A 288358-nucleotide genomic window follows, 5' to 3' on the forward strand; every position below is an offset into this window, starting at 1 on the left:
AATCAGAGAACAAAGATAAAGATGTTAGAAACTTTACCAGTACTGTTCATGCTTAAAAGTCAAGACTGTAACTAGAATAAGTACAAAAATTCCACCCCAACAAAACTAATATTTTTTGGTCCTAAAGTCATCAAATTCAATTTAAACTAATCTGTATTTCACTTTGATTACAATAATGGAGCTTTCAGGGACTAATATCCATTAAAATGAATTTAAGCTTTTAAGCAATTTAGACATGTATGTATTTATATATTATATACACATATATACACACAATGTATATATGAAATTATATAGACATAAAAATTCTCTTAATAGAAATAAATTAAAAGGAATAAAATAAAAAGCTTAATTTAGTATCTTGTTTGCTTTTTTTAAAATAACAAAAACAGATTCATTATCAAAATCTTGTCATCCTTACACAAATCATTCTGACTGGTACATATGTTTCTTTATGCTATTTCCACAAACCCTGAGTTTGCTTCTCCATCTATGTTTAAATACATATTCATCACTCTAAATCAAAATGTTTGAAATGATTTCTGTATCTTGGTGTCAGGTTGTCTGAACTCAGTTTGCATTTTGAGTAACTGCAGTAAAGTTCATGGCAAGTAGATGACCCTTTGTCTGCTTTAACCTGGTCTGTGTTAAATTGATAAAATATTCCCAGCTGTATCAACATCCAACAATATAATCAAATCGTAGTACTTGAAATACTTTATAAATGAATAATTTATCTCTTTATACTGTGGAAGCTTTGCATTTCCATAGGTTCTATAGCTTCTGTATCATCACTTGAAATTTACCTAAAAAAGAAAAATAATAATTCTTTGATTATTTCTCTGGCAGTTTTTTTTTCTTTTGGTACTGGGGGTGGAACCCAGGGGCTTTTCTACCTCTGGGCTATACTCCCAGACCTATTTTTATACTTCTTTGGAAACAGGGTCTCACTAAGTAGCTGAGGCTGGCTTCAAACCTGTGTGATCCTCCTGTCTCAGCCTCCCAAGTGCTGGGATTGCAAAGGTGTGCCACCATGCCCGGCTTCTTTGATTATATTTAAAACAAATCTATACATCAATTTTTTTCTTCTGTTTGGGAACTAGTTTCAATCAAAAAAACTTGATATGTTAAGCATCTTTTCAAACACTTCACAATATTAAAAGAGTCAACTCCAGCTGGGCATTGTGGCACATACCTAATCCTAGTACAGGGGGGATTGAGAGAGGATGTGAGCCTCAATTCTATTGTTATTGGATGATTATCTGGTTTGTGTATATTTCTGTTATCTACTTCCAAATATTTGATTGCAAATTATCACTGTGAATAGAAAGGTGATACAGTGAAGCTCAAATAAATTTTAGTCTTGGTTAGTAGCTCTGGTAAAAAGATCTTTAAGAAGACAGGTGTGGTGGTGCACCCTTCTAGTCTCAATACTTGGGAGGCTGAGATAGGAGGATCACAGATTCACCAGCCTCAGCTACTTAGTGACACCCTCTGCAATTCAGTGAGACCTTGTTTCAAAATAAAGAATAGCCAGGCGTAGTGGCGCACACTTGTAATACCAACATTCGTGAGGCTGAGATCAGAGGATCGCAGTTCACGGCAGCCTCAGCTACTTACTTAGTGAGGCACTCTGCAATTTAGTGAGACTCTGTTTCAAGATAAAGAATAAAAAATAGGGCATGGGGTGTAGCTCAGTGGTCGAGTGCCCCTGGGTACCATCCCCAGATCCGCAAAAAAAAAAAAATTAGGGCTGGGGTGTAACTCAAGAGGCAGAATGCCACTGGATTCCACCCCCAGTACAGCAAATTAGTGACAAAAGATAAAAGACTAGTTGACTTTATATAACTTGGCCTGGATTTGAGATCATCCTGCTTCAGCCTCTCAAGTTACTGGGATTACAGGCACGTGCCAACATGTTGGGCCTCTTTAGCAGGTTTTCATAAATCACTACAATCAGTGAAGATGAATATCACATGCTGTACATAAGCATGCTGCATATTACTAATGATTATAGTAAATGTTAAGTTGATAACACTAAAGTTTCAGCCTTTTAGGAGTTAAGAAAAACAATAACTGAAAACATTTTTAGGAAATGTAAATTAACTTACAAGCAGGCATTGAAGATACTTCAGCAGTTACAATACTTTTTATCCCCAAGTTTGATAAGCCACCTCTGATTAAGCCACAGGTAAATGCTAGATACTAAAAAGAAAAAATATATATATAAGAACTAGTAAAATTTAATAAAATATTAAACCTGTAAATATATTATTTTTTTTGTAGTACTAGGGATTAAATTCTGGGGCAATCTACTTCCAAGTGACACCCTCAGCCCTATTTTTATTTTGAAACAGGGGTCTCCCTAGGTTCATTAGAGTCTCATTACTTGCTGAGGATGTCCTCAAACCTGCAATCCTGTCTAATCTTCCCGAGTACCAGAAAAACAGGCATGCACCACCAAGACTGGCAGATAAATATATTTAGCTAAACCATTCTATCAGTGCTATTTAAAGATAAGGAAGTTGTGAAGCCCAGACATGGTAGTGCGAACCTCTAGTCCCAGCTACTCAGGAGGCTGAGGCAAGAGAATCACTCGAGCCAAGGAATTTGAGACTAGCCTGATCCTTTCTACATACATACACACACACACACACACACACACACACACACACACACACACCCCACCCCCCACCCCACCCCCCCCAGGTTTGAGGACAGCTTCAGCAAGTAGAATGCCTTTGGGTTCAATCTCCAGTACCCTCCTCCAAAAAAAAAAAAGCCTGTGGGATAACTGTTCAAGTCACTAAAAACCTGATTATTAAAGTATTTCCCAGCAACCTGGCAACTAAATTACATGGACACATGCTCTGTGCCTGGCTAGTTAGGACTCTTAAGTCTAAAGTGAGAAACAACAATGATAAAATCTGGAAACAGGTTAGACTTAGTTCTGGGAGAAGCAAAGGCGGCTTATGTCTTCTGCTCACGCTGCCCACAGGATTCTAACTAGACCCTCCCTGTAATATTAATTTTGGTCCTTTTTGGGCTGCCTTAACGTCCTGTGTATCTTGCCTGTTTTCTGAGCCTTCCTATCAATTCTGTAAGCAAACTAACAATATTCCATTCAGAGTTAGTTTCTACTGTCTACAACCAAGAATCTCAACTTGTTCAAGATTTTTTTTTCTTCTTCAAAACAGTCTCACAAGCCAGGCATGGTGGCGCACGCTTGTAATCCCAGCATTCGGGAGGCTGAAACAGGAGGATCACAGTTCGCGGACAGCCTCAGCTACTTAGTGAGGCCCTCTGCAACTCAGTGAGACCCCGTTTCAAAATTAAGAGTAAAAAATAGGGCAGGGGGTGCAGCTTGGAAGTAAAATTTCCCCGGGTTACATCACCAGTACCACAAAAACAAAAAACAAAACAAAAAACAAAAAAAACCCACAGGGTCTCAATAAGTATCTGAGGCTGGCTGCGAACCTAAGATCCTTCTGTCTCAGCCTCCCAAGTCCTGGGATTATAAGCATGTGCCACAACACCAGCTCTTGTTCAAGATTTATAGCCTGCTATGACAAAGAATTATCAGCTTCAAAATAAAGAAAGGGGCTGGGCATGGTGGGGCACATTTGTAATCCCAGTATTTAAAAGGCTAAAACAGGAAGATCACAGATTGGAGGCCAGTCTCAACAACTTGTGAGGCCCTCTGGAACTCAGTGAGACACTGTTTCAAAATAAAGAATAAAAAAATAGGGCAGGGGGTATAGCTCAGAGGTTGAATGCCTCTGGATTCCATCCCCAGACCCACAAAAAAGGGAAAGAAAGAAAGAATAAAAGCTGGGTATGGTGGCACACCCTTGTAATCCCAAAATTTGGGAGGCTGAGACACAGGATTGCAGTTTGAGGACAGCCTCACCTACTTAGTGAGGCCCTTTGCAACTAAGTGAGACCCTGTTTCAAAATAAAGAATAAAAAATAGGGCTAGGGGTGTAGTTCAGATGTAGAATGCCCATCCCCAGTACAAATAAATAAATAAAAACAGGGCTGGGGGATGTAGCTTGGAGGTAGAATATCCTTGGGTTCAATCCCTAGCACAAAAACAAAAAAAAGAACAAGAAAATGTAAAATGTCATTTTATAATGTACACAAATAAGCACTAATAAGTAATTAGATATGAGTCAGAAAATTTTGTTTTTTGTTTGTTCTTCTTGGCACTGGGGACTGAACCTAGGGGCATTCTACCTCTGAGCTATACCCCCACCCCTCCTTTTTTAATCTTTATTTTGAAAAAGGGTCTCTAAATTCCGGATGACCTCACGAAGTAGCTGAAGCTAGCTGCAAATCTGAGATCCTCCTGTCTCAGCTTCCAAGTATGGAATTACAAGCATGTGTCACCATGCCCAGCTAGAAAATTTTGGACTGTAATGAGACCTTAGAGATCATTTATCTCAAGAGCTTTTTTTTTTTTAAAAAAAAAAAAAACAGGGTCTCAAGCTGGGCATGGTGGTGCACGCTTATAATCCCTGCGATTGGGAGGCGGAGACAGGAGGATCAAGTAAATTCGAAGCCAGCCGCACTGGCTTAAGAGACCCTGTTTTCAAATTAAAATAAACTTAAAAAACCCTGTTTCCAAAAATAAAATAGGTCTGGGAGTGTAGCCCGGAGGTAGAAGGGCTTCCAGGAACCCTAGTACTACCAAAAAAACCCCAAACACACACACACACACACACACACACACACACACACACAAAAACAAACAAACAAAAAAAAACAATAAAATAGGGTCTCATTAAGTTGCTGAGGCTGGCCTCGGATCTGCAATCTTCTTGCCTCCTCCCAAGTACTGGAATTAGAGGCAGGAACCCTAGATACAATCCCCAGTACCACAAAAAAAAAAAAAACAAAACAAAAAAAAAAAAAAAAAACCTCACTCACTCAACTACTCAACTGGTCCAACTTACTCTTTTTAAAGAAATATATGCCATTTTCAATATGATCCACATAAAAATTTTAAAATTTTAAAATTTAAAACTTAGTGAGGCCTGGGGATATAGCTCAGAGGTAGAATGCCCCTGGGCTTCATCTTTTTTTGCGGTAGTAGGAATGGAATCAGGGGCATTCTACCTCAGAGCTATACCCCCAGCCCTATTTTTTATTTTTTATTTTGAAACAGGGTCTCAACTGAGTTGCAAAGGGCCTCACTAAGTAGCTGGGTCTGTTCCCGAACCATGATCCTGCTGTCTCAGCCTCCTAAGTACTGGGATTACAAGTGTGCACCACCACACCTGGCTGAAAAATTACTATTTTTAATTCAAGAGTCTGTTGTGACTAGCACTGCAATTTTCCCAGTAATTACACTATTTTCCTAGTAGAATGCCCAAATCTTGTATTCCATTAAATACCTTAGAAGCGTGTTCTAAATACTGTTTTCCTGCAGACATCTGAGTAAGCAAACGAAATTTGTTGTCCTGAAGTACATAGATGCCCTGTTTCAAAAATACAAAAAAATCCAAAGTCAGTGCAATCTGTAGTCCTCATGGATTACCTTATCTTATCCTGAATTAAAAAAACAATTTAATGAGCTGGGTGTGGTGGCGCAGGCTTGTAATCCCCACGCTTGGGAGGCTGAGACAGGAGGATCACACAGGTTCAAAGCCAGCCTCAGCTACTGAGTGAAGCTCTCAACAATTTAGTGAGACCCTGTTGTCAAATAAAATACAAAAATAGGTCTGGGAATATAGCCCGGAGAAAGAAAGCCCCTGGGTTCTACCCCCAGTACCACCAAAAGCAAAACAAAACAAACAAACAAAAAACAAGAGTTTTGTTTTGTTTTTTACTTTTCTTTGCGATAGTGAAAATTAAACCCAGGGGCATTCTAGCATTCTACCTCTGAGCTACACCCACAGCCCTATTTTTTATTCTTTATTTTGAAACAGGGTCTCACTAAGTTGCAGAGGACCACAATAAGTAACTGAGGCTAGCCGCAAACCTGCAATCTTCCTGCCTCAGCCTCCCAGTACTGGGATTACAAGTGTGCACAACCATACCTGGCCTAAGAGTTGTTTTAAGTTATTAAAATTCTCCTTTGCATTGGTCAAAAAATTTTTAAGCCAGGCATAGTGGTACACACTTGTAATCCCAGCATTCATGAGACCAGAGGGATCACGGTTCGCAGTCTCAGCTACTTAGTGAGACCCTTCTCAACTCAGTGAGACCTTGTTTCAAAAATTAAAAAATAGGACCGAGGTTGTAGCTCGGAGGTAGAATGCCCCTGGGTTCCATCCCCAGTCCCCAATACTGAAAAAGAAAGGAAGGAAGGAAGGAAGGAAGGAAGGAAGGAAGGAGAGAAAAGAAGAGCGAAGCCAGGCTTGGTGGCACATGCTTGTAATCCCAGCATTTGGGAGGCTGAGACAGAAGGATCATGGCTCCCAGACAGCCTCAGCTACTTAGTGAGGCACTTTGCAACTCAGTGAGACCCTGTTTCAAAATAAAGAAAATAAAGTAGGGCTAGAGGTATGGCTGGGAGGTAGAATGCCCCTGAGTTCCATCCTCAGTACTGCAAAATAAAATAAAATAAAATAATAAAATAAATAAAATAAATAAAATAAAACAGAGCCAGGTGTGGTGGTCCACACTTGTATTCCCAGTACTTGGGAGGCTGAGAGGATGATCGTAGGTTGGAGGCTAGCCTCAGCTACTTAGTCAAGCCTTCCACAACCTAGTGTGACTGTTTCAAAATAAATAGGGCTGGGGGATGTAGCCTGGAGGTACAGAAATAAATAAATAAATAAATAAATAAATAAATAAATAAATATAAATAAATAAGTAGGGCTCAGAGGTAGAACACCCCTGAATTCATCCCCAATCCCAAGAGAGTGGGGGGGGAGGGCATCAGTAATAAACAATGCAAGAATTATTTAAGAGTTAAATATGAGCAGAGCATGGTGGCACATGCTTGTAGTCCCATCATTTAGGAGGCTGAGACAGGAGGATCAAGGTTTGCCAACAGCCTCAGCTACTACTTAGTGAGGCCCTTTGCAACTCAGTGAGACCCTGTTTCAAAATATAAAGAATTGGGCTGGGGGTGTAGCTTAGAGGTAGAATGCCCCTGGGTTCCATCCCCAGTACCGCAAAAAAAAAAAAAAAAAAAGTTCTTTACTATTAAATCATTATTAAATATATTCTTTACTTTGGGGTTTTATTCAATTTTTTATATTGGGAATTGAACCTAGGGGCATTCTACTTCTGACCTAGACCCCCCAAACCTATTTTACACTTTGAGACAGGTTCTTGTTAACTTGCTGAGACTGGCCTAGAATCCAGGGCTTTGTGCATGCTAGAAAAGGACTCTACCACTATGCTATATCCCCAGCCTATAAATTAGACTTTAGAAATTACTCCTAAGCCGGGCGTGGTGGCACACGCTTGTAATCCCCGCGCTTGGGAGGCAGAGACAGGAGGATCGCGCAGGTTCGAAGCCAGCCGCGCCCGCTGGCTTAGGAGACCCTGTTTCCAAATAAAAATATAAAATAGGTCTGGGAGTGTAGCCCGGAAGTAGAAGGGCTTCCAGGAACCCCAGTACCACTTAAAAAAAAAAAAAAAAGAAAGAAATTACTCTTAAGACATAAATGTTATATACTTTTGGTTCTGCATACTATTACAACACTTAGTAATAATAACTAAGGAACCAAATCCTCAAACAAATACTCTGACATTTGCTGCTTTTTTTTTTTTTTTTTTTGTGGTACTGGGGATGGAATCCAGGGGCATTCCACCTTCAAGCTACATCGCCAACCCTATTTTTTATTCTTTATTTTGAAACAAGGTCTAAGTTTGCAGAAGGCCTCACTAAGTAGCTGAGGCTGTCCTCGAACTATGGTCCTTCTGTCTCAGCCTCTCAAGTACTAGGATTACAAACATGCAACACCACACTTGGCTGCTGGATTTTAAAATTTAACCTTGCAGGGCATATTGGCTCATGCTTGTAATCCCAGTGCTTTGGAGGCTGAGACAAGAAAATCACACAGGTTCAAAACCAGTCTCAGCTACTTAGTGAGGCTTTCAGCAATTTAGTGAGACCCTATTTCCAAATAAAATATTAAAAAATAAAAAAGAGCCAGGCGTGGTGGCGCATGCTTGTAATCCCAGCATTCGGGAGGCTAAGACCGTAGGATCACGGTTCGCGGACAGCCTCAGCTACCTAGTGAGGCCCTCTGCAACTCAGTGAGACCTGGTTTCAAAATAAAGAATAAAAAATAGGGCAGGGGTTGTAGCTCAGAGGTTGAATGCCTCTGGGTTCCATCCCCAGACCCGCAAAAAAAAAATTAAAATTAAAAAATTAAAACAGAGGTCTGGGAGTATAGCCCAGAGGTAGAAAATCCCCTGGGTTTCACCTCCAGTACCAATAAATAAATAAATAAATAAATAAATAAATAAATAAATAAATAAATAAAATTTAACATAACTTAACATACTTGTAATTCCCGTTCTTGGAAGGCTGAGGCAGGAAGATTGCAGGTTTGCGGCTAGCCTCAGTTACTTAGTGTGGTCCTCTGCAACTTAGTGAGACCCTGTTTCAAAATAAAGAATAAAAAATAGAGCTGGAGCTGGGCGTGGTGGCGCACATTTGTAATCCCAGCATTCGGGAGGCTGAGACCTGGAGGATCACGGTTCGCGGACAGCCTCAGCTACTTAGTGAGGCCCTCTACAACTCAGTAAGACCTGGTTTCAAAATAAAGAATAAAAAATAGGGCAGGGGGTGTAGCTCGGAGGTCAAATGCCCCTGGGCTCCATCCCCAGACCTGCAAAAAAAAAAAAAAAAAATAGAGCTGGAGGTATAGCTCAGAGAAAGAATATCCCTGGGTTCAATCCCCAGTACCAAAAAAAAAAAAAAAAAAAAATTAACATATATAACTGAGGGAAAGAAAAAACAGCTGTCATTGATAATTGCTTCTGTCTATTTTCACTTTATACTACTAGAGAAAAAAAATGAAAAAATTATTAACAATATAAGAGGAACATTCCAAAGTTGATAAAAATTTACTTTAAATTTCAAATGATGACATTTCAAAACTAAGACATTTGTTAAGTTAAAGGACTTAAAAACTAGGTCTAAATTTATCTAAATTACCTGATGATTTGTCCTCAGATTGTCAATTTGTTTCTTGAATACTGTAGTCCAAAAATCTTTACAAATGAACTTCATGATGTCTAACTCATCCTTGAACCTTGCAGTATCTTTTGTAAACCTAAAAAGATCAACTAGAAGTAATACAATATTTTTCTTCCAAAGAAAACAAAAGGAGGCAAATATTTTTTTCTCACTCTCTCAACAAGGATAAATTAACCAACTTCCAAATGCTACAACAGTACTGAAATTTATTGATAGTCATAGTTATAAATACCAAAAAAGTAGATTCCATCTTTATAGATTCACACTCTATATTTAATTATGGAGCGAGCATAAAAGCATATTAATTATTAGCCTAATGGTATAGCCAACATTTTAGGTACAATTCAGTATATAACATTTTTTAAAAAGAACTAAGCAAAATTATATTTTATATTAAATATGATAAAAATTCATAGCTAGGCACCATGGTACAAATCTGTCATCCCAACTATTTAAAAAGCTATTTAAAAAAAAAAAAAAAAGCGGAGGCAGGAGGACTGTAACTTCTAGACCACCTGGGATAACTCAATGAAACCCATTCCCTTCCCTCCCACACATACACACACATACACACGCGCACATACATATACTTGCATAAACATATATACATATATACATACATATATATACATATATATATATATATATATATATATCAGAATTGGATTCTAGCTGCTGTGCAGTGGCACATGCCTATAATCCAAGCAATTTGAGAGGCTGAAACAGAACGATCACAAGATTGAGGCCAGCCCTGCCAACTCAGTGAGACCCTGTCTCAAAATAAAATAGAGATGAGCTGGGTGTGAGCTGGGCACACGCTTGTAATCCCAGCATTTGGGAGGCTGATACTGGAAGATCACGGTTCCAAGACAGCCTCAGCTACTTAGTGAGGCCCTCCACAACTTAGTGAGACCCTGTTTCAAAATAAAGAATAAAAAATAGTGCAGGGGTGTAACTCGGAGATCGAATGCCCCTGGGTTCCATCCTCATCAAGTTGCTGAGAGCCTCACTCAGTAGCTGAGGCTGGCTTTTAACCTGTGTGATCCTCCTGTCTCAGCCTCCCAAGCATTTGGATTACAAACACCCCCTACCCTATTTTTTATTCTTTATTTTGAAAATGGGTCTCACTGAGTTACAGAGGGCCTCACTAAGTAGCTGAGGCTGTCCACGAACCGCGATCCTCCAGGTCTCAGCCTCCCAAATGCTGGGATTATAAGCATACGCCACCATGCCCAGCGTCTCACTAAGTTTCTGAGGCTGGCTTCCAACCTGCAATCTACCCTATCTCAGCCTCCAGAAAACTGGGGGATTACATGCATGTGCCACCAAACCCAGTTCATTCATATAATATATATATATATATATATATTTTTTTTTAGTACTCGGGATGGAACCCAGGGGCATTCCACCTCCAAGCTACACCCCCACCCCCAGCCCTATTTTCTATTCTTTTTTTTTTTTTTTGAAACAGGGTCTCACTGAGTTGCAAAGGGCCTCGCTAAGTAGCTGAGGCTGTCCATGAACTGTGATCCTCCTGTCTCAGCCTCTGAAATGTTGGGATTACAAGCATGCAACACCACACCTGGCTCATTCCTATTTATTTAAACAAAATTCCATTCAGGTTAAAAATCTTTCTAAGCCAGGCGTAGCAGCACATGCTTGTAATCCCAGCATGTGGGAGGCTGAGACCAGAGGATCACGGTTTGCGGACAGCCTCAACTACTTAGCGAGGCGCTCTGCAACTTAGTGAGACCCTGTTTCAAAAAAAAAAAAAAAAACAGGGCAGGGGGTTTAGCTTGTAGGTCAAATGCCCCTGGGATCCATCCCCAAACCCACAAAAAAAAAAAAAATCTTTCTAGACACCAGGCATGGTGGTGCACTCTTGTAATCCCAGTTCATGGCCAGCCTCAATTACTTAGTGTGGCCCTCCAGTTAGTGAGATCCTGTTTCAAAATAAAGAATAAGCCGGGTGTGGTGGCACTCCTGCTCCTTGTAATCCCAGCATTCGGCAGGCTGAGACCAGAGGACTGCAGTTTGCAGATAGCCCCAGCTACTTAGTGACGCCCTCCACAACTCATTGAGACCCTGTTTCAAAATAAAGAATAAAAAATAGGGCAGAGGGTACAGCTTGGAGGTCAAATGCCCCTGGGTTCCATCCCTATACCCACAAAAAAAATAAAAAAAATTTAAAAATAAAGAATAAAAAAATAAGGTTGGGTGTAGCTCAGAGGTAAAATGCCCCTGGGTTCAATGCCGAGTACCGCAAAAATAAAGAAAGAAAAAAAAAAAAAACTTCTAGACCATAAGTAAAAAAATGTAATAAAAGTTTAAACAGCTGTTGCAATATATATATATATATATATATATATATATTTTTTTTTTTTTTTTTTTTTTTTTTTTTTTGGGGTGGTACTGGGGGTAGAACTCAGAGGCTTTCTACCTCCGGGCTATACTCCCAGACCTATTTTCTATTTTATTTGGAAACAGGGTCTCACTAAGTTGCTGAGAGCCTCACTAAGTAGCTGAGACTGGCTTCGAACCTGTGCGATCCTCCTGTCTCAGCTTCCCAAGCGCAGGGATTACAAACGTGCGCCACCACGCCCGGCTAATATTTTTATTTTAAAACTTCAAATATTAATTAAGTATTTTTAGTGGTACTAGGATGGAACTCAGGAACCTTCTACCTCTTAAATCTCACCCTCAGCCTTATTTTATTTTTTATGTAGAAGGAGGGTCTCACTAAGTTGCCTAGAGCCTAGCTAAATTGCTGAGGCTGACTTTCAACCTGTCATCTTCCTGTCTCAGCCTCCCAAGTACTGGGTTTATAGGTGTGTGCCACCACGCCCAGGTCAAATATTAAAATTTGAAGATTATTGCATTAATCTAGCATGGTGGCACACACTTGTAATCCCTGCGCTCGGAAGGCTGAGATAGGAGGATCGCACAGGTTCGAAGCCAGCCTCAGCTACTTAGTGAGGCTCTCAGCAACTTATTGACATCCTGTTTCCAAATAAAAGTATAAAAACATAGGTCTGGGAGTATAGCCTGAGGTAGAAAGCCCCAGGGTTCCACCCTCAGTACCACCAAAAAAAAAGAATTGGACTCAAGGTGTTTTACATGCTTAAACACACACTCTACTACTATGCTATATTTATACTTCCTTAAAAAGAAATCTCAGCTGGGCGTTGGTGGTGCATGCTTGTAATCCCAGCAATTGGGAGGCTGAGACAGGAGGATCACAGTTCCTGGACAGCCTCAGCTACTACTTAGTGATGCCCTTTGCAACCCAGTGAAACCCTGTTTCAAAATAAAAAATAGGGCTGGAGGTATAGCTCGGGGGTAGAATGCCACTGGGTTCCATTCCCATTACAAAAATAAAAAAATAAAAAAATCTCAGTCTGTGATTAAAAATAAATTAAAATATAAAATATCTCAAGATCAGGTCTTTTGAAATGGATCAATCATCTCTGTTTATAACCTACCTGGAAGAAAATTTTCAAATCCATACTGCTCACCTTTCTATCAATCCTTGTCCCACTCGAAACCCCATGTTTTCCAGTTTAGTAATGCAGCGTCCATTTTCCTGTTTTAAAAGATAATTTTCAAATACTTTTAGAATGCCAGGGTGTTAATATTCAAAAATTATAAAAATTTTGGCTAAAAAACATGACAAAGCACATTAGATAGAATCTATTAATATGAAAAAAATAGGAGAATTTCTACCTTTAACAAATACTTTTTTTTGGTGGTACTAGGGGTGAAACTCAGGGGCTTTCTAACTTCGGGCTATACTCCCAGACCTATTTTATGTTTTATTTGGAAATGGTCTCACTGAGTTGTTGAGAGCCTCACTAAGTAGCTGAGGCTGGCTTTGAACCTGTGCAATACTCCTGTCTCACCCTCTCAAGCGCAGGGATTACAGTCTTAACAAATACATTTTAATTCTTTGAAACTCTCATCAAATAGGATACTATTAAAATGTTAAGTAATAGGTCGGGTGTGGTGGCGCTTGCTTGTAATCCCAGCATTGGGGAGGCAGGGACTATAGTATCAAGGTTCTCGGACAGCCTCAGCTACTTAGCAAGGCCCTTTGCAACTCAGTAAGACCCTGTTTCAAAAATAAAAGGAATAAAAAATAGGGCTATGGGTGTAGATCAGAGGTACAATTCCCCTGGGTTCCATCCCCAGTACTGGAAAAAAAAAAATGTTAAGTATAAAGCTTCAGAAAATTCACCTGAAAGGAATGTTATAAAAATGATAAATTGGCCATGGTGGTGTGTACCTGTAAACCCAGCAATTTAGGATATTAGGACCAGCAATTCAGGATAGAAAGACTAGCCCAGGCAATTTATCAAGACCATATCTCAAATTTTTAAAAACAGTAAGTCAGCAGTACTTGGGAGGCTGAGACAGTAGGATCTCAGGTTCAAGGACAGCCTCAGCAACTTGTGAGGCCCTCTGCAACTTAGTCAGACCCTGTTTCAAAATAAAGAATAAAAAATAGGACTGGGCCTGTAGCTCAGAGGTAGAATGCCCCTGGGTTAAAACCCCAGTGCCAAAAAAAAAAAAAAAAAAAAAAAGAATAAAAAAATAGGGCTGGGGGAGTAGCTCAGAGGTATAATGACCCTGGGGTCCACCCTCAGTACCACAATAAATAAATACGTAAATAAATAAATATATAAATAAATGTCAGGTGTGGTGGTGCATGTTTGTAATCCCAGTACTTGGGAGTCTGAGACAGGAGGATCACAGGTTCAAAGCCAGCCTCAACAACTTAGCGAGGCCCTCGGCAACTTAGTAAGACCCTGTTTCCAAATAAGAAATAAAATCAGGATGGGGGTTTATCTCAGAGGTAAAATGCCTCTGGGTTCAACCCCTAGTGCCTAAATAAATAAATAAAGCGGGGCGTGGCAGCGCACATTTATAATCCCAGCATTTGGGAGGCTGAGACAGGAGAATCATGGTTTGCGGACAGCCTCAGCTACTTAGTGAGGCCCTTTGCAATTCAGTGAGACTTGTTTCAAAATAAAGAATAAAACACAGAGCTGGGGGTATAGCTCAGAGGTAGAAAGCCCCTGGACTCCATGCCAAGGAAAGAAAGAAAGAAAGAAAGAAAGAAAGAAAGAAAGAAAGAAAGAAAGAAAGAAAGAAAGAAAAGACTGACTCTTATTTGGCTGGACATGGTGGCACATGCCACCAAAATTTGGGAAACTGAGACAGGAGGGATCATGGTTCGAGGACAGCCTCAGCTACTTAGTGAGGCCCTTTGCAACCTATTTCAGTGAGACCCTATTTCAAAATAAAGAATAAACAATAGGACTGGGGTTATAGCTCAGAGTAGAATTTCCCTGGGCTCCATCTCTAGTACCACACCAAAAAATAAAAAAAAAAAATAGGGCTGGGTGTTTAGCTCTAAGGTAGAATATCCCTGGGTTCAATACCCAGTAAAACACACACACACACACACACACACACGCACGCACGCACGCACGCGCGCGCATTTGAAAGCCAGGCAAGATGGTGGTAAAATTAAATTATATTGAAATTATATATCTCAAATTAGAGTTTAAAATACTTTCATGAGCTAGAATGTTAAAAATAAAATTTTCTGAGCCAGAAATGGTGGTGCATGCCTATAATTCAATCCTTGGGAAGCTGAGACATGAGGATTGCAGGTTGAGGCCAGCCTCAGCAATTTAGTAAGACTATTTCAAAATAAAAAACAAAACAGAACTGGGAATGTAGCTGGGAGTGGGGGTGGACAGAATGTCCCTGGATTCCATTCCTGGTCTGCATGTTTTTCTGAAACAGTATTTTCTTAGAAATAACATGTTTTTAAACAATGTGTGTGTGTATTTTGTGTGTGTGTGTGTGTAGTACCGAGGGTGGAACCCAGGGGGCTTTTCTACCTCCGAGCTATACTCCCAGACCTATTTTATACTTATTTAGAAACAGGGTCTCACTAAGTTGCTGAGGGCCTCACTAAGTAGCTAAGGCTGGTTTCGAACCTGTGCAATCCTCCTGTCTAGCCTCCCAAGTGCTGGGATTACAAGGTGCGCCACCACACCCGGCTTAAACAATTTGTATATTATTAAACATTCTTGTATTTTTAACTTATTGACAAGATATAGTAAAAATATCCTTTCATGCAGGATATGGTGGTGCATACTTGTAGTCCCAGCTACTTGGAAAGCTGGGTAGGAGGATTACTTAAATCCAGGAGGCCAGCGTAGGAGGCAACATAAGAAGACCTCATCTCAAGAAAATAGAGCCGAGTGTGATGTCATGTGCCAGTAATCCCAGCATTTGGGAGGCTGAGACAGGAAGATCATGGTTCGTGGACAGCCCCAGTTACTATTTAGTGAGGCCCTCCACAACTCAGTGAGACCCAGTTTCAAAATAAAAGAATAAAAAATAGGCCTGGGGGGTGTAGCTTGGAGGTAGAATGCCCCTGGGTTCCATCCCCAGTAATGAAAAGAGAGAGAGAGAGACAGACAGACAGACAGACAGACAGGAAGGACGGATGGACAGACAGACAAGACTGACAGACACCTTTGTGGTGGCATACACCTGTAATCCCAGTACCTTGGAAGGCTGGGGCAGAAGGATTACTAGCTCAAGGCCAGCCTGGGTAATTTAGCGAGACCCTGTCACAAAATTGAAAATTTAAAAATGGCTGGGATGTAGCTCAGTGGCAGAATGCCCCAGGTTCAATTCTCAGCACTGCAACAATAATAATAACAACAAAAAAGAAACTAAAAAAATAAAATGTTGACTAAAATGATAATACTTTATTTTGTGTGTGTGGTGCTAGGGAAGGAACCCAGGGGCATTCTACTTCTGAGCTACACCCCCAGCCCTATTTTTTATTCTTTATTTTGAAACAAGGTCTCACTGAGTTGCAGAGGGCCTCACTAAGTAGTTTGGGCTGTCTCCTGTTGCAGCTTCCCAAATGCTGGGATTATAAGCTTGTACCACCACATTCAGCTACTAAAATACTAATACTTTTTCCACTGAAACATTTAACAAAAAGTAAATTTTAAGACATCCTTAAACTGTCATAGTACTAATTTTCATTAGGTAACAAGAGAGAACAATGATTAATTATCAATTTTCAGAAATGCCAAAGCCTCTTCCTAGAAGCTTCTCTATTTTTCTTCTCTCCTTTGTTATATAACCTGGTATCTCTGACTTTTTCCCATTGGTCATTTCCTTTATGTTGCATTAAGTTCTATTGTTCCTTGCTTTAAAATGTCTCTTATAGTCATCCATCCTTCCTATTCTTAGTGTATCTTAGCTGATAACCATCTCACACCATGAAATGTATAATTACTTTGCTCTTCCTGTGACAATCTCATCCACTCTTAAGGCTTTAAGTGGTCCATCTATGCTGAACACTTTCAAAGTTGTAAGGACTAATTACTATCTTTGGTTTTTCTGTTATTTCTTCACTGTTGTCTAATATGCACAGCTGGAATGAGTATATTTAAGTTATAAAATGCTCCTCATAGAACAACCTACTTTTTGTAGAATCATCCAGGAACATATTAGCAGAAGATCTATTTACATGATCATATGAAATGTTGGTACTAGCAGTTGAACCCAGGAGTGTTGTGCCTCTGAGCTACATCTCAAGCCTTTTTTTTTTTTTTTTTTTTTAATTTTGAGCATACACCACTAAGCCTGGGCCACATCAACTTTTTATTTAAGCCCTAAAATACCTTCTGATTTTGCTACTTATTCATTTAACTTGGTATCTGTGAGTGTTCATTAGTAGGCACTTTTGCTTTTTAAGGGAAATTAAATTCATTTTATCCATTAGCCTTTTTTAATCCATTCTCTGTAAACAATATCTCATTAAATTGATAAGTCTCACTTGCCTTGCAGATGCTAGCCCTGAATCTGCAATCTTCCTGTCTCAGCCTCCCAAGTACTAAGATTACAGGTATGTGCAGCCATGCCCATCTCACATATCTTTTTTTTAATCATTTTTGTTATATGTACTATCATTTCCCCCCACCATAAACATTTATGATAGGAAATGAAAATTTTTAGTTAACAATTCAAAATATATGAATTTCTGTTCTCATATTATTAGTACAGCCGTGCATGGTTGCATGGGTAATATCTGTAATCCCAGTACTTAGGAGGCTGAGACAGGAGGATCGCTGGCTCATGGCCAGCCTTATCAAGTTATATGATTAGCACATCTCTTACAATGATCAGACAACAATAAAACAACTTTTAGGTTTATTCTAGTATAACTGCGTAGGAAGAAGACAAAAGACTGGGGGGAAAGGATTTTTTTTTAGGCGAAACAGAAGAGGGAAAGAAAGTAGAGGGAGAAAAAAAGGGAGGGGAAGCCTATGAAAAAAGAATAAAAGAAGCATATTGCTAATTTTTCTTTGAGCAAAAAGTAAGCCCAGTTCTACACAAAGAGCAAATGATAATAATGTGAAAAATCTGCAACTTGGAAAAAAAATCTGTGCTATATGGGTCTCAATAAGAATAGAATTTGCTTCATTTCCAGTACTCTTCCTTGAGGTATCTTCCTAATGAAGTTTTTATTTTTTATTTATTTGTGTGTGTGTGTGTGTGTGTGTGTGTGTGTGTGTGTGTGTGTGGTACTGGGGGTGGAACCCAGAGGCCTTCTACCTCTGGGCTATACTCCCAGACCTATTTTCTACTTTTACTTGGAAACAGGGTCTCACTAAGTTGCTGAGAGCCTCACAAAGTAGCTGAGGCTGGCTTTGAACCTGTGCGATCCTCCTGTCTCAGCCTCCCAAGCGTGGGGATTACAAGCGTGTGCCACCGCGCCCATCTTATTTATTCTATTTTAAATTTTTTTCTGTGAGTTTGGGGGTAGAACCCAGGAGCATTTGACCTCCGAGGTACACCCCCCTTCCCTACTTTTCAATCTTTATTTTGAAACAGGATCTCACTGAGTTGCAGAGGGCCTCACTAAGTAGCTGAGGCTGTCCGCAAACCATGATCCTCCTGTCTCAGCCTCCCTAATGCTGGGATTACAAGCGTGCGTCACCACGCCCAGCTCCTAATGAAGTTTTTAAATGCATCATTTCCATCTTCTTGTAGTCTACAAGACTTAATTTCCTACAGGTAGCTCTAAAATTAAGCCTAGCCTGTCTAGATGACAGGCCTATAATCCCAGCTATTTGGGAGTCTAAGGCAAGAAAACTACACATTCAAGTCCAGCCTCTGCTACTCTGCTAGACCCTATCTTAAAATTTAAAAAGGACTGGGGAAGCCAGCCCTGTAATCCCAGTACTTGGAAGGGTTAGACAGGAGGATCACAGGTTTGTGGCCAGCCTCAGCAAATAAGTAAGGCACTCCACAATTTAGTGAGACCCTGTTTCAAAAATAATAAATAAAATAGGGCTGGGAGAGGGGGATAGCTCAGAGGCAGAACACCCCTGGGTTCAATCCCTAGTACCAAAATAAATGAATATAAGCTGGGCATGGTGGAGCACACTTGTAATCCCAGCATTCGGGAAGCTGAGACCAGAGGATTGCGGTTTGCGGACAGCCTCAGCTACTCAGTGAGGCCCTTTGCAACTTAGTGAGACCCTGTTTCAAAATACAGAATAAAAAATAGGGCAGGGCATGTAACTCGGAGTCAAATGCCTCTGGGTTCCATCTCCAGACCCGTAATTAATAAATAAATAAATAAATAAATAAATAAATAAATAGGACTGGGAAGCTGGATACTGTGGCATGTACCTAATATTTTAGAGGCTCAGAAAAAAGGATTGCAGATTCAAGGACAGCCTCAGCAAGTTAGCAACTCTCTTTCAAAATAAAAAATAAAGGTATAGCTCAGTGGTAGAATGCCCCTGGGTTCAAACCCTGGTACCAAAAAAAGGGAAGGAGGGGTTAAGGAGACAGCTCAGCAGTAGAGCCCTTGCCTAGCATGCATAATAGGTCCTGGAATCAATTCACAGTAACACTGCAAAAAAAAAAAAAAATTAAACCAAATAATTCATTATCTCTCCCTGCTTACCTCTTCCTTCTCCTTTATTCCATTTCCTAAATAAGAACAACTAACCCAGCTGCTCAAGCTAAAAACCTAGGAATAATTTTCAATTCCATTTCCATATTTAACCAAAGCCTATAGATTCTACCTCCTACTTTATAAACCTCTTCCAGCCTATCTCAGTCTTGATTCCTCTTCATTATCTCCTGTATAACCCCTGATATACATCTCACTACAAGAATCTTTTTTCTCTAGTCCATACACAAGATTATGTTCCTAAAATGCAATGGACCACATCATACCCTCCTTAAAAGTCCTCCACTGAAACAGCCACGGTGGCACAAGACTATAATCTCAGTACTTGGGAGGCTGAGACTGGAGGATAGCAGGTTGGAGGGCAGCCTTAGCAAGTACTGAGACTTTCAGCAACCTAGTTTTAAAACAAAAAAAAAAATTTGAGCCAGGGTTGGTGGCGCATGCTTATAATCCCAGCATTTGGGAGGCTGAGACAGGAGGATCACAGTTCGCAGCCAGCCTCAGCTACTTAATGAGGCTTTTTTTGCAACTCAGTGAGACCCTGTTTCAAAATAAAGAATAAAAAATAGGGTTGGGGTGTAGCTTGGAGGTATAATGCCCCTGGGTTCCATGCCCAATACCACACACACACAATAAAAACAATGATAAAAGAATGAAAAGGGCTGCAGGGTGTAGCTCAGAGATAGAATGCCCCTGTTGATTCAATCCCCAATAACACACACACACACACACAATCTTCTCCATTGAAAAGATAAAAATTTTTACACAAAGCTCTTTCTAACTTCAGCTCTCAATTCTTCTCACTTCCCAAGCCAAACGTGAAATGCTTACACATTGTTATATCCACTTCTCCTTCCTACCTGTGCCTTGAACTTCACCTAGAATGTTTTTTCTATATATCAATAGCTTTAAAGAAGGGGCTCCTTGAGCTATGAAATAGCTCATTTCAAAAATCCATTAGGACTCCATGATTCTTTTTTATTTATTTATTTTTATTTTATTGTGGGACTGGGGGGGGGGCTAGGGGCTTTTCTACCTCTGGGCTATACTACCAGATTTATTTTTTTTACACTTTATTTGGAAACAGGGTCTCACTAAGTTGCTGAGAGCCTCACTAAGTAGCTGAGGCTGGCTTCGAACCTGTGCGATCCTCCTGTTTCAGCCTCCCAAGCACGGGGATTACAAGCGTGCGCCACCACGCCCGGTTTACGACTCCATGATTCTATAATTAATGACCTCCCAATGCTTAATTAATTATTCATTAAATCCCTATTTCCCAAAAAGACTATGAGGCAAAGGTTTACGTTATTTATCCAGGGCAGTGTCTGGCCCACAATTAATGAGAGAATGCGAACTTCTACATATTAGAAATAACTTCCACGAGGATGCGGCCATTATTTTACTCACTATTAACTGCCCAATTTCTAAAACCAGCGCTGACATAATGGGGAATAAATATTTTGATAATTTATTGTTTCCTAACATCATTAACATCTGCAAATTCTCCTTGCTTTGACTTAGAATCTCGCTAGGCTTCTGTTGTGCGGAGGGATGGGTAAGGTGAGGATTTACCAGCTGGGGCAGGTCTGTCCAGAGGACCACTCAGAAGCTCTTAACACACTAAAAAAATTAAGTAGGGGATGCCAAAATCAGCTCTATAGTTAACCTTGCTGTAAATCTTGGTAAGAACAAAACAAGGAAAATGAGAAGCCTTCATGACAGAGGTATAGGTACCGACAAAAAAGAATCAAATAGTAGATGTCCAAGTGAGAGAGATGAGAGATAAGCATCAAAGGAGACAGCCTACAGCTGCAAGGGTTTGGGACACCTGGAGGCGGACCAGCTTTGTCCACACCTCGAGAGGCGTCGGAGGCGATGGGACCCGGTTGCAAGAAAGCACCAAAAACAAGGAGTGTCGCCGCCGCCAAAGGACCGCAAAGGCGTGAGGCAGCACTCACCACCTCCCCCTGCTCCGCGGACTTGTACACTCCGGACACCATCTCGTTATGGAGAAGCAAAAACAACGCCTCGTCCGCCATTTCCTGTCGATTCTCCCGAGCTCCGGGTCTGGGCTCCGGTTCGGGCCGGGCCCAGGGATTCCGGCTGGAGCCTGAGCTTCCCCGCCGGCGCCGCGCCACGTTCGGCCGCCGCCCGCTCCCTGGTTGCTAGGAGACCGAGGAGGGCGCGGGGCGGGCACTGGAGACGGCCGAGGGACAGGGAGAGCCCACCCCGCGGGCGCCGAGCCCTGCGGCTGAGCCGGAGACTCTGACAGCCGCAGGAACCCAGCCGCGACCCAGGAGACTCGCTCGCCCCGGGGCGGGGGGCGAGGAAGCAACTTCCGGTTCCCTCTATCCCGACTTCCGCCCGCTCTATGGTCGCGGAGTCCTCCACGCCCGGCCCCGGAGGTTCCGCCGGCGCGGGTACCCGAGGAAGGGGTTGCAGGTGGTACAGCTGCGTTGAAGGGTCTGGGAGGAGGGGAAAGTAAGATTCAAGGAGTCCCAGCTGACAGCCCCGGGTTGGTCAGCTACAAAAGTTAGGAAAATCGACCCGAATTTCTCCTGGCTTCACCAAATCTTCCATTTTCTGCCATATGTTCTTTAATATGCAAAGTTATAATGAGTGAATATGTCATCCAGTTTCCGGCTGTAGATTTAGATATATTGAGACGTTACCCCAATCCATATTGGGTTAAGGCCAGGTATGCAAAAAAAAGTGCCATATTGGCCACCAGGAAGGATGAGGGTGGTGATATACTTAAGCAAAAACCAAGGTACACACTTTTTTTTTTTTTTTTTTGCTTCTATCTCAGCCTCCCAAGTATGCATTGCTACACCACTGCATTACCATTGAGCTACACCCCCAGCACCAACATTTAATTTTATTTATTTATGCCGGGCGTGGTGGTCCCCGTTTGTAATCCCTGCGCTTGGGAGGCGGAGACAGGAAGATCGCAAAGGTTCGAAGCCAGCGCGCTGGCTTAAGAGACCCTGTTTCCAAATAAAAAGTAAAAAATAGGTCTGGGAGTGTAGCCCGGAGGTAAAAGGGCTTCCAGGAATCCCAGTACCAGAAAAAAAAAAAAATTATTTACTTAGGTGCTGGGGATTAAACCCAAGGGCATTTTACCTCTGAGCTACAGCCCCAGTCCTTTTTATTTTTATTTATTTTGAACCAGAGTCTCACTAAGTTGATGAGAGTCTCTCCATATTGCGGAAGCTGGCTTGGAACCTGCAATCCTCCTGTCTCAGCCTCCCAAACGCTGAAATTAAAGGCAAGTGCCACTGCACCCAACAATTTGGTCAGTTTTTATTAGATCTCTTCCTAGTAAATCACAAAATCGATTTTTTCTTCCAAGGATATCTATTGTTTCTCCTAAATTAACATGTCAGATTTTCTCAAATTTTTTTGTACTAAAAATTGAACACAGAGACACTCTACCTCTGAGATACACCCCCAGCCCTATTTTATTTTTTAATTTTCAAACAGAGTCTCACTACATTGTTGCATCTGGCCTTGAACCTGTGATCTTCCTGTCTCACCCTCCCAAGCACTGAAACTACAAGCATGTACCACCAAATTCCACACCACACAAACTATGGAGAATACGAAGTAGTATAATTTTAGCTAGATGTGGAGACCACACACCTTGAGAAGCTAAGACTGAAGAACCACAGGTTGGAGAAAAGACTTGACAATTTAAAGACCTTGTTTCAAAAATAATAATAATAATAATAATAATAATAATAATAATAATAATAAATAGGGTGAGCCAGGTGTGGCAGCACACGCTTGTAATCCCAGCGCTTGGGAGGCTGAAACAGGAGGATTATGCAAGTTCAAAGCCAGCCTCAGCTACTTAGTGAGGCTCTCAGCAATTTAGTGAGATCCTGTTTCCAAATAAATTATAAAATAGGGCTGGGAGTATAGCCCAGAGGTAGAATGCCTCTGGGTTCCATCCCCAGTACTGCAATAAATAAATAAATAAATAAATAAATAAATAAATAAGGTGAACCAGGCATGGTGTCGCATACTTTTAATCCCAGCATTTGGGAGGCTGAGACAGGAGGATTGGTTTGAGAACAGCCTCAGCTACCTAGTAAGGACCTTTACAACTCAGTGAGACCCTGTTTCAAAATAAAGGATAAAAAATAGGGCTGGGAGTGTAACTCGGAGGTAGAATGCTCCTGGATTCCATCCACAGTACAGAAAAAAAAAAGAAAGAAAGAAAGAAACAAAGAAAGAAAAGAAAGAAATAGGGAGTCAGGTGTGGTGGCACACGCTTGTAATCCCAGCATTTGGGAAGCTGAGACCAGAGGATCGCGGTTTGTGGACAGCCTCAGCTACTTAGTGAGGCACCTCCGCAACTCAGTGAGACCCTGTTTCAAACTAAACAATTAAAAAAAAAATAGGGCAGGGGGTGTAGCTCAGAGGTCAAATGCCTCTGGGTTCCATCCCCAGACACGCAAAAAAAGAAAAGAAAGAAAGAAAGAAAGAAAGAAAGAAAGAAAGAAAGAAAGAAAGAAAGAAAGAAAGAAAGAAATAGGGTGGTTGGGCATGGTGGCACACGCTTGTAATCTCAGCATTTGGGAGGCTGATACAGGAGGATTGCAGTTTGCAGACAGCCTCAGCTACTTAGTGAAGCCTTTGTAACTTAGACCTTGTTTCAAAAAAAAGATAAAAAAAAAAATAGGACTTGGGGTATAGCTCAGAGGTAGAATGTCCCCTGGGTTCCATCCCCAGTACTACAAAAAGATAAATAAGTAAATAAGGCTTGGGGTGTAGCTCAGTAGTAGAGTGCCCCTAAGTTTAATTCCCCAGTACCACACATGCCAAAAAAAAAAAAAGTGTAATCACCACCACTACCAAGGAAATAAGCCCACCACAGAGGTCAAAAAGAAAGAACTGACCAATTTACAATTTCACATACCACAATAACATGAGGTTTTTAGAATGTATTAGAGAAAGAAAGGAAATCAATGTTTTGAGGACCTACTAAATACTGAACACTGCACCCCACCGATCTTCCTCTATAATTAAACAGATTAAATTGCCCAGGATTCACCCGGTGTGGCACAAGCTGGGCATGATGGCACCTGCCTGTATTCCCAGTACTGAGTGGCTGAGACAGGAGGATCCAAGGTTCAGTGCCACCATAAGTGTACAGTGTGACTCAGTAAGACTGATTCAAAATTTAAAATAAAATAGAGCTGGGGGTATAGCTCAGAGGTAAAGCATTCCTGGGTTCAACCCCCAGTGCCACAAATAAATTGCCAAGGATTCTAGAAATGAATACTATGAAGGCAAGAATAAACCCTATGTTTCTGGTTTCATCATTCATTTTCTCATGGACAAATAGTTGGTTTTGGTTCTTAGAATATATTACTATACTCTCAAGCTCCAGGTACTAACTGAGGTTGTGAACAAGCTTGCTTGCTGTAAGATTAGTGAGACAAAGAATGCTCATAATTAGAGTTAAAGAGTTGTCAATGCTCATAGTTCTTACCCAGACTGTTCTTTACCCAGTTCTATGGTTTGTTTTTTTTTTTTCTCTATAGCAGTTCTTGCTAACATGCTATGTAATTTATTTTGTCTATTTCCACACTCTTCTTCCCCTCAAGCTTCTTCAGAGATTTTTCTTTTTTTGGGGGGGGGAGGGGTGGGTCCTGGGGATGGAAACCTGCATTGCACATCTAAGCAAGTACTCTCTCTGCTACACCCGAGCCCCAGTATACATTTTCTGAGCTATAGTGTGTACGTGTTTCTGGAACAAAACCAGGTCCCACGTTGGCAGTACAAGTCGAATAAGCTGGAGGACACTCACACCCACAAATAGGTCTGCTCCCCCAGACTGGGTATTAAACCAACCAGCTATAAGCCTGATGAAAAGGTTAAGTCACCATGGCTGTCTCATCTGTCTCCTCGCTTTTTATTTACCAATACAGTCTTGCTCAGGATCAGATTGGACCATGATTCTCCTGGCATGCCTTAGGGCAGATATCTCAGTCTCAACTGTCTTGTTAGTAATAACAACCATTTTATCCATGTTCTCAATTTTTGAGGAACATATCAAGTCTTTCACACAACATCCACAAGACTAGTCCATAACAATTGTAAGCTGTTATATTAATTTATTGGACTCAAAGCATGGCCTCAAGAGGCCAATGCAAAATTTCTTAAGGTTGAATCACGGTCTAAAACAGCCTGCCTACGCGATATGGTTTAACACTCCAAGCTATATTGACTTTTAACTCGTTTCCCCTACTTTACGCACCTGCAGAAAGTATGTTTGGTCTCCTATGCTAAAACTTCACACCATAAAAATGTAAACTTTTCACCCTGAGCGCTGTGTGTGTGTGTGTGTGTGTGTGTGTGTGTGTGTTACTAGGAGTGGAACCCAGGGGCTTTCTATCTCCGGGTTATACTCCCAGACTATTTTATATTTTATTTGGAAACAGGGTCTCACTAAGTTGCTGAGAGCCTCGCTAAGTAGCTGAGGCTGGCCTCGAACTTGTGCGATCCTCCTGTCTCAGCCTCCCAAGCGCGGGGATTACAAGCGCCACCACGCCCGGAAACACCCTGATCTCTTAGTTTTGACTCGGGACTGCACTCGGATTCCGTGCCCAGTGTAGTCCCAGCGGGTAATAAAGACTTTCTATTGCAGGTCTGGTTCACCTCTGATGCGCTACCTCGTAACAAACTGATGACTTTTCCTGTTCATTTGCTTCCCTCTGCTCGCTTTATCAGGAGAGACTGAGCCCACCTCCTCTCGGGGCATGCGCACCAACATAATGGCCGCGCCCTTTCCTAATTAAATCATTGAGGTGAAGGGAAGGAGGGAAGGTAGGCTTCGTTCTGCCCCGTCCAGTGTGATTCTGTAGTTGAAACAACACAAAACACGTCACACCTCATATCTCTAAGGCTGGGAAGCTCCGCTCTCCCGTCCAGCCGCAGCGCGGAGACCGGGTCTCGGAGGATCCGGGGCTCAGCCCCGCCCCGCTCTGCGCCTTAAGCCGCGCGCCGCCGCCCGCAGCTCAGGGGGAGGAGCTTCCCCAGTCCGGCTTTTCATTGGTCCAGAGCCTCAGAGGCTGGAGGCTCCTCCCCCGTCCCGGTGGCTGAGTGGTGGAGGCCGAGAGGCACGGCCTAGCGTCATTGGCTGAGCCCGGCTGTCAGTCCTCGGCGTCTCGCGGCGCGGCCGAGCGCGGCGCGGCCTGTAGAGCAGTCTCGAAGCCTGCTGCGGGGAGAAGATGGCGGTCGCAGTGAGAACTTTGCAGGAGCAGCTAGAAAAGGCCAAAGAGAGCTTAAAGAACGTGGATGAGAATATTCGCAAGCTCACCGGGCGCGATCCGAATGACGTGAGGTAGGGCCGGACGGGAGCCGGGGGCGCGGACACGCAGCTCTCGAGTCGAGGTGACTTGGGGACGGGGCGGGCGGCCAGCCGAGAAGGCTGGAACCGCGCGGCCCGCGCCCGGGCGGCCGCGACCCCGGCCCCTGGCGAGGCGGGGAGGCGCCGGCTCCGGTCCTGGAGGAGGGAGCGAGGCCAGGCCGCGCCCGCATGGCTTCCCGCCCTCGGCGCTGCAGGCCCGGAACTGCAGCACAAAGCCCCTTCTCGCTCCCCCGGCCCCGGCCCCGGCCCCGCCGCCCGCGGCCCCGGGTGCGAGCTCGCCCGGGCTCCACGCCGTGCAGCGCGGTCGAGGAAAATACGAGTTTTTAAAAAGATGTTTTGGCGGTACTGGGATTGGAACCCAGAGACATTCAACCTCTGAGTTATACCCCCCAGCCTTAGTTTTATTCCTTAATTTTGAAACAAGGTCTCACTAAATTGCGGAATGCTGCACTAAATTGTTGAGGCTGGCCGCAAACCCGATCCTCCTGTCTTAAGCCTCTCGATTATTAGGATTACCACGCCGCGCTAGGGAAATGTAATTTCTGAGAAAAAGAAAATTTAGCATCTCATCTGTGTCAAACAGGTGGATTTGAAACCGTCGTTTTAGTACTGCTGATTTTCCCATAGGATCTACCACATCTATGATAGTTGGTGCCCTTAGATGTGTCTTAATATGATTTTTGTTTGGATTGTAAATCTTTTATAGGCCCATCCAAGCTAGATTGCTGGCCCTTTCTGGTCCTGGTGGAGGTAGAGGACGTGGTAGTTTATTGCTGAGGTAAGATTTTAAGAATTTACTCGGGCAAAAACTGTTCATATTTTCTTTGTGATAAAAGTAATGACAAATGGGCAAATTAATGTATGAACAAATTTATGACAACTAATATTAGAACGTGTTACCTTTTTGAATGCTGGGATCTTCTAATTTCTGGTATTAAATAGTTATCTTGAAAATTCATTTATGTGCACAGCTAAAGATTGAAAAGTATATTAACTACATGTTTTTGTGTAAACTTAATTTTTTTCCACTAAAATCATAAAAGCTTTTGTTCATTTACTTTTTTGTGGTGCTGGGGATTGACATTCTACCTCCAAACTATACCCCTTTATTTTGAAAGAGTGTCTTTAAATTGCTGAGACTGCCCTCGAACTTGTGATCCTCCTGTCTCAGTCTCTCAGGTACTGGGAATACAGGCATGTGCCGCTGTGCCTGGCCTATGAAAGATGGCAATATAGCTTAGTGGTAGACTGCTTGCCTAGCATGCATTAAACCTTTCATTCAATCCCCAGCCGTGGGGACCAGGGGAAAGTTTTGTGGAGTGAGTGCCCATTTGAAGGTTATTTCAATTGGATGATTTTTTTTTAATTCAACTAAATTATCTTGCCAAGTGGAAATGCCATTTTTCAAGTGTTTTATGTTGGGCATTTTTAATTACAGGCGTGGATTCTCAGATAGTGGAGGAGGACCCCCAGCCAAACAGAGAGATCTTGAAGGGGCAGTCAGTAGGTATGTTGAAGAATTCTTGAAAGCATCCTTTTATGCTGTATTCTCTGAAGTAGTACAGATGTAGATATTTAATAAATGTTGTTGAAATAAGTTGTATTAGAATTTAGTAGTGGGCCATTTCTCCCTGAGATTTATTAGTATTTGACTGAATACTCTTCAAAACTCAGACTTTTACTCATAATAACCTGACTTGAATCAGAATAACAATCAAGAAAGAATAAGCCTAAGCAAATTGTCAACCTGTACCACATTTTCCATTTTGTCCTTTGAAAACTTAACCAGTCTGAGAAATATGTTGATAATATGGTAGAGCAAAGTTTAAGTTTGGTCATTATTTGCTATATTTTTTCTTTTTCCTGCCAGAGGAAAGAGTAAAATGGGATGCAGACTGTTAGGATGTGGCTTCTTGAGATAAGTCCTAGAAAAATAGTCATTTGGTATATATACTTATGTGAAATTCTATAGTAGTCGTTTAAATTACGTTTCCTATGGCAGGCTGGGCGGGGAGCGACGGACAAGAAGAGAATCACGCCAAGAAAGTGACCCAGAGGATGATGATGTTAAGAAGGTACTGAGATTAAGAGAACATGTTAGAGAATTAATACAGTACTTTCACCAGGCTGTATATAAAGGAATGCTACCCACATACAAGTTAACAACTGAGATTTTTTTCTCTTGTAGCCAGCACTGCAGTCTTCAGTTGTAGCTACCTCCAAAGAACGCACACGTCGAGACCTTATCCAGGATCAAAATATGGATGAAAAGGGAAAGCAAAGGTATGTATAGAATGCTTTGAGTGGAAAAATCTGTCAAATTATGCAGTTTTAAAGGCCAAGCATAGTGGTATGTGCCATTAATTCCAGTACTTGGAAGTCTGAGACAGGAGGATTGTAAGTTTGAGGCCAGCCTCATCAACTTATCAAGACCCTGTTTCAGAAATAAAATAAAGTAGGGCTCAGTGGTAGAGCACCCCAGGGTTCAATCCCTAGAACTACTCCACACATTCCCACACCCACTAAGAAAAGCAAAGCAGTTTTAAGAAAAATTGTAGGATCAATCAAATGCCTGTAGTATCTCTTTGAAATTAATAGATTTACTGAAATGAATCGTATTGAAATTGATTTTTAGCCAGCACTGTGGTGCAAACCTTAATCCCAGTATATGGGAGGCTGAGATAAGAGGATCACAGGTTTAAGCCCAGTGTCCATAACTTAGACTATTCAAAATAAGAAACAGGGCTAGGAGTGTAGTTCAGAGCTAGAATGCCCTCAGGTTCAATTCTCATTGCCAAAGAAATGAAATAAATTTATTTTTCTTTTTTGTTTTTAGGAACCGACGAATATTTGGCTTGTTGATGGGCACCCTTCAGAAATTTAAACAAGAATCTACTGTTGCTACTGAAAGGGTATTTATACTGTTTTTGTTTGTTTTGTTTTGCTTTGATTATTTAAATTTTCTGTGTGGGAGATTATTTATTGATTTTTTGAGGTACTGGTGATGGAACCCAGGGACAGTGTACCTCCACGCTACACCCCAGCCCTATTTTTTAGTCTTTTTAGTTTTTGAAACAGGGTCTCACTGAGTTGCGAAGGACCTCTCTAAGTAGCTGAGGCTGTTCGCAAACCACGATCCTCCAGGCTTGGCCTCCCAAATGCTGGGATTACAAGCATGCACCACCATGCCCGGCCTAGGAGATTAATATTTTTTTAATGGGCTTAAAAGCTCTGTTGATACTTAATTGTAAGGCTAAAGTAAAGTAAAAATTTAAACAACTTTCTGGGGTTGTTGTATTTTTTCAGCTGGTCTTTTTTGAGTTGCTATATATCAAATGAACTTCTATTTGTGGTCTTTAAATCTAGAGAACCTGGCTATAGCTGGGATGGATATATAGTGTACCTGGGTTCTGATTTTAGTTCTTTAACAATTTCATTGTATAGTCTTAGACAAATTTCTTCAGTTCTTTAGATCTCAGTACTTTCTCTCAAACAAGGGTGTTTGATCTTGCAACTAGTTCAGTCATGCTGTTGTTTTTTTTTTTTTAAGATTTATTTACATACTCAAAGGCAATATTTAGCCCTGTGGAACAATAGCATAAGGATTCCTTGCTTTTCACAGTTTATTTAACTGGACTTGAAGTATTGATGTTTTTATAGAAAATCCTCAGTGACTATTTTCTAAAAGATAAATTGCAGTCAGTCCCAAATTCCACAGGCTAAATTTGAGTCAGTGAGTATCCTGAATTGGAACTATAAAGCACATCAGATAAGCATACATAATTAGAACTTGCAGTGCTCGTGCAATCAGAATGCATAGAAACTGTCCTTTAACTGTACATGGGTGTTACATCAGATTCCTTATGTTTAGCAAAAGAGGCGCCAGGAAATTGAACAAAAACTTGAAGTTCAGGCAGAAGAAGAGAGAAAGCAGGTTGAAAATGAGAGGCGAGAACTGTTTGAAGAGCGACGTGCTAAACAGACAGAACTGCGACTCTTGGAACAAAAGGTTGAGCTTGCACAGCTGGTGAGTGGTGTTTTACGATTCTGAGATTTGTGATCCTTTGTGTTTACAAAAACACTGACCTCTTGCCTTTTCTTTAGCAAGAAGAATGGAATGAGCATAATGCCAAGATAATTAAATACATAAGAACTAAGACTAAGCCCCATTTGTTCTATATTCCTGGAAGAATGTGTCCAGCTACCCAAAAACTAATAGAAGAATCACAGAGAAAAATGAATGGTAAGTATATGAAGAAGCCCATTGAAATTTTCTAAATGGGTAAATAATACAATTCACACAAAACTAATTGTAATTTAACAGTTGAGTTTGGGTTGATCTTAATTTTTTGTTGTTTAGTCCTTGTTGTTTGTGTGTGTGTTGGGGAGTACTGGGGTTCCTGGAAGCCCTTCTACTTCCAGGCTACACTCCCAGACCTATTTTATACTTTTTATTTGGAAACAGGCTGGCTTCGAACCTGTGCAATCCACCTGTCTCCGCCTCCCAAGCATGGGGATTACAAGCATGCACCACCACGCCTGGCTTAGTCCTTGTTTTTTCTCAAGAATATTCTGAGACAGTGAGGTTGGAATGCAGGCGTATTTCTTTCATGATGGAGTTTAACCTTAAACTCATTTCACTAGGTAGTAGTTGGACAAATGTTTTTTCTAAGTGTGTAAGATTTCTTTTTGCTTACGAGTGTTAGTAGCCACATAAAAGTGCTAATGAAGCAAGACAAAAATGAACATTGGTATAGTTTATAGGGAACACAAACATGGAGGAATAGACTGCTAAGATGGTGATTTGTTGTGATCCCACAAAGCTGGTTCTGCTTTAAAGAAGTTTTAGTTTTCATCAAGCCTAGAGGTAAGTAGCAAAAGATTGACCTCTTTTTTATTCAATATGGTCCAGTTTTTTTCCTGCTGCTAATTTCTTGGTATATTAGTTTCTAGTGGATCTTTGCTTTTATAATTACTTCTTTGCTATAATCAATATTTTTTTCCTTATTTTCTTACAAAAAGACATTTAAATAAAGCTAGTGACAGTTTGTAACCAGGCTTAAAATTATGAGTTCAAATTTTAAGTTACAGTAAGTTTTACACATGTAAATTTTTATTCTTTAGCTTTATTTGAAGGTAGACGCATCGAATTTGCAGAGCAAATAAATAAAATGGAGGCTAGGCCTAGAAGACAATCAATGAAGGAAAAAGAGCATCAGGTGGTGCGTAATGAAGACCAGAAGGTGGAACAAGAAGAGGGTAAGGTGGCTCAGCGAGAGGAAGAATTGGAGGAGACAGGTAATCAGCACAATGATGTAGAAGTAGAGGAAGCAGGAGAGGAAGAGGAAAAGGAAGCAGGTGTAGTTCATAGTGATGCAGAGAAGGAGCAGGAGGAGGAGGAGCAGAAACAGGAAATGGAGATTAAGCTGGAAGAGGAAACTGAGGGAAGGGAAAGTGAGAAGCAGCAGGATAGTCAGCCTGAAGAAGTGATGGATGTCCTGGAGATGGTTGAGAATGTCAAAAATGTAATTGCTGAGCAGGAGGTTATGGAAACTAACCAAGTTGAAAGTATAGAGCCTTCAGAAAATGAAACTAGCAAAGAATTGGAGCCAGAGATGGAATTCGAAGTTGAGCCAGATAAAGAATGTAAATCTCTTTCTCCTGGAAAAGAGAATCTTAGTACTGTAGAAATGGAAAAGGAAGCTGAGGAAAAAGAAGAAAAAGAATCTGAGCCCCAACCTGAGTCTGTGGCGCAGCCTCAGCCCCTGCCTCAGCCTCAGGCCCAGCCCCAACCTCAGCCTCAGCCTCAGGCCCAGTCTCAGGCCCAGCCAGTACTCCAATCCCAGCCTCTCTCTCAGCCTGAGACTTTGCCATTAGCTGTCTTGCAGCCACCACCTCAGGTTATTCAGGAGCAAGGGAATGTACTACCTGAGCGGAAGGAGTTTCCTGTAGAGTCTGTAAAACTCCCTGAGGGGTCAGTGGAGCCAGTCTTAACAGTACATTCAGAAAGCAAAACCAAAACCAAAACTAGAAGCCGAAGTAGAGGTCGAGCTAGAAATAAAACAAGCAAGAGTAGAAGTCGAAGCAGTAGCAGTAGTAGTTCTAGTAGCAGTTCAACCAGTAGCAGCAGTGGGAGCAGTTCTAGTAGTGGCAGTAGTAGTAGTAGAAGCAGTTCCAGTAGTAGCTCCAGTACTAGTGGTAGCAGCAGCAGAGATAGTAGCAGCAGCACTAGTAGCAGTAGTGAGAGTAGAAGTCGTAGTAGGGGCCGGGGACATAATAGAGATAGAAAGCACAGAAGGAGCGTGGAACGGAAACGAAGGGAAACTTCAGGACTAGAAAGAAGTCACAAATCTTCAAAAGGTGGTAGTAGTAGAGATGCAAAAGGATCAAAGGATAAGACTTCCCGGTCCGACAGAAAGAGGTCTATATCAGAGAGTAGTCGATCAGGCAAAAGATCTTCAAGAAGTGAAAGAGACCGGAAATCAGACAGGAAAGACAAAAGGCGTTAATGGAAGAAGCCAGGCTTTCTTAGCCTATTCTTTGCAGCAGAAGATTTCTTGATGAGTAAAAGGATTATCTTTCCTTATAAGGAGGATGCTGCCTTAAAAATTGCATGTTGTAAAAAATCTTTTGGAAAATACAAACTGTTTGTTTACCAGACATTCTTGTACTTTTTGCATAATTTTGTAAGAGTTATTTATCAAAATTATGTGAGGTTCCAAAATATGTAAAAATAATAATAATAAAGAAGATTAACATCCCTTGTCATCTTTTTTAAATATACTATACTCTTCAGTAAGAATATGTATATTTTAATAGGTAAATCTTTAAGTCTGGTCTGGTCTGTTCCCTTCTAATTCTGTATCATACATTGCTTTTGTAGAAATAAATGTGCATTTCTTTCATTATTTCTGAGATGTCCTCGTTGACACTTGTATAATAAATACCTTCTTGATATCATTTTCAGCTTGTATCACTAGATATTGAACATGATTAGAATATTTTAGGTTTTCTCACTTTTACTTGCCTTAGAAATATTTTGAGTTGTCAGAGTTGGATCTTCACCACCACTTTGAGGGGGAGTAGTTCTCTTTAAAAGTCATTTGCTATTCTCTAATCTCAGTATTTTAATCTAAGCATTTCCTTATTTCTCACTTAAACCAGATAGTTGGTAGATGACTTAAAACACTTTGATTCGGTTGTCATTTTTTTCCTGATTATGGGAGCATCATTCTTTTGTCTTCATGATTACTTATGTAATAACATCTCCAGTCAGTTAATCACTTCTTTTTAGAAGGAAGTAGATAGAAGTATCTTCTAAACTTGGGTTTCGAGATTGTGCTCTTGTCTTAACTTTTGTGTTGGCCCTAACTGAAACATGCCAGTATGTGTTTTCAAGAATTTTTGTTTAAGGAAGAACTATATGAAAGTTTACAAAATGAAGGACGTTCATCTAGACTTGAATATGTAAGCAAGATAACACACAAGTGTACCAAGTGATTATTAACTGTTGTTTTATAAATTTGTATGAACTTGAGTATCTGTTGCTCATTACCATATATATGTGCAAATAAATGTGGCTTAGACTTGTGTGACTGCTTAAGACTAGTACTTGTATTAACTTTTCGATGCTTTATATGAGAGCACTTAAATTGCAAATGGCTTTGAGTTCCTAATTTAACATTGTAGCTTTAGGCTTGACTTCTATATTTAGTGTGTCCTCTCTAAGTAAATGGTTACAGTGAAAATGTGAATAAGCATTTCCTGTTTTTGTGTCTGTACAACTTGTACAAATATAAGAAAATGTGTTAAAAGAACTTTTAAAAAATTCTTTTCTTGGAGTACTTATTAAAACAGTAAATGAACAGAACTCAAACTGCAGAGCTACCTACATTTCTGAGCCTAATTTCCACAGAGTAATTTTATCCACAACTTGTAGTACTCCCCAGTAAATGTTATTTCCTGGTGTGAACAGAACATATTGATGGACAGTGAATTAAAGGATGACCATATGTTTAACCTTATTGGGGAAAAAAGTTTATTTGATGATTTTTGTTTTGTGGTACTGGGGATGGAACCCAGGGGCCTTTTGCCTTTAGGCTATACTTCAAGACCTATTTTATTTGGAAACAGGGTGTCACTAAGTGCTGAGGCTGGCTTTGAATCTTAGATCCGTCTGTCTCAGCCTCCCAAGTACTGGAATTACAATCACTCACCACCACACCTGGCTTGATAATTCTTGTATGCATTAAGATCTTTTGTGTAGAAGTGGGGGTGTGGCTTAATGGTAGGATGCTTACCTAGCAAGAATTAAATATTCAGCACACCACCGCACACAAACACGCTTTTGTACAAGTTTTTTCACTCACTATTTGTATGTTTATGTGTAGTGCTGGAAATAGAACCCAACACCTTGCTCATGCCAAGCACACTACCACTGAGCTACTTCCCAGCTCCCCCGCCCCCCCCCCTTTTTTTTTTTTTTGGTGGTACTGGGAATTGAATCCAGAGGCATTCTACCTCCAACTAACACCCCCAGCACTTTTTTTATTCTTTATTTTGAAACAAGGTCTCCCTGAGTTTCAAAGGGCCTCACTAAGTAGTGGCTGAGGCTGTCTTCAAATAGCAGTCCTCCTTTTTTCAACCTCCCAAATGCTGAGATTACAAGTGTATGCTCTCGTTCTTCATTTTGAAACAGTCTCACTAAAGTTGCAGAGGGCCTACCTGAAGTTGACCACAAACCCAGATCTTTCTCAATTTTCCAAATACTGGGATAACAAGTGTGTGCCACCAGGCCTGGCTTCCAGCTCTATTTTTACCTGAGAAATGTGCAATTTTCCTGTTGTGCATAGGAAAGATACTAGTTTTGCCCTTAAGCCCAAATGATGGTGACAGTGATTGTTTAATGCATAAGAAGGAGTAATTTCCAATTTTTCAGTCATGCTCTATTGTCCATAATTTTAGCTTTTTAACTAACATTTAAATAGGATGTATCTTTAAATTGGAAGGTTTTAACTTTACATTTTTAGGTATATTGATGTTAGCAGTTAATGCCTCATTCTTAGAATTAAAGTCTTGTGAAACAACCTTTAGACATACTCTTAAAGATAGAAATCTTACTCTTAAAGATAGAAATCGGGTTCAAATATAAAAGTAATGAGTCTTACAGGGGAAAGACTCTAGAGGTTTCTAACCTGCAACAGTATAACAGGTTAGTATTGATGGAAAATTTAGGGGCCAAAGAAAGGATAGGAGAAAAGAGTACTGACTAAGGACTCAAAATGAGTTTGGAGTTCTGTCAATAATTAGGCATATAATGGGCAGTTTTAGGGAGATACCTCTTGTTCTTAGATTTTAACATTTGGGAAGTTGCTGAAATTATTTTAATCTTCATTGAGGTGCATGCGTGTGTGTGTGTGTGTGTGTGTGTGTGTGTGTGATTGGAGACTGAACCCAGGATCATTCTGAGCTTTACTCCTAGCCTTATTTTATTTTGAAACGGTCTTGCTGAATTGCTGAGGATCTTGCTAAATTGCTAAGACTAGACTTCAACTTGTAAGAATCTTTCTCTCTTCAGCTCCCCCCACCCAGTACTGGGATTATGGAGTGTAACACCATGCCCAGCCAATGAAGTGCATTTCTAACCTAGGGTTCTATATACTCTAGAACTCTTTTTTTTTTTTTCTTTTCGCAATACTAGGGATTGAACCCAGGGACATTCTACCTCCACACTACACTCCTAGTCCTATTTTTATTCTTTATTTTGAAACAGTCTCACTAATTGGCTGAGGCTGGCCACAAACCTGCTATCCACTTGTCTCAGCCTCCCAAGTACTAGAATTATAAGCGTGTGCCACCATGCCTGACTAACTCAAAACATGATCACATAATATAAGTAAAATCCACTGAGGCAAGGTCAACATAAACTTAATTGGAAAGTACTAGTGACATGGGTCTCTGCTATTACAATAAGCCATTAAAAAGTTTTGAGGCAAAAGTATTTTTTGTTTTGTTTTCTAGTACTTGAGATTGAACCAAGGAGCATTCTACCTTCGAGCTACACCGCTAGCCCTATTTTTTATTCTTTACTTTGAAATGGTTTCACTAAGTTGCAGAGGTCCTCACTAAGTAGCTGAGGCTGGCCATGAACCTGCGATCCTCCTGTCTCAGCCTCCCAAGTACTGGGATTACAAGCATGTGCCAAATACCCAGCTGAGGCAGAAGTACCTAAAAGATGGTTTTTTTAATCTTGTGGCTGGACATGGTGGTGCAATACTGTAATTCTAGTACTTGGGAAGCTTAATTAAGACAGGAGAATCTCAGGCTCAAGGCCAACAATTTAACAAGACCAGTTCAAAATATAAAATAGAGCTGGGAGCGGAAGTGGTGGCCCACATTTGTAATCCCAGCATTTGGGAGGCTGAGACAGGAGGATCAGGGTTTGAAGACAGCCTCAGCTACTACTTAGGCCCTCTGCAACTCAGTGAGACCCAGTTTCAAAATAAGGAATAAAAAATAGGGCTAGGGGTGTAGCTCAGAAGTAGAATGCCCCCAGGATTCCACCCCCTCCAAAAAAAATAGGACTAGGGATGTAGCTCAGAGGCAGAATTCCTCTGGGTTTAATCTCCTGCAAAACACACACACACACACACACACACACACACACACATCTCATGAATTCAGACTAAATTAAATCTGAGCTGTTTTCTCTTTCTGAGATAATGCCATTGAAGCACTTACCTCAGAAAACATAGTAGCTGTCTATATGATTGGATCCCACCCACTCTCTAAAATGTCAGTGGGGGAGTAACTTGGTAAAAATAAACATGAGCTATCTGAGAATGTTTTTCTTTTAAAAAATAATAGAAGCTGGGCATGGTGACGTATGGTTATAATGCCTGTAGTTGGGAGGTGGAGACAAGAGGACCACACAGGTTTGAAGCCAGCCTTACTGGCTTAAGAGACCCTGTTTCCAAATAAAATATAAAATAGGTCTGGGAGTATAGCCCGAAGGTAGAAGGGTTCCATCCTCAGTACCACCAAAAGGAAAAAAAAAAAAAATTAGAAGCTGGGTGTGGTGGTGCACACTTGTAATCCCCGCGCTTGCGAGGCAGAGACAGGAGGATCACACAGGTTCAAAGCCAGCCGCTCATGCTGGCTTGGGAGACCCTGTTTCCAAATTTAAAAAAAAAGTAAAAATAGGTCTGGGAGTGTAGCCTGGAGGTAGAAGGGCTTCCAGGAACCCCAGTACCACCAAAAAACAACAACAAAGCCAGCCTCAGCTACTTAGTGAGGCTCTCAACAAGTTAGACCCTGTTTCCAAAGAAAAATTATAAAATAGGTATTGGAGTGTAGCCCAAAGGTAAAGAGCCTCTGGGTTCCATTCCAGCACCACACATGCACAAAAAAAAGATAATAGAGAAATGGCTACAACTCTTCCAATCTATAATTGCCCTATTTATAATGGATGTCACTCCTGGCCCTTATTGTCCTATGTCCCTGGTTCATTAGTTGCATTTAGCACTAAAGTGTGCAGTTTATTGTCTGCTTCCCAGTGGAATGCAAGTCTCAATGGCAGTGGGGATTCTTCCTCCCGTCTGCCACCATTGCACTTTTTTAGATACCTGAAATAGGACCTTGTGCATGATAGGTGTTCGGTGTTACTGTAAATGATGGGTCCTTAATATGCATTATGTTATTATTTACTCTCTACTTGGCTTCCTAACTTGAGTTTTTGTCTGGCTCCCAATACATCCAATGTATTTGAAAAAGTTAGCCAAGTCCTTATGTTTATTCTCATTTCAAACCATGGAGAAGACAGCATCTTTTGTTTTTGTTTATTTTGTAAATTGTATACTGTGTAAGTGGAGGGTGGTCTGAGTGTTGGCTTCGAACCTGTGTGATCCTCGTGTCTCAGCCTCCCAAGAGCTGGGATTACGAGTGTGGACCACAATGCCCAGCTAAGTGTCTGTGTTTTAACAAGTGTTCAATTTTTAGTTGGCCAAGGTCAATTCTTGGCTGCAACTCTTGGCTGACAGCTAAGAGACAAGAGAAAAGGATTTTATTGTTCTGCCAAAGTATGAAAACTTGTTCTTATTAGCAATTAAAACAGCTCCTATTAACAATACAGGCTCAATGCCCATCAATCCTTACCATGAAGTATAAGAAGAAATGTGGTGGGATAAAAATCAGGAGCTCTGGGCTGGGTGGGGTGGTGCACACTTGTAATCCCTGCGCTTGGGAGACTGAGACAGGATCACACAGGTTCGAAGCCAGCCTCAGCTACTTAGTGAGGCTCTCAGCAACTTAGTGAGACCCTGTTTCCAAATAAAATATAAATGGGTCTGGGAGTATAGCCCGGAGGTAGAAAACCTCTGGGTTCCACCCCCAGTACCACCAAAAAAACAAACAAACAAACAAAAAAATAGGTCTGGGAGTATAGCCCGGAGGTAGAAAAGCCCCTGGGTTCCACCCCCAGTACCACCAAAAAAACAAACAAACAAACAAAAAAATAGGTCTGGGAGTATAGCCCGGAGGTAGAAAAGCCCCTGGGTTCCACCCACAGTACCACCAAAAATAAATAAATCAGGAGTTTCATTAAATTATGAGAACTTTTTGTAGATCACAGGTAGAGCTTACCTCCCTTTAAGAACTCATGTGGTCTTCAGGTACCAACACTACTATTTCAGCTGTGCTGTGATGGGTTGAGGAAGAAAAGTTACCTAAGTAGCCAAGATTGTAAAATGAAAGCCAAAAAGTGCTTTTGTTTCTCTACTAATTTATTTAGGTTATGTGAGCTTGACAGCCTTTTCTATCATCAGACCCCTTTTGTGTCTAGGCACTCACTCCCTCAAAGACATATTCATTTGGTTTTCTTTTTATATTATTCATTATTATCATTATTATTATTATTATTATAGTGTGTGTGTGTGTGTGTGTGTGTGTGTGTGTGTGTGTGTGTGTGTGTGAGACTAGGGATGGAACCCAGGGGCTTTCTACTTCCAGGCTACTCCACTCCTAGACCTATTTTATATTTTATTTGGAAACAGGGTCTCACTAAGTTGCTGAGAGCCTCACTAGGTAGCTGAGGCTGGCTTCGAACCTGTTGAATCCTCCTGTCTCAGCCTCCCAAGTACTGGGATTACAAGCATGCGCCACCATGCCCAGCCTCTCCAAGCTGGGAGTTGTGAAGGAAGTAAACACCAGCCAAGTTATTAAATGACTCTCTAATCAACCGCCTCCTTCTGGCGATATCTACCTACCATAGGGAAAGGAACCAATGAGCCACCGGTCAGCAGAGCTGTGCGGGGGAGCAGAAGTCCCCATATTTTATAGCGGGGGCGGGGGTTGGGGTTGGGGCTACCAGTGTGGGAATGCCAATTCTCTCACAACATCTGCAGTCTCGTGGCATCTGGAGTCAGTCTCGCGATGTCTGGAGTCTCGCGACATCACTCTGGCTTCTGAAATTCCGCCTTCTGTCCCCCTGCGGGGTCCTGTGGGGGAAGCGAGGGACCCAACCTATCAATTTCAGTATCCTGTGGTCCTCCAGAGTGAAATAGAGGGTGGGCTATGAAATAAAAGCACTCTTAAATTTCAAGTTTTCTTTTAGCCGGACCTAATGGTAATCCTAGTACTTGGGAGGCTAGGACAGGAGGATTGCAGGTTTGATGCTAGCATCAGCAAAGAACACTCAACCTAGTGAGACCTTGTTTCTGAACAATAAAGGGCTAGAGGTGTAACTGAGAGGTAGAATGCCCCTGGGTTTAATCCCCAGCACCACAAATAAAGTTTGTTTTGTTTAGTGTCTGCTGAGCCTCTATGTTCTCACTGACCTTTGTGTGGATTTCTGTTATGGGTACATATCCATGGAACAGTGTGTTCTAGGACATCTACCTTTTGTGTTAGAATAAAAAGTGCTGTTCTCATGCAAATGATAATTGGGTCATCAGTAGAAACTTTGTAGATGAAGTGACCTGGAAGAGGAGAGAAAAGGTTGTTCGGTAGCTTTTGAGCACATGCTCTATGCCAGGCACTATTTTGGTGACTGACTTATGGCAGAGAACCAAAGTTTTGCCCTGGAGGCCTTAAAGTAGTAGTTGCTAGAGAGAAAGCAGGAAGGAAGTTTGTGGTTTTAAACAGAATGGTCAGAAAAAAAACCTCCTTGAGGTGACATTTGAGGTCTAATGCAGGGAAAGGAGTTGTCTATTTGTATATCTGGGAGAAGATCCCAAATGAAGGAATAAGGGGAACCCCTGAGGCGGGACTGGTCCTACTTTTTGTTGTTTTTGGCATGGGGCAGGAAAGGTGTGTGTGAGTGTGTGTGTGTGTGTGTGTGTGTGTGTGTGTGTGTGTGTGTGTGTACTGGGGATTATACCCATGGGCATTCTACCTCTGAGCCACACCCCCAGCCTATTTTTTTTAACCCTTTGAAAGACAGATTCTCACTAAGTTGTGGAAGACCTCACCTAGTAACTGAGGCTGACCACAAACCTGAGATCCTCCTGTCTAAGTCTCCCAAGTATAGGATCACAAGTGTGCACCACCATGCCTGGTTTAGGAAAGTTTATTTTAGGGACTGAAAAACTTCCCCACAACGGAAGAGAGAAGTGCCCTTGAAAGGGAGTAGTCTCTGAGTCTCCTTTTAAGAAACTGCAGAAGCCAGGCATGGCGGTACACACTTGTAATCTCAGTACTTAGGAGGTTGAGACATGAGGATTACAAGTTCAAGGACAGCCTCGACAATTTGGTGAGGCTCTCAGCAACTTATTGAGACCCTGTTTCAAGAGAAAATGGGACTCAGAATATAGCTTGGAGGTAATATGTTCCTGGGCTCAAGTTCTAGGACCACAAAAAGGTAGGAAAGAAAAGAAGAAGGGAGAGACATCTATTGTGGCTGGAACAATACAAACAAGAGAGGCCTGGTATGGCAGTGCACACCAATAATCTCAGTAGTTGGAAGACTGCTAAAGAAGGATTGCAGGGTTAAGGCCAGGACGCAATAATTTAGTGGGACTCTGTTTCAAAATAAAATAGGTCTGGGGCAGAGGTGTAGCTCAGAGGTTAAAATGCCCCTGAATTCAATACCCAGTATCATCAAAAACAAAACAAGGGAGAAAGATGGTACGGTAGTTCAGAGAGATAGTCAAGAAATGGTGGTGCACACCTGTAATTCCAGTACCCTAGAAGCTGACACAGGAAGGTTAAATGTTCAAGGTAAGCCTCAGCAACTTATCAAAACCTGAAGTGTTTTTGTTTTTTTTTTTTCAATACTAGGGATGGAACCCAGGGACATTCTACCTCCAAGCGACACCCCAGCCCTATTTATTATTATTATTATTATTATTATTATTATTATTAATTTTTTGTGGGTCTGGGGATGGAATCCAGGGGCATTTGACCTCCAAGCTATACCCCCTGCCCTATTTTTTATTCTTTATTTTGAAACCGGGTTTCACTGAGTTGCAGAGGGCCTCACTAAGTAGCTGAGGCTGTCCGCGAACTGCGATCCTCCAGGTCTCAGCCTCCCAAATGCCGGGATTACAAGCCTGCACCACCACGTCCAACATTATTATTTATTTTAAAATAGTGTCTCACTGAGTTGCAAAGAACCTCACTAAGTAGCTGAGGCTGTCTGAACTGTGATCCTCCTGTCTCAGCCTCCCAAATGCTAGGATTACAAGCCTGCGCCACCATGCCTGGCTTCTGTTTTTTTTTTTTTTTTGGTGTGTGTGTGTGTGTGTGTGTGTGTATGTGTGTGTGTGTGTGTGTGTGTGTGTGTGTGTGTGTGTGTGTGTTTTGTTTTGGTACTGGGAATTGAACCCAGTGGCATTCTACCTCCAAGCCATATCCCCAGCCCTATTTTATTTTTTATTTTGATACAAGGTCTTACTAAATTGTTGAGGCTATCCCAAAACCTGTGATTCTCTTGTCTCAACCTCCTAAAGACTGGGGTTACAAGCATGTGCCATCATACCTGGCTTATAAGAGTTCAAGTATTTTGGAAGTTAGTGCCTTGTTGAATATTTGCATAGCAGATATCTTCCACTCTGTAATTTGGCTTTTTACTTTTTAAACAGTATTTTATATTACACATGCCTGTAATCCCAGTGTTTTAGTGCTTTAAAGGCTGAGACAGGAGGATTGAAGGAAGGTTCAAAGCCAGCTTCAGCAACTTAGCAAGACTCTGTTACCAAATAAAAAATAAAATAGGGCTGGGCGTGGTGGCACACGCTTGTAATCCCTGCGCTTGGGAGGCGGAGACAGGAGGATCGCGCAGGTTCGAAGCCAGCAGCACTGGCTTAAGAGACCCTGTTTCAAAAATATAAAGTAGGTATGGGAGTGTAGCCCGGAGGTAGAAGGGCTTCCAGGAACCCCAGTACCACCAAAAAAAAAAAAAAAGAAAAAAAAATAGGGCTTGGGGTAAAGCTTGGAGATAGAACACTTTGTATTTGATCCCAGCACCACCGCCCCCCAATACACACACACACGAAAAGCAATGGAGCTAATTCTCTATGACTAACAACACTACTTTAGAGATTGAGTACTAAATTGTTTTTCATTATGGTAAGTAATGTTTGTGTGTATATCTCTTCTTGTATATAAGATTATCTCAATTTATATACATACATTTGAATTAATGAAACATTTGAAATCTATTAGAAAATTATACAAATTTATACTTCTTCCTACAATAGAGGAGATAGCTTTTTTTCCCTTTTACATCTTTACCAAACTGGGTTTTGTCTACTTTTTTTCGGTAGAAAGAACAATCTTATTAAAAAAAACATTTTCCATGGTGGCACACGCTTGTAATCCCAGCATTTGGGAGGCTGAGACCAGAGGATTGTGGTTTGCAGACAGCCTCAGCTACTTAGTGAGGCCCTTTGCAACTTAGACTCTGTTTCAAAATAAAGAATAAAAACAGGGCAGGGCTGCCAGGCGTGATGGCACACACTTGTAATCCCCATGCTTGGGAGGTGGAGACAGGAGGATTGCGCAGGTTCGAAGCCAGCTATGCTGGCTTAAGAGACCCTGTTTCCAAAAATAAATTAGGTCTGGGAGTGTAGCCCAGAAGGGCTTCCAGGAACCCCAGTACCACATTAAAAAAAAAAAAATAGGGCAGCAGGTATAGCTTGGAGGTCAAATGCTCCTGGGTTTTATGATTTGAACTGTTGTGGTTTTGGGGGAAACGGTTCCTGGGGACCTCCCTGAAACTATTCCCATAACCTTGGGTCCTTGTCCTGGATTTAGGATTGATATGCTGTTGTCAGGACTCTTGCTGAAGACTTAAATAAGTTTATTATTACAAAGACAGAAATACAGGTTGTAACTGTTAAGGCACCATTAGAAAGAGGGAAGGCTAGAGCATAGAGTAAAGCATTACACCACAGAGTGACAGTGGGTTAACCCAAAACAAGTCACCAAAGATTCCTGGACACAGAGTATTCTTATAACCAGTCTTCTGACCTGACTAGATCCACCTCCTCTGGGGCAAGAGGGGCCAGGTCTGTCTCCCACATAGACGCCCACGACTTTTGTTACACTCCAAAATGTGTTAAGTTGCTTATCTGGAGTCTGGGATTCCCCCACATCCTTTGAGGAAGTTTGCTTCTCTTAGAAATGTAAAAAGGCATCCCCGCGCTTGGGAGGCAGAGACAGGAGGATCGTACAGGTTCGAAGCCAGGCACGCGCTGGCTTCTAGGAGACCCTGTTTTCAAATAATAGGTCTGGGAGTGTAGCCCGGAGGTAGAAGGGCTTCCAGGAACCCCAGTACCACCAAAAAAAAAAAAAAAAGAAAAAAAAATAGGGCTTGGGGTAAAGCTTGGAGATAGAACACTTTGTATTTGATCCCAGCACCACCGCCCCCCAATACACACACACACGAAAAGCAATGGAGCTAATTCTCTATGACTAACAACACTACTTTAGAGATTGAGTACTAAATTGTTTTTCATTATGGTAAGTAATGTTTGTGTGTATATCTCTTCTTGTATATAAGATTATCTCAATTTATATACATACATTTGAATTAATGAAACATTTGAAATCTATTAGAAAATTATACAAATTTATACTTCTTCCTACAATAGAGGAGATAGCTTTTTTTCCCTTTTACATCTTTACCAAACTGGGTTTTGTCTACTTTTTTTCGGTAGAAAGAACAATCTTATTAAAAAAAACATTTTCCATGGTGGCACACGCTTGTAATCCCAGCATTTGGGAGGCTGAGACCAGAGGATTGTGGTTTGCAGACAGCCTCAGCTACTTAGTGAGGCCCTTTGCAACTTAGACTCTGTTTCAAAATAAAGAATAAAAACAGGGCAGGGCTGCCAGGCGTGATGGCACACACTTGTAATCCCCATGCTTGGGAGGTGGAGACAGGAGGATTGCGCAGGTTCGAAGCCAGCTATGCTGGCTTAAGAGACCCTGTTTCCAAAAATAAATTAGGTCTGGGAGTGTAGCCCAGAAGGGCTTCCAGGAACCCCAGTACCACATTAAAAAAAAAAAAAATAGGGCAGCAGGTATAGCTTGGAGGTCAAATGCTCCTGGGTTTTATGATTTGAACTGTTGTGGTTTTGGGGGAAACGGTTCCTGGGGACCTCCCTGAAACTATTCCCATAACCTTGGGTCCTTGTCCTGGATTTAGGATTGATATGCTGTTGTCAGGACTCTTGCTGAAGACTTAAATAAGTTTATTATTACAAAGACAGAAATACAGGTTGTAACTGTTAAGGCACCATTAGAAAGAGGGAAGGCTAGAGCATAGAGTAAAGCATTACACCACAGAGTGACAGTGGGTTAACCCAAAACAAGTCACCAAAGATTCCTGGACACAGAGTATTCTTATAACCAGTCTTCTGACCTGACTAGATCCACCTCCTCTGGGGCAAGAGGGGCCAGGTCTGTCTCCCACATAGACGCCCACGACTTTTGTTACACTCCAAAATGTGTTAAGTTGCTTATCTGGAGTCTGGGATTCCCCCACATCCTTTGAGGAAGTTTGCTTCTCTTAGAAATGTAAAAAGGCATCCCCGCGCTTGGGAGGCAGAGACAGGAGGATCGTACAGGTTCGAAGCCAGGCACGCGCTGGCTTCTAGGAGACCCTGTTTTCAAATAATAGGTCTGGGAGTGTAGCCCGGAGGTAGAAGGGCTTCCAGGAACCCCAGTACCACCAAAAAAAAAAAAAAAAAAGTAAAGAATTAAAAATAGGGCAGGGCACGTAACTCGGAGTTCAAATGCCCCTGGGTTCTATCCCTAGACCCGCAAAACAAAAACAAAAACAAAAAAAGTTAAAAAAAAATGTAAAAAGGCGCTGGGTGTGGTGGTGCACACTTGTATCCCCGCACTTGGGAGCTGGAGACAGGAGGATCCCGCAGGTGAAGGTTCGAAGCCAGCCGCACTGGCTTAAGAGACCCTGTTTCCAAAAATAAAATAGGTCTGCGAGTGTAGCCTGGAGGTAGAAGGGCTTCCAGGAACCCCAGTACCACAAAAAAAGAAAGAAAGAAAGAAAGAAAGAAAGAAAGAAAGAAAGAAAGAAAGAAAGAAAGAAAGAGAAAGAAAGAAATGGAGGGAGAGAAAAAGAAATGTAAAAAAGCCCTAGGCTTCTATTCTTTTGCTAATTACCCTTGGTGCTTGGAGATCTGTAGCCCTTTCAGAAGCTCCTGGCTTCTTTTACTACCAAAGATATATTTTGAAAATTGAGAATCTTTCCCAGTACTGTTACATTAATACATTTTGAAGCCTCTTCCCAAACTGGTACACTGGGTTCCATCCCCAGACCCGCAAAAAAAAAAAAAAAAAAAAAAAATTGTACTATTCCATATTTGTGTGTGTGTGTGTGTGTGTGTGTGTGTGTGTGTGTGTGTGTCTCGCTGGGGATTGAACCCAAGGGCATTCTACCTCTGACCTATATACCCAGCCCTAAGCCCTATTTTATACTTATTTTTTATTTGGAAACAAAGTCTCCATAAATTGCTAAGAGCCTATATAAAATTCTGAGAGCCTTGTTATGTTGCTGAGGCTGACTTCAAACCTGTGATCCTCTTCCTGTCTCAACCACCAGGGATTAGAGCATCAACATTCCTGGATCCATATTTCCTTCTTTCTTTCTTTTCTTTCTTTTTTTTTTTTCAGTACTGGGGATGGAACCCAGGGGCATCTAACTAAGCTACAATCCCCAGCCCTATTTTTTTTTTTTATTCTTTATTTTTAAATAGGGTTTCACCAAGTTGTGAAGGGCCTCACTAAGTAGCTGAGGCTGACCATGAACCTGTGTTCCTCCTGTCTCAGCCTCCCAAGTACTGGGATTATAAGTATGAGCCACCACACCAGCCTTTATTTTGACTTTTAAAATCAGTTTTTTTGTGTGTGGTACTGGGGATAGAACCCAGAGGCATTCTACCTTCAAGTGACACCCCCAGGCCTATGTTTTATTCTTTATTTTGAAACAGGGTCTCACTTAGTTGCAGAGGGTCTCACTAAGTAGTTGGGGCTGTTTGAGAATCGTGATCCTCCTATCTCAGCTTCCCAAATGCTGGGATTACAAGTGTGCTCTACTATGCTTGGCTAGAAATACACTTTTATTGTGTTAAATCATCAAAATTTATGAGTTTCTTGCAACTTTAGCTAATAAATCACCCTGATATGTAAACACTGAGGGAATCATGTTATATTTTATGTAAACTTTCTAAGTATTGTATATAAAGAAAGAAGTTATATTTTATACCTGTTGGTGGATTTCCGTAGATCACATCACTATCCTTCACTGTCAGCCACTTTGTAAACAAAATGTACAACTCAGCATGATCACTATTGGTAGTTTATCAGAATTATAGAAAACAATGTTTTCTCTTATACTCAAAAGTAAAAAAGCCATTCTGGGCATGAGAGTGGTGCATGCATGTGATCTCAGTGCTTGGGAAGATATGAACCCGGTGTGGTGGTGCAAGCCTGCAACCCCAGGACTTGGGAGGTGGAGGCAGGAGGATCATAGGTTCAACACCACAGTTATAATCTCAGTAGTTGAAGAGCTAAGACAGAATGATCTCAGATTCATCAACAATTTAGTGAAACCCTCAGTAATATAGCAAGACCCTGTTTAAAAATTTTTAAAAAGGAGCTGGGCACAGCGACACATGCTTGTAATCCCAGCATTTGGGAGGCTGAGACAGAAGGATCTGGGTTTGCGGACAGCCTAAGCTACTTAGTGAGGCCCTTTACAACTCAGTGAGATCCTGTTTCAAAAACAGAGAATATAGCCGGGTGTGGTGGCTCACGCTTGTAATCCCTGTGCTTGGGAGGCTGAGACAGGAGGATCGCACAGGTTCGAAGCCAGCCTCAGCTACTTAGTGAGGCTCTCAGCAACTTAGTGAGACCCTATTTCCAAAAAAAATATTTAAAAAAAAGGTCTGGGAGTATATCCCGGAGGTAGAAAACCTCTGGGTTCCACCCCCAGTACCACCAAAAAAAAAAAAAAAAAAAAAGAAAAGAAAAAAATAAAGAAAAAAATAAAGAATATAGCCAGGCAAGGTGGCGCATGCCTGTAATCCCAGCATTTGGAAGGCTGAGACAGGAGGATTGCATTTTGTGAACAGCCTCAGCTACTACTTAGTGAAGCCTTTTGCAACTCAGTGAGACCCTGTTTCAAAGTAAAGAATTAAAAAATAGGACCGGGGGTGTAGCTCAGAGGGAGAATGCCCCTGGGTTCCACAATAAATAAATAAATAAATAAATAAATATTGGGCTGGGGTATAGATGAGAGGCAAAATGCCCCTTGATCCCATCTCCAGAATCGCAATAAATAAATAAATAAATAAATAGGTATAAAATGCAATAAATAAATAGGGCATGGTGGCACATGCTTGTAATCCCAGTTCTTGGGAGGCTGAGACAGGAGGATCATGCAGGTTTGAACCCAGCCTCAGCTACTTAGTGAGGCTCTCAGAAACTTAGTGAGACCTTGTTTCCAAATGAAGTATAAAATAAGTCTGGGAGTATAGTCTGGGGGTAGAAAAGGCCCTGGGTTCTACCCTCAGTAGAAATTTAAAAATTAATTAACTAATTATTATTATTATTATTATTATTATTATTTTTGGTGGTACTGGGGTTCCTGGAAGCCCTTCTACCTCCGAGCTACACTCCCAGACCTATTTTTTACATTTTTATTTGGAAACAGGGTCTCCTAAGCCAGCGCGCATGGCTGGCTTCGAACCTGCGCGATCCTCCTGTCTCTGCCTCCCAAGCGCGGGGATTACAAGCGTGCACCACCACGCCCGGCTAACTAATTAATTTTTAAAAAGTCAGTCATGATGGTGTACACTTGCAATTCCAGTAGTTGGTGTAACATTGAAATTGAGCTGAGGAGTCGTGAAGGAGGTAAACACCAGCTGAGTTATCAGAAAAAGCTGCTTTAATCAAACCTGGCATCTTCAGGCAAGGTCTGCCACCTGTGGGGGAATAGAGCAATGACCGAGCAACAGGGCCACATGGTCAAGCAGGGTCACGGTCAGTCGGCAGAGTCGCATGGTGGAGAGGAAGTCAGGGCATTATATAGCTGGTCTTGGGGTGGGGCTAGAATGCTGGTCCTCCCATGACATCTGTAGTCTCGCGACCACTGGAGTCTGCCCCATGATGTCTGGAATATGTCTCACGATGTTTGGAGTCTTGTGACATCTCCGCTCTGGCTTCTAGGGTTCTGTCTACTGTCCCCACTGCAAGGTCCCATTGGGGAAGAGAGGGACCTGACCTATCATCCCGGCCTTTTGGTGGTATTGGGCGACGATTGAGCCCATAACTACTTTCTGCTGTCAGGGGACTTCATAGGGGGCCCCTTGGCCTGGAGAGGTCAGGTCATTCAGAAGTGGGCAGGTGGGTATATGGCTGCAGTGGGAGTTGATTGGAGGTTACCCTGGACAGCTTGGTAATGCTCATTCAAATAAACTTTAACGGACGAGAAGCTATTAAATGAAAAGGCAAATCATGAGACTGGCTCCCGGGAAAGGAAGGCGCCCATCATCTACTGGCCCTTGCCAGGAGGGGAAGGAGCCCAGCATCTACTGGCCCTTGGAACTCTTCCAGATAGGAGATAGACTGTCAATATTGTGTTTTTAGATTCTTGCTTAACCTGGTCAGAGTTTGAATTTAAGAGCTACTTGAAGAGGCAACATGGCTCAGTCTAGTTAAATGGAAAACATGCTATTGGGTCAGGAGAATCAATAACAGACTTTAGAGAGTTTAATGCTTACGGCTGCCTGGCATCTGGAGAGGGAGAGCACCATACTATATAAACTAGTGGACCTGCTGAAATAAAAGCATTAGAGAGAATTATGCTGAGAAAAACAGAGCTTAGTGGGACCCAATATCATACAAGATTATTTGTCATGAGGCTATTGTAATGGAGTCCTTTTTAGCCAAGTAAAGTGATACCATTTGGGGTCCCCCAGCAATTTGGCTGCAATAGGTGTGGTAAGAATCACTGTAAAAGGCCCAGTCCACCGTGGTTGGCATTGTTTTTGTGGGAGCAACTTGAGGAGGACTTGATCCCCTGGCTTAAGGGCCTTGACTGCTGGGTGTGGAGCTGCTTCTTCAGTCCCAGGTTGGGGAAGATATCGGTCAGCATGTTTCCTAAGAAGGTGCCTTTCCTGATGACTGTGGTCAATATGAGATGTGGAGCTTCCAAGAAATGTCAAGGGCTTGTGCCACCTGTTGAGTAACCTTAGAAATAAAAGTTGGTACATTATCAGATTGTAAGAAATTGGGAAGTCCAAACCGAGGGATAATGTCTGAGCATAGAATATTGGCCACTGTGCTGGCTGTCTCGTCCTTTGAGGGAAAAACCTCTACTCAACCTGTTAGGGTGTCGACCATGGTAAGAAGATATTTTAGTTTTTTGTAAGATGGCATATGGGTGAAGTAAATTTGCCAGTCCTGTACTGGCAAGTGTACTCTCATTTGGTGGGTAGGAAAGGAGGGGCAAAGGCCTCCTTGGGGGGGAACAGCAGTGCAAGTAGAACAGGAGGCACTGACTTTACTAATCAGCTGGTGCAGGAGAAGAGAATAAAACAAGGGGTCTAGGAAATGTTTAAGTGCCATAGATCCCACATGTAAGGAATTATGTATTAGGTTAATGACCTCTTTGGCCTGAGCCTCAGGCAGAACAATTTTGTCCTATAAAAGAGGGCCTGTAGTGCATGGTGATTGGCTTATCCACTACCTTGAGAAGTTACCCTGGCCTGGCAAAAATTATCGAGATTGAGAGATTCAGGATCCATCAGTCTTTAGCCAGGGCAAGTAGAGCCAACCGCAGGGCCTGGTCTGGAAGGATAGTCCCCCTGTGTTGAGGCACCTGGGGCTCACCACTTTTCCAAGGGCACTATTCCAGTGGCCCTCCTGGCCACACGCCTGGCATGGTCTGATTGGTGGGCGTGGCCTTGATGACAAACTTGAACAGGCTCTTGGAGGTAGTTGTCATTGCTGTTCTCCACCTCTAGGTGGTGCTCCAGAGGGCTGAGCCTCCACCCCCAGCCACAGGGCAGCTACCAGGGCTCAGGCCTGCACATCTGTCTTCTGATGAAGTTGGAGTGTACGATCTATCTCCACCTGTTCCTTTCTGGAATTAAAGACTTTGTGTGTGTGTGTGTGTGTGTGTGTGTGTGTGTGTGTGTGGTACTGGGGTGGAACCCAGAGGCTTTCTACCTTTGGGCTATACTCCCAGCCCTATTTTTATATTTTGAAACAGGGTCTCACTAAGTTGCTGAAAGCCTCACTAAATAGCTGAGGCTGGCTTCGAATCTGCGTGATCCTCCTGTCTCAGCCTCCCAAGTGCAGGGATTACAAGCGTGCGCCACCATGCCCGGCTTGGAATTAAATACTTTAAATGCCATGTTCACCAAATCTGGAATAGGAGTTTGAGGACCGTCCTCAGCCTTTTTTAAATTTTTCCAAATATCAGGGTCTGATTGCCCAATGAAATGGATTGCCAACACCACAGATCCTGCCTCAGTAGATGGATCTAAGTGGGTATAGAGGGTAAAAGCCTCCTGAAGCCAATTAAGAAAAACAGCTGGGTATAGGAAGCAGCCTGAATCACATCAAGAAGGCATAGTATCTTATGGTCTCTCATTGTTAATCCCGCACCCCTACCATTAGAGGTTGGCTGATAATCCCAGTGGGGATCCTCGGAACCACAGCTGCTCTTGTAGGGATCACTGGGTTGGTTTGATGAGCCTGGTGGGCCCATTCTCGGGCAGCCTTTCCAATATGATCACATTCATCCAGAGTTAAGGCAGAAGCTAAAATAACATGAAGTAGCTGGGCGTGGTGGCACATGCTTCTAATCTCAGCATTTGGGAGGCTGAGACCAGACAACTGCGGTTCGTGAACAGCCTCAGCTACTTAGTGAGGCCCTCTGCAACTTAGTGAGACCCTGTTTCAAAATAAAGAATAAAAAATAGGGCAGGGGTGTAGCTCGGAGGGCGAATGCTCCTGGGTTCCATCCCCAGATCCGCAAAAACAAACAAACAAACAAAAAACATGAGCATCCTGCCATGTGAGATTGTACACTTGCACAATGTAAGGGAGGAGGATGGTGGGTGGGAAGGAAGGAGCAGGTTAGAAAAGGTGTCTATAACCCAAAAAGGTCACAAGATGGCGATCATGTGTCGTCACAATATGGTGACTGCAACGTCACAAGATTGCGACCAAGATGGCAATTGTGTAATGTCACAAGGTCGCGACCAAGATGGCAACCATGACATCACAAGGTAGTGACTACAAGGTAGTGATGGCACCGCTTTGTGCCATCACACAACGGTGGCTGACAAGAAAATAGCAGCTGAAGGGGGAGAGCGGTTGGGGGGACAGGAGTGCAGGAAAAAGAAAGCCTGGCCATAAAGGACTTCCGACCATTTACCAGACTGCTTACAAAAGTTGCTGACCATTCTTGGGCCACTGTGACCCATTATCCAACTTGTATCAAGGCCAGACAGGTGCTCAGGGCATAAGTCTTCCACTAGTTTGGAGGTTTGACTTCCAATAATTGGTTTGCCAGTGAGAATGAAGAACAGAAAACAGGCGTCCCCATTTTCCTGATTAATTATTTGGAAACAGGGATTAAGAGATCGGGAAAGATGTCTCAATCCCTTCTCAAAACCAGAGGAAGACCTGGTCATCCAGGGGGAGGTCTCAGTGGACCAGAGAACAATGGGTCACCAAGCACTTGAATTTTAGATCCCAGTGACCAAAGGAAGGGGAGGGAGCCTACCCTGTTTGAAAGATCTCTGTGGGGTGTAGGAGTCCTGAGCCGAAATAGCAGTGGTGGCTGGAGCGCAAATCTGGCGCGCAGTGACAGCAGGCAGAGGTACCAGCAGCAGGCATAGCTAGAACCAGCAGTGGTCAGAGGTGCCAGTGGCGGGCAGTGTTGGTGGCTGTGGCAGGTGGGAGAGGTGCCAGTGGTGGATGCAGGGCACGCGCGACCCAGCGAACTAGGCGTGGGACCTCGAGGGTGAGCGGCTGGTGGGTGCCTTCCGCCCAATGAGCCCGGAGTGGATTGGAGAATCTAGAGCTCAAAAAGAGAAAAAAAAAAGGGAAAAAAGATATAAAAATCCTACCAGCTTTTGGCACCAAATGTAACGTTGAAATTGAGCTGGGGAGTTGCGAAGGAGGTAAACACCAGCCGAATTATCCGAAAAAGCTGCATTAATCAAACCTGGCATCTTCAGGTGAGGTTTATCAACCTTTGGGGGAAGGGACCAATAACCTAGCAGAAGAGCCATGTGGTCAAGAAGGGTCATGGTCAGTCAGTAGAGTCACCTGGCAGAGAGAAAGTCAGGGTATTATATAGCCGGGTCTTGGGGTGGGGCTAGAATGCTGGTCCTCTCGTGACATCTGTAGTCTTGTGACCTCTGGCGTCTGCCTCGTGATGCCTGGAGTCTGTCTCACAATGTTTCTCTGCTCGGGCTTCCGGGGTTCTGCCTCCTATCCTCACTTTAGGGTCTCTTTGGGGAAGGGAAGGACCCGACCTATCAGTTGGGAGGCTGATATGAGAAGATCACAGGTTCAAGAACAGCCTCATCAAGTAGTGAAAGTAGTGAGACTCTAAGCAACCTAGCAAGATTATTTAAAAATAAAAATTAAAAGGGCTGGGAGTATTATTCAGAACTTGCAATGAATGCTTACATAAAAGCATACTGTAACGTGGGCGTGGTGGCATACACTTGTAATCCCAGCATTTTGGGAGGCTGAGACAGGAATATCACAGTTCCAAGACCAGCACATGATTATATAGAGAGAACTTGTCTCAAAATAAAAATAAAGCCAGGACTGGTGATACATACCTGTAATCCCAAGACTTGGGAGGCTGAGATAAGAGGATGGAAGGTTCAAGGCCAGTCTCAGCAATTTAGAGAGATACTGTTTCAAAATAAAAAATAAAATAGGGCCGGGTTTATGGCTTAGAGATAGAATGCCTCTGGGTTCAATTCCCAGTAACACAAAAAATAAAATAAAATAAACTGGGAATGGTGGCACATGCCTATAATCCCAGTACTTGGGAAACCGAGGCAGAAGAATCATAGGTTCAAGGCCAGCCTCTGAATTTAGTAAGGCTTTTCACAACTTAGTGAGACCCTATTTCAAAATACAAGGATAAAATAGAGCTGCAGGTATAATTCAGAGATAAAATGCCCCTGGGTTCAATCACCAACCAGTAACACACACACACACACACACACACACACACACACACACATACACACACACTAATAAGAAAATAAAATAAAGTAAAATAAAATAAAAACAGGGTTGAGGGGTTAGCTCAGAGGTAGAACTCCCCTGTATTAAATTCATAGTTTAACATAGTAATACATAGACACACACACAGACACAGACATACACACACACATACACGCACACACACACAAATCCATGCATGATTACACATTCTCTTTCTCTTTTGTGATGACTCAAAGGCCACATGTTTAAGATGGCAAAGTCACAACATGGAGGGACTCTAGATCTCTGAGTCACCACCTAGAAAAGCTGCATAAAAACTGGGCATGGTGGCACCTGCCTGTAAGTCCAGTACTCAGGAAGCTGAAACAGGAGGATCCTAGATTGGAGACCAGCTTTAGTGACTTAGACTCTCAGAAGTGTACCAAGACTTTTTTTCTTTTTCTTTTCTTTCCTTCTCTTCTCTTTTCTTTTCTTTTTCTTTTTTGTCAATACTGGGGATGGAACCCAGGGGCATTCATCCTCCAAGCTACACCCCCAGTCCTTCTTTGTTTTATTCTTTATTTTGAAAGAGGGTCTCACTGAGTTGCAGAGGGCCTCACTAAGTGGCTGAGGCTGTCTGCAAACCGCGATCCTCTGGCCTCAGCCTCCCAAATGCTGGGATTACAAGTTTGTGTCACCATGCCCAGCAAGACTCTATTTCAAAACAAAAAATAAAAAGGGTTGGGGAGTAGCTTGGAGGTAGAATGATCCCTGAGTCAATCTCTAGTGCCACAAATAAGAAAAATTGCATGACTGAGTTCTTGAGTGAGAAACCATTGTTTCAAGTCACAGAGGAGAGGTTCTGAATATTTATTACCATCCTGTATCTTAGCTTACTCTAAGTAATATAATTTTATTTAACAATGAATTTGTTTTGTGGTACTGGGGATGGAAACCGGGGACATTCTACATCTGGGATACCCTCCCAGTCCTATTTTTTATTCTTTATTTTGAAACAGGGTCTCACTGAGTTGCAAAGGGTCTCACTAAGTAGCTAAGGCTACCTGTGAATCACGATCCTCCTGTCTCAGCCTCCCGAATGCTGGGATTACAAGCATATGCCATCATGCTTTGTTATAATAAATTTTTAAATTATAATACTGGGGATTAAACCCAGGTACATTCTACATCTGAGCTATACCCTCAACCATATTTATTTATTTATTTATTTATTTATTTATTTATTTATTTATTTATTGCGGGTCTGGAACCCAGTGGCATGTGACCTCCAAGCTATACCTCCTGCCCTAATTTTTATTCTTTATTTTGCAGCAGGGTCTCACTAAGTTGTGGAGGGCCTCACTAAGTAGCTGAGGCTGTTCAAAAATTGCGATCTTCTGGTTTCCCGAATGCTGGAATTACAAGCGTGTGTCACCACTCCTGGCTATTTTTTGTTTTGAAGCAGTGTCTCACTAGGTTTCCAAGAGTCTCACTAAATAGCTGAGACTAGTCTTGAACCTGTGACCATCTTGTCTCAGCTTCCCAAGTACTGAAATTACAAGCATGTGGCACCATTCCCAGCTTAATAATGACATTTTAGCAGTTTATGGGAGACACGTGGTTACATTTTTCTCCAGTTCCACACAGTTGTAATGTGCAAAGCACATATGCCCATCACCTTGTAGGTAAATACTTCTTGAGGTATATCCAATGCACAAACATGAAAATAGTCCAAGTGCTCTTTGGGGTCTATGTGACGATTCACCAGCTCATATCAGAAGAGCATGATCATTCTTGTTAGAATTTAAAAAATTGTAATCTAGTGATCTGCCAGAAACTGCATACTTATAAATACTAAGCAAATGAACAAAAATAGAACGGGTGGGCCAGAGTTGTGGCACATGCCCATAATCCCAGTACTTGGGAAACTGAAACAGGAAGATCTCAGGTTTGCAACCAGTCTCAGCAACTTAGTGAGACTGTTTCCAAATAAAAAATAAAACAAGTCTGAGAGTGTACGTGGAGCTGGAGGTAGAATGCTCCCCAGCAAAACACACACACACACACACACACACACACACGCACGCACACACGTGACTTTTCTTTTGTTTGTTTCTTTTTTTTTTTTTTTTTTTTTTGCTGGTTTGGGGTTGGAACCCAGAGGCATTTGACCTCCGAGCTACTCCCCCTGCCCAATTTTTTATTTTGAAACTGGGTCTCACTGAGTTGCAGAGGGCCTCACTAAGTAGCTGAGGCTGTCCATGAACCGCGATCCTCCGGTCTCAGCCTCCCAAGTGCTGGGATTACAAGCGTGCGCTACCACGCCCGGCCTCTTTTGTTTCTATTCATAATTTCAGGGCCTTAATATTTTCCCAAATAGAAAGAGCTTCTTCAGATACATTTTTTTTTGCTTATTTGTTTGTTTTGTACTAGAGATGAAAGCCAGTGTAGAATACCTCTGAACTACACCCCCAGCCCTTCTTATTTTCTTACTTTGAAAGAGCATCTTACTAAGTTGCTGAGACTGGCCTCCAACCTGTGATCTTGTCTCAGTCTCCCAAGTATTTGGACTACAGATGTGCACCACCACGCCCAGTTCTAAATTTTTTACTATCGTGTGTGTGTGTGTGTGTGTGTGTGTGTGTGTGTGTGTGTGTTACTGGGGAGTGAACTCAGAGGCATTCTATCTCCAAGCTACTCCCCCAGCCCTATTTTATTTTTGCTTTGAAACAGGATCTTGCTAGGTTGCTGAGAGTCTCACTAATATGCTGAGGTCGGCCTTCAACCTACGATCCTCCTGTCTAAGCCTCTCAAGTCCTGGAATCACAGGCATGTGCCACCACTCCTGGCAATTTTGACTATCTTAATCTGTGCTCCCAGATCCTTGTAGGTGGTCAAATGGTTAAAGCAGTGTTTCTGGATATTTTAGAAATTTGAAGAATAAAGGTCATGCTCCTCTACCTTATTAGGTTTTTCTATTATTTTTATTGTTTAAACATTTATTCTGTAATTAAAATAATTTTAATTTTAGAACAAAGCTTTTTCTATTACTGTAGCTTTTTGTTTTGTTTTGTTGTAGTACTGGGGATGGAACCCAGGGGCATTCTATCTCCAAGCTATACCCCTAGGCCTATTTTTTATTCTTTATTTTGAAACAGGATGTCACTGAGTTGCAAAGGCCCTAAGTAGCTGAGGCTGCCTGTGAAGTCATGATCCTCCTGTCTCAGCCTCCCAGTACTGGAATTACAAGTATGTGACATCATGCATGGCTACTATAGCTTTTAAAGTATACCTATGAGCTGCACATGGTGATGCTTTTAATCCCAATGCTTGGGAGGCTGAGACAGGAGGATTGTAGGTTTGCAGACAGCCTCAACAACTTAGTGAGACCTGTTTCAAAATAAATTGGGCTGAGGATGTAGCTCAGAGGTAGAACACCCCTGGGTTAAATCCCCAGTGCCAAAAAAAGTATTTAAGTTAAGGATAGTTTCTAAAAATTCTTTTATAATCACATGAGTAAATTCTATGTCTATATTTTCATCACCCAAATATAGCAAGAACATTTGATTCAGAATTCTAGATTCACATAGGAGCCACCAGTGCTTTCTTTACAAAGCCAAAGTCATACTTTTTGAAAGCAGAAGATAGAGATGGGTAGGTGGGGGAATAAAGATCATGAAGGATGATGATAAAATAGAATACATTAGTAGTGTAATCTATTTCTCTTCCAAGACTTCAGCGGGTATTTCTGTACTTTGTCTTCCTGAGCTGAGTCACAGACTCCACCTCATAAGTTTACAATACAGTCAATATCATGACCTTCAGTTGTGCTGTTTTCAATAATGCACATGCTTAAAGGTGTAAGAGGAGAGCTGTAGATGTAGCTCAGTGGAAGAATGCTTGTCTAGCATGTGTGAAGCCCTGGGTTCAGTCCTCAATACTTAAAAAAATAATAATAAAAGGAAAAAATCCAGGTGTGGTAAGGAGAATTGGATGTTTGAGAATGGCAAGTTTGAGACCAGCCTCAGCAATATATCAAGGGTCTCGACCTAGTAAGACTTTGTTTCAAAACCAAAGTTAAAAAAAGGGCTGAGGGTGCAGCTTGGATATAGAGTACATGAGTAGAAAGTATAGCACTCTGGATTTGATTACCAGTACTAAAATTTTTAGAGAAAATCACCTCTTTTTAAGAAAACTGCTTAGTCCAGAAAGAAAACTATTGTAGAATGAAAAAGTTGTTAGGAATAGTACAGATGATATAATAGTGGCGACTCTTTGGAGTCTCCTTTAGAAATACAGAAGTGACTACCAATGTTGAAATGAACAAGAACAGAGCCAGGTGTGGTGATGTACATGCTTGTAATCCCAGTACTTGGGAGACTAAGACAGGAGGATCTCAGGTTTAAGGCCAGCCATAGCAACTTAGTGAGACTCTGTTTCAAAATAAAATAGAGCCAGGAGTCCATCTCCGAGGTAGACAGCCTCTGAGTTCAATCCCCATTACAAAAAATCCATAATTGACATGCTTTAATAATGTATAAGTATGAAAGGAATTAATCATTTCTAAACCAACGATAATCACAATATTCAGATGGTATGGCTTTTACAAATATCTCATCTTGTCACATTGTAGGAAATAAAGACATAATCCCACAGGGCCCAGAAAGAAATAATAAATTGTGCTATACAGTCAACTTCTCAAGTGACTGACCAGGAGGACGTCATTCTACAGGTAGCTCAGATCTCTCCTTGCCCTACTGAACTTTTATAAGTCAGTAAAAATTGTCCTGGAACCTGATTATTTGCAATAAAGTAAAATATTAGTTAGCAGGGAAAACACATACTTCAGAAAGTTGATTACAGGCATATTCCCGTAATCTCAATACTTGTAAAGCTGAGACAGGTTCAAGGTCAGCCCCAGCAACTTAGTGGGACCCTGGTTCAAACTAAAAAAATAAAATAATAACATAAAATGGACTGGCTGGGGGTGTAGCTCAGAGGTAGAATGCCCTTGAGTTTCATCCCCCATATGACAAAAAGGAAAAAGAAGATTGTTAAGTGAAATCTTGTAATGACATACATACAAATTTATATGTATCATAAATGGTAAATAGTGTTTGAAAACATTTAGAATGTGGAGGAAGTATAAAAAAATTTCTAAATAGTAGTATTAGGAAATACTTGAAGTCAGGCATGGTGGCACATGCCTAAAATTCTAGCACTTGGGAAGCTGAGAGAGAAGGATCACAGGTTTGAGACCACCTCAGCAACTTAGTGAGACTCCGTTTCAAAATAAAATAGGGCTAGGTATAGCTCAGAGCTAGACTGTCTCTCAGTTCAATCCCAGTAACACACACACACACACACACACACACACACACACACACACACTTATACTGGAAGCACTTGTCATTGGAAAGCCCTCTATGAAGCTATTGTGAGCTCAAATTGCCATTAATGCTCGGCCAAGGCATGGTATATCTAGCAGTATCATTACAGTAGATTCAATGTGCTAATTCTGGCTCATGTTCAAAGCTTTGGAAAGTACCCGTTGGAATGACTTTTTTTTCCAGTACTTGGGATGGAACCCAGGGGCATTTTACCTCTGAGCTACACCTCCACCCCTATTTTTTATTCTTTATTTTGAAACAGGGTCTCACTGAGTTGCAAAAGGCCTCACTAAGTAGCTGAGGCTGGCCACAAATTGTGATCCTCCTGTCTTAGCCTCCCGAATGCTGGGGTTACAAGCATGCACTACCACTCCTGGCTTATTTTTTTGATTTGAAAGAGGATTTCACCAGATTTATGAGGGCCTCACTATATTCCTGATGCTTGTTTTTCTTATTTATCTTAAAATTTATTTATTTAATTTTTGGTACTGAGGATTGAACCCAAGGGCATCCTTCCTCCATGCTATACCTCAGACCTATTTTATTTATATTTTGAAACAGGGTCTCACTAGGTTGATGAGCATCTTACTATTTGCTGAGGCTGTCCTCACACTTTTGATTCCCCTGTCTCAGCCCACCACACCCGGCTTCCTCTCCTTTTTTAAAATCAGTGTTGGGGTCTTACTGCATTGCCCAGGCTGGCTTCAAACTCCTGAGCTCAAGCCATCCTCCTGCCTCAGCCTCCCTAGTAGGCAGAACTGCAGGTGTGTGCATGACACCACACCAGCTGTTCCACCATTTCTAGCCATCCTTAAAAATGGTTCTGCTTGGCTTGAATGTAAGATGGAAGCCACAGTGATGATAGCTGGCAGCGGCCAAATAGGACATGTATTCCTTTGAGAACCCCAGACATCAGGTTTTGGTTTAATATCTGATAAAGACAACATATAGAGACATTTATAGCCATGACTTCCTACCTAAAATATAAGAGAGAAGAGACAGACCTAGATGGTGGAGACAGCGGCAGTGGCCAGTATTTGAGAGAGGTAGATAAATACAATCCAACCCACCTTGAACTGTTGGAGAAATCTCTCCCAAAAAAGACTGCACCTGCCCCACATGCTCAGGAATTCTGGACAACATACTATGTAAGAAAAATGCTTGTGAGGAGGGCCAAGATGGTGGTGGCGACGGCGGCCAGTATTGGGGAGAGGCGGGTAGATCCATTCTAATCTACCCTGAACTTTTGAGGAAATCTCCCAGGAAGTAGACTCAACCTGCCCCACATGCTCAGGAACTCTGGACAACATACTATGTAAGAAAAATGTTTGGGGTGCATCAGATGGAGCCCCGCATAGTTGGGTCAGCAGGCACTGCGCATCCCGGGAGCCAAGGACACTCCTGGCCACCATGCTCCTCTGTACACCATTGGGGTTGGCTACACTCGGAGCAGCAGAACCTGCCCTGCTCTCCATGGTGAAGCTGTGGGCCTCCGCTCTGGGTGGGGAGATAAAACACATTGCTACTAAGTACTTGGGCCCCCAACTCCTGCAAAAGACTTGTACTGTTTTCTTTTATTAAAAAATATTGAAGAGGGAGGAAGAGGGCGGCCACTGCAGCTGCAGCGGCAACCCACAGCCAGAGCAGTGTATGTTGGTAGCGGTTGAATAGGACATGCATCCCTCTAAGAAACCCTGGACAACAGATTTTGATTTAATAGCTGATTGTGACAACACACAGAAACATTTCCAGTTATGACTTCCTATCTGAAATATAGGAGAGAGAGTGGAAAATGGAATTAAAGGCAAGACGGCAGTGCAATGTCCGCCACTACAAGAAAAGTGATTTTTGGAGGGATATCCCAGAAGAGATCAGAAAGCATACTTCTCCTGCCACCCATGTGCAGGAATATTTAACAACAACAACATACTTGCTGGGCGTGGTGGCGCACACTTGTAATCCCTGCGCTTGGGAGGCAGAGACAGGAGCAGGTACGAAGCCAGCTATGCTGGCTTAAGAGACCCTGTTTCCAAAAATAAAAAAAAAAAGTATAAAATAGGTCTGGGAGTGTAGCCTAGAGATAGAAGGGCTTCCAGGAACCCCAGTACCACCCAAAACAACAACAACAACAACAGACAACAACATACTCTAGGAGATACCAAGATGGCAGTGGTGGCAGCGGCCAGTATTCAGGAGAGATAGACAGATCCAACCAAATCCACCTTGAAATTTTTTTTCTTTTTTTTTTTTTCGGGTCTGGGGATGGAACCCAGGGGCATTCTACCTCTGAGCTACACCCCCTGCCCTATTTTTTATTCTTTATTTTGAAACCGGGTCTCACTGAGTTGCAGAGGACCTCACTAAGTAGCTGAGGCTGTCCACGAACTGCGATCCTCCAGGTATCAGCCTCCCGAATGCTGGGATTACAAGCGTGCGCCACCACGCCTGGCTTCCACCATGAATTTTTGAAGAAATCTCCCCAAAAGTAGACTGTTCCTGCCCCACATGCTCAGGAACTCTGGACAACATACTATGTAAGAAAAAGTTTTGCAGAGATGGACCATGATGGTGGCAGCGGCTGTGGCCCGTATTTAGGAAAGTCAGACAGATCCAATCCAACCCACCTTAAATTTTTGAAGAAATCTCCCCAAAAGTAGACAGCTCTTGCTGCACATGTGCAGGAATTCTGGATAACATATTATGTAAGAAAAATGTCTGGGGCAAGTCAGAGGGAGCCCCTGCCTGTATTGCTGGGCTGGCTCGCTACACCGGGTTTCCTGGGAGACCTCAACTCATAGCTGCTGTGCTCATCTGCGCTGCACTGGGAGCCAGGATGTCCTTGGAGCAGTGGATCCCACTCTCCGTGGTGAAGCTGCGAGCCTCCGCTTTCAGTGGGGAGATAAAATCCATTGCTGCTAGGGAACTGGGTTCTCAGCTTCTGCAAATGACATGTGCTATTTTCTCCTACTTAAAGATTATATATATATATATATATATATATATATATATATATAAATAAAATATAGGTCTGGGAGTATATATAATATATAATATATATTATATATATTATATATATATATATATATATATATATATATATAGTCTTTAAGTAGGAGAAAATTTACAGAAAATATATGGAGGGAAAAATGGGAACTTCTGTAAATGTCCTGCCAACAGTGACAGGGACTGGAGCCCGGAGCCCTCCAGGCAGCGAGGCTGGGTCTGGAGCCAGCAAGACTGGGCCCAGAGCCCGCTACGGGGTGATGCTGTGTCTGGAGCCAGTGAGGCCGGGCCAGGAGCCTGCTGTGGGGCGAGGCCGGGTCTAGGGCCAGTGAGACTGGGCCTGGAGCCTTTTGCATGGAAGGCCTGGAACTGGGGCCTGCTTCACAGCAAAGGGCCAGCGGGTTTCTTCAGCTATATGGCCAGAAAGCACTAGGAGCTGCGGCTGCCTCACCTAATCTCTCAGCAGATTTCCAGATCCAAGTGACCTCTATTAGAAAAAAACTGGTTGTGAGTAGATCATCTTTTCAAAGTTACTCACCTTCTGGCTTTCAGGTTTTCAGTAAGTGGGAATAAGTGTGGAGAAATAGAAGCTCTAATACATTGTTGGTGGGATTGCAAATTGGTGCAACCACTTTGGAGAACAGTATAGAAGGTCCTCAGAAGAAGGAAAACGAACTTACCATATGATTCAGCTATACCACCTCTGGGTATATATAAAAAAAAATGAAAACCAAAATACCAAACTAATGCATGAACAACCATGTTCATAGCTGCATAATTCACCGTTGCCAAATTGTGGAACCAGCCAAGATGTCCTTCAACAGGTGAGTGGATTTCAAAACTATGGGATCTGTACACAATGGAATTTCGCCAAGCCATAAGGGAGAACAAAATTATGGTATTTATAAGCCGGGCATAGCGGCACACGCTTGTAATCCCAGCATTCGGAAGGCTGAGACCAGAGGATCGTGGTTTGCGAACAGCTTCAGCTACTTAGTGAGGCCCTTTGCAACTCAGTGAGACCCTGCTTTTTTTTTTTTTTGTGGTGGTACTGGGGTTCCTAGAATCCCTTTTCCGGGCTATACTCCCAGACCTATATTTTTTTTATTTGGAAACAGGGTCTCCTAAGCCAGCGAGGCTGACTTCAAACCTGCGTGATCCTCCTGTCTCTGCCTCCCAAGTGTGGGATTACAAGCGTGTACCACCACGCCCGGCGAGACCGTGTTTTAAAATAAAGAATAAGCCGGGCGTGGTGGCGCACACTTGTAATCCCCGCGCTTGGGAGGCAGAGACAGGAGGATCGCGCAGGTTCGAAGCCAGCCGCGCGCGCTGGCTTAGGAGACCCTGTTTCCAAATAAAAATGTAAAAATAGGTCTGGGAGTGTAGCCCAGAGGTAGAAGGGCTTCCAGGAACCCCAGTACCACCAAAAAAAAAAAAAAAAAAAGAATAAAAAAATAGGGCAGGGGGTATAGCTGGGAGGTCAAATGCCCCTGGGTTTCATCCCCAGACCCACAAAAAAAAAAAAAAATGTGATTTACAGTGAAATGTTACCAAAAAAAAAAAAAAAAAAAAAAGAAATCAGATGCTTTTCTTAATGTGCAAAATAAATATTAGGGAGAAATGGGTAACAAGAGGAACTCTAGATAAAAAAGGGACCCTATAGAGGAGCAATGAAGGTGACATATCTGAAGGGATAAGAGAGAGGATAAGGGAAACTCTTTAAAGCACATGATGTACTTAAACGTATCAAAGTCAATCAGGAAGCCAAGCATGGGTAGGAGGGAGGCGGAGGAAAGGGGTTAGAGTTGGGTAGGGGCTGATTGGGTGATGTGTGCATGTATATCTCCACAAGTTTTTTTTTTTCCCATTGAGATATATGACTACAATGCACCAATACAAATTTATATATATAAAAAGAAATGGCCGGGCATGGTGTCACACGCTTGTAATCCCCGCGCTTGGGAGGCAGAGACAGGAGGATCGCGCAGGTTCAAAGCCAGCCGCACTGGCTTAAGAGACCCTGTTTCCAAATAAAACAGTATAAAAATAGGTCTGGGAGTAGAAGGTCTAGCCCGGAAGTAGAAGGATTTCCAGGAACCCCAGTACCACCACCAAAAAAAAAAAAAAAAGGTTCTGCTTCTCTCTGCCCTCCCCTTTGCCACTTCCAAGTAGCCCAGCCTACTCGGAGTGTACAATTACATATGCACATCAAATTGCCTGGAAGTGTTTGGGGACCAGAATGCCTTTTAGAAATTATTTTTGTGAAACAGGATGTGGTGGTGCTTGCTTGTAATCCCAGTACTTGGGAGGCTGAGACAGGAGGATCGCAGTTCGCAGTCAGCCTCAGCTACTGAGTGAGGACCTCTGCAATTTAGCAAGACACTGTTTCAAAATAAAGAATAGCCGGGCATGATGGTCCATGCTTGTAATCCTAGCATTCGGGAAGTGGAGACAGGAGGATCGCACAGGTTCAAAGCCAGCCTCAGCTACTTAGTGAGGCTCTCAGCAACTTAGTGAGACCCTTTTTCCAAATAAAATATAAAATGGGTCTGGGAGTATAGCCCAGAGGTAGAAAAGCCCTTGGGTTCTACCCTAGAACCACCACCACCACCACCACACACACACACACACACACACACACACACACACACACAAATATATATATATATATATTAAATAAAAAATAATAAATAAATAAAAAGAATAAAAATGGGGTGGGGTGTAGCTCAGAGGTAGAATGCCCCTGGGTTCTATCTCCACCTCCACAAAAATATATGTATATATCTTTTAGTGAGAAATAGCATCTAGTAGTTATTATGTTTCCAAATATATTTTAATTTAATGTAATTAATCTAATGAATGGTTTTATTTTGCATTTGTTTTTGGATTTTCAGAGTCAGAGCTATGTGATTGATGTCTGACTAATAACAAAAAACTCAAAAGATATGCTAACTTTGAATACCTCAACTTTGAACTGGTGGAAAGGCTCAAAGGTAACTTTTATTGGAGTTTTATCTTGGGAAGATTAAAAGAGACAAAGATGTATTTATTTATTTATTTTTCTCTTTTATTGCTATGGTATTGTATTACATACAAGTAGTACATTTGGTTTCCATGGCTGAAGATATATTTATTTTACCTTTCTTTGTGATACTAGGGATGGGTCCTAGGGGCCTTCTACTTCTGAGCTACGATTCCAGACCAATTTTGTTTTTGTTTTTGTTTTTTTGCGGATCTGGGGATGAAACCCAGGGGCATTTGGGAGGTTGAGAAGGAGGAACACAGGTTCAAAACCAGCCTCAGCAATTTAGCAAGACTCTTAGCAACCTAGCAAGACCCTGTTTTTTCGTTTTTTGTGGTACTGGGGATGAAGCCCAGGTGCATTCTACCTCTGAGCTACACCTCCAGCCCTATTTTTTTTTTTTTGTGGTACTGGGGGTGGAACCCAGAGGCTTTCTACCTCCGGGCTATACTCCCAGACCCATTTTATATTTTATTTGGAAACAGGGTCTCACTAAGTTGCTTAGAGCCTCACTAAGTAGCTGAGGCTGGCTTTGAACCTGCATGATCCTCCTGTCTCAGCCTCCCAAGTGCGAGGATTACAAGCATGCGCCACCACGCCCAGCTCCCAGCCCTATTTTTTATTCTTTATTTTGAAACAGGGTCTCACTGAGTTTTAAAGGGCCTCGCTAAGTAGCTGAGGCTGTCCACAAACTGTGATCCTCCTGTCTCAGCCTCCCAAATACTGGGATTACAAGCTTGCCCACCACACCTGGCTCAAGATTCTGTTAACAAACAAAAAAGGGCTGGGCATGTACCTCAGAGGTAGAATGTCCCTGGGTTCAATCCCCAGTACTAAATAAATAAATAAATGAATAAGTAAGTAAGTTATGCAACCTAAAACTTTGTGTGTGTGTGTGTGTGTGTGTGTGTGTGTGTGTGTGTGTGTGTGTTTTACTTGGAATGGAACTCAGAAACTTTCTACCTCAGGGGTATACCCCCAGAATTATTATTATTTGGAAACAGGGTCTCAATAGGTTTCCGAGGTTGTTCTTGAACCTGCGATCCTCCTGTTTCAGCCTCCCAAGTACTGGTATTACAGGCATACACCGCCACACCTGGAAAATTTAACTTTAAAAGACTTGGAGACTGAGACAGGAGGATTTCATGTTTGAAGATAGCCTCAGCAAGTAGTGAGACCCATTAATTGAGCAAGAATTTGTTTCAAAATAAAAAATAAAATAGGGCTGTGTAGAGTTTCAAAATTGATAACCCAAACTCTGTGCTAATTTGCCAGAGTTAGATGTAGGTGTGCAGTTCCTTTTGTCTAAGCCTTGCAGTAGCTGATCAAAATATTTTTCGAAGTTATTTAGGTAGCTCCTGGAACCTGCAATCCTCGGGTCTCAGCCTCCCAAGTACTGGGATGAAGGGGTGCATCTCTACACCAAATATTCCAAGGCATTTTTGATCCAAGATTGGTTGAATCTACAGATACAGAATCCACAGGTAGGGAGGGTGAACTGCCTATGCCTCACTAACTGCTGCCCTCAGGCCTCTTTTCAGTAGACTGGAAGGCATCTCCATGCTTACTTTTTTGTTTCTGTAAGTCTGTGGTACTGAAGCAGCCTTCGGTAAGTATGGCCTTCTCAGGAATTCTTCGTCTGCATAGAATGTTGTGTTTCCCTCCCCAGATTAAAAGTCAAATATCACTCTCCAGAGAGGCCTTCCCTGACAACCTTATCTAAGTAGGCATTTTTTTTCATAAGCACAGCACCACCTGAAGTTATCTTGTTCCTTTGTTTGACTATTCCTGTCTGCCTCTCTTCACTAGCATGTAAGGTTCCTGGGAGCAGGAACTTTGTCCTGTTCACTGCGGTATCTCCAGTCCCTGGATGAGTGTGTGATGCGCCCCAGGCTTTCAACATGAATAAACAAACAAACAAACAAACAAACAAAACATATAGTAGAGTTGAGGAGCATAGGTCAGCGATAGTTTGTTTGCCTAGAATGCATGAGGTCCAGGGTTCAGTCCCCAGTGCAGGAAAAAGATAAACAAATAAAACACATAGTATAAGAATAATGACAATTCTTGAGGTATTCTCTTTCTGCTCCTAATCCTCTTCTCACTCTTGGCCTCTCTGCTCTTTGCAGACTATAGAACTGCTCCGAAGGGTTCCCTCTTCCTGCTGGCATCTGGCAGGGTGTGTCCTGGGAGGCCCCGAAGGTCAGAGCTGGGAGAGAGCAGAGTGTGGTTCTCTAGACTGAGTCTTTTCAGCGGAGTCTAGGGTTGAGGTCCTGCTGTGCAGCTCTCTCCTGTGTTCTGTCCAAGCTGTGATCACTGTTTCTTCACATGTGGGGCTGTTTCATCTCTGTCCCTTTCCCATAACTCTGCCCATGCCTTCATAAGTAGTCCCTTCATTAAATGCTCCTCAGTCATTGAGACGTGCCATCCCCTCAAAACTGAATGTCCACTTGCTTCTTGTTAAAACTTTCATTGATAGGGGCAGAACAAGAAAAAGTGGGTAGAATCGCATGGCCTTCAGCAACACAAAAGCAGCAAGCATAAGGAGAGTGGCTGTGACTAGCAAAAATCGTGGGCAAAAATATGCACATTCTGCTCTCTCCTCTTTTAATCTTTCCTTTCCTTTCCTTTTCTGCTCTTTCTTCCTTTTTCCTTCTTCCTTCCTTCCTTCCTTCCTTCCTTCCTTCCTTCCTTCCTTCCTTCCTTCCTTCCTCCTCCCCTCCCTCCCTCTCTCTCTCTTTCTCTCTCTCTTTTTGGTACCATGAATTTCACCCAGCGGTATTCTACCTCCAAGTTATACCTGTAGCCCCCCCCCCCCCTTTTATTGAAATAATTTTGCTAAGCTGCTGAGGGCCTTGCTAAATTGCTGAGACTGGCCCAAACTTATGGGCAGCCTGTCTCTGTCCCCCAAGTACAAGGATTTCAGGAGTGCACCACCATGCTCAGATTGTTTGCTTTTTTTGTGCCTGCGGATCACAGCTTCTGCGGTTGAGCTCTCTCGAAGCAGATACTGAGAGGGAGTTCAGGGCTCAAGAAGGAAAAGAAAGCAGGATAGGGCAAAGGAGGAGGTCAAATGGCAAGACAGGCCCTTCAAAAACTTGCTCAACCCAACAGAAAGTTCTGGATGAGAAATGCCATCAGGTTTCTGATGAAATGACCCTTCCCTTTACTCCCTGGTTTCTATTCACTAGATTCACTAGACCACCTGGGAAGGAGTGGTCTGGGGTAGGGTGACTGCAGGTGAGGCAGACCCTGAAGCTGCCTGCTGGAAGCTGTTCTTCCCTTAGCTGAACAGAAAAGTCCCATCTGGAAGAGGAATGTGAGGAACCCTATTCATGTCTTCCAAGGCAGTTTGAATCTCAGTGTTTCCTAGGTTTTATTTCTCACTGCACAGTGTCTACCATGGGAACTGTTTCCAAGGGCGTGTTTGTATGCCCACCCCTAGTAACCCTCTCCCCTCCCTAGTCAGTTCTGCTTTCCCAGGGACCTCCTAGTCACATCTCTCTGCCTTATAATAAAACTGGCCAGAGTAACAGGCAGGTGGTCGAAGGAACTATCTCATGTTAGGAAATCTGGGATCCGAAGAGAGAAGGAAGTGCTATACTGTATCAGAAACACCACCGCCAACCATCCGAAATGCAGCTCCTGTGATTGTGTTTTTATCTCTTCATGGAAAGCTGGCTACTGGCTTTATATCTGAGACACTGACTGTGCCCACCAAGCACCGTGTACATGTGAACTATGAGCTACCTTATGATGTGAGACTCTAATATACCAATAAAGTATTAAAAAACCAAAAAATAAGTATACAAGTAGAAATGTCATCTGTGAGAGAGACAATTCTGTCCTTTGCATGAATACCTCTTTTTATATTCTCAGCATACTGCCTACGCTTGCTCTATTTGCATTTTAAAATGGATAAACATATAATTAATCTACCAGGATCATTAGTAGTCAAATGTCATTATTTGATCTCTCATTCATTTGTACATGTTCTGTTTAAATACAGAATTTCAAAGAAAAAAATAAAAAACTAACACAATCTTAATTCCTACTATCTCTTACTTGTCCCTTATTCTGTGAAGAGCTTGACACGTCTACAATAGCCAAGAGGTCAGGCTACTTTCCATTGCCCATCTTAACTCTTCAAAAGCCGTTTATTGAGCATCTATTGCTGTGTGCCTAGTTTTATGATTGACATTAGAAATATAAAGATGCCTTAGTGATGTCAATAGCCTTATTTTTTCTTACTTACATACTCATGTAAATCATCTAGTTTGTCAGTGGACCTTGGAGTAATGTCAACAGAGATAAGAAAGATGTTCTTAAAAAAGTAAATCTTTTTTGCTGGGTGTGGTGGCGCACGCTTGTAATCCCTGCGCTTGGGAGGCTGAGACAGGATGATCACACAGGTTCGAAGCCAGCCTCAGCTACTTAGTGAGGCTCTCAGCAACTTAGTGAGACCCTGTTTCCAAATAAAATATTAAAAAAGAGGTCTGGGAGTATAGACCGGAGGTAGAAAGCCTCTGGGTTCCACCCCCAGAACCACCAAAAAAAAAAAAAAAGTAAATCTTTTTTCAGCAAAAATTCTATCAGGTATCATCCCATAGTTTTTGTATGGTTGATACCCCAGAAAAAAATTGAGAGTATTTATGGGGACATAAATAAAATTACTTTCTAAAAAGAATGATAGATATTAATTAATTTTTTTTATTAGCCAAGTGTGGTGGTGAACACTTGTAATCCCCGTGCTTGGGAGGATGAGACAGGAGGATCCAGCAGGTTCGAAGCCAGCCTCAGCTACTTAGTGAGGCTCTCAGCAACTTAATGAGACCCTGTTTAAAATAAAATATAAATATAGGGCTGGGAGTATAGCCCAGAGGTAGAAAGCCCCTGGGTTCCACCCTCAGTACCACCAAAAATGTTTTTCTATTGGTGCATTATAATCTCATATTATAATGTAGATCATGTTGAGAATGACATACATACACAAAGCACTTGGTGTCCCTCCCCTCGCCTCCCCATTTTCCTCCTTCCAAATACCAAGTACTCAGCTTGACCATGTTATATTCCCATGTATACACATAGTTGAAGGTAGCATTTCCATGAATGAACCTCAGTCTTTCTCCTCCTTTACCTTTCCCTCCTTTTCTCCTCCTTTGCCCTTCCTGGCTCCACTGAAGATCTCCTACATTATCTGGAGTCCCTCTGGTACCCATTGCTCCCTAGCTTTAGCAAATTTAATTACACGTTTTAAGATTTTCTTATAAGGTTTTTGTTGTTGTTGTTGTTGTTGTTGGGCTGGGATGGAACCAAGGGGCACTTGACTTTAAAGCTATACCCCAGCCCTATTTTTTTTTATTGTTAATTTTGAAACAAGGTCTCAGTGAATTGCAAAAGGGCCTCACTAAGTAGCTGAGGCTGTCTGTGAACCGCAATCCTCCTGTCTTAACCTCCCAAATGCTGGGATTATAAGCGTGTGCCACCATGCCCAGCTTTCTGACTATGTTTTAAGAAAGTCTCACCAGGAAGGAAATAGAATATCCTGTCCATAAAAAATTAATAAACATATTGTACAAAAGTAAAAAAAAAAAGATGGTGTGCCTTTCACGATTCATCCTCTAGCTTTTGCAGTAAGTGCTCTTACCACCTACTGGTTTGTGTGGAATGTATGGGCTTTCTAATCAATCACTGTTCTTGGTGGAATTGTGTTACCATGACATGATCCTCAGTGTGAGCTTTATTTATAAATTTTTTATTTTTTAATTATTTTGGTGGCTTGAATTTGGGGGCATTCTACTTCCAAGCTATCTCCTAGTCCTATTTTTTATTCTTTATTTTGATACATGGTCTCACTAAGTTGTAGAGGGCCTCGCTGAGTAGCTGAGGCTGGCTGTGAACCTGTGATCCTCCTGTCTCAGCCTCCCAAGTACTGTCATTACAAGTATGTGCCACCATGCCTGGCTTCCCATTCCTATTTATGTATTTATGTATTTATGTATTTATGTATGTATGTATGTATGTATGTATGTATGTATGTATTTATTTATTTATTTATTTATTTATTTTTATGGCACCTGGGATGGAACCCAGGGGCTTTCTACTTCTGGGCTATACTCCAGACTTATTTTATATTTTGTTTGAAAACAGGGTCTCACTGGGTTGCTGAGAGTCTCACAAAGTAGCTGAGGCTGCCTTCTAACCTGCGTGATTCTCCTGCCTCAGCCTTCCAAGTACTGGGATTAAAAATATGCACCACCACGCATCCCCATTTTTAATTTTTATTTTTAAATAGGGTCTCACTAATTGCAGAGAATCTAACTAAATTGCTGAGGCTAGCCAGGAACCTGTGAGTCTCCCAAGTACTGGGATTACAGGTGTGTGCCACTATATCCAGCTTCAATGTGAGCTTTATATTTGAATATTGGTACTTTTCATCAACAAAATGCACCAACAATTAGTTAATATCTGACTAAATTAATATGACTGTTCTTTTTTTGTGTGTGTACTAGAATTGAATTCAGAGACATTCTACTTCTGAGCTACATTTCCAGATCTTTTAATGTTTTTTTGTTTTAGTACTGGGGATTGAATCCAGAGGCATTCTACATCTGAGCTACACTCCCAGCCCTATTTTGTTCTTTATTTTGAAACAGGGTCTCGCCAATTTGCAGAGGGCCTCACTAAGTTGGGGAGGCTGAACTTGAACCTGCAATTATCTTGTCTCAGCCTCCCAAATACTGGGATTACAGATGTGTTCCACCACAACTGGCTGATACTTCTTTAAATGTTTTGATAACATAGTTTATAGATTTTGAAGATATTCAAGAAATTAACCTATAGCTGGGCTTGGGGTATACACCTGTAATCCCAATACATAGGAGGCTGGGACAGGAGGATCACAGATTGGAGGACAGCCTCAGCAGCATAGTAAAATTTTCAGCAATTTAGCAAGACCTTATTTCAAAAACAAAGAATGAAAAGGGCTGGGGTCGCTGGGCGTAGAGGTGCATGCTTGTAATCCCAGCATTTGGGAGGCTGAGACAGGAAGATTTGTTTTGCAGCCAGCCTCAGCTACTTAGTGAGGCCTTTTGCAACTCAGTGAAACCCTGTTAGAAAATATAAAGAATAAAATAAATTAGAGCTGGGGTTATAGGTCGAAGATAGAGTGCCCCCGGGTTCCATCCCCAGTAATGCAAAAAGGGAAAAAGGGCTGGGAGTGTAACTCAGAGGTAGAAGGCCCCTGAGTACAACCCTCAGTTCCATGAAAAATAAAAATAAGAAAAGAAAATACCATTTTATTATTATTATTATTATTATTATTATTAGTAGTAGTAGTAGTAGTAGTAGTAGTAGTACTGGGGATGGAACCTAGGTGCATTCTACCTCCGAGTTACACCCCAGACCAATTTTTATTCTTTATTTTGAAACAGGGTCTCACTGAGTTGCAAAGGGCCTCACTAAGTTGCTGAGGCTGTGCATGAACTGTGATCCTCCTATCTCAGCCTCCCGAATGCTGGGATTCCAAGCGTGCACCACCATACCCGGCTTACCAAATGATTTTTTTAGTGCAAAACTATCCTATTATTTTTGAGTGTGTATGTGTATAATTTGTTGCAAGCCAAATAACCATCACATACATGATTTCAATTCTTTTAGAGCATGTAAAGATATTATCTCTGAGAGAGCAAGTTTTCTATTGATCATTTGTTCTGAAAAATAAAACAAGAAGCAAATTTATTTCTTTTTCTTAGGACTTTGAAAGCCATGGCTCTTCACTAGCTGGTTGGTTGCTGAACAGTTATCTCATGTGTGCTAGGCATTAGAGGGGAGCATGGTGTTATACAAGTGCAGATTCTCTCCTGAGAACCTGAAGATCCAGTGTTTTACACAAAAATTTTCAGTGTAAAATTTGATTTTCACAGATTTATTGTTATTGTTATTTTATTTTTTGTGGTACTGGGAATGGAACCCAGGGACATTCTACCTCCAAGCTATACTACCCCCAGCCCTATTTTCTATTTTTTATTTTGAAACAGGTCTCACTGAGTTGCAAAGGACCTAATTAAGTAGTTGAGGCTCTCTGCAAACCACAATCCTCCTTTTTCAGCCTCTTGAAAGCTGGGATTACAGGCATGCACCATCACATCCAGCTGATTTATTGTTATTTTAAAATCATATATGTTCACTTATTTTAGAAAAAGACATATAGAAAACTACAAAGAATACCATCTGAAAGTACAGTATATACTATATACTCCTATATAGTAGAGCTTTATTTTCCCCTCAGATATTAATTCTCTGTATGTGATACTCTTTCCACTTGAAGAGTGTGTAGATACAGGTGTGGTGGCACATGCTTGTAATCTCAGCATTTGGGAGGCTGAGACAGGAGGCTGGCAAATCGCGGGTAGCCTCAGCTACTTAGTGAGGCCCTTTGCAGCTCAGTGAGACCCCGTTTCAAAATAAAGGATAGAAAATGGGGCTGGGGGTGTAGCTCAGAGGTAGAATGCTTCTGGGTTCCAGTCCAAATACCACAAAAAAAAAAAAAAAGAACAAGAGTGTGTGGTACTAGGGATTGAATCTCAGACCTTGTGCATGCTAGGCAAGCACTACTTACCACTGAGCTGCATCTCAGCCATGCCTGTAATTTTTTTTGTGTGTGGTACTGGGGATGGAAACCAGGGGCATTCTACATCCAAGCAACACCCCCAGGCCTATTTTTTATTCTTTATTTTCAAACAGGGTCTGACTTATTTCCAAAGAACCCCACTAAGTAGCTGAGGCTGTCTGCAAACTGCGATCCTCCTGTCTCAGCCTCCCAAATGCTGGGATTACAAACGTATGCCACCACATCCAGTTTATTTCTACATTCTTAAGACAGTACATACAACATGATAAATGCAATGTTGAAATTGAGTCAAGAGGTCGCAAAGGAGGTAAACACCAGCCAAGTTATTAAAGGAGTCTTTAATCAACCAGAACCTTTGGGTGAGGTCTGCTAACTGTGGTGGAAAGGACCAATGACTGAGCAGAAGAGCCACGTGGTCAGCAGAGTCACGGTCAGTCAGCAGAGTCACAGAGAGGAAGTACGAATATCTATAGCGGGGGTCTTGGGGTGGAACTAGCAGCATGGGAATGCCAATTCTCTTGTGACACCTGGAGTCTCATGGCACCTGGAGTCTGTCTCGCGATGTCTGGAGTCTTGCAACACCTGGAGTCTCACGACATCTCCACTTCTGGCTTCTGGGGTTCCGCTTCCTGTCCTTGCTGAAGGGTCCTGTGGGGGAAGGGAAGAACTTGACCTATCATCCCAGCCTTTTGGTGATATTGGGCAATGACTGAGTCCATAACAGCTCTTCTGACAGGGGGCGTCGTAGGGCGCCCCTTGGCCAGGAGAGGTTGGGACCGTTGGAAGTGGGCAGGTGGAAGTATGGCTGCAGTGGGAGTCGATTGGAGGTTACCCTGGACAGCTCGGTAATGTGCGTTTGAATAAACTTTAACAGACGAGGAGCTGCTTTCCTGATGACTGCAATCAATATGTGATGTGGAGATTCTAAGAAATGTCAAGGGCTTGTGCCACCTGTTGAGTAACCTTAGAAATAAAAACTGGTCCATTATCAGACTGTAAGAAATTAGAGAGTCCAAACCAAGGGATGATGTCCGAGCATAGAACATTGGCCACTGTGCTGGGTGTCTTGCCCTTTGAAGGAAAAGTGTCTAGCCAACCTGTTAGGGTGTTCCTCTCATTTGGTGGGTAGGAAGAGAGGGGCAAAGGCCTCCTTGGGGAGAAACAGCAGTGCAAGTAGAACAGGAGGCACTGACTTTACTAATCAGCTGTTTCAGGAGCAGTGAATAAAAGGCCCACTGTGTAGGGAATTATGTATTAGGTTAATGACTATTATGGCCTGAGCCTCAGGCAGGGCAATTTTGTCCTGTAAAAGAGGGCCTGTAAAAGATGGGCAGGAGAGCTTGCCATCAATCCCCTGTACCGAGATCAGAAAACGAAAACTAGGATCTGAAAAGGATGGAAAGGCTGAGTAGGGAACAAAAAAGGAGTTTGGCTTACCCACTACCTTGAGATTTACCCTGGGCCTGGCAAGGATTATCAAGGTTGAGGAGTCCAGGGGCGGTCAGTCTTTGGCCAGACCAAGTAGGGCCAGCAACGGGCCCTAGTCTGAAAGGGTGATCCCCCTGTGTTGAGGCACCTGGGGCTCACCACTTTTCCAAGGGTGCTGTTCCAGTCGCCCTCCTGGCCGCATGCCAGGCATGCTCTGGTTGGTGGTCGTGGCCTTGCCGCACTTGAAGCAGGCTCCTGGAGGTAGATGTCATTGCTGTCCTCCACCCCTAAGTGGCGCTCATTGTCAAGCCTCCACCGCTGGCCGCAGGGCAGCTACCAGGGCTTGAGCTTGCAAATCTGCCTTTTGGTGAAATCAGAGTATATGTTCCACTTCTGCCTGTTACTCTCTGGAATTAAGACTTTAAATGCCATGTTCACCAAATCTCGGATAGGGGTATGAGGACAGTCCTTAGCCTTTTTATTTTTTTTTCCTGAATATCAGGGGCTGATTGCCCAATGAAATGGGTTGCCAACACCGCAGATCCTGCCTCAGTAGATGGATCTAAGAGGGTATAGAGGGTAAAATCCTCCTAAGTTGGTCCCTTAAGGAAGGATGGTGGGGGCGGGGGGAAGGAGCAGGTTAGAGTGGGAAACTGTCCTAGAATAGGTTGGTGGTCGGGGCTGTGAGGAGAAATCCTGAGGATCAGGGTCCTCAGAAAGCAGTGCCGGCAATCCAGTAGGGTCAGATGCTGGCAATCACATGTCGCCACAAAATGGCACCTGTGCCTGTGACTCAGCAAAATCACAGGCTGGCACCTGCACACTGCCATGAGATGACTAAGATGGTGACTGCGGGTTAGCCTGTAACTCAGCAAGGTTGCCAGCAAAGTTGCCAGATGGTGCCCACACGCCACTATGAGGTGACCAAGATGGCGACTGCAGCTGGTGAGAATCCCTAGCCAGCAGTACTTGGGTGGTGGAGCAAGGAGTGGGTGGGAAGGGAAAGGTGGGAATGCATAAAAAGAAGGCCTGGATATAAAGGACTTCCGACCATTTACTGGACTGCTTACAAAAGTTGCTGAGATCGGTAAGGATATTGAAATCCAAAGTACCATTCTCAGGCCACCACGACCCATTAACCAACTAGTATTGAGGCCAGACCCTAGTGCAATAGAAACATACGTGCTCAGGGCATAAGTCCTCTGCTGGGGGTGTAGCTCAGTGGTAAGCACCCCTGGCTTCAATCCTCAGCATTATAAAAATAAGTAAAAATTTAAAAAATAAGAAAAATTTGGGTTTAGCTCAGTTAAAAAAAAAAAAAAGCACCTTTGAGGCCGGGCATGGTGGCATATACTTGTAATCCCAGCATTCAGGAGGCTGAGAAAGGAGGATTGCAGTTCGAGGACAGCCTCTGCTACTGAGTGAGGCCCTTTGCAACTCAGTGAGACCCTGTTTCAAAATAAAGAATAGCTGGGTGTGGTGGCGCATGCTTGTAATCCCCGCGTTTGGGAGGTGGAGACAGGAGGATCACACAGATTCAAAGCCAGCCTCTTTGGCTTAAGAGACCCTGTTTCCAAATAAAAAATAAAAAATAGGTCGGGGAGTGTAGCCTGCAGGGAGAAGGGTTTCCAGGAATCCCAGTACCACAAAAAAAAAAAAAAAAAAAAAAAAGAATAAATATAGGGCTGGAAGTGTAGCTCAGAGGTAGAATGCCCCTGGGTTTCATCTCCAGTACAGAAAAAAAAAGAAAAAAGTGTCTTTGGGTTCAATTTTGATTACCTCAAAACAAAAGCAAAACTGTTCTGTCAAATGTGAGGTGCCTTTAAGTGAGACAGTTGTACATGGGCTATCTTTTTAAGACATTAGTCTAACTCTAAATCTTTGTTAATTATTAAACCTTACGTATTATCTGGAAGCCTGACACTGCAGATTGGGAACGGGGTGTTTGTCCCTCAAGTTAAGCCTACACACCTGTAGGAAAATGTAGCTACCAAGTGATTTTTTAAAAATCCTCATGTTTAAGAAGAGAGTAGGGTACCTTCTGTCTTGGCAGGTGTGTCTACAACCTAAACAACGGGCTTCAACTTCATTTGGAATTCCTGGTTGCTCCTGTTAGCATGGAGAAGCTCGGCGTTGACAGAATTCTTCTTTTGGTTATTTCTCTGACAGTGTGTCTGGAGGGTACAAAACTGCTGGCAGCCATGAAGAAATGTGGTGACTTGGAATGTGAAAGTAAGTTTGCTTTCCTTCTTCTCCTCTTAAGCTGAGGCTCTAAAATCACATAAAATGTTATTGCACACAGGTATGATAAAAATGAACGCTGATATCATTGAGAAATATTCAAATTGTAAAGTATAGCTGGGTGTAAAATAGAAATTCTGGAAGATAAAATTTTATGATAGTATTTAATATAATTATATAAAGCATAAAGATCAGATTGATAGGGCAGTATATCAGTTGCAGTGATTTAATCCATACCTCAAAAACAAATTAATCTTAAGATAAATATAATTGGTTTATATAGAAACAGATATCAGGCCATTTAATAGTTTTTTTTTATTTACAAAGATTTTACTTTTTAATTTCTATTTCACAATCAGGATTTTCTGATTCTTGTGAATTTTCTAAAAGAAATTTATTATTTCAAACCATCATAATATATCCTGTCTAAAATTTATCAAATGTTAATAATTTCTGTGCTTATTTTTAAAAAGTACTAAAATCAATGTTATAGTATAAAATAATTTTATACCATTGATTCTATTAAACCTCTTATTTACTTTGATGGGAAATTAATTTTCATTTTATTGTTTAAAACCAGTTTTTGTTTTTAGCATTATGGCACAAAATAATTGCGTATATGTAAATTATTTATAATTTGCAACATATACTTTTTTTGTGTGGTAGTAGGGGTGGAACCCAGGGGCATTCTACCTCCAAGCTACACTCCCAATCCTATTTTTTATTTATTTATTTTTTTACTTATTTTTTCAGTACTTGGGGTGGAACACAGGGGCATTCTACCTCCAAACTACACCCCCAGCCCTATTTTTCAGTCTTTTTTTGAAACAGGGTCTCACTGAGCTGCAAAGGGCCTCACTAGCTAAGGCTGTCCGCAAACCGCCATCCTCCTGTCTCAGCCTCCTGAATGCTAGGATTACAAATGTGTGCCACCACGCCTGGCTTGTTACAACATATACATTTAAAAAATGCAAATTATTAGGCAGGGCATGGTGGCTCACGCTTGTAATCCCTGTGCTTGGGAGGCAGAGACAGGAAGATCAGGCAGGTTCGAAGTCAGCCTCGCTGGCTTAAGAGACCCTGTTTCCAAATAAAAATAATATAAAAAATAGGTCTGGTAGTGTAGCCCAGAGGTAGAAGGGTTTCCAGGAACCCCAGTACCACCAAAAAAAAAAAAAAAAAAAGCAAGTTATTAGTACAAATAAATAAATAAATAAATAAATAAAAAATAGGGCTGGGAGTGTAGCTTGGAGGTAGAATGCCCCTGGGTTCCACCTGTAGTACCACACAAAAAAGTATATGTTGCAAATTATAAATAATTTACATATACGCAATTACTTTGTGCCATAATGCTAAAAACAAAAACTGGTTTTAAACAATAAAATGAAAATTAATTTCCCATCAAAGTAAATAAGAGGTTTAATAGAATCAATGGTATAAAATTATTTTATATCATAACATTGATTTTAGTACTTTTTAAAAATGTATAAATAACTTTTTTGGGGGTACTGGAAATTGAACCCAGGGGCATTCTACCTCTGAGCTACACCACCAACATTATTTTCTATTCTTTACTTTGAAACAGGGTCTCACTAAATTGCAGAAGTTCTCACTAAGTAGCTGAGGATAGTCATGAACATGTGATCCTCCTGTCTCAGCCTCCTAAGTACTAGGATTATAGCACCATCACGCCCAGCTAAATAACTTTTTTTTTTTCTGTTTATCATACACAAAAATTGAACCTGGGGCATTCTACCTCTGAGCTACACCTCTAGCATTATTTTATTTTTTATTTGGAAACAAGGTCTTGCTAAGTTGCTGAGAGTCTTGCTATGTTGCTGAAGCTGGCTTTGAACCTTCAATTCTCCTGTCTCAGCCTCCCAAGTTACTGGGATTTTAGGTGGGTGTGCCACCACGCCCAGCTTGTAAATAACATTTTATGAGTAAATATTTTTCTCAAACTTTTGGATATGTAACTTAACATGCAGAGAAGTGTATTAGATGCTGTTTTATAATAATAATACTTCTGTTTTCCAATTACATTATAACTATATTTTAGTATCCTTATTCTCCGACAGAATATGAAAAGAGAACATATCAATTCATAATAATTATTAAGGTTATTTTAATTTTAATTGCATGACTTACAGTATTTTTAAATTTGATATGTGTTAAGATTATTATAATAGTTAATATGATATGAATGTTTCTTTGTGTTGAAGAGCTGAATCTAGTATAAGGGGCTATGAGTCATTCATAGTTATTGAGGGCCTGCTCTGTGCTGGGTATGGGGTATGTGTGGGTCCTATAGATTTAAAAGGAATAAAATGAAGTGTAAGATAAGTTTCTTGACCTCCAGGAATATTCATTCTACTTAATGATGACAAGACAGATTAGTCTGAAGTAGTAGAGTAAGGCTGATAGAAAAGACTGAAGTCTAGACAAAGGGTAGAGTAGGCTGGAATCATTAGGAAATGTCTTGAGGAGGGAGTAGGATTTGAGGTACGCCTGAAGAGTCATGAAGGTGTACCTAAGCTGAGGAAGGAGCAGAACTAGAACCTCAGAATAAGGTGATGCTGCAGTGGAAAAGACCTCATGTGTATCTGGCTCAGGCAGACCTGTGCCACCAACTCCTAAACCGTAGCTGAAGGATCCTTTGTTAGACTGAGATGAGGTTATTTACTTTATAGATGTATTTTGAAAATTTTTTTTTTTTTTTTTTTTTGGTACTGGGGATAGAACTCAGAGGCATTTTACCTCTGAGCAACACCCCCAATCCTATTTTTTTTTATTCTTTATTTTGAAACAGGGTCTCACTGAGTTGCAAAGGGCCTCACTAACTAGCTGAGGCTGGCCGCGAACCTCGATCCTCCTGTTTCAGCCTCCCAAATGCTGGGATTAGAAGCGTGCGCCACCACGCCTGGCTCTGTTTTGAAGATTTAACTAAATAGAAATATGAAAGTACTTAACATAATGCCTAGAAATATAGTAGGCACCAGAAAGAAAATTAATTATCTTTTCTTTTCCTGAAGAGTAGAGAATAATAATGGTAGGTGGTGGCACATGCTTGTAATCCCAGCATTTGGGAGGCTGAGACAGGAGGATCTTGGTTCGAAAATAGCCTCAACTACTTAGTGAGGCCCTTTGCAACTCAGTGAGACTCTGTTACAAAATAAAGAATAAAAATTAGGGGTGGAGGTGTAGCTCAGAGGTAGAATGCCCCTGGGTTCCATCCCTAGTACTACACACACACACACACACACACACACACACACACACACACACACACAAAATAATCACACACAAAATAATAATGGTATATTCCAGGGGCAATAGATTTTTGAATTTGGCTTTAGCCCTAAGTCTGTGTAAAGGAACAGTAGGAGGTCCTTTTCTTAATTTCTTTTTCATGGTACTGTGAATGGAACCCAGGGGCATTCTACCTCTTAGCTGCACAGTCCCAGCCCTATTTTATTTTTATTTTGAAACAGAGTCTTGCTAGATTTCTGTGAGTCTCACTACTTGCTGAGGCTGTACTCCTGTCTCAGCTTTTCAAGACTGGGATTACAGGTGTGTGCCACCACACCCGGTATAGAAGTTTCTTTTAAATAGGGAAGAGGGACTAGGTTATGAATATTCTTGAGTACCAAGCTCAAAAACCTGGGCTTGATTTTGTGTGTGGTGGGAAGTTTATGTAGATTTTTAAGATGTAATGATGATTTCTTTAAATGATGTAAAGAAATTAGCATTTGGAAATAGAATGGCTTAAAGGAGAGTAAAATAGAAGGAGAAATAACATTTTAATTTAAGATGTGTGTTTTTCTTTACATGTTTACATAGCATTAATAAACAGAGTCGTAGCCATAAGAGATTATACAGGACCTGACTGCCTGTTCCTGAACTTCACTAAGGGAGAAGAAATATCTGTGTATGTTAAACTTGCAGGAGAAAGAGAAGATTTGTGGGCAGGAAGTGTAAGTATCTAGTTTTAAGAATTGAATGCGGAATGAACAAAGATAATTGTTTTTCATCTTAAAAGGAATACTAAGAATTTCAAAGCATTGTATAAATATTAAAAACCCTTAACATAATTAAACAAACAAAAGTAGTCAAATTCAGTAGTGATTCCAAAATTTCTGTAGAAGAGGCTCCTGGGAAGACAATCTGGTTGAGATGAAGGGCTAAAGGAATGACTTAAAATTATTTTTTTATGTAGCATGCATGATTTTAAAACTTAGATGTTACATTTATTTGAAGAGATTGTAAGGGTGCTGGTGTTGATTATGGGCCAACTGTTGGTGCTACCAATGGTCAAGTCTGGGAAAAAACTGGTCAAGTTTGGGAGAGATATTTTAGTTTATCAGATTCAAAGGCCTGTCTTTCTGTACAAATAAAGGGCTGTGTTCTTATTGATGAGCTCATCAGAAAGGTTGGTCAGCCCTAGGGAAGTGAGATATGTGAACTTCTCATGGAAAACAAAATAGCAACCAGGAGACCTTTTCATTTGGCCCAAGGTCCTAGATGTTCACTGAAATTCCTAAAAGTTGGAACCATCTCTAGGAATATATAACAAGAAAATTATGATTAATGCTTTCAGCTGAAAAGGGTTTTTATCACTGTATCATTATGCTCTACAATGAAAATAAGTAATAAGTGGTTTTACTCGCAAGCTGAAGAATCATGAACAACCTGCCACATATGTCATTTCCATGTTGTGTGCGCATCAGGTTTCTCCCTGGTGTGGCCCCTGTGGTTACTATTTGAAGAAACAGATTCTATTTAAAATCCTGCTTTTCCCTTAGAGGACATAAGACTGAATAGACTATCACTGACCAGGATTGTTTTCCTGGCTTCTGCGGCTCCCAAGATTCCTTACTACTTAGGGCCCTTCACTTGTCTGTAATCCCAGTATGTGGCAGACTGAGGCAGAAAGGTCCTAGGTTTGCAGCCAGCCTCAGCAACTTAGCAAGGCCCTCAGGAACTTAGTGAGACCCTGTTTCAAACTAAAAATTAAAATAGGTCTAGAGTGTAGTTCAGAGGTGGAATTCCCCTGTGTTCAAACCCCAGTATCCCTCACCCCAAAATGCCAGTCTATGTCAGTCTTCTAAGAGGCAAACAAATCGTTATTTTTTGGGGGGGGAGGAGTATACTGGAAGTTGAATTCAGAGGCCTTCTATCTCTGAGCTATTTCCCAAGGCCTATATATTTTTTTTGAAACAGGATCTCACTAAGTTGCTTAGAGAACTTACTAATTTTCATAGGCTGGCCTCAAGCTTGTGATCCTCCTGCCTCATCCTCCCAAGTACTGGAATTACAGGCGTTTGTCATCATACCTGACTAAATATTTCCTTCATGTTTGCTAAACATGAGAATAATAATTGTGCACAAAACAAGTGTTTAATCTGTGGAGCTAGTGTTAAATTTGAAGTATCTTTAGTTTGGTCATTCAATTGTGTGTGTGTGTGTGTGTGTGTGTGTGTGTGTGTGTGTGTGTATGTGTCCTGAGGATTGAACCCAGGGTGTTCTACCTTGGAGTTACACCCTTGCCCTTTTTATTTTATACCTGGCTGGATTCAGGGTTTATTTATGCAGATAACTGTTTAAGAAAACATACTGTGGACCCACAGGCTGTTTCCAAATAGTTCTAACAATTAAAGAGTGAGGAGACTCATAATTGAGATGTAACAGTGCTGTATCACAGGACCAAAAGAAATAACTTCTTTAAACTTTAACAGAAATAAGAAATGGGCTGTGAGTGGTCCTGAGACACTTTCACTGGGGGGACATTGAGCACGTGCTTGGACTGGGTTAAGAGAATCCCTGTTACCAGGTTAACCCCAGTAAAGCTGAATGGAACCAAATTTTCTTTCGAGGATTTGTGGTCCTTTACTGTTTCCATGGAGCCATCTTGTGGCTTTTCAGAGTTTAAACTTCTGATTGGAGCGTCACATCTTGAACACGCTAAATATTCCACAGCTCTGTCTGCCTTGATTATTGTTGCCATTACTTTGCCTTTTGTTTTTGTTTATTTGTTTATTTATTTATTTATTTATTTTGTGGGGCTGGGGATGGAACCCAGAGGCTTTCTACCTTCGGGCTATACTCCCAGACCTATTTTCTATTTTATTTGGAAACAAGGTCTCACTAAATTGCTGAGAGCCTCACTAAGTAGCTGAGGCTGGCTTCGAACCTGTGCGATCCTCCTGTCTCAGCCTCCCAAGCGTGGGGATTATAAACGTGTGCCCCCCCCCCAGCTCTATTGGCATAAATCTGAGGAGGACTAAGAAAGACGGTCATTAGAGAACAGAAAGAAGCTGGGTGTGGTGGAGCACGCTTGTAATCCTTGGCTCTCATCTAAGTGAAATAACAAAACACTAACTATCATCAATTGCCATCTAAAAAAAAAATGAGTGAAGCCGAGCATGGTAGTGCACACCTGTAATTTCAGTGCTTGGGAAGCTGAGACAGGAGAATGAGGGCTTCAGGCCAGTCTCAGCAACTTAGTGAGAAGTCTCAGCTTTGGAGGCTGAGACCAGAGGAACACAGGTTTGCGGCCAGCCACAACTTAGTGAGAACCTGTTTCAAAATAAAAACTAAAATAGGGTTGGGGGTGTAACTCAGAGGTAGAATGCCCCTGGGTTCGATCTACAGTACCACAAAAAAAAAAAAAAAAAAAAGAGGGGGGAGGGAGAGTTAGTGTATGGGACAAATTTTGTTTCAAACAGTGGCATTTCCAGTATGGCTCATTGTGCTCTTAATGTTCTTCTTTGAATGATAAAAGAGTGTGGTTTCACTCAGTGTGTGTGTGTGTGTGTGTGTGTGTGTGTGTGTGTGTGTGTGTGTGTATGGTACTGAAGGTGAAATCCAGGGCCATTTTATCTCAGAGCCACCCCCCAGTCCTTTTTCATTTTTATTTTTACTTTTTAAATTTTTAAAACAGGGTATCACCAGGTTGTTGATGTTCTCACTAAGTTGCTGAGACTAGTCTGAACCCCGCCCCCGATCTCCTTGTCTCACCCTTCCAGGCACTGAAATTACAAGTGTGCACCACCATGCCTGGCTTCACTCACTTTTTTTTAGATGGCAATTGATGATAGTCAATTAGTGTTTTGTTATTTGACTTAGATGAAAGCCAAGGACATAGGGCAGAGTTAGACTGACTAGGTACTATTGCTTTGATCACTCTTCCTTGATAATCTTTGTTCTTCATTTTTGATAGAAAGAAAAGGACTTTGGTTTTTTCCCCAGAGATGCAGTCCAGGTTGAAGAGGTGTTCATATCTGAAGAAGTTGAAATACCAACTAAAGTGAGTAAATCATCCTCAGCTATTAATTGGATTTAAAATTTCTTGGCTAAAACAGTTTTTATTCGTAAAAGCATCCATTGGTTGTGTACCTCATAAGTGAATGCATAAAATGCTTGGTCAGAGAATTTACTCTAGAAATGGTCTCAGGATGTGAGTAAAATTAGTTAGGATAATGTGGCGGTTCAAGCCTATAATCCCATTACCTGGGAGGCTGAGATAAGAGGATCTCAGCGTTGAGGCCAGCTTCAGCAGCTTAATGAGCCCCTCAGCAGCTTGGCGAGACCCTGTTTCAAAATAAAAAATAAATTCAAGCATAGTGGTGCATACCTGTAATATTAGTATTTGGGAGGCTGAGATAAGAGGATCACAGGTTCAAAGCCAGCATTATCAATTTAGCACAATCCTGTTTCCAATCAAAAATAAATAAGTTAAGTAGGGCTGGCGTGAAGTTCAAAGGTAGAAAACCCTGGGTTGAATCTGCAGCGCCATTAAATAAGTAAGTAAGTAAATAAATAAGTTGGTGTAGCTTGGAGGTAAATACTGTCGATTCAATCCTCAGTACCCACCCCCCAAAATTAGGTAAGACAAAATTGATGATAGTTAAAGATTTTGCTTCTCTAACAATTGACATGCAATAAAGTGCAGTGGTTAAAAGCACATATGTAGCTGGGCGAGATGGCACATACCTGTCATCCCAGTACATCCCAGTACTTGGAAGGCTGAGAAAAGAGGATCACAGACCAGCTTTAGTAATTTAGGGAGATTTTTGGGAATCTAGTAAGAGTATGTTTCAAGATAAAGCAAAACTAAAAAAGGCCTGGGAAAGCCAGGCGTGACAGTGCACACTTGTAATCCCAGCATTTGGGAGGCTAAGACAGGAGGATAACGGTTCGCAGACAGCCACAGCTACTACTTAGTGAGGCCCTGTGGAACCCTGTTTCAAAGTAAAGAATAAAAAATAAGCCGGGGGGTGTAGCTCAGAGGTAGAATGACCCTGGGTTTCATCCCTGGTACTACAAAAAAAAAAAAAAAAAAAAAAAAAAAAAAAGGCCTGGGAGCATATCTCAGAGGTAGAATGCCTCTGGGTGCAATCCCCTGTAACACACACACACACACACACACACACACACACACACACACACACATGCAAATGCATGATGCTTTTTAATTTTCGTACTGGGGATTGAACCCAGGGGCATTCTATGTCTGAGCTACAACCCCAGATCTTTCTGTTTTAAGACAGAGTCTTACAAAATTGCTGCATGCTGGTCTCCGACCTGTGATTCTCCTGTGTCGGCCACAACAATGTGTATTCTAGACATGAACTAAATTTAAAATCTGACTCAGCCTAGCCATTTACTAGCTATATGTTTCTATACGGCCAATTTCTTCATCTGTAACATGAGAGTGAAGAGTGTAATATATCACGCTGCCTTAAACTGATTTGTCAATATGTAAAGTAGTGCATTGGATATAATTACAAATACTATTGTCCTGCTACGGCCAAAGTTTATTTTATTTTTATACTTTTATTGGTACAGTATAGTCTGAGGTCATATTGTAAATCATAGTGACAGTGATGTACGTGCACACAGTACTTAGTGGGCTTTCCCCAGCTCACTACCACCCCACCTTCCCCATACAGGATGTTGAATTGTACATTGATAATGTCACATATGTACAATGTTGATGAAAGTGATTCCTCTGCTGATCTCCCCCTCTCCCTCCTCCTTCCCTTAGACCATCTCCCTGGCTCCACTGGGGTTTCTCCTCCATTATTGAAGTCCCTTTGGTATCCTGATTACTTCCTAGTTTCCTCATGTGAGAGGAAACATATGACCCTTTCTGTGACTGTGATTATCCAGTCACTTTCTGTGACTGGATAATCTCACTTAACATAATGTTCCCCAGGTCCATATATTTTCCTGCAGATGACATAATTTTGTTCTTTATTGCTGAGTAGAATTGCACTGTGTGTATATATTATATGATTTTGTGATCCATTCATGTGCTGATGGACACCTAGGTTGGTTCCATAATTTAGTTATTGTGAATTATCCTGCTATGAACATGGATTTGCATATATTAGTATAATTCTCTGATTTGAGTCCCTTTGGAATATACCCAGGAATAGTAGAGCTGGAGGACCAAAGTTCATTTCTACCACACTCCCAGGATCTTAAATTTGTACAATTTTTTTGTGGCATTGGGGATGAAACCCAGGGGCTTTCTACCTCTGAACTATACCCCCAGCCCTATTTTTTATTTTTTTATTTTTTTATTTTGAAACAGGGTCTCACTGAGTTGCAAAGGGCCTCACTAAGTAGCTGAGGCTGGCTGTGAACCTTGATCTGTCTCAGCCTCCCAAATGCTGGGATTACAAGAATGTGACACCACGCCTGGCTTTTACAACCTTTTTTTTTTTTTTTTTTTTTTTTTTTTTCTGGTGGTACTGGGGTTCCTGGAAACCTTTCTACCTCTGGGCTACACTCCCAGACCCATTTTATTTATTTTTTTAAATTTGGAAACAGGGTCTCTTAAGCCAGGGAGGCTAGCTCCGAACCAGCCCGATCCTCCTGTCTCCGCCTCCCAAGCACCGGAATTACAAGTATGCGCCACCACGCCTGGCTTGAACAACCTTTTTTGATGTTGGAGTTTTTCATGAGCTTAATAATGTTGAGCTTGCCGGGTGTGGTGGCGCACACTTGTAATCCCAGCGCTTGGGAGGCTGAGACAAGAGGATCGCACAGGTTCGAAGCCAGCCTCAGCTCCTTAGTGACATGGCTCTAGGCAACTTAGTGAGACCCTGTTTCCAAATAAAATATAAAATAGGTCTGGGAGTCTAGTCTGGAGGTAGAAAAGCCCCTGGGTTCCACCGCCAGTACCACAAAAAATTAATTAATAATGTTGGGTTTGATAGTAAGAAAGGGAATGAGAAAGTTACTATTTGACTTGATTAGCACATTTAACTTAGTTGGCAGGTTAAGCCAATTTTCCACAAATAAGTCAGTGTAAGGTGATCCTATCTAATTAATGTCTATTGTCTGACTCTTTCCCAACACAAACTCTGGGATTAACTGTCCATTTACTGTATAATAACTGGTCCTGTCAGTTCTACCTCTAAAATGTATTTGGAGAATATTATCTTCCTTCTCTCTGTCTCTCTCTCTCTCTCTCTTTTTTCATACTGGGGATTGAACTCAGGGATATTCTATCTCTGAGATACACTCCCAGCCCTATTTTATTCCATACTTTGAAACAGGATCTTACAGCTAGGCCTGGTGGTGCACGCTTGTAATCCCAGCATGTGGTAGGCTGAGACAGTAGGATGGAAGTTAGAAGTTCTAGGACAGTCTCAGCTACTTAGCAACACAGTGAGACCCTACTTCAAAATAAAGACTAAAAGCCATATGTGGTGGTACACCACACAATTCTAATCCCAGCATTTGGGAGGCTGTGATGGGACAGCCTCAGCTACTACTTAGGTCCTTTGCAACTCAGTGAGACCCTGTTTCAAAATAAAGAATAAAAAATAGGGCTGGGGGGTAGCTTAGAGGTAGAGTGTCCCTGGGTTCCATCTCCAGTGCTGCAAAAAATAAAATAAAATAAAATAAAATAAAATAAAATAAAATAGGGCTGAGGGTGTAGCTTGGAGGTGTAGAACCTTTGGATTCCATCATCAGTTTAAAAAAAAGGAAACAGGATCTAAGTTACTAAGTTGCTAAGGTGGGCCTCAAACCTGTGATTCTTCTGTTTCAGCCTCCTATGTACTGGGATTACAGTACTTATGTTGTCTTTTCTTTATTTCTACTCTCACCATATGTCTACCCCAAGGTATTATCCTCTCTCTCTCTCTCTCTCTCTCTCTCTCTCTCTCTCTTTCTCTCTCCACCTCCCTCTGTTCCTTCCTCCCTCTCACCAAGGTCTTCTACCACTGAGTTACAAGCCAAGCCCATATCCATCTTTTAGGCTTTAGTTTGAGTCAGGATCTTGCCAAATTGCTGAGCTGGCTCTAAACTTGGGATTCTCCTGCTTCCTGAAGTTTCTGGGATTGCAGAAGTGCAATTCTCTCTCTCTCTCTCTCTCTCTCTCTCTCTCTCTCTCTCTCTCTCTTTCTCTCTCTCTCTCTCCCTCTCTCTCTCTCTCTTGGTGGTACTGGGGGTGGAGTCCAGGGGCTTTTCTATACTCTCAGATCTATTTTATATTTTATTTGGAAACAGGGTCTCACTAAGTTGCTGAGAGCCTAAGTATCTGAGGCTGGCTTTGAACCTGTGCGATCCTCATGTCTCAGCCTCCCAAGCGCTGGGATTGCAAGCATGCACTTCAACACTCTTCTCAATGTCCTCCTTGCCTCTACCTCTGTTCTCTTCCAATCCATTCTGCAGCAGCAGTGGATCTTATAAAAGCCTAAACAAAAAGGAGACGATACCATTCCTCAAGGTCTCTCATGGCTGTACATTGAACCTGAACAAAACTCAGATTCCTTACCCTGGCCTCGAAGGCACAAATGATCTCCCCCTGCCCCTTGCTCACCCTGCCTGGTGCCGGCCTTTCCTCATTCACTACTCTCCTGGCCAAACTGGCTTTAGGGTTGTTCATAGAATTTACGAGCCCAGGGACCCAAACTGGCTTTTTCTTTTTCTTTTGTGTCATTGGAGGATTGAACATGGGTTTGTGGTTATGTTATAACATAATCACTGTCGTGTTATGTTATAACATAATCACTGTCATGTTATGTTATAACAGAATACTAGAGATTAGGCAATTTATAAATGAAAGGAATTTCTCACAGTTCTAAAAGCTACAAAGTCCAAAAAGCTGGGTATGGTGGCACATACTTGTAATCCCAGTACTTGGGAGGTTGAGACAATAGGATTGCAGGTTCAAAAACAGCCTTAGCAACTTAGACCCTCTGCGAACTAGTGAGACACTGTTTCAAAATAAAAAATAAAATAGGGATGGGGGCGTGTAGTTCAGATGTAGAACGCTTCTGGATTCAATTCTCAGTACCACAAGAAAAAAAGAAAGATTGGGAGGCTGAGACAGAAGGATCACGGTTCATGGACAGCCTCAGCTATTACTTAGTGAGGCCTTTTGCAACTCAGTGAGACCCTGTTCATAATAAAAAATAAAAAGAGGGCCGGGTATGATGGTGCATGCTTTTCATCCAGTACTTGGGAGGCTGAGACAGGAGGATCACACAAATACTTACTTAGTGAGGCTCTCAGCAACTTAGTGAGATCCTATTTTATTTAGGATCTCATGTTTTATTTATATTTTATTTCTAAATAAAATATAAAATAGGTTTGGGAGTGTAGCCTGGAGGTAGAAAGCCCCTGGGTTCCATCCCCAGTACAAAAATACATACATACATACATATATACATACATAGATACATACATACAAATACATAAATAAATAATAAAAAAAATAGGGCTGGGAAGACAGGCATGATGGCACATGCTTGTAATTCCAACATTTGGGAGGCTGAGACAGGAGGACTGTGGTTTGAGGCCATTTGCAACTCAGTGAGACCCTGTTTCAAAATAAATAGTTAAAAATTGGGATGGGGGTATAGCTCTGAAAAAATAAAAATAGGGCTGTGAGTATAGCTTAGAGGTAGAATGCCCCTGGGTTCCATCCCTGATACTGTAATAATAATAATAATAATAATAATAATAATAATAATGAGAGAGAGAGAGACAAAGGGGGGGGGAGAGTGAGCAAAAGCTAGGAAGTCCCATATCAGGATCCCAGCACCTGGTGAGGGTCTTGCTGCATCATCCCATGGTGGAAGATGAGAGGGGGAGAGAGAGCAAGAGGAGGCTGAGCTCATTTTGAATACGGAAGACAAATTCTAGGATAATGAATTCATTCCACAATAATACCATTAATCTATTCACTCTGCCCTCATGACCTAATTACTTTTCAGGAGCTCCATCTCCTAACACTATTGCATTAAAGATTACATTTCTAATATGTGTTTTTGGGGACCACATTCAAACCCAAGCACCCTACCTCAAATCATCACACATCTGCACGTGTCCACTCTGCATACTCTGAGGAGGCGCAAGGTTTTGTAACTATGCATGCCTTTTCACTAGAGCTGGTTTGCAAAATTTATTTAAAGCCTTGGTTCTCTCTGCTTTTCAACTACTTACTAACAAGTAAACCGTATAACGTTAAAGTTTTTTCATTTGGTAAGTTATGATACAAGAGTTTGAGATTAGGAGATCTGATTTTAGTTTTTACTCTATTGAGCTTGTTGTACGGTCATGGGAAAATCATAATCATCCAGTTTAAATGGTTCAGGGAGGAACAAGGAGCTCTGGTACTTTTATGCCAACCATATTTTTGCTTTCTTTTAGGAATCTGACTTTCTTTGTCTTCTTGGAGCAAGCTACATATTTGCAAGCGAAGACAGTGAATTATACAATGATAATGGTGAAAATATATACCCAGATGAAGAAGATAAAGAACAAACATATAGCGTGTATGAAAGTGATTTCCAGATAGAATCCAAATTTTATGCAACTTCTGAAAGTCCTTTGTTTGAAGGCCAATTTCCAGCATCGGAGGCTCCTGATGACATCAGAAGTGTCAGTGAATCAGAGGACCGGGAGGAAGCAGAAGCTAGAAGTGTGGAGCAGAATCAGATGCCAGAGGCAGATCATGTCTCACCACCCTCGCCTGTGCCTGAAGTCCAAGGATGGTTTGGATTCGGGAATGAACAAGCTGAAGAGAAAGCTTTTGAATCAGCTGTTGAACCTGAACCAAAAAGCTCATTTCGAAGCAGAAAAATAGCAGTGGAAGATGAGAATTACCTACAGGAATTAAATAATGATGAGCCCCAAACAGAATATAAGCAAGGACCTGAATCAGAATTTGATTCAGTGCCAGAGGAACAGTCTGAACTAGCATTGGAGTCAGAGCACATTCTCGAACCTCAGGCCACTGGCTGGTTTGGTGGTGGATTTACAAGTTACTTAGGTTCAGGGGAGGAGGATACAAAGCTTGAATTATTACCCAAAGAAGGCGATCCACCACTACAGGATGTTCCCAATTCTATATCATCTAATGAAGAAGCCATAGTTCCATGTACAGAAATATTGACAGAAAAAGAAGATGCAATAACTAATGAGAGCTCAATTCTCGATCCAGGCTGGTTCGATTTTGGTTTTGGTATGCTAGGCTTTGCATATGCCAGTGAAGATAAAATTACATCAGATGATAGAAAAACTGAAGAAGATGTTGAGGTAGATAAACAAGAGCTTCCTCCAGCAGGCGAAGTTGACTCTGATAATGAAAAGGAAATAAAACTGATAGAAATTATGGAAACAGAAAATCTGATAGACAAGGAAAGAATCTTAGAGAAAACAGATGATTCTGATACTGTAACATATTTGGCCAAGTTACTGTACAATTTTGATAACCCTTGGAGCTTCCAGGACAGTCCAAAAGAAGCAGAATTGTCATTTCCTGAACAGATACCGGATCAAAATAATAGAGTTGAAAATTATGAAAGAGAGGAACTTTCAGTTGAGTATTATCTTGCAGATAATACGAAAGAACTTATCATGTTCAAAAACAGACACAGTCAGTCAGGTTGGTATGATAATATAATATAATTTAGTTGTTGACCTAATTTTTTTGGTACTGGAGACTGAACCCATAGGCATTCTACCTCCAGGCAACACTCCCAGCCCAAGTTTATTTCTTATTTGGAAATAGGGTCTCACTAGGTTACTGAGAGCCTTGCTAAGTTGCTGAGACTGGGTTTGAACCTGTGTTCTTCCTGTCTCAGCCTCCCAAGTACTGTGATTACAAGCATACGTCACCAAGCCTGCCCGATCTAATTTATTTTTATAAGTACAAAGGGGATTCTTACTCATTTATTACTCATTTATATTTACTGTTTGGACTTTCCCAGTACAATCATATTTGAATGGTTTTTTTTTAGAAACCTAAGCCAAGGGAAACTTCAGTAGTTCAAAGTAGTCTTGATTTTTTACCTTCTCCTCTTCCTCCTCTTCTTCCTTCTCCTTTTTTTTTTTTTGTTACTAGGGATTGAACCCATTGAACATTCTACCTATGGGCTATACCTATACATTTATGTATTTATATATGTGTATATATATATACATATATATATACAGATATATATATATCTGTATGTATTTGTACTGGGGATTGAACCCATAGTCATTCTATATCTGCGCTACACTCTCAGCTCTATTTCCTTTTTTTGAAACAAAATCTCACTAAGTTGTAGAGGGCCTTGCCAAGTTGCTAGGCTGGCCGCAAACCTGTGACCCTCTTATCTCAGCTTCCCCAAGTACTAGGATTAGAGGCTTATAACCACCATGCCTGAATTCTTGATTCTTAAATTATATTTTATACTAAGTGTGTCTTTATGCTTTGTTTTGTTTTCCCTAAGAAGTACCACGATAACAAGGGTTTTCTTTAAATGTACAAAGTAAGGCCAGGTGTGGTGGCACACACTTGTAATCCAGCATTTGGGAGGCAGAGACTGGAGGATCACAGTTTGTGGACAGCCTCAGTTACTAAGTGAGGCCCTTCGTAACTTAGTGAGACCCTGTTTCAAAAAATAAAAGACTTAAAAATAGGGCTAGGGGTATAGCTCGGAGGTAGAATGCTCCTGGGTTCTATCCCCAGTACCAAAAAAAAAAAAAAAAAAAATGTACAAGGTAATAAGAAATTTCAAACAAAAATAAGATGCCACATGCCTATAATCATAGTACTTGGGAGGCTAAGGAGGAAGATTGAAGATTTGATGCCAGTCTCAGAAATTTAGTGAGGCCCTTTGCACCTTAGTGAGACCCTGTTTCAAAATAAAAGAATAAAATAGGGCTGGGGGGTATAGCTTAGAGGCAGAATGCCTCTAGGTTCTAGGTTCTATTTCTAGCAACACACACACACACACCCCCCACCCCCCACATGTACTTTATGTATTTATTTATTTTTGTGGTACCAAGTTGCTAAGTCTGTCCTCAATTGCAATCCTCCTGTCTCAGCCTCCCAAGTACAATAATTGCAAGCCTGTGCCACTATGCCCGATAATTTTATTTTTGTGGTATTTGGGATGGAACTTAGATGTGTTCTACCTCTAAGCTACACTCTATCCCTATTTTAGTTTTATTTTAAAGTAGGGTCTAAGTTATTGAGAGTCTTGCCAAGTTACTGAGCCTGGCCTTGAACCTGCCATCCTTCTGTCTCAGCCTCCTGAGTATTGGGATTACAGGCATGCTCCACCATGCCCACCAGATTTTAAGTGAGGAAATTTAATTACATGACTGCCCTACATCTCTGTTCTTATGACGCCATGATGGAAAGGTTAGAAACACAGTAAATATTGACCATTAATACAGAAACAATGAAACTCTAGAATCACAGAATGCCTTTCAGAAGAGGCCACTGATGTTGCAGTCTCAGGAGGAAACACATTTCCATTAGAACCAGTTCAGTTTCCTGGACTTTCCAAACTATATGTAATACCTTAATATTACCTTAACTGTAAACTCTCTACTGGATCAACATCCTCGACCAATATATAAATAGATTCTAACCCTTTTAGTCCAAACACGTGGCTTATTGAAGATCTAGATGGCCTAAGTTTAATTGAAAAGGAGGAAATTATCTTGTTCTGAATTTTTTTCTTTTTTTTTGGTACTAGGTGTTGAATCCTGGGGCATTCTACTTCCAAGAGCTACAAGCCCAGACCATTTTAGTTTTTGTTTTTGAAAAAGTTCTAAGTTGCTGAGGGTCTCATTAAGTTATTGTGAGTGGCCTTAAAACAGATCCTCATTTCTTAGCTTCCCAAGTACTAGGGTTACAGGCATATGCCACCATGCTCAGTTGGTGTTTTTTTAAAAAAATATTTATTTATTTGTGGTACTGAGGTTTGATCCCAGGGGCATTCTACCTCTGACTTACACCCCAGCCATATTTTATTTTTTACTTTTAAACACATTATAAGTTGCCAAGGGTGGCCTGGAACATGTGATCCTCCTGTCTCAGTCTCCAAGTACTGGGATTATAGACATATACCACTATGCCTGGCTCATTTAAATTTTTGCCGGGCGTGATGGTGCACACTTGTAATCCCCGCGCTTGGGAGGCGGAGACAGGAGGATCACGCTGGTTTAAAGCCAGCCGTGCTGGCTTAAGAGACCCTGTTTCCAAATAAAAAAAATATATAAAATAGGTCTGGGAGTGTAGCCCAGAGATAGAAGGGCTTCCAGGAACTCCAGTACCACCAAAAAAAAAAAAAAAAAAAAAAAAAAAGAAAGAAAGAAAGAAAAGAAAAGGAAAAAAAAGAAAAAATAATTTTTTTGTGTGGTACTGGGGATGGAAACTAGGAGCATTCTACCTCTAAGCTACACCACCAGCCCTATTTTTTTTTATTCTTTATTTTGAAACAGGATCTCACTGACTTGCAAAGGGCCTCAATAAGTAGCTGAGGCTGTCCACAAATCACAATCCTACTGTCTCGGCCTCCCAAATGCTGGGATTAAAAGGGTGCGCCACCACGCCCATTTTTTAAATTTAAATGGTTTTTAGGATAAAAGGCAATGTTGAAAATATAATTGAATGCAGTTTTTGTCATTCTTCCTTCACCAAGGAATAAAGGAAAAGCTATGTAGCAGATTGAATAAAGGTCTCTTAAATATGTCCATGACGTACCTCCAAACCCTGTGAATATTACTTTACCTGTAAAAACGACTTCAAAGATGTGATTATAGATCCTGAGATGACTAGATTATCCTTATGGGACCAGAAATAATTATAAGTTTTCTTATCAGAAGAAGGAAACAGAGTCAAGGTAAGAGGTAGAGTACAAGATGCTACACTGGGGGTTTTGAGAGTGGAAGATGGTGTCACCAAGGAGCGCAGGAGGCTTCTAGTGCTAGAAGACAGAAAAGCCAAGGAAAAGGATTCTCTCTTAGAGCTCCCAGAAGGAACGCAGCCCTGCCCACCTTGGTGTTAGGACTTTTGCCTTCTGGAACTTTGAGAGAATAAATCCACACTGTTTGTGGTAGTTTACTACACTAGCAACAAGCACTAATACGGGCTACAATTTATGTTTTAATGCATTCTTAAATGAATTGCCACAAAGATCAAAGAAGTTCAAGGAATGACCTCACAGAAAAGCCCACAACAAAGCGAATGTTCTAAACAAAGACACTTCTCACTATATATTTGCAGATATGTCCTCTAAAATAGAGTTACCTACACAAATTCCTGAAGAAGTGCATTTAGAAACCTCATCTTCTGAAAATAATGATGAGAAATCAAAATCAACAACAGACTGTGAGGGGCCCGCTCAGGTTGAAGTAAGCCAGTATATGGAAGAGACCCTGCTAAGCGGCCAGATGGCTTCAACTGATAACTCTTTGTCTTCTGAAAATTACCTTCCTCAAAAAGGTAAAAAAAAAGGCTATTTATTCTCTCGTTCATCAATTAAAGAAGAAATTAGGTTCAGAAGCTATATATCAAATGTTAACATCTTTCTATTTATAAATCAACAGAAGCAGCTACCGATTTTCACATTCTGAAATATTTATTTCAATTTGATGTTTGTGATTTAATGAATTCTGCATTTTTGCCAGTTATGATGCTTCTGGAATGGGTAAGTTGGTCTTTAAGTCTTTTGCAATAATTTTATCTATTTTACTAAATATAGGAGTAGCCCTGAAATATGTTTGATGCTTCTTCCCAATATAAGCCTTGTATAATATCTCTCTTTTCATGAAGTCTTTTGTGTCAGAGTTCTCTCTTTAGGCTGGGTGAGGTGGTACATGCCTGTAATCCTAGTACTTTGTGAGTCTGAGACAGGAAGTTCACAGATTTGAGGCCAGCCTTGACAATTTAGCAGGATCCTGTTTAAAAAAATAAAGGGGGCTGAGCTCATGGTATAGCTCAAAGGTAGAATGCCCTTGAATTAAATTCCTAATACCCATACAACAACATAAAGAGTTCTTTTTATATGAAGATTTTGTTGCACAGATTTTTTTAAACAAATTTTTTATTGAACATAAATGGTATACATTTAAACTATATTTGGTACCCTCTTCCCCCTGCCCCCATTTTCCCTTCCCCCCTCCCACCAATGGTTGTCCAGGGTAATCATGTCATATTCATAATTTTACACATATTCGGATGTAGACCCCCATTAATCAAGATCAGCCTTCCTCCTCTCCTATCTTTCCATTCAAACTTTGCTGATATTTCCCCTTCATTATCTGGAGTCCCACTGGTATCCTCTGTGTTTCCTAGTTTGGGCATATTAGAGGAAACATATGTACCTTCTCCTTCTTGCACAGATGTTTTTAAGTTTTTTTTTCAGTACTGGGGATAGAACCCAGGGGCATTCTATCTCTGAGCTACACCCCCCAGCCCTATTTTTTATTCTTTATTTTGAAACAGGGTCTCACTGAGTTGCAAAGGGCCTCACTAAGTAGCTGAGGCTGTCCGCGAACTGCGATTCTCCTGCCTCAGCCTCCCAAATGCTGGGATTATAAGCGTGTGCCACCACACCCGGCTTATTTTTAAGTATTTTAAAGAAGACTTTCTTTCAGCCTGGTGTGGTGGTGCATGCTTGTAATCCCAGTGCTTGGGAGGCTGAGACAGGTTTGCGGCCAGCCTTGAATACATATTGAGGCCCTCTGCAACTTAGTGAGACCTTATTTCAAAATAAAGAATAAAATATTGGTCTGGGTGTAGCTCAGAGGTAGAACGCCTCTGAGTTCCATCCCCAGTACCACACAAAAAAAGAAGGCTCTTTTTTCTTAATTTTGTTGATCTTTTTTTTGTGTGTGTGTGTGTGTGGGGGGTGTCTGGGGATGGAACCCAGGGGCATTTGACCTCCAAGCTACACCCCCTGCCCTATTTTTTATTCTTTATTTTGAAACCGGGTCTCACTAAGTTGTGGAGGGCCTCACTAAGTAGCTGAGGCTGGCCACGAACTGCAATCCTCCGGTCTCAGCCTCCGGAATCCTGGGATTACAAGCGTGCGCCACCACACCGGCTTAAGCTTTGTCGATCTTGAACAATTTTTTTCCTCCTCCTCCTCCTCCTCTTTCTCCTTTTCTCTCTCTTTCTATCTCTCTCTCCCTCTCTCTCTTTCTTTTATTTATTTACTTTTTTCATACTGGAGATTTAACCCAGGGGCATTCTACCTCTGAACTACACCCCAAGCTGTACTTTTTTTTTTTTTTTTTTTTTTTTTAAATTTTATTTTATTGGTGCACTGTATTCATACATCATAGTGGGATACAAACTTTTGTAGACATACATGCACACATCGCCCAGTCAGCCCCCACCCGATCCCCACCCCATTCTCTCCCCATCCCTCCTTCCCATGCTTGGCTTAGTGGTTGACATCTAGTATTATAGCAATTTATCCAAAATTAAAAATGATAATCTCACATAACAGTTTCATTTGTCTGATACCAAGCGTTTGATGATTTAAAGATAGCATTTCAATATTTCTTTTTGCTTTCTTTCTTACTAGAGCATATTTTTTTCTGTTTTTTTAGGTTAAACTATCATATATTTATATATTTATTTTTCAGAAAAAAATCTATCCTAATATGGAATATGAATTCTAGATACCCAAAACGATCTTGAAAAAGAACAAAGCTAGCAGATATATATTTTCTGATTTCAAACCATATAAAGCTACAATAATTGAAACAGTGTAGTACTGTTCTAAAGGCAGATATATAGACCATTGGAGTTAAATACAAGCCTAGAGCTAAATTCTTCCCTATATTGTCAAGTTATTTTTGACAAGGTTTCCACGAACATTTGGTGGTGGAAATAATAATCTTTTAACTAAATATTGTTGAAAAATAATAATTACATGGAAAAGAATAAAATTGGACCTTTACCTAATCCCATATACAAGTATTAACTCAAAATAGATAAAAGACCTAAATATAAATCTTAAGACTATAAACTTTTAGGAGAAAATCTGGGTCATAAAACCTCACAACATTGAAATTGGCAGTGATTTCTTGGATATGATTTCAATGGCACAGGCAACAGAAGAATATACAAACTCCCTAAAAAATAAAAGAAAATATTGTATATCCAAAGACAATGTAAACAGAGTTAAAAGTTACTAATAGAATTGGATAAAATATTTCCAAATGCTATATCTGAAGGTATATTAATATTCCAACTAGAAATCCTAAAAACTAACAACAATAAAGGCAAACAATACAACTTAGAGATAGGTAAAAGACTAACATAAATAATGAATCTCCACAGATAACCAATCTTAGTTGTCTGTTGGATGGAAACTCTTGTTTCTCTGGTTCTGGTGAGTGTTACCTATTTCTTCTTTGTAGTTAATCTCTTTGAGTATTTTCTCTAGCGCTGGTTTTGAAGACATAAATTCCTTCAGTTTCTGTTTGTCATGGAAGCTTCTTATTTCTCCATCTAATTTGATAGAAAGTTTTGCTGGATAGGAAATTTTTGGCTGGAAGTTGTTTTCTTTCAGAGTTTGGAATATGTTACTCCAAGCCCTTCTGGCTCTCATGACTTGGTTTGGGAAGTCTGGAGTGATTCTAATTGGTTTGCCTCTGAATGTCACTTGGCCCTTTGTTTTTGTTGCCTTTAAGATTCTCTGCTTGGCTTCCACATTGGTCATTTTGACAATTATATGGCGTGGGGATCCTCTTCTCCGATCCTGTCTAAAGGGAGTTCTATAAGTTTCCTGGATCTGTGTATCAACCTCTTGCTCTATATTTGGAAAATTTTCTGCTATTACTTCCTTGAAGAGATTGTTGATCCCTTTGGTATCACTTTCTTTTCCCTCCTCTATTCCAATTATTCTTAGGTTAGCTCTCTTAAGATGGGCCCATATTTCTTCAATGTCAGATTCCTGCTGTTGGATATTTTTTTCTAGATTAGAAACTATGCATTCATTTTTGGATTGCTCATCTTCTAAGAGCGAGATTCTGTTCTCCATGTGGTCTAATCGGTTGTTTGTGCTTTGAATTGAGGCCTTTACTTCATTAATTGCATCCTTTATCTCTTTTTGGCTCTCTCTGAGTTCTTTTCGAAGCACCTCTATTATTTCTACAGTTATTTTCCTGATTTGATCTTCTAGAAATCTCTGATTTTCTGTTTTATCAGGTTCTGATGTTGTGGGGTTGTGCACATTCATTACTCCAGTGTTATTCCTCTTTCCCATGATTTCGGAGGTTTGTGCCTTCTCTGGGTTCTTCCCTTGGGTCACTATGGCTTCACTTAAGGTGCTCTGGATCTCGAGTCTGTATTATCTCAGACCCCACTACTCCTTTACTGGGTTGTATCACAGAGTCTCCGACCCAGGGAGTCGATAGAGGCTGCTTTAAACTATGGGGGGTGCCAGGTTGCACGTTCTCCTATGGTGTGATATCTCTGCCACCACCACCCCCTCACTGGGTCAAGTCCTAGGAGGCCCAATACTGCGATTTCTCCTCTGTGGCCCGCAATTTGACTCACTGTTCTTGAGTACGCAGATGTAGCTGTACTGGACTCGGTGAATTCACTGCTGCTGCCGTTGCCGGTGGCAATATGGCGCCTCTGCCACGCCCTCGGCCATGAGGCTGGCGTATTTTTTCTTCTCTGGTTTTGATTTCCACTCTGAATCCCTGCAGCGTGTGCTGAGCTCAGCCACTGGGAGCTTTAAATGCTGTCTGCGCCGAAAGATCCCGCCTGGCTGTTCCGCAGCGGCTCACCTGGCTTGCTGTAGCCGTCCGTTGAGTTCGCCGCCGCTGCTGGCAGTATGGCGCTGCTGCCGCGTCCTCGGGCGCGTGTGTCTCCTCTGTGGCCCTGAGCTCTGTTCTCAGTCCGCTTTCTCTCTGGAGCCTGGTGTTTTTTTTTGTTTTTCTGGTGATGGTGTTTTCTGGCTATGAAAGGCGCTCTTTTTGTGGTAATGGAGATTGGTTGTTAGCGGGACTCTTAAGCCCCGCTTTTCTCGGTCGCCATCTTCCCGGAAGTCAATTATGCACTTTTTTCTTTTTTTTTTTTTTTTTTTTTTGAAACAGGCTCTTTCTAGGTTGATGAGAGTCTCACTATTTTCTGAGGCTGTCCTCGAACCTGTGATCCTCCCATCTCAGCCTCCCAAGTACTGGGATTACAGGCATACACCACCATGCCTGGCTCTCTTTTTTTTTCAAATTAGGGAAAATTGTACTAAATGAGTTGACTCGGAAATAATATGAACTAAAACGAGTCTCAAGCAAATTATTAGTATCCAGCGACAACTGTGACCTCAAAGTGGTGTAATGTGAGAGTACAAAGCCAACTAATATCTTAAAGTTTAATCAAGTTGTAACTCAAATTCCAAAATATGATAACCTTTTCATTTATTACAAATTTTATTATTAGATTAGGTTTCATATTGCAATAGGAGCCAGCTATAGCATTTGGCATTTAGGAGAACTTTCACTAGTTCCTTTTTTAAAAAATCTACTATATATATTTGTATATTGTGAAAAAGCATTTTATCTTCTTGTTTATATTGTGAAATGAAATTTAACAGTGGTCACTTTCAAGGAGCTCACTAAGTGGAGGACACAGATAAGAAAAACAATAATTATGATATAATGCTAAAACGGCCATAGGATGCTATTGATACAAGAGATGTCTGTATTGAAGTGATTGGGAGTGGTAAGCAGAGAGTGTGGGAGGAGGAGCTTAGAAAAGTGCCCTAGAGAAGATCACATTTGAGCTGATCGTGAAGCAAGAGTAGAGATAGCCAGAAAAAGAAAGGATGGGCATTCTAGGTTGATGAGGGAGAGAATGTGTGAGTGTGTGTGTGTGTGTGTGTGTGTGTGTGTGTGTGTGTGTGTGTGTTTTACTGGGGATTGGACCCAGGGGCATTCTACATCTGAGATACACTCCCAGCCTTTTTAGTGTCTCTGAAGACCTCACCAAGTTCCTGAAGCTGGCTTCGGATCTGCGATCCTCCTGTCTCAGCCTCCCAGATTTAAGGATTACAGGGCATGCATTCTTGTGCTGGCTGAGAAGGGAGCATTTTTTTTTTTTTTTTTTTGGTGGTGGTGGTTCTGGGGTTCCTGGAAACCCTTCTACCTCTGGGTTACACTCCCAGACCTATTTTTATATTTTTTAAAATTTGGAAACAGGGTCTCTTAAGCCAGCAAGGCTGGCTTTGAACCTGCGCGATCTTCCTGTCTCTGCCTCCCAAATGTGGGGATTACAAGCGTGCGCCATCACGCCTGGCTAGAAGGGAGCATTTTTTTTTTTTTTTTTTGGTGGTACTGGGGTTCCTGGAAGCCCTTCTACCTCCGAGCTACACTCCCAGACCTATTTTTACATTTTTATTTGGAAACAAGGTCTCCTAAACCAGCGCGCGGCTGGCTTCGAACCTGCGCGATCCTCCTGTCTCTGCCTCCCAAGCGCGGGGATTACAAGCATGCGCCACCACGCCCAGCAGAAGGGAGCATTTTTAAAAGTACAGAAGCGGGAGAGAATATGACATGTTTGGAGAACTATAAATAATAGTTTGATTGAATATAGGGTAAAGCTAAAGATTTACATAGGGATCAAATTAAGATTAGATTTTTGCAGTGCTGGGGACAGAACCCAGGGATATTTTACCACTGAGCTACATCCCCGGCCCTTTTATTTTATTAGCTTTTATAACTTTTATTTGGCTTTCAGTGGTTAGTTCTCATCCACGTTGACTGTCTGCAGATTTTTGAAGGTGGTAACGGGAACGTAGGTGACCAAGGTGTGAAGTTTGTTGGGTGAGTCTTCATCCTCACTCCGCTTTCTGGACCATCGCGCACGAATCCGATATGGAATGTCCCTGATTCCTTTGGCCCAGACGGCTTTGTTGAGCCTGGTATCAATGTGCACATCTGGAGTCCCCATCTCCTTCATGGCAAACTTCCGGATCTCCTTGAGTGCCCGAGGGGCACGCTTCTTGAAACCCACTCGGTGGATGCGCTTGTGAATATTGATGGCGCACTCCCACGTCACCACCGCGTTGATGGCTGAATGGCCCTTCTTCTTCTTGCTACCCTTTTTTGCGGGAGCCATTTTGCCGGGCCCAAGTTGGAAAGGAAGCCCCGGCCCTTTTAATTTTTTATTTTGACACAAGGTCTTACTAAGTTTTCTAAATTGGCCTTGAACTTATGATCCTCTACCTCTAGCTGGAGGATCATATTCTTAAAATAATCATGGATTATTTAATTATTTAATTAACTTTTTTGCGGGTCTGAGGATGGAACTCAGGGACATTCAACCTACGAGCTACATCCCCTGCCCTATTTTTTATTATTTAATTTGAAACAGGGTCTCACTAAGTTACAGAGGGCCTCACAATAAGTAGCCGAGGCTGTCTGTGAACTGTGATCCTCTAGTCTCAGCCTCCCGAATGCTGGGATTACAAGCGTGTGCCACCACGCCCGGCTTATTCTTTATTTTGAAATAGCATCTCACTGAGTTGCAGAGGGCCTCATTAAGTAGCTGAGGCTGTCCACGAACTGCTATCCTCCTGTCTCAGCCTCCCAAATGCTGGGATTACAAGCATGTGCCACCACTCCTAGCTTGTATCTCTTCTTTTGTGAAGTGTCTATTCAATTCAGTTGCCCATTTCTTGATTGGGTTGTTTGTTTTGCTAGCGTAGAGTCTTTTGAGCTCTTTGTATATTCTGGATATTAGCCCCCTAGCAGAGTGGTGGCTGGTAAAGATCTCCCATTCTGTAGGCTTTCTCTTTAGGTTCTTGATGGTTTCCTTTGAGGAGCAGAAACTTTTTAGTTTGATGCCATTCCACTTGTTAATTCTGCTTTAATTTCCTGCACTTTGGAAGTCTTGTTGAGAAAGTTACTGCCTGTGCCTATACGCTGGAGTGTTGAGCCTATGCCCTCCTCTAATAACTTCACAGTCTCTGATCTAATTTCTAAGTCTTTGATCCATGTCGAGTTGGTTCCTATGCATGGTGAGAGGTAAGAATTCAGTTCCATCTTTCAACAAATGGATAGCCAGTTCTCCCAGCACCATTTGTTGAAAAGGCTGTCTTTTCTCCAGCATATGAGTTTGGCCCCTTTGTCAAAGATCGATTGACTATAGGTATGTGGGTTTGTTTCTGTATCTTCTATTCATTTCCATTCCTCTGTTTGCCTGTTGTGCCAATATCATGCTGGGTTTTTTTTTGTGTGTGTGGTACTGGTGGTGGAACCCAGGGGCTTTTCTACCTCAGGGCTATACTCCCAGACCTATTTTATACTTTATTTGGAAACAGAGTCTCACTAAGTTGCTGAGAGCCTCACTAAGTAGCTGAAGCTGGCTTCGAACCTGTGCCATTATCCTGTCTCAGCCTCCCAAGCATGGGGATTACAAGCATGCGCCACCACGCCAGGCTATCATGCTGTTTTTACTACTATTGCTCTATAGTATAATTTGAAGTCAGAGATTGCGATGCCTCCTGCATAGTACTTATTGCTGAGGATTGCTTTGGCTATTCTGGGTCTTTTCTTTCTTCATATAAAATTCATGACTGATTTTTTCTAGGTCTATCAAGAATGTCATTGGTATTTTGATAGGAATTGCATTGAATCTGTAGATAACTTTTGGCAGAATGGCCATTTTGATGATATTTATTCTGCCTGTCCATGAGCAAGCAAGATCATTCCATCTTGTTCAATTTCTTTCTTTAATGTTTTATAGTTTTCATTGTAGAGGCCTTTTACATCTTTGGTTGGGTTTATTCCTAGGTATTTTATTGGTTTTGAGGTTACAGTGAATGGAATTGTTTTCTTTATTTCTTTCATTGTGGATTCATTGTTGACGTATAGAAAAGCAACTGATTTCTTTAGATTGATTTTGTATCCTACAACTTTGCTGAATTGGTTGATCAGCTCCAGAAGTCTTTTGGTTGATTTCTTTGGGTCTTCTAGATAAAGGATCATGTCATCTGCAAATAAGGATAGTTTTAATTCCTCTCTTCCTATTTGAATTACTTTGATTTTCTTCTCTTGTCTTATTGCTGTGGCAAGAGTCTCAAGGACTATATTGAAAAGGAGCGGTGATAGTGGGCATCCTTGTCTTGTTCCTGATTTTGATAGTGGGCATTCTTGTCTTGTTCCTGATTTTAGAAGAAATTCTTGCAGTTCTTCCCCATTCAATAGGATTATTGGGTTTACTGTATATTGCCTTAATGATGTTGAAATACATTTCTTCTATTCCAATTTTCTGCAGTGTTTTTAACATGAATGGGTGTTGGATTTTGTCAAATGCTTTTTCAGTATCTATTGATGTGATCATATGTTTTTTGTTCTCAGTTCTATTTATCTGGTGAATAATGTATATTGATTTGCATATGTTGAACTAGCTTTGCTTTTCTGGGATGAAACCAACTTGGTCATGGTGTGCAATTCTCTTGATATGATTTTGAATGCGTATAGCTAGTATTTTGTTTAGCATTTTTGCATCTATGTTCATCAAGGATATTGGGCTGTAATTTTCTTTTCTTGAGGTATCTTTATTTGGTTTTGAGATTAATGTGATACCAGCCTTGTAGAAGGAATTTGGGAGAATTCCATCTTTTTCAATTTCCCAGAACAACTTCTGAAGTACTGGGATTAGTTCTTCATTGCAGGCTTTGTAGAATTTAGCTGGAAACCCATCAGGGCCTGGGCTTTTCTTTGATGGCAGAATTTTTTTTTTGCTGTTTCTATTTCTTTGCTTGCTATTTGTTGATTTAGGCTTACTATGTCTTCTAGGTTCAATTTAGGTAGATGTGCTTAGAAATCTATCGATTTCTTCCGTGTTTTCCAGTCTATTGGATTATACATTTTCAAAATAGTTTCTGATAATCCTTTGAATTCCCCACTGTGATGATGTCTCCTTTTTAATTTCTGATTTTATTTTATTTTATTTTTTATGATACTGAAGATTGAACCCAGGGGCATATTACCTCTGAACTATATCCCCAGCCCGATTTTATTCTTTGTTTTGAAACAGGGTCTCACTAAGTTGGTGAGGCTGGCTGTGAACTTGAATCGTCCTATCTCAGCCTCCCAAGTATTGGTATTACAAGCATGCACCACCACACCCAGCTTTCATTTCTGATTTTAATAATTTGAGTTGATTTTCTTTTTCTTTTGGTTAGGTTGGCCAGGGGTTTGTCAATCTTATTAATCTTTTCAAAGAACCAGCTTCTTGTTTTGTTGATTCTTTGAATTTTTAAAAATTCTCTATTTCATTTCTTTCTGCTCTGATTTTAATAATTTCTTGCCTTTTGCTGGCTTTGGGATTAGACTGTTGCAGTCTTTCTAGGTCCTTGAGATGTGTCATTAGGTTGTTTACTTGGTAACTCTCTTCTTATATGGGCACTCAATGGTATTAACTAAATTTAAATTATTAATTATAAACACCGGGCGTGGTGGCGCACGCGTGTAATCCCTGCGCTTGGGAGGCGGAGACAGGAGGATCCCGTAGGTTTGAAGTCAGCTGCACTGGCTTAAAAGACCCTGTTTCCAAATAAAAAAATAAATAAAATGGGTCTGGGAGTGTAGCCCAGAGGTAGAAGGGCTTCCAGGAACCCCAGCACTACCAAACAACAACAACAACAACAACAACAACAACAACAACAACAAAATTATTAATTATATTTGAAAAATCACTTATGCTCTGAGAAGGAGTCGTGTGTGTGTGTGTGTGTATTTGTGTGTGTGTGTGTGTATGTGTGAGTGTACACATTTGGGGGGCAGTTTCTGGGTATTGAATATAGGGGTGTTCTACTTTTGACCTACATCCCCAGTCCTATTTTATTTTTTATTTTGACTTTATTTTTTTAAATACTGGGGGCCAATCCCAGAGCATTCTATCTCCAAACTACACCCCTAGCCCTATTTTTATTCTTTATTTTTGAAACAGGGTATCACTAAGTTGCAGAGGACCTCACAATTAACTCAGTCTGGTTGCAAACCTGAGATCCTCCTGTCTCAGCCTCCCAAGTACTGGGATTACAAGCATGCACCACCACACTCAGTATTATTTTTTTTATTTTGAAATAGGGTCTCACTAAGTTGTAGAGGGCCTCACTAAATTGCTGAGGCTGGCCATGAATCTGTGATCCTTTTCTAAGGAGTTTTTTTTTTTTTTTAACTAAACCCAAGATCAGGGTCATTCTACTTCCAAGCTACAGCCCTAGTCCTGTTTTATTTTATTTTTTATTTGAGAAACAGAGTCTTATCTAAGTTGCTGAAAGCCTCACTATGTTGCTAAGGCTGGCTTTAAACCTGCAATCCTTCGGTCTCAGCCTCCCAACGACTAAAATTACAGGTGTATGCCACCATGCCAGTCCTAGGAATCTGTTTTAATAGTAGAAGCTGAGACTAGATCACAGGCTGATGGTCAAAACTGGTTTGAACATTGTTTAAGAAAAATGGTTTGAACCTTTTTTTTTTTTTTTTCAGCACTGGGGATGGAACCCAGGAGTATTCTATCTCTGAGCTACAGCCCCAGCCCTATTTTTTATTCTTTTATTTTGAAACAGGGTCTCACTGCGTTGCAAAGGGCCTCATTATGTAGTACCTGAGGCTGGCTGCGAATCTTGATCCTCCTGTCTCAGTCTCCCAAATGCTGGGATTATAAGTGTGCACCACTATGTCTGGCCTGAACATATTTGTGTGTGTATATGTGTGTGGTACTGGGTATTCTACCTCCAACTTACACTCCAGCCATAATTTATTTTTATTTTTAAGCAGGGTCTCACTAGGTTGATGGAGTCTCATTACTTGCGGAGGCTGTCCTCCAACCTGCTATCTTCCTGTCTCAGCCTCCCAAGTACTGGGATTATAAGCATGTACCACCATACTTGGCTGAGCATTGTTTTAAAATTTATGAATTGGTTGTCATCAGTTAAAAGGTGATTAAATCCTGATTTAAAAATCAGGATTTCTGGGTTTTCTTGAGAAAACTGAGGACTAATATAGTCTTCAATTCTTGCCAGGCATGGTGGTGGATACCTATAATTCTAGTCCTTCGGACATGGAGACAGGAGAATTGCAGGTTCAGTGCCAGCCTCAGCATCTTAGCAAGTCTTTCAGTAACTTAGACCCTTTTGTCAAAATAAAAAATAGAAAGGGCTGGGGGTGTAGCTCAGAGGTAGGATGCCTTTGGGTTCAATCCCCAGTATTAAAAAAAAACAAAAAAGATGCCGGGTGTGGTGGCTCACGCTTGTAATCCCCGCGCTTGGGAGGCAGACACAGGAGGATGGTGTAGGTTCGAAGCCAGCCTTGCTGGCTTAAGAGACCCTGTTTCCAAATGAAAAAAAAAAAAAAAAAAAAAAAAAAAAAGGTAAGGGAGTGTAGCCCAGAGGTAGAAGGGTTCCATCCCCAATACCACAAAAAAAAAAAAAAAAAAGAAAAAAAAAAGAAAAAAGCCTGCAGTTCTTACAGGGCAACAAAAAGCTCAAACCAAATAATGCTTATTTATGTAAATAAGTACTCTTCAATTCCCTGTATTTATTTCAACTGTTTCTTCTCTATACGGCTTCCAAGTCCATAATCTTTGGACTAAATCTTCTAATAGTTACTGTGAGATCTAGAATTCTTATCTGAGAGCATGTTTTCAACACCCATACAGATCTGAAGAGCTGCAGTAAGTGAAAAAAGTTGAGAAATTTTTCAGTTAAAAAAAATTTTTTTTTTCAGACCTGGTAATGGAACCCAGGGGAATTCTACCTTGGCGCTATACCCCAGCCCCATTTCTTATTCTTTATTTTGAAACAGGGTCTCACTGAGTTGCAAAGGGCCTCAGTAAGTGGCTGAGGCTGTCTGGGAACCATGATCTTTCTGTCTCAGTCTCCCAAATGCTGGAATTACAACTGTGCACTACTATGCCTGGCTTCAGTTAATTTTTTTTTTTTTTTAAGTAAAAGGGGTTTTGTTTTCTTCTCTAAATGTTTTAGGTAATTGTTTCAACTGGGAATTCCAAATAGATTTGTGTGTGTGTGTGTGTGTGTGTGTGTGTGTGTGTGTGTGGTATTGGGGACTGAATCTAGGGGCATTCTATCTCTGAGTTGCAACCCAGCCCTACTTTTTATTCTTAATTTTGAAACAGGGTGTCACTAAGTTGCGGAGGGCCTAAGTAGCTGAGGCTGGCCGCAAACCTGATCCTCCTGTCTCAGCCTCCCAAGTACTGCAATTATAAGCATATGTCACCATGCCTGGCTTAATTCCAAGTAGATTTTGTGCAGAACATTCATTCTTGCAAGTCATCGCAATCAATAGTACTTTTTATCTTTATTTTACAATTGAGAAACCTGAGTTCTAATATTCATATACTCTTAACTGGAATGCCTTGTCTATAGGTGGAATGAACACTGGAAAGTACCCAGCTCTTGTTCAACAGGTGGCTCCTGATTCACTGCTCTGAGAACAACTCTTACATCATTGGCATGAGAATGAGAGGTGGATCGGCAATTTTGCTTGGTTTTCTTCCAAAGGCCTAGGTCCTGTACCTGTGACACTGCCTGTTTAATTAAGTGGGAGTAACTAGTACTTATAGCTTTGCTGGGGCCTTCAGAAGGGAGATCAGTTTCTAGGTTGTGGACAGAGTTTACTGGTTAGCACATACAAGTGCAATGTTTTCTAGTGGTCTTGGACATCTTCTAGTGGCTTTTATAAACACAAAACACTTGTTCTCCCTTTCCTCTAAAGCAGGTTCTATAGAACACAGCAAAATCCTGTGTCTGTTCATGGAGAACAATCTCTGAATGTCTTTTACATGACAGAAGTCTTCTGCTCTGCATGAATAGACTATAGAATAAAATATTCAACTTTGTTATCAATTAGCAAATTGATAACAATTTTCTTATCAATTAGCAAATTTAGGAATTTTTCTTTTCAATTGTAGATTTTAAGAGGATAGTAATATGCATACTATTTAAGAAATCATTTACACACATGTATGTACATATAAATATATATACAAACATATTTTATGTACATATGTTTATTTAATCAGTTGTAAAGTCCATGAAATTGGATTATGGGTTGGTAGTCACAGCTCCACCTTTTAGCACCCCGTTGCCACACAAGTGTCAAAACAGGCCGGGTCAGTGTGGAAACAGAAGCGTGCAGGATGTATTAGAATCTGAAATGTTTCTCAAGGATATGAGGCACTTAATAGAACTTTATATGTTAGGAAATTTTAACATGAGGTTTTTAAGAAATGGAAATGAAAGATCTGGAGGAAGAGGTAAGTTTTTTTATCACTTAGTGCACAAAAAACATTAGATTTGGTGTGTGTACTGAGTTTGTTAAGATTTACTCTTTTGTTGCTCTGTGGGACTTAGATATCTTTTCTTATTTTTTTTTTAAATCTACTTATTCTTTTGTCCCTACTTTGTTACTTTTTTTTTTTTTTTTATAAACCCTAAAGCTGGAAATGATTCTGGAGTCTCCTGAAAATGTTCGACTGTGAAACATTTTTGAGTACTACAATGTTCTAATTGGGGCATAGATTGTTCTACGGGTCTTTGAAATTATAAAGACGAGTTTTTTTTTTAATGCTTCTGTTCTGACAAGCTACGCACATAAGCTGATTTCAATAATGTCCAACAAGTATAAAGGTTGCGTAATACCGCAAAACTAGGGAATTAGTAAGCAATTTCTTTTACTCTCTGATACGTGGTACTTCCTGAAACTCCTTAGGCTGATGTGGCAAAGGAGACAAAGCAGTTTGAATTTCGATAAACTAGACCACATTTTGGTCATAAAAAAAACAATTTCTGTGAACCTGGGCGTTTCTTGATACTTTTTATGGCATACCAGTTCTCTTAGAGCTTACACTAGGCAAATCTCCCAAGGTTTGAGGATTTTGTTCATAGGTGGCGTTCTTTCGGGCAATTTATTTAGATATAATCTGTTCCTTTTTGAGATGCTTTAGATTTAAAGGCAGAATTTGCTGAGAGCTATCATGCTGGTAAGGAAGACATATGTGTAAGAGGTTATCCTCTACACCTAATGTTATCTAAAGTCGTCTCCCACGAAGAAATCCATTCCTGAGTACTTTATTCCACGGTCCTAAAAATAGGATCTTAAATTTAGAGAGTCAAGTTGCTACTTTTAGCTCTTCTATTCGGAGGAAAACAGCAGGCGCTGGGCCAAGGTCCACCGGGTTGGCTCAGGTACTTGGGTATCCAGGAGCTAATGGGGTTGCCGAGCACCGCCCCGCGGGGGCCCGGGTAGCTCAGGCAGGTGAGCAGACCCCGGGCCCTCTCCGATGGAGGGACGGGAGCAGGAGAGGTTAAACTCGGGCCTCGCGGAGGCTGACCCGCCACGCTTTCCCGCCCAAGGAGCAAAGTCCGGCCGCCGCTGGGCCACCTCTGGGCGACAGCCATGCAGGCGGCGGTCGGCTTCCCGGGGCCGCCGGGGTCCGCGGGGGTACGGCGCCTTCGGGGCTGGCGTGGGGTGCGGACGGCGGGCTGGAGCGGGGCGGAGAGGCGGGTCCTGGGCCTCGGCGCCGGTCTAGGCTGTGCGGGCGGCACGCGAGCCCGAGCCCCGCAGCGCAGCCCGGAGCTGGGAGCTGCAGGCGCAGGGCGGCGGCCCCTTTAAGAGCGAGCCGGCGGGCCACGTCTGCGGGCTCGCGGGGCGCGCGCGGACGTCGGGGGCGCGGACGTCGGGGGCGCGGACGTCGGGGACGCGGACGTCGGGGGCGCGCCCGGCGGCCGGCACCGCGGCGGCGTGGAGCGCGAGCGCAGCCCGAGCCGGTGCCGCTTCCGCCGCCCCCGCCGCCCCCGCCGGCGCGCACAGGCGGCCCCGTGCGGCCCGGGAGGCCGAACGCCCAGGCGCCGCCTGTTGTGGCGCGGCCCGGCCGGCCGGGCGGGGCGGAGCAGCCGGGCGCCATGGAGGGGCCGCCGGCGGCCGCGCCGCCCTACCTGGGGCTGCTGCTGGAGGAAGTGCGCAGGGTGAGTCGGCCCGCGGGCCGGGCCTCGCCCCCGGCCAGCCTCCTCGGCCTCGCCCCCGGCCTCCCTCCCCGGCCTCCCCGGCCTCGCCCCCGGCCTCCCCGGCGGCCTGTCGGGTCCGAGGACACCCGAGCCCGGGAGGCGGCGGGGCCGGCTGTGCTGCGGGACTTTGCAGAGGGCTCGCCCTTCCCCAAATGAATTAGCTCCTCCGTTTTGTTACTTATATTTCGAGCAGGGGTCAGTGACACGTGGCTCCTCTTGCTGGGAGAAACTTGAGGACCGGCCTCTGGGACGAGTTTTTATTTAGTGGTGAAACTTCTCTTGGTCTTGGAAGGACACCCGAGAGCTTGAGCGGGAGTTGGGACTTTAATTCTGCATTTTCTTTCAATAAAGAAGGCAGCAGAAGCAGAGATGGTTCCTTGCTTCTTGTTAAGCTGTCTTGTTCACGTGCAAGTTCGTGTTAATGTAAAGTCTAGAGAGGGTAACCCCCCTCCCCTTGGGTTCAAAATGTGTATTTTTCCCCCCCCAGGTTTGTTTTGTTGCAAATATCTTTCTCCTAAGGTGTTTGTAGATTTTTTTTTAATTGTTATATTTAAGGACATTGAGGTTGCTGCGTTTGGGGAAAAAAAACACTGCATTTTTAAAAAGACCATTTAAATATTGAGATAGTTAATTTTTGTTAGAAGAATTAAAACAAATTGTCATGCTTTTTGCTCATTTGTTCAGCCATAGTGTATCTAGTGCACACACACGCACGTACAAATGAAAGGGTCAGCTTGAGGTTCTAAATGGTCTTTAGACAGCAGAGCAGCATGCTTGCCTGTTAAGGGAGAAAAGACAAAAAAAAATCAACCCCAAGTGGAAACTTGACGCAAAGCTTACTGAGGCATTCGTGCAAAATGAGGGTTGGGAGTCCGAACATTTTGAAAGTCTTTTCAGGCTGAGCAAATAGCTTAAGTGGAGGAGACATGAACAGCGCCGTGTGTGAAGGGAGCTGGGAGCTGTATCACTTGCGGCATGAAGTGGGCTCAGGCGTGATGTGCAGTGATGTTTACTGCAGACAAGTAGGTTCCAAGTGCTACTGTAGGTCTGGAGAGACTCTGAAGGCTTTTCAGTGCTTATTAGACTTTTTGTTTAGGTAGAGCTTCCTGATAGCATGTAGGTTAGATGCCAGGGAAACAAATGCAAAACAAGTTATTATTATTATTATTAATTATTATTATTATTTAATGAAAGGAAGAATAGGAAACAGGTTTAAAAAAAAGGGAGATGAGTCCTAAGATTTTGGTGATAGCAATGTAGTCAGTTACTGAGTTGGGGTTTATAGGAAGAGAAATATATTGTGATGAGAGACAATTTCATGCTGCACTTCTTCCCCCCCACTTTTTTTGTGCTGGGAATTGAACTCAGGGACAATTCACTTCTCACAACTCCATCCCCGTTTTTTATTGTGAAGGGGTTTCGCTAAGTTGCTGAGGCTGCCCTGAATCTATAATCCTCCTGGCCTCTCAAGTACCAGGGTCACAGGTGTGCGCCACTCTGCTGGGCACATATTTCTGTTTCTTCACTAAGGACACAATAATCAGCACTTGGTTTTTATCAGACTGCTAATGGAGAGAGCTGTCTGGTTTTGTACAATTTTCTCATCTGATGATTGTCTTCACCTGGATAATTTTTTTTTTTTTTTTTTTTTTTGGCTAAATGACACTACCCTTACTGTACTGGCCTGGATGCTAGGATGTCACAACATTGCTCTAATTTTAATTTTTATAGTTAAAAATTATCTTTTAATAACATTTTTCTTGTTTATAGTGTTTATTTAACTCTGTAGTTTATGTGTTGACGATGTTGTGCAAATGCACAACTACAAACACATTTTCAGAACATTTTCATCACACCCCAAAGGAACTCTGTATCTATTAGCAGTCTCCACTCCTTCCATCTCTTAAAAACCATCTGGAAGCTGGGTATGGTGGCGCACCCTTGTAATCCAGGTGCTTAGGAGGCGGAGACAGGAGGATCGTGCAGGTTTTAGCTCGCTGGTTTAAGAGACCCTGTTTCCAAATAAAAATGTAAAATAGGTCTGGGAGTATAGCCCGGAGGTAGAAGGGTTTCCAGGAACCGCAATACCACCAAAAAACAAAACAAAACATCTGGAAGCCAGATGTGATGGTGCACACCTGTAATCCCAGTGCTTGGGAGGCTGAGACACAGGTTTAAGGATAGCCTTAGCAAGTAGTGAGACTCATCAACCTAGTGAGACCTTGTTTTAAAAACAAAACAAAGCACTGATATACCTTATATCTCTAGAAATGTCTATTCTGAACATTTCATATGAATGTGATCATTAGTATAGTATTAATATAGGGCATAGTATTTCGCTTTCTGTGTATGGCTTCTTAGCAGGTTTTCAAGGTTTATCCATATTTTAGCACATAATACTGCTTCACTCCTTTTTATGACTGAAAAAGATTCTATTGCATGGATATAACACTTTTAGGTCAGAGTTAATGGACGAATGATTGTTAATACTTTTGGGCTATTATGAATAATGCTGCTATGTGTACATGTTTTTTTTTATGAATATGTTTTCACTTTTTGGGTATATACCTAAGAGTGGAATTGCAGGGCCATATTTGCTTCATGTTTAGAGGAACTGACAAATTGCTTTTCACAGAGGCTATACCATTTTACCTCCTCATCAGCAGTTTATGAAGATTACACTTTTTCAGTTTTCTTCTTGTTTTTTTTTGTGTGGGGTACTGGAGATTGAACACAGTGGTGCTCTACCACTGAGCTACACCCCTAGCCCTATTAGTTTTTATTTCAAAACAGGGTCTTGGCTAAATTTCTGAGGCTGGCCTTCAGCTTGAGACTCTGTTGTTCATGCAAGAGACTTCTAATTAATCAATCAACATCAACACCATCTGCTACATTCTTTTACCTCAGTCTCCCAAATAGCTGGGATTATAGGTGTGAACCGCCATACTCAGCTAATTATTAGATTTTTTTCAGGCAGTGCATTTAATGTGTTGAATAAGCTGAAAAAAAGATGCTTGCAGAATATGTAAACTCTAAAGAAAACTTTCCCCCCCAGTATTCTGTTTAATGCCTCTTTTTTCAAGAGGCAAAAGTAGATATTTACGTTCTCATGGCTGATAATTGAGGCAATGTAGGGAGAGACAGAAGCAGAGATCAGGGTAAAGGGATTTTTTTTTTTTTTTTTAGGTGTATATTCATGTTTATTTGAAGCAAGTTAACGAACTGTAGATAGCAGTTTGAAGTGAGTATATCTCGTGAACAGAGTTAAAACAGCTTGGAGAGGCTGGGCATGGTGGGGCACGCTTGTAATCTCCGCGCTTGGGAAGCTGAGACGGGAGGATCGCACAGGTTCGAAGCCAGCCTCAGCTACTTAGTGAGGCTCTCAGCAACTTAGTGAGATCCTGTTTCCAAATAAAGTATAAAATAGGTCTGGGAGTATTGGCCGGAGGTAGAAAAACCCCTGGGTTCCACCCCTAGTAACACACACACACACACACACACACACACACACACACAGCAAAAGAAACAGCTTGGAGAGAAGAATAACTAATTAAAGGGTGTTTTTCTAAGCAGAAAGATCAAAAGGAAAATTTGATATAGAAGTCTTGGGTTGAAGTCTAGTCAGATTCAAACACAATCATACTTTAAAAAAAATTTTAAGGGGTGTGTGGTACTGGGGATTGAATTCAGGAGGTTTATACCTCTGAGTTATACCCTTAGTCCTGTTTTATTTTTTATTTTGAAACAAGGTCTTGCTGAGTTACCACGTACTGGCCTCGAATCTGTGATTCGAATCTCCTGTCTCAGCCTCCTAAGTACTAGGATCATAGGTACAGCCTGTGTGTGTGTGTGTGTTTGTCTGGGTATTGAACTCAGCCCTATTTTATTTTTATTTTGAAACCTGGTCTCACTAGGTTAATGAGAGTCTCACTACTTGCTGAGACTATCCTCAAACCTGTGCCCTCCTTTCTCAACCTTTAAAGTACTGTGATAACAGGTGTGTGTGTGCCACCACCGTTGAATTTATTTAAAAAAATACTTTTATGAGCTGGGCGTGGTGGTGCACGCTTGTAATCCCAGTACTTGGGAGGCTGAGACAGGAGAATAGCAGGTTTGTAGCCAGCCTCAGCTACTTAGGCTCTCTGCAACTCAGTTGAGACCCTGTTTCATATAAAGAATAAAAAATAGGGCTGGGATATAGCTCGGGGGTAGAATGCCCTTGGGTTAAATCCCCAGTACCACACACACAAAAAAACTTTTATTGGCACATTGTAATTATACATCATAGTGAAATTCAAAGTGATACATTCATACCTGTTCACATCATTGGCTGGTGGTTCTTGAGAGGATCTGTTTTCTTTTTTCCCCTCTGCTTTTCTATTTTGTTTGTGACTTAGTATTATTTGGGGCCTGGTAAAGCACAAAATAACTGCGTTGGGTGAAGGTGAGTTATGAGCTGACTCAGGAAAAGGTGAAATATAGAAGCAACTGCAAAAGGCTTAAGCAGTGTTGTTCTAATGACCTGCTGGGAGGGAAGGCCATTTATGATCATGGTCTTTGAGTAGAAAAAGTAGAAATAGTTGCTTTTAGTAAGTACCTATATATTTACATACGTAGTAAATTATAAGAAGAGGGGCCTACAGAGATATTCAGATCCCAAACTCAAAGATCTGTTAGTAGCTTTTGAACTTTTTAATTTTGCTTTATGGGGAAATCTTATGTGGAACCCAATATACTGTGCTGATAAAACCTAAGCTGGTTGAAGTCAGGGAAAGAGCACCTGAACCCAGGCCACTCCGCTTCTGTCTTTGGCTTTCTAGCTTCTTATTCTCATCCTTGAAAGCCTTGAGGCATCTCTGTGGAACTCCAGTTTGAAGATCATTGCATTTCATCATATTGCTGTTTTTTTTTTTTTTATCACTGGGTGATAGTGGTTGAAAGTTGCCAGAAAAATATCCTCATATGCTTTCTGTTTGGTTCGTCTGGCAGCCTGTTTCTTGAAAAGGATATTAATAGAATTGGCCACATACACTTGTATCCGTATTTGTAATTAACACTTTTTGTTGGTAATACATGTTTACAGATTTAATTTTCTTTTTCTTGAAGGTTGTGGCAGCATTGCCTGAAGATATGAGACCAGGCCCTAATCCCTCTAGCTTTTCATGGGAATTGGTGATATGTGCAGCTACTGGATTTATTGCTGTTCTCTTGTTTTTGTGGAGAAGTTTTCGATCAGTAAGTAATCAGTGCATACGAAGAGAATGTTTATTTTTCATTAGACTGAACATGTAATAGGATAAACATTTGTTATTTTACGGGAACAAGTTAGGTTATAGTTTTGTGGGTTACACTTGTTAATATGTGGCTACTTAAACAGTATAGATTCAGAGGAATTTTTTGTGTAAAAAATTTAAAGTATTTCTTGGTAGAAATATAATGCACTAGCCAGGTATGGTGGCCCATGCTTGTAATCTCAGTACTTGGGAGGCTGAGATAGGAGGATTGTGGGTTCACAGCCAGCCTCAGCTATTTAGTGGGGCACTTTGCAACTTAGTGAAACCCTATTTTAAAAATAAAGACTAAAAAATAGGGTTGGTGGTATAGTCGGAGGTAGAATGCCCTTGTGTTTAATCTCTAGTACTGCAAAAAAAAAAAAAAAGTTTTCCACTAATACTAAAACCGCAAACCCCACCTCTATTTCTTTTTTTTTCTTTTTTTTTCTTTTTGGTGGTACTGGGGTTCCTGGAAGCCCTTCTACCTCCGGGCTACACTCCCAGACCTATTTTTACATTTTTATTTGGAGACAGGGTCTCCTAAGCCAGTGCACGCAGCTGGCTTCGAACCTGCGCGATCCTCCTATCTCTGCCTCCCAAGCGCAGGGATTACAAGCGTGCGCCACCACGCCCGGCTCCCACCTCTATTTCTTTATTTCTTCTTTTCCTTCTCCTTTTCTTTTTGGTATGTGTTTGCTTTTAAAAGTATTCTAAATATCTGTGAACATATCACCCAACTTGGAATAAAAAACATTGATTTATACCTTAAATTTAGGTGATCTTTACATATTTAATTCTTGCTTCCCTGCATTAAAGGTAACCCTATTCTGGATCCTGTGTTGACTATTATCATACATTTAAAAGCTTTTTAGGGCCTTGGCATGGTTGTACATACCTCTAATCCCAGTACTTGGGAGGCTGAGACAGAAGGATCATAGGTCCAGGCCAGCTTCAGTAACTTGGTGAGTGAGACCCTGTTTCAAAATAAAAAATAAAATAGGACTGGAGGTATAGCTTGGAGGTCAAATGCTCCTGGGTTCAGTCCTCAGTACCAAAATAAGCCTTTTTTGGGGGAGGGATTATAGGTCATGTCATATCCTTTAAAAGAATAGTATATAATTTTATTTGGTATCACATTATAAGCTTTTCAGCTTTTTTTTTTCTTTTTTTTTTTTTTTTGTATGTGTGTGGTACTGGGGATTGAACCCAGGGGCATTCTCCCTCGAGGTACTCCCCAGCCTGATTTTTATTTTTTATTTTGAAACAGGGTCTTACTAAGTTGCGGAGTGCCTCACTAAGTAGCTGAGGCTGGTTGTGAACCCAGATCCTCCTGTGTCAGCCTCCCAAGTACTGGGATTATAAGTGTGTGCCACCATGCCTGGCTTTCTTTTGAGCTTTTTTAAACTCCATTTTTTTATGTTAAGATTCATCCATAGTTTTCAATGAGGCTATAATTTTATTTCATCTCTTCTAGAATATTACATTATAAGAATATATGATGAACCAGGTACGATGGTACACACCTGTAATTCTAGCTATTTGAGAAGTTGAAGTAGGAAGATTGTAAGTTCGAGGCCAGCTTCAGCAATTTAGTGAGATCCTATCTCAAAATAATAAAAAATTAGAAAGGTTTGGAGTGTAGCTCAGTGGTAGAGCAAACTTGGGTTTAATCCCTAGATTTTTTTTTAAAAAAACTATAGTTTATCTGCATATTTTATGGCCTTGGACATTTGAGTTATTTCTAGCTTTTTTCTATTACAAACAGTACTGCTATGTACATTCTCAGGTCATGTCTCTTATTGTATATGTATAAGGATTTTCTCTCACCTAGATCACAGGGTTATAGGGCATGTAGAAGTCTACTTTTAAAAAGTAATCAGCTGGGTATGGTGACGCATGCTTGTAATCCCAGTACTTGGGAGGCTGAGACAGGAGGATCACAGGTTTAGAGCCAGTCTCAGCAACATAGGGAGGCTCTCAGAAATCTAGTGAGACCCTGGTTCTAAGTAAATAAAATTTAGCTGGGGGGGGTGTAGCTTGGATGAAACATACTTAGTACCAAATCTTAGTACCCTAGTACCAAAAAAAGGTAATATCAAATTATTTTCCAAATTATATATACCTCTTTATACTCTCCCCAATAGTATATTGATTCATATCCTCTCTAATACTTGTTGGAATTCTTGTTTCTTGTTATTTGAATGGATATAAATGGTATATTACCATGACCTTGATTTGAATTCCCTGATGAAATTGCTCCAGTGAATTTGTAAACCATATGTGTTTGTTTTTATTCTTTATTTTGAAACAGGGTTTCATTGAGTTGCAAATGGCCTCAGTAAGTAGTAGCTGAGGCTGTCCATGAACCTTGATCCTCCTGTCTCAGCCTCTCTCTCTAGAGATGCTTCTGTCTTAAGGCCTTTTTGATCCAGTGGCAATATAGCTGTAGCAAGTTTATATTTTTTTCCATGTACTTCTCAGCCTTCCCATGGTGTCTGTTGAATGTATATTTTGTATACATTTTTTATATATAATCTAGCAATTGCTTTTTTCATGATCAAGAGTGGTCTATGTATATATATTATGATTGGTTATTGATGTATTTGGACTAGTTTCTTCCAGCTTAGCTTATTAATTTTCTGTACTTTATATTTTTTTTAAATTCTTTTTACAATTAAAAGTAAATTATTCTGGGAAGACAGCAGACTCTCATATCCACTGTTGACATCTTTCCCCTTCCAACCTTCATGTTGGTATCATGTGGATTTTTATTCTGGATTATTAAAGACATATTGTTCTTTTTTTAAAATTAACTTTTTCTTTTACTACTTCACTTTCTTTTTTTTTAGTGTTAAACACTTTTTTTGGTGGCAATTTATTATTTTTTTGTAATCATACATCACTTTGGAATACAAGACTTGAGAGGATATATAAGCACATATCATCCCTCATCCAATCCCCATCCCATTCCCTCCCCCTCCCTTGATCCCATGCTTAATTGGTGATTATCTTTGATATAATTGTTTACGCACCTCATGAGTTTTAAAGAGATACCACCCTCCCCCATCCCCTCCCCTCCGATTGGTCACCTTAATTGCTTCTCAATAGGGCCCTTTCTACTACTCGACCTCCTCCTGTTACCCCTTTCCTCCTAGTTCTTGCTAATCAGGGGAAGCATCTGGATTTTATTTTCTGTGCTATTTCTCTGCATGCCGCATTGCAAGTTCTGATCCCATTCTTGACGGCCCCAGTAGTGGCCTGGCCACCCAGAGGACTCTGATCCCAACCTCGCTGGCTCCAGCACTGGCCTTGCCTCATGAGGCCCTGATCCTGGCCTCGCTGGCCCCCGCACCGAACTAACCCCTCGGCTGGCTCCTCTCCCCGCCTCAGAGGCCCCAGCACCAGCCTAGTCTCACGACAGGCTCCGATCCCGGCCTTGCTGACCTTGGCACTGGCCTAACCCCTCGGCAGGCTCTTATCCTGGTCTCTCAAGTCCCAGCTCCGTCCTTGCCTCACAGCAGTTTCCTATCGTGGCCTTGCTGGCCCCAGCACTGGCCTTACCCCTCAGCAGAGTCCAATCCCAGCCTTGTAGGTCCCAGCACTGGTCTTGCCTCACGGCAGGCTCCAGTCCCGACCTTGCTGGCCCCGACACCAGCCTAAACCCCTTGGCTGGCGCCGATCCCTGCCTCGGAGGCCTCAGTAGCGGCCTTGCCTCATGGCAGGCTCCAATTCCGGCCTCGTTGGCCCTGGCACTGACCTCACCCCTCGGCAGGCTCCGATCCCGGCCTTGGAGGCCCCAGCACTGGCCATACCTCAAGGCAGGCTCCAATCCTGGCCTCGCTCGCCCCGGCACCAGCCTAACCCCTTGGCAGGCTTCTATCCAGGCCTCGGAGGCCCCAGCACCAGCCTTGCCTCACAGCAGGCTCCAATCCCGGCCTCGGAGGCCTCAGCACCGGCCTTGCCTCATGGCTGGCTCTGATCCTGGTCTTGCTAACCCTGGCACCGGCCTAACCCCTCAGCAGGTTCCAATTCCAGCCTCAGAGGCCCCAGCACTGGCCTTGTCTCACGGCAGGCTCCGATTCTGGCCTTGCTGGCCCCGGCACCGGCCCAAACCCTCGGCAGGCTCCTATCCCGGCCTCGCTGACCTCGGGACCAGCCTAACCCCTTGGCAGGCTCCGATCCTGGCCTCGGAGGCCCCAGCACCAGCCTTGCCTCACAGCAGGCTCCAATCCCGGCCTCGGAGGCCTCAGCTCCGGCCTTGCCTCATGGCTGGCTCTGATCCTGGTCTTGCTAACCCTGGCACCGGCCTAACCCCTCAGCAGGTTCCAATTCCAGCCTCAGAGGCCCCAGCACTGGCCTTGTCTCACGGCAGGCTCCGATTCTGGCCTTGCTGGCCCTGGCACCGGCCCAAACCCTCGGCAGGCTCCTATCCCGGCCTCGCTGACCTCGGGACCGGCGTAACCCCTCGGCAGGCTCCGATCCTGGCCTCGGAGGCCTCAGTAGCAGCCTTGCCTCACAGCAGGCTCCGATCCCAGCCTCACTGGCCCCGTCACCAGCCTCACCCCTCCGCAGGCTCTGATCCGAGCACCCTCTTCACCCAGCAGGTTTTCCCACGTTCCCAAGGGTGCGTGGTGGTAGTATTCTGCCTCTGAGGTAATTTCTTCAAAAGTTCCAGGTATATTATGTCAGATCTCTGCCTCCCCTGAGTACTTGCCGCTGCCAATGCGACTGCCTCCACCATTTCAAGTCTTTCCCAAGCTCTTTTCCCATATCACATACTGTCCAGTGTTCCTAAGCATGCGTGACAGTAGCATTCGACCTTTGGGGTAATTTCTTCATGGGTTGGATCAGATGTCTGCCTCTCCCAAATCCAAGTCTCCACCGCTATCTCAGCCACTGCTGCCGCCACCACCTTCCTCCTAGGTCTCCGCTAGACTCTTTCCTGACAGGTGATGTCCAGGATTCTTAACGATGTGGAGAAGCAGTAGTCCTCCTTCGTGGGGAATTTTTCCAAAAGTTCCAGTTCAGATGGATATGTTTTGTCTGCATCTCCAATATTCTAGCTGCCGCCGGGGCCATCTTACCCCTCTCGAATATTTTTCTTTTTTCATTTCCCTTTTTTTTAAAATAAGAGAAGAGAGTATGTGTGGTTTGGGGAGGATGTGGGATCAGGCACTCAGTAGGGTGAACATTTTTTTTCTTTCTGGGTGGGAGGGGGGTCTCCTAAGGGTGTCCCGCCCATACCTGCCCATCCTCCCGGGGTCAGGGCCATGTGGCCTGGACCTAGGGGCCTTCCGGGTGGGGGGGTTGCCTAAGGGAGCCCCACCCGTGCCCGTCCACCCTCCCGAGTCGGTCGGACCTCGGGTACTACATCACTTTCAAGACAAATATTCTGAAGGATTTGACTTAGTTGACATGTTTCTCACCAGGTGTCCTGGATTTAATTCTTATTATATTTGAACACTTCAAAATTGTTTTCAGTGTTGGTTTTTATGTGACAAATCTTTTGAGACTTTATTTTGAATTCTTGAGGATTGATGTTTATTTGTCTGAGATAGGTTGTCACTGTGTTGCTCATGCTGATGTCTAATTAGAAAGAAATGTCTGGGCCCAAGTGATCCTCCTGCCTCAGGCTCCAGAGTAGCTGGGCTTATAGGCGTGCACCACTGTGCCCTTTTGAGAACATTTGAATTAAATCTTGCTGCAGTGGTCATTTGTTCTATTATAAGCAATCTAAGTTCTGGCCTTCACAAACTTTACTTATCTTTTTGCTCCTACTGTTACTTATTGACAAATCCAGTATAACTGTGATTGTTTTTAGATTTTTTTTTTTCTTTTGAACTAGAGATTGAACCCAGGAGCATTCTATCTCTGAGCTGCTATGCTCCCAGCCCTATTTTATTTTGAAACAGGGTGTCTGAGTTGCTGAGGCTGGCCTTGAACCTGCAATCCTCTTGATTCAGCCTCTTAAGTACTGGAAGTACAGATGTGTACCTCCATACCTGGTTTAGAATCTTTTAATCTGATATTCTTATTTTAATGTGCTTACTATGAAATATGTTATTTCCTTATTTCTCCTTTAGCTGTTTCTGGAATCTTAAAATAGAAGACCTTTTCTAGGAAATTTCTTTAATTTTTTTCTCTCTTTTTGGGACTATTTTGTTAAGCCTACTTTTGACTTTCATCTCTCTCTTTTTTTTTTTTTTCTAGTACTGGGAATTGAACCCAGGGGGCATTTTATCTTCATATTATATCTTCAGCCCTGTTTATTTTATTTGGAAACAGGGTCTCATTAAGTTGTTGAGGGCCTTGCTGAGTTACTGAGGCTGGCTTTGAAACTGCAAACCTCCTCCTTAGCCTCCCAAGTACTGGGATTATATATGTGTGCTACTGCTCCTGGCTTAATACTTAACTTTTATTTTTTACTATCTTTATGGGGTTCTGTTACCTTTTGAGAGAATTCCTCCATCTGATGTTTTAGTTCCCTATTTCTTCTTCATCTATACCCATTCTCCTATAACTTGTTTTAAAATTTTCATGTCTGCATATTTTTTTGGTGATCTAAGTCCTCTGTTGTCTTTTCTGTGTGGTTATATTACATTAGCCCTGAGACTGATCTTACAAATGGATTTAACCCCCTTTATTATTTGAGTGAAAAAAGCTTAAAGAAGAAAAAGCCTTGGTTAAGGGTTTCTTTTGAGTCAGTTCATATCTATAGCCCTATGGCAATTTTTTTTTTTTTTGAGGAACTGGGAATGGATCTCCAGGCTATACTCCCAGATCTATTTTGTATTTTATTTGGAAACAGGTCTCACTAAGTTCCTGAGAGCTTCACTAAGTAGCTGAGGTTGGCTTTAAGCATGGTCCTCTTGTCCCAGCCTCCCAGTTTTTTTTTTTTTTTAAAGGTTTCACTAAGTTGTGGAGGGCCTCTCTAAGTAGCAGAGGCTGGCCTCAAACCTGCAAGATCCTCCTGTCTCAGCCTCTCAAATACTGGGGTTACATGTTTGTGCCACCATGCCCAGCTGTATGGTAATATTTTATAGAACATTTTAATTTGGGTATTAGCATTGGGGACATGATAAAAGGAATTTCTTTAAATAGTTTACTTCAGGGCCAGCTATATTTGGGGATGAGGGGTTAAGTGAAATTAAACAGTTATCTTTATAGAACCTTTAATATGATGATATACAATGTGCATCTTCAGGAGGAAGACTTAAAAATGTAGCATTTTTTCTCATTGGAAATAGAGCCCCTTTGGCTAATCATATTCATAGTAAGGCAATAAGAAACCTGTTATTTTTATGTGGGGGGTAGAAGCTAAATAAATTGAATTTACTGGAATTTTGTTTTAATGTCACTTTTGTTAAATTTGTTTCAGGTTAGAAGCCGGCTTTATCAGGGTAAGCTTTATTTTTGTCTATTTTGGATTTTATTGTTGTATAAAATTAAAAATTTTATAGTAAATATTTTACTCATGATAATATTGATTATTTTTTAAGGAAGAGAAAAAAAGCTTGCTCTAAAGCTTTCTGTACAAATTAAAGAAAAATGTAAACTACTTGAAAAAGTTAACCTCGCTCAAAAAGAGGTAAGACATTTTAAAAAATAACACTGTGTTCATGTATGTTACTATCGCTATGATTGACATTATGATGTGAGACTAATATGCCAATGAAAGTATATAAAAAGTAAAAAATAGAGAACTTTATATTTTTCAGTGGAGCTATTTCTATGTAAATTTAAGATTATTGCCAGGCATGGTGACTCACGCTTGTAATCCCAGTACTTGGGAGACTGAGACAGGAGGATCACAGGTTCGCGGCCAGCCTCAGCTACTTTAGTTGAGGCCCTTTAAACTTAGTGGGACCCTGTTTCAAAATAGCTGAGGTGTGTAGCTTGGTGGTAGAATGCCCTTGGGTTCAATTTCCAGTACTGCAAAAAAAAAAAAAAAAGAAAAGAAAAAAAAAAAGGATTATTAATGCTTTGTTTGCAGAGTATGCCAGTTCTGTTGCTTCTGATAATTCTTAGCCAGTCTTACTAGTTTTGGCCATTGTGGTAGGTGCATGGTGTTTTCTCATTGTGATTTCAATTTGTTTTCCCCTGACTTCTAAAGTTTAGCACCTTTTTCGTTTACTTATCATATGGCTGTTTGGTTCTCTTTCTGTGAAGTTGCCTTTTCAAGTCTTTTTTACATCTTTAACGGCATAGTTATCTGTCTTTTTCTTTTTTTATGTAGTTTTTCTGTGTCTTAGATACAAGTCTTTTGTCAAATACCTTCTTCCACTTTGGCTTACCTTTTCATTTCAGAGTGTCTTGGAGAGCAGAAGTTCTTAATTTTAAAGTAGTCTCTTGAGAATCATTTTTCTTTTTTCTTTTTTTTTTTTTTTGTGTGTGTGTGGTACTGGGGATTAAACCCAGAGACATTTTACTTCTGAGCTATACTGCCAATCCTAATTTTTATTCTTTATTTTGAAACAGGGTCTAAGTTGTGGGGGGCCTCACAAGTATCTGAGGCTGGCCACAAACCTTTGATCCTCCTGTCTCAGCCTTTGCAAGTACTGGGATTACAGGTATGCACCATCATGCCCAGCTGTGAATCATTTCTTTATGATAACTGCTTTTCATTTACTGCTTAAAGAAATTTTTGTCCATCCCAGGATATGAAGATATTCATCTATGTTGTCTTTTAGAAACTATTATTTTTTTAGTCATGTGTGGCGGTACATGCTTGTAATCCTAGTACTTGGTAGACTGAGAAGGGGATCGTAGGTTCGCGGCCTGCCTTGGCAACTTAGGCCCTCCACTACTTAGTGAGATTTTATTTCAAAATAAAAAAGTCAAGCCGGGCGTAGTGGCGCACGCTTGTAATCCCTGCGCTTGTGAGGTGGAGACAGGAGGATCACGCAGGTTTGAAGCCAGCCTTGCTGGCTTAAGAAACCCTGTTTCCAAATAAAAGAAATATAAAATAGGTCTGGGAGTATAGCCTGGAGGTAGAAGGGTTTCCAGGAACCCCAGTACCACTGGAAAAATAAAAAATAAAAAAATAAAAAAGTAAAATAAGGCTGGGGTGTACCTTGGAGGTAGAATGTCCCTGGGTTCCCATCCCCAGTACCACTCACACAGAAAAAAGTATGGCTTTTTGTATATTCATAGAGTTGTGCCACCATCATAGCAGTCAACTTTCAAACATTGCTATTGCCTCAAAAAGAAATCTTAGACTTCTTAGCTATCACCTTTCATCCAATCTATTCCACTCCCAAACCCTAGATAACTTATCTACTTTATTTTTATATAGGTTTGCCTATTCTGCACATTTACATACATAGAATCATATAACATATGGTTCTTTGTTATTGGCTTTTTTTTTCATGGCAGGATGTTAAACATAAGTTAGCAGTTCCACTCTTAGGTATATACCCAAGTCTTGTTGTTTTATTTATGTCATAGCATGTATCAGAATTAATTTCTTTTTTGTCAAATAATATATATATATATATATATATATATATATATATATATATATATATATATTTTTTTTTTTTTTTTGGTGGTACTGGGGGTGGAACCCAGAGGCTTTCTACCTCCGGGCTATCCTCCCAGACCTATTTCACATTTTATTTGGAAACAGGGTCTCACTAAGTTGCTGAAAGCCTCACTCAGTAGCTGAGGCTGGCTTCGAACCTGTGCGATCCTCCTGTCTCAGCCTTCCAAGCGCGGGGATTACAAGCATGTGCCACCATGCCCAGCTGTCAAATAATATTTTATACCATGATTTATATATCCATTTGTCATTTGATGGACATTTGGGTTATTTTTACTTTTGGGGCAACAAATAACAATGTTTATTATATTTATGTAGAAGTTTTGTGTGTGTGTGGATATGTATTTTCATTTCTTTTGGGCTTATAATGTCTAGGAGTGGAATTGCTGCATCTGTGTTTATTTATTATTTATTTTTTCTTTTGTGGTACTGGGCATTGAAGCCTGAGCATTCTACCTACAAGCTATACCCTGAATCCTATTTTATTTTTTATTTTGAAACAGGGTTTCAAAAAGTTGCACATGGGATGGGGGTAGTGTTTCCTCACTAACTTGCTGAGTTTGGTTGCAAACTTGCAATTCTCCTGTTTCAGCTTCCCAAGTACTGGGATTTCAAGTGGGTGCCACCATGCCCATCTTGTGTTTATCTTTTTGAAAAAATGCCTGTTTTGTACAGTGGTTATACCATTTTACATTCCTGTCAGTAGTTTGTGGGTGTTTTAATTTCTCTCTACCTATTCCAATACTATTATTATATATCCTTTTTTTGTGGTACTGAGGATTGAACGTGGGGGCATTCTACCTCTAAGCTATATACCTAGCTCATTTTTTAATTGTTTTGTTTCAAAACAGGGTCTCACTGGGTTGCTGAAAATTTCACTAAATTGCTGAGCCTGGTCTCCAACCTGTGATCCTCCTATCTCAGCCTCTCAAGGTACTGGGACTACAAGGTATGTGGTACCATGCCCAGCTTATCATCTATCTTTTTGATTAGAATACTACTGGGTGTAAAGTGGTTTTATTTGCATTTCCCTGATGGCTAATTATGTTAAGCATCTTTCCATGTACTTTTTGGTCATTTGTATATCTTCTCAGAAGAAAAGTTTATTCAGTTCCTTTGCTTGTTTTTTAATTGGGTTGTTAAGAAGGTTGTTACCTTCTCCTAATTTTGGCCCTTTTTTGGTGCTGGGAATCAAATTCAGGGCCTTGTTGTGCATTCTAAGCATGTGTTCTGTCAGTGAGCTACATAAACCCTCAGTCCTGTGGCCTCCATTTTATTAGGGTTCTTGGAATTATATGGATTCATCAGAGTAACTTTGGATGTTCTTCCCATCTGAAGATTCTTAGCTTCATTATACCTGGAAATATTGAGGGTTAGGATGTATACATCTTTGGAGAGGTTATTGTTTAGCCAAGCACCAGGTTCTGTCCTAAAGCCCAAGCTCTCTGGCTCATCCTACTCAGCAGGCTGTGATTCTCCTGAAATCTTTGTTCAGTTTCCCATCTCTCAGCCTCTACTTCTAGGGGAAAAAGAAGTGCTGGACTGCTTTTCTGGGGGTTTCCCCCTATTAAATACAAATTCTCACGGTTCTAATTGCTCCTGAGGACCTCAGATAACGGCTCTTCTTGTTCTTAGTAGGTAGGTTGATTCAGAACAGCCTAGTCTTTTTTTTTTTTTTTTTTTGGTACTGGAGATGGAACCCAGGGGCATTCTACCTCCCAGCTATACTCCCAGCCCCTACTTTTTATTCTTTATTTTGAAACAGGATTTCACTGAGTTGCAGAGGGTCTCACTAAGAAGCCAAGGCTGTCTGCAAACCTTCGATGCTCCTGTCTCAGCCTCCTGAATGCTGGGATCACAAGCGGGTACCACTATGCCTGGTGCTTAACAACCTAGTCTTTAATCATTATTATTATTATTATTATTATTATTATTATTAAATTTTTTGTGGTACTGGGGTTCCTGGAAACCCTTCTACCTCCAGGCTACACTCCCAGACCTATTTTATACATTTTATTTTTGGAAACAGGGTCTCTTAAACCAGTGCGGCTGGCTTTGAACCTGCGCAATCCTCCTGTCTCCGCCTCCCGAGCACGGGGATTACAAGTGTGTGCCACTATGCCTGGCCGGCCTATTTTATATTTTATTTGGAAACAGGGTCTATTAAGCCCGAGAGGCTGGCTTCTAACCTGCGTGATCCTCCTGTCTCTGCCTCTCAAGTGTGGGGATTACAAGTGTGAGCCACCATGCCCGGTGCTTATTTTTAATTTTTTAATTTTTAATTTTTATTTTTTTGGTGGTACTGGGGTTCCTGGAAGCCCTTCCACCTCCGGGCTACATGCTACACTCCCAGACCTATTTTGTACTTTTTATTTGGAAACAGGGTCTCTTAAGTCAGTGCGGCTAGCTTTGAAGCTGTGCGATCCTCCGGTCTCTGCCTCCCAATCGCGGGGATTACAAGCGTGTGCCACCATGCCTGGTTTATTTTTTATTTTTAATTAAAAATATTCTTTTTTTGTAGTGCTAAGGATGGAACCCAGGGACATTCTATCTCTGAGCTATACTCCCAGCCCTTTTTTTTATTCTTTCTTTTTTTTTTTTTTTTTTTTTTTCTTTTGAAACAGAGTCTCACTGAGTTGCAAAGGGCCTCATTAAGTAGCTAAGGCTGTTCTCAAACCACAATCTTCCTGTCTCAGCCTTCCAAATGCTGGGATTACAAGCATGTGCCACCATGCCCAGCTAGTCCTTATTCTTTAAGCTTTTGTTTTTTGAAGTGTTGAAGTAAGTGCATTTTGTTCAGTCTTATACCATTGCATATTTATTGTCCTTAGTTTTCATTTATTGATGATTGTTCTCTATATTTTAAAGATTTTATATTCACTCCTTGCTTTATTTGTCATATAAGTTAAAAGTGAACATTTCTGGGCCAGGTGTGGTGGTGCATGCTTGTATTCCCAGTACTTGCAAGGCTGAGACAGGAGCAGCTCAGGTTCACGGCCAGCCTCAGTTACTTAGTAAGGCCCTCTGCAGTTTAGTGAGACTCAGTTTCAAATAAAAGAATAAAAAATGGGGCTGGGGGTGTAGCTCAGGGGTAGAATGCCCTGGGTTTAATCCTCAGTACTGCAAAAAAATTTTTTTTCTTGTGGCCATTTAAATTTATCTCTTTATTAAATGTGCTTAAAGAAGTTGTTTACTTGTTAGAGGGGATAATAGACAAGTAAAAATACACTTTTTGAATAACTCTTTGGATAAGCTTTTTTTTTGTGGTCCTGGGGATTGAACCCAAGGATATACAACTGAACTGCATTACTGCCCCCTTGTAGAATTTTTTTTAGTTTGATAATGTTAAGGTGTCTTGCTAACTTACCACTCGCTGGCCTCAGACCTGCGATCCTCCTGTCTGCCTTTCAAGTAGTAAAATTATCGGTGTGTGCCATTGTGCTTTCCTTTGGATAGTTGTTAGTATAACAACTTGCCATTAGAAGTTTTACCTACTTTGACTGGGCACACTGGTACATGTCTGTAATCCCGGTACTTGGGAGGCTGAGCCAGGAGAATTGCAGATTAGAGGCCAGTCTCAGAAATTTAGCAAGACCCTCAGCAATTTAATGAGACCCTGTTTAAAAAAAAAAAAAAAGGAGGAATGGGGGTATTATAGCTTGAAGTTAGAAAGTTTCTGGTTCAAGCTCCAGTACAAAGGAAAAACAAAAAAAGAATTTTCACCTCCTTTAAGTAAAGAATGCTCATATGAGTTACAGTCCTGTCTTCTCTGGGAAGCGGACTTTGGTCACCTTTCCTAGTCTTAAGGGTGCCGTGCTGCACACACCAATGCATTGTGGTATGCAAGCTGCCTCGGCTTTTTCCTACAGTTGTCAGATTTGAAGAAATTAAAGCTAGGTAAGTTCAAGTGAATCTAACGTTCATGTGGAAATACATCCTGTCTGCTTCCTAGGTGTCTATCCAGATAAAATTTGGGGTAAAAATTGTAGCTCTTACTTGTGGGTTGCCTTGTTTCAGTATGAAGGCGGGGAATCATCTCTAAAGGATGCCAGCTTTGAGAAGGAGTCAACAGAAGCACAAAGTTTGGAGGTAAAAAAGGAGTGGTATAATTAAAAAAACTGGGAAAAGATTCTTACTAAGTAGCATAAACCGTACAAATAATATATCTCTTCAAAATTAAGTATTTCAAAGAAATATTCTGGATATGGATATTTCTGGAAAGAACATCACTGGGTATGACGACTTTAGCTGAAGAGAGGGAACAACATTAGTAGGTAGCATAAAATATTTTAAAAGTTTGAACTTTTGTTGCTTGTTGCCAACTTGTTTTGAGCGAGGCATAATTAATTCACTAGATCTATGTAGAATTTATTCATTCTTTTCTAAGACATGCATTAAGATGATTATTTTCTTTTTGACTCAGTTTGTTCTAGAAAGGAGAAATAGGATTAATTTTCACAAATGTAAGGATATATGGATGAGGTAAATTATGTCAGTAGTGACAATATTTACCTCACTTCATCCTTAGGATAGTAGGAACTAACTAGAATTATGTCAGAGATTTAAATTATAAGCAGCGGCGTGCTCTTAAACATTTTACAGCTATTCTCCGAAAAGCATTTGTTGAGCTCTGTGGTAATACTCCCAAACTGGGTGTTGGTGCATGCTTGTAATCCCAGCATTTGGGAGGCTGAGACAGATAGGAGGATTGCGGTTCTCGGCTAGCCTTGGCTACTTAGGCCCTTTAACTCATTGAGACCATGTTTCAAAATAATGAATAAAAAAATAGGGCTGGGGGAATGGCTCAGAGGTAAAATGCCCCTGGGTTCCATTCCCAGACCTATAAAAGAAAAGAAAAAAAAATAGTCCCATCGCAGCTGGTTTCAAGCTACCTACTGAACTGATGTCATTGAATGAGAAGTTTCAAAGGAATATTCCCAGTTGACATTCCTGAGCCAAGTGTTAGCCATCTGATTTTAAGAAGGGAAGTATGGTAATTTGCAGTTTAGTTAAATAAGATCGATTAGGATACATGATGGGAATGTAATTATATAAATATTATATAAAATGTATATATATATTTTTTGTTTGTTTGTTTTTGTGGGTCTGGGGCATTCAACCTCAGAGCTACAACCCCTGCCATATTTTTCTATTCTTTATTTTGAAACAGGGTCTCACTAAGTTGCAGAAGGCCTCACTAAGTAGCTGAGGTTGGCCGCAAACCTGTGATTTCTGTCTCATCCTCCCAAATGCTGGGATTACAAGCGTGCGCCACCACGCCTAGCTCCTATTTTTTATTCTTTACTTTGAAATGGACTCACTGAGTTGCAAAGGGCCTCATTAAGTAGTAGCTGAGGTTGTCCTTGAGCCGCTATCCTGTCTCAGCCTCTGGAATGCTGGGATTACAAGTGTGCGCCACCACGCCCAGGTAACCTTAATATTTTTTAGAGATGGAAGTATTGTAAAAAGCAGAGTAGTGTCAAAGGACTCTAGAGGAAGTCTGCTTGTGCTAATGTTAAAAATAGAAAATAAGGCTGGGTGTGGTGGTGCATGCTTGTAATTTGTAATCCCAGCATTTGAGAGGAAGAGACTGGAGGATCACGGTTCCAGAGCCTCAGCTACTTAGCGAGGCCCTTTGCAACTCAGTGAGATCCTGTTTCAAAAATAAAGACTAAAAACTAGGGCTGGGGGTGTAGCTTGGCGGTACAGTACCCCTGGGTTCCATTCCCGGTACTGCAAAAAAAAAAAAAAAAAAAAAAAAAAAAAAAGAAAATAAAAAGGAAAGGAAAGCCAGGCGTGATGGCACACACTAGTAATCCCAGCACTTCGGAGGCTGAGACAGGAGGATTGCAGGTTTGTAGCCAGCCTCAGCTACTTAGTGAGGCCCTCTGCAACTTAGACTGTGTTTCAAGATAAATAATTAAAAGAAAAGTAAGTAGAAAACAGTAGACCTTGTACCTTTGGTGTACGTGTTCAGTCCAGCTTGGCAGTTCTTAGTTGCTGATGTCTGTAATCTGTAATCATTAGAAAGTATGTGTCATGATTCAGAATTTCCTGTAGAGCCCAAAGAAAGTTATAATTGGATTTCCAATAAAACATATTTCTCAATCCTTGCTTTCTTCAGTTGATACCTATTAATCTCAAGAACGTGCTGAAAATATTGTATTTTATTTTTTGACCCTCTGTTTTGCATTGTGTCTCAGGAGTAAAATATTAATTTGATAAATAAAAATTTAGAAGACATTTGACATGCTAACAAAAGAGCTACTAGAAAAACTGGGTAGCAAAAGATATTTACTCAAAATCGATGATATTGTGGATAAAATAAAATATATTGCCAAGGCAGTGAGTTTATATAATCTAGCAGTAAAATTAGTTGAGTTTTGAGTTGAAATTTTTTTTTAATTTGAGTAATTTTTTAAACTTTTTTTCAGGAACAGCAATCATAATCGAGTTCAAACTATAATATGCCATAATTTGTAAAAAGTTTGTGATCTAATTTGTAGAAAGTTTTGTTGATTGGATTATATAGATAAAAATCAAACCAGTAATTTTGAATCAAGTCAGAATTTTTATAATAGATTGGGAGAAATATATATAAACAAATCTTTTAACTACTATAATACTTTTTGGTTTTTTCTTTTAACAAGTTTGTTGAAGGATCACAAATATCAGAGGTATGTTTTTACAGCATTTAAAATCCATTTGGAATAATCCAATGACTAATCACTTTAAATTAAAAAGGTCAGAAAAACGATGTCATAATTCACTGGGGACTATTACCATAAAGTAGTCTTGATTTGTTTTGGAGTTACTCTTTGCTATTTTTAAAATTTATGGTGCTGAGGATCGAATGTAGGGCCTCATTCATGCTAGTCAATCACTGTACTATATACTGAGCTATATTTCCACTCCTTGGATTCATTTCTCATTTTTTTCTTTATGCTTTAGGGTAGACTTAGGAAACTGATAGGTGTTAGTAAACTGATACATGTTTCCACTTTTTTTTGTAAATAAAATTTTATTGGAAAGAGCCATGTGTATTCATTTAGGTATTGTTTTTGTTTTTCATTATAGTGATACAGTTGGATATTTATGACAGAGACTACCTGGCCTACAAGCCTGAAGTATTTACTCTTTGACTATAGAAGTTTGCTGACCACTGCTAGAATTGCTGTTATTTAAATATTATAAAAATGAATGAGCCAGTTGTGGTGGCACACACCTATAATCTTAGTACCTGAGAGGCTGAGATAGTAGAATCACAGGTTTGAGGCCAGCCTTAGCAACTTAGTGAAACCCTGTTTCAAAAGATAAAAGAAGAAAAAAGGGCTTGGGGGTGTAGCTCGAAGATAGAATGCACCTGAGTTCAATCTCCAGTACCAAAAAAAAAAAAAAAAAGCAAATATATAAGCCAGATATGTAACATATAAGCCAATATGTTTGATTATACTCATCTGATTTAACCTAACTAAGAATATCCACATGACATATATCTTGTAAAGTTGACTTTCTGTTTCAGGCAACTTATGAAAAGCTGGATAGGCACAAATCTGAACTTGAAGATGAAATACTTCTCCTAGAAAAAGAGCTAGAAGAAGAGAAATCTAAACATTCTGCACAAGATGAATTGGTAAGATTTCTGATTTGAGGAGAATAAAAAAATAAAATTACTGAGTTTTAAAAATTAATATGGTAATGATTAAAGTATTACATGTACTGTAAAAATGCAAAGAATTCATAAGTCTGTAAAATAGAGAGCAAAAATTTCCAGATTTACTCTTTTCACTTCCTAGATGTTAATGTGAGTTTCTTGCATATCCTTATAGAAATTTTCTATACATACCATGGAAGTAATTCATATAAATAATTTAAGATGAATCATCATATACATATAGTGGGTATTGGTTATTACTTACATGATATGCTGAGAACATTATAACTTTGTCTTTCTATTTTAAAATCTGGCTTAAGGAAAATCTTGTGTATGAGATTATTTAGTAAGATGTGATGTTTGTGGATTTATGTCCAACTTGTTTAAGGTCCTATGAAATATCAGAATTTAGGTACTTTTGTTCTGTAACTTTCACATGCAACCCCTTCCAGCGTATGGTAAATACACTGAGGTTTCTTAATTTAAGCCCTCATTTATGTTAGGTAAATGATATGTCTAATTTATATGACATCTTAGAAACTGGAAGTTTAGTAAATAATTATTTGATTGATAACTATCTTTCCAGATGGCAGATATTTCAAAAAGAATTCAGTCCCTAGAAGATGAATCAAAATCCCTCAAATCACAAGTAGCTGAAGTAAGTGGAACAAGAATTAACAGGTCTGTTGCTTTTGAAAATCATTTAATCGCCGGGCGTGGTGGCACACGCTTGTAATCCCCACGCTTGGGAGGCAGAGACAGGAGGATTGCGCAGATTCGAAGCCAGCCGCGCATGCTGTTTCCAAATAAAAATGTAAAAATAGGTCTGGGAGTGTAGCCCAGAGGTAGAAGGGCTTCCAGGAACCCCAGTACCACCAAAAAAAAAAAAAAAAAAAAAAAAATCATTTAATCGATATATTTAGTATTCAGGAATAAGGCAGTATGTTAGGATTTAAAATATGAGGAGTCTTAGGGTTTTTGTTTTGTGTGTGTGTGTGTGTCTGTCTGTCTGTCTGTGTACGTGTGCGCACGCACATGTGCTGGGGATTGGGCCCATGGCCATTCTACCTCTAAGCTATATGCCAAGCCCTTTTTTGTTTTTTTGCTTGGAAATAGAATCTCACTAAGTTGTTTAGAGCCTTGTTAAATTGTTGAGGCTGGCTTTGAACTTGTGATCCTCCTGTTTTAGCCTCCCAAGTACTGGGATTACAGGTGTGTGCCATCACACCTGTTATATATATTTTTTAATATATGAGGTACTTCAGAAAATTTCATTTGTTTTTTTTAACTGGGTGAGTATTCATGAAACTATTACTGTATACTGAGTTCTATCGAAGATTCATGACAGTTAACATTAATATAACAAAAGGACCCATGGAGTTTAAAATTTTAGTAGGATAGACACTGAATAGTTAACAAGTTTGCTGCATAGTACATAGTTTACAAGAGGTTAAATCCTTTGTCCAAGGTCACATAGAAAATTAGTGGAAAAGCCAGGTCTAGGCCCAGATTCTGATTTAACTCTTCCTGCTGTACCATACTTCCTTGGCTAGTAATGTTGGCATGTTTTTGCCTTTGTTTACATTCTATATTGTAGGGATAGTGTGTAAAGATGAGATGTTGTATTTGTTATAAACTCAATATTTGTTTGCTTTACTTAGGCCAAAACAACCTTCAAAATATTTCAAATGAACGAAGAACGACTTAAGGTGGCAATAAAAGATGCTTTAAATGAAAATTCCCAACTTCAGGAAAGCCAGAAACAGGTTTGTATTCTGTAGAGAGATTTCATCTTGTGAATATGTAATTATAAATCTTCTGGGCATACTTAGGACTGACCCATGCTAGGAACAGGAGTAGGTTTTTTTTTTCTCCTGGAGAGCACAAGAGCAGTAGTCTCCCATGCTTGCTTTGCTGTTTCTCTTGTATAGGATGTAAAACTTGTATATTTCTGTTACATTTTTACTCCTGGAAGGAAAGTAAGCTGGGGCATTAAGCACTTTGATAATCATAGCAAATTGCATTTAGTACCAACACCTGAACTACAGGGTGGGGTGCAGAGAACACCAGTGAAGGTTATTGCAGTTATTAATCTGAGACCTAAAGATATTAGTTCTGGTGGAGATCAAATGAGAATTTAACTATTACTCTCTTTTTCCCACACATAAATATTTTTCACACTCAAATATTATTTCCTCTCCTTCTGTTTTCCCAATAAATTTACAGTTTTCTTAGTGAAAAAAATTTCAGTGATTATTACGGTTCTCTGAATACTATCCAGTCAGAGCCATATGGTATATCATGGTTATATGTTCTTTATTATCAAACATTTAATAATTGTTTTGTTTTCTGCAATCCCTTTTGGAAGTTTTTTGAAAACAGGAGCCATGTCTTTATTTTTAAGCAGCACTACCTACTTCTGTCTGTCTGTCTCTCTTTCTTCCTCACTCTCTCTTTGATGCTGGGTATTGAACCCAGGGACAGTCTACCTCTGAACTCTATCGCCTGCCCTTTATATTTTTACTTAATTTTTTTTTATTGGTGCCTTGTATTTATACTTCATGCTGAGGTGTCAAGCGATAGGAATATGCATGTACATAACCCATGAGCATTCCTCTCCAGGTCCAGCTTCCTTTTTCTTCTCCATACATGTCTTTGAGATTGGCATTGGTAGTTTAACATAAATACATAGCACTGTTGCAGTTGTTACTTTCTTTACATTTCTATCCCCTATCTTCTTTTCCATAAACCTTTTCCTTCATCCACGGAGTCTCTGCTTCAAAAGACTTGTTTTTCAATTTCTGTCCAGCTTCCACATATGAGAGAAAACAAAACTATTCACTGGCTAATCTTGCTTAGCATAATATTTTCAATTCCATTCCTGAAAATGACATATGACATAATTTTGTTCTTTTTTTTCTTTCTTTTGTCATATTGGGGATTGAGTCCGAGGGCATTCTACCTCCGAGTTATACCCTCAGCCCTATTATATTTTTATTTTGAAACAGGGTCTCACAAGCTGATGAGAGTCTCACTACTTGCTGATGCTATTCTCAAACCTGTGATTCTCCTGTCTGAGCTTCCCAAGTCCTAGGATTAAGTGTGTGAACCACCATGCCCGGCTGATTTGTTCTTTTTTTTTTTTTTTTTTTTTGTTGTACTGGAAGATGGAACCCAGGGGCATTCTACCTTCAAGCTATACCCCCAGCCCTATTTTTATTGTTTATTTTGAAACAGGGTCTCACTGAGTTGCAGAGGGCCTCACTAAGTAGCTGAGGCCAATTGCAAACCTGTGATCCTTCTGTCTCAACCTTCCAAGTACTGGGATTACAAGCATGTGTCACCACACCTGGCTTAATTTTGTTCTTTTTTTATGGCTGAGTAAAATTCACATTCTTTTTCTTTTTTTTTTTTTTTTTTGTCGTACTGGGGATTGAGCCTAGGGGCATTCTACCCCAGTTCTATATATTTTTAAAAATTATTTACACTACTGGCTAAGGCTGTCCTCCAGCCTGCAATCCTTCTCTTTCAGGCTCCCAAGTACTGGAATTACAAGTGTATACCACCATGCCTGGTTTATACCACTGGTTTGTATCATATTTTCTCTATCCATTTATCTGTTGACAAGGGCTTTCTACTTCTGGGCTGTACCCCAGCCCTATTTTATAATTTATTTGGAACAAGGTTTTGCTAAGTTGCTGAGAGCCTCACTAAGTAGCTGAGGTTGTTTTTGAACCCGTGCGATCCTCCTGTCTCAGCCTTCCAAGAGCTGGGATTACTGAGGATACCCAGGTTGGTTCCATTAATTTGGCTATTGTGAATTTGGCTGCTAAAAACATGGGTATGAATTTATTGCTTTAATAGTCTGACTTCAGACTTCAATTCCTTTAGAAAGATGCTTAAAAGAGGTATTGCTGGGTCATATGGTGGTTCCATTCCTAATCTTCTGAGAAATTGTCATACTGATCTCCATAATGGCTGTACTGGTTTGTAGTCCCACCAACAGTGCATAAGAGTTTCTATTTTCCCACATCCTTATCAACATTTGTTATTGCTTGTGTTCTCCATGATTACCATTCTAACTGGAGTTAGATGAAATAAGAGTATAGTTTTGATTTGTAGTTTTGGTCCTATGCCCTCTTCTAGTAGTTTCAAAGTTCCAATTTTTAGGTTTTTGTTCCATCTTGAATTGACTCTGGCAGGGTGAGAGGCTGGGGTTTAATTCCGTTGTACAAATAGATAACTAAGGGGCATTGTACCCCTGAGCTACATCCTCAGCTGTTTTTATTTTTTGTTTTGAAACAGGGTCTTCCTAAGTTGCTGAGAGTCTTGCTAAATTGTTGAGACTGGTTTCGAACCTGCTATCCTGTTTCAGCTTCCCAAGTACTGGGATTACAGATGTGTATCACCATGCCCAGCTTAATATCTCTTAATGATACACACAAATATATAAATAGGTGCTTCTACTAATGGTATGATGAGATGAGTTGTATTTTTTTGTTAATGTTTCACTTTCAGCTTTTACAAGAAGCTGAAGTATGGAAAGAACAATTGAATGAACTTAATAAGCAGAAAATAACAATTGAAGACTCCAAAGTACATGCAGAAGAAGTTCTAAGAGATAAAGAAAATCAGATCAAGGTAAATAGCTCTACTGGTTTTAGTGATTGAGTTGGCTAGATTTTATACTAATTGAAATTTTTTTTTGTGTGGTACTGGGGGGTGAAACCCAGGGGCTTTCTACCTTTGGGCTGTACCCCAGCCCTATTCTATAATTTATTTGGAACAAGGTTTTACTAAGTTGCTGAGAGCCTCACTAAGTAGCTGAGGCTGGTTTTGAACCCATGGATCCTCCTGTCTTAGCCTCCCAAGTTCTGGGATTACAAGTATGTGCCACCATGCCTGGCCTAACTTGGAAATTTGAAAACTATTTTTAGTAACTTATTTTCATTATGTATTTGGTCAGATTTTTAAATGTTTCTTGAAGATTTACAGATTCATAATGCATGTATCAACATTTTCTATGTCCTTTTTTTGTTTCTTTAGTATTTGTTTCTATAGGTATTTAATACCTATACTAGAATACCACTGGTAGAAGAGGTTGGAAAGAGTTTGAGAAATTCAACAGATAGTCGCATGTATTAACTGTGTATCTTTTTTTTTTTTTTTTTGCTTTACTGGGAATTAAACTCCTGGGAACTCTACTGCTAAGCTATACTACCAATCCTTTTTATTTTTTTATTTTGAGACAAGGTCTAGCTAAATTGTCCAGGCTAGCCTTGAATTTACAATACTCCTGTCTCAGTCTTCTGAGTTGCTGGGGTTACAAGTATAAGTCACTGTCTTGCTTGACTGAGTATCTTTAAAATCTAGATTAGCTAGTGTAGTTTAGTGTTGTGTACTTTTACAGAAATGAAGACTTAAGAAAATAAATTTAGTTGAAATTGGACTAATCCTAGGAATAAAATAATTGATATTACTCTCAGGGTTTGTTGACTTTTCCCTCCCTATCCCTAGATCCTTTTTCCTACCTAATTTTTTAAATCTTAGGCTTTCAAACTATAGGTATTCAGGTGGGAGTTTTAAGTAATGGGATATAAAACTAATACTTTAATCCACATAGTAAAATAATTGTTGCTTTATTAAGAATAGTTATGCTATTTAAAATACAGAATATTTTAAAGATCCTAGCTTTAGGAGGTTTATTCATAATTTGGTATATAGGTGCCCCTCTGTACCTGCAGGTTCTGCATCTGTGAATCAAAAACAGTTCCCTCAAATTACACCTAGACTGAACATGTGCAGACCTTTTCTGGTCAGCATTCTCTAAATAAAACAGTATGTTAACCATTTATATAGCATTTTACATTGTAGTACATGTTGTAAGTAATTTAGAGATGATTGAAAGTATACAGGCAGATGTGCCTAGGTTATATGAAAGTACCGTGCCATTTGTGCATAAGTGCATGGATTATCATATTTGTGTAGGAGGGTGTGACCTGGAGCCAACACCATGTGAATACTGAAGGATGACTCTACTATTTTTCTGTAAATTTAACCCTACTTACAGGGCTTATGAGTCTATCTAGACAGAAAAAGACTGAAATATGAACCTTCTTAAAACTATAAGCCATGTTATTTGTGCCTGGAGCACTGAAGAGAGGAAAGAGATTAAAGGATGAAAATTTGAGAGCAGGGCAAATTTTTAGGTGGATCTTCCCAGAGAAATACAGTGCACAGCTGTTTGATACCTGTAGTGTTAAAAAAAAATCGCCGGGCGTGGTGGCGCACGCTTGTAATCCCTGCGCTTGGGAGGCAGAGACAGGAGGATCGCGCAGGTTCGAAGCCAGCCGCGCATGCTGGCTTAGGAGACCCTGTTTCCAAATAAAAATGTAAAAATAGGTCTGGGAGTGTAGCCCAGAGGTAGAATGGCTTCCAGGAACCCCAGTACCATCAAAAAAAAAAAAAAAAAAATCTTCTTTTATTCAAAAATAATTAAAAAGCACTGTTGAAAAACTTTTTTTTTTTTTTTTGGTAGTACTAGGGATTGAACCAAGGGGCATTGTACTCTGAGCTACACCCCCAGCCCTATTTTTATTTATTTATTTATTTATTTATTTATTTATTTAGTGCTGGGGACTAAACCTAGTGGCTTCTAACTTCAAGCTACACCCTCAACCTGATTTTATTTTTTTATTTGAAAACAGGATCTCAACAGGTTGCTGAAAACCTTGCTACATTGCTGAGGCTGGCTTTGACCCTGCGATACTCCTGTCTCAGCCTCCCAAACATTGGGATTATAAGCTTGCACAACCATGCCTTGGCTCTATCCTTCATTTTGAAACAGGGTCTTATTAAATTGTGGAAGGCCTCACTAAGTAGCTGAGGCTTACCATGAACCTTTGGTCTTCCTATCTCAGCCTCCCAAGTACTGGGATTACAAATGTGTGCCACCATACCTGACTGGAAACTTCTAATGTCACATGATCATTTCAGTTAATTTTGAAATGAAATCCAACACCTAGTCATGCTAAAAGCACTAAAGAGTATTGGAATAGAAGGAACATACCTCAACATCATAAAGGAAATATACAATAGGCCCACAGCAAACATTATATTTAATGGGGAAAAACTGAAAGAGTTCTTTTTAAAAACAAGAACAAGACAAAGATGTTCACTTCTTTAATCACCACTTATTTTCAATATAGTACTTGAGACTCTAGCCAGAGCAATAAAGCAAGAGAAGGCAATCAAAGGAGTACAAATAGGAAAAGAAGAACTAAAACTATCCCTATCTACAGATGACATGATATTATACTTAGAAGACTCAAAAAACTCAACCAAAAGGTGTATAGAACTGATTAACAAATTTGGCAAAGTGTCTGGGTACAAAATCAATCTTAGAAGCTTTCCTGTATACCAACCGTAAATCCACTGAAAAAGGAATCCAAAAAACACTTCCACTCACCATATCCCACAAATAAAATAAAATAAAATAAAATACTTAGGAATAAACCCAGCCAAGGAGATAAAAGACCTCTACAGGAAAATTATAAAAGATTGAAAAAAGAAACTGAAGAAGACTTCAGGAGATGGAAACATCTTTGATGCTCTTGGATGGGCAGAATAAATATAATCAAAATGGCCATTCTTCCAAAACTGACCTACAGATTCAATGCAATACTCATTAAATTACCAAGCTCATTCCTCACAGATATAGAAAAGTCAGTCCTTTAATTTATTTGGAACAACAAAAACCCAGAATAGCCAAAGTAGTTCTCAGCAACAAGAACCATGCAGGAGGCATCAAAATACCTTACTTCAAGCTAGACTACAAAGCCATAGTAATAAAAACAGCATGGTATTGGCACAAAAACACACAGACCAGTGGAGCAGAATAGAAGACCCAGAAACAAATCGATATACAGCCAAAAACATTAAAAAAACATACATTGGAAAAAAGATAACCTCATCAACAAATGGTGTTGGCAAAACTGGTTAACCATTTGCAGAAAAATGGAAATAAACCCCAGTTTCTCACCTTGCACAAGAATCGATTCAAGATGGATCAAAGACTTGGAAATGAGAGCAGAGACCTTGCAGCTCCTTGAAGAGGCTATAGGTCCAACATGTCAATACATAGGCACAGGTAAAAGCTTTCTCAACAAGACCCCAAAAACACAAGAAACTAAAAGGTGGATTAATATGTGGGATTGCATTACTGAAGAGCTTCTGTACTGCAAAGGAAACTTATCAAGAACCCCAACAGAGAGCCGACAGAATGGGAGAAAAATTTTGCCAACTATTCCTCTGATAGAGGATGAATATCTAGAATATACAGGGAACTCAAGAAACTCGGCTGAGTGTGGTGGTACACACTTGTAATCCCAGCTTTTGGGAGGTGGAGACCAGAGATTGGAGGATTGTGGTTTGCAGACAGCCTCAACTACTTAACGATTCCCTTCGCAACTCAGTGAGACTGTTTCAAAAATTAAAAAAGACTAAAAATAGGGCTGGGGGTGTCACTTAGGTGTACAGTGCCCCTGGGTTCCATTCCCAGTACTGGAAAAAAAAAATGGGCAAGTGAGCTGGACATGGTGGCGCATGCTAGTGGTTCTCCACCAACCTCAGCTACTTAGTGAGGTCCTTTACAACTCATTGAGACCCTATTTCAAAATAAAGAATAAAAGTTAGGGCTGGGGGTATAGCTCGGAGGTAGAATGCCCAGGAGTTCCATCCCCAGTACCGCAAAAAAAGAAAAAGGTCAAGTGAACTAAGTAGATACTTCAAAAAAGAAGAAATTAAAAACACAAATACAAATGCTGGTGAGGATGTAGAGAAGTGGAACTCTAATATATTGTTGGTGTGATTGCAAATTAGTGCAACCACTTTGGAAAACAGTATGGCGGATCCTCAGAAGAATAGGAATGAACCTACCATATGACCCTTCAATACCATTTCTGGTTATCTACTAATACTTGTATATCTTATGTTCATAACTACACAATTCACAATTGTCAAACTATGGAATCAGCCAAGATGTCCATCAAGAGATGAATGGATTACAAAACTATGGGATATGACCTGGGCGTGGTGGCGCATGCTTGTAATCCCAGCATTTGGGAGGCTGAGACAGGAGGATCACGGTTCACGGTCAGCCTCAGCCTCTTAGGCCCTTTGCAACTCTTTGAGACCCTGTTTCAAACTAAAAAATAAAAAATAGGGTTGGGGATATAGCTCGGAGATAGAATATCCCTGTGTTCCATCCTCAGTAATAGAAAAAACAAAAAACAACACCCCCAAAAAACTATGGGATATGTACGCAATGGAATTTTATTCAGCCATAAAGAAGGACAAAATTACTTCATTTACAGGGAAATGGATGGGACTGGAGAACATTATGCTAAGTGAGATTAGTCTCAAAAACTAGAAATCATACTCTCTCCAATATGTGAAAGCTAGGGAGAAAAAGGGTCATAGGAGGAACTCTAGACAAAGGAGAAACTTTAGATGAGTAAATTAGGTGACCTAATTGAGAGGAATGGGAGGGGGAAGATGGAAATTCCCTAATGTACATGATGTACATTCACAAACATAAAGTTAATTACTAAGCCCAACATGAGAAGGAAAGGATAGAGAGAATGAGGAGGGAATTGGGGAAGGGCTACATGAGGGATGTGTGCATGTTTGTCTCTCTCATCTTAAACCCCATTAAGATGTATAACTACAGTTCACCAATAAAAATAAATAAATTTCCTTTTATAATGTCTTGTTTTTCAATACTAAGGATGGAACCCAGTGCATTCTACCTCCGAGCTACACCTTCAGCCCTATTTTTTTATTCTTTATTTTGAAACAAGGTCTTATTAAGTTGCAGAGGGCCTCACTATAGCTGAGGCTGTCTGCAAACCGGGATCCTCCAGTCTCAGCTTCCCAATATTGGGATTACAAGTGTGCGCCACCACGGCTGGCTGTCTTTTTTCTTTATCTCAGTTGAACTCCTTAGCTAATTGTTTACTTGAAGAAGTTAAGTGAATATCTATGATATTTTTTGTACATTTTATATCTCACTTGCAGATTTGATACCATACAGAATTTACTTCCTTAATAGCCCCTCTTTTTGTGGCATGTGAGAAATGTCCTCTGTGAAAACTTTTAACTACTTCGCAGTCAAAATATAATTGTAAGAATAGGTCATTATCAAATAATGTATTTGACTTAGGGTTAATTTTAGGTTTTTTTTTTTTTTTTTTTTTTTTTGGTACTGGGGATGGAACCCCAGGGGCATTTTACCTCCGAGCTACACCCCCAGCCCTATATTTTTATTCTTTATTTTGAAACAGGGTCTCACTGAGTTGCAAAGAGCCTCACTAAGTAGCTGAGGGTGTTGGCGAACTGCCATCCTCCGGTCTCAGCCTCTAAGATGCTGGGATTACAGGCCTGCACCATCAACCCGGCTCCTAATTTTAGTTTTTATCTTGCAGAGATCAACAACTAACATATGTCATAGTTTTTAAGATTATTTACATATCTTAGTAACCAAGAGAAAATAAGAGCTCATGAGCTGATATTTCAGTGGATTGTTTTTCAAACATATAAAGGCATATGTTGTAAAGATATTAATGTGAAGTATTACTCACTCTATTTTTCTTCTTTGCTAAATGTAAAGTCTCTGACTGAACGCTTGTTAAAGATGAGAGACTGGACTGCTGTGCTTGGAGAAGACCTAACAGATGATGGTAACTTGGAATTGGAAATGAAGAGTGAATCAGGCATTGGTGCTTACTTAGGTATTGAGTCATGACTCATCCTCTTTTGCTAAAATGGTGACTAGCTCTTCTATTTTCTTTTTGTTCTCTATGTTCACTCTGTTCTTTATACACTTGTTCTTTGGTATATTCTGTCCATATGTCTGAAACACTTTGTCTCTCTCTCACCATACAGTGTGGGTTAGATCCAGCTGTAATATTGCCTTTTCAGTAAATTCTTCTTCAACTTCTCCAACTTACAGCCTTCTTCCCCTTTGTTCTCCTTATGTATTACATACACACACGCACATATTTATTCACATATACATTATATATATATGTGTGTATGTATATATATATGTGTATGTGTATATATATATATATATGTATGTATGTATGTATGAATTTTTTTTTTTTTTGCGGTACTTGGGATGGAACCCCAGGGTCATTCTACCTCCAAGCTACAACCTAGTCCTATTTTTTTTTTCTTTATTTTCAAACAGGGTCTCACTGAGTTGCAAAGGTCCTCACTAAGTAGCTGAGGTTGTCTGTGAACTGCGATCCTTCTGGTTCAGTCTCCCAAATGCTGGGGTTACAAGTGTGCTTCACCATGCCTGCCTTATTATACATGTTTTTCAAATTTGCAAAGCTTTCTTCCCCTTTTCTTCTCTTTATTATTCATATTTTCCAAAGTTTTCAAAATTGCATCATAACTATTTCAATGCCTGTTTTCCTCTGTACTATAAATGAATCATATAGATGGGTGACTAATTTTAAAAAATGAACATTACATAAATCAATAATGAATGATGCTTTATTTTAGTCAGATGACTATATCATTTTAATTTTGATCATCCCAAATTGCCATTGCTGGCAGCATTCTGGAGCTGGCCAAAATTATATTTCTTTTTTTTTAATTTTTTTTTTTTTTGGTGGTACTGGGGGTGGAACCCAGAGGCTTTCTACCTCCGGGCTATACTCCCAGACCTTTTTTATATTTTATTTGGAAACAGGGTCTCACTAAATTGCTGAGAGCCTCACTAAGTAGCTGAGGCTGACTTCGAACCCGCGCGATCCTCCTGTCTCAGCCTCCCAAGCGCGGGGATTACAAGCGTGTGCCACCACACCTGGCCCGAAATTATATTTCATCATAGCCGCTCACCAAAAAGCTAATTTCTTTGATTTACTTAAAAAACTTATTTGCAGAAATTATAGATTTATGGAAAGTGGTAAAATATTATAGAGAGGGCCCATGTCCCTTCACCCAGTTTTTTCCAGTGGTAGTTCTAACTTTTATCTACTTTCTCTTTCCTGTCACCTAACTCACTTCATTATTTAAAAATTTATTAAGGAGAAATAGGTGTTTTTTTTAAAATAATTTTTTTTTTTTTGGTGGTACTGGGGTTCCTGGAAGCCCTCCTACCTCCGGGCTACACTCCCAGACCTATTTTTATATATTTTTTATTTGGAAACAGGGTCTCCTCAACCAGCGCACGCCGCTGGCTTCGAACCTGCGAGATCCTCCTGTCTCTGCCTCCCAAGCGCGGGGATTACAAGCATGCGCCACTACGCCCGGCTTAAAATAAATTCTTTAATGGTATTATTAACATGTTGGAAGAAAATTATACTACTGAAGTAAAAATATATCGTAGTTCTACCTTAATCACAGGAGATACTTTCTGAGCCTCCAGTGGATGCCTAGAACTACAGTTAGTACTGAATCCTATATATAGTGTTTTCTCCTATACCTATATACCTATGATAAAATTTAATTTGTAAATTAGGCAAAATAAGAGACAGAATGAGATGGGTGTAGTGGCTAACACTTGTAATCCCAGCTTTTGGGAGGCAGAGTCCAGAGGATTGCAATTCGCAGACAGCCTCAGCTACTTAGGGAAACCCTATGCAACTCAGTGGGACCCTGTTTCAAAAGTAAAAACAAAAAACAAAATAGGATTGGGAATGCCGGGCATGGTGGCGCATGCCTGTAATCCCCGCACTTGGGAGGCGGAGACAGGAGGATCGCGCTGGTTCGGAGCCAGCTTCTCTGGCTTCAAAGACCCTGTCTCTTAAAATAGGTCTGGGAGTGTAGCCCAGAGGTAGAAGGGCTTCCAGGAACCCCAGTACCACACACACACACACACACACAAAAATAGGATTGGGAGTGTAGCTTGGAGGTATTATGTCCTGGGTTCCATTCCCAGTACCAAAAACAAACAAACAAACAATCGATAATAATTATAACAGAATATTAAGTAAAAGTTGTATGAATGTTGTTTTTCTTACTTATGATACTGCAGTAGGTCATTCGATAGCAAATGGGTATTGAGTGACAAATGGGCAGGTATCGTAGACACTGTGGATACGCTGGATAGAGGGATGATTTGTCTCAGGTAGAAAGGAGTAGGACAACATGAGATTTCATCATGCTACCAGAATGATACATAATTTAATACTTAAAAATTGTTAATGGAATCTTTCCATTTAATGCTTTCTGACCATTTATATAACCACAGAAATCACAAAAATGGGGGACTATTATAATTATAGATAAGGGGGGACTGTTAAAAGTTCTGTTTGTGCTTTTTTCACTTGTACTTTATTATGTAAGAAATAATAATTTTTCTAATAGAACTCATTCTTGTTTGATGTTATTTTAATTTGGGTTATAGTGTTATAGTTCTGCTCAGACTTTAGGTGCTGTAAGAATTTGAGAATATTCAGACCACAGTCTATCTTGTAGCTCTATTCTTGAAGTTAATGCTGAAGAAACTTTTTTTTTTTTTTTTTGGTGGTACTGGGGTTCCTGGAAGCCCTTCTACCTCTGGGCTACACTCCCAGACCTATTTTTATATTTTTATTTAGAAACAGGGTCTCCTAAGACAGCGCGCACGGCTGGCTTCGAACCTGCGCGATCCTCCTGTCTCCGCCTCCCAAGTGTGGGGATTACAAGCGTGCGCCACCACGCCCAGCATGAAGAAACTTTTTAAATGATGATACTTACCGTGCTTTTATTGTTTAGCTTCCTTGGAGTAGATCTGGGATCATTTTGCCTTACACCAAATTCTTTTTTGTAGCGAGAAGAGGACTTATAGGACTTCATTTGAGTGAACTAATAATCATTTGGATGTCAGTGATAGCATTGTGATGTTTTCCCATAATAATCATGTTTTTGTTTTTCATTATAGATAATCAGCCAAAAGGAGCTTTGAAGAAACTAGTTTATGCTGCTAAGGTTTGTATTATTATATATATGTGAAACATACAGAGGAAGAAATTAAATGTAGGCTAAACTTATATGTCCTTATTAACTATTTAAAAAGCCCTTTTTCTCACTCAAGGTTGATGGCACATGCTTGTAATCCCAGTATGTGGAAGGTTGAGACAGGTGGATAGCGGGTTTGAAGCCAGCCTCAGCATCTTAGTGAGGCTCTCAGCAACTTAGTGAAATACTATTTCTTTTTTTTTTTTGGTGGTACTGGGGGTGGAACCCAGAGGCTTTCTACTTCCAGGCTATACTGCCAGATCCATTTTATATTTTATTTGGAAACAGGGTCTCACTAAGTAGCTGAGGCCGGCTTTGAACCTGTGTGATCCTCCTGTCTCAGCCTCCCAAGCGCAGGGATTACAAGCATGCGCCACCATTCCCAGTGTGAAATACTATTTCTAAATAAAAAATAAAATATTTCTGAGGATTGGAGGTAGAATGCCCCTGGGTTCAACCCCCAATTATACAAAATCAAAAAAGTCTATTTTATTATTCCCATTTATGTGTATTTAAGAAATGATCAGAATTTTTTTCAATTGCTATTTTCTTATATATATATATTTTTTTTTTCTTATATATATATATATTTTTTTTTTTTTAAATTTATTTTTTGGTGGTACAAGGTTCTCACTGAGTCACAAAAGGCCTCACTAAGTAGCTGAGGCTGTTTGCAAACCACAATTCTCTTGTCTCAGCCTCCCAAATGCTGGGATTACAAGTGTGTGCCACCACACTCAGCCTTATATTAACCGTTGAAATTCACATAGCTAATTTTTTTGTGTGTGTGGTACTGGGGATGGAACCCAGGGGCATTCTACCTCTGAGCTATACCCCCGCCCTATCTTTTTTTTTTTTTGGTGGTACTGGAGTTCCTGGAAACCCTTCTACCTCTGGGCTACACTCCCAGACCTACATATATATATATATATATATATATATATATATACATATATATATATATGTAGGTCTATACACACACACACACACACACACACACACACACACACACACACACACGGTCCGGGCTACACTCCCAGACCTACATATATATATGTAGGTCTACACACACACACACACACACACACACACACACACACACACGGTGTCTTAAGCCAGCGAGGCTGGCTTCGAACCTGCACAGTCCTCCTGCCTCTACCTCCTAAGCATGGGGATTACAAGCGTGCGCCACCTTGCCTGGCTATTCTTTATTTTTGAAACAGGGTCTCACTGAATTGCAAAGGGCTTCACTAAGTAGCTGAGGATGTACACGAACCACGATATTCCTGTCTCAGCCTCCTGAATGCTAGGATTACAAGCATATGCCACCATAACCGGTTTCCATAGCTAATTTCTAGAATTTGCAAAAATAAAAATTTTCAAGTTTTGTATTTCTTTTGAGAAGGAATATATTTAAAATGTTTGCTATATTTAAAATGTTTGCTGTATTTTACCTTATACTTCCCTTGGTGCATTTTTTTTGTTTTGTTTTGGTCTCAGTATTTTTTAATCCCTCCAGAATCCTATAGTATTGAGAAGTAAATACTAGGTTCATTTTCTTCTGATGTATTCCTTCTTTTTTCCTGCTTTGGTAGTGGTATACTGATCTTTGCTGAAGTCTTGGTAATGTAGTTTGAAATCTGGTTTAGTCAAAGCTAGTGCAAAGTGAGTAAATAGAATGAAAATGGCCATTCTTTAAGCATCCACTGAAAAGCATTCACTGCTTTTCTCTGTCCCTGTTTTGAGACTAATTATTGATGACATTGCTGTCTTTTTATGTGGAAGCTGCTGCATTGTTGGTTTCTGCTTTCTATGTGATAATTTCATGGAAGTGATAAAATAGCTTTAGAAGTGTTGGGGTAACATCCTGAGGTTTTGTGTATGTGGTTTTTTTTTTTTTAATATAACTGATTAATGTTCTTTTCTTTTTAAAGTTAAATGCTTCTTTAAAAACCTTAGAAGGAGAAAGAAATCAAATTTATATTCAATTATCTGAAGTAGAAAAAACAAAGGAAGACCTTACAGGTAGGTAATCCACATACTTTTAAAGTTTTTCTAAATAAATACATCTCTCTATAAAGAATAAATTCATTGATTAAATTAGTTTTGGATATTAATAAGTAGCAAATTAAAACTTTAAAAGTTTTTGGTTAATTGCAAAATTGATCTTCAGTAGTGGTACTGATTGCAGTATGATTTGATTTTTTTATGTATACACACACACACAGCACATATAAGAGTGATGTTAGACCTCTAGAAATGAAGTTTTTCTTTTCATTGAAAGTATTACAGAGCTGGGTGTGGTGGCGCACGCTTGTAATCCCAGCACTTGGGAGGTTGAGACAGGAGGATCGCACAGGTTTAAAGCCTGCCTCAGCTACTTAGTGAGGCTCTCAGCAACTTAGTGAGACCCTGTTTCCAAATAAAGTATAAAGTTTAAAATAGGTCTGGGAGTATTGCCCGGAGGTAGAAAAGCTCCTGAGTTTCACCCTCAGTACCAAAAAAAAAAAAAAAAAGAAAAAAAGAAAAAATTACAGAGCTAGATGCAGGTGTGTGTTCTTGTAATCTCCAGCTACTCAGGAAGCTGAGGTAGGAGATTGGTGAATCTGAGGTCAGCCTTGGCAACAGAAGGAGACCCTGAAAACAAAACAAAGGGAAAAAAAAGTGGGGGCATGGTGGTGCACGCTTGTAATTCCAGCATTTGAGAGGCTGAGACTGGAGGATCATGGTTCAGGTACAGCCTCAGCTACTACTTAGTGAGGCCCTTTGCAACTAAGTGAGACCCTGTTTCAAAATAAAAAAGGGCTGGGGGTCCCGTCACTTGGAGGTAGTATGCCACTTGGTTCCATCCCTAGTACTGGAAAAAAAAAAAAAAAAGAAAAAGAGAGAGAGAAACCCTCTGTGTTTATTTTGCTGATAGTGTTAGTATTTTTATTTTATTGGTACACTATTAGTCTCACATTGTAATTTGGATCATGTTAACAGTGGCATATATTCACATAGTACTTAGTGCCCCCAATTCTGTGTTAGTATTTTAAGCAAGTCCTGTCAGTTGTGTTGGGATTTTATACAAGTCAGGTGTGGTGGCATACACTTATAATCCCAGTGCTTGGGAGGCTGAGACAGGAGGATTGCACAGGTTTGAAGTCAGCCTCAGCTACTGAGTGAGGCTCTCAGTAATTTAGTGAGACCCTATTTCCAAATAAAGTATAAAATAGGTCTGGGAGTATAGCCTGGGGGTAGAAAAGCCCCTGGGTTCTACCCCCAGTGCCACAAAACCAAACCAAAACAAAAAAAGTTGGTATACATAACATTCCATTTTGTAAAAAAAAAAAAAAAAAAAAAAAAAAAATGCCATGCACATTTATATAAAAAGCCTGGAAGGACATACTCAGATGTCTATAGTGGTCAACTTTGAATATAGGATTATGGGTAGATATTTCTTTTTACCTACCTGTATTTTCAAAATTTTTTCTTACTATATAAAAAATTTAAACTTCTGGGCACAGAGGTTACTAAAAAAGTTGTGATTGGCCTAACTCACATGGGTAGTGAGGTTATTTTTGACTTTGAAAAAAAACATTAGTTTTAGCTTAAGTGTTGATGAAAGTAAAGCATAATAATAAAAGCCATAAAAGATCCATAGAAGGAAATGATGTCAGCTCTGCTTTCAAGTAAGCTGTGTTTTATAGCATACATTTCCAGTAGCAAGGAATTTGCTCATCAGTTACCCTCTCTTCATATAATTTCTTGACAGATCTTAATTTTTTATACTAATGTTGGTGGCTCTGTCTGCTTGTACTCGTTTTCTAAATCTGTTTTTATTAATGAGTCATGAAAAATAAATGTCTATAATTGCTATTCTATTCATAGCATAAACGTCTTCCTTCTGCCTTTGCCTTTTTTGGTAATCATTTGTAGTGCTTGTTTGTTTGTTTGTTTGTTTATAGTGCTAGGGATTGAAGCAGGGTCAGTCTACCTCCAAGTTATGCTCCCAGCCCCTTTTTATTTTTGAAATAGGGTCTCTTGAATTTGCTGAGGATCTTGCTAAGTTGCTGAGGCTGGCGTTGAACCTATGATCCTCCTTTCTCATCCTTCCAAGTACTGGGATTGCAGGCATCCACCACCATTCCTGACTATAGTACCCTTTTAAGATACAGAAATTTAGCTGGGTGTGGTGTTACACCTTGTAAGCCCAGTACTTGGGAGGCTGAGACAGGAGGATCACAGGTTTGTGGCCAGCTTCAGCCTCTTAGGCCCTCTGCAACTTACTGAGACCCTGTTTCAAAATAAAGAATTAAAAAAAAAAAATAGGACTGGGAGTGTAGCTTGGAAGTAGAATGCTCCTGGGGTCAATCCTCAGTAATACACACACACACACACACACACACACACACACACGATGCAGAAATTTGAAACAAAATAAAGAAGTACAAAAATAAAATAAAGATTCATAGTTTTATAGGTTTTTTTTTTTCCGTACTGGGGATGGAACCCAGGGGCATTCTACCTCCAAGCTACACCCTCAGCCCTATTTTTTATTCTTTATTTTGAAACAGAGTCTCACTGAGTTGCAGAGGGCCTCACTAAGAGCTGAGGCTGTTCGTGAACCGCGATCCTCCTGTTTCAGCCTCCCAAATGCTAAGATTACAATCACCATGCCCAGCTATAGTTTGGGTATTTTAAATAATTTTATAATAGGTACAATTCAGTTTTAATAGAGATAACATGCAACATCGATTTCTTTGTTAAATGACAATTCTTGGTAATAACCTAAGGCCTAGATTAACATATTTTTCTGATACAAATTTAAAAATTTCTGTAGAACTAGAGATATGCAGATTTCCTGAGCATATAATCTTTTAATCTTTATGAACTTGGTGGGTCCCTTTAACTAATAGGGAATAATTATATGCCATTATATATAATTACTAACATTTTTATGCTTGTTAAAAAGATTTAAAAACTCCCCTCTTGAGGCACAGTAAGGTTTTTTTTTTTTTTAAATATATCTATATATTTAGACTTGTATGGTGATTCATACATGTTTTGGGAAATCATGCCTTAATCTTAGGAAAAGTTCAGAGTTCAGATTATTATGTTGGTACCTTAGCTATAGAGTTAAGAGTTGAGGTAATTATATAGGAAAAGAAATGAGATTTTTAAAAACAATTGATATGAGTAGGATGTGGTGGCATATGCTTGTAATCCTAGCATTTGGGAGGCTGAGACAGGAGGATCCTGGTTCATAGCTGGAAAGCCTCAGCTACTTAGTGAGGCCCTTTGCAACTCAGTGAGATCCTGTTTCAAAATAAAGAAAATATAGGGCTGGAGGTGTAGCTTGGAGGTCGAATGCCCCCTGGGTTCCATCCCCAGTACTGCAATGCAAAAAAAATTGATATATTCATTATAAAGTTTCATAATTATTTAAAATTGCTAATTTTATTATTATAGGTGATTTTTAGGAATTTTTATTATTATAGGTGATTTTTTAGGTAGCTTAATAGTTGATATTTTTCTCCCCAATCTTGACTGTTTGATATCAGAAGATCTAAAGCCAGATGTGGTGGTGTATACTTGTAATCCCAGTACTAGGGAGGCTGAGAGAGGAGGTTTGCAGGTTCTCAGACAACCTCAGCTACTTAGCAAGGCCCTCCACAACTTAGTGAGACCCTGTTTCAAAATAAAGAATAAGCTGGGTGTGGTGGTGCACGCTTGTAATTCCAGCACTTAGGAGACTGAGACAGGAGGATGTCACAGGTTCAGTGTCAGCCTCAGCTACTCTACTCTCAGAAAGGTAGAAAAGTCCATGGGCTTCACCCTGATTACCACCAAAATAAATAAATAAATAAATAAATAAATAAATAAATAAATAAAAGAAAATAAAATAGGGCTAAGGGTAGAACTCGGAAGTAGAATGCTTCTGGGTTCAATTCTCTGGCTTGACTTTCAGCTTATATAGAAATTACGGCTTAAGCAAGAGGGCTGAGTAGAACTTATGATGATGATTATTATTTTTGCAGTACTAGGGATGGAACCCAGGGGCATTGTACCTCTGATCTAAGCCCTCAGTCCTATTTTTTTAATCCTTTTTTAAATTTTGAAACAGGCTCTCACTCCGTTGTGAAGGGCCTCACTAAGTAGCTGAGGCTGTCTGCAAACCACGATCCTCCAGTCTCAGCCTCCCGGGATGCTGAGATTACAAGCGTGTGCTACCACACCCAGCTGAACTTAAGTATTATTTAGAAGTAAAGTTTTCACTAGATAAAAAATGGTGTGGTGCATTCTTGTAATCCCAGTATGTGGGAGGCTGAGGCAGGAGTATCCAGGTTTGCGGCCAGCCTCAATTAGCTGAGGCCCTCTGAAACTTAGTGAGACCCTGTTTCAAAATAAAGAATAAAAAATAGGTCTGAGGGTGTAGCTCAGAGGTAAGAATGCCCTTGGGTTCAATCACCAGCACCACACACAAAAATAATTGTTGTTGGGTATGTTGGCACATGCCTGTGGTCCCAGAACTTGGGAGACTGAAACAGGAGGATCTCAGGTTTGAGACCAGTTTTAGAATCCTAGGAAGACCCTCTTTCAAAATAAAAAAAATAAAATAGGGCTGGGGTCTGTCTCAGACGTAGAATGTTCCTGGGTTCAATCCTCAACACCACAAGGTGTGTCCCCCAAACAGGCTTTATTTATCATCAGAAAGTAGGGAATGTTTAATTAAAACACTCACTTTCACAACCTTCCTGAAAATTCAGTGGCTTTTAGCTCCATGATGGAAAATTACGTGCTAGAATTAGAATGTTGAATATTTTGGGAATTCTGTATGTATAACTTATAACTTAAAAAGTTTAAACTAAGCCGGGTAGGTGGCGCATGCTTGTAATCCTCGTGCCTGGGAGGCAGAGACAGGAGGATGGCACAGGTTTGAAGCCAGCCTTACTGGCTTAAGAGACCCTGTTTCCAAATAAAAAAAATATAAAAAAATAGGTCTGGGAGTGTAGCCCGGAGGTAGAAGGGTTTCCAGGAACCCCAGTACCACCAAAAAAAAAAAAAAAAAAAAAAAAAAAAAAGTTTAAACTAACTATGTATATGGCTCCTCAGTTAAAATATTAAAACCATTTAGTTAAAATGCCATCCAGATTTTCTCTTGTTATTGGAGAGAGTTTATTATTATTTTTAGTAATTTCTACCTTTCTGAAATGTTAATGTACAACTTGAAATATTTCTTTAATCGTGACTTTTCAACAATTTTTTTAGAGCATATTAAAAATCTTCAGTCTGAACAAACATCACTGCAGGCAGAAAATACACAATTTGAAAGTGAGAATCAGAAGCTTCAGCAGAAACTTAAAGTAATAACTGAACTGTACCAAGAAAATGAAATGAAACTCCACAGGTAATAACAAATATCTCGATGACTCCATTTAATGGCAAGTAAAATAGCTACTAAGGTACGTTATATAGTCAATATTTGTAATTATTGAAAGTTCTTAAGTGGGCATGACGGTGCACTCTGTTTCAAGATAATGAATAAAAAATTGGGCTGGGGGTGTAGCTTAGAGATAGAATGCCCCTGGGTTCATTCCCTGGTACTCCAAAAAAAAAAAAAAAAGAAAGTTCTTAATTTGTGATTGGATTATCTTTCATCAGTTCATTATAAGACCTATTTAATTTTATAAAACAAGATTTAAATGAAGTTAGAATTTTCAGGTTCACAAATTCTTTTTAACTTCTGGTAAATAGCAGATTATTTTCTTAAACTTCAAAGTACTGGCAGGTTAGGCCAGGTAATCTGAGGGGACACTCTCGACGGAACGGTTCTTTAATTCTGTCTGTGAAATGTGTAAAACTGATTCTTTTCTCCTATGCAAATTGCTCCTGCCCAAGTGTTCATTGTCTTAGCAAATGGCAGTGTCCTCTGCCTAGTGCCTCAGGGTAGTATCTGTTCAAGCCATTCTTGCCTGCTCTCTTTTACATCTGATACTTGTTCTATGTTCAGGTCTTCTCAGCTTTCCTAAGCCTAGATCTGACAGCCTTTTACTCCCTCTCATACTACTACTCTGAGCCATCGTTAGTACCTGGCTCATTAGAGTTGCCTCACAGCTGTAATTTTTCTCTTTCCATCCTTAAGCTTCTGTACTGTGTGTTCTCTATAATATACAAGGTGACACTTTAAAATATAAATTGTGGATATTAGATGGGCATGATAGCGCACACCTGTAATCCTGGTACTTGGGAGGCTGATACAGGAGGATAGCAGGTTTGAGCTTGAAGATAGTAGCTTGGAGATAGAATGCTCTTGGGTTTTTTATTTTCCAGTACCATACACACACACACCAGGAAAAAAGTGGGTATTGTCACTCTTGGAATTCCTAAATACTTTCAAATTTTAATCAAAGGTGAGACCTCTTTAATTTTAGGTTATTTATTTTCTTTTCCTGTCAGCACTCTCCAGCCACACTGACTTTCTTGATAATCTTCAGCATGCAAAGCACATTTGTAGCTCAGAGGGCTTTTTGTACTCGTTACGTTGGCCTGTAATGGTGTTGTCCTATGTACTTGCATGGTTCAGTTCTTCATCTCATTTGGCGCTAGTCCAATGTTGTCTCAAAGAACTTTTCCCTGATCACCCTAACTCAATTAAAACTGCTCACTCTATTCCCTTATCTTGCTTTATTTTTCTTCATAGCCCTTACTGTCCTCTGAGCATTTATTGAGTTTTTCTTTTTCTTTTCCACATTAATGAAAGGTCCATGAGAGAATTACTTTATTTTCTTCTATATTCCCAGTGCCAGCTGTGATAGCTATTCAATAAATATTTGTTTAATATATGAATAAATATGGTGAATGTATTTATTTGTTTATTTGTTTTGTTTATTTATTTTGTGGTACTGGGGATGGAACACAGGGGCATTCTACCTCTGAGCTACACCCTCAGCCCTATTTTTTTTTTTTTTTCTTTATTTTGAAACAGGGTCTTACTGAGTTGCAAAGGGCCTCACTAAGTAGCTGAGGCTGTCCGCGGACTGTAATCTTCCTGTTTCAGCCTCCTGAATGCTGGGATTAAAAGTGTGTGCCACCATGCCCGGCTTGTTCAATGTATTTGTATGTTGGAGTGTGTGTGTATATGTGTATGCTGATGCCTAAATTTTATTTAGGTATACAGAAGACTCTTAAGATAGCTATCTGTAGACTCTCAGGGTTTTTTTTTTTTTTTTTTTTTTTTTTTTTTTTTTTTAAGGGAGGAGGACTAGGAATGGAACCCAGGGGCATCCTGCGTTTGAGCTACAGCCCCAGCCCTACTTTTTAGTCTTTATTTTGAAACAGGGTCTCAGTAAGTTGCAGAAGGCCTCACTAAGTAGCTGAGGCTGATGTGATCCTTCTGTCTCAGCCTTCCAAGTACCAGGATTACAAGTGTGTGCCACCACACACACCAGGCTTCCAAGGTTTTTTGTTTTGTTTTTGTTTTAGTACTGGGGATGTTGAACTTAGGGACATTCTACCTCTGAACTATACCCCCAACTCTTTTTTTTGTTTGTTTTTTGAAACTGGGTCTTGCTAGGTTACTGAGAGTCTTACTACGTTGCTTAGGCGGTCCTCGAACCTGTGATTCTCCTGTCTTAGTCTCCTAAGTACTGGGATTACAGGCATACGCTACCATGCCCAAGTTTGTTTGTTTATTTATTGGTGCTGGGGATTGGACCCAGGGACATTCTACCTCTGAGCCACATACACAGCCCTATTTTATTTTTTGTCTCACTAGGTTGAATAGAGACCTGGTAACCTTTCTATCTCTGCCTCTCAAGTATGAGGTTATAGGTGTATGCCACCATTCCCTGCCCAAGTTTTTATTTTATTTTTTTTTACTTTTATTTTTTATTTTTTTGGTGTTACTAGAGGTGGAACCCAGGGGCTTTCTACTTCTGGGCTATACTCTCACACCTATTTTATACTTTATTTGGTAACAGGGCCTCAGTAAGTTGCCTAGCGCCTCGCTCAGTAGCTGAGGCTGGCTTTGAACCTGTGCAATCCTCCTGTCTCAGCCTCCCAAGCGCTGGGATTACAAGTGTGTGCCACCATGCCCGGCTCTGCCCACGATTTAAAATACCACTTTAGCATATAGTTTTCATCAAAAAGAGTAATAAAATTCTCCTTTAGAAACTTAATGGAAGTCATTAGTCAATCCTCATTTTTCATAGATTCTCTCTGCAAGTTTGCCTACTTGATAAATTTTTATTTGTAATTCCAAAATTAATTATTGCAGATCTTTTGTGGTCATTCTTAGACATGCTTGGACCTATGTAAAATTTGAGTTGCCCAAGTTCATATTTCTAGCTGAGATTGAATAAAGCAATATTCTGCTCTCACTCTGTAATCAAGTGTCCTTTTCACAGTTATTTAGTGCCATATCTTTCACATTTTTATACTTTTTTGGGGGGGTAGTTTCATTCTTTAAATGGTCTCCAAACCTAGACCTGAGGTGCTGTCTGGTGTTCCTAAATACAAGATGGTGATATGTTTTACAGAGATGATACATGTGTCAGATAACTTTGTTTAGGCATGAATTAGACTGCTGTTCTCTTTGAATTCAGTGTTAATAAAACAATAGTAGATGTTGAATAAAGTTTCTTTGAACAGAAACACACATAAAACAAGGTATGTATTGTTTGGTTCATAAAAATGTGACTAGAAGCTAACAAGGTTCTGTGTATTACCCTTAGGAGTATTGGTCCCAGTGTTTGCTAATTTAAGATTTATAGTGACTTTATAGAACATAACTAGCTCAAAACAGGAACTTACTATATAACACTTGAAGATTTGTAGAGACTATTAATACTCCATTGAGATAAGGATCCTGGGTAGTTGATTATACTCAATAGTGTATAATTTTGAGCTTATAATTTAGCCCCCCTCCCCCCGGAATTACACAGGTACTTTTTTTTTTTTTTGTACGAGGGACGGAATCCAGGGGCAGTCGACCTCCAAGCAACACCCCCAGCCCAATTTTTTATTCTTTATTTTGAAACAGTCTCACTAAGTTGCAAAGGGCCTTACTAAGTAGCTGAGGCTATCCTCCAACCATGATCCTCCTGTTTCAGCCTTCCAAATACTGGGATTACAAGCATGCGCCACCACGCCCGGCTTAGGAGCAACAGTCTTGATATAATTGATTTTCTATGACATGTTTGAAAAGAAATAAAACACATTTTGTTTTAAGGAAATTAACAGTAGAGGAGAATTACCGGTTAGAAAAAGAAGAGAAGCTTTCCAAAGTTGATGAGAAGATCAGCCATGCAGCTGAAGAGCTTGAGACCTACAGGTATGAAATACTCTTTGGAGTGGGGAGGGTATCTAAAAATTCAGTACTAGAAAAAAATAACCAGGTGTGGTGGTGAATGCTTTTGTAATACCAGTACTTGGGAGGGTGAGACAGGAGGATTCCAAGTTCCAGGCCAGCCTTAGCAACTTAACGTGACTGTATTTCAAAATAAAAAGTAAAATGGATTGAGAAGTAGAACATCCTAGGTCCAATTCCCAGTATTAGGAGCATGCATATGTGGGGAGAAAAATAAAAATCAACCCAGAATAAATAATGTAATTTTGCTTCATTACTTTTTATTCATATTTCTTGCTATTATGAAGTTATATAGAAAATATAAAAGGAAGGAAAAATGTTTTCATTTTTTTTAGTGTGTGTGATTTTAAAATAATGATATTTGAATATGGACAGTCCTATTATATGTTAATATCACAAAATTTATGGATAGCCAAGTATAGTGAGGCATGTCTGAAATCTCAGCACTTGTGGGGCTGAGACAGGAGGATCACTGGTTTGATACCAGTGCATGGTAACTTAGTGAGAACCTGTTTCAAAATAAAAAATAAAGGGTGCTCAGGATGTAGCTTAATGCTAGAGTGCTCCTGGGTTTAGCCTTCAGTACCAAAATAAGAAAAATTTATGAGTAGTCATTAGTTTCAAGATCTTTCCTCTTTAGTTCAAATGTATACAGCATTAATGAATTCAACAATCAAGTCTGAAAAAGAAGAGTGATCCACAGTTAACATTCTCAGTGTTTATAAGGCTCATCATCGAGTTATTTCTTGGTTCAATCCTCACTGGATCCAAGGAAATAAAACCTAGAGAAAGAAAGGGACAAAATATAACATTATCCTGAATAATTGTGATATTTTATTTTCCTTTAGAAGTATAAACTTGGATTTTGGAATCAGTGTTAGTTGCATAAAGGTAATAGGTAACAATTTACCATGTAAAGGTTAATTTCCTAGAATTCTCTTAAGATTACAGACATCTGAATGACTTCTAGAATCATGCTTCTTAAAACTAGAAAACCAATATACTGTATAAATCTTTGCGAGATCTTTGCTTTAGATAAACCCAAACAGTACTATTCTTAAAGTTTAATTACATCTGGAAAAACAGATGTTTAGACTCTCTAAAAAGGTGATTATTTCGCAACATGTGGAGTTCTGGAGTTATAGTTTTACATGAATTGGAGTACTCTGGGCATTTTAATATTGATTAGTAAAGAGTGTGCTATCATTTATTGTATATTAATACTGTAGTAGAATAATTATTTGTTCCTTTTAGAAAACGAGTTAAAGATCTTGAAGAAGAATTGGAGAGAACCATTCATTCTTATCAAGGGCAGGTATGTATGTATGTATGTATGTATATTGTATGTGTGCATGTTTATGTGTTAGTATAATTAAAACAATGCTGATTTGTTTGAATTGATTCAGGATACAATTACTTGACTAATTTATATACTTCTCCTGAGGTGTTGCATGTGTGGATGTGGAATGTTTCCAGGGAGCTGAAGATTCTGAGATAAAAATTTTATTTAAACTCTCTTTTGAGAATGTGGTTTCCATCCCATAAGTAAATAAACATAAATCGGCACTGGGGTCTCATTCAGTCAGGCTAATTATTTGTTAATTGGAAACTCTTGCAGTATTTAATTATTACATAGAGAGTTACAAGACAATTTTAATTGTTTTTACATTCAATTTTGTGTTTAAAGTGTGATAAATTAGATCATTTTCATATAAAGATTGGTTTTAAAAAATGTTCCTATTGACCCTGCTGAGATGCTTGGAGTATTTTCAGTTTATAGATTGTGCACTAAATCAGCAATAGATGTTAATGGTTTTTATATTAAGAAAAGTAGTTGTATCTGAATCACTATCTTTTTCAGATTATTTCCCATGAGAAGAAAGCACATGATAACTGGGTAAGTTTTAAATATCTTTAAGGCTTTTTTGTCAAATTCCTTTGAGAAGACAGACATACAGTTCATTTAAATTAGGTAAAAATAAAGATAAATATACTGGGCAGATTAAAAATAATTTCCTATTAATTTTACCATTGGTAAAATTATGTTAATAGTTCAGACATTATAGAAAGGTACATAGAAATAATAATCAATATCACTTTAGTTAATCTTTTTTTTGTGGTACTGGGGCTTGAACTCAGAGGCACTCTACTTCTGAGCTACACCCTAACCCTATTTTTTATATTTTGAAACAGAGTCTCACTAAGTTGCAGAGGGCTTCATTTGAGACTGGCCATGAACCTGCGATCCTCCTTTCTCAGCCTCCCAAGTACTTGGATGACAAGTGTGCACCACCATGTCTGGCTCACTTGTTCTTTTTGAGTGCATTTAGATATAGTTTTTTTTTTTTTTTTTTTTTTTTTTTTGGTGGTACTGGGGTTCCCGGAAACCCTTCTACTTCCGGGCTACACTCCCAGACCTATTTTATACTTTTTATTTGGAAACAGGGTCTCTTAAGCCAGCAAGGCTGGCTTCGAACCTGTGCGATCCTCCTGTCTCTGCCTCCCAAGCACGGGGATTACAAGCGTGTTCTACCCTACCCGGCCACATATATATGTTTGAAAAAGGGATCCTATTATATTTTACTGTTTACAAATTGCTTTTTAAAAAATTTAATGTGTCATTGATATTTTTCTCTGAATGTTTTATAATTTATAAAAAACTTATATGATAAACTTTTGTTTCTACTTTTTTATGATTATAATTTTAGATGTTAATTTTTCCAGTAAGTGTTTATTTGCCTGATCTTGTTAGATGTAATCTTTTTTTCCTTTGAACTCAGTAATTTTTTTTTTTTTAATGGTACTGGGGATGGAACCCATGGACATTCTACCTCCAAACAACACCCTCAGCCCTATTTTTTATTCTTTATTTTGAAACCAGGTCTCACTGAGTTGCAAAGGGCCTCACTAAGTAGCTGAGGTTGTCCACGAACTGTGATCCTTCTGTCTCAGCCTCCCAAATGTAGGGATTACAAGCATGTGCCACCATGCCCAGCTGTAATTTGTTTTTATATGTCCTATGGCAAGTATCTTATTTTTTATTGCAGCTATTTATATTTATTCATACTGTAATAGTTAAACTTCATAACATAGAATGTTTCTTTTTCTTTAACACCTGAATCTAACAGATGCTTTATATAAGTATTTAATATTTGAATATAACGTTTTAGAGTATAGTGTGATTGTTCCCTGAAAGTACAGTTTTACCTAACCTTGGGCTAAAACCTTTTCAAAAAGTCTGCTGGCGCATGCTTGTAATCCCAGCATTCAGGAGTCTGAGACCGGAGGATTGAGGTTCGCGGACAGCCTTCAGCTACTTAGTGAGGCCCTCTTCAGCTCAGTGAGACTGGTTTCAAAATAAAGAATAAAAAAATAGGGCAGAGGGTGTAGCTCGGAGGTAGAATGCCCCTGGGTTCCATCCCCAGACCCGCAAAAAAAAAAAAAGTCTGCAATCATTGACTTATTTTCTTTATATATATCTATATCTATCTATATATTTTGGTGCATTGTAGTCATACATCTTAATGGAGTCAAAGATGGTAGAGGCATACATGCACACATCATCCAGTTAGCCCTTACCCAATTCCTGCCCCATACCCTCCCCCTCTCTCCTCATTTTTGACTTAGTGGTTGACTTTGATAGATTTGTTAATGTATATCATTTGCATTAGAGAATTTCCCTCTTTTCTCCTCCTATCCACTCAGTTCGCCTTACTTGCTCATCTATAGTATCTCTTTCTTTATCTATATTTCCTCCTATGACCCATTTTCTCCCTAGCTTTCACATATTAGGGAGAGCACTTGATTTCTTATATTTTGTGACTAATATCACTTAGCATAATGTTCTCCAATTCCATCCATTTCCCTGTAAATATTGTAATTGTGTTTTTCTTTATGGCTGAGTAAAATTCCATTGTGTACCTATCCCATAGTTTTGTAATCCATTCATCTGTTGATGGACATCTTGGCTGGTTGTTTGGCAATTGTGAATTGTGCAGCTATGATCATAGTTATGCATTCATTAGTTTGGTATTTTGGTTTCCATTCTTTTGGGTAGATACCAGAAGTGGTATTGAAGGGTTATATTGAGTTCATTTCTATTCTTCTGTGGATTCTCCATACTGTTTTCCAAAGTGGTTGCACTAATTTGCAATCTCACCAACAATGTATTAGAGTTCCCTCTTTTCCACATCCTCGCCAGCATTTGTTGTTGTTTGTGTTTTGAATGATTGCCATTCTAGTGGAGTTAGGTGAAATCTCTGGGTAGTTTTGATTTGCATCTCTCTGATTGCTAATGATGTTGAGCATTTTTTTACACATTTATTGGCCATTTGAATTTCATCTTTCGTGAAGTCTCTATTTAGTTCACTTGTCCATTTTTTTGATTGGGTTATTTGTTTTCTTAGTTGTGAGTTTCTTGAGTACACACATATGTACACACATATGTTTACACACACTGATTTTTAATATTTTATCAAATAAAAATATCATTAAGCAAACATTAAACTTAAGAGGAATACCATCCTTAAAGTGCTATATACTTAACAGATGTGCAATGTACATTGATTATATTCAGCCATTTAAACCTATACTAGCATGCTGTGAAACGATTTTAGATCTTTCTGGTTCACAAAACTATAGTGATTTTCTCTAGAGAGAATTACTTTGTTTTATGGACAGTACTGCCATGCTTAGTGACCTAGTTCCCCACTGCTTTTGCTCTAAGCGTGGTAGCTCTTAACATGTTCCAAGTCATTCCATCATTAAGCTGCAGCTGTAAGCTCATGTCTTCTGCTTATGTGGAACTCAGTCCCTTTCTAAACAATTCCCTAAGTTTAAAAGGTTTTATGTGGACTTTTCTGAACTGGATACTTACCTAAGTGCACAATATTTATATACCACCATTCTAATATTTATACTATTTTTTCATTTTAAGTTTATGTAAATGTATTTTTTAAATGTATTTTTTTTTTTTTTTTTAAGTTGGCAGCTCGGACTGCTGAAAGAAACCTCAATGACTTAAGGAAAGAAAATGCTTACAACAGACAAAAGTAAGTATCTTACTGGGAATACTTTAAAAACCTAAAATTAGTTATTATTTTTATTATAGTTATTTTATGAATTAAGTCATACTTTTACAAAGATAAAGAAAACTTGCAATAAATCCAGCATATCCTGTTGTGAAGTTTTACCTAGTAAAAGTATAACTTAAATTTTTTTATTAGCCAGTGTAGGTGGAGGAAGGTAAAAAGGGAAGGAAAGTAAAAGGATGCATTTCTCTGACATAGCTGTGCTCTAAATATTAGGATTTTTTAAATGGCTAAATAGAAAACATTTTTATTTTCTTTCTCACCCTCTGTTTTGTTGTAATGGCTGGCATTATATTGTACAGTCATAAAATGAAGGGGAGAATAAAAGTAAAGAGTAGAAGGCTGTAATGCTTTTCTCTGAGGATAGTATCAGTCTTCTAAGAGTTATAGGTTATGGACAGATTATACTAGTAATATTACTGAACATTCGCTTTATTCCTCTTGCTTATATTTCTACTTTCAGAAATTAAAATCAATAGATCAGATATTTCAGGTGTGATGGTTAAGAACTAGAAATAAGATTCCTTTAAAATGTCACATTTTTAGGCAGGCGTGATGGTGCACGCTTGTAATCCCAGCATTCAGGTTGAGACAGGAAGATCACAGGTTTGTGGCCAGCCTTAGCTACTTAGTGAGAACCTTTGCAACTCAGTGAACCCTTATTTCATAAAGAATAAAAGAAATAGGTCTGGGGGTGTAGCTCGGAGGTAGAATACCCCTGTGTTCCATCCTCCCAGTACTACAAAAAAAGTCACATTTTTAAGATTCAAAACTTGAAGAGTAAAATGGTAGGAGAATTAATAGAATTTTGAATTTTATGATATGATTGAAATAATATGGGTCACATTACAATGAAAAACATGCATAACTCATTTTCAGGAATGCTGTATTTTAATCCTGGTACTTTCATTTGAAACAAATTGATTCAACTCCCAGTCACAGTTTCCTTAGTTACAAAATGATAGACTTGAACTGGTTGACCTTGGAGGGCTCTTCCATTTGAAAACTTTGGATTCTGTGATACAATACTTATTGTAGTCTAGCTTTGAAGAAGAACCAACATCATTGTCCTATTCCTATCACAATAAGAAACTGGTTATCCCAAAATAAATATGGGGGATACAGAAAGATGTTTTGCTCAGAAAAATTTAGAAGATCTGTTCCTCTGTGCAGATCTGGAGATAGTGAGAATAGCTCTACTTGGTACATTTTTCTGGAAATGTGGGTGCTTCTCTTGGATGAGTAACTTAGAGATGTTTGTTCTTTATTTGCAGATTAACTGAAACAGAGTTTAAATTTGAACTTTTAGAAAAAGATCCTTATGCACTTGATGTTCCAAATACAGCATTTGGCAGAGGTAGTCTTTTTTTTAACCCTTCATTTAAAATACATATTATGTATATTGCATATATAGTTTATATTAGCATACATTAACACTATTATTTACAAATAGTTTAGATTTTGGAGCCAAGATTCTATTCTAAGCTCTCTCACAAACTCCAGGTTTCTAGATTTTGTTTTCTTAGTAACAGTGAAAATTATTGCTTTCTCCTTTTCTCAGTAGGATTTTGTAAGATAATATATATTTAGAATTGTGAATTCCTTGAAAAAAAAAAACCAAGTGCTTGGCACTTCGTGAGGTACTTACTATTTTGAAGGAGAATGAATGAATAAGAACTATTTAAATGGAATAGCATTTTTACTGTGTACATATTAATTACTTTTAAATTTTCTGGAATTATAAAAATGCAAATTAAAATAGTTGAATTTTAATTATTTAGAAAATATCAATCTAGAAGATGGGGAATACTTAATAATCCTAGCTTTAATTGCTTAATTATTCTCATAGGAGGACCAGTTATTTGAACACTATATTTAACATGTCTCTCCATTCATTATTGAGGTAGTATCTTTAATCATCTCAAACTATTCTGAATAAAGTTTTCAAAATAATTTTGATTGTATTGGAATTAAGCTCTGGGGTAATGAAAGTAAATCATAATTTAGATAGGTGGAATTTCATTTTAATAACCTTTGGAAAGTTACAGAAATCACATGTTGAGAGTCAGCCTTTGTTAAAATGAAAGTATTTCTACATTTAAAAATACTGGATGAGTTGGTCGTAGTGGTGCACCTTTGTAATCCCAACATTTGGGAGGCTGAGATGGGAGGATGGTGGTTTACAGCCAGCCTCACTACTTAGTGAGACCCTTGCAACGCAGTGAGATCCTGTTTCAAAATAGAGAATAAAAAATAGGGCTGGGGGTATAGCTTGGAGGTAGAATGCTCCTGGGTTCCATCCCCTGTACTGCAAAAAACAAAACAAAACAAAAAACCCCCCCAAAACTGGATTATTACAGATTTCAAGTAGTAACAGTTTGGAGTTGGGTGAAGAATACAGGCAGAATTTTTGTCTAAACCCAATGCAGAAGTCTCAAGGATGATAAATAATGCTTTGACTTTTTTGTAACTGACTTGAGTATTATATGAGCTGTAGTTTATAAGATTGTAATGAGAGCTGAAATTTCTGGAAGCATACTGCCATTAAAAACAAGGCAAAACCAAACAAATTCCCTGTTCCTCAAATCCTCCTGTAACTCTGAAATATCACCAGCGTCCCTTGCTTAACTTGCATGGTTATTTAAGCATACTAATAACCAAGAGGATAATGTTTTTATTGACTAAAATGTCTATTTGATAGGCTTTAGAAACACCAAGCCTAGGGTTGGGGATGTAGCTCAGTGGTAAAGTTTCTGTCTTGCATTCACAAGACCCTGGGCTTTATTCCAGCACTGCAAAACAAAATCAAACAAAACCACAAGACTCTATATTGAATTAAATATAAATTCAATCATATATTAGCAAAACCAAAGGTATAGTTAGTATTCAGGACATGGATTAAATTAAAGTTGGCAACAGGATGATCTGATGGTAATTGTTGAGATGGGATTCTAATTTCTTAGTGTAGCTAACTGAAATTATGAAATTAAATATGCTGTTTTAATTATTCCAGAGCATTCCCCATATGGTCCCTCACCATTGGGTCGACCTTCATCTGAAACGAGAGCTTTTCTCTCTCCTCCAACTTTGTTGGAGGGTCCACTCAGACTTTCACCTTTGCTTCCAGGGGGAGGAGGAAGAGGTATACTGTTTAAACACTTTTATTACTCTAAATTTCTTCCTTTATATTTTCATTTCAATTTACTTTAAAATGCTCTGTAAAATAAACATTTGGAAAATACAAGCATTCCTTGCACTTATTGAGGGGTACATTGTTGGGGAAAGGATCTCTATAACATCTAATTTTAATCTATTTTTTTCTCTTAGAAACAGTGTTACATAGGTTGAGTATTCCAACTCTGAAAATATGAACTCTCAAGTGCTCTGAAAGCCAGGCGTGATGGCATACACTTCTAATCTCTGCATTTGGGAGGCTGAGATCGGAGGATCGTGGCTTGAGGATAACCTCAGCTACTACTTAGTGAGGCCCTTTGCAACTTAGTGAGACCTGTTTCAAAATAAAGTCTAAAAAGTAGGGCTGGAGGTAGAAAACCCCTGTGTTCCATCCCCAGTACCACACACACACACAAAATGCTCTGAAATTTAGAGCTTTTGGGTTATAATGCTTAAGAAGTTTTGAATGCCCAACCACCAAAGTCTCTGTAAAGATTAAGAAAAAAAAAAAAAAACCCTCCAAAATATGAAACAGTTCTGTTATCAAACATTTCCAAAAAGGGATACTCAACTTGTACAAGATTACATTTTAGTCTAGGACTTACTTTTGATTTTTTTTTTTTTTTTTTTTTTTTTTGGTGGTACTGGGGTTCCTGGAAACCCTTCTACCTCTGGGCTACACTCCCAGACCTATTTTTATACTTTTTTAAAATTTGGAAACAAGGTCTCTTAAGCCAGCGCAGCTGGCTTCGAACCTGCGCGATCCTCCTGTCTCCGCCTCCCAAGCCTGGGGATTACAAGTGTGCGCCACCACGCCTGGCTGCTTTTGATTTCTTAAAAGCTGTATATTGGCTGGGCATGGGTGTACACGCTTGTAATCCCAGTTCTTAGGAGGCTGAGACAGGAGGATTACTGGTTCTAAGACAGCCTCAGGAACTTAGGCCCTCTGCAATTTAGTGAAACCCTGTTTCAAAATAAAAAAGTAGGGCTGGGCGCTGGGCGTGGTGGTGCACGTTTGTAGTCCCCGCGCTTGGGAGGCGGAGACAGGAGGATTGTGCAGGTTCAAAGCCAGCCGCTCTGGCTTAAGAGACCCTGTTTCCAAAAATAAAAAAATTGGTCTGGGAGTGTAGCCCGGAGGTAGAAGGGCTTCCAGGAACCCCAGTACCACAAAAAAAAAAAAAAAAAAAAGAAAGAAAGAAAGAAAGAAAGAAAGAAAGAAAGAAAGAAAGAAAGAAGTAAAGTAGGGCTGGGAATGTAGCTTAGAGAGGGTCTTGCTCAGAGGTAGAATGCCCCAGTACCACAAAAACAAAAAAAGAAAAAAAAAATCCAGCTGTATATTATACTATATATTGTCTGCTTTGCCTCCCACTTTTATCTGTTTTTGAGAATTTTGTAGCTGCCTCAAGCCCAAGCATAACTGTTGGTCTTTTCACATTTTCTTCATTAGTGTGACATTGGTGTTACAAAGGCCCTAGTGCCTTTGAAAACTTGTATGCCTGGAGGTTTCCTCTTTTGCTCTCTTACCATACTTTCTTTAGTTAAGTAGTTTTGAAGCTTTCCCTTAATTTTTGGCCAAATTCAAAGATGTAGAGCACTATTTATTTTACTATCAACCAATACTATTTGAGAGCTGAGGGCATTCTTCATTAGCAAAGTATTTCTACCTTTTCTTTTTGGTACTGGGGATCTGGGGATTGAACTCAGGGACATTCAACCTGTGAGCTGATTCTAGAATGGCCTCAAACTTGCAATACGATCCTTCTGTGCCAGTTTCTCAAGTACTGACTGAAATTACAGGCTTGTTCCACCGTGGCTTGCCCCACCATTTTTTTTTTTTTTAATGTGATACTGGAGATGGAACCCAGGGGCATTCTACCTCCAAGCTACACCCCAGTCCTAGTTTTTAGCCTTTATTAGCCTTTATATATTTTGAAACAGGTTCACACTGAGTTGCTAGGGGTCCCACTAAGTAGCTGAGGCTGTCCACAAATAGCTATCCTTTGGTCCCCGCCTCTCAAATGCTAGGATTACAAGCCTGTGCCACCATGCCTGGCCTCACTATTTTTTTTTTTTTAATGTATCAGTAATTTTAGTAAATTGAATCTGAGTCAGAAACTTAAAGCAATGAGTCTATATATTAAAGCTCCAAACTAAAGCTAGCTTTTAAAACTCATACACTCAAATTAATATTATTTTTCTCAGTAATCTTAGGGAAACCCAGGCCCATTGTTTTGGTGCTTTGGGAGTAAGCAATGAGGAGAAAGTCTTTTAATGTCTCTTTTAAGCCTCTATGCTTCACTTCATTTAAGCTATCATTATTCTATGTATTTCTGGGATTCTTCCTTTAGAGTTACCTTCCAGGATTGTGAGAAAGTCATTGTCCTGCTTTATGGTCGTGAGATGCTTCCTCTTTGGCCATTTCTTATTTATGTCTTCTTTGTTCTCAGTTCGCTGCACTTAGAGCTTCCCACCTCCCAGTCCCCTGCAGATTGGGTCCTCAGCCCAGATTTGCTTGTGATTAACCAGAAGCTCCTAATGAGAGGGATTGCACTGCTCGCGGATGCACCAGAGGCCTCCTAGGGCAGCAGCTTTCCATTGAGCACTCCAGCAACGGAACTGATTTTGAAATTCATTCTGCTGTAAGCCTAGAGCTTACTATTCTAAGTCATACCCCCTCCATTTTTTTTTTTTACTTTGACTTACATATGAAATATGCTTTATATCATGTCATATTAGATACCAACAAATATAATTGAAACCATTTGCTTGAAATATTTATCATTACAGTTTTGATAATTTTTGACATTTTCATTTTTCTTTCATCTTATTAAAAAAAGAATGCTGATTCATTTCACATACCACAAGTGAGTAGCAGCCAGCAGTCTGAAAAACAATGCCTCACAATTAGGATATAATTGGCCAGGCATGGTGGCGCATGCTTGTAATCCCAGCGCTGGGAGGCTGAGACAGGAGGATCGCACAGGTTCAAAGTCAGCCTCAGCTTCTTAGTGAGGCTCTCAGCAACTTAGTGAGACCCTGTTTCCAAATAAGTTATAAAATAGGGCTGGGGTTGTAGCCTAGAGGTAGGATGCCTCTAGGTTCCATCCCCTGTACCACACACACACACACACACAAGGTATAATTGGCTAAATTGCAAATGTGAATCATTGAAGTTGGATTAAATAAGTCAAGGACTGCTTGTAGTCATTTGAATATTTGAAATAAGAGCCAAAATTACCTTTGATTTCTCCTCTTCTGTTTAAATTATTTTCCTCTCCTATTTAATTGCTTTCAAGATACAATGTGTTTAAATTATTTTCAAGGGTGTTTAACTGTTTATTTAAAAAGCTACAGAAGTTCTTGGTAAGTTATCAGCAAGTCTTAAAAGAGTTGCTTTGGACTGAAAGTGTGACACACCAAAGAAGGGTGAAGAGTATTCTTCCTTTTATTTTATTTTTTTGAAGAGTTTGGATGAAATATATGTTTGAACAAGATGGGAATATAAAGAAAATAATTTCCTTTTAGAATAGATTGCATGTAACTTTTGGTCTAAATAGCAAAAACTTTATCCTATACTACTTTTAGGTTCGTAATTTTCACCTAGTAGTAAGCAATCAGGAGAGAGTCTTTGATTGTCTCCTTTAAACTTTGCAGCACTCCACATAAACTCAGCCTAAATGGCACTTGAACATTTTCTGCTTTCTTAGCCTTCTTCTAATGAACGAATGAGAAGCATGAACAAGCTAAAAGGAAAGATATGGGGAATTTAGTAGACTATACAACCAATAGGGAAAATGATATTTGACCTCCTGACATAAAAGTCAGTTGACCCGAACCTGCAAAAAAGAGTAAATGGAAATGTTTTTAAAATGACTACTATGATCCAAGTGTGGTGGTACATGCTTGTAATCCCAGTACTGGGAGGTTGAGACAGGAGAATCACAGGTTTGAAGTCAGCCTCAGCAACTTAATGAGACTCTCAGCAACTTACTGAGACCCTGTCTCAAAATTAAAAAAAAAAAAAAAAAAAAAGACAGGAGATTATAGCCTGGAGGTAAAAGGCCCCTGGTTCAGTCTCCAGAATTTAACAAAAACCAAAACAAACAAAAACTCACTATGTATTTAAAAATGATACTGTTGCTTTTTCTACATTATCAAAAAAAATTTCATTTTGGTCTTTGCTTCTAAAAAAGGTACTGAAATGGGAGAAGCACTTTAGTTAAATTTTTAATGGGGAAAAAAATGCTTAGAAGCTGTTCCTTGAAAAGAATCAGTCTTTATGTTCTGGAAAATATAATTTTGGAATGACTCAGTTGCCTCCTCAATGGCAGAGATATTAGATATTTTCCTCAATGCTTAACATATTTTTTCCATTTTAATTAAATGTGGGATTTTAATTAAGGTACTATTTCTGTGATTCTAAGAAGGAAATGTAAAAATGATTTCTTCCTTTAAAAACACCAGCATACTAGATTTTCTTTTCAGGATAAATGTTATCTTGTTTATTAAAGGTTTATTTCAAAAGTTCTTTTTTAAACTTTTGTTTTCAGGGCTTGTGAGATCTCTTTCTGAATGTGAGTTTAATATTTTGAAATTACTTAAAAGCCATTCAGAGCGACATTTATCTCATGAAAATAAAGATTAAACTGTTTAAGATCATGTTGGGATCATTTTAGAAATAGAATCAAACACTGAGATGCAAATTTTAGCATGGCTCTTAATCTGAATATAGTACCTTTCCAAAAGAGTTGGTTTTTTTTTTTAAATACTTAGCACAGTAGGAAAATTATTGAAATAGATATGTAGCCCCTAAGATGACTGAAAGGAATAATGCTTATTTTGAATATTGACATATATTAGTTTAAGCAGTAAAAACATTTAATAACTATCTTACTATATCTAGCAAAGAAAGCTTTAAAATTTGCTTCTACATCCTTATTTTTCAGACTCAGTATTTATGACATAATCACTGATTTTAAGTGTAAATTGATGATGGTGATAGCATTTAAAAATGAATTGGATAGGAAAGTATTTGTTTATGCATGTGGCAAATTATTTCTGTTATCCTAGAATTGGCTTTGGTAGGATAGAATTATAGTCTATATTGGTCTTAGGGAAACTTAATCATTCTGTACTCTTTTCAAGTATACCTGATTTATTTGATAGGTCCTATAACACTTTTTAAGGTAAAACAGATTTGTATTTTTCTTTCTTATTTTTTTTTTTTATTAGGCTCAAGAGGCCCAGAGAATCCTCTGGACCATCAGATGAGCAATGAAAGAGGAGAATCAAGCTATGATAGGTTAACCAATCCTCATAGAGCACCTTCTGACACTGGGTCCCTGTCACCTCCATGGGAGCAGGACCGTAGGATGATGATCCCGCCATCAGGTATGTAAAAACAATAGTTATTTATATTTGAAAGGCAGCTAATATGTGGAACATATCAGAATAGAAGAATATGTATTCTCTGCCTTAAAAACCATGATGCATTTTAGAACAAAACAATAACAGGTTTCTAAACTGATAATAAGAGGTAAGTTTTCACATTATAGAAGTTGTTCCCACCCCTCCCCTGCCTATAGAATGTATTTATTGTTTTTGTTGGTTTTAAAAGTAATATATAGCCAGACCTGGTGGTGCAGGCCTGTAATCTCAAGTACTTGGGAGGCTGAACAGGGAGATTTCAGGTTTGAGGCCCACCTTGGCGCTTAGCACTTAGCAAGACCCTGTTTCAGAATAAAATATGGGCTGGGAAGGTGTCGCTTAGAGTTGGAACATCTCTGAGTTCAATCTCTAGGATAAAAAAAAAAGAATATATGCTTATTTTAGAAAATCTAAATGATGCGGAGACTTATAATTAGAAAGGTGAACAATCTCCCTTATCCTCTCAGCATGTCCTCCCAGTATTTAGTTATATTATCTTATAGGGTCGACCTCCGGGCTACAACCCCAGACCTATTTTATTTTTTATTTGGAAATAGGGTCTTGCTAAGTTACTTAGAACCTCAATAAGTTACTGAGGCTGTTCTTGAACCTGCAGTCCTCTTGTCTCAGCCTCTCAAGTACTGGGATTATAAGTGTGTGGCACCACACCTGGCTATCTTTTAGGATTTTTAAGAAATAAATAAAAATAAGTTTTTAGAAATTTTTGTTACTTCTGTGTAATTATGCCGTTCACCTTCTTTTGTAGTTTTCTTTTCTCAATTGGTACCTCGTGGATAATATTTGAACATGTGAACAGACATAAACATACATGTACACAAATAGTTTGTACCTTTAATGTGATGGTGATTACACTTTACATGCAGTAAAATGGCAAAGAATTATAAGTTCGAATTGTATGAAGGTCAGTTTCCTTTTGGTTTTATTGCACTAGAGTTATGAAAGATTAAGAACATTGGAAGAAACTGGATAAAGGGTATGTAGGACCTTTCTGTGCTATTTTTATACCTCTCAATTTTTAATTATTTTAAAATAAAAAAATAAACTCTTATTGGGTATAATTCACATATATGAAAGTGTAAGTATTCTTAAACATATAATGTGATCTTATTTTTCATAACTTGAGTACCTACATTATTAGTACTCAGATTACTTCTCACTTTGTTTTATCAATTAGAAATATTATGTACAATTTTAGTAAAAAAAAATCTTCCTGATAAATAAGTTAATACTATTCACACATTGTCAAGTAATCAATTGAAAATTTAACAGAAATACAACTAGTCTATTATAAATTCTTTATAAATACTAAACTGCAGCAAAACCTGTGTATCAGTCCATAAGAAAAAAACTTGAACTTATTTTCATACTCAAAATGAGAATATTGCAGATTAAATTAGAGACCTTGCAAGAAAGTAATTTAGGTTGTTGATATACTTTCTTTGGTAGGTTTAGAAAAATGTCCAGGCAGGCATGGTGGCATACACTTCTAATCCCAGTACTTAGGAGGCTGAGACAGCAGGATTACAGGTTCAAGGACAGCCTCAGCAAGCAGTGAGACTTTCAGCAACCTAGTGAGACGCTATTTAAAAACAAAAAATAAGCCGGGTGTGGTGGTGCATGCTTGTAATCCTAGCACTTGAGAGGCTGAAATAGGGTTCTGGTTTGCAGACAGTCTCAGCTTTTTAGGCCTTCTGCAACTTAGAAGGACTTTGTTTCAAATAAAGAATAAAAAGTAGAGCTGGGGGGGGTGTAGCTTGGAGGTAGAATGCCCCTGGGTTCCATCTTAATACTGAAAAAAAAAAAAAAAAAAAAGAAGAGTAAAGAAAAATTTCTGTAAAATCTTTTAAGTTGTATGTATTAGTTCATTTGCCTTTTGTTTTAAAAATTAAATTGTGGTCCCATCATTTATTAAGTAAATAATTTCACTATCTTGTAGATGACTACTTCTAAGTACAACTCAGATTGTTATAGTTTGAAAATTGTAGATTTAGGTAGAAAGATATAATGGGGCAGCTGGTCATGCTGGTACATGCTTGTAATCCCAGCACTAGGGAGGCTGGGACAAGAGGATCATAGGTTTGCAGCCAGCCTCAGCTACTTAGGCCCTCCACAATTTAGTGAGACACTATTTCAAATTAAAGAATAAAGGCTGGGTGTGGTGGTGCTTGCTTGCAATCCCAGCACTTAGGAGGCTGAGACAGGAGGGTCGCACAGGTTCGAAGCCAGCCTCAGCTACTGAGTGAGGCTCTCAGCCACTTAGTGTGAGAATCTGTTTGCAAATAAAGTATAAAATAGGTCTGGGAGTATAGCCCAGAGGTAGAAAAGCTGCTGGGTTCCACCCCCAGTAACACACACACACACACACACACACACACACACACACACACACACAGAATAAAAAATTGGGCTGCCTGGGAGTATAGTTGGAGGTAAATGTCACTGCAAAAAAATTAAAAAAAGGAAGAAAGAAAGAGAAAGGCCAGCCTTGGTGGTGCATGCCATCAAGTGCTTAGTGGTGCCTTCCCAGTACTTGGGAAGCTGAGACAGGAGGATTGCAGGATCAAGACCAAACTCAGCAACTTACACCCTCAGCAATTTAGTAAAACTATTTCAGAATAAAAAAATAAACAGGTCTGGGTATGTAAGCTCAGAGATAAAATGCCCCTGTATTTAATCCATAGTAAAAAAAAAAAAAAAGAAAAGAAAAGAAACAAAGATAAAATGGGGTTGAATATACTGGCACATTCCTGTAATCTCAGCTACTCAGGAGTTGAGGCAAGAGAATCTCAAGTTTGAGGCCAGCCTTGGTGACTTAGTGAGATAAAAATTTTAAATAAAATAAAAATAAAAAGAGCTAGGGGTGTTGCTCAGTGGTAAAGTACACCTCGGTTCAATCTTCAGTGCTAAAAACAAAGAACCCCCCCCCCCATGAATAGCTTTCCCAAGTGAATGGATTTATTTATTTATTTATTGTGATAATAGGGAATTGAACCCAGGGGCATTTTATCTCTGAGCTACACCCCCAACCCTGTTTTATTCTTTATTTTGTTTCCTTGGATTTTTTTGGATTTTCTACTTTGATTTTGTATATTTTTTTATACTTTTTTCGATTGTATTTTATGGGGCAGAGGATCGAATCCAGAGCTTTGCGCGTGCTAGGCAAGCGCTCTGCCACTGAGCCAAATCCCCAACCTCTTTATTCTTTATTTTGAAACAGGTTCTTACTCAGTTGGGTAGTGCCTCACTAAGTAGCTGAGGTTGGCCACGAACCTCTGATCCTCCTGTCTTGGCCTCCTACATTCTGGGATTACAAGTGTGCACCACTATGCCCAGCTAAGTGGATGGATTTAAATGTGAATGTTATAGTTTTAGTTTTAAATAATTATAATTTGTTTAATTTTTGTAATAATTTTCACTGAACATTTTATGTAAAGATACTGGCTTAGAGAATAAAAGGAAGTACATTCCCAAAATTTGGTGTGATTGCTTGGCTGTTGTGGCACATGCCTGTAATCCCAGTATGTATGTATGTATGTATGTATGTATGTATGTATGTATGTATTTATGTATTTATTTATTGTGTGGTACTGGGGGTGGAATCCAGGGGCTTTTCTATCTCCAGGCTATACTCCCATACCTATTTTTAATTTATTTAGAAACAAGGTCTTAATTAGTTGCTGATAGCCTCACTTTAAGTAGCTGAGGCTGGTTTCGAACCTGTATGATCCTTCTGTCTCAGCCTCCCAAGTGCTGGGATTACAGTTGTGTGCCACCACACCCAGCTATGTAATCCCAATATTTAGAAGACTGAAGTAGGAGGTTCACAGGTTAGGGTTGATCTCAGCAACTTAATAAAACCCTGTTGGGGGAAAAAAATAGGTGGGAATAGGAGTGTACTTTCCAGGTAGAATGCTCCTGGTTCAATCCCCAGGAACAAAAAGAAAAAAGTGTAGTTATTTACTTATATGAATGGTTAATATAAAATGAACATAATATTGAAATGGATGTTTTTCTACAACACTCTGTACAGTAGAACCTTTTACAATGATGGGAGGCTCTTCATCTGTACCATTCAGTATAGTAGTCACTAGGCACTTGTGACTTGTGAGCCCTTTATTTTTTGTACTGAGAATTGAACCCAAGGGTGTTCTCCTTTTGAGCTACATCCCCAGCCCTTAAAAAAATTATGATAAGTTGTTGAGGGTCTTACTAAGTTTATGAGGCTGGCTTTGAACCTGTGATCCTCCTGTCTTAGCTACCTAGGTACTGGGATTACAGACATGCTCCACCATGCCTCTTGTATAGTTCTTATTGCTGAGAATTGCTTTGGCTATTCTAGGTCTTTTGTTTTTCCATATGAAGTTTATGATTAATTTTTCTAGATCTGTGAAGAATGACATTGATATTTTGATAGGGACTGCATTGACTGTAGATCACTTTTGGTAGAACGGCTATTTTGCTAATATTTATTCATTCTGCCTACCCAAGAGCAAGGGAGAGCTTTCCATCTTCTTAGATCTTCAGTTAATTTCTTTAATGTTTTATAAATTTCATATAAAGGCGAAAACTCCTTGGTTAGGTTTTTTTCTAGGTATTTATCTTTTTTGAGATTGTGAATGGATTTGTTTTCTAGATTTCTTTCTCAGTGGATACATGATTGACATATAGGAAAGCTCCTGATTTTCTTAGATTGATTTGTATCTCACTACTTTGCAGAATTTGTTAATCAGCTTTAGAAGTCATTTGGTTGAGGTTTTTTTTTTTTTTGGTTCTATAAATATAATATCATGTCATTTGAAAATAGAGATAATTTCAGTTCTTTTTATTCTATTTGAATTCCTTTGCTATTCTTCTCTTGTGTTATTGCTTGGCAAGAATCAAACGTACTATATATTGAAAAGGAGTGGTGATAGTGGGTGTCCTTGTCTTATTTTAAAGGGAATTCTTACTGTTTTTCCCCATTCAAAATTGATGTTGGCTTTGAGTTTATTGTATATTGCCTTAATGATGTTGAGGTAAATCTCTTTTCATTGTTTGCAGTGCTTTTTGACATGAATGGGTGTTGGGTTTTGTCAAATGCTTTTTCAGCATCTATTGAGTGATCATGTGATTTTTTTTCTTAGTTCTCTTTATGTGGTGAATAACATGTATTGCTTTGGGTATGTTGAACCACCCTTGCTTTCCTGGGATGAAACTAACTTGGTCATGGGGTACAATTTTCTTGACCGACCTTCCTTCCTTCCTTCCTTCCTTCCTTTTTTTGTAGTACTGGGGATTGAATCCAGGGGCATTCCACCTCTGAGCTACACCTCCAACCCTATTTTTTATTCTTTACTTTGAAACAGGGTTTTACTAAATTTAAGAGGGCCTTACTAAGTGGCTAAGGCTGGCTGCGAACCTGTGATCCTCCTGTCTCAGCCTCCCACATACTGGGATTACAAGGGTGCACCACCAGGCCTGGTTTTTGATGTGGTTTTGCATGTACATCGTTAATATTTTATTTAGAAATTTTCATTTATGTTTATCAGTGACATTGGTCTGTAATTTTCTTGAGGAATCTTTATTCAGTTTTGGTATTAAGGTGATGGTAGCCTCATAGAAGGAGCTTGGAAGTTTTCCATCTCTTTTGATTTCATGGAATAATTTGTGAATTTTGGTTTAGTCTTCTGTAAAGGTTTTGTAGAAATTAACTAGGAATCCATCTGGACCTGGCCTCTTCTTTAATGGGAGGGTTTTTATTCTATCTCTTTGCTTGCTGTTGGTCAGTTTAGGTTTTCTTGATTTAACCTAGGTAGGTTGTATGTGTCTAGAAATCTGTCAGTTTTTTCTGTGTTTTCCAGTTTATTAGATATAAATTTTTAAAATAGTTTCTGATGATTCTCTGGGTTTCCCCACTGTCTTTGGTGATATCTCAGTTTTTATTTCTTATTTTAATAATCTGGGTGGATGATCATTTCAAAGAACTGGCTTTTTAATTTAGGTGGATGATCATTTCAGAGACCAGCATTTTATTTTGTTGTTGTTTTCTATTTTATTGATTTCAGCTCTGATTTTATTTCCTGCCTTCTACTGGCCTTGGTATTAGTCTGTTCCTGTTTATCAGGAGCCTTGTGGTATGCCATTAGGTTGTTTATTTAGTGACTTTCTGTTTTTCTTATGTGGGCACTTAGTGCTATAAATTTTTCTCTTATATCTGTCTTCAAAATGTCCTGTAGCTGGGCGTGGTGGTGCATGCTTGTAATCCCCGCACTTGGGAGGTGGAGACAGGAGGATCGCACAGGTTCGAAGCCAGCCGCACTGGCTTAAGAGACCCTGTTTCCAAATAAAATAATATAAAATAGGTCTGGGAGTGTAGCCCAGAGGTAGAAGGGTTTCCAGGAACCCCAGTACCACCCCCTCCCCAAAAAATGTGTCCTGTAGATTTTGGCATGTCGTGTCTCTATTTTCATTAATTCTAGGATTTTTTAAATTTCTCCCCTTATTTCATCTCTGATCTACTCCCTCTTTCATGAGTGTATCATTGAGTCTACATGCATTTATGTAATTTCCTTTGGTCTTTCTGTTGTTGATTTCTACTTTGATTTCATTGTGATCTGAAAAGATGTAGAGAATTATATTACATTTAAAAATATTTGCTGGTACTTGCTTTATGACCCAGAATGTGGTCTGTTTTGGAGAAGGCTCCAAGAGCAGCTGAGAAGAATGTGTATTCAGCTGTCGTTTAGATTATTCTGTATATGTTTAGTAGGACCATTTGATTTATAGTGTTCTTTAGGTCTGAAGAATCTTTATTCACCTGGAAGATTGATCTAGTGCTACAAGTGGTGTGTTGTAGTCTCCCAATATAATTATATTTGGGTCTATTTGAGACCTAATAATGTCCTGAAGAGTTTGTTTTGTAAAAGTGTGTGCACCCAAATTTGGGGCATAAATGTCTACTATCATTACATCTTCTTGTTGGGTTGTTCCTTTGGTTAATAAGTGACCCACTTTGTCTCTTCCGATATGTTTTAGCTTAAAGTTAGTGTTGTCAGATATGAGCATTGCTACTCCTATTTGTTTTCAGTCTCCATTTGCATATTATATCTTTTTTCATCCTCTCACCTTTAGCCAGTAGATATCTTTGCCTGTAAGATGAGGGAGGTGCATTTAGAAGCATAATATTGATGCATTATCTTGAGACCTGATTAAGAAAGTATTGAGAAGTTTGCAGATTTTCCCCTTTTGTCTCATTCCCCAGCTCTGCCATTTAGTCACATCTGGGTTTGAAGTAAAAAGGGAGAACTCCATTTATATCTCACTGGTTGTGGTTGGCCTTCGCTTTCACAGGGCCTGTTCTGACCTATTGACAGCTTTTTGCTGAGATTCTGAAGTGGTGTATACATGTGCTTTCAGGACTATCTGGATCTTTCTCTCCTCAGTCACATCATCTGACCCTTGGGAGCTCATTAATTTTCATTCTCTCCTTTCTCTCCTTTGACTCTGTTTTTGCTATGTGGTTTCCTTGGTTTTGTGTGGGAGAGAGATTTTAGTGAAGTCCCATGGGGCTGAGTCAGATGAGGAGTGGCATATCTACCAGTGATTATATACATTTCACATTATGAATTGCTGCTAGGGCCATTGTGGAAAGCAGTCTGGGGCTATTTGTTCATATTTCTGATACGATAGAAGAGAGCCACAGATTTCGCCCTCTTGGACTCCTCCATGTATTTGGACTTGGACACATGCATACCTAACTCAGCAAAGTGATGCACACCTAATCACTTCTCAAGGGTGACTACCTCTTCAAGAACAATGAGTTCTATATGGACTTGGGAATTGCCATTTTGTCATCATATATGACCCTTAGGGACAACAGATGGTGGCTACATGCACTTCAGTTAGAGTGTTTCCAAGTCTTGTCTATCCAGTTGTCCTGATCTCAGCATTGTGAACCTTCTATTCATTTAGGATGTTCAAAATACCAACATAGCATAGTTTCAAAATGTTGACATTAGAGCCAGGCGCAGTGATATATGCCTGTAATCCTAGCACTTGGGAGGCTAAGACAGAAAGATTGCAGGTTTGAGGCCAATTTAAGAATAAAAAATAAAATAGGGCTGGGGGTGTAGCTCAGAGTTCATTTGCCTTTGTGTTCAATTCCCAGTAACCTGTCCCCAACCTCAAATGTTGATTAGTGCAGATTTGACAAATGATAATTTCTAAAAGATGCTCTTTCTCCTTTGGTGTCAAATTGTCACCTGTTTTTTTTAAAAAAAAATTGTGTGTGGGGAAGCAGGTGCTAGGGATGGAACCTAGGGGCATTCTACCTCCGAGGTATACTCTTAGCCCTATTTTTAATTCTTTATTTCGAAACAGGGTCTCACAAAAACGAAGAGGGCCTCACTAAGTAGCTGAGGCTAGGTGAGAACCAATATCCTCCTGTCTCAGCTTCCCAAGTACTAGGATTACAAGTGTGCGCCACCAACTCAGCTTAAAAATTTCTTGCTATGCTTACAACATTGTTTTGTTTTCTTTCCCTAGCTTTCTTCTTAGGATCTTTGATATGTTGATGTATTTACTTCAGTCTATAATAATAATAATAATAAATAGTAGTAACTCAAATTTAAATAAACTTACCTATAAATATATTTTAAAGCCGGGCATGCGTGGTAATGGATGCTTGTAATCCCAGTACTTGGGAGACTGAGACAGGAGGATTGCAGGAGATATATGTTCACACACACACACAAACACACATACGCATATTGCAGGATATATGTACACACATACATACATATATATATATATATTTATTTAAACTTCTATTTTCACATATTCTAAAGAGATAACTTGTTTAAAGATTTCATATTTAAATTTAACTTTTTTATATTTTATTTTTGTCGTCTTAGGGATAGAACCCAGAATCCTGGGGTATACTACCTCTGAGCTACACCCTCAGTCCTATTTTATTTTTTATATTGAAGTAGGGTCTTACTAAGTTGCAGAGGGCCTTGCTCAGTCTAGCCTTGAACCTGTGATTTTCCTGTCTTAGCCTTCCAGTTACTGGAATTATAATGTGTCACTACACACATTTTACAAATTTTTTTGTGTGTTTGTGGTACTGGGGATGGAACCCAGGGGCTTTCTAATTCTGGGCTACACTCCCATACCTGTTTTACATTTTTTTTTAAATTTGGAAATAGGGTCTCACTAGGTTGCTGAGAGCTTTAGTAAGTGGCTGAGGCTGGCTTCGAATCTGGCTATCCTCCTGTCTCAGTTTCCCAAGTACTGGGATTATAAGCGTGCACCACCATGCCTGGCTCACTTCACACATTTTAACTTACATTTTTATCACAGTAGTAATTGAAACTCTTAAAAGCAAATTAACATTTAGTAGCAAATTATACTTGTGTATAATACAAAAGCAAAGTTTTTGCCCATAGCAAATGATTTTTTTCTAAAATTATTTACTGTTATATACCAATAATAAGGGCCTCCGTTTTGTAGGAAGCAAGAGAAATATCTAAGTTCAATTTATTAAACTTAAATAGACTAGATTTATCTTTATATTAATGATGATATTTTAAAACTTGTTTTCTAGGCCAACCATATCCTGATCCAGCTCTTCCTCTACAAAGGCAAGATAGATTTTATTCTAATTCTGGTAGACTATCTGGACCAGCAGAACTCAGAAGTTTTAATATGCCTTCTTTGGATAAAGTGGGTAAGAAGTATATGTGTGTGTATAAATATTTGTGGCATACTAAAGAACTGGAAGCTAAATGAAAGACTAATATTGTTATCTCTGGTAGCTCTTAAAGCCAAAATCTCTTTCTAGCAACTTTCTGGTTTATGTATCTTATAATACTGTACACAGATTTGGCATCTAAATGTATTGTGGTGGTTGATTTGAGCACCATGGTAGTGGGTTTATCATATGTACTTAGGATGATTAAATTTTACTCTGGCTAATTTTAAAAAGTTATCAGTGTACTTATATATATTTTGTTTATTAAACAGGGAAATGAGGCCACAAATGTGAATAGATAACATGAAATTGCAGCAGAAAAGTTTTTTTTGTTTTTGTGGTACTGGGGTATTGAACCCAGAGCATTCTCCCTTCGAGCTTCACCCCCTGCCCAATTTTATTTCTTATTTGGAAACAGGGTCTCGATAAGTTGATGAGAGTCTCACTACTTGCTGAGGCTGTCCTCAAACCCAGGATCCTCCTGTCTCAGCCTCCCACGTATTAGGATTATTTGTAAGTATGTGTACCACTCTCAGCCAGAAAAGTAATTTGAGTGCATGTTCTATTGATGGTTTAATCAGTTAACCTTTTGAACATTTCATACTTGGACAGATTTAAGTAATATTTACTGAGAAATCTACTATTTGTTAGGCACCCATTTACTTATATTACCTTAATAGAAAACCACCAAAGTTGAGAAATATATGTATTTAGTGTAGCAGTCAAAAGTGTATAACAGGCCAGGCATGGTAGTACATGCTTGCAGTCCCAGTACTTGGGAGGCTGAGACAGGAGGAATATGGATTCGTGGCCAGCCTCAGGTACTTAGTGAGACCCTCTGCAACTCAATGAGACCTTATTTCAAAAATAAAAAATATAAAATTAGGTTGGGGGTGTAGCTTGGAGATAGAATGCCCCAGGCTCCATTCTCAGTATTGCAAAAAATAAAAAATAAAAGCCGGGCATGGTGGCGCATGTTTGTAATCCCCCGTGCTTGGGAGGCTGAGACAGGAGGATCGTGAAGGTTCTTCTGGGGTCCAGCCCTAGCAGGAGTCGGGGGTCATGTGTTGGTGAGAGAAGAGTCAAGGTCGAGAGAGAAAACACTGACACAGGAGATCAGATGCAAGCTTTTCTGACTTATTCAGGACTTGCTACAATCTTTATACTTTCTTTCTTGGCAGGATAGACAAAACCACAGTCATGCAAGCAGAAAACTTAAAGGACAGAAAAAGTCTTTAACAGACTTCAGGGCAGGGTGCCAGATATTTAATAAATCGTAGAAAGTATGCTTTGCCTCATATCACAAGGTCAGCTTGAACTTAATGTTATATGTTGGCCCAGACTTTGTCCTTGGGGAAAAAAAGATCTTTGCTGACTGAGTCTCTCACATGTCACTGCCCATCTATTTTAGTTATAATGCTTATATATAAAATTCCAGTTACACATAATAATATAAATAATCTTAAAATGATTCTTTTTAAGAAGATGATGCTGATCATACTCACAGGGGACTTGGGCTTTTGTGAGTCCCCAGGCCGAGCTTTTGCTCAGGTCCTGCACGAGATGCTGTAGCAGGTTCGAAGCCAGCCTCAGCTGGGTTACGAGACCCTGTTTCCAAATAAAATATAAAATAGGTCTGGGAGTGTAGCCCAGAGGTAGAAGGCCCCTGGATTCCATCCCCAGTACCACACACAAAAAAAGTACATAAATTTTTTTTTTTTTTTTTTTTTTTTTTGATGGTACTGGGGTTCCTGGAAGCCCTTCTACTTCCGGGCTACACTCCCAGACCTATATTCACATTTTTATTTGGAAACAGGGTCTCCTAAACCAGCACGCGCGGCTGGCTTCGAACCTGTGCGATCCTCCTGTCTCTGCCTCCCAAGCGCGGGGATTACAAGCGTGCGCCACCACGCCTGGCAAAGTACATAAAATTTTTAAGTAGTCCTGGGCGTGGTGGCACATGCTTGTACTCCCAGCATTTATTTGGGAGGTTGAGACAGGAGGATCACAGACTTATGGACAGCCTCAGCTACCTAGTGAGGCCTCTGCAACTTAGTGAGACCCTGTTTCAAAATAAGAATAAAAAATAGGGCAGGGGGTGTAGCTTGGAGGTAGAATGCCTCTGGGTTCCATCCTTAATACCGCAAAAAAAAAAAAAAAAAAAAAAAAGTAGGAAATTAAAAAAAATTATTGGTAAGAGTTTCCTCAGGAAAGGTTGTAATACTGAGAGTGGGGAATATTATCCAGTATTTTTAGTATTTGTTTTAGAATATCAATACTTTTTGAATAAGAAGCAAAGAGGTAGACCCATAGTCTATAAATTTTTGTTACTAGTTTTTTTGTTTTTTTTTTTTGGTGTGTGTGGTACTGGGAGTTGAACCTGAGAGCCTCACTAAGTCACTGAGGCTGTCTTTAACCTGTGAGCCTGCTGCCTCATCCTTCTAAGTAACTGAGATTACAGGTTTGTACTATATCTTAATATATAGTCAGTTTTAATTAAGATTTTTTTGTTTGGAGTTTGAAATTGTTTTAAACATAATGAAAGTATATATGTGAATAAACATCTACTTCTAAGCTAATGCTATTTAAAAAATTTTATATATCTCCAACTTTTTCCTAATCAAGCAGTAACTACTTTAGTAACCTAAGTTCCTACTGTTTAGGTGTCCTGCATGACATGGCTGTTACAGAATTTAGTAAAGTATAGTCTCTGCCTGTAAGCTGCTAATAAATAAGGAGAAAAACCACATATTTATGCTTAATTAATTACAAGGCAGAAGGGTCAGGAAGAACTCCATGAAGGAAATGGTACTGGAGCTTTTTTTGTTTTTGTTTTTTGTTTTTGCGGGTCTGGGGATGGACTCCAGGGGCATTTGACCTCCGAGCTATTCCCTCTGCCCTATTTTTTCTTCTTTATTTTGAAACAGACTCTCACTACGTTGCAAATGGCCTCACTAAGTAGGCTGTCCGCGAACCACGATCCTCTGGTCTCAGCCTCCCAAATACTGGGATTGCAAGTGTGCTCCACCACGCCTGGCTTCTGGAGCTGCTTTTGAGGGAACTTGAAAAATTAACTGAGCATGAACAAAAATAAAAGAGACAATATAAGTCATTGATGGATTATAACTATATACTGAACTTTTAATCAGTTGACAGTTTGTTATGAGGATTTAGTGAATGTGTGGAAGTGTTTTGTAAATAGTACAAATCTGTGTAAATAGTATATATTAACTTGTCATTGTATGTATCTATAGTCTATGTATATGTTAGCTTATATATCTATAAGTTTGTCAGTGTATATCAGTACATAAAGAAAAATGGTGTGACAAATGGTTGGAACACTGACTAGAACTGGTACACAGCAAACATTTACTGAATGAAAATGCATTATCATTTAATCTCTTGATAACCTTGTGAAGTAGATACTTTTACAATTCTCATTTCATAGATGAAGAAACAGGCTAAAAAAAAGATGCTCAAGATCTTGGGAAATATTAGAGGCACAATGTGAATACGTGTCTGACTCCAGAGCCGTGGCCTCGATCACTATACTTCATTGAACACACAGGGTAGTGGAACCAGCCACTGATACACTTTAACATAATCATGCTTTGCATAATGATAGGGATATCAGAGGAATGCCTCGCTAGGGAATTTTATTGCTTTATGAATATCAGAGTGTGTTTAATGAAGTAAGATGCTATATTATCACTGTGCAGTTATAATCATATGGGACCACGATTGTATATGATTGAAACACTATTATGCAAGTCAGGCTTGGTGGTGCTTGACTGTAGTCCCAGTAGTTGAGGGGCTGAGACAGGAATATTACAGCTTTGACGCCAGTGCACAATAACATAGCAAGACCCTGTTTCAAACTAATAAAATAGGAAGCCAGATGTGGTGTCACATTCTTGTAATCCCAGTATTGGGAGGCTGAGACAGGAGGATTGCAGGTTCGAGGCCAGACTCAGCTACTTAGCGAGGCCTCCACCTGAGCTTAATGAGACCCTGTTTCAAAATAATAAAAAATAGGGTTAGGGGGGTAGCTCAGAGGTAGAGTGCCCTTGGGTCCAATCCCCAGTTCGGGAAAAACAAAAAACAAAAACAAGCCAACAAAGATTGGTGGTCTAGCGCAGTGGTAGAACCCTAGAACCCCTAGGGTACAGCCCCCCCCCCCCGTACCTCCTACCCAGAACAGACACACATAGGAGAAGGGAACAGTGCGGTATGTGCTGAAAGCTTACTGTAGCAGACACTGGTGATTACTGTATGTAGGTGAAGAGGACCTCAGCATTCTTTATACATATATGAGAACATAGGTGGCTCTAAATTCAGATGAGTTATTAGTAGTTTGAGTGTGAGATAGTAAAGAAAAACTGATTGGAGGGAGTAGCATGTCAGCTGAGAATTTAAAGAGCTTTTTGTAAAAATTTTATTTATTTTTATTTTTATTATTTTTTATTATTTTTTATTTTTGTAGTGGTACTGGGGTTCCTGGAAGCCCTTCTACCTCCAGGCTACACTCCCAGACCTATTTTATACTTTTTATTTGGAAACAGGGTCTCTTAAGCCATCGCGGCTGGCTTCGAACCAGCGCGATCCTCCTGTCTCTGCCTCCCAAGCGCGGGGATTACAAGCGTGCGCCACCACGCCAGACCTCAGCTGAGAATTATTTGGACCAAAATGATGATGATTTTCTAGGATGAGAGAATGGAATATTTCAAGTTTTAGAGTTAAAGGTACCTGGTAAATTAGGGTTGCAATATGGAGCATGAGTCAGGGAATATCTCCTATTAGCTGAAAAAGTAAGCATTGTATAAATTTTTGCAAGGCCTTGCAGAACTCTGTTCAGTAACTTGGATCTTATTCCCAGAATAATGGGAATACGTTGAAAGATTTTAAGCAAAGTAGTAATACAGTAAGATCTGCATTTTAGAGGAGTTTCTGTGGTTGTGCTATGGAGATTAGATTGGAGGCAGTAGACTGACAGGAATCTAAATGAGTGATGGTGATGATTTAGTAATGGGTGGGATAGGTCGATGTGAATACCCATGGGAAAAAAGAGATTCAGTAGTATTTAGGATGTATATGGAATTTCTGAAGGAGAGAATGAAGGGAGAATAGGACCGAGGGTGGCACTCTGAATATACCACCACTTAAAGATGGTCAGAGCCAGGTGTGAGGATGGCACATATCTGTAATACCAGTACTTGGGATTCTGAGACAGGAGGACCATAAGCTCAAGACCAGCCTCAGAAACTTAGCAAGAACCTCAGTAATTTACTGTGCCCTTTATTCATGGGGAATATGTTCTGAGACCCCTGGTATGTGTCTGAAACCTTGGGTGGTACTGAACTCTATGTATGGAGTTTCCTAAATGCCCCACAGTACTATGATACAGGGACAGTTTGACTGATAGATGGCTAGTTAGTGACTAATGGGCCGGTAGTATATGCAGAGTAGATACACCAAACAAAGGATTGATTCCCATCCTGGGCAGGATAGAGTGACATGATGTGAGATCTCATCATGCTACTCAGAAAGGCACACATCTGAAACTTATGAATTGCTTTCTCTTGGATTTTCCACTTAATATTTTCATACCATTTTACAGTGGGTAACTATAACCACAGAAAATGAAACTATGGAAAAGAAGGGGACTACTGTAATGTAAGTTAAGGACTAGAGGCATCTGTTTCTACTTAGCATGTGAAGAGATTTTCACATCTTGGGGAAAGTAATTACCATGGAGTAGTCCATGTTGCAAATAGTTGCAGTAAGATGAGGGTAAAATGGGAGGAATTTTGAATATGTATAGAACAACTTTTGTGTATGTGTGCTACTGAGATTTAAACCCAGGGGCATTGTACCTCCAAGCTTCACTCCAGCCCTTTTCAAACAGGGTCTTCCTAAGTTACTTAGAGTCTTGCTAAGTTCTGAGGCTGGCCTTAGACCTCAGATTCTCCTCACTCAGCCTCCTGAGTACTGGGAATGCAGGTGTGAACCACTGAACCTTGCCTGTGTAGACCAGGTCTTGATTGTGAAATAGACAGGTAGCTATAAAAGGATTCTTTTTCTCCCTCTTAATTTTGAATAGTCAGGAGAGACTTGGATTCGCAGAAAGGGTGGAAGGAATCAAAAGAAAGAGGAAGATCCTCGAGGAAGCTGGAGGACAGGGATTCTGAGCACAGGATAAGGGTCATAGGTTGTCTAGGACCTTTTTCCATGATAGTAGGAGGAAAAGTTAGAATATAGTCACAGTATGTTTTTATGTTTGATGACAAAAGTTAAGGGATTGTATAACTGGTACAATTTTGAGGAGAAGGAAGTTGGAAATTGCTGTGTAGAAATTAGGCTTAGAAGAGCTGAGCCTGGTGGTACATGGTTGTAAACCGTAATCCCAGTAGTTGGGAGGCTAAGATAGGGTTTGAGGCCAGCTTTCAGCTACTTAGTGAGGCCCTGTTTCAAAATAAAGAATGAAAAATCAGGCTGTGGGTATAGCTCAGAGGTAGAATGGCCCTGGATTTAATTCCCAGCACCACAAAAAAAAAAAAAAAAAGGAAAGAAAGAAAGACAGAAAGGAAAGAAAGAAAGGAAGGAAGGAAGAAAAGGAAAAAAGAAAAAGAAAAAAGAAATTAGGTTTAGAAGACACAGAAGGCTGAGCAGTGTACAGCTTGAAGATGGTGGAAATACTGAACTGGTGCCAGTCTGCATGACTGTTTTGTTTTTTGTTGTTTGTTTGTTTTACTCCCAGCAGTCCTAAGTGTCTTGATATAGGCAAAGTTGAAGCAGAGATCTGGATGAATCTAGGCTTGAAGTGTTTTGAAACACAACTGAAAAATGACCAGTAGGACAGAAATATTGATAACTGGATGAAGAGATAGGCTTTGGAGTTGAGTTAATTAGAAAAGACTAGAAGAAGGTTAGAAACAGAGGTCAGGGCCGGCAGCGCAGCTTCGGAAGGCCCCGCGCCCGGCCCGCAGCCCCGCAGCCCCGCAGCCCCGCGCCGCCAGGATGCCCAAGAGGAAGGTCAGCTCGGCGGACGGCGCGGCCCAGGAGGAGCCCAAGCGGAGGTCGGCGCGGCTGTCCGCCAAGCCCGCCCCGGCCAGAGCGGAGGCGAAGCCCAAGAAGGCGGCGGGAAAGGATAAATCTTCGGACAAAAAAGTGCAAACAAAAGAGAAGAGGGGAGTGAAGGGGAAACAAGCCGAAGTGGCTAATCAAGAGACTAAAGAAGACCTGCCTGCAGAAAACGGAGAGACGAAAAGCGAGGAGTGTCCAGCTTCTGACGAAGCTGAAGAGAAAGAAGCCCCGTCGGATTAATGGATTAATCCCACACCGTGTCTGTCACTGCTTCCCGGCTCCCTTCTTGTACAATCCAGAGGAATATTTTTATCAACTATTTTGTAAATGCAAGTTTTTTAGTAGCACTAGAAACATTTTTAAGAAGGAGGGAATCCCACCTCATCCCATTTTTTAAGTGTAAATGATTTTTTTTAGAGGTGAAACCATTTGCTGGTTGTCGTATTTTTTTGGTACAACCAGAAAATAGTGGGCTATTGGATTGTGGGCGGCTTCGACTGTCTTTGGTGTCAGCCTAACATTCCATAGGCGGGGGTTAGTTTTATATCCTACAAAACAAAGCATACTAAGTGGGAATCTGGAGTCGCAGTCACGCATTTAATGTCTTGAGTATCTTAAGTTCTGTCTCCATGTTACTTTTGATTAGAATTGCTTCCTCAAGAAAACCACTCCCTGGTCATCGCCCTGTCAGAGCAACGTGTTCTGTAACATCTTTGGTCGTGGTAGTCCAGTTTTCTTAATAATTTTCTTTATGTGCTGTGAAAGATTGGAAATTTGCATATGTAGTGTATATGATATAAATTGTGAATTGGTGAGGCTTAACAGCTTATCAGCATTTTAAGATATGGCACTTGATACCTCTTGTGAAAATTTGCCTCCAAATTTGAAGCTGGAAATTCACTGGAGTAACTGAAAAGGAATCACAATATGAGGCTTTTTAGATTTTCGGTACGTGAGTTACATGTGTACAAAGTGAAGTGTCTGTGAACTGATCCTTGACAACCAATAAATCTCAATAATGACAATGTTTGGAAAAAAAAAAAAAAAAAAAAAAAAAAAAGAAACAGAGGTCAGAGGGCAGGAAGCCTCATATGTCCAAGGACAGATGTAGTAAGTGACTAAATGAGAAAGCTCGAGAGAATAGGTAGTTGGAGTCAGGAAAATTGGCATTTTTATCTTCAGAGACAGCACTTTTTGACAATAGAGTCTGGAAACATTTATTTAGAAATAGGGGGTAAATTTAGATGGCTAGACTATGTTACTTGGTGAAGGAATGAAGGAAGGAGGAAAAAGAAGGAAGGGCGAGCAGGAGAAAGGAGATGAGATGGTGCTGCTTTCTGAATGTTCTCTTGTGAGGCTGCTGCAGAAGGGGGTTGTATAGGAACCAGCTGGAAAAACATCACTGAGTGCCAAAGTTTCTGTGGGCCTCAAGCTACTCTTGGTCCCCTGATATAGAATGCTGGTGTCATGCTGGCTTCTCTGCCTCCAGTAGGAAATAGTGTCCTTTGTGATTTGGAAATAACCTAAATATGAAGTGCTCTATCATGTATATTTCATGGTTTAACTTTTATGTCTAGATGGGCCGATGTCTTCAGAAATGGAATCCAGTAGAAATGATACCAAAGATGATCATGGTGTAAGTACTGAAACTATATTTTATCTGTGTATTTAAGAGCCTCCTAATCTTTTGGCTTACCAGAAGAGAAATATATTAATCTTCTGTATGACATAAAGCTATTTCTTTCTTGACAAATACTTAACATTAAGCTTTTTGACATTAAACTTCATATTTAACATTAAGCCTTTTGTTTTTGAATTGTAACCGATGGAGATAAAGTACAACTTTTAGGCAGGTTAGGGGTTTTAGTTAGTTTACTAGTTAAACAAGGTTTTGTATTTTCTCCCTTGGATTTTTATTTGAGTGTTTTAAGTACGTTTTTGTTTTATTACACTTATAATATTAATTTTGGGCACTTTGAAAATGTAACCTAAGCATTTTTCCATTTGTTTCTGTATATACTTGATAAAAGACTATATATTTTGATACTCTTGGAGCATACTAGTGCTTTGTTTTTAGCTAAAATAGTCCTTTGTTGGCTAAAGTTGTTTTAAATTGAGTTTATAAAATATTTATGGTAGGTAAAACCCAGCTGATGGGTTAATGTGGAAAACTAAATCTTTTCTCTGTACCTTTCTTTGACAGTCACGGTCTGTTTTCTGCATAGGTGCTTACATGTTTTTTTCTAAACCTAAGGTCAGGAAAACTTGCAAATTTTGTTGTTCTAATGATAACCACATGTCAATTTGTTAAAGAATTCAAACGTGCCTGATTCGTCACTCCCTGCTGAGAGTGAAGCAGCCGGCCCTGGCTTTGTACCTTCACCTCTTCCTCCGGTCAGAGGACCAGTGTTTGCAGCAGATCCAAGGGGTCACTTCATGAGGAGAGGACCTCCCTTTCCTCCACCTCCTCCAGGAAGCATGTACGGAGCGTCTCGAGATTATTTTCCACCAAGGGATTTCCCTGGCCCACCACCTCCTCCATTCCCAAGTAGGTCTTCTAAATCTTTAACTTAATTTGTGTTTTTACAGTAAATCAGAGATAATTACTTTTGTTGTATATTCATTTAGTAATATAGTGGAGGAACATTTTTTTTTAATGTTTTGTGAATGTACAATTCCAATTTGAGAGGGCAGTCAACCATTAGTAGACTGCAATGAGGCTTTGACTTATTTAATCACCTCAAGAAAGAGGAATTATTTTTCATTTTTTTTGTGTGTGTGTGGTACTGGGGATTGCACCCAGGGGCATTCTACCTCTGAGCTCTGTTCCCAACCCTTTATGTTTTCTATTTTTAAATAGAGTCTTGCTAAATTGCTGAGGGCCTCACCAAGTTGCTAAGGCTGGCCTCAAACCTGCGATCCTCCTCTCAGCCTCCTAAGTGCTGGGATTATAAGCATGCTAACCATGCTTGTCTTATTTCTGAATTAATTAGTTTATTTATTGTGGCATTGGAGATTGAACCCAAGGGCAGCCTACCTTTGAGCTACATTTCCAGCCCTATTTTTTATTCTTTTGTATTTTGAAACAGAGTCTTAATAAGTTGCAGAGGGCCTCACTAAGTAGCTGAGGTTGGCTGTGAACCTGTGATCCTCCTATTTCAGCCTCCAAGTACTGGGATTACAAGCATACACCACCATGCCCAGCTTATTTCTGAATTTTAATAGTCCAGAAAATTGACTTTTCTTTTTTTTGGTGGTACTGGGGATGGAACCCTTCTGCCTCCGGGTTACACTCCCAGACCTATTTTATATTTTATTTGGAAACAGGGTCTCTTAAGCCAGCGAGGGAGGCTTCAAACCTGCGCCGCCTCCTATCTCCACCTCTCAAGCTCAGGAATTACAAGCATGTGCCACCAGGCCCAGCTAAAATCGACTTTTTTTAAACAGTCTATGTTTACTAAAATTATTTGTATTTCATTTGATAGAATGAGATACTGTAATAATGAAAACAAATTATATTTTAGCATTAAAATTACTGGCTAAAATGCCAGGTGCATGCTTGTAATCCCAGCATTTGGGAGGCTGAGACAGGAGGATAAATTCACAGACAGCTTAAGCTACTTAGTGAGACCCTGTTTTAAAAATAAAAGAATAAGCCGGGCGTGGTGGCGCACGCATGCTTACAATCCTAGCACTTGGGAGGCAGAGACAGGAGGATCGTGCAGGTTCGAAGCCAGCCGTGCTGGCTTAAGAGACCCTGTTTCCAAATAAAAATATAAAATAGGTCTGGGAGTGTAGCCTAGAGGCAGAAGGGTTCCCAGCAACCCCAGTACCACCAATAAATGAATGAATGAATGAATGAATGAATGAATGAAAATAGGGCTGGGGGTGTAGCTTGGAGGAAGACTGCCCTTAGGTTCCATACCTAGTACTGGAAAAAAAAAAAAATTTACTGGCTAAAATATTTTTAAAAGTCTTTTTCCTAAGTATTCTCCATGTAGTTCTCTTTATTTAAAGCCGAGCATAGCCAGGAAGAGATAGGTTCAAGGCCAGCCTATTGGCAACTTACAGAGACCGTTTCAAAATAAAAAAGGCTAGGAGCCTAGGAGGTCTATGCCTCTGGGTTCAGTTGCTAGTACCAAATAATAAGTAAATAAAACTCAAGTTGTATTTATCATGTTTGGCCTATTTGTTTGATTTATTGAAATTCTTTTATAGTTCCATAATTTAAAAAGGACTGATTTTGATGGGTGTAGTGTCGCACACCTGTAATACCAGTACTTGAGAGGCTGAGATAGGAAGATCACAGATTCATGGCCAGCCTCAGCAACTTAGTGAGGTTGTTTTAAAATAAAAAAATATAAGTAAATTGAATAAGCTTGTAGGAGTGTAGCTCAGAAGTAGAATGTCCCTGTGTTCAATCCCAGTATTACACACGCATGTGTGCACACGCGCGCGTGCATACACACACACACCCACAAAGGGACTAATTTATTGCTTTTATAATAAAGCCATATTTTATAACTTAGTACTATAGGTTTCTGCAGAATATATAGTTAACAAATAATAGAAAAAAGGCTATTAGTTGTCTTACATAGCCATTCTCTCATTTCTCCCGTATTTTAAAAGTTTAAAGTAAATTAAAATAAATTTTGTTTGGAGACTTTTTTTTGTGGTACTAGAGATAGAACCTAGGGGCATTCTATCTCTGAGCTATACCCTCAGCCCTATTTTTTATTCTTTATTTTGAAACAGGGTCTCACTGAGTTGCAAAGGGCCTCACTAAGTAGCTGAGGCTGGCTGCAAATCGCGATCCTCCTGTCTCAGCCTCCCGAATCCTGGGATTAAAGTGTGTGCCACCACGTCCAGCTTGTTTGGAGACTTTTAAGGTAATTGTTGGTATTCTAGAAATGTTTTAGTACAATGTCAAGTCAAAATAACTAATCTGAATGCTAAGTCTGGTAAAATTGTATTACATGAGAATGTTTTTAAAGGAAATTTTGTATATACTAAAATAATTGTTTGAAAGTATTAAGATAGGACAAAAATTGTGTCTAAAATTAATAAAATTTCAACTAATTTTATGTAGTTGAAAAAAGTATATTTTTCTCAATGTAAAAATTAATCTGTAGCTTATGGTGTTCGTTTTTATTTATTTAAAAAAATTTTTTTTTTTTACAGTACTGGGGATGGAACTCAGGGCATTGTACTTCTGAGCTATACCCCCAGTCCTATTTTTTAATCATTTTTTGGTGGTGGGGGTTTTCTACTCTGGGCTATACCCCTACACCTATTTTATACTTCATTTGGAAACAGGGTCTCACTCAGTTGCTGAGAGCCTCACTAAGTAGCTGGGGCTGGCTTTGAACCTGTACGATCCTCCTGTCTCAGCCTCCCAAGCGCTGGGATTACAAGCATGCACCACCACGCCCTGCCTGGTGTCAATTTTTTAACATAAGAATAGATATTGGAAGTTATTAGCTAGTGATTAATAGGACTGCACTATAGATTATTAAAGCTAAAAATTTCTTTTATCAATTTCTTTGAACAGTGAGAAATGTCTATTCACCAAGGGGCTTTCCTCAGTATCTTCCCCCAAGAGCTGAATATTTCCCCCCACCCCCACATTCTGAAAGTAGAAGTGAGTTCCCTTCAGGGCCGATTCCACCTTCAAATGAGCCTGCTGCTGCACAGCCAGAACCACAACAAGAAACCTGACGATATTTTTGATCTCTCTTCAAAAGTAATTTTGACTTATCTCATTTTTAGTTTAAGTAACTGCTGTTACTTAAGTGATTATACTTTTGCTCAAATTGATGCTTAATGGAATTATAATTCTCAGGATAGTATTTTGTAAATAAAGATGATTTAAATATGAATCTTATGAGTAAATTATTTCCATTTAATTTTATTTTAGATAGCATAACTATTTTAATTTGATTGTCTAATCCACTATTACATAAACAATAATGGGAGTTTTTTATATGTAATCTTACAGTTGGGTATATTTTAAATTCCAAACAAAGGCTGTCTTAATTCCCAAGAAATGTATTTACTATGGTTGTAGACAAATGTGAAAATAATTTTATGCCTATTAAATACATTTTAATTGATTTAAGCTATTGTTTGGCATTGATGATAATAAAATCAGCTAATTTTTTCATAAATGTGGCTTTATAAACTAGTTTTTTTTCTTGCACCAATAACTTTGTGACGTTCAAAACTGGAGTTTTGTGGGCCTTTCTGATTTGATTCTTACAAAAAATGTCCTCCCAATTACCACCACCACACCTGGCGGGCCCTTCCTTCCTTCCTTCCTTCCTTCCTTCCTTCCTTCCTCCCTCCCTCCCTCCCTCCCTCCCTCCCTCCCTCCCTCCCTCCCCTTTCATTTTTCCTTTCCCAGTAGTACAAAAAAGAAAATCTCTTGCAGCACCCCTATCAGATTTCTCTTAAAGTAGCTGCTACTTTAAAAAATGGGTTTAGTTTGCAAAGAGTATAGGGTGTTGGTTCAGATATAAGATACCCCCAAAAGCTCATGTGTTGGCAGTAACAATATTCAGAGGTGAAATAATTGAATCAGGGCTTTAGTTTCATTTGTGGATAAATTCACGAATGACTTATTGGGTGTGTCTGCAGGCTGGTGGACTAACCTCTGAGTGTAAAGTTTCCTGCTTAGACTTTACTAATTTTTTGCCATTGTTTCTGTTAGAGAAGTCTTTTACTCTTGACTTTTGCCCACCACTATTGCTTTCTTTCTGCTTTCTTTCCTTCCTTCCTTTCTTCCCTTTCTTCCCCTCCCCTTCCTTTCATCCTTCCCTTTTTTGTGGTACTGGGGGTTGAACCCAGAGGTATTCCTTCTCTGAGCTATACAGCCTCAGCCCCCCTCCCTTTTTTGCAGTCCTGGGTAGAATGACCTAGGAGCTATACCCCCAGCCCTATTTTTTATTCTTTATTTTGAAACAGGGTCTCACGTATCCTTTTTTGTGGTAATGGGGGGGTTGAACCCAGAGGCATTTCATCTCTGAGCTATACAGCCTCAGTGCCCCGCCCCTTGTGGTACGAAGTAGAATGACCTCAAAATTATACCTCCAGCTCTATTTTTTATTTTTTTTTTAATTGGTGCATTATACATACATCATATTGGAGGAAAAACTTGTGTGGACATACATGTACAGATCACTGATTTAACCCCTACCCAATTCCCACTTCATTCCCTCCCCATCCTTCCCTCCCTTGCTCGGCTTAGTGGTTGACTTCGATATGTTTAAGTACATTGTGTGTTTTAGAGATTTTCCTCTTCCCCCCCTCTTTCCTCCTTTAGGTTGTTTTGTTTGCTCCTTTATAGGATTTCCTTTTTCATCTAGAGTTCCTCCTATGACCCATTTCTCCCTAGCTCTCACATATTAGGGAAAGCATTTGATTTCTTATTTTTTGTGACTGACTAATCTCATTTAGCATAATGTCCTCCAGTTTCATCCATTTCCCTGAAAATGATGTAATTGAGTTTTTTTTTAAATGGCTGAGTAAAATTCCATTGTGTACATATCCCACAGTTTTGTAATCCATTCATCTGTTGATGGACATCTTGGCTGGTTCCATAGTTTGGCTATGGTGAATTGTGCAGCTATGAACATAGATACATACGCATTAATTTGGTAATTTGGTTTCCTATCTTTTGGGTAGATACCCAGAAGTGGTATTGCTGGATCAAATGGTAGATTTGTTCCCATTCTTCTAAGGATTCACCATACTGTTTTCTAAAGTGGTTCTCACTGAGTTGCAGAGGGCCTCACTAAATAGCTGAGGCTGGTCATGAACCGTGATCCTCCTGTCTCAGCCTCCCAAATGTTGGGATTACAAGCATGTGCCACCATGCCTAGCAGCACTTTTTATTAATATTTTGAAACAGGGTCTCACTAAGTTGTTGAGGCTGTCCTCGAATTTGCAATCCTCCTACCTCAGTCTCCCAAGTACTGAGATTACAGGCATACACTACCACTCCCAGCCACTACTGCGTTCTTGATAGACTGCCATCTAGTTTTAGGACTTTTGCATTTGTCTGTTTCATAGTAGGTTGTGCCCTAGGCATTGTATTATAAGCAGTATAATTTGGCTACAAAAACAATCCCTCTCTCCCATTGACAGAGAATGTGACTTAGAAATCTTACATGGAATGGCATTTATTGTCCGTCAAATGTGCTTTGCTAAGAATGAGACTTTTCTTGTGTTAGATCGCTTTGAGCTAGTACATACCATTTAAGATAGCATTTGAGAAGACTTAAAATATTTTAGTCTTTGAAAATAAACCTTAAAGTATTTAAAATTATCTGAAATTCTTTAGGATTTTTAGGGACCATAGAGGAAAAATCAGTGTGGTATTGGAGAATACATCTCAAAGTGTAAATGCTGGGTCATAGAGAAAAGAAAACTTCAACTCTACAAGATGGATATTCCAATTCAGGTTCTAAATATTTCTCTCTTTTTTCCCAACACGTATCTGGGATATCTTGCCCTGACTTAAAATTTTTTCAGAAAGGATGATATAATTGCCCCGAAAAGTTACTCAATATTTATTTTCCATATTTTTTTCTATAACCAACAACCCAAATTGGTGTACTAGTTGGGTACATGGTACCCAAATTGCACTGTACTCAAATTGGTACACTGTACTGTACCAAAGTGATAATCATAGCTACCTAGTGAATCCTGGCGTGGTCAGGAGCCTGGGCTGGTGGCCTCCTCATTCTCTGTCTCTAGAGTAATGAAGGGAGCTGGGTCCATCTCACAGAGTGCCTTGGGTAGAGAGCAAACTCACTCCTCCCTGGCCAGATGAGAGTACTGCACCATACACCATGGACAGAGGGTGTAGGAGGCTGAGAAAAGTCTGTGCCTGGTGTCCAAAAAGCAGGTCAGAGGCCCAGGTGTGTGATGCCTCCAGGTGCAGCTGGTTGGGGGAGGAAGGGCTACCTGCAGGCCTCTAATTGCCTTCCTATATATCAGACATTCCTGTGTGTTGTTGGCTAAGATATGCCCTCATTGGTGTCTCAGCTAGTAGTGGTGTTATGTGTGTGCGATTACAAACTAGTCTTCTCATTAGTTTCAAAGACTTGTAATGAACAAATCCATTTGAAGTTGAAATTAATTGACATTACAGGGTATCTGAACATATTTACCACATAAAAGAGTTGTTAAATTTCTAATTCCTGCTGTATATATCTTTGAATAGTTGTAAAACAAAAAGGTTTAATGATTATCACCTGTTTGTTGGGTGTTTCTTAGTGGTAGCAGTACTACAATTGTGAAGGTTATTAATAAAATCATTTGACAATTTTATTTGAAAATTTAGAAATTTCCCTCAAATCCTTTGCCTTTTATTTTTCATCTATTATGAAGAAAACATTTTCTTTTTGGTTTGCTTCTCATTTGTATCAGTACACTATATGATTTTCTTTTTTAAAGGTACTGGAGATTGAACCCAGGGGCTCTCTACCACAGAGCTATACCCTTCACTCTTTAGTTTTTATTTTTAAACAGGGTATTGATAAGTTGCCAAGGCTGTCCTCAAACTTGTGATCCTCCTGTTTCAGCCTCCCAGGTACAGGTATGTCCCACCTGGTCTGGCTAGTATATTTTTTTATGAGTGACAGAAATGAACAATGATGAGAAGCATTGATTTAGACAGGGTCGTGTGGTCCCTGCAGATTATTCACACCTGCTTGTACGTGACTCCATTAGCACTGTGTTATTGACTGCTTCATAAAGATGTACTCTGATTCGTGTTACTAGTCCCATGGTAGCTAGTCTGCATTCTTGTGTTAAACTGTAAGCACACAGTTTTTCTCAAGCCTCACCCAGCAGCTCCTAGCTTCTTCAACAATAGGGTAGTGGGGAAAATGGAAAAGTAATTTTAGATGCATAAATTTCATAGTTTAGAAAACTGTATTTAAACTACTTAGTACTTTTATTCAAAGAAATTCTTATGTCTGAGTTATTAGGCTAATGACTGCTGAGAATGTCCGAAGAATCCAGTTTTAGATAACCAAGTCCAATCTTCATTTAAGAGATGGTGTCTGTGGCTCAAGCAGCATTAGAGCCAAAGCTCAAGACCAGAAAACTGCCATCACACTTCCCCGTTTAGTGCTTTACTACACTTACTTTTGCTTGCATGATATATATATATGTTTTTTTTTTTTTTTTTTTTTGGGGGGTGGTAGTGGTACTGGGGATTGAGTCCAGGGTCATTCTACTTCTGAGCTATACCTCCAGTCCTTTTTTTTTTTATTATTTATTTTGAAACAGGGTCTAAGTTGTAGACGGCCTCATTAAGTAGCTGAGGCTGGCCACGAACTTGTGATCCTCCTGTCTTAGCCAACCAGGAACTGGGATTATGTGTGTGCACCACCATGCCCTGCTTTCCCTTTTTATTTTGAAACGGTCTAAGTTGCTAGGGTTCACTAAATTGTTGAGGCTGACTTTGAGCCTGCAATCTTCCTTTCTCAGCTTCCTTACAGACATGCAACACCACACCCAGTTTCATATTTAACAGATTTCTTTTTTTCATGTTTTGAGTACATTCCAAATACATACTGAAACATGCTGATTCTTTTAAAGGAGTTAGGTGTGTCTAAGAAATAAGGAATTGATAGGTTAATTTTTTTTTTGGTGGTACTGGGGTTCCTGGAAACTCTTCTACCTTTGGGCTACACTCCCAGACCTATTTTATACTTTTTTATTTTTGGAAACAGGGTCTCTTAAGCCAGTGCAGCTGGCTTTGAACCTGCGCGATCCTCCTGTCTCCGCCTCCCAAGTGCGGGAATTACAAGCTTGCATCCACCCGGCATAAGACAATTCTTTTTGAATAAGAGATTATTCCAAAATGAGACAATGTTTGGAAGAGTCAAAAGTCTGGCATGAAGGTTGAGACAGAAGGACTACAGGTTTGTGGCCAGCATCAGCTACTTAGGCCCTCTGAAGCTTAGTGAGACCCTGTTTCAAAATAAAGAAAAAATAGGACTGTGGGTATAGCTTAGAGGTAGAATGCCCCTGGGCTCAATCCCCAGTATAGAAAAGAAAGAAAGAAAGAAGGAAAGAAAAGAAAGAAAGAAAGAAAGAAAGAAAGAAAGAAAGAAAGAAAGAAAGTTTGGCATGAGTAAAAAAGTAAAGATGGAAAAGGAAAAGCCATTTTCTTTCCTATAAATGAGATGTTTTTCTCATCAGTCAAGAATAGAGATCCCAACATCAAACCAAAGCAATAAAGAGTTTATAAAGTATTTAATAATGGCAAATTAAGTGTTTTTGCATGAGTCTAATGTCTTCTTGTTTTTCCTTGTTTTTTTGTCAACTGAATTTTTAAAAATTAAAACCCACTGGTTATGATGGCTCATGCTTTTCATCCCAGTACTTGGGAGACTGAGACAGGAGGATCACAGGTTCATGGATAGTAGTTTGCAAGTAGTGAAATTCTTAGCAACCTAGGGAGATCCTATTTCAAAATAAAACTAAGAAAAATAGGGTTGGGGGTGTACCTCAGAGGTAGAATGCCTCCTGGGGTCAACCTCAGTACCACAAAAACAAAGCAAAACAAACTTTTTTCAGCCTACGGCTTTTTATGGTATACCCCCAAATTTAAGCTTTGCTATCCCAGAATTCAATAGTAGCTAACATATAATTATACACAATATAAGGATTACTTCAGTTTATTTAACACCAGAAGTTCTCATGCTTTATATACAATAAAATATATTACAATGATCACTTTTTAATGCTTTATTCATTGATTAAAAGAATATACATTTAACATAAACCGTACAACATCAGTCATCAGGTCAAACATTCAGCTGGTTTCCTTACAGTTTCTGTCAGGAGTTATTTTATCTGATCACGTATACAAGATAAAATCTCACCACATCTGGCATTTACACACACTGTGCCAGTGGAGTCATCACACTACTGATGTACATATAAAATCCGCATGGTATGTGCTCACTGGAGACAAAACAGTGCACACCTGTCAAAAGGTCATTTAATATAAGATGGTAAAACCATTTGTAAAACATATAAACTTTTTCCATAAATAGAATCATATCTGGACATCTGTTGCATAAATTGTGTTTCCAAAGCTTACAATAGAGCAGCCAGGTCTCAGCACTGCTGGGCACCCACGTTGGCTACTTACTTTATTATTGCAGACTGTCCTTTAACATTAAATGCACAACATTCGTACCACTTAAAACTGGGGTCAGGTGGAAGTCTCACAGAGACCACGTCTGTACCGCGGTTGCCCTGAAACAGTTAAATTGGCTTTTAAAGCCTCTCAGATATAACAAGGTTTTAAAACATACTTCATGGAATGTTCTTCATGTAGCATAGCAGCTCATACCTGTGATAGAACAAGCTTTCAGTTTTTCCTCCTTCCTTTACATTCACTATTCACAGTGAAACAGGTGCATGGTTTTTTTTTTCTTTTTTTTTGTTTTGTTTTTTCAGAGTTCTGAGGTTGCTGACTGAGCCACAGCACAGCTGTGTACCACAGGTCGAAATTCGACCTTAAATATTACAATCTAGCAGTATCTGGCTGGCCACTGTGGGCCGGCCCCTGCCAGCATGTGGGCACTTCTTCATTTAAATCTATTCTTTGGCAGCTGACACGCGTGCTGACAGAGAAAAATCCAGTGACTTGTTGCTAGGAATTTCACGACTAACGTTTGTTTGCAAGCAAGTGTGTTTACAACTCTATTTTGATTTTGTTTAGGAGGCTTTACCCTGGAATACATTTTCTTCCTCCATTATTTGAAATCTGGGCTAAAAATAGCTAACTTGAATGTGTAATGTAATTGATGAGTAAGATTATGTCAGATATAGTTTTAAAAAAAATCTAATAATTTGAATATTCATGTTTATGTAAATGTATTTTCTAAAAGCAGGATTAAGCAATGTTCTAATCTAGAACTATATGAAGTTTGGAATGGTCACTGATGATATCAACTATTATAAAGGTAATGGAAGTTAAACTCTTGGCTTTCTGTTAATGATAACTTATTTGGAATTTTATCTTCTCTTATTCCATTTCAAATAAAAATTAATGAAATGCTATTGGAATATATAGAAGCAGTGCATTGCATACAAATCCACCAGGCTATGGAGATATATATATATATATACGTATAAAAATATTTTGGCTCCTGAGCTCTGAACTCTGACACAGAAATAATAAAAACGTCAAAAAGGCAGAGTAACTCAGTGAAAAACAAAGTTAGCCAGCAACCTCAGATGATCTTCGATTGTATATCCTTAAGGTTTGGTAACAATTCCATTAACCGTGAAAGCCCTATACATTGTCACTTTGAACTTCTAAACCAATACCCGACTACGTTCTTTGATCAAGAAGTAGAATATACATATATAATTCTATAAAGCTAATACTGATTAAACACAGCACAAAGGGATTAATTCACACTACTGGAAAAAAAAAACATAATAGGACCCTACTTGCATATGTAACCACAGGAATTGTACATTTTAAGAAGCTAAATGTCTTCGCTGAAGCTTTGCATCTCTCTGTAAAAATGACGATTTGGTTCAGTGAAGACACTGAGTGATTCGATGTCCATGACGGCGTGCCAAGGCTGACCCAAGCCCATGGATACCTGCTCAATAAGGTTATACACTGGATCCACATCCTGGTCAGCTAGTTCACCTTGGTCAAAATCAATGCTTTCTTCAGTGACTTCAAGCACTTTTAGATCAGAGCCACGAAGACGAGCAATGGCGATGAGGTTGTGTGCCCACACTTTGTAACCTGAAGATTAAGCAAAAGACAACACTGTCATTCCCTTACATTTTATTGTCACTTTGATAAATTAGTCTTTCCCTCATTTGATAACCTAGGGCCATTCTACATCTGATCTATACTCCCAGCCCTATTTTATTCTTTTTTTAATTTAGAAACAAGGTCTCACTCAATTGTGGAGGATACCACTGTGGGTGATGAACTGTTAGGTGATGTAATCCTGCTCTGATATCTTTTGTTCAGTAAAATGGGATATTTGAAGTAGATGTGAATAAATTTTACAAGGTTTGGTTAGTGATGTATCACAAGGAGCAAATTTTCAGTCCATACATACATATATATATCCACTAACTATACATAGTAAATTGGTATTTTCCATTTGTGAAAAATCATCTTGTGTGATGCTTCATAATCCAAAGTGGCACTATCAACATTGAAGATAAATTGTTAATTGTCAGTAGCAAATATGCAAAGTACGAAACAGCCATGGGATGATATGTACTAACTTTGGAATAACAGTCACCTCTGAGAGGATAAAGTATGGGTGGTGGGGAGCTTTACCTCTATCTAACATATTATTTCTTTTTCTTTTTTTCTTTTTTTTTTTTTTTTTTGGTGGTACTGGGGTTCCTGGAAGCCCTTCTACCTCTGGGCTACACTTCCAGACCTATTTTTACATTTTTTGGAAACAGGGTCTCCTAAGCCAGCACACGCGGCTGGCTTCGAACCTGTGTGATCCTCCTGTCTCTGCCTCCCAAGCGCAGGGATTACAAGCGTGCACCACCACGCTCGACCTAACATATTATTTCTTATGAGGAAAAAAAGGGTGTTAAAAAGTCGGCTTAAATTAACTTTTACATAATCTGATATTCTTTATCCCCATTTTACATACCACTTTGAATACTAATCTGTTCTCTGGTACTACCTCTGATAACTGGCCAAATCATAAGGCAAAACTTAAAAAGCAACATATACCCATTCACGCACATTAAATGTATGCTAAAAACATTTTAAAAACAATGAAACAGAGCTAATGAAGAGAGTTTAAGGCATTCTTATAGACTGTTTCATAACTGGCTTATATCAGAAAAATAAGTATTCTTTTAACCTATACAAATGCAACTAATTCAAATTATGATGAATGGCACACTAAAAAATAAACATAAAATTTATTAATGGGATCAACACTAAAAAATATACCACATGCTGGGCGTGGTGGTGCATGCTTGTAATTCCAGCATTCAGGAGGCTGAGACCGGAGGATCATGGTTCGCACACAGCCTCAGCTACTTAGTGAGGCCCTCTGTAACTCAGTGAGACTGGTTTCAAAATAATGAATAAAAAATAGGCAGTGGGTGTAGCTTGGAGGTCGAATGCCACTGGGTTCCATCCCCAGACCTGCAAAAAAACAAAAAAAGAAAGAAAAAAAAGAAAAAAAAGACACCACATGAACTAATACATCAACGTCTAAAATAAAAAATGAGGCAGTGAACATAAAATAAATCATACTTTCTTTTCCTTCTATGTTTAAAAATTTTTTTTGTAGTACTGAAGATTGAACTCAGGGGCTACACCACCAGCCTTATTTTGGTTTTATTTTGAAACAGGGTCTCACTAGGTTGATGAATGTCTTACTACTTGCTAAGGTTGTCCTAAAACCTGTGGTTCTCCTGTCTGAGCCTCCCAAGTGCTCCTGTGTTTTTAAGAGATCTTGTGATTAGAAAAATGTCTTTTCCAGGTAGATATGTATGTTTTCTTAACTGACTTAAGTTCAAAAGTCTTTTTTTTTTTTTTTGCAGGTATGGAGATGGAACCCAGGGACAGTCAACCTCCGAGCTACTACCCCCTGCCCTATTTTTTTATTATATTTTGAAACAGGGTCTCACTAAGTTGCAAAGGGCCTCACTAAGTAGCTGAGGCTATCCTTGAACTGCAATCCTCTGGTCTCAGCCTCCCAAATGCTGGAATTACAAGTGTGCACCACCACGCCTGGCTCAAATGTCGTTTTTGTGAAATGCCACACAGTAGAAGAAAAAAGTTATCAGGGAAGCAGAAGCAGAATACTTGGGGTTGAGGTATCAGTGATATATTTTATAAACTTTACAAAGTTTAAGAATCTGCATATCAATTTATAAGATTTCCTCACATTATAAAGGTTGGTACCACCTTTTTACTAGAATATCTTAAGTGTAATGCTATTATCAAATTGTAGTGAACAAAATCACATACCATGAATTGCCAGAAGAGTGAGTTTTGTGCACCTCCATGCTAATAAAACCAATGGATCTTCATTTCGGTTGTCACTAAGATCTGGAAAACCAGACGTGTCAATCACATCATTCATCAATATAAAATGAGTGAGGAACTTGTCATACTGCCTGGATATAAGATCGACAATAGCCCCTGACACACAAGTGATGTAGCTATCAAAATGAATCCTCTCTAGTGGTATACTGGGTTTCAGAATCTTTAACATATCGTCACTCTTGATATCAAAAGCCATTATATAGACCCGAAGGCCAGTGCTCTTTCGTGACAGGGCTTTCCAATGCTCATCATTCGGCATGTTGTCCAGAGACTTGTGTATCACAGAAATATTGTGAACCAGGAGAGATAATCGCTGCAAAGGCACATGGTTGCTATCAGTTAAGACTCTTGCCATCTCAGCTGTAAAGTCACAGAAATCCAGAGCAAGTGAGCGCAGACTGACAAATCGCTCGAGTTCAATGGCGGTGACAAGAGTGCTGTTACCAGGAATATTGTTGTCCAGTAAACTTAGGTGCTCCATGGTGTTGGCAATAGAGTTAGAGAGAGATGACAGTGATGTCGGGGTTACTATTTCCAGCATAAACCCACAGGACAGCCATTTCAGTTGCCTACTATTACTCAGTATTTCTTCGAACAGCTGCTGAATTCTATAAGAAAAACACATGCCACAGTGATCTCACTAACATACAACACTGACTTAAAAATAGGCAAGTAATGACATGCAATGTTGACAGAGATTTTTCCTCAGTTAACTTTTTATTCAACTCACAATAAATGTCATTAAACTCACATTCACATATAAAGAAGATTTATCAAACATACTGATGTATTAAACATAGAAATATGTTCCTTGTCCAAAGAAAACAGCATTTTATACTAGTATGGCAGAAAAGACTGACATACAACTATTGGTATAGCACTATGGTCTTTTCTACCACAGATGAGGAACATATATTCTTTTAGCACACAAAAAATCATTACTCTATTGAGTGTGTTTTATAATTTTATAGAAAAATAGATTTTATATTAATACTACTGTTAACAAAACAATATACACCAACTATATAACTTACTGTTTAATTTTTTTGCCATCGGGGTCCACCTTGCTGAGGTATGTATTTGATAAACTTCCTTGCTGTTGTAGAACACTTATGTCTCCAAAAAGACTAAACTTCTGTAGGTTCCTACAAGAAAAAATATTTAAAATGGTTTTCTAAGTGATTAATATATAAATATAAAAAAAAGATATCCTGGAAAAGTTTCTACCTTATAATTAACTTCAAATCCAAGTAAATACTTTCAGCATGCTGTATACATATAAAACAAAGCAATACAATATGGGAATATAGAGCCGGGTGTGGTGGCACATGCTTGTAATCCCAGCGCTTAGGAGACTGAGACAGGAGAATCACACAGCTTCGAAGCCAGCCTCAGCTACTTAGTGAGGCTTTCAGCAACTTAGTGAGACCCTGTTTCCAAATAAAATATAAAATAGGTCTGGGAGTATAGCCCGGAGGTAGAAAGCCTCTGGGTTCTACCCCTAGGACCACCAAAAACAACAACAACAAAAAAACCCCAATATGGGAATATACAGTATGTGTGTGTGTGTATGTGTGTGTGTGTGTGTGTGTGTGTGTGTATGTATATGTATATGTGTATGTACACACACACACACACACACACACACACTGTGGTTTGGAACCCAGGGGCATTCTACCTCCGAGCTACACCCCAGCCCTATTTTTTATTCCTTGTTTTGAAAAAGGGTCTCACTGAGTTGCAAAGGGCCTCACTAAACAGCTGAGGCTGTTCGCAAACCACGATCCTCTCGTCTCAAGCCTCCCAAATGCTGGGATTACAAGTGTGCACCATCATGCCCAGCTACAGCATAAATTTTTAAAAAACAAAGGCTTATATATAAAGATTGGTTAAGGAACTCAGTATTTTAATGACTGGAAAGTTTCTTAATGAGTCTGCGACTCTCCTCAATTCTTCAACAGTAGTAACTACAATGACTTTATAGAGATTAGGAATAAGCAACAAAATGATGTACCCAGGAATATATATATATATATATATATATATATATATATATATAATAAAAATTTCTCAAACTAGTTGACTTAGTCAATGCCTTAAGTGGTCAAAGGTGCAGCATTGCCCTGAAGATCTTCTCAGTGAGGAATTTTCTTTGACTAAAATCTACAGAGAAGCTTCTTTAGCTTTATGGGCAAACATAGTTTATGAACAATGGAGGTTACAAAAAGCAAAACATACAAAAACCAAAACTATAAAAATAAGTTTTATATAATATCAGCTTTAATACTTTTCTAATAGTAGAAATATAATTAAAGTAGGAGAAAATTAATAACTAGATAAACATATTTCTAAATGACAATCATATCCATCTAGAGATTCCATTTATAATTCATAAACCATATAGATTACTTTAAAAAGAAATGTTTAATCATAAAAGTGATAAAAGATTTAAATAAATAAAATCCCCTCCCCTCTTCCTCCACCTCTTGTTAAATGATACTGGGGATTGAACACAGGAGAGTTCTATCACTGCACTACACACCCAGCCCTTTTTATTTTGAAACAGGGTCTTGGCTAAGTTGCTGAGGCTGGCCTTGAACTGTGATCCTCCTGTTTCAGTCTCTCAACTACTGGATTACAGGTGTGCCACCTTACCCACCTGTATCCTTTATTCTTACTGATGGAAGGCAACTGTCTCCATGGCTTTGTACCACTTTGTGTGTGTGTGTGGGGTAGTACTGGGGTTGAACCTGTGGTAGTAATGGGGTTCTACCACTAAGCTAAACCCTCAAAGACCTGTTATTTTTCATTTTGGAGAGGGGTCTTGCTAAGTTACTGCATGCTAGTTTAGAACCTGCAGTACTCCTGTCTCACCCTCCCACGTACTGTGTTTATGTGTGTGCCACCAAACTCGGCTAGTCTCTTGATATATATCCCATTTACCCAAATTAATAACCTGGCTTCACTGAAAAGCTTGAAGAACAATTACTAATTCATTTATTCATTTAACCAAATATTCCTTGAGGGCATAAGTGCTATGCTAAATAGATACAACAGTAATCCAGTGCTGTGAAGGACAAGAATGTGGTGCCGCATATCATGGGAGCATGTGACACTGTGTTAAGTCATACACAGCTTCCCTAGATAAATTAAATGCATCTTAAGGATAAGTCCATGTTAACCAGGAAAAGAGAGTGTTATAGGGAGATGAAAAATCATACTGGGCTCCTGAGGATGAAGAGAGGGAAGGGAGCTGAAGGGCATACAGAGACCAAGTGAAAATAAAATAACACAAGGTTGTAGATGTAGATAGGGTTGCATGTCAAAGAAAAAGATATTTGGTTTTTGCCTTCACAACAATAAGCTGCCCTCAAATGGATTTTAGCAGAGCATTACAAATTTGTGTCTGGAAAATATTATTGTAACATTAAAACATCCTGTGAGGAGGGCTATGAAATAATGGTAGCTTGAATTGAGTTTCTGGTGGTAAAGGTGGAGAAAATAGATAGCCTTGAGCTAATATTTAAGAGGTAAAATGGACCATCATATGACCCAGCTATATTGCTTATTGGTATCTTTCCAAAAGAATTAAAGTCAGAAAACTATTAGCTGGGCATATTGGTGTACAATTTTAATCCTGGTACTTGAGAGGCTGAGACAGAAGAGTTGCAGGTTCATGGCCAGCCTTGGCAACTTACTGAGGCCCTGTTTCAAAATTAAAAAATAAAATTGGGCTGGGTGTATAATTTGGAGGTAGAATGTCCCTGGGTTCCATGGTTCCATCTCCTGTATAACACACACACACACACACACACACACACACACACACACACACACACACACTAGTGATATATCTATTAACCAAATTATGAAAACAACCTAGATGTCTGTCAACAGATGAATGAATAAAGAAAATGTAGGGGCCCGGGTCGCGGGACCCCGGGCCCCGGGCCGAACTGCGCGTAGCACGCCAGACCCCTGGAGAAACCAGGCCCAGTAAGACGCTGGGCTCTGGGCGGGGGTCGCGGGCGGGGCACGCCAGATGGGGCCCGGGTCGCGGGACTCTGGGCCCTGGCCGAACTGCGCGTAGCACGCCAGACCCCTGGAGAAACCAGGCCCAGTAAGACGCTGGGCTCTGGGCAGGGGTCGCGGGCGGGGCACGCCAGATGGGGCCCGGGTCGCGGGACTCTGGGCCCTGGCCGAACTGCGCGTAGCACGCCAGACCCCTGGAGAAACTGGACCCAGTAAGACGCTGGGTTCTGGGCGGGGGTCGCGGGCTGGGCACGCCAGATGGGGCCCGGGTCGCGGGACTCTGGGCCCCTGCCGAACTGCGCGTAGCACGCCAGACCCCTGGAGAAACCAGACACTGTAAGACGCTGGGTTCTGGGCGGGGGTCGCGGGCTGGGCACGCCAGATGGGGCCTGGGTCGCGGGACTCTGGGCCCCAGGCCGAACTGCGAGTAGCACGCCAGACCCCTGGAGAAACAAGGCCCAGTAAGATGCTGGGTTCTGGGCGGGGGTCGAGCACAGGGCACGCCAGCTGGGGCCCGGATCGCGGGACTCTGGGTCCCGGCCGAACTGCGAGTAGCTTGCCAGACCCCTGGAGAAACCGGGCCCAGAACAGAAAAAGATAAAGAAAAATATCGGAGAGGTGGTAAGAAAGCCGTTATGGATGCCAGGACACTGGAGATGCAGACAAAACTTATCTAAATGCACTGGAACTTATGGAAAAATTCGCCGTGAAAGAGGACTGCTATTTCTCTATATTGTTAAGAATCTCAGACATCACATATAAGGAGAGAGTTTAGCGGAGACCAAGGAGAAATGCGGTGTTGAAAGAGTTCTTCGCGATGGTGGTGGAGACTTGTATTCAGGAGAAGCAGAAACCGGATCTTACCAACTTTATTTTTTTGGAGAAATTACACCAAATGTCGAATGCTACCATCACGCATGCTTAGGAACACTGGACAACATTCAGAGTGGAAAAAGAGCCTGGGAAGGATTTGAAACGGTGGAGGCAGTGGCAATGCCAGTGGCCAATATTCGGGGGAGGAAGAGATCTGATACATTACAACTGGAACCTTTGAAATAATAACCACAGAGACAGTGATCGGAACCTGCTGAGGGGTTAGGCGGGCGCCGGGGCCAGTGGCCGACATCGGAGCTTGCTGTGAGGCAAGGCCACTACTGAGGCCTCCGTGGCCGGGATTGGAACCTGCAGAGGGGTTAGACCGATGCTGGGGCCAGCGAGGCCGGCATTGGAGCCTGCCATGATGCAAGGCTTGTGCTAGGGCCTCCGAGGTAGGGTCCGAAACTTGCTGAGGGGTTAGGCCGGTGCTGGGGTCAGTGAGGCAGGCATCGGAGCCTGCCGTGAGGCAAGGCCAGTGTTGGGGCCCCCGAGGACGGGACCGGAGCCTGCTGAGGGGTTAGGCCGGTGCTGGGGCCAGCGAGGCTGGCATCAGAGCCTGCCATGAGGCAAGGCCGGTACTTGGGCCTCCGAGGCCAGGATAAGAGCCTGCCGAGGGGTTAGGCCGGTGCTGGGGCCAGCAAGGCCAGCATCGGAGCCTGCCGTGAGGCAAGGCCGGTACTGGGGCCTCCGAGGCCAGGATAAGAGCCTGCCGAGGGGTTAGGCCGGTGCTGGGGCCTCCGAGGCCGGCATCGGAGGCTGCCTTGAGGCATGACCAGTGCTGGGGCCTCCAAATCCGGGATCGGAGCCTGCCAAGGGGTTAGGCCGGTGCTGGGGCCAGCGAGGCCGGCATCGGAGCCTGCCTTGAGGCAAGGCCGGTACTGGGGCCTCTGAGGCCGGGATCGGAGCCTGCCGAGGGGTTAGGCCGCTGCTGGGGCCAGTGAGGCCGGCATCGGAGCCTGCCGTGAGGCAAGGCCGGTACTGGGGCCTCCGAGGCCAGGATAAGAGCCTGCCGAGGGGTTAGGCCAGTGCTGGGGCCAGTGAGGCCGGCATCGGAGCCTGCCTTGAGGCAAGGCCGGTACTGGGGCCTCGAGGCCAGGATAAGAGCCTGCCGAGGGGTTAGGCTGGTGCTGGGGCCAGCGAGGCCGGCAGCGGAGCCTGCCGTGAGGCAAGGCCGGTACTGGGGCCTCCAAGGCCAGGATAAGAGCTTGCCGAGGGGTTAGGCCGGTGCTGGGGCCAACGAGGCCGGCAGTGGAGCCTGCCGTGAGGCATGACCAGTGCTGGGGCCTCCGAGGCCGGGATCGGAGCATGCCGAGGGGTTAGGCCGATGCTGGGGCCAGCGAGGCCGGCATCGGAGCCTGCCGTGAGGCAAGGCCGGTACTGGGGCCTCCGAGGCCAGGATAAGAGCCTGCCGAGGGGTTAGGCCGGTGCTGGGGCCAGCGAGGCCGGCATCGGAGGCTGCCTTGAGGCATGACCAGTGCTGGGGCCTCCGAGGCCGGGATCGGAGCCTGCCGAGGGGTTAGGCCGGTGCTGGGGCCAGCGAGGCCGGCATCGGAGCCTGCCTTGAGGCAAGGCCAGTACTGGGGACTCTGAGGCCGGGATCGGAGCCTGCCGAGGGGTTAGGCCGCTGCTGGGGCCAGTGAGGCCGGCATCGGAGCCTGCCGTGAGGCAAGGCCGGTACTGGGGCCTCGAGGCCAGGATAAGAGCCTGCCGAGGGGTTAGGCCGGTGCTGGGGCCAGCGAGGCCGGCAGCGGAGCCTGCCATGAGGCAAGGCCGGTACTGGGGCCTCCAAGGCCAGGATAAGAGCTTGCCGAGGGGTTAGGCCGGTGCTGGGGCCAACGAGGCCGGCAGCGGAGCCTGCCGTGAGGCATGACCAGTGCTGGGGCCTCCGAGGCCGGGATCGGAGCATGCCGAGGGGTTAGGCCGATGCTGGGGCCAGCGAGGCCGGCATCGGAGCCTGCCGTGAGGCAAGGCCGGTACTGGGGCCTCCGAGGCCAGGATAAGAGCCTGCCGAGGGGTTAGGCCGGTGCTGGGGCCAGCGAGGCCGGCATCGGAGGCTGCCTTGAGGCATGACCAGTGCTGGGGCCTCCAAATCCGGGATCGGAGCCTGCCGAGGGGTTAGGCCGCTGCTGGGGCCAGTGAGGCCGGCATCGGAGCCTGCCGTGAGGCAAGGCCGGTACTGGGGCCTCCGAGGCCAGGATAAGAGCCTGCCGAGGGGTTAGGCCAGTGCTGGGGCCAGTGAGGCCGGCAGCGGAGCCTGCCTTGAGGCAAGGCCGGTACTGGGGCCTCGAGGCCAGGATAAGAGCCTGCCGAGGGGTTAGGCCGGTGCTGGGGCCAGCGAGGCCGGCAGCGGAGCCTGCCGTGAGGCAAGGCCAGTACTGGGGCCTCCAAGGCCAGGATAAGAGCTTGCCGAGGGGTTAGGCCGGTGCTGGGGCCAACGAGGCCGGCAGCGGAGCCTGCCGTGAGGCATGACCAGTGCTGGGGCCTCCGAGGCCGGGATCGGAGCCTGCCGAGGGGTTAGGCCGATGCTGGGGCCAGCGAGGCCGGCATCGGAGCCTGCCGTGAGGCAAGGCCGGTACTGGGGCCTCCGAGGCCAGGATAAGAGCCTGCTGAGGGGTTAGGCCGGTGCTGGGGCCAGCGAGGCCGGCAGCGGAGCCTGCCATGAGGCAAGGCCGGTACTGGGGCCTCCAAGGCCAGGATAAGAGCTTGCCGAGGGGTTAGGCCGGTGCTGGGGCCAACGAGGCCGGCAGCGGAGCCTGCCGTGAGGCATGACCGGTGCTGGGGCCTCCAAGGCCAGGATAAGAGCTTGCCGAGGGGTTAGGCCGGTGCTGGGGCCAACGAGGCCGGCAGCGGAGCCTGCCGTGAGGCATGACCAGTGCTGGGGCCTCCGAGGCCGGGATCGGAGCATGCCGAGGGGTTAGGCCGATGCTGGGGCCAGCGAGGCCGGCATCGGAGCCTGCCGTGAGGCAAGGCCGGTACTGGGGCCTCCGAGGCCAGGATAAGAGCCTGCCGAGGGGTTAGGCCGGTGCTGGGGCCAGCGAGGCCGGCATCGGAGGCTGCCTTGAGGCATGACCAGTGCTGGGGCCTCCAAATCCGGGATCGGAGCCTGCCGAGGGGTTAGGCCGCTGCTGGGGCCAGTGAGGCCGGCATCGGAGCCTGCCGTGAGGCAAGGCCGGTACTGGGGCCTCCGAGGCCAGGATAAGAGCCTGCCGAGGGGTTAGGCCAGTGCTGGGGCCAGTGAGGCCGGCAGCGGAGCCTGCCTTGAGGCAAGGCCGGTACTGGGGCCTCGAGGCCAGGATAAGAGCCTGCCGAGGGGTTAGGCCGGTGCTGGGGCCAGCGAGGCCGGCAGCGGAGCCTGCCGTGAGGCAAGGCCAGTACTGGGGCCTCCAAGGCCAGGATAAGAGCTTGCCGAGGGGTTAGGCCGGTGCTGGGGCCAACGAGGCCGGCAGCGGAGCCTGCCGTGAGGCATGACCAGTGCTGGGGCCTCCGAGGCCGGGATCGGAGCATGCCGAGGGGTTAGGCCGATGCTGGGGCCAGCGAGGCCGGCATCGGAGCCTGCCGTGAGGCAAGGCCGGTACTGGGGCCTCCGAGGCCAGGATAAGAGCCTGCCGAGGGGTTAGGCCGGTGCTGGGGCCAGCGAGGCCGGCATCGGAGCCTGCCTTGAGGCATGACCAGTGCTGGGGCCTCCGAGGCCGGGATCGGAGCCTGCCGAGGGGTTAGGCCAGTGCTGGGGCCAGCGAGGCCGGCATCGGAGCCTGCCTTGAGGCAAGGCCGGTACTGGGGCCTCTGAGGCCAGGATAAGAGCCTCTCAAGGGGTTAGGCCGGTGCTGGGGCCAGTGAGGCTGGCATCGGAGCCTGCCGTGAGGCATTACCAGTGTTGGGGCCTCCGAGGCCGGGATTGGAATCCTGCCAAGGGGTTAGACCGGTGCAGGGGCCAATGGCCAGCATCGGAGCCTGGCGTGAGGCAAGTTCACTCCTGCGGCCTCCAAGGTCGGGACCAAAGCCAGCTTAGGGGTTTGACCGGTTCAGGGGCCAGCGAGAACAGAACCGGGGCCTCCCATGAGGCAAGGCCGCTGCTTGAGCCAGCGAGGTCTGGATCAGTCCACTGAGTAGCCAGGCCACTACTGGGACCATCAAGAGTGGGATTGGTACTTGCAACGCAGCATGCACAGAGAAATATCGCAGAAAATATAAATCAGACGCTTCTCTTAATCAGCAATAACTAGGAGGAAAAGGGCAACAGGAAGAGGTTGAGCTATAGAAAGGGCCCTATAGTGAAGCAACTAATGTGACCAATCAGAGGGTATGTAATACTGGAGGACGGAGCCTCTTTAAAACGCAGGAGGTACATAAACAAATGTATCAAAGTAAATCACCAAAGAAGTGTGGGATGGAGGGAGGGGGAGGGAATGGGATGGGGGCTGGAGGAGGGCTAATTGGATGATGTGTGCTTGTATATCCTCTCAAGTCTTGTACTCCAATGTGATTGATATATGACTACAATGCACCAATTTAAAAAATAAATTAATTAAAAAATAAAAAATATAAAAAAAAATAAATAAAAAAAGTAAATGTATACACACACAATGGAATTTTATTCAGCCAGTAAAGAAGAACAAAATGGCCGGGTGGGAGGCTGAGTCAGGAGGATCGTGGTTCACGGAGAGCCTCAGCTACTTAGTGAGACCCTGTTTCAAAATAAAGAATAAAACATAGGGCTGGGAGTGTAGCTCAGAGGTAGAATGCCCCCTGGGTTCCATTACCAGTACCGCAAAAAAAAAAAAAAGAACAAAATGTCATTTGCAGGAAAATGGATGCAACTGGAGAACACAATGTAAGTGAGATCAGCCAGTTTCAGAGAGTGAAGTGTCATATGCTTTCTCTCATGTGGAAGCTAGGGAGAAACTAGAAAAGGAAAGGGACTTGATGAAATGAGAGACCAGTAGAAGAAATAAAGGGGACTAGGTGATAGAAGAGAGGAGGAGAAAGGAGGCTTGAGGACGGAAACTGACCAAATAATGTTATGTCCATATATGAAGGTATCAATACCAACCTCACTATCACATTTGGGGACGAAGGTTATAAGAGTGTGAAGACATACCAAATGATGTATGCATACATAAATATATCACTCTGAATCTCACTACAATGTATAAATACAATGCACCAATAAAATTATTTAAAATATGAATTAAAAAAGGAAAATAAAAGGTAAAACAGACAGGAAAGGGTATTGGATTAGCTACAAGGGCTAAAAGGTAGAGTAGTCAAGAATAATACCTAAATTTTCTGGGCTAGAGCTGCATAAATGATATCACATTTTAACAGGGCAGAGATTATAAGATGTCAATAAAAATTAATCAGGAAGGTGTGTGTGTGTGTATGTGTGTGTGTGTGTGTGTGTGTGTATGTATGTTGTGTGTATGTGTGTAGAGTAGCTAGACTATATGTATAAATTCTATTTTGGACATGCTTAGCTAAAGGTGCCTTTAAAATAGTTAAGACTGTCTTAGCTTAGAAATAACAGAAATAGCCGGGTGTGGTGGTGCACGCTTGTAATCCCAGTGCTTGGGAGGCTGAGACAGGAGGATTGCACAGGTTTGAACTCAGCCTCAGCTACTGAGTGAGGCTCTCAGCACCTTAGTGAGACCCTGTTTCCAAATAAAGTATAAAATAGGTCTGGGAGTATAGCCTGGAGGTAGAAAAGCCCCTGGGATCCACCCCCAGTACCACAAAATAAATAAATAAATAAAGAAAGAAAGAAAGAAAGAAAGAGAGAAAGAAAGAAAGAAGAAAAAGAAAATGAAAGAAATAGTCAAAAGGAAAACATAAAAATTAAAAACCTAATATTCAATGGCACACTCTACTAAAAAGGCCATTTCAACACAGTAAGAAAAGCATGTAATACGACTACTTTTTATATATGAGAACTCTACATAAATCAAGAAGAGAAACATTTAAAATCTAACTGGTAAATAGGAAAAGGTTACAAAACAGCCAATGTAGAACATGTCAAGGGAAACATTAAAAGGATTAGTAATGGAAAAAAATTTAATTTCTTTTTTGACCTTTAAAAATTTCAAATTAGTCACTTTAGTAACTTGAATCAATTTTCCATGTGATGACCAGAAAAACTGTATTCTTTTAAATTTTTCACAGGAAGATACAAAACTTAAAACTATATATTTTTCTATTTAAAGAGGATATACAGAGATGGGCATGGCAGCACACACTTATAATCCCAGTACTTGGGAGGCTGAGAGAGGAGGACTGCAGGTTCGGGGCCAGCCTCAGCTACTTAGTGAGGCCTTCTGCAATGTAGTGAGACCCTGTTTCAAAATAAAAATTTAAAAATAAGGCTGGGGGTGTAGCTTGGAGGTAGAATGCCTCTGGGTTGAATCCCAATAGTACAAAAATGAATATATAAAAAATAATAAAAATATAAATAAAGAGGATATACAGCCCAGTGTGGTGGCACATGACTTAATCTGGTACTTGGGAGGCTGAGACAGAAATATATTGAAGGTTTGAAGCCAGATGCAGCAACTCAGACTTTGTAACCTAGTGAGACACTGTTATAAAGCAAAAAAAGGCTGGGGGTGTAGTTCGCCCAAAGGATATAAAGCTGCTCGTGTGTGTGTGTGTGTGTGTGTGTGTGTGTGTGTGTGTTACTAGAGATGTAACCCAATGGCATTCTCTCTCTGAGCTACACCCCCAGCCCTATTTTTTGTTCTTTAATTTGAAACAGGGTCTCACTAAGTTGCAAAGGGCCTCACTAAGCAGCTGAAGCTGTCCAAGAAAACACCATCCTCCTGTCTTAGCCTCCCAAATGCTGAGATTACAAGTGTGTGCCACCACGCCCAGTTCAAAGCTGTTCTTGATAGAATGGATATTATAATGGACTCCAAAGCATACATTACGCAGGGCGTGGTGGCGCATGCTTGTAATCCCTGAGCTTGGGAGGCTGAGACAGGAGGATCACACAGGTTCAAAGCCAGCCTCAGCTACTTAGTGAGGCTCTCAGCTACTTAGTGAGACCCTGTTTCCAAATAAAATATAAAATGGATCTGGGAATATAGCCTGGAGGTAGAAAGCCTCTGGGTTCCACCACCCCCAGTACCACCAAAAAAAAAACCCAAAAAACAAAACAAACCCCCCCCAAAACCAAAGCATACGTTACTATAATATATAATTATGCTTGCTTTTGAAGTATCTGAATTTGTTGTTGTTTTTGGAGGTATTGGGGTTCCTGGAAGCCCTTCTACCTCCGGGCTATACTCCCAGACCTATTTTTTATATTTTTATTTGGAAACAGGGTCTCTTAAGCCAGCGCGGCTGGCTTCGAACCTTCGCGATCCTCCTGTCTCTGCCTCCCAAGTGCGGGGATTACAAGTGTATGCCACCACACCTGGCTTGAAGTATTTGAAATTTTTTTACATCATTAACAACAAACTTTAATATACTTTCATCGGTGCACTGAAGTCTCACATAGTAAATAAAGTTCACTAATAGGGAAATACATGTACACAACCCTGGTGGCTCCCCTCTCTACCCTGCCCCATGGCCCCAGGCTGCCTCCCAACTCCCTCACCTTCACCATACAATATACTGAGATTGGCACTGATAATCTCATACACATATATAACATCAATGGAAGTGTTTATAACATCAGTGGAAGTGTTTCCATCATTAGTTATTCCTCCCCTCACCGCCACCTCCTGTCCCCTCCACCCGCTCCTCCACTGTGGTTTCTCCTGCATTATCTAAAGTCTCTCTTGTATCCCAATTATTCTTTAGCTTCTACATATGAGAGAAAGAAAACTTTTTTTTCCCTCTCCCCCCTCCCATCCCCTCAGTTAGGTCACCTTATTTATTCTTTTTGTTTAAAATAAACTTTTATTGGTGCATTGTAGTCATATATCTCAATGGGAAAAAAAAACTTGTGGAGATATACATGCACACATCACCCAATTAGCCCCTACCCAATCTCTAACCCCTTCCTTCCCTCTCTCACCTACCCATGCTTGGCTTCCTGATTGACTTTGATATATTTAAGTACATCATGTGCTTTAAAGAGTTTCCCTTATCATCCCTCTTAACCCTTCAGATATGTCACCTTCATTGCTCCTCTGTAGGGGTCCTTCTTCATCTAGAGTTCCTCCTGTTACCCATTTCTCCCTAATATTTTGCACATTAAGAAAAGCATCTGATTTCTTATTTTTTTGTGTGTGACATTTCACTATAAATCCCATAATTTTGTTCTCCCTTATGACTGAGCAAAATTCCATTGTGTACATATCCCAGTTTTGAAATCCACTCTTCCACTGAAGGACATATTGGCTGGTTCCAGAGTTTGGCAATGGTGAACTGTGGTTATGAACACAGTTGTCCATGCATTAGTTTGATATTTTGGTTTTCATTCTTTTTGGTAGATACCCAGAGGTGGTATAGCTGGATCATATGGTAAGTTCGTTTTCCTTCTTCTGAGGATCTTCTATACTATTCTCCAAAGTGGTTGTACCAATTTGCAATCCCACCAACAATGTATTAGAGCTTCTATTTCTCCACACTTATTCCCACTTACTGAAAACCTGAAAGCCAGAAGGTGAGTAACTTTGACAGGGTGATCCACTCACAACCAATTTTTAAAAATAGAGGTAACTTGGGCCTGGAAATCTGTTGAGAGATTAGGTGAGGCAGTGGCAGTTTCTATTGCTTCCTGGTCACACACTTGAAGAAACCTGCTGGCCCTTTGCAGCAGGCCCCAGTTCCAGGCCTGCTGCGCAACAGGCTCTGGGCCTGGCCCGCTGGCTCCAGACCAGGCTTCACCGCGTGGCAGGCTCCGGGCCAGGTCCGCTGGCTCCAGACCCAGCCTCGCCCCTCAGCAGGCTCAGGGCCCGGCCTCACTAGCTCCAGACCTGGCCTCATTGCCTGGCAGGCTCTGGTTACTGTCACTGTGGGCATGACGTTTATAGAGGTGTGTGTATATATATATATATATATATATATATATATATATATATATATATATATATTTGCCTCTTTGGTTAAGGTCATTCCTCTTTTATTCTTTTTGATCTATTGTAAATGGCACTCTTTTCACATAGCTTGTTGTCAGTGTACAGAAATTCTGATTTACCTATGTTGATTTTGTACTCATAAACTTTGCTGAATTCAGTTTAGTTTTAACTTTTTTTTGGTATGTGCAATCTTTAGAGTTTTCTATATATAACATATCATACCATCTGCAAACAGAGATGATTTTGTTTCTTCCTTTGGATGTGACTGTTTTTTATTATTTTTCTCACCTATTTACTCTGGCTAGAACTTCAAGTCTACGTTAAATAGAAGTGACAAGAATGGGCATCCATGTCTTGTTCTTTTTTAAAAAAAAATTTTATTGGGTGCATTGTAGTCATACACCTTAATGGAGTACAAGGTGGTAGAGGTATACATGCACACATCCATGTCTTAGAGGAAGAGCTAATACTTTTTCACCACTGAAAGACTGAATGCTGTTAGCTGTGAGTGGTCTTGTCGTATGTCTTTGTTCTTCCTTCTTCCTTTTCCTCTTTATCATTTAAGGTTTTTTTTTTTTTTCAGCCCTGGGGATGGAACTCGGGGGCATTTTACCTCCGAGCTATACCCCCAGCCCTATTTTTTATTCTTTATTTTGAAACCGGGTCTCACTGAGTTGCAAAGGGCCTCACTAATATACAGTAGCTGAGGCTGTCTGCAAACTGCAATCTTCCTGTCTCAGCCTCCCAAATGATGGGAATATAAGTGTGCGTGCCACCATGCCTGGCTTCTTTTAAGTTTTGAGATAGAGTTTCACTGTTTTGCTCAGTACAGTCTTGAACTCGTAAGACTCCTGCCTCAATTTCCTAAGCATCTGCAATTATAGCCATGCGCTAAGCTGCCCAGTGGTCATATAGTTTTGAATTCCTTCTATATACATTTTAATATATATATTGATGGTACTGGGGTTCCTGGAAACCCTTCTACACCTCCGGGCTACATTTCCAGGCCTATTTTTTATATTTTTATTTGGAAACAGGGTCTCTTAACCTGTGCGATCCTCCTGTCTCCCCCTCCCAAGCGCCGGGATTCCAAGCATATGCCACCATGCCTGGCTATTTTTTTTAATATTTTTATCATTAAAGAATGTTGAATTCTGTCAAGTATATTTTTGCATCTATTGAGATGATCATGTGATATTTACTCTTCATTCTGCTAATGTGGTGTATCATATTTATTGATTTTGTACAATGAACCACCTTTGGATCAGGAAATAAATCCCACTTGATCACAATGAATGATTCTTTTAATGTGCTGTTGGACTTGGTTTGCTGTAATTTTGTTGAGGAGTTTTACATCTATGTTCCTTAGGAACATGAACTCTAATTTTATTTTCTTGTAGTATCCTTGTTTGACTTTGGTAGCAGGGTAATGATGGCCTCATAAAACAAGTCTGGAATTGTTCTTTCCTCAATAGTTTTAGAAGAGTTTGAGAAAAATCAGCAACAGGTAATAGTTCCTCTTTAAATGATTGATAGCATTCATCAATGAAACCAGCTAGTCCTGGGCTTTTCTGTTAGCAGGTTTTGATTACTGATTCAATCTCTTTACTCATAGTGATCTAGCCATATTTTCTATTTTGTTGTGATTCAGTTTTGGTAGATTTTATGTTTCTAGGAATTCATTTCTCTTAAGTTATCCAATTCATTGGCATAAAGGTTTCTTATGTCCTCTTGTATTTCTGTAGGTATCAGTTACAATGTCCCCTTTTGTGTCTATTTTTATTTGAGTATGCTCTTTTTCTTACTCTAGCTAAAGGATTGTCAATTTTGCCTTTTTCAAACAGCTATTCTTAAACTGGGCGTGGTGGTGCACACACTTGTAATCTGATTTCTAGTTTCATGTCATTGTAGTAAGAAAGGATGTGTGTGTGTGTGGGGGGTGAGAACCCACTAGAAAGTTCTACTGCCAAGATAGACCTCCAACTCAATTTTTTATTTGGAAACTGAGTCTCGGTAAGTTGCTGAGACTGGCCTCAAATCTGTGATCCTCCTGTTTTAGCCTTCATGTACTAGGATTACAGCTGTGTGCCACCATGCCTGGTTTGTGATATTATTTTTATCTTAAATTTGTTAGTAGCTTTGTTAGTAGACATTAGTAGACGTAACATATGTTACGTCTTGGAGAATATTCTATGCATGTTTAATAATGTGTATTTGCTGTTATTGAATAAAATGTACTGTATAATTTTTAGGCCCATTTGGTCAATAATGCAGAAGAAGTCTATTGCTTCTTTACTGAGGGCTGAGTCTAGATGATTTATCCATCCTTGAAAGGAGGGTATTAAAATATCCTCTATTGGGGTTAGGCCAGTGTCGGGGCCAGCGAGGCCAGAACCGGGGCCTCCCATGAGGCAAGGCCGCTGCTTGAGCCAGCGAGGTCTGGATCAGTCCACTGGGTAGCCAGGCCACAACTGGGGCCGTCAAGAGTGGGATCGGTATTTGCAACGCGGCATGCACAGAGAAATATCGCAGAAAATTAAAACCAGGTGCTTCCCCTAATCAGCAATAACTAGGAGGAAAGGGGCAATAGGAAGTGGTTGAGCTATGGAAAGGGCCCTATAGTGAAGCAATTAAGGTGACCAATCAGAGGGTATGGAATAGGGGAGGATGGAGCCTCTTTAAAAAGCAGGAGGTACATAAACAAATGTATCAAAGTTAATCACCAAACAAGCATGGGATCGAGGGAGGGGGAGGGAATGGGATGGGGACTGGATAAGGGCTAAAAGGATGATGTGTGCTTGTATATCCTCTCAAGTCTTGTATTCCAATGTGAAGTATGATTAAATACACCAATAAAAATTAAAAAAATAAAATAAAAAATATAAACTCAAAAAATATCCTCTATTATTGCTTTGTATCTCTCCCTTTAATTCCGTTAATATATGATTTATATTTAGGTGCCCTGATGTTGGCTGCATACATAACTGTAATGTCTTCCTGATGAACTGACTCATTATGATTTTACAATGACTATCTTTGTACCTTGTTTCAATTTTTACTTAAGGTCTATTTTGTCTGATATTAGAATAGCCATTGATTACTATTTGCATGGAATAGCGTTTTCCATTCCTTCATTTTCAGCCAATGAAAGACAGTCTCTTGTGGAGAGCACACCACTATTTTATTTATTTATTAATTATTATTATTATTATTATTATTATTATTATTATTTTTTGGTGGTACTGGGGTAGAACCCAGAGGCCTCCTACCTCCGGGCTATACTACCAGACCTATTTTCTATTTTATTTGGAAACAGGGTCTCACTAAGTTGCTGAGAGCCTCATTAAGTAGCTGAGGCTGGCTTCGAACCCGTGCAATCCTCCTGTCTCAGCCTCCCAAGCGCGGGGATTACAAGCGTGCGCCACCATGCCCGGCCTGAGCACATCACTATTTTAAAAAAATCTATTAAACTAAGCATAGTATATGTGCATGTTTCTAATTCCATTACTTGGAAGGCTGAGACAGGAAGACTGCCAGTTTAAGGACAGCTTCAGTAAGTACAAAGGCTTCTAGCACCCTATTGAGAACCTGCTTCAAATAAATAAATAAATAAATAAATAAATAAATAAATAAATGAAAAAGGGCCAAGAGTGCTTTAATATCCACTTTGTTTATGCTGTTTCTTATAATTAAACTGTGTGTTTAAATAAAATGGTCAGCCAGGCGTGGTGGCATACACTTGTAAATTCCAGTGCTTGGGAGGCTGAGACAGGAGGATCACACAGGTTCAAAGCCAGCCTCAGCTACTTAGTGAGGCTCTCAGAAACTTAGTGAGACCCTGTTTCCAAATAAAGTATAAAATAGGTCTGGGAGTATAGCCCGGAGGTAGTAAAGCCCCTGGGTTTCACCCAAACAAACAAACAAAAACAACAAAAATGAAAACAAAACAAAACAATAACAACAAAAAAACAATGGTCTTGAGCCGGGCATGGTGACACATGCTTGTAATCCTGGCATTTGGGAGGTGGAGACTGGAGGACTTCGGTTCACAGACAGCCTCAGCTACTTAGCGAGGCCCTTCTTAACTCAGTGAGACCCTGTTTCAAAAATAAATAAATAAAAAGACGAAAAAAATAGGGCTGGGAGTGTAGCTCAGAGGTAGAATGTCCTGGGTTCCAGCTCCAGTACCGCCAAAAAGTAAAATAAAAAACAAAAAATACACGATGGTCTTATTGAAAATGACAGAAAAACTATAAGTGGCATTATTTTAGAGTAGATATATGATGGACAATTATAGAAAAGAGGGTTTAGGTACTTATTTTTCTATGCAAAATGATATTTATTATATGATATGGAAAACAATAATTAACTTTAAAATTTGGAAAAACAAAAAAACTCTGGCAACTCAGCAAATAGACCTTGTTGAAATTAGTTACAGACTATGTGGAAAAGCCAAGGAAAAACACTGCTTATTGTTTCAGATTGTAAAAAAAGGAACTAAAAAGAACATTTAGACAATAATAATAGAAGGGAACCTACTGAACTGTGGCAATAAACAGATGTCTCATTTTGAGGTCAGACTTTATCATAACAAGACTCTAGTACCAATTGTGCCACATAATCCTTTTAATTTAAAGTAAATTCTGTGACCTCTTTTATTTATTTAGTATATTCATTCATTTACTTATTGTTGACTAGCAAGTGCAACCAAAGTAGAAGAAAGTATTCTTTCCTGAAGAATGTCTACAACATACAACTTGCTCAAAATGAATGTAAAAGAAAGATACAGGGAAAACATTATAGTTGGCAAAAATATTTTCTTTCATCTTAATTTTCAAATTAATGTGGTCTGTTTCTTATGGTAATATTAATAGGATAAACCTATTTACTAGTCTCTTTTCAAATACTAAGATGTGCTATAATACAGAGAAAAATCAAAAAAATCTTTCTAAAGCATGCGAAAGGCCATGTTTGCACCAAAAAGAATGAATTTCTTCACCTTGTACTTTTAAACCACATTTTTAAAAGTCATCAGTTCCAATGTAGAGCTAAATCACATTGGCAAGCACTTACAAGTTAGAAACTCAGCCTACAGACTGCTTTCCTATTCTCTGCTTATTCAATCACTAAAATATGCATTGCATGCCAATGATGTGAAGAAGTTATGGGGGTTAGGTTTCAACCATTCATGAGCTTATTATTAGCTTCTTGGAGTGCAAATGAAGATTTCAAAAATACTGTTTCTTTAAAAATCAGGTGATGCCAACAAGGTATTGATAACTTTGTTAAGTAAATTAATGACACTGAAGTTGTATTTTAAAATGCCTGTAATTATCAGAGCTATATGCTTTAGTGTGTAGGGTAAAATAACATGGATATCTAAAATTTGCTTTAAAAATTTCAGTAAAGAAAAAAGAAAGCAAATGTGGCAAAAACTTTAAATTACTGAATCTGGGCAATGGATATTCATATTTTTAGTTTTTGTGTGTGCCCAATAATTTCATAAAAAAAACAGAAAACGGGCAGTCATTTCTCTAATTGTGTATCCCTGGCAAGTTTACTTAAGTATTCTGTGCTTCAGTTTTACCATCTGTAAAATTGGAATAATAAATTAGCCTACTAACAGGGTTGTTAAATACTGCTGTTTCACTAGAAAGGATGGTTTAGGATTTTAAGGGATATCAAAAATCCATCTAAACAGCCTTCTGTAGCACTGACAATACAAGTGGGCCTAACTCAGCCCCATGCCTGAAGTGGTGACTCTGGTGGTTGGTGTGGATTCCAACAGCACTTTAGGATGATGTGCGGTTTGAGAAGGTAGAGCTAAACTACAAAAAATCAAAGCTGACTCAGGCGACTACCTTCCTTTTTTGCCTTGAACCAAAATTGTCCTTTTGAGGTTTCTAAGAGTGGGATTCTTTTTTGAAGTTACTATCAACTCCTCAGTAATAAACTAGGTTAAAAGGCAGCTTGACACTTGCCCCTATTTCCTCCCTTTTCTTTATCCACATAAAGATGTAGTAGAAGAGTTTACAAGATGAGGGTCTGGGGAGAAAAGTGGATTTTAACTGGGCCTGTGAAAGGACACTCGTTCTGAGTACCATCTGCTTCTTCCTTTCTAACACTTGAACTCATAGATCATATGAGGGTCAGATCTAGATGGATGCCATAGAATAATGAGTTTTCCTAAGCAGAAAAATGAGGGAAGAGCCGGGTGTGGTGGCGCACGCTTGTAATCCCAGCATTTGGGAGGCTGAAACTGGAGGATCATGGTTCGCAGACAGCCTCAGCTACTTAGTGAGACCTCTGCAACTCAGTGAGACCCGGTTTCAAAACAAAGAATAAAAAATAGGACAGGGGGTGTAGCTTGGAGGTCAAATGCCCCTGGGTTCCATCCCCAGGCCCGCAAAAAAAAAAAAAAAAAAAAAAAAAAGAAAAGAAAAATGAGGGAAGAAAAAAACAGAAGAAAATTCCCAGTGATACAGTAAGGAAGACTAGAATATTTTCTGGAGAAATTCAATATAATATATAAGGCCTATATGAACAGGGCACTGATGTACAAGTCCATGGTAGTAAGAAGTTAAACAGCAAAGATAAGAAATGTTTTCAAAAGGTAAGTTTTACCCATACCCTAAAGATCTCTTGTAAGATGACTAACACAGAAAATAAAAATGAAGAGCAATAATAAAGAAAAATATGTACATTTTTATCCTTATACTTCACTTCTAGAACATTTCCAAATAAAAATAAATACAGAATGATACTACTCATCATTTCTGCTGCCCCTGCTCTGGTCCAAGTTGCCATTCTCATCTTGTTTGAACTGCTGCAACAGACTCCTGACTTTGCTCACTGCTTTTACCCTTGCAGCTCGCTGTAAGCTGTTCCCAATACAGCACCCAGAAAATTCTTCTGAAATAACTGATCATGCCACTCCTCAGCTCAAAGCCCCCTGATGACTCCCCATCTCAAAGTCTTTACAAGAGACTCAAGGCCTATATTTTCACATCACCTTTCTACCCAGTACTTTTCTAGCACAAGAGATCAAATCCAGGACTTTGCACATGGTACCAGAGCTACATCTTCAGACCTTTTAATTTTGAGGGAAGATCTTACAAAGTTGCTGAGGCTAGTCAGGAACTTCCGACCATCCTGCCTAGCTTCCCAAGTAGCTGGGATTACAGGAGTCCACCACTGTACCTGGCTCATCTTCCTCCTTATATGGTCAACTTCTACATCTTATGGCTTTCTGTACTCTCTCTCAAATATGCTATTTAAAATGCCATTTGCTCAGATCTTCAGAGGGGCAACTTCTGTCACCCATGTTATAGCTCAAATACCCTTCCTCAAAGAGGTCTTCTCAACCACTCACTCTAATGTTGCTATCTGGTCACTGTTACATAGTCCTCTTTTATTATCAGATTTTCTTTCATTTTTACAACCTAAACAATTCTTATTTGATTTGATTACTTGTTTCTGTCCTTCCCCACTAGAAGGTAGACTCCATGAGAAATAGGACACATGGTAGACTCAATATTTGGAGAAAAGAAACCAAAATTTTTCTGTAACTACCATCTTAGGTCCTATGTAAATTGTTGAAGTTTGTAGCACTCTTCCAAGGCTGCCCCAAGAATAATACTACATTAAAATAGAAATAATTATTTCCTTCAAAAACTACTCAATAGCTTAATTTATCAGTCAGAAAAAAATCTTTTCTTTTCCTTTTTTAAATTTTTACATTCTGTCTTCCATCTATCAGTTTCTCAATCATACAATGTATCGATGGGGCTGGAGATATAGTTCAGTGGTAGATTCTTGACTAGGGTGTATAATGCCCTGGAGTTTGATCCCAAGCACCACAAAAATCAAACCAAACCAACCAAACAAAAAAACTCTGGATAATTAATCTATGGACTAAAAAGAGCCATAGTCACTCTCACAGAAACCATCCCAGGAACTTAATTTTTATTTTCTTTTCTTTTTTGATTTTTATTTTTTGGTACTGGGAATTGAGCTCAGGATGTTCTACCACTGAACTATATTCCCAGTCCTATTTTATTTTGAAACAGGGTCCTACTATATTGCTGAGGCTGGTCTCAAATCTGTGATCCTCCTTGTCTCAGCCACTCAAGTACTAGGATTACGGGTATGTGCCACCATGCCTAGCTAGGAAGTTAGTTTCTTTAAGGTCTCTTCTCAGTGACCTTGAGGCTATCCCTAGGGAACAATTTTAATATGTTGGTTTAAAGCAAAGGAGTCTGTTGGGAATGCAGTCACTTCTCTACAGGCAACTACTACTGAGACAGTGTAGACTGGTCCAAGTCCCAACACATTTATTTATTCTATAAAAAGGCTTTTTAAGGCAAACAACAGGCCAGGCATGGTGGCACACACTTGTAATCCCAGTGCTTAGGAGGCTGAGACAGGAGGATCGCCCAGGTTTGAAGCCAGCCTCAACTACTTAGTGAGGCTCTCAGCAACTTAGTGGGACCCTGTTTCCAAATAAAATATAAAATAGGTCTGGGAATACAGCCCGGAGGTAGAAAGCCCCTGGGTTCCACTCCCAGTACTACTCCCCCCCCCCAAAAAAAAAAGAGCAAACAACAGGGTTGAAGGTTGTTGGAGAGAGCACCTTTGAGACATTTACTATCAGCTGAAATGTCCAAAGTTTTAAATTAATTAATTAATTAATTAATTTATTTATTTATTTATTGTGGTACTGGGGTTCCTGGAAGCCCTTCTACCTCCAGACCTATTTTTTTAAATTTGGAAACAGGGTCTCCTAAGCCAGCGCATGCAGCTGGCTTCGAACCTGCGCGATCCTCCTGTCTCTGCCTCCCAAGTGTGGGGATTACAAGCGTGCGCCACCACGCCCGGCTAAACTTATTTAAATATGTATTTTTAAATAGCCTTTATTAGCCACTGTGTTTTGGTGAACTGATATTGAGAAAACAATACAAAGGTAACATTTTCTTTCCTGTGTATGCCAAACCAACAAAACAAAATCTAAGAATTACCAATAGACCTTTTATTATAAGAAGCACTAGAGTTTGGATCTGGAATGTCTTTAAAGGCCTGTGTGTTATAGGCTTGTCCCTAGCCCATGGCAATACTGTGAGGTGTTGAGCACTATAAAAGGTTTCTTGGGCCTAGTGGGAAGTTTTAGGTCATTGGGAGCAAGTCTTCAAAGGAATCTGTGGGTCCCCGGTCTCTTCCTCTTTCTTTCTTCTTCACCTCCTGGACATGAGGTAAATGGTTTTTTGCCCCACAACAAGCAGCCCAACAAGATCCACTACTTTACCCAGGCCCAAAAACAATGGAGTCAAAAAACCATGGATGGAAAACTCCAAAATTGTGAGCCAAAATAACCCTTTTCTCTTTATAAGTTTATTTATCTCAGGTATTTGTTACAGTAACAAAAAGCTAACTGACACAGAGGGTCTAGAAGTAAACATAATCATGAAATAGTCAATCTACATACACGAAGCAGGATGCAATCCAGAATTTTAACAAGAAAATCTACCTTATACAAAATATCTCTGGCCTGTTATAACAGTAATTCTTTTTATAAAAAAAAAAAACTGCTCCCAATTTAGCATTTCACTCAAGAAAAATGTATGTAAAATATTTATACAATAAAAAAAGCATTTCAATAGTACAGTATTTAACTTGACAACCAGATTAAAAGCTGTCAATGCATTTCTGAATTTGTTTTGAATGTGATATAACTTTTTTTTTTTTTTTTTTTTGGTGGTACTGGGGTTCCTGGAAGCCCTTCTACTTCCAGGCTACACTCCCAGACCTATTTTATACTTTTTTATTTTTGGAAATAGGGTCTCTTAAACCAGCGCGTCTGGCTTCGAACCTGCGTAATCCTCCTGTCTTCGCCTCCCAAGTGCGGGGATTACAAGCGTGCACCACCACACCCAGCGTGATACAACTTTTTTTTTTTTTTGGTGGTACTGGGGTTCCTGGAAGCCCTTCTACCTCCGGGCTACACTCCCAGACCTATTTTTGCATTTTTATTTGGAAACAGGGTCTCCTAAGCCAGCGCGCGGGGCTAGCTTCGAACCTGCGCGATCCTCCTGTCTCTGCCTCCCAAGCGCGGGGATTACAAGCGTGCGCCACCACGCCCGGCCCGTGATACAACTTTTTGTAGAATTACTGTGAAAGAAATTCAGCCTATGTAGCCTATACTACAGTTGAATGAATACCAACTGTATTTGTTTTTACTATCTATCAAGAAGGCAGGTATCCTATCCTCTTCGAGAGAAGGGGTTTATGAAACGTGAAGTACTGTGTTTTACCTTCTATGAGGCAGTTCCACCCCTCTTTGATTATTGTTCTAACATCTACAATATCAGTATGGCAGCCATAATCACTGACAATACAAGGCATATGTAACCTAGGAATCAAGAAAAAAATGCCAACTGTCCTCTCCAAAGATCACTACCTTTGAAAATTTCCCACAAAGTTATAGTCCTAGTTCTTTTCGTGAGGGACATGAAAACAATTGAAACAAAACAAAATAACAGTGAATTGTATAAAGCAATTCAACACAAAGCTAGAAGGAGAACGTTTATGATCTGGTATGATTCATATTCTCTTTTCCTATTTATAGAATTGCAGAAATCATAGAGCAAAACCACTATAAACTTACAAGAAAAAAGTCAAATGTTCATTCTTATCATTAGTTATTAAATTTTATGGTTTGAAAATCCAAAAAACTACCAATACATGAATTTGATATATATGTGTTTTGGGTCTTTAATTGAACCTGAAGTCTATAGTTTGTGATTATAGAATGAGAATATAGGCTTTGTCAGAGTTACTGAATAAAGAATTTGGTTCAAAACATTTTTAAAATTTGTTTAAACTTAAAGAAAATTAGTTCCACTTATATTTTAACACTAGCATTAATATTTCCAATATTACCAGAGTATATCTAGACAATTTCCAAATTTAAGGTGAGATTAACTTATTTTAAAACATTAAAACATAATTTAAAAGTGTTTAAAATATTATTAGTACAAACAACACATACAATTACACTTTAGTTTAAAAGATATACAATAAATATGCTATCAAAGCAGTACAACATCAGCTCTATCCCTAAAATAGATGGTTAAGAAAACCTTAAAATCAGGATGACAGTCTGCTGTATTTGTATAGAAGTGATACCTGAACCAGAAGGTCAGGCATAGGTGGTCTTATAGACAGGTAGACTGGGATGTTATTAAAAGTGGTCGGGATGAGGAAGAGCAAGAGAGAATTAAACAACAAAGAGAAGATGTGACATACCACTTTTTGTCTACATAATATCATCCATCCATTCATTTATCCATCCATCCATTCATCCACTCACTTAGTTATTAAAATACCTAAGAGGAACTAGGTACTATGCCTAAATTACATTTACTCTTACTTGGAAAATGGCATACATTTGGGGGATGGCTGCAAAAAAGAGCGATCTGATTTCAAAACAGAAAAATCTAACTAGTATCCATTGACTTCATGACCCCCAATCTTGGTTCCAACTTCTGGGTCAGGTGGTCCTTCGGCCATACATTCAACTCAAAGAGAGTCTCCAACCTAATTAAGACAAATTTGTACCCTTAAAAGCTTCTCTTGACAAACAAAATTAAAGTTAGAAAATGGAACGTCTTAGTGTAAAAAGCTGGGGAAATACAAAGGCCACTGGGATAATGGTGTCATGCTCCAGATACAACTGAGAGTTACAATGCTTATTTCTTGCTCTCTTTTTTGCTACTAAGGATTGAAGCCAAGGGTATCCTTCCTCTGAACTTTCCCCCACCCCTTTTTATATTTATTTGTTTATTTATTTTTCCTGGTACTGGGGATTGAATCCAGGGACATTCTATTTCTGAGCTACACCCCAGCCCTATTTTTTATTCATTATTTTGAAACAGCATCTCACTAAGTTTTTGAGGGCCTAAGTAGCTGAGGCTGGCCATGAACCTGCAATCCTCCTGTGTCAACCTCCAATGTACTGGGATTATAAGCATGTTCCACCATGCCTGGCTTCCTTTTTATTTTGAAATGGGATCTCACTAAGTTGCCACAGGCTGGCCTCAAAACTGCAATTCTGTCTCAGCTTCTCAAGTACTGGAATTATAGGTGTGTGCAACTATGCTCAGCTACTTTTCTCTTAATCTTTTGATTCAAGTACAGAATGATGGAAATATTCATCTATCAGTATACACATATATATGGCCTACGACTAACAAAGGCTTGCTCTAAATCCTGTTTAACTTAATGTTTGCAGTTTATTTACTACAGAAAGAACATCACTCTTGGAGAGAAGCAATGTTGTGTGACAATGTATTAGTTGTCCCTACTAAGGGTCAATTTCCTTTACAAAATGGGATAATAATCACTGCCCTGACCGACTCACCATATTACTGAGGCTCAAATAAAAAATAAATGCTTATGTATTTTTAAACTGCTAAACCTAATGGTTAACTAAACCTTACTATATAAGGTTCTCTCTCTCTCTCTTTTTTTTTTTTAACTTTTGAGCTTTCCTCCAATTTAAAGAGTTTTATTGTAAGGTTAGAATATCCAGATATAGAAAATAAAAATTAACAGGGCTTTGGAAAGGATGATAGAAAAATAAAAAGTGATAGTTAGAATACTAAGTCAGAATATGGGGAGTTAGTCCCAGAATTACAGTGAAGTCATGATGCAAAATCAGGAGATTCTTGCTTACCCATTGTAGACACTGGCCAGATCTTTTGAACCCACCCCTAAGCTACTCAGTTACTTTCAGGTGAATCACGGGAGACAAGTTCAATCTGGAAGTGCATGGGGCAAGATTTTTAACGCTGACAACCTCTCCCCCAATACCTTTTCAACAAACACTTCTCCTACCCTTTGGGCCTGGCCTAGCCAATTAAAACTACTCTAGGCAACAAAATGGCTACTAAAAAATCGTTTTAGAGAGACTCTTGTAACTATGGGATAACAAGCTCACATACTGCTCTGCCCACCACGAATTATATATTCCTAATAGTCAAGTTCAAGAGTCTGAACACTCTTGACACCCACACGCCCACCAACCAAGCCACAACCTCTCCTTATATATAAAATGAAGAGAGAACGCCTGTCAGTTCCATCCCAAAGCCAGGAGAGAATGAATGAGCGTGTGTCTGGACGGCGGTAGGAGGGGGTCCCTGATAAACACCGAGTCCATCACTGTATAAAGTACCATGGCAGGTCCCGTTATGCCCTCTTTCCTCCAGGACCTGGCCCGGTTAGAAGCGGCAGCCCCAGTCACAGAAGCAGGCGACGCGGACGCGGGCCCGGCGCATCCCACTGAGTCCATTTGGGGGGGGGGGGAGGCGACCCGCGCAGCCGGGCGGGACGGCGCGGTTCCGCCCGAGCCTACCTGTTGTTCCGGATACTGAGCAGCACACACAGCACCAGCTCCAAGTAGGTGCGCAGCACTTCCAGCCAGCGGGTGGAGAGCTGCAGGGCCTCGACCTCGTCCCCTCCGGTGCCCACGTCCGCTGCACCTCCGTCGCCCGGGCCGCCGCCCCCGCTCAGGTAATTCTCGGCGGCGAACTCAACGCGCAGCTCTCGCACGAACCAGCCGCACTTGCGCATGAGGAACTCGAGCCGGGGCTGCTCGGCGGGCGAGACGCGGAGGCAGATGCGCAGCTGCGGCCACAGCGCCGGGTAGAAGAGGCACTCGCGCCAGTGCGAGCAGGAGGCCGAGGCCCGCAGCCGGTCGGGCGCGGGCAGGAAAGAGAAGATGTGCACGATCAGCTCGCTGGGCAGCGACGCGGCGCCCGCCGCCTGCCCGCACAGCGCCATCCGGCCCCGCCGCCGGCCGCCGGCGCCCGGCCGCCCCCGCAGCCCCCGGAGCAGCCCCCGCAGCCGCCGCAGCTGCTGCAGCCGCAGCCGCCGCCACCGCGCCACCCGGGCGGCCCCGGCTCGGGTTCGAGCTCCCGGCGGTCGGGGCTGCGGCACTGACAAGAACAACAACATCAATGACAAGGAAGAAGGGGGCGGAACCGTCGTGGGTCTCGGCGGAACCAAGTGCAGCGCGAGTGGCGGAGAGGGGGAAAGGCCTCCGCGGGGGCGGCCTGCACACAGCCCGCCGCCGGCCTCTCGAGCGGCACTCACGCGCGGCCCGGGCGCGCCCAGGCCGTGACCTCGAAACGCTCGCCCGCACGGCCGAGAGGCCCAGCCGCAGCCAGAGTCTCGGCGAGGAATGGACGGCCCTCCCCGCGCCTGGAGGCGGAGGCTGGGCAGTGGTAGGCGCTGCGATGACGTCAGGAGCGGTGGGCGGGGCCTGGCGCGGACGTGCGCGACTTCCGGCACCGGGGAGCGCCTGGTAGTCGGTAGGGAGGGAGCGGCGTCACGTGACCCCTGACGCACGCAGGCCGGGGCGGGGCCGCAGGGCGCCCCTCGGGTCAGTAAATGCGGGCGCCTAAACGCCGGGCTCCGCGGAGGCGGTGGCAGCTGGGCGGGGCGGAGGCCTAGACGCTTCTCTCGCTTTTTCTTTCCTTTTCTTTCGATGCTGGAAATTGAACCCAAAGACATTCAACTTCCGGGGTACACCCCCCAAGCCCATTTTATTTTATTTTTTGTTTGTTTTGAAATAGGGTCCTGCTGGGTTATTGAGAGCCTCGGTAAATTATGGAGGCCGATCTCGAACCTGTGATCCTGCCTTCTCAGCCTCCCTAGTGTTAGGATCCAGGCGTGTGCTTTGATCTTGACGCTTCTCTTTACGTGTTTCTGAGCCTGAGTGCTGTCATGCGGCGTCTTTCTCAGTCGTTCCACATGGCCAGGGTGGGGGGACACTCAGGAGCAGGAGCAGGAGCAGGAGCCGGAGAGCTAACCTGATGAGGTGTCAGGGCCCGCGGGGATGGGACGGGTCTGAGGTTGCAGGTGGACCTCCCTCTGACCACTAAAATGAACTTTCCCGCGCACCCGGCGTGGGGAAGCAGGGAGGACAGCGCCACCCTTTGGATTTAGAGAGGGAGAAAAAAGTGGCAAATGACTGATCTGATTGCTAGTCAGTTCTCCTAGACTTGAGGAAGGATCCTCATTCCTGGTACTGAGATTTAAAAAGGCCCTAATTGGAAGAAGCTGTTTGGCACCCCTAACTTAAGGAGAATATTTCGAAACACCATTCCTTAACTTCACAACTTGTAAAGTAGATGACTGGTTGTAAAGGCCCGTGAAGTCAGAAAGGAGTCAGGGATTTTATGTAATAATTGAGGATTGCTTTAGGCAGGCTACCGCTTTGAGGTTTGGAATGGCGGCGTTCCCACATGGTGAACACCAGGAGAGCTGTGCTAGATGATTTTAGCCCTTTGCAGGCAAAGCCCCTCTCTGTTCATCGTCCTGTCATTTGGGTTCCTTGCACCTATTAAGTTGCCAACAATATTGGGTGGTTGCCTCTCAGTTTCTTCGGCAAAGTGCTTTTTGTTACTGTCGGTGTTCATGGTAAGTCACTTTTCTGAGTCCTGTCTGTAATAGGTGTGTACTTTAATGAACATTTAATGAGCATTTAGTGGTAGCATGATTGCATTAGGAAGTGAAGACTTAGATTTTAATTTTTAATTTCTTAAACTCTTTGGAACATTTTGAAGTGAGCCACAGACATCAGGTCTTTTAGATACTTCAGTGTGTATCTCTATACAAACATATTGCTATTTAACAAAAGTAACATCACATCTAACAAAATAGTGTTACTGATATCTTATATTCAAATTTATAATTATTTCCTTTTTTTTTTTTCACAGCTACTTCGTCCAAACTAGGATTCAAATAAGGATCATTCTTGCATCTGTTTGCCTATCTTCAATCTTTTAATCTCCTCAGTGGTCACTATTACCACTTTTTTTTTTTTTCAATACTAGGGATTGAATCCAGGGGCATTCTATCTCTGAGTTACACCCCCAGCCCTATTTTTATTCTTTATTTTGAAACAGGGCCTAATTATGTTGCAGAGGGCCTCACTAAGTAGCTGAGGCTGTCCACAAAAGGCGATCCTCCTGTCTCACCCTCCCAAATGACTACTCCCATTTTTTATTTTTTATTTTTAGTATTGGCGGTTGAAGCCAGGGGCATTCTACCTCTGAGCTACATCTCCAAGCCTTATTTTATTTTTTATTTTGAAATGGTCTAAGTTGCCAAGGCTGGCCTTGAACCTGCAGTTCTGACTCCAACCTCAAGTACTGGGCTTAGAGACCTGTGCCGCTCCCTGCTCCCAATTTGTTTCTTTCACTCTGGTAGTCCAAATCTAATTGCCCTATAGAAGTTTTTCACCTCTATTTGTTTTGCTTTTTTTTTCTTGGTGTATTTCTTATGAATATGAAAATTAATGCTAAAGGATTGATTTGATGAAAGATTTTAAATAAAACGTTATCATTGGTGATGTTGAATGCATTGAATTATAATATCTACTTGAACAGCCATTACTAGTTTTTTTTTTTTTTTTTTTTGGTGGTACTGGGGTTCCTGGAAGCCCTTCTACCTCCAGGCTACACTCCCAGACCTATTTTTACATTTTTATTTGGAAACAGGGTCTCCTAAGCCAGCTCGCGCAGCTGGCTTCGAACCTGCACGATCCTCCTGTCTCTGCCTCCCAAGCGCGGGGATTACAAGCATGCACCACCATGCCCAGCCATTACTAGTTTTTAAAAAGTGACTCTTGGATTAGGTTGATGACACTTTGATCTTTCATTAAAGTTCTGTTTGGTATTCTCCCTTCCTTAAAATAGTGTAGCCTGTGAAGTGTTATTTTTGTTTCTTACAAATGTCCAACTTTCCTATCAGCCATTCACTTAATGGGTTGACAATTCATATATATGTACATATATAATTTTATACCTTTTATTAATATCACAATTACATTTTATTAATATAATTTTATACAATTTATTAATATATAATTATATATAATTTTTATTTTTTTGCTGGAAATTGAACCTAAGGGCATTCGATCTCCAAGGTATACCCCTGAGCCTTTTTAAAACAGCATCTGGCTAAATTGTTGAGGCTGTCATGAGGCTGTCCTCAAACCTGTTATCCTTCTGGTCCACCCTCCCAGGTGCTGGAATTAAAGGCATTTGCTACCACACATGGCTAATGATTAATATAATTCTTGCCAGGATAATAATTTAATTAGGTGTTGTATAATAGTGATTTTTGTTTTTTAGTTCATCTTCAGTTATTTGTTTGTGTTCTTCTGTAGAGTAGAAATATTCATAAATTAGAAGCATTTAATTACTCTGAAATACAGCTCCTATTGGGAAGGCAGAAAAAAGTGTTTAGATATTTTCCTTTTATTACCCATTTTGAAAGTAAGTTAATATGGCTTCAGATGGTGATGAATTTTTTTAGCTTTTGCTTTTTTGGATATTATTATGTATTTGTGAATATTTTGTAGGTTTTAAGTAGTCATAGTTATTCTGAAATGTTGATGTTTCTAGAAACCCTTTCAGATTATTTTTTCTATTAAAAATTTCTTGAAGCAGTTTTAGTAGAAATAACACTAGACTGGTAGGGAGAACGTGGCTGGGTTTTGATCTTTTTGTCTTTTCTGGTTTTGCTATGATCTAGTTAGTCTAGTTAGGTGATCTTTAAACAGGTTGCTTAACCTTTTGGATCTTTACTTTCTTTACACAAGCAGAGTTTGGCAGAGATTCCTGCAGCTCCATTATTCTCTTTTATGACTCTTCATAAAAACCCACTATTATATTGACATATATTTTACATTTCATAACTCCTTTTCAAGTCTACAATTCAGTGATTTTTAGTAATTTTACCAAATGGTGCAACCATCACTGTAAATCAGTTGTTAGAACATTTTTATACCTTAAATAAGATTCTTTAAGCCCATCTATAGCTAATCCTTTCTCCCACCTCTTAGGAAACAATCAGGAATCACTGTAAAAACAAAGGCAGATGTACTCCTGGGCTTTAACTTAAAGCTTGTTAACTATTCAGAGCATAGTGTGTGCTTTCCCCTACCCTCCCATAAGTCATGGTTTGTGAGTGGCTAAGAGCATGATCTGTGTCTTTCCTAACCCCCTCATTCACAAACTCTCAGTCTTATCAGTCTCAGAAACCAGATGTAGGATTAAAACCAGTAGCCTCTCACCATGACTCCTCCAAGAACAGACAATAGAAAGGATCAAACTGGTTAGGAGTCACGGAAATAGACCTTAACTTGTTACTTGCCATGATTTGTGTTTTTTCCCAGGCCCAACTTGTATCTTCTAACAGCTACAGCAAACTCATCCTTATCACAAGACAGAGATGTTTATACAGGATGCAACATCGATATTAACAATACAATATGTGGCTCCAAGAGGACTAGCTAACTATCCTCTTATAGTTAAAATGCTAGTGGAGGACAAGAAAAGAAAAAAACATGTTTCAAAATGTACCTAAAGCTAACTAACATTCCTGAACCCTTTCACATGAATAAAACTAGTCCTGTCCCTCCTGTCTCCTGAGAGCCAGCTTGATCCTCTCTAGGTCAGCACTGTGCCTCCCTTCTGCCCAACAAGAAGTCCCAAAAAAGGCTGGTTTCCTTCTCAGAGGAGTGGTGCTTGTATTTAGTTCTTCTGATGGAGAGCACAAGAATCTATTGAGCCAGTAACATTAGTGACTGCTAATGTTCTTGTGTCTATAGATTTGCCTTTTTTGCACATTTCAAACAAATCATGCAATATATGATCTCTTTTCTTCCATTTAGCAATGTTTTTCAGGTTCATTCATGATGGTCTATGTCAATTCATCCTTTCTTTATGTTGCTGACTAAGGATGTTTTAGAGTGCGGACTGACATTTAGATTATTTCCAGTTTAGGGTTGTTATGAATAAGGCTGCTAGGAATGTTGCCATGTCCAAGTCTTTCTGTGAGCCCCTCCATCCCCAAGATTGTTCAAACTCAAGGCTTAACACATGGCTAGGTACTGGAGATTAAATCCAGGGGCATTCTACCACTGAGCTCCACCCCCAGCTCTTTTTAAATTTTAAAACTTTTGAAACAGGGTCTTGCTAAATTACTGGAAGCTGGCCTCCAATCTTTAATCTTCCTATCTTTGCCTCCCAATACTGGAATTACAGGGGTGTAAAACTGTGCCCAGTTCTATGTATAACTTTTTGGGAAAATTGACAGTTTTCCAAAGTGTTTGCAGCATTTTCTCTTCCCACCAGCAGTGTATGAGGGATTTTAATTCTCTGACTTTTCATGATCTGGAAATATACTCTGATTTATTTGAGGGTTTTTTTTTGTTTTTTTTTTTAGTGTTTTACTAGCAACGAACTACCTTCTTCTGAGGCACCATTACTAATTAGCCTTTAGTTATTAAAAATGGTTCCTAAAGGAAATAAAAATATAATTGTATGTATATACCACAATTTCATAATCCATTCATTTATTGTCAGACACTTAGGCTGGTTCTATAGTTTTCCTATCATGAATTGTGCTACTATATAGAAATACATGTATCTCTATAGTAATCTGACTTCAAGAGTGTTATGGCTGGGTCATATGGTGGTTCCATTTTCAGTCTTTTAAGGAACCTCCACACTGATCTCCATAGTGGTTATACTAATTTACAATCTCACCAACAGTGTTTAAGGGTTCCTGTTTCCCCACATCCTCACCAACATTTCTTATTGTTTATGTTCTTGATTACTGCCATTCTAACTGAAGTTAGAATCTCAGTGTTATTTTGATTTGCATTTCCTTGATTACTAATGCTGGTAAACTATCTACACGCGCACATGCACGTGCACACACACACACACACACACACACACCTGTTGGCCATTTGTATTTTTTAGTATTAAGTTTTTTATGCTAAGTGAGATTAGCCAGTCACAGAAAGTGAAGGATCATCTTTTTTCTCTCATATATGGAAGACAGTGAGAAACTAGGAAGCAAAAAGGATTTCAGATAATGAGGGGAGATGCTAATGGAATGGAAGAGGGGGATTTGGGAAGAGATTGGGGAGTAAGGGGAGATCTGATGATAGAAACAATTAAAATAATATTTTGTTCATACATGGAATTATATGTGTCAGTGTAAATATTATTTATGGCAGGGGAGCAAGGAGGGTCCTGAAGGGAAACATACAGCGAGTGCTGTGTGCATGTAAGTTTCTGTCACTCTGAACCTCACTCTGATTTATAATTACAATGTACTAATAGCATGAATAAATAAAAATATCATAAAGAGGAGACAAAAATATATCAGTCATCCATAAATTTTTTTTTAGTGTGTGTTTGAATTTTTACTTTTCTTGGAAGAATGATAGGAAGAGTTATTAGTAACTATGAGCTACAACATGCATTAATAAGATGTGGTCTTGCCAGTTATAATAAAATTACAAGTAACACCAATTTTGTCTTATCAATCCAACATCTTTAATACTTATTAAATATTTGAATATGTATATTTAACATATTAGGTGAGTTGGATGATTTCTTTTGACATAGTTTTGCATATGTGTATATATATATGTACATATATATGGCCATTACATATACAAATACTGCTAAAGTTATAAAATTGACTTACAAAGTACAGAATGAAGTCACATTTTATAAAGTTAGAGAGTCTGAGCTGTGATTCAGAGTGGTGTGGGAGGAAGTACTGGTGTTATGAAGCTCATAAGTACCTACTACTAGTAAGCTCCAGGTTCCAAAAGTGGCATATTATCACCATAGCAACCACCATGCATAGTTGGATTTGAAACCCAGGCAACCAGTGGTGGCTAAGACTGTAGCATCAGGTAGGTATGTGTTCTCATGGTTCAATATGCTCACCTGTTGATAATTAATGGTTCTATTTTTCTTGTTATGATTGATTCTTTTATATGTCTTTGTTAATGTATTTTTGGTAGAAAAATTAAGTACTCAGTATTGTCATAGTCCTCCTTTTAAAGCATGCTAAGTGCAGTTTTTTCCAGTTAGGCAGTTAGGATATTAAATATATCTTTACTCTAGCTTTCTTTGCCATTATTACTTAACTTTGACAACTTGTGTTGGGCTAAATATAACTTTTATTATACTGAATCACTAGTAATTTTACAGCAGAAAAAAATAACCGTGACAGATTTTTAGCTACATCATGAAATGTTGCTTAGGGCTACCAATAAACATGAAAATTGCCTAAATTCAAACATGTCTTGAAAAAAAATTTTTTCAAGCAAGTCCTAGATACGGTTTCAGATACTGTTGACAGGTAGAGGTGATATAACTCCCTTCCAATTATTTGTTAGCACGCATCCCTAAGTTTACTGTAGAAACACAGAGGCATCTGGGGAGAATAGTTTTAGGAACCTGATTCCTTTCTTTCCACCATTGTCTGAATGACTGTTTGCCAGTAGGATCATATTACAGGAAAATAAAATGAAAGATTGAAGGGAAAGCATATTTAGGGAGGGGAAGTTTGCAATGGTGAGCTGAATGCAGGACGAAGGATCAAATCCTTGGGTTTTTTGGTTTAGGTATAGAAAGTTCTTCATGTATGTCAGAATTTAACCAAGTCACTCACAAGCTTGGTTGTGTGAGTTTGTAAACTAGAAGAGCTACATCAGTAATCAGGGACAGATCTCAGGTCCCAAAAGAATCAGTCAGGAGCAATGAGAGGAAAGCTGGGTCCTACGTAAAATGTTAGGGAGTGGGGAGGACTATGGGTCACTAGAGTGTACTAGTATTGGGTAATGGCTTCAAAATGTATTTGAAAATACCTCTGGTATTAGAAAACCAGAGCTTGAGTGCAGGCAGGCACTCAGACAGGAGAGGGACCCTGCAGAGTCCCTGAAACCAAGGAGAATAACAGAGATAGCCCCAGGGCCCTTTTTCATTGTAAAGATAAATTAAAATTTCCCAAGGATATGGGAGGATACCATAAGCCTTCACTAGATCCCAGACTCCAATAATCAACTAACACATTTTGGGGTGGAACAAAAGGCTTTGGTCTGTACCAGAGACAGGGCAGGCCTACAGGAAGGAATCCCCACATCAAAAGACATGCCCTGGAAAAGGGGTGGATCTAGTCAGTGTAATGTTGAAATTGAGCTGAGGAGTCACGAAGGAGGAAAACATCAATCAGGTTATTAAAAGTGGCTTTAATCGACCCAATCAACTGGCGCCTTCACTGTGAGGGGAAGGGACTGATGAGCCATGTAGTCAGCAGATTCAGCCAATGGTCCCAGTCGGTTGGCAGAGCCATGTGGCAGAGCGGAAGTTGATGTTTAAAGCAGGCGGTTTGGGGTGGGGCTTGCAGTGTGTGAATGCTGATTCTCTCATGACATCTGGAGTCTCATGATGCCTGGAGTCTATTTCTCAATGTTTGGAGTATTGAGACACCTGGAGTCTTGAGATATCGCCACTCTGGCTTCCGGGGTTCAGCCTCCTGTCCCCTCTGCGGGGTCCCGTGGGGGAAGGGAGAGACCGAACATATCAGTGGGGTCAGAAGATTAATTGATAGAGTAAGATGAACGACCATGTATGTATAAAAACTGTTCTGTATCCAAAAACCTTCTGTGACTTCAAGTCACCCCACTATGTCACCCTCTATGGCATAGTGCTTTAATCTAAGTTATGTCCTATATTTCTATCTTTGTAATAATAAAATTGCCAAAGCTTACAGCAAACAGAGAGTTGGCTATTTTTTTTCTAAGATAGTGCAGAATAAGAACCCACGGCTTGCCGGGTGTGGTGGTGCATGCTTGTAATCCCAGCGCTTGGGAGGCTGAGACAGGAGGATCGCACAGGTTTGAAGCCAGCCTCAGCTACTTAGTGAGGCTCTCAGCAACTTAGCGAGACCTTGTTTCCAGATAAAATATAAAATAGTTCTAGGAGTATAGCCCAGTGGTAGAAAAGCCTCTGTGTTCCACCTCTAGTAACACACACACACACACACACACACACACACACACACACACACACACAAGAACCCGCGGCTACATCTCTCATGGTTACACTTTGGGAGCCCAACAGGGCCCCCATAAGTCTCACCATAACATAGAGGATGCTTCTACAGGTGGGCAGGTAAGCTCCCTAATCCTACACTTACTAGTTCTTCAAGACAAACTAAATTCCTCATTTTTTTTTATAAAGTAGAATCCCGTGAGTTCCATTTTATTCACATTAAATATATTCCATGGGCATATGAAAACCAGATTTAGTCTTTAGAACATTGAATTACAAATTTCTTACTAGAACTCTCAAATCTCTGAGTGGGAGCCACTTTTTATTTCTGTTAGCTTCTCGCTGCATTTTAAGTCCACTTCCAGAGGTATTTAATTAAATAATTTATTTATTTTTAACTTGGATGTGTGTGTGTATAACTAGGGGTTGAGCTCAGGGACATTCTACCTCTAAGCTACACCCTCAGCATTTATTTATTTGTTTGTTTGTTTGTTTGTTTGTTTTTTGTGGTACTAGGGAATGAACCTAGTGGCTTTCCACTTTCTAGCTACACCCCCAACCCCCTTTTTTTTGTGAGGTGCTGGGGGTTGAACCCAGGGGCTTTTTACCTCCAAGCTACACTCCCAACCTGATTTTTTATTCTTTATTTTTTATTTTATTTTATTTGGTGGTACTGGGGTTCCTGGAAACCCTTCTACCTCCGGGCTACACTCCCAGACTTATTTTATACTTTTTTATTTGGAAACAGGGTCTCTTAAGCCAGCGAGGCTGGCTTTGAACCTGCATGATCTTCCTGTCTACACCTCCCAAACGTGGGGATTACAAGCGTGCGCCACTACGCCCGGCTCTTTATTTTGAAACAGGGTCTCACTAAGTTGTGGAGGGCCTCGCTAAGTAGCTGAGGCTGGCCCGAATCTGGATCCTCCTGTCTCAGCCTCCCAAATACTGGGATTAAAAGCATGCACTACCATGCCCAGCTTCTCCAACCCTTTTTTATCTTTTTGCTTTGAAACAGAGTTTTGCTAATGAGATATAATAGAAGAAATAAAATTTTAAGAAGAAGACTCATTGGGAAGGGAAGGAAGCTAAGGTTTTAAAATCTGAAATCTTCAGTTAACAGAGCTTGGTTATTCTTAAGAAGTAAGGCCCACACTTTAAATTAAAATAGGATAGCTCAGGAAATTCTGAGCAATTAAAACCTGAAACTGGGGTGGCGGCACATGCTTGTAATCCCAGCATTTGGGAGGCTAAGACTGGAGGATAACAGTTCACGGCCAGCCTCAGCTACTTAGTGAGGTCCTTTGCAAATCAGTGAGACCCAGTTTAAAAATAAAGAATTAAAAATGGGGCTGAGGGTATAGCTCTGAGGTAGAATGCCTCTGGATTCCATCTACAGTACTGCAAAAAACAAAACAAAAAAAGACCTGAGAGTGTCACCCTTTGTCAAAGTTCTGTTTTGTTCCTCTTTAGGGAGATCCTCAAAAGTCACAGTTTTTGTTAACAGAGCCCCATACCCACAGCTATCTCCTGCTCTGACTTCCTGTCTCTAACTCCTGGCCCAAAGGAATTATCACCTTTTATGAACCAGAAAGCTTCAAAGAAGGAGCCTGCCATCCCATGTGACCTGGCTTCCCCCTCTCTAGTAAACCCCACAAGAAAGTAGAGCTCTGGGGATCTCTGGGCCATTTGGGGGCCATTATAGGTCATTTTGGGGCCATATTGGGCAGCTTGTGTACACTCTAGGCAATGTTTTGAGCTCTTGGCCTCTCTCCCCACCTGCTCTCATGCTCTCTTGAGATGGACCGCATTTTCTCTGAACATGTATCCTTACTTTACTTAAATGAAAACCTCTGCCTTTTTCCTCTGATTGGCGCGTGTTGAAATTCTTTTTGCCATGGAAGGCAAGAACCCACAAAGTTATTGTGCTGTTCATGATATTGCCAGATGTCTAAGAGTCTCATTAAGTTGCTGGGGCTGTCCTTGAACCTGTGATACTCCTGTCTCAGCCTCCAAAGTTTTGGGATTACAGGTGTGTGCCACCATGACTGGCTTGAATTCCTGTTACATAGCATTTCTGATTTTTCACCTTTTCTTAAGATGGTATTTTTAGAGGTTCTTTTTGTTGCTTAAAAATATATTAAACCCAAATATTGCTATCTTTAATTGATTCAATAAACAGGGGTTGTTACGGTTAAGACTATTATGGTTTGGGAAACTGACCCCAGGGACCTTTGTTAGACCCATGGGAATAATCCCCCCCACCCAAAACCACGGGTTTTTGTCCTGAGCTTAGGATAAATATGCAATAGCCTGGACTCTTGCTGAAGATTTAAAGAAGTTTATTAAAAAGATAGAAATACAGAAGACAGTTACAGCCTCAGGTTACCCAGGGTAACATGAAGGGGTGCTTTGAATGAAATCACTAAAAATTCCTGGATGCAGAGTATTCTTATTGCCAGCCAGACTAGATCTGCAGTAGGTCCTTTGATATGTAGATATCCTGCCCTGTCTCTAACCCAGGTATCCTGCTTTGTCTCTGACCCAACCAGATCCACCCCCTCTGGGGCAAGGGAGGCAGCTCTGTCTCAGGCACAGACCCCACACCTTTTGTTATACTCCAAAATATGTTAAGTTGATTATCCAGAATCTGAGATTTCCTCACATCTTTGAGGAAGTTTGCCTCTCTTCAGAAATGTAAAAAGGCCCTAGGCTTCTTCTATTCCTTTGCTAATTATCCATGGTGAAATCTGCTACCCTCTACCCACAGCTCCTGGCTTTCTTCACTACCAAAGATATATTTTAAAATTGGAAATCTTTCCCAATACTGGTACATTAATACATTTTGAAACCTCTTCCCAATACTGGTACAGGGGTCCCTGACTTCTAGTTAAAATCAGTAATTGAAAGTTTATTAATAATAGGCTAATTTTAATGACCTGTTGGAGTTGTCATGTGTACCAGTATTGGGAATGGCCTAGGAAGATTTGAGAAAGCTATGATTATTAATATATTTAAAAAATTGGGTGAGGGGCAAATCTGTGCAAGGACTTGGTTTCTGCTTAAAAGCAGGCAACTATTCCAATGTAAATTAACCTAGCTAAAAGTAATTAACAAGTTAATAGGAGAGAACTAGGCCTTTATCTAAAGACAGATCTACATGATAATCTAGGGAGGATGGAGCAGGGTTTGACCTTCATCCTTCATGAAAGGAGATACCTCCCACACCTTGCTGGGGGAGGTACCTTACAGGGCAAGGGGAGGTACCTTACAGGGATGTTTACTACGTCCGAATTACATAAACAAGATGGAGGTCATGGGTACAAAAAGGTTGAGTCCATGTGTGTTCTCTTTGGTGTATTCATTCGAGTCACCTCTCCATGCCACTCTGGCATGGGGCTGTAACTATCTTCTGTATTTCTATCTTTTTCCTCTTTTTCTGTATTTTTCTGTTTTTCTGCTTTTTTTGTGTGTGTTTTTTTGGTTTCTTTGGGGAGTTTTCGGGAAATTATTCCCAGGGGTTTAACAAAGATCCTTGGGGACAGTTTCCCAAACTGCAACATATTTGGCGCCCACACAGGGCTAACTTTATTTTGGGTCATCCCACTATGTCACTCTGTGGAATGGTGCTTTACTCTAAGCTCTAGCTTTCCCTCTTTCTAAGGGCGCCAAACCATATCATATTTGGTGCCCAACATCTTGGGGCAACATGGGGCACATGGCTCTGTATTTTTTCATGGGACTTTTTGGTGGGCAGCAGCAGCTTTAGTTCCAGCTGTTGAGCTGTTGAGCTTTAAAACAGCTATAGAGCAGCCTTTGCATCACTGCATCTCTGAAAGTGACTTCCAGGGCATCTCATCGGTGGTCCTAGTACCACTGCACCCCAAAAGGTATGTACCTTCCTGGAGCGATAAGGAGTTCCCCCAGAATGACAAGGTATTAGCCCGAGGTTGAATCCCCTCCAGGAAGAAAAACCCCTTTAAATAGCGTAGGCTTGATAGGCCCAATGAGTACCCATCCATTCTGCCTACATCACAGATGGGACACTTTTAAAATCCCTATACAAGGTTAAATCTAAAAGAAAAGCCCATGGCCCACCTCCAGAAAAATTCCCAAACAGAACATGTTAGCCAGCACCCATTTCTAAATAGCAGTGAGTCCCCCCCCCCCCCCCTGGCAATGGGAAAGAGGTTCTAGGGAGATAAGCTAAAGGAGGGTAAATGGACAGAGAAAGCTCCCCAAACCAGAGACACAAGCCAGCAAATAGTAGTAAGGTTTTTTTGTGGTTAAAAACAGGTTCTAGGGAGATAAGCTAGTTTGTTTCTAGTGGCAGGGTCTAGGAAGTGTGGCCATTAACAATTATGGCCACGTGCAACCGGGTTGGTTGGTCATTATGACAGGTCATAGTCCCTGGCAATTAATGGAAGCCGTAATGGGTAAACTTTTCCAAGAGTTCAAAAAGAAAAAAAAAACCTAGTAAAAGTTTCAGCCAGGCAGGTCTGCTAGGTGAATGGCCACACCCAGGAGACATTGTGTGACATTCAACAGGCAGCTACAGCTCCATTTGCATAAGAAAAGCCCTCAGGAGAGAGCTCAGGAGGAGGCCACGCCCAGCTGCTGGCATCTGGGAGCTCTGAGGCCCCTACAGAGTTGAAATAGTTACAAGGAAGCAAATTAATAAGACCATTTTTTTTTTTTTGGAAAATGGCAATATTTTTAGCTAGAAAACCTCATTGAGAGATGGGATAAGCGCTGTGAATGTCGGATGGCAAAGCAGGAGGGAGGTGGCTTTTAACTCCATGTTTGCCCTGGCTTTCTGGTGGACAGTGCAGCCACAGTACTGCTCCATGAAGTCCTAGCTGGACGCCCCCAGGTGGACCACTGACTTTAGGAGTATAAGGAATTTCATCCGGACAGAGAAGGGCCACGCAGCTCAATCTCATCGGTGGTCTTAGTACCACTGCACCCCAAAAGGTATGTACCTTCCTGGAGCGATAAGGAGTTCCCCCAGAATGACCGTGATCGTCCAGCGTCTGGGAGGCAATTCTGGCAATTCTGGTTCATGGGAATATGGAGCAAGGGGAAAGGGTGGCAAAGCCCCTTCCCATTTAATACCCTCCCGGTGGGCAGCAAACTAGTGGGAAATGAGGCCACCCTCAAGGCCCACACACACACAGGGTGCAGGGACAGGAGGATGACCTTCTGAGCACAGAATTCCTCTCTCTGTCTTAAGATGAGATTCCAGAAATATCCTAAATGCTAGGTAATTCATTGGGTTTTTTTTGGGTGGGAAGCTCTGGGGAGGTGGAGGCGACCCTGCCCAGACAGGCCACTAAAACCAAACCCTGTCTCTCTCAAGGGGGATCCCAGCAATCCAAAGTAAGTGCCGGATCTGCACTCACATGTGTTCTCCATAACTGGGGAAAAGCTGGAATCCCAAACGCTAAAGAAAGCTCTCATTTTTTTTCTGCACTCAAGTATGACCACAGTAGGCGCTGGGGGATGGAGACACGTGGCTGCATCAGGGAGGTTTAAAGTAGCTTATCTTCAGCTGTTAACTTCAGAGACCACCCAGATTTCTTTAATGATTGCAGGATTGAGACAACTCCCAAAATGCAAAAGTTCTTTGACACTTGAGCCTGGCCACAATAAAGCCGGAGCATTCCAGGTGCAGCTTCAGCAGCCTGGGATCCTCAGGGTCTTAGTGCCGCCAGAATAGTCTCCAATTGGTTTTGCCTACGGGCCTCCTTAGACCACCTGGAGAGGAGAGTTTAGAGTTCGATCTGTCCATACACAGTTTTCTTTTATGGGCTGAGTTTAAAACGATATCACCAACTCAAAGAATAGGTGTTGGCATTCTTAAATCTTTACCCGGTAGAAGGGAAGGCCATCCTCAGACAAAGACTAATACTGCAGGCTGCCAATTCGGGTTAACAGAGACTTGAAAAGGGAAAGACAGATGGGCAAAAGCCATTTAAGAAATGTGGGTGAGCACAGAAGCCTAGGCTCAAGTCTGTTTCAGGGTGGAAAGCAAGGGCAACTCTGGAGGAAATGTTCTCAACCAGGAGGCCAAAAAGGCCCTCCAAGGCCTGGCTCACAGTGCAAAGGGGGACCATTAAATGGCTGAGTGCCCCCAGTTCCAAAGGGAACTGTGGTCCCCAGACCCAGGTTCCCAGTGAATTACCACCACCTGAGTTGACTAAAAGAGCCTTAGGCGATCACACAGTGAGATCTCCAAGGCCAGACCTAAGGCGGTGCCCTTCTTTCCTGGCCCAAGATCCAAAAGCTTAGCCAGGGTGGTGGGGGCTTATCAGGCCAGCCCCCAAACTTTTACTTGAGATTCAGCCTGCCTCATCAGGATGACCTTCCATTCTCCCATTCTTAGCCATACCAGAGATTTCAGCTCCTCTGCTAACAAAGTTTTTTTTTTTCCTTTTGCTGGCTCCACTAAAGTTATTGCTCAAAGATTTTTTTTTAAGTTATTTTCTTCTTTGACAAAATCAATGTTTTAAGACACTAGGGATGCTTTTATGATGTCATGGATTTCTGTGATAGTTTTTAAGGTTTGTGGTCAAATAGGATATAAATTGTCTTTAATCTTCCTTTTGCAAAATTAAGGTTTTAAGGTGTTAGTGGTATTTATCTAATGTCTTAATTTTCCGTGTTATCTATAGTTCAATTATTAAGTTAGGAAAATGCAAAATGCAATGCTTTAAAATGCTCTTAACTACATAAGGTTTAAAGTAACACTTAAGTCACAAAGGACCAGGATAGAAAAATCAGAGGGTTAGAGTAAGTTGTAAAGCATTGGTGGAATGTTTGTTTGTTTCTAAGTTTTATCCTAAGATTGTCCCAAATGGGAAAGAAAGGACCAGGATAGAAAAAATCAAGAGGGTTAAAGCAAGTTGCAGAATGTTTGTGGTAAGTTGCAAAGTGTGTGTGGTATGTTGTTTACATAGGTGATAAAGATGGATTATTAAAAGGGTGGAGTTTTCTAATAAGCCTACTGCTTGTATATTACCAAGAGAAAAGTGTTAGAGTTCAGCAGGGGTGTACTATGGATAGAAAGGCTAGAGGACTTTGGCAATGAAATCAGGAGACACCAAAGTCTGTAATAATTTTTTAAAACTAGCTTCAAGGTTGTTTACCGGAAAAAAAGTTACAGGAGACTAAGTCATATCATACAGGAATTCGAAATTTGCCTTAGAAATTAATTTTAAAAAATAGCTTGTTAAGTCCACCAGGCAAGCAAACTAGAGACACATGTCCAGGTGAAGATTGGCAGCTTGGTTTCACTCATATGCCAGGGGAAGCTTTTAGATCTTTTCTGACTGGGACATAGTCCTAGTCATGTTACCCTATTGTCAGTGTACCAGCAAGTTTTAAGTAAACTTCAAACAGTGCCAGAGGAAAAATTCTGTTTTGTCCAGGTGACATGGTACTCATCAAATCATCTAAAATCTTTATTCCAAAGCCTATTTCAGGTCTCCACAGCACTAATTTCTGGATTCACGTGGTACAAAATAAACTTAATACATCCCACTTTTGTGTGTTTCAGCCTAAGCCAGCAAAACAGGTTTTAATTTCTCATTTAAGTGTTATCTTTTGGGTTTCATGGTTAACCTGTATTGTCATTGTTGTCTCATAGGGTTAAAGCTTTCCGACAGAAAGAACCTGACAGACATCTATCGAGGCCCTTTGGATCGGCATAGATGCACACGGCATGAACCCATCTGATTCCCCCATGCCAACTACTTGCATGAATGTTACCCTAAATCTGGGGCACCCAACTTCACCCCTGTACAGCTCGAAGCAGTATATGACCAACTCGACGTCCTTATTCCTTTGCTGAGCTCGTGTTAAATGTTTGTAAAATTGTAAATGTCAAAATATATTTTCTGTATCTACCTTTGGCCTGACAAGCCTGTCAGGAAGTTACTAGACAGAGGGGGAAATGTACCAGTATTGGGAATGGCCTAGAAAGATTTGAGAAAGCAATGGTTATTAATATGTTTCAAAAATTGGGGACTTCCGGGAAGATGGCGACCGAGAAAAGTGGGGCTTAAGAGCCCCGCCAACAACCAATCTCCATTACCACAAAATCAGAGACTTTCATAGCCAGAAAACACTATCACCAGAGAAACAAAAAAATCACCAGGCTCCAGAAAGAAAGCGGACTGAGAACAGAGCTCAGAGCCACAGAGGAGATACACTGGCCTCATGCCCGAGGACGCGGCAGCAGCGCCATACTGCCGGTGGCAGCGGCGAGTTCACTGGACGGCTACAGCAAGCTGAGGTGAGCCGCTGTGGAACAGCCAGACGGGATTTCTCGGCGCAGGGAGCTTCTAAAGCTCCCAGTGGCTGAGCTCAGCACACGCTGCAGGGATTCAGAGTAGAACTCAAAACCAAGAAGAAACACGCCAGCCTCACAGCCGAGGGCATAGCAGCGGCGCCATATTGCCACCGGCGGCAGCAGCAGAGAATTCACCGAATCCAGTACAGCTATATCTGTGTACTCAAGAACAGTGAGTCAAATTGTGGGCCACAGAGGAGAAATCCCAGTACTGTACTCCCTGGGACTTGACCCAGTGGGGGAGGGGCGGTGGCAGAGATATCACACCATAGGAGAACGTGCAACCTGGCACCCCCCACAGTCTAAAGCAGCCTCTATCGACTCTCTGGGTCGGAGACTCTGTGATACAACCCAGTAAAGGAGTAGTGGGGTCTGAGATACTACTGACTCGAGATGCAGAACAAACAACCGATTAGACCACATGGAGAACAGAATCTCGCTCTTAGAAGATGAGCAATCCAAAAATGAATGCATAGTTTCTAATCTAGGAAAAAATATCCGACAGCAGGAATCTGATATTGAAGAAATATGGGCCCATTTTAAGAGACCTAACCTAAGAATAATTGGAATAGAGGAGGGAAAAGAAAGTGAAACCAAAGGGATCAACAATCTCTTCAAGGAAGTAATAGCAGAAAATTTTCCAAACATAGAGCAAGAGGTCAATACACAGGTCCAGGAAACTTATAGAACTCCCTTTAGACAGGATCGGAGAAGAGGATCCCCACACCACATAATTGTCAAAATGACCAATGTGGAAGCCAAGCAGAGAATCTTAAAGGCAACAAAAACAAAGGGCCAAGTGACATTCAGAGGCAAACCAATTAGAATCACTCCAGACTTCCCAAACCAAGTTATGAGAGCCAGAAGGGCTTGGAGTAACATATTCCAAACTCTGAAAGAAAACAACTTCCAGCCAAAAATTTCCTACCCAGCAAAACTTTCTATCAAATCAGATGGAGAAATAAGAGGCTTCCATGACAAACAGAAACTGAAGGAATTTATGTCTTCAAAACCAGCACTAGAGAAAATACTCAAAGAGATTAACTACAAAGAAGAAATAGGTAACACACTCCAGAACTAGAGAAACAAGATTTTCCATCCAACAGACAACTAAGATTGGTTATCTGTGGAGATTCATTATTTATGTTAGTCTTTTACCTATCTCTAAAGGGTATTGTTTGCCTTTATTGTTGTTAGTTTTTAGGATTTCTAGTTGGAATATTAATATACCTTCAATATAGCATTTGGAAATATTTTATCCCATTCTATTAGTAACTGTTAACTCTGTTTACATTGTCTTTGGATATACAATTTTTTTTTATTTTTTAGAGAGTTTGTATACTCCTCTGTTGCCTGTGCCATTGAAATCATAACCAAGAAATCACTGCCAATTTCAATGTTGTGAGGTTTAATGACCCAGATTTTCTCCTAAAAGTTTATAGTCTTAAGATTTATTTTTAGGTCTATTATCTATTTTGAGTTAATATTTGTATATGGGATTAGGTAAGGGTCCAATTTTAATCTTTTCCATGCAATTATTATTTTTTAACAATATTTAGTTAAAAGATTATCATTTCCACCACCAAATGTTCGTGGAAACCTTGTCAAAAATAACTTGATGCCAAGACATCCTGCTGCCTCGGCATCTATGTGTTGAGACCCCCCACTCCACATAGTTAATCGGCAAAAAGCCCCGAGAAAGAGGTATCGTCTCTGGCCAAAATATCCCCCACTTTTACCCTTCATGACTATTAATGATTCCTTTTAACTTTCTACACGAATTGCTCTGATGATGTGAGATTAGGACTATGAAAAAGAAATTGAGTCCGTGGATATAAATTTTCTAATAATTTGTCTAAACGTCCTTGGCTTTGCTCAATAGTAAGGAAAAAACTGGCCAGAACTCAGATGCTGTGATAATCATTCCAGCTGCAGCAATCACAAAGGGTCTCCGACCCTCACTCCTATCACTAGGTTAAGCTATTAACTCCGGTAACCGATAGCTCAGTTTAAGGAAACTTTGTTTACCCTTGAGATCCTGCCTAGAGACAGAGAAGATAAAATTTTGTGTGTGACTTCGAAGCAATTTAGTTGATGAACAACTTAGTTGCCAAAATACAATAGAGCCAAGGAGAAAGATTGTTGACCTTCATGCCCAGTGTGAGCGTTCCCCGAAACAGGGAGAATGCCGCATGGCTAGAAATGAAAATGACAAAATAAAGGACAGATATTCTAAATATATATGTATGAAGGAAAGGAAATACCGTAAGAGTAAGAAAGCACTTTTTCATGAAGAAGAGCTTATCATAAGAACGTCCCGACTGGGAAAGAAAGGAATTAGAAAGTTAGAAGCAGGTTGCAGAGGGTTTGTGATAAGGAAATGGATTATTAGAGACCAATAGGCCTTTAATAGGCTTTTTGTCTAAAAAAGAGTGTTCAGCAGTTAAGGAAATACATCTGACAACTAAATCCAAGAACTTCATGGTGTTATTTGTGGTGTCTTATTTGCCAAGCTGTGTTGTGAGTTTTTGTAAGCTTTCAGACTTCAGAAGGCAAGGCGGATGAGATCTGAGAGACTCCCATCGCATCTCCCTGGACCGCCACAGCTCCCCATGCTTGTCATATGGATATAGATGGAAACTTCAAAAAAGAAAGCAAAAGAAGATTCCATGAGAAGGCGTATTCTCCAAGCCCTGGGCCTTGGGCGTGCCTGTATTGCCTTTGGAATTTACCTTTGGACCTGCCCTGCTGCAATATCGGAAGAAAGATCCGGAGCTTATCTCCTAAATGCTGGACTAGTCATTTACTTTGTTTATATGTAATTTACTATTGTTTTGCTGTGATTGCCCCCTTCCCTTTTTTCTCCTATTATTAATCTCACTGGTGAAGGGTATAAATTTCTCTGGGTTCCTGTAATAAATTGTCATTGGCTCAAGAAGCCTTTGTCTACCTCAAATTCTTTCCCAAGCGCCGTACCTAAAAACTTAGGGAATTCATAGAGGGGAAAGAATTGCTGCAGATAAGTTTCTGCAGAACTCCACCTGCCTTTTGCCCCATCTTTCTGAGGCTCCCGGTCGCGAGTGGACTTGCCCCCACAGGACTGAGCCAGTCGGTAACAACTTGACAATATAGGGAAGAATTTAGCCCTAGGCTTTTATTTAACTCCAGTGGTTTATATATCTGCCTTTAGAATAGTACTACACTGTTTCAATTATTGTAGCTTTATATGGTTTGAAATCAGAAAATATATATCTTCTAGCTTTGTTCTTTTTCAAGATCGTTTTGGGTACCTAGAGTCCACATTTCATATTAGGATAGATTTTTTTTCTGAAAAATAAATATATAAATATATGATAGTTTCACCTAAAAAATAGAAAAAAATATTCTCTGGTAAGAAAGAAAGCAAAAAGAAATATTGAAATGTTATCTTTAAGTCATCAAAAGCTTGGTATCAGACAAATGAAACTGTTATGTGAGATTATCATTTTTAATTTTAGATAAATTGCCATAATACTAGATGTCAACTACTAAGCCAAGCATTGGAGGGAGGGATGGGGAGGGAATGGGTTGGGGATTGGGTGGGGGCTGACTGGGAGAAGTGTGCATGTATGTCTACAAAAGTATGTATCCTACTATGATGTGTGAATGCAGTGCACCAATAGAAATAAATAAAAAAAATAAAAATAAAAATAAATTAGTTAATTAATTAATTAATTTTATTTTATTTTTAATTTTATTTTAATTTTATTTTTTTTGTTGGTGCAATGTATTCATACATCATAATGGTATAAAGAAAATACTTTTGTAGACATACATGCACACATCGCCCAGTTAGCCCCTACCCGATCCCCACCCGTTCCCTCCCCATCCCTCCTTCCCATGCTTGGCTTAGTGGTTAGTTATTTAATTTAAAAAATAGAAAGGGTTGAGGATATAGATTAGAGGTAGAATGGCTGTGGACTCAATCTCCAGTACCACAAAAGAAAGAAAGAAAGAAAGAAAGAAAGAAAGAAAGGAAGAAAGAAAGAAAGAAAGGTCTTCCCTAAAAATGAGCAGATGCCAGCACCATGTATTTAGACTTCTCATTTTCCAGAACCATAAGCTAAATAAACTTCTATTTTTATAAACAACAACAACAAAAAAGATGGAGGTCATGGGTATAAAAAGGTCGAGTCCACATGTGATCCCTTTGGTGTATTCATTCAACTCACCCCTCCATGCCACTCTGGCATGGGGCTGTATTTCTATTTTTTTGTATTTCTATCTTTTTAATAAACTTTTTAAAATCTTCAGCAACTGTACAAGCTATGCATATTTATTCTTAGCTTAGGACAAGAACCCGCGGTTTTTTCTCTGTTTTTGGTCATTTTGGGTTTGTTGTGGTTTGAGGGAAAGTGTGTCCGGGACCCTTACAGGGGTTCCTGGGAACAGTTTCCCCACAACCATACTCTCCCAATCCGTAACATCATGTAGCTTACATTATAGACAGTATAGACAAGACTCAAGGATTTTAATCTGTAAATAGTCATTTTAATTGAGTTCTTCTGGTCACTTAACTTTTCTAGCTTAAGCAATGAGGAAATTTTCCTCTCTCCCTCCCTTCCATTCTCCTTACCCTCTCTCTCTCCCTTCACCCCTCTCTTCTTTTCTTCCTTTCTTTTGTCCAGATAAGATTGAGAGTTTTGAGGGCATCCACATAATTAATACATCAAAGCATGCTTCAACCTGATAGGGACTAGGATGGGGAACTCAAATCTGGAGCTGAGGTTACTCTCTGCCTCTCTCAGAGTACCATAGCCTATCTTTTCTCTTTCTCCACAGGCTTCCTTTGCTTAGTCATTTTGTCCTAATGTTACCACAGTTCTTGGGTAAAGACCTTAGCCAAGGTGATCCTAACAGTCCAGGCTAGGCTTTTAATGACTGTGTTGGTACTGAGAAGAACAGATATAGAAGTACAGTTACAAAAGCCTGTCTTTATGGAACTGACAGAAACTTTGAGGTTTTATAGAAAAGGGGAGTAAAGGCAAAGTTCAGGGGCATGTTTGGCTGGATTTTTGCATAGCCAGTAGAGTAAGTCTTCCTAGTCTTGCTGATAATTATCCCAGGACTGGTTCTGTAGGGTGGCTCTGGAGAGGTCCTTGTCCCTTGAGGGGGCAGGCTGGTTCCCATGAGATGATTGCTTCTGCTTAGAGGCAGCCTAATTCCCATCATGGGGAAATTGTTCCCACTTAGGGGGATGGTTTTATCAAGGGGTGATCAGTCTGCCAGGCTCTGCTGTTCCTGAAATCCAAGGTGACTGCAGGTTTAGGGCAATGACTAAAGACTTCTGGGTGTTACTTCAGGGCCATTATAGGTTCCTGCAAATCTTGAAAAGATCTTTGCTATTCTTATCTTAGTTCTCTTCAGTGTTGAGAGGGGGTGAGGTAGGTAAATTTAGAGCCAAGGACTTTGTATTGCACTCCTTATCATGCTGTGTGCAGAGCTAAGGAGCAAGCTGACCTAAAGATTAAAGTAATAAAGGAGACAGATTCAAAATGAAGGTAGAGATGCCAAGTTTTATCCTACTTTTAACTACTCATCAGGCATCTGCAAACCTAAAGGAAGAGTTACTGGTCTTAGCAAAAGCAGCCTCTTTGAGTTCCTATTATACTAACTCCTACTCTATAAGGTCTAGCTCCACTTTCTTTTTTTTTTTTTTTTTTTTTTTTTTTTGCGGGTCTGGGGATGGAACTCAGGGGCATTCTACCTCCGAGCTACACCCCCTGCCCTATTTTTTATTCCTTATTTTGAAACCGGGTCTCACTGAGTTGCAGAGGGCCTCACTACGTAGCTGAGGCTGTCTGCGAACCGCGATCCTCCGGTCTCAGCCTCCCGAATGCTGGGATTACAAGCGTGCACCACCACGCCCGGCTCATAGCTCCACTTTCTTTTGCAAATTTGCCCTGCTTTCATTTGAAATTCCTGAGGGAACCTGATTGGGTTGTCTTTTGAAGGTCGACTACAAATCATTGACGACATCTCTGTTGATTGGCTGCTTTAGTGCTCCTATCCTAGTTCAGTCATATGAATTTAGAGGGATGGAGTATGTTCTCAATGCTTTGGACACATGGACACAGAGATTAAGGTTAAGAGAAGAAGGAAGGCCGGGCGTGGTGGCACACGCTTGTAATCCCAGCATTTGGGAGGTAGAGACTGGAGGATCTTGATTTGCAGACAGCCTCAGCCACTGCAACTCGGTGAGACCCTGTTTCAAAAATAAAGAGGCTAAAAAATAGGTCTGGGGGTGTAGCTCAGAGGTAGAATGTCCCTGGATTTCATCCCCAGTAGCAGAGAGAGAGAGAGACAGAGGGAGAGAGAGAGGGGGGGGGGGAGAGAGGGAGAGAGGGAGAGAGGGAGAGGGAGAGGGAGAGGGAGAGAGAGAGAGAGAAAGAGAAAGAAGGAGCTTTCCCAGAACAGAGTATAGGTGGTCAGCAATCATTCTGAAATCTGTCTGGAATAGTAGGTAACCATGGCTCAGTGCCTTTTAATCTAGAGATGCCAGCCGGGTGTGGTGGCGCACGTTTGTAATCCCAGTGCTTGGGAGGCTGAGACAGGAAGATCGCACAGGTTCGAAGCCAGCCTCAGCTACTTTGTGAGGCTCTCAGCAACTTAGAGAGACCCTGTTTCCAAATAAGTATAAAATAGGTCTGGGAGTATAGCCCAGAGGTAGAAAGCCCCTGAGTTCCACCCCCAGTACCAAAAAAAAAAAAAAAAAAAGATCTAGAGATGATGCCTAGAACTCAATACTGAGCAAAAATGGGGGAAGTTGACAGCTAACCTTTTAGATAGTTTTGAATAGACTTAGAAAGTCTCTTTGATTTTTTTCCTCCTGGGATATCCTTCACTTTCAGTGTCTTTCTACTGTGTTGTTCTGCTTATGTATCAATACGTTACTGCCTATTTTTTTGTATCTTTTGGAAGTTTTTTGAAATTTTATGGCCAGTGACCACTTCTTATCCTAGCTTGGTTCTTTTCATTGTTACACAGTCTAAAGTATCAAAACATTACTTTTCATTTTCATTTATGGTGGTACTGGGGATTGAACCTAGGGTCATTCTATCTCTGAACTACACCCCTTGCCTTATTTTTTATTTTGAAACAGTGTCACTAAGTTGTTGAGGGGCTAAGTTTCCCAGGCTGTCCTCAAACCTGTGATCTTACTGTTTCAGCCTCCCAACTACTGAGAATACAGGTGTATACCACTGCGCTTGGATACATTGGTTTTTATTTTAAGCTTCAGGAGTTAGGTGAAGTAAATCTAAAATATCTTTGATTAGTATCTCTAATAGAATTTTAAGTTTTTAAAATATATGTTGCTTAGCTGGGTGCAGCTGTGCATGCCTATAATCCCAGTACTTGGGAGGATGAGACAGGAGGATTGAAGTTTTGAGGCCAACCTCAGCAACTTAGTGATACTCTGTTTCAAAATTAATTAATTAACTAATTAATTAATTTTTGTGGCACCAGGGATTGAACTCGGCACATTCTACTTTTGAGCTACACTCCCAGCCCTATTTTATTCTTTATTTTTGAAACGGGGTTTCGCTAAGTTGCAGAGGGCCTCAGTAAGTAGCTAAGGCTGGACTCAAATTGCAGTCTTCTTGTATCAGCCTCCCAAGAACTGGAATTACAAGGGTGTGCCACCACACCTGGCTCAAAATTTAAAAAAATAAATAAAGGGCTGGGATGTAGCCCAGAGATAGAATTTTCTTGGGTTCAATCCCCAGTACTAAAAACAAACAAACAAATAAAACCCCTAAAAGGCAGATCAGTATGTGGGATTGCATGAAACTGAAGAGCTTCTGTACAGCAAAGGAAACAAGCAAGACCCTCAATCGAGAGCCAAAAGAATGGGAGATTTTTGCCAACTATTCCTCTGATAGAGGACTAATATCCAGAATGTACAGAGAACTCAAGGAACTTAGCACTAAGAAAACAACCCAATCAAAAAATGGACAAGTGAACTAAATAGACACTTCAGAAAAGAATAAATTCAAATGGCTAATAAATGCATGAAAAAATGTTCAACATCATTGGCAATCAGAGAGATGCAAATCAAAGCTACCCTGAGATTTCACCTAACTCCAAATAGAATGGCAAATCATTCAAAACATAAACAACAACAAATGCTGATGAGGATGTGGAGAAGTAGGAACTCTAATACACTGTTGGTGGGATAACAAATTAGTACAACCACTTTGGAAAACAATATTGAGGGTGTTCAGAAGAATGGAAATGAACTTACAATATGATCTAGCAATACCACTTCTGGGTATCTACCCCCAAAAATGGAAACCAAACTACTAAACTAATGCATGCGTATCTATGTTCATAGCTGCACAATTCACCATAGCCAAACTATGGAACCAGCCAAGATGTCCATCAACACATGAATGGATTACAAAACTATGGGATGTGTACACAATGGAATTTTACTCAGCCATAAAGAAAAACACAGTTATGTCATTTACAGGGGAATGAATGGAACTGGAGAACATTACGCTAAGTGAGATTAGTCAGTCACAAAAAATAAGAACTCAGATGCTCTTCCTAATATGTGAGAGCTAGGGAGAAAATGGGTCATAGGAGGAACTAGATTATAGATGAGCAAATAAGGCAACCTAACTAAGGGGATGGGATGGGAGAAGATGGAAATTTCCTAATGTACATTAACAAACATATCAATCACTGAGCCAAATACGAGAAGGAGGGAGGAGGGAGGGAACAGGGTGGGAATTGGGTAAGGGCTAACTGGATGATGTGTGCATCAAAATGCCTCTACCATCTTGTATTCCATTAAGATGTATGACTACAATGCACCAATAAAAAAGAAAAAAGAAAATTTGTGCTGTTTGAACAAGATTTGTTTCTTGCCCATAGGACACTACTTCTCTGGGTTCTGACCCAGAGTTCTAACATACAATCTCTGTAACTAGTGAGTTCCCACTCTACTCCAATGTTGCTGACACTTACCTTTCTAAAACATTGATTCCATCATAGTACTTATTAGAAATTTTGGGTGATTCCCCCTGGCTTGTGTTTTCCTTTGTGAACTCTGCCTGGCTTTCCAGACCCAGCCTATCAATACTCGCCCATCTCTCTCTCAAATGACCCGTTTTATCATGTCATCAACATGGCATGTTCTTTCCCACCTCAGTGCCTTCGTACACACACTCTTTACTCTTTGGAGCTACCCTGCTCTTCTTATTTAAACATAAATGTTGAATTCAGATTTCACTTTTTCTTTCATGTGGATATTGTGACTACTCCAACTTCAGTGATTCTTTTCCCCCTCTGACTAGCAACAAATATTTGTATTATTTGTTGGTGTTTCACACTTGTTGGTGTTCTTTCCCACCAACTAGGCTCCCTAAAGGAAAAGCCTATACTATATACTTTTTTTTTCTTGGTACTGGGGATGGAACCCAGGGGCATCCTACCTCCAAGTTATCCCCCAGCCCTATTTTTTATTCGTTCTTTTTTGTGGTACTGGGGTTCCTGGAAGCCCTTCAACCTCCAGGCCACACTCCCAGACCTATTTTATATTTTTATTTGGAAACAGGGTCTCCTAAGCTAGCACACGCGGTTGGCTTCGAACCTGCACTATCCTGTCTCTGCCTCCCAAGCGCGGGGATTACAAGCGTGCGCCACCACGCCCAGCTTATTCTTTATTTTGAAACAGGGTCTCACTGAGTTGGAAAGGACCTCACTAAGTAGCTGAGACTGTTTGTGAACCATGATCCTCCAGTCTCAGCCTCTCAAATGTTGGGATTACAAGCATGCATCACCACACCCAGCATTAATACATACCTTTTTGATTGCCCGACAGTGTCTAACTTGGTGGGGTTCATGGTTCATACTGAGTACATAATAAATGCCTTTTGAGTGAAGCCCTGAAATGTTTAGTGGTGCTCAAAGTATGATTTTTAGACTCGTGTTGGTCCATGAACTATTTGTTACCCCTTTGCTGGACTATAAGTACAGAAGCTGAGAATAAGCTTTAGAAACTTTTGTGGCAATTCAACAGAGTAACTTTCTGTTTAAATACATAATTAAAAAAATACAGACTTTTTGGAATGTTTTTTAAATATTTTGATGTTAAATTAAATTTATTTTTTAATTTTTATTTTTTGCAGTCTTGGGGATAGAAACCAGGGGCATTCTACCTTTGAGCTACACCCCCAGCCCTATATTTTATTCTTTATTTTTATTTTTGTGGTACTGGGGATGGAACCCAGGGTCATTCTACCTCTGAGCTACACCCCCAGTTCTATTTTTTATTATTTATTTTGAAACAGGGTCTCACTGAGCTGCAAAGGGCTTCACTAAGTAGTAGCTGAGGCCGTCCTTGAACCACGATCCACCACGCCTGGCTTTATTCTTTATTTTGAAAGAGGGTCTTACTTAGCCTCACTAAATAGCCGAAGCTCTCTGAGAATCTCAGTCCTCCTGTCTCAGCCTCCCAAATTCTAGGATTACAGGTGTGTGCCACCACATCGAACTTTTAATTTCATTTTTTAAAAGTGGCAGTCTATGATGAAGTAGAAAATTTTTAATGAAATTTAAATTAGAGGTCAAGCGTGGTGGCACACGCTTGTATTCCCAGCATTTGGGAGGGTGAGACAGGAGGATCTCAGTTTGTGGGCAACCTCAGCTACTTAGTAAGGCCTGTTTCAAAATAAAGAATAAAAAATAGGACTGGGGGTGTAGCTCAAACGTTGAATGCCTCTGGGTTCCATCCCTAGTACTGCAAAAAAAAAAAAAAGTAAATTAGAAAGAAAATTTAATATGGCATTTCATAATGGCATTTTTCTAATTTAAAAATTAGAAAATGTAATAATGGCATCTCACCACAGATAATTTGAGAAGTACTAGTTGTGAGTTCAAGGAACATGAGAATTTAGCAAAGAAGAGGTGAGTATGTTTTGGACTAGTAGTGGAAGATTTCATGATGGAGATGAGCTCTCTGCTTGAAAGGTGAGCAGGATTTGGGTTTCTTTAAAGGACTCTGTGGTTTTGGGGGACATGATAAAATTTTAGACTATGAATAAAGGAGAAATGTGCTAATATGTCATAGGATGACCAGGGGGGAAAAATTCCTGGTGGGCTTACAAATTAAATTAACGGCGAGCCGACCAGATAACAGTATTAATGGAAGCATTTCCAGCTCATTTGGTTACCACTTGAATTGTGGCATGATGAAGACTTCATTCTCCAGGTGTTTATGGCTGATTTTCTGCAGGACTAGTGAAGGGAAGTACACTTAAAATTTTGAATGTTTAAAACATTTTTTGCACTGTAGCCTTTAAAAAAATGAAATAGTTATGCCGGGCATGGTGGCTTACACTTGTAATCCCAGTACTTGGGAGGCTTAGACAGGAAGCTTAGTGAGGCTCTCAGCAATTTAGTGAGACTCTGCTTCCAAATAAAATATAAAATAGGTCTGGGAATGTAGCCTGAAGGTAAAAGGCCCCTGGGTTCCATCCCCAGTACCACAAAAAATAAAAAAATTAAATAGTTGGTTAATGTCTTTATTAAATTTATTCTAGCTTTGTTAAGCCAAATTAAATAAGATATAATAAAGAATAATTGATAGCAGTTATTATTATATCTAAAAGCTTGTTTTATCTTAGTACTTATTTTCCTTTGTCAATAGCATTTTGGATCAGAATTTTCCCAGTTTCTTACTGAATTTTTGGTCATGAATTCAGAGTCCTTGGATTAAAAACAGCAGCAGCAGCAGCAGCAGCAATGATATAACTATTGCTCCTGGATAATTAGCATTTAGCTTGTAGCATTAAATATGAGTTGAACTAGTATGTACCACCTTCCTATCCAGAAACTTCAAGTCTGTACATGTTAAACAATAACTCCCCTCATTCCTGTAAGCGAATTATTTTATCATTTTTGTATTTTTTACTTGTCCTATTTTCCACTATTAACCTGTGCATATATATTGAATACGCTTTATACATAAGGAACTGACCCAGATGCTGAGCAGGATTGAATTCCATTTATAAAGAAGGCTGCACAATTTTTCCATGATATTAGTTGGTTTCCCGGGTGACAGTCTTGTTGCGTCACATTCTTTATCTTTCATCCAAATTCCAATTAAATGTGCAAAAGTGCACAAGCTGTATTTTTATTTCACAGATTACCAGGAAAATAAGTACACCAGCTTCATAATTTTAACTAAAGATTGAACTGAAATACTGCTTTGGCTTTATCTGAGATTTTGAGTATCTAAATGAATATATTTTCAAAATTATCAAATAGTTATTTTGAAAAGCTGGGTTCATAGCCATATATATAATATATATATATATATATATATATATATATATATATATATATATATATATATATATAGTTTTTTTAGGTGTCCGGATTTTTTTCTTTCTCCTTAACTTCTTTGTCATGTTCATTTGCATCTCTTCCTTCCCCTGAATGGTAAGTTCACTTATTCCCCATGGTTTTCACATTAGTCTTTTGCTTAGAAATCTCACCTTTTTTAGTTTCAATTATCTCTCTGTAGGAAAAATCTCTTAAGTCTCTATTTCTTAACTTTGAGTCACAGTTCTGAGTCTGAAACTGTGACCTGGAATTTTCTCTTAAAAGTCTTACAAGATCTGCTCTTACTTCAGAGGAAGCTTGTTTATCGTCGGACTCCTCACTTTCCCTTCCTCTTTACCATCCTTCATTCCCTCCTTCCACATTAGTGCTGGGAATTGAATCCAGGGCCTGGCACATGCTAAGCACGGACTTTCCGACTGAGCTCCATCGGCTGGCCCTGCCCCCTTGATGATGGCATTACCACTTTGTGGTATTTCTCTCCATATTCAAGTAGTCACCCAGTTTTACCAATTGTTTTTGTCCATTATGATTACATCTGTTTCTTCCTAATTGTGCACAATTGGTTTGCCTGTTGGTGAGTGCAAAGCTAATAAGTACAAACAGGAGATAAGAGAGTAAAGAAAGTTTTATTACTTGGAGCAAGTAGGGAGAGCACTGGGGATAATTCTCAAAGCAGAGCCTCTCCTTGAACTAAGAAAGCAAGGGAAACTCATGCATATTCATATTGGAAAGATTCATTATCCTATGTAGAGATGGGCACATTCCTGAGCATGCTTAGTTGGAGATCATACTTTTTCATACATTGCATCAAAAAACATCAGACAAAAACACCTCCTTGGTGGAGAATTTAGCATTATAATGAGCACAGTTTAGATTGCCTAGAAGAGGGGCTGCCTTGCCTGACTTAAACAGGTTTTTTGTTGTTTTCTCTGGAGGGCCTTATCTGAAACACGCACACAGACAACTTTAAAGGAGCATTAGCAGTCAAACAAATGGGCAGCAGCTTTCTCCTTGTAAGCATAGGTGATTGTACCTTAAAGTACCTATCAAGCAGGAAACCCCTTTCTTTCCATTTTTTTCTTCATTCTATCTAATGTAGGGCCTAATTACTGGGTGCCTAGGCTACTGCAATAGTCCCCTACTGAAAGAATTTTCTCTCAAGTACTTATAGCACTTTATTTTTAACTCTCACATGAATGTTGCGAATATTTTAGGTTATACTTACTGAATCTCTCATCGTCTTTTTTCATCTTTGAACTCTCCAGAAGCCTTGAATCATAGGTGACACTCAAAAAATGTTTTTGGAGAATTTGCTATTCTAACTATGATCTCTTTCTAATTTATTTTGTATAACATTACCAGGTCACTCTATTCATTAAACAAATATATATGGCGTACTTAAAATGTGCCAAGCAGTCTTTCAGTCACTAAGGATATAGTATTCAGCATACATTAACTGTGACCTCTGGTAACTTATATTCTAGCCAAGTAGAGTAATATATTGGCAAAATAAGAGCTCGGTGTGGTGGTGCACAGTTATAATCTCAGTACTTGGGAGGCTGAGATAGGAGGATCTAGGTTCAAAGCCATCCTCGGCAATCTAGTGAGGTTCTCAGCAACCTAGTGAGACCTTATTTTCAAATAAGAAATAAAATTGGGCTGGGAGTGTAACTTGGAGTTAGAATGCCTTTGGGCTCAATCCCTAACACCAAATAAAATAAAGTAAATGAGCAAAATATATAGCATGCTAGGTAGTGATAACTAGAAAGGAGGGAAATTGAATGAATGAAGGAGTAAAACATATCAAAGGTTAGAGATTCACATTTTGGATAAAGTGTGGAGGAAGGCTCTTTTTACGAAGGTGAAATGCAAATAGAAACATGAAGGAGACAAGTGAGGCAGACAGTGAATATCTGGGAGATGAGGGTTCCAGGCAAATGTGAGCTGTCAGTATCTAAGGTGGGGCAGGGTTCTGTGAGGAGCAGGCTGGCCAGGGGTGGGTCAGGAGTTTGGCTTTGAGTGTGTTGGGTTTGTAATGCTTGCTTGATATACAGGTGGAGCAAGACTGCTTATGTTCTTGTGAGTGTACTAGACCCAAATTCAGGCAGGTCTGGGAGTCATTGGATGATATCGATAATATGAGTAGAAAAAGATTAAACTTCTTAAAATAACTTACCACTGAAAGGACATTTTCCTTATCAGGGTTCTTGTCTATAAAATACAAAGAATGACACTCTCAGACAACAGAAAGGTGAGCAGGAAGTCTATTGTAAGGAGAACAGGGAAGAGAAAAAGAGGCAGAGCTCCTTTTTGGGCAATAGGGACCCTAGAGTCTGCCAGCTGCCTTCTGGACACTATTTGGGAGTAGCTCAAGCCACATGTCATCAACTATAAGCTGCTTTCTCTCAAAGTCCACATGATCTACCAAAGAAAGTTACAAGCCAACCCCAGGGGCCACGGTCATCCTCGATGTCCAGCGGGTGTCTACTGGTCACTATGCGAGTTGCCTGGGCCAGGTGCCATCAGTTACACACTGCTTTCTTTCAGAGCCAATACAACCTGTGAGCAGAGGTTAGAGAGATGCCTCCAGCGCAGAGGGAGGGGGTCCTGAGTGACTTATCTAGGGGTTTATAGGCTTCTTTGAGTTTTGCCTCCCATTTGGGGTCCCAGAGGCAGTTTCCTGGGACTTAGATAGTACCCTTTTTGTGTCTCCTCTTGGTTGGAGTCTCAGACAAGCTTCCTAGGCTCTCTGTATCTACAAGAACAACTGGAGTTTTGTAAATGTCTGCTTGTTCTCAGGAGGCTTTTGGTCTTGTTAGCACTTGACATTCAGGAGTCTGGTCCTTCCAGGAATTTTGGAAGTTAGTGTCTGTTGCCTCTCAGGAAATTAAGTCTTTCTACTGTGTCCCTCCAGCCCTATCTGCCTAGTTTTTCTGCCTCTTCACCATTTCTTATCTCGGCTTAGTATATACCTCTAAACACTAGGTTCCCAATACATTTTCTTTTATATAAAACCACAATAGCATAGTTTTGTTTTTGATTTTTTAATAAATGTCTGGAATACTTACATTGCCTAAGTTTTCCTTTTGTATCACTTCTTTCCTATGGTCATTTTTCTTTATTTTACTTAGAATGTTTTCTTTCTTGCTTTATGCCCAACTTAAATCCAGTTTTCTCTAAGCGGTTTTATCTTATTACCACAGAGTGACCTACTTCTTTTTCAAACACCAGTTGCCCTGTTTCGTTTTGCAAAATTCTGTATCTTTATTCTTTTTTTGATCTTGTCTATATTGTTAAGTTTATCATATTCTTATATGTATCCTTTGAATGAGATTTATGGCAGAAAACAAGATTTTTAGTACATTGTCTTCCACAGTGATGAGAACTCCAGTTCTACTTCTCAGAGGCAATCTGGAGGAAAACAATCTCTTCAAACTCTAGAATGCTGGAGGCTATTCAGGAGCATCTGGATGTCAATTCTACTCTCCCACCTTAGGTAAGGTTCTGACCTTATTGGCACCAGGTTTGGTTTGAGAACCAGTAGAACTCAGATGTTTGTGATTTCTTCCCTCTGAAGCATGTTATTTGTTCTTTCCAAACTGGTGATGTCAGCAATTTGTGTTGTGTGCATGCAGGAATATATCAGTGAATACCACTATTATGTATAATTATAATACACCAATAAAACACTAAAAAACAAACCAAAACAAAAAACCCCAAATGATGACATATGGTCTGAGCACAAGAGTAGTGTGTCTGTCAAATATGGCAGACTCCTGCTCTGAGAGGCAACTTCACTGCTGATAAGACTTTGGATTCTTGGCTAAGAAGGTCAGGAACTAGATGTAAACTTGTGTGTGTAATCTCTTTTAATTCATAGTTGATAGCTAACAGTGATTGTTTGAAGTATATTTACCATTTACCTTAGTATATTCTAATGCTTTCCATATATCAACTTGTTTATTATTTATAACATTTATATGAATTAGCCATTTTCATAAGTGAAAATTGAGGAAAAGAGAGGTTGAATAACTTTCTTTGTTTTTTGTGTGTATGGTATTGAGGATTGGACCCAGGGGTATTCTACCTCTGAGCCACATCCCAATCCTATTTTATTTTGAAACAGGGTCTTGCTAAATTGCCCAGGCTGGTCTTTAACTTGAGATCATTCTGTCTCAGCTCCCCAAGTACTGGCTTTACAGATGTGTGCTACCACTCCTGGCTGAATAACTCTCTTTACTAGAATTGTTAATATAGTTTTATATTAATAAGTAGAGGAGTGGAATTTGATTCTAGGAAGTTTTGATCTAGAACTTACAGTTTTAACTGATGTACTATGTAGTCTATCTGAAATCCTATTCCATTAACTATTTTTTTTTTTGGTGCTGGGTGTTGGACCCAGAGGCATTCTACCATCAAACTACATCCCCATCCTTATTATTATTATTTTTTGCAGTACTGGGGATGGAACCCCAGGTGAATTCTACCTGTGAGCTACATTCCCAGCCCTATTTTTTATTCTTTATTTTGAAATAGGGTCTCACTTAGTTGCAAAGAGCCTCACTAAGTAGCTGAGGCTGTCCAAGAACCACGATCCTCCTGTCTCAGTCTCTCAAATGCTGGGACTGCAGGCACCACACCTAGTTTTCCATTAACTTTTAGTATTATGTCTTATTTCCCTTCTTATAATGTTATTTAAAGTTTGATAATGTTATGTAAAGCTATTGTCACACACACAGACATGCACACAGATCTGAATACACACCTTAAACATTTATAAGTGACAAATAGCTGTATGAATATATGCTCATTATTTTTGTCACTAGGGAAATGAAAACCAAAACAATGAGAAGCTACCACATAGTATTAGAATGTTAAAATCCCCCCCAAAATGGAGAATAACACTGGTGATGTCATATTTGCTGGGTAAAATGCAAAAGGGTATAGCCATTTTGGAGACAGTTTTGCAGTCTCTTGTAAAGTTAAACATAGACATATCATTTGATCCAGCAATTGTACTCCTTTGTATTTACCAAATTGTTTGAAAATGTACATCCATACAAGTGCTTTATTTATAATTGTGCTGTATTAATAATAAATAAAAACTGGAAGTAATACTTCAGTAGGTGAATACATCAACAAACTTTGGTACATCCACACAATGGGATATTATTATTATTTTTTTAAAATTTATTTTATTTTTTTATTTTTTATTTTTGGTGGTACTGGGGGTGGAACCCAGAGGCTTTCTATCTCTGGGCTATACTCCCAGACCTATTTTATATTTTATTTGGAAACAGGGTCTCACTAAGTTGCTTAGAGCCTCACAAAGCAGCTGAGGCTGGCTTCGAACCTGTGCGATCCTCCTGACTCAGCCTCCTAAGCATGGGGATTACAAGCGTGCGCCACCACGCCCCGTAATGGGATATTATTTTGTGATGAGCAAGAATGTGCTGTTAATCAACACCACACCAACGATGCATCTTAAATGCATTTTGCTAAGCTAAGCCAGACTGAAAAGGCTACATACTGAATGATGCCACTTCTATGGCATTCCAGAAAGGACAGAACTATAGTACAGAAAGCCCATCAGTGGTTGACAAGGACTTGAGGAAGGGGGAATATTTAAATAGAGAAACCAAACTTAAGAGATATAGAACTAAGTTGTAGTAGTAGACGTATGATTGCTCATTATTTGTGTATTTTGGACAGCTGTTTTTCTATGTCTATTTTGGTTTGTTTGCTTGTTTCCTGTTATTAGGATACTTCCTCCAAAGTGATTATTACAGTTCTGGAAGGAGTCTTTAGGAGATTACACAGAAAATATATTTGTTTCTGATAATATTTAGGCTACATATTAGAGAATTATCTTTGTATCTGGTGGCCAGTGCCATAGTTGCAATGTTCTAAGTTTTTCTGCTACTGCCTCTCACCCAGATCACCCCCTAAACACAATTTAGCCTTTATCTTTCCAGCTGTCTTTCCTTTTTTTTTTTTTTTTTAAATAGCCAAACTATTATATGTTCACCTTTGAGAATAGATTACACAAGATTCTGGCCAATTATTCTAAGTGCTAACTCTTATAGCTAACAGGCCTTAAAACATTTTTAACTAAAGATACAGGAAAAATGTCTTGGATTTTTCATTTTGGTTAGCATGGGGAACAATAACTTCTCTTCTTCCTTCTCTTCCTCCTCCTCCTCCTCCTCTTCTTCCTCCTCTTCCTCCTCTTCCTTCTTTTTGTGTAGTGGGGTATAAATGCTTTTTGATATATTAGGATTTCTCTGGAAACAGCTTTGGGATAAAGAAACTACTTCATACATCAAAAGAACATGGGGATTTCTGTTCCCATCAAAATTTAAAATGAAGATTTCCATTTTTTAAAAAGAGGCCATTACGTAGAGATACTAAAATAAATAATAAAAATATAATTTAAAATTCCAAGTAGGCTAATGTAACAAGTTGAGAAGTGGGACTTTCTGATTTTGGGCTAAAGTCCCAGAGCTGAGAACGAAGCATATTAGAGCCAGGAGATTCTAAAGAGGGATCCTATTCCATCTGTGTAGAGCTTGCTATGGCTACATCCCTTGCCAGGGAAGCAATTCTAGGAAGTTCCTTGCACATAGTGGCTTTGCACAATACCATATGACTGCTGGCATGTCTGTAGCTAATTAGAAATAGTTGAATATAGTGTCCCTCACTCCTACAGTAGCCAGGCCAGTGACCTGTGAGGACCTACCTTGAAGGTGCTGTCTATTCTCTTAGAGGCTATAGCCATTTGCTGATCATTGAGACTCTTTCTTTCAGTTTTGTTTTTAGACATACAAAACATTATAGTGAGACAGGCAGTTGATTAAAGGAGCAAAAGTCAGGAAAGCAGAGATAAATAACAGTTAGTGCCAGTGTTGAAACATTAAAATAGAGATCTGCCAACTTCCGTTCCAGCTGCCTGAATCTAAATTAAAAATACAGTTTTTCATCTGATCAGACTCTATTTAAGTTTCATTATTATTAAACTTGTTTTCAGGTGTGAAAGAGGTTTAGTCTACTGGGCATGATGTTCACAGTTAGTTGGTATATGGGAGATACTTTTTCTGCTTCCTCTCTTGATATAGAGCCACTTGAAATTCTTATCTGAGTGGCTGGGGTTATTGCACCAGTGATTCTATTTGACATTTCCACTATTATTCCTGCTCACTTGAGCTGCAAGAACTGATGGCATCTTCTGTTGCCATCATCCTCCTTTAGGCACAGAGAGTGTGATTAGATTTTGTGTCTTAGGAAAGAAAAGCTTGGTAAGATAGTGTTTATTTTATCTTTTCTTAAATATTATTTCCAATTCTATTCCAAAAAGTGCCAGTACTAAATAAAAACTTTACTTCTATGTAGAAAACATGGTACAGTCAGGATTTAATACAGTGGTCATGCTCTTGGGTTTTGGTGGGTTATAATAAGATTAATCTGTGGTTATGTGTGTGTGAGAGAAAGAGAAAGAGAGAGGGAGAGAGGAGAGAAGAGAAGAGAGGAGAGGAGAGAAGAGGAGGGGAGGAGAGGGAGAGATTGAGGCCTCTTTCCCAAATTTATGTTTTCTACCTTGAACCCAAGAGAATAATCCAGCCTTTGTAGTAACCACAAACTTTCTGGAGTTTCTGTAGATTTTTAGTGGGACACTGTATTGAAATTTCTGTCATCACCATCTCTGCCTGTTGTGTACAATGGCGATGACTTTCTCTCCTTAAAGAACATGCAGGGGACTCCAGTCTGATCTGGCTGCTCCAAGGGAGCCCTTTTCTTGCTTTTCTTCCTGGTGCCTTTCCAAGCAGGTACAACTCAGCAATCTCTGTGTGAGAATCATACTATATTTGGACAGCTGTTCTTGGCACTTTTTCTTATAACCTAATCTCATTTTAGGGACCTTTCTTAGTAGTTTGTAACTCCTGTGTGCACCGTCCTTTTCCAGTGCTGAGCATGAGATTTGACAGGTAGGAATTTGTTAAACAAAATAAGAAATGAGCCTGGCAGCTGGACAGTTTCGGATTGCTGCCTCAATTCATTTTACCACTGAGATAAACCCCCCATCTTCCAGTACTATCTTTATTTTATTAATTTAATTTTTGTTACTGGGGTTTGAACCCAGCAGTATTCTACCTCTGAGCTACATCCTTGGCCCTTTTTATTTTTATTTTTCAAAAATTTGAAACGGTCTTTCACTAACTAGCCAGGGATCTCACTAAGTTGCTAAAGTTTACCTTGTACCTGCCATCCTTCTGTCCCAGCCTCCTAAGTGCTGGGGTTACAGGTATGTGCCATGGCACCCGGCCAGAACTATCTTTATTTTATTTTATTTTTAATTTATTGGGGCATTGTAGTCGTACATCCATTGAAGTACAAGATAGTAGAGGCATATGTGCATACATCATTTGGCCCTTCCCCAATTGCCACCCCATTCCACCCCCCCTCCTTCCTTCTTGTGTTCAGCTTAGTGGTTGACTTTGCTAAATTTGCAGCATTATCTTTATTTTTTATCTTTTAAAATTCTGTATTGGTGCATTATAGTCATACATCTTAATGGAGTACAAGATGATAGAGGCGTACATACATACATCACTCAACTAGCCCTTTTTTGTGTGTGATACTAGGGGTTGAACCCAGGGGCTTTTCTACCTCCGGGCTATACTCCCAGACCTATTTTATACTTTCTTTGGAACCAGGGTCTCACTAAGTTGCTGAGAGCCTAAGTAGATGAGGCTGACTTTGGACCTGTGAGATCCTCCTGTCTCCGCCTCCCAAATACTGGGATTACAAGCGTGTGCCACCACACCTGGCCCCAAAACTTCTTTTTATCAGAGTTCTGACCAGCCTACACAGGGGGGGGCTATAGTGTTATATAACTCTTTAAAAAAAAGAATAAGAGCACGCTTGTGATCCCAGCATTTGGGAGGCTGAGACAGGAGAATCATGGTTTGCACACAGCCTCAGCTACTACCTAGTGAGGCCCTTTGCAACTCAGTGAGACCCTGTTTCAAAATAAAGAATAAAAATAGGGCTGGAGGTGTAGCAACAACAACAACAAAAAAGAACAAGAAGGGGGCAAGAGGGAAATTCGTTAATGTACATGATGTACATTCACAAACTTATCAAGTCAGTCACTAAGCAAACATGAGGAGGGAGGGGGAGGGAATGAGGTGGGAATTGGGTAAGGGCTAATCGAGTGATGTATGCATATATGCCTCTACTATCTTGTACTGCATTAAGACATATGACTATAAGGCACCAATAAAAATTAAAAAAAATTTTAATTTTACATTTATTATTATTATTATTAATTATTATTATTATTTGCACTACTGGGGATGGAACCCAGGGGCATTCTAACTCTGAGCTACACCCCCAGCCCTATTTTTTATTCTTTATTTTGAAACTGGGTTTCACTGAATGGCAAAGGGCCTCACTAAGTAGTAGCTGAGGCTTTCCTTGAACTGTGATCCTCCTGTCTCAGCCTCCCAAATACTGGGATTATAAGCATGTACTAACATGCCCGGCTCTACAAATATTTATTATTAAAAGACAAGTGCTAATTGTTACAGGAGATACAAAGATAAACACAACATAATCCCTGGTCTCCAGGAGTTTCTACTATGGTAAAGGAAACAGTTGTTAGTAGTGAATATTAACAGAAGGAGGAAGAAATTTTGCAAAGACTTTGTGGATTCAATGGATTTGAGTGGTCTTTGAAGCCTGGAGAATGTGGCTCTGTGACTCTGGCCTATGGTGTAGGAGAAGAAAGCTCTGTTCCAGGTGGAGGAGCAGCATGGGCAGAAGGATGGGAACAAGGAAGAAGGGGACATAACTCAGAAGTGAAAGCAGCACAATGCAGCTTTGTCTGTGTGTAGTAACTGGAAAGGGAACATGGGGGCCAATGTTTTAAGCATTGTGAATGCCAAACAGCACTTTGGACTTTATTTTGGGCAAAAATGAAGGTCTTCAAATAGTTGCGAAATGATATATAGTAGGACTGTGTAATGGGATAGTTCTTGATTGGTGTGGTGCATGAGAATCCTCTGTAAAGTTTGCAGGAAATAACCATGATAGATTCTCAAACTGAATGACTCAGGATTTATGGGGTAGAACATGGGTGTGTGGATTCTCAGCACCATGGGTAGTGCTAATTCATGCAAGTGATTAAGAACACCCAGAGTGGTGGAATGGGTATTTGAGAAGCTGTTAAAACACCAGACTTGTTTAGTGGCAGGTAACATAACTTTTCTGAATTTCCTCTGAAAAGAATTAGGAATAACAATGCCTGCAAATACGTACCTCGTGATGTTATTATGAAGACCTCATATGATAACATGTAAGTGTCTTATGGGCTCTAACATGTATAAAAATATAGAGTGATTATGATCATATTTGAGTTTCAGCTGTAAGGAGTTAAAGTAATGTGTTTATTGTAAGAATATAAAGGAAACAGGAACTTATGAACAAGCTACATGGAACTTATGAACACGCTTCTTGCTTGAAATACTGCTTTTTTGGTGTGGAACATCATAGTCATCTTTTCATTTTTAGCTTTTGCAATTATCTCTGTGTGTGTCCTTCTCTCACAACTATTTATTGTCTACTGTGAGTCATGCTGCACTGCATTTTTAGGTGTTGAGTGGTGAACAAAAAGACCTTGGCCGTAGATTGGTAAAGTCTATATCAATCTTCTAAAATCCAAAGCACTGTGAATTCTGAAATACTTGCTCTCAAGCATTTTGGGTAAGAAATATTAACAGGTATGGTTTGTAAAAACGAACCCAATAATAATTCCCATCTCACTGGGTTTTCCTACAACATGACCGGTTGTGTGTTGTGTGTGTGTGTGTGTGTGTGCGTGCGTGCACATGATACTGGGAATTTAACCCGGGGGCCTTCTGTCTGCAAGCTACAAACCTAGCCCTTTTTGGTTTTTGTTTTGAAACAGGGTCTTGCTAGGTTTCTGAGAGTCTCGCTAAGTTGCCAAAGTTGGTCTTGAACCTGCAGTCCCCTGTTTCAGCCTCCCTAGTAGTGGATTGCAGGTATATGCCATCACCCCTGGTTCCTACAATATGACTTTGAATTTTTGGCGAGACCTGGATCTTTGTTCCTTCCTTTGAATCGGGGTGGGAGTTTGAGTATGGCAGAACTAACACTGTGTGATTTCCAAGACCAAGTTGGACATGATAGAGCTTCTGCTCTCAGACACTCTGCTTTGCTTATGGAACCCTGATACCATGATGTGCAGAGGTCCTAGCAGCCCATGGAGGGGCCATGAGCAGGTGCTACAGCTGATAGCCAGGGCCAACCGCCAACGTGCTAATGAGTGAACCTTTAGGTGGTTCAGCTCCCAGCTCTGCAGTCACCGTCAGCTTTCAAGTCTTCCCGTCTGAGGCTCCAGACAAATTCCCATCTCACAGAATCTTTTAGCATAGTGACATGAGCGCTGCTTGCTTTATGATATTTAATTTGGGACAGTTTTCATTTGGAAACAAGAAACCATAGCGGTAAGAAAAGGCTGATGGGTAAAGTAATAATTTTTGCCCTCATTTTAAATATAATACACGTTAATTGTATTGTTCAATCCGCTGCAACAGTCTGAACTTCATGTGGCTCAGAGTGAAGTCAGACAACTAACTCTAAAATATGTCTTTTACTTTGAGAAGTTCAAGTAATTTCTCTAAACAAGGAATTTCTTTTCTTTAAAATGGCAAGGAATAAGGCTGGGCGTGGTGGTGCACGCTTGTAATCCCCGCGCTTGGGAGGCGGAGACAGGAGGATCATGCTGGTTTGGAGCCAGCCTCGCTGGTTTAAGAGACCCTGTTTCCAAAAAAAAAAAAATATATATATATATATAAAATAGGTCTGGAAGTGTAGCCCGGAGATAGAAGGGCTTCCAGGAACCCCAGTACCGCCAAAAAAAAAAAAAAAAAAAAAAAAAAGTAAAGGAATATTATCAGTATGACTTCATTATTCTGTGGATAAAATAAAAAAATTGTTATGTATAAAATGTTATGTTAAGGTAGCAAATAGTAATTAATGAGTACTTTCAAGAATAATTTGAGACTTCCGGGAAGATGGCGACCGAGAAAAGCGGGGCTTAAGAGCCCCACTCACAACTAATCTCCATTACCACAAAATCAGCGCCTTTCATAGCCAGAAAACACCATTACCAGAGAAACAAAAAAATCACCAGGCTCCAGAGAGAAAGCGGACTGAGAACAGAGCTCAGAGCCACAGAGGAGATTCACTGGCCTCACGCCTGAGGCCGCGGCAGCAGCGCCATACTGCCGGCGGCAGCGGTGACTTCACCAGATGGCGACAGCAAGCTGAAGTGAGCCGCTGCGGAACAGCCAGGTGGGATTTCTCGCCGCAGGTATAATCTAAAGCTCCCAATGGCTGAGCTCCACACACGCTGCAGGGATTCAGAGTGGAAATCAAAACCAAGAAGAAATACGCCAGCCTCACGGCCGAGGGTGTAGCAGCAGTGCCATATTGCCACCAGCGGCAGCAGCAGTAAATTCACCGAGTCCAGTATAGTTACATCTGCGTACTCAAGAACAGTGAGTCAAATTGCGGGCCACAGAGGAGAAATCCCAGTACTGTACTCCCTGGGACTTGACCCAGTGGGGGAGGGGCAGTGGCAGAGATATCAAACACATACCTATCTCTAAATGGTATTGTTTGCCTTTATTGTTGTTAATTTTTAGGATTTCTAGTTGGAATATTAATATACCTTCAGATAGAGCATTTGGAAATATTTTATCCCATTCTATTAGTAACTGTTAACTCTGTTTACATTGTCTTTGTATATACAATATTTTTTTTATTTTTTAGGGAGTTTGTATACTCTTCTGTTGCCTGTGCCATTGAAATCATAACCAAGAAATCACTGCCAATTTCATTGTTGTGAGGTTTTATGACCCAGATTTTCTCCTAAAAGTTTATAGTCTTAAGATTTATATTTAGGTCTTTTATCTATTTTGAGTTAATATTTGTATATGGGATTAGGTAAGGGTCCAACTTTATTATTTTCCATGTAATTATTATGTTTCAACAATATTTAGTTAAAAGATTATTATTTCCACCACCAAATGTTCGTGGAAACCTTGTCAAAAATAACTTGACAATATAGGGAAGAATTTAGCTCTAGGCTTTTATTTAACTCCAATGGTTTATATATCTGTCTTTAGAACAGTACTACACTGTTTCAATTATTGTAGCTTTATATGGTTTGAAATCAGAAAATATATATCTTCTAGCTTTGTTCTTTTTCAAGATTGTTTTGGGTATCTAGAGTCCATTTTCCATATTAGGATAGATTTTTTTTCTGAAAAATAAATATATAAATATATGATAGTTTCACCTAAAAAATATAAAAACATATTCTCTGGTAAGAAAGAAAGTAAAAAGAAATATTGAAATGTTATCTTTAAGTCATCAAAAGCTTGGTATCAGACAAATGAAATAGTTATGTGAGATTATCATTTTTAATTTTGGATAAATTGCTATAATACTAGATGTCAACCACTAAGCCAAGCATGGGAAGGAGGGATGGGGAGGGAATGGAGTGGGGATTGGGTGGGGGCTGACTGGGCGATGTGTGCATGTATGTCTACAAATGTTTGTATCCCACTATGATGTATGAATACAGTGCACCAATAAAAAAAGAAAAAAAAGAATAATTTGAGGTTTTTAGTGTACATTGGTAATTATAGTTTTTTTAAAAAAACAACTTTATATTAAAAATGTATTAAACTAACAGGTAAACAGGAACACATCTTTCCTTCTCTCATATTTAATCAGCACTGATGGGTCATTTTAATAAGGGAAAAACTGTATGTTCCTTCATCTACATGTGGAAGTTTTATAATCTCTTTTTAAAACCTTTTGATAACTTCTTTTAAGGCCTTCTTCATATCCTTTCTAGTTTATAGATACACGTGATCCAAGATATTTGGTATGAAAAAGATTATTATCTTCAAAAGCCAGATTTTGCACTTGCCTCCAGAAATCCTCAGATCTACAGATGTACTGCTTGCCATACATTTCATAGAGATAATATGAACTCGGAAAATATGAACATAAAAAATTCTCCTAATTGATGTACCCTGGGGAAGAACAGTTTTTGTGATTTGCAAAGGCTGAAATGTCCCCTTTTGGAAGCACGTGTGGGATATGAAATTGTTCTCTCAATGAGGTTTCTTAGCCAGGATGATAAGATTTTCTACTACTGAAAAATGGAGAATGTCTTTTATAGTTTTTTACTTTTATTTCTACAGTTTGTGTATGTGTATTGGGGACTGAACCCAGTCAGTTCTAGCACTGAGGTCCTTCCTAAGCCTCTTATTTTTTATTTTATTTTATTTATTTAATTTTAATTTTTGTTTTTGTGGAACTAGGGGTTGAACCCAGGGACATTCTACTTCCAAGTTACACCCCAGCCTGTTTTTTTTTTTTTTATTCTTTATTTTGAAATAGGGTTTCACTAAGTTGCAGAGGGCCTCAATAAGTAGCTGAGGCTGGCTGTGAATCTGTGATCCTCCTATCTCAGCCTCCTAAATACTGGAATTACAAGCGTGTGCCACCATGCCTGGCTCACTTTTATTTTTTAATAGGGTCTCAATTAAGTTACTGTGTGTTGGCACTGATCCTGCGATACTCCTGTCTCAACCTCCCAAGTACCTGGGATTACGGATATGTACCACTATGCCACTGTGCCTACTTTTATTTCTAATTGTGAGTGTGTGTGTGTGTGTGTGTGTGTGTGTGTGTGTACATGTGCGCACATGAGTGTGGTACATGGGATTGAATCCAGGGGCATTCTACTTCTGAGAGACACCCAGCCCTGTTTTAGTTTTCATTTGGAGACAGGATCTTGCTAGATTGCTGAGGGCCTTGCTAACTTGCTGAGTCTGGCCTAGAACTTGTGATCTTTCTGTCTCAGCCTCCCAAGTACTGGGATTACAGATGTGCACCACCACGCCTGGCTTCCTCTCCTTTTCCTTCTACCTATCCTCTTCCTTCATTTTCAACATTAACCACCTAGAGTTTGCCCCTTTCTATTCTACTCTGTGCTTATGTCTGAGTATAGACACTTTCATAGAGCTTTCTGTGATCTAGGCACTGTTCTAAATGACCTATGTATATTTTCTCTTTTAACACTCATGTCAACTTTGTGAGTTTGCAGCTTCTATCAGCACCCTCTGCCCATGAGAGAACTGGCACAGAGAGGTGAGGCAAGTGTTTGGATTTGAACTCGGGGAGCCTGGCTCCAGAGTGTTTTAACCATCATACATCTAGCCTTTGCATATGTCCAAATGCACATCTATAGTTATTATTTTTTTTTTACAAAAATAGGATGTTATATTCACCTTTCTGCATATTACTTTTTTCAGTAATACTTCATGTAAATCCTTCCAAGATATGATTCATTTCTGATTCACTGTTTTTAAAGTCTTCATAATATTCATTGGCATTAGTATGCTATAATTTTTTTGGCTTTTCACCAACTCATTTTCCTCCTCCTCCTCCTCCTCCTCCTCCTCCTCTTCCTCATCCTTCTTTCTTGTAGTTTATGCCCTCTATATCTTTAATTACTTGGGCTTCTATTTTATTTGAAGAGATTTCTAGAAAGAGGCTGCTTGGTGAGAATGTATCTGTAATTTAATTTTTAATAAGTTGTCAGATTGCCTTCCAAAAATATTTTTAACACTTCACATTATCACCAACAATACATGAATTCTCTTTTCCATATATACAGACAATTTAAGTTTTACAGCTTTTTCTTTTTAATTTTTGCCACTCTGATGGGTATAAATGGATTTCACATTAATTATTTTTTTGATGATTAACGAGTTGGAGTATCTTTTCATGTTTTCTGTCTTGCAGTGTGTGTATGTGTGTGGGGGTACTGGGGATGGAACCCAGGGGCACTATACCTCTGAGCTACATTCCTAGCCCAATTTTATATCTTTTATTTTGACAGGGTCTCACTAAGTTGCTAAGGACCTCACTAAATTGCTGAGGCTGGCTGTGAACCTGCAGTCTTCCCTGTCTCAACTTCCCAAGTATTGGAATTACAGGCATGCACCACCATGCCCAGCTTTGCAGTTGTTTTAATATAAATTGACTATGTCCTTCGCTTAATTTTCCTTTTTTTTTTTTTTTTTTGGTGGTACTGGGGATGGAACCCAGGGACTTTCTACCTCTGGGCTACACTCCCAGACCTATTTTATACTTTATTTGAAAACAAAATCTCACTAAGTAGCTGAGACTGGCTTTGAACCTGCGTGATCCTCCTGTCTCAGCCTCCCAAGCGCGAGGATTACAAGTGTGTGTACCACTCCCGGCTCTTCGTTTAATTTTCTATAGACTTATGTATTTTTCTTATGAAAGTTAAGAATCTGTGGTCCAGATAGTAACTCTGTCATTTATATTCCAAATAGTTCCCCAAAATTTATCATTTGTATATAATTTTTGTTTAATGTGCCATTTACTCATTAAGTTAATGAATCATATTTCCACAGTTCCTGATACTGAACACCTTATATTCTTGAAGTATGCGCTACTTTTTCACAGGATAATATTCATTTGATAAATTTCTAGGTTCTATTTAATTGCATCCTAGCTGGACATTGGTGGTACACTCCTATAATCCCAGTACGTGGGAGGTTGAGACAGGAGTATTGCAGGTTTAAGGCAGGCTCAACAATTTAGCAAGCCCCTGTTTCAAAAATAAATGAAAAAATGAAAAGGGCTGGGGTGTAGTTCAGAGATAGAATGTCCCTGGGTTCAATCTCTAGTACCAAAAAAAGAAGATAGTTGATCTTTATTAATTTGTTTGTTAGGTAATATTTCTTCGTAAACTAGGCATGGTGGTGCACGCTTGTAATCCCAGTATCTGGGAGGCTGAGACAGGACAATCTCGGTTTGTGGACAGCCTCAGCTACTTAGTGAGGCCCTTTGCAACTCAGTAAGACCCTGTTTCAAAATTAAGAATAAAAAGAGCCGGGTGTGGTGGCGCACGCCTGTAATCCCAGCACTTGGGAAGCTGAGACAGAAGGATCGCACAGGTTTGAAGCCAGCCTCAGTTACTTAGTGAGGCTTTCAGCAACTTAGTGAGATTCTGTTTCCAAATAAAGTATAAAAATAGGTCTGGGAGTATAGCCCAGAGGTAGAAAAGCCCCTGGGTTCCACCCTCAGTACCCCCCCACACACACACACGCAAAGAAAATAAAGAATAAATAAATAGGTCTGGGGGTGTAGCTCGGAGGTAGAATGCCCCTGGGTTTTGTCTCCAGTATCACAAAAACCAAACAAAATATTTCTTCATAATGGCCACAGCAGTTACGGCCTCTCATGAACTTCTAAAATTTTGCCACTTCTGTACCAAGAGGTAGAATCCATTTCTCTTCCCTTGAATTTGCGGGTCTGGGGATGGAACCCCGGGGCATTCAACCTCTGAGCTACACCTCCTGCCCTATTTTTTATTCTTTATTTTGAAACCGGGTCTCACTGAGTTGCAGAGGGCCTCACTAAGTAGCCGAGGCTGTCCGCGAACCATGATCCTCCAGGTCTCGGCCTCCCGAATGCTGGGATTACAAGCGTGGGCCACCACACTTGAATTTGAATGGGACTTTGGCAACCTCAGCGAGCTGAGGGCTGAAGAGGTCACATTGTGGAACTGCCTGGCTGGGAGCAGTAAGGAGGTCACGCAGAGGAGCCTCTGCAGGTGTTCTGGATTATAGCTCCAGCTGAGATCTCAGCAGCCAGAATCAATCACCCCAGCCACGTGGCTGAGCCTGCATATGAGTCCAGTCCCCCGGGCTTAGAGCTGCCCCAACCGATGCTGAGTGAAACAGTAGTCAGCCATCCTCTCAGAGCCCTGCCCAGATTGCAGATTCTCCACCAAAATAAAGTTATTGTTTTAAGGGACTAAATTTTGGGAAAATTTGTTATGTAGTCATGGAAATAGGTTCTGAGTGTGTGTGTGTGTGTGTGTGTGTGTGTGTGTGTGTGTGTGTTTTACTGGGGGTTGAACCCAGAAGCATTCTACCTTTGAAGTACACCTATTTTACTTTTTATTTTGAAACAGTATTTCACTAAGTTGAAGCTGGCCTTTAACCTGTGACCTTCTTTCTCAGCCTCCCAAGTACTGGGATTATAGGCATGTACCACCATGCCTGGCTTAAAATAGTTTTGATATCTAGAAATACAGCACTGTGCAATGAAATCTAATAATGTAGCAGTGGCTGAAGCTAGACTGGACAGCACTAGACAGTGGACAAGAGGTGAGGGGACCCAAAAGAGAACGTTTATGGAAGCCTGATGGCCCTTGTGGAGGCTGTCCAAGAAGGCTTAAAGAAAAGTGGAAAATGTCACTGGGAGCTCGAGAAAAGAGAATTCTTATTTTGGAAGGACAAAAAGATGAGCAACATTTCCACTTATGGTAATGTGGAAAGTAGAACATGATTATAATGAATGGCATGATAAGACTATTTCCAGGAAGAAAGTTGAAGGCACTGTCTTGCTTATTCACCCTGCTTATAGTAAAATATGACAGGGGAGAGGTGAGTTAAAGAAGAAACTATTAGATATAAAGGAGCCAGAACTTGTTGGGCTTGAAAATAAAACTTTCTCTTTTCTAGTTTCTCCAGATGGTAGACAATTCTAAAATTAAGAAAAGGCTTATGGAAGGAGATTCAGTCTAGAGTATTGTCAGGAAAATATGGCTTACTAGGAAACCAGGAATGTGATTGTACATCTCTTAAAACCTCAGGAAAATCTAATGTCCTGCCTTGCCCGGACAATAGTCCCTCTAAAGATCTCTAGGGAGTGCCATGCCTCACAGACAATCTTCATTAAACAAAAGGTCCTCTCAGAATTTCAAGAGCATTGTCCTCCAGCACCCTTATAAAGAGCTCAAGGACTTACCCTAAGGAGATCTGTAGGTATGGCTTTTGTCTAGTGGAGTAAATTATAAAAATTTCCAACACCCGTAAAAAATTAAAAATAAATTGATTCAAAAGAAATCCACTATGTTTTGTTTTAAATAAACTTTTTTTTTTTAGAGAGGTTTAGATTTACAACAAAATTGAGCTAAAAGTACAGAGAGTTCCAGTATACCCTTCTGTCTCCTTAAGTGTTCCCCACATTTTTTTTTTTTTTTTGTAGATACTGGGGATGAAAAACCCAGGGGTAATCTACCACTGAGCCATACCCCAGCCCTTTTTATTTCTTAGTTTGAGACAGGGTCTTGCTAAATAGCCCAAACTGGCCTTGAACTTGTAATATTCCTGCCTCAACCCCCAAGTACTGGGGATTACAGGCATGTGCCACTAGGCCTGACTTTTTTTTTCCCTCCTTATGATCAATGATAATGTCAATACATCACTATCATGCCAAGTCCACAGTTTACTTGAGATTCACTCTTGGTTTTGACAAATGTGTAAGGACAAGTATTCACCACTCTAGCACCATGAATAGTTCTACTGCCCTAGAAACCTTCTGCTCTAAGCCTGTTCATCCTTTCCTTCCCCCTAATCCCTAGCAACCACAAACTGTCTCCATAGTTTTGCCTTTTCCAGAATAGCTGAAATCATGTAGTGTGTAGTCTATCAGACTGGCTTTCATTTAGGAACGGGCACTTATGTTTCTTCCACATCTTTTCATGGCTCGAGAGCTCAATTCTTTTTAGCACTGATTAATATCCCATTGACTGGACAAAAGAGTTTACTTATTCATTCCCCTACTGAAGTATATTTTGGTTGTTTATAGGTTTTGGCAATTATGAAGAAGAGTATTATTGTTTACCTTTAGGTTTTTGTGTCCACATAAGTTTTCAGCTCATTTTAGTAAGTGATAAGGAGTGCGATTGCTGGATCGTGTGGGCAGATTTGATTTAGTTTTACAGCAAACCGCCCTACTGTCCTCCATAGCAGCAGTACCATTTTGCATCTCCACCAGCAATGAATGAGAAAGCTCATTGCTCCATATCTTTCCTATGCTGCTGTCGGTGTTTCGGATTTTCACCATTCTAGTAAGCACGCAGTGTTATTTTTTTGTTGTTTTAATTTACAATTCTTAAGTGACATATGATGTGAAACAGCCTTCTTTATGCTTGTTTTGTCATCTGTATATCTTCTTTGATGAGGTATCTGCTCAGATCTTTTGCCTACTATTTTTTTTAATGTGTGTGTAGGTATTGGAGATTAAACCTAGACGCATTCTACCTCTAAGCTACACACCCAGCCCTTTTTATTTTTGTGTTTTGAGACAGGGTCTTGCTAGGTTGCTATGCATCTTGCTAATTTTCTGAGGCTGGCCTTGAACATGTGATCCTCCTGTGTCAGCCTCTCAAATACTAGGATTTCAGGCATATACCACTGTGCCCAGTGTTGCTGTCGGCCTTGAGGAAGGAATGAGTGCATTCTGCATATGATGGTTGTAGGGAAATAGAAATTACTGTGGTCAGGAGGTGGACTAAGCTATGTTGTATTTTCCAAAGCTGTCCTCAGCAGTATTTCTGACCCACATGCTATTATAGAAACTTGCCAGTTCCTATGAAGAGATGAAGTTTATTTCCCCTCCCTTGGAACTGGGCTGGCCTTTGACGTGCTTTATAGAAAGTAGAGGAAGTAATATTGTGTGACTTCCAAGGTTAGGTCATAAAAGGTGGTACTGTTTCTGCCTAGGTCTCTCAATATGCTTGCCTTTGGACCCCAGCCACCATGAACTGAGGAAGTTAGATTCTGGCCCCAGATAAGGCTGGGTTAGTAAGTGAGCCACCAGATGATTTCAGTCCCCAGCCTCCAAAAGACCCCTCCCCCACTGCTGATGCTGAAGGTGGCAGAGAGTGAAACACTTTGAAACTTCTCCAAATGGCAGCCTTACCAGCAAAATAAATCTTATTGTTTTGGGCCACTAGGGATAATTTTTTTTAATATAGTCTTAGTAACTGAAATATCTATGTTTATGATTTTTATGACTGTTGTAATTAAATTTTTAATAAAGTTATACTGACTATTGAATGAATTGGGAAATATTTCATCTTTTTATTTGGTAATAATCATTTAAATAATAATGTGATTATTTTTCTTTGAATGTTAGGTAGAATTGAGATTTAAAGGCATTTTGGCTGTCTTATAAAGTATATAATACTTATTAAATGTTACATAAAGTATTTTAGTATATTATTGTTATTGCTGTGTTCTATAAATTTTTAGATAAAATATTTACCCTTTAGTTAATTTTTACTTAAATGATTACTTAAAATAATAGTCACCTTTCCCATTTATTCTTTGGTAGTAAATCATTTTGAATTTTGTTCTTGGTTTAATATGGGTTATTTGTATTTTCCTGAAAAGTGTACATTTCTTTTTATAATCATATTAGCATTTTTCTTAAATTTTTAATGATAAATAAATGGTTTATTTATTTATTTATTTTTTTGGTACTGATGCTTGAACCCAGGGGCATTCTGCCTTTCAGTTTCACTCCCAACCCTGTTTTATTTTTTATTTTGACACAGGGTCTCATTATTTTGTGGAGGATCTCACTAAATTGCTGAGGCAGGCCATAACCTGCATTCCTCCCTGGCTCAGCCTCCCAAGTATTGGAATCACAGGCATGCACCACTATACTCGGCTTAGTGGGCTATTTCTCGTGGTGAGCCTTTAGACTCCTAGAACTTTGTTTCACAGGGATAAAATGCAGATATCTCAGTGGGTCACTGGGAATGACAGCAAGTGGAGCCATCTCTGCTTCTCCTCCGTCTCTCCTGGCTGCAGATGCTGTTCCTGTTGTAGAGGCATGCGATCACCATGTGATGGATGCATCCTAGAGAGGGAGTCTTCACAAGGTATCATACAATGGGGTGCCATACCTCAGAAGGTTTTATTCATTGCTCCGTCATGCTGGTATCCTTGAGATGTTACAGTATGTGGTAGGAGCAGTGGATTCCATGGCCCAGTGCTCACATCTCGTTTGCTAGCTAGAGTCCTTTGGTGTGAGGCAATGTTAGGTGGGATATGGTGGGACCACAAATGTAAGTTTCAGATAGTGGCGCTTGCTGAGGCTCTGCAGGCAGGCCAGGCAAATTCATACTGTGTTGATTCTTGTGAAAGTAAACCATGATCCCTTCCAGTGTGGAAAAAGAGACCACAGTAATCCATTTACTGCTAATTGAATGGCTGACCTCTGGAAGGAATGTGCCATACTGGGAACTCAGCTTTGGTCTCTTTTATTGGCAAGATGGTTATCTGCAGCAGTGGTAGCTAATTCAGCCTTGGAGATAGGGAGCCTATATTGTTGGGGCCTGTGTTCAGCCCCCCTCTCTGTTACCATGGTTACTGTCCATTATGCTGCACTAAGGTGCCAATAACAGAAGTTGGGTGATGTCACTTGGTTACTGTTCCAGAGCCTCATTGTTCAGGACCTTTTTTATGAAAGATGTTCTCTGGTGAGTGTAAACGTGATACAAAGATCTTCACACTTTTGTCCCTTTCCAAGGAAAATCAGATAAGAGGCTGGGCAATCTTTTAGATGACAGTTCAGGCTCCAAGCTAGCAGATAGGCAGTGACAATGTACTTACACAATGATATCTGAGTGGAATTTCAGGTCAGCTTTGTGACATTTTGGAGATTCTAAAGTCTCTAATCTCAGTGACTAGCAGGACCAGAGATTTATTTTATTTGAGGCAAAGGACTTGGGAAAAAGTTGCTCTACAGGTTGGAGAGGTAAAGTTATAGACCAGCCAATAATTAGAAATGTATGAAACTCAGAGTCAGACAAGTCCATAGCCGTGGTTTAAGCCTACCCATTTCCCAACTCAGAAGTGTGGGGAGTAGTTTGTTATTGCTGCTTTAATAGACCTATTACAGTCTACAGTAAGGTGGGTATGGGGGGGGGTTGAGTAATAAAGCAATAAGCAACAGCAGCAAACATATAAGGAAATTGATCAGGTTTAAAATAGCCTCAGCTGGGCAGGGTGGTGGATGCCTTTAATCCCAGTACTTGGGATGCTGAGACAGGATGATTGCAGGTTCGAGGCCAGCCTCAGCAATTTAGCAAGACCCTTAGCCAGGTAGCAAGATCCTGTTTCAAAATAAAGAAATAAAGGACTGGGGAGTGAACCCAGGGACCACAAGGAGGTAGAATGGGTTCAATTCCCAACACATCCCCCCAGAAATAATCCAAATAAACAAACAAAACCAAAACTTAGCATCATGGAAGAATTGAAACAATGCCTTTAATTAATGCCTAGTGTTTTCGAATAACTGCTGAGGCTCTCATATAGCTGTTCTCCCTAAGATGGCATGCAGGTATGTGGTTCAGGCCTGGTTTCTGTGATCTTGTGGCTTGAAGAAGGTAGGATTCTCTGATTGACATATTGTTCCAAGGCTCTTCTGGTTGCTATGGTGATGTCCTGTGTTGGTTGCTGCTCTCCCTGCCAGCATCTGGGTTGCCAGCCTTTTTCCTTCAGTGTTCTCAGAGCCTCACGATGCTCCCTGGCCTGCTAGGCCTCAGGTGTTTGGGTCCCCTCTGGAATCTGGATCCAGGTTGGAGTCAACTCAGGCTGGGTGGTTTCCTTTGAGCCTTGACCCTCATCTCTGCACAGAAATCTTCAACTGGCAAGCTCCCTGACCACATACCCTGGGGCTGATGTATGCCAGCCTTGGATAAGCTAAACTCAGAGAGCCTTCTAAGGACTATGATCAGTTAGTTGCAACGTTTATTTTGTCACATTTTTGGATTATTGCCTTTTGATTTATTTAGTAGTAGTCACTGCCCACCCTTCCTCCCCTAATACTAAACTATTAGCTTATGATAATGTGGGTCTTGTCACTCTGAATCACAAACTCCAAAAAAAGTACCTGTCACATGGTTGGCCCTTAATAGATCTTTGCTAAATTAACGAAGGAAGGATAAAAATAATAGATGAACTTTCTAAGGGAGAACATGTCAAGAAAGTACAAGA

The 288358-nt window shown here is 40.5% G+C and overlaps 6 protein-coding genes across 15 annotated transcripts; 3 read left to right on the forward strand and 3 right to left on the reverse strand.

Annotated features, from left to right (window-relative positions):
• Positions 1–774: 774 nt before the first annotated feature.
• Positions 775–21232, reverse strand: TRAPPC6B (trafficking protein particle complex subunit 6B; the record flags this gene model as incomplete). 3 transcript variants are annotated; one of them, XM_080707513.1, is made up of 6 exons in its annotated part: positions 775–806; positions 2112–2205; positions 5397–5480; positions 9125–9242; positions 12682–12749; positions 21152–21232. In XM_080707513.1, the coding sequence occupies 6 exons, from the start codon at positions 21230–21232 to the stop codon at positions 775–777; spliced, it is 477 nt and encodes a 158-aa protein (XP_080563639.1). The 3 variants fall into 3 exon arrangements, with proteins under 3 accessions (XP_080563639.1, XP_080563638.1, XP_080563640.1); XM_080707512.1 differs by having other exon boundaries at positions 12682–12793; positions 21148–21232; XM_080707514.1 differs by lacking the exon at positions 5397–5480.
• A 5202-nt stretch (positions 21233–26434) lies between these two features.
• On the forward strand, positions 26435–33083 carry PNN (pinin, desmosome associated protein; the record flags this gene model as incomplete). Its single annotated transcript, XM_080708007.1, has 9 exons — positions 26435–26547; positions 27281–27352; positions 28013–28081; positions 28577–28649; positions 28763–28857; positions 29411–29486; positions 30446–30601; positions 30679–30817; positions 31699–33083. The coding sequence occupies 9 exons, from the start codon at positions 26435–26437 to the stop codon at positions 33081–33083; spliced, it is 2178 nt and encodes a 725-aa protein (XP_080564133.1).
• Positions 33084–77874: 44791 nt separating this feature from the next.
• On the forward strand, positions 77875–196382 carry MIA2 (MIA SH3 domain ER export factor 2; the record flags this gene model as incomplete). 8 transcript variants are annotated; one of them, XM_080708204.1, is made up of 29 exons in its annotated part: positions 77875–77989; positions 81839–81972; positions 85218–85304; positions 91673–92909; positions 96531–96749; positions 96854–96954; positions 117412–117540; positions 124957–124978; positions 125078–125166; positions 131137–131208; positions 134642–134752; positions 135360–135431; positions 136435–136539; positions 139292–139414; positions 145443–145563; positions 148710–148756; positions 150721–150811; positions 156041–156179; positions 160002–160103; positions 161394–161454; positions 162001–162036; positions 165123–165190; positions 166504–166586; positions 168243–168371; positions 173636–173794; positions 183435–183557; positions 192242–192300; positions 192978–193212; positions 196216–196382. In XM_080708204.1, 29 exons carry the CDS (start codon positions 77875–77877, stop codon positions 196380–196382), a joined length of 4236 nt encoding a protein of 1411 aa, XP_080564330.1. The 8 variants fall into 8 exon arrangements, with proteins under 8 accessions (XP_080564330.1, XP_080564333.1, XP_080564331.1 ...); XM_080708205.1 differs by lacking the exons at positions 77875–77989; positions 81839–81972; positions 85218–85304; ... (1 more) ...; positions 96531–96749; positions 96854–96954 and adding exons at positions 112204–112266; positions 133770–133796; XM_080708207.1 differs by lacking the exons at positions 77875–77989; positions 81839–81972; positions 85218–85304; ... (1 more) ...; positions 96531–96749; positions 96854–96954 and adding an exon at positions 111698–111742.
• On the reverse strand, positions 103008–103406 carry LOC308271705 (large ribosomal subunit protein eL31-like; the record flags this gene model as incomplete). The annotated part of the gene is made up of 1 exon (XM_080708215.1): positions 103008–103406. The coding sequence occupies exon 1, from the start codon at positions 103383–103385 to the stop codon at positions 103008–103010; it is 378 nt and encodes a 125-aa protein (XP_080564341.1). The 5' UTR covers positions 103386–103406.
• LOC308271704 (non-histone chromosomal protein HMG-14) lies at positions 190599–190904 on the forward strand (the record flags this gene model as incomplete). The annotated part of the gene is made up of 1 exon (XM_080708214.1): positions 190599–190904. One exon carries the CDS (start codon positions 190599–190601, stop codon positions 190902–190904), a length of 306 nt encoding a protein of 101 aa, XP_080564340.1.
• Positions 196383–204190: 7808 nt separating the features above from the next.
• Positions 204191–234695, reverse strand: FBXO33 (F-box protein 33; the record flags this gene model as incomplete). The annotated part of the gene is made up of 4 exons (XM_080706846.1): positions 204191–204462; positions 206683–207368; positions 207795–207905; positions 234094–234695. 4 exons carry the CDS (start codon positions 234693–234695, stop codon positions 204191–204193), a joined length of 1671 nt encoding a protein of 556 aa, XP_080562972.1.
• Between the last annotated feature and the right edge of the window lie 53663 nt (positions 234696–288358).

The sequence above is a fragment of the Muscardinus avellanarius genome (assembly GCF_963383645.1).
Source record: "Muscardinus avellanarius genome assembly, chromosome: 12".
NCBI classification, from domain to species: Eukaryota; Metazoa; Chordata; class Mammalia; order Rodentia; family Gliridae; genus Muscardinus; species Muscardinus avellanarius.